Source organism: Rhinolophus sinicus, chromosome 13 (genome assembly GCF_057876585.1).
Source record: "Rhinolophus sinicus isolate RSI-liver-muscle chromosome 13, RSI-T2T, whole genome shotgun sequence".
NCBI lineage: Eukaryota > Metazoa > Chordata > Mammalia > Chiroptera > Rhinolophidae > Rhinolophus > Rhinolophus sinicus.
Window position 1 is genome coordinate 34,236,593 of NC_142513.1, and position 288,358 is coordinate 34,524,950.

At 37.8% G+C, this 288,358-nt stretch overlaps 3 protein-coding genes and 3 pseudogenes across 12 annotated transcripts; 2 read left to right on the plus strand and 4 right to left on the minus strand.

Moving 5' to 3' along the window:
• Positions 1–1,138: 1,138 nt before the first annotated feature.
• Positions 1,139–11,997, plus strand: LOC148756050 (protein S100-A11 pseudogene; annotated as a pseudogene).
• Positions 11,998–33,236: 21,239 nt separating this feature from the next.
• On the minus strand, positions 33,237–101,528 carry ESF1 (ESF1 nucleolar pre-rRNA processing protein). 3 transcript variants are annotated; one of them, XM_019752046.3, is made up of 14 exons: positions 101,406–101,528; positions 99,385–100,062; positions 91,618–92,009; positions 90,931–91,044; positions 87,811–87,911; positions 86,679–86,831; positions 84,067–84,181; positions 82,280–82,427; positions 76,909–77,070; positions 48,645–48,766; positions 45,830–45,920; positions 38,835–38,917; positions 36,464–36,610; positions 33,237–34,844 (listed from the first exon to the last, which is right to left on the minus strand). In XM_019752046.3, the coding sequence occupies exons 2-14, from the start codon at positions 100,022–100,024 to the stop codon at positions 34,551–34,553; spliced, it is 2,562 nt and encodes an 853-aa protein (XP_019607605.3). In that variant the 5' UTR covers positions 100,025–100,062; positions 101,406–101,528; the 3' UTR covers positions 33,237–34,550. The 3 variants fall into 3 exon arrangements, with proteins under 3 accessions (XP_019607605.3, XP_019607604.3, XP_074174093.2); XM_019752045.3 differs by having other exon boundaries at positions 100,958–101,411; XM_074317992.2 differs by lacking the exon at positions 101,406–101,528 and adding an exon at positions 100,458–100,929.
• Positions 101,529–101,598: 70 nt separating this feature from the next.
• On the plus strand, positions 101,599–136,694 carry NDUFAF5 (NADH:ubiquinone oxidoreductase complex assembly factor 5). 6 transcript variants are annotated; one of them, XM_074317995.2, is made up of 12 exons: positions 101,726–101,820; positions 104,275–104,315; positions 105,706–106,547; positions 106,742–106,805; positions 113,933–113,980; positions 115,545–115,580; positions 118,130–118,169; positions 120,937–121,134; positions 127,358–127,418; positions 135,237–135,320; positions 136,051–136,133; positions 136,282–136,694. In XM_074317995.2, exons 8-12 carry the CDS (start codon positions 120,979–120,981, stop codon positions 136,372–136,374), a joined length of 477 nt encoding a protein of 158 aa, XP_074174096.1. In that variant the 5' UTR covers positions 101,726–101,820; positions 104,275–104,315; positions 105,706–106,547; positions 106,742–106,805; positions 113,933–113,980; positions 115,545–115,580; positions 118,130–118,169; positions 120,937–120,978; the 3' UTR covers positions 136,375–136,694. The 6 variants fall into 6 exon arrangements, with proteins under 6 accessions (XP_019607606.2, XP_019607608.2, XP_074174096.1 ...); XM_019752047.3 differs by lacking the exon at positions 105,706–106,547 and having other exon boundaries at positions 101,599–101,820; positions 115,477–115,580; XM_074317994.2 differs by lacking the exon at positions 115,545–115,580.
• A 19,172-nt stretch (positions 136,695–155,866) lies between these two features.
• SEL1L2 (SEL1L2 adaptor subunit of SYVN1 ubiquitin ligase) lies at positions 155,867–239,475 on the minus strand. Of its 3 annotated transcripts, XM_074317676.2 has the most exons (17): positions 239,411–239,475; positions 231,257–231,419; positions 192,672–192,725; positions 192,096–192,155; positions 191,920–192,001; positions 190,538–190,692; positions 189,873–189,929; positions 182,169–182,237; positions 181,179–181,256; positions 175,605–175,667; positions 174,973–175,060; positions 172,493–172,641; positions 171,180–171,345; positions 170,998–171,072; positions 166,592–166,764; positions 158,536–158,664; positions 155,867–158,380 (listed from the first exon to the last, which is right to left on the minus strand). In XM_074317676.2, the coding sequence occupies exons 1-17, from the start codon at positions 239,458–239,460 to the stop codon at positions 158,261–158,263; spliced, it is 1,731 nt and encodes a 576-aa protein (XP_074173777.1). In that variant the 5' UTR covers positions 239,461–239,475; the 3' UTR covers positions 155,867–158,260. The 3 variants fall into 3 exon arrangements, with proteins under 3 accessions (XP_074173777.1, XP_074173778.1, XP_074173776.1); XM_074317677.2 differs by lacking the exons at positions 166,592–166,764; positions 171,180–171,345; XM_074317675.2 differs by lacking the exons at positions 166,592–166,764; positions 171,180–171,345; positions 189,873–189,929 and having other exon boundaries at positions 155,867–158,383; positions 239,411–239,460.
• LOC109458411 (large ribosomal subunit protein eL33 pseudogene) lies at positions 178,470–178,813 on the minus strand (annotated as a pseudogene).
• A 9,645-nt stretch (positions 239,476–249,120) lies between the features above and the next one.
• LOC109458418 (E3 ubiquitin-protein ligase RNF138-like) lies at positions 249,121–249,890 on the minus strand (annotated as a pseudogene).
• Between the last annotated feature and the right edge of the window lie 38,468 nt (positions 249,891–288,358).

Below are 288,358 nucleotides of genomic sequence, written 5' to 3' on the forward strand. Positions count from 1 at the left end.
CTCCAGTCAGTTCCCTGCCTACAAAGCTCTTCCCCTAGATAGCTCATGATTTGCTCCCTCACCTCCTTCACCTATGACCTTATCACTGGGTATTCACTGATACTAAAGAGTGTATTGTTAATTCTGCAAGGTGCAATAATGATATTGTTGATTATGCTAAAAATATTCTCATCTGTCTTAACTACATACCTGTAGAAGGAATGGTATGGATTCTTGGAATGGCTCACTATGTATGATTGTGATTGATGATTGTGATTGTGTGTGTGTGTGTGTGTGTGTGTGTGTGTGTGTGTGCGCGTGTGTGTGTCTTTGTGTGAGAGAGAGAAAGAGAAAGAGAGAGAGAGACAGAGACAGAGAGAGAGAGAGAGAGAGAGAGAGCGAGAGAGAGAGACAGAGAGAGAGAGAGCTGTAGAGGTGGATGTGGGATAAATGAAACCTGATTAGAAAAGTATTGTTGGAGAAGGTCCAAGATGGTGGATTAGGTAAACACTATGTCTGCTGCCTTCCAGGATCACATCAAAATTATAGAACAATCAACCGCAATAATCACCTGAAGACTAACTGGACTAACTAAGGATATAAAGAAGAGGCCACATCAAGACTGGTAGGAGGAACAGAGATGCAAAATGGCTGACCCCAAAACCACAGATAGTGGTTGAACACCAAGAGGGACACCTCTGTGGTGGAGGTCTTCCCTGAAAAGGGAAGGGTCCCAGCCCCACACTGGTCTCCCCGGCCCAGGGGCCCTGCGCTGTGAGGAGGACTCCCCACAACATGTGGCAGTGAAAATCAGCCAGGACTCTACCCATCTGACCCATTTGTCTAGGTGAGACAGAAGGAGGCTGGTAACTCAGACATCCTCTTGAAGGGCCTGCAAAAAGACTCACTTGCTTACAAATACTCACCTGGACTCCAGTGGAGGGGCGGCAACTCCAGAGGCACCAGAGACATTCAGGGAAAGACTGAGCTGTGTGGCTTTGGAGTCAGTCCTGGAGGGAAAGCTGCCACTGTCCCTGTGTGGATCTGCCTCATGGGTAGCAGGAGGGTGCCATCTTTTCTATGTTGCACTTTCCCCCAAAAGGCCAAATCTGAGACTGCTTTGGTCTGGTAAAATCTGCATATGTGCACCACCTTGGTGATGTCCCGGGTGCCCAGCCCCACCCCACAAGCTATGGAAGCCTTTTATAGCAGCAAATGGCACATGCCAGACTGGGAAACTTTCCATGGCAGGCAGGCATCCACAACTTGCAATGCAGCATCTCTTGGGATGCTTTCAGATGTCAGTGGGCCCGAGGTGAGTGGTGGCTGGTCGTGGTGTTCTCAAGGTATTTTGCGAAGTGGTCACAGGCCCAGCACTAGCACAAGAACTGAAACTGCATTAACTTTGTAAAAACCATTGGACATGGCTTGTGACTCCCTGGGAGCCCGCCCTACACAACTAGTGCTGCATCATCAGGGATACCCTCAACACCAGGTCAATCAGCCCATGTACCTCAGGAAACTCTTAAAAGAGCCTTACAGGCTTCCAGCAGGTGGCAACAAGCCTAAGGGAGCCCTGGGCCTTTTGTTAAGGTGCTCTAGGCCCCATACTGGTGGCAGCCAACCTCAGTTCACAGTGAGGCCATCCCCACATGCCTCCAGGTCCAGCACAAGCAGCAACCAGCTATACATACCTTTGTGTCTCCTACCAGACAGCCACAGGCCAGTCAGGAAAGGCTGAAATTCACTTGCACATGAGCCACTCCCAAGAGACACCAGAAACAACACAACAGAAGCTGGCTTCAGACCACACTAGAGCACTACCCAGTTAGTCCCACATGCAGCATACCTAAAGGGTGGTCTCAACAGACACAAGAGCCCGCTGGGGTGAATTCCTTCCTGAGGGGTCAGCCCCCACATAGCAGCTCATACACTGTGGTTGTAGACAATCCTCACAGCCAGTCACCCTGGGAGTCAATCCTGCCCACTAATGCACCAAAAACAATCATGTCTCAACTACAACAGAAGAACACACACAAGGGTCACTCCTGGAACACATGCACAGGTCATCAGAGAGACTGCATCACTGGACCACACAGAAAACATACTACATACGGTCACTCAGAAGACTGAGAGACATAGGAGATCTATCTAATACATAGGAGCAAACACAGAGAGGTCACAAGAATGAGGAAACAAGGAAACATGTCCCAAGTAAAAGAACAGGAGAAATTTCCAGGAAAAAAAAAAAAAAAAACTAAATAAATTGAAGGTAACCAACCTACCAGAGACAGAGTTTAACACACTGGTTATAAGCCTACTTAAGGAACTTAGCGAGAACTTCAACAAAGAGATGGTAAGCATAAAGAAAGACATAGAAACCATAAAAAAGAACCAGTCAGAAGTAAACAATACAATAGACAACAATAGAAGTAAAGACATGTAGACTGAAAGTAAAGGAATGTAATGAGGTAGTTCACAGAAATAGAATGAAGAAAAAAGCTGGAGTAGCAATACTTACATCAGTCAAAATAGACTTTAAAACGAAGACAAAGAAACAAAGAAGGACATTACATAATGATAAAGGGATCAATCCATCAAGAGGTCACAATCCAAGTAAACATCTATTCACTCAACACAGGAGCACCTAAATATATAAAAAATATTGACTGCCATAAGGTCAGAGATCAACAGTAGCACAAACAGAAAATCAACATGGAAACAATGGCCTTAAATGACACAGAAGACCAGTTGAATTTAATTGATATTTTTAGAGCATTTCACTCCAAAGCAGCAGAATATATACTCTTTTCAAGTGCACATCAAACATTACCCAAGATAGACCACCTGTTAGGCTACAAAACAAGTCTCAATAAATTTAAAAACATTGAAATTATATCAAGTGTCTTCTCTGACCACAATGGTATGAAACTAAAAATCAGTTATAAGAAAAAAAACTGAAAAACACACAAACACTTGGAGGCTAAACAACATGCTACTAAATAACAAATGGGTCAACAATGAGATCCAGGAACAAATCAAAAGACACCTTGAGACAAATAAAAATGAAAACATTGACCCCAAATCTATGGGACACAGTGAAAGCAGTCCAAAGAGAAAAATTCATAGCAATTCAGGCCTACCTAAAGAAACAAGAAAAATCTCAAAAAAGAAAAAGAAAAAAGTCTAACTTTACACCTAAGGCAACTGAAAAAAGAACAGCAAATAAATCCCAAAGTGACTAGAAAGAAGGAAATAATAGAGATTAGAGTGGAAATAAATGAAATAACAGCTAAAAGAACAAGACAAAAATATCAATGAAACCAAGACCTGCTTCATTTTTTTTTTAAGATAAGCAAAATTGACAAACCTTTAACCAGACTTATCAAGAAAAAAAGAGATAGGACCCAAGTAAATAAAATCAGACATGAAAGAAGAAACGTGGCAATGGATACCACAGAAATATAACAATTTTAAGAAAATACTACAAGCAACTATATGCCAACAATTTGACAATCTTGAAGAAATGGATAAATTCCTAGAAGCATACTATTTTCCAAGGCTGAATCAAGAAGAAAAAGAAAATCTTAATCTACTGATTACTACTAATGAAATTAAATAAGTGATCAACAAGCTCATAACAAATGAAAGTTCTGGACCAGATGGTTTCACAAGTGAATTTTGCCAAACATTCAAAAATGAATTAACACCTATTCTTCTCAAACTATTCCAAAGAATTCAAGAGGAGGGAAGGCTCCCAGGCTCATTTTATGATGCCACATTTAGCCTGGTTCCAAAAACCAGGCAAAGCTATTACAATACAACAACAATAACAAAAACAAAACAAAACAAAAAATCCCACAAAATTCTATAGGCTGATATGCCTAATGTACATACATTTAAAAATTCTCAGCAAAATATTAGCAAACTGAATTCAGCAATACATTAAAAAGATCATGCACCACAATAAGATGGGATTAATTCCTGGTATGCAAGGTTGGTTCAATATCCACAAATAGATTAATGTGATACACCACATTGACAAAGGGAAAAATAAAAATCATATGGTCATATCAATAGATGCAGAAAAAGCATTTGACAGAACCCAGCATTTGTTTATGATTAAAAGCTCTCAGCAAAGGCGGAATAGAGGGAAATATCTCAACATAATGAATGCTATATATGACAAACCCACAGCTAATATCATACTCAATGGGGAAAAGCAAAGATCATTCTCTGTAAGATCAGGAACAAGACAAGGATGTTCATTCTCACCACTTTTTTCCCCCTTTCTTCCGCCTCCCTCCACCCCCACCCACACCTCCAGTTGAAGCTGTTATTTCTCAGTCTAGTTGTGTAGGACACAGCTTCTAGGCCTGTGCTGGTATTAGAGCCTTGCGCTCCCCCTGGCTGAGGCAGTCTGTCCCCAGTCGCTGGTCAGCTGCTCACAGCCTCTCAAGGCAGCTCTCACAGGCTGCCGGCCACTCAGGGCCGCAGACAGTAGCCCACGGCAGCTCAAGGCAGCTCAGCTCCAGGGAGAGCTGTTGTTCACAATCTTAGCTGTAGAGGGCACAGCTCACTGGCCCATGTGGGAATCAACCTGGCAACCTCAGCGTTAAGAGCCTGGCGCTCCAACTACCTGAGCCACCGGCCGGTCCCCATTCTTATCACTTTTATTCAACCTAGGTGTGGAAGTCTGAGCCACAGCAATCAGACAAGAAAAATAAATAAAAGTCATCCAAACTGGAAAGGATAAAGTAAAACTGTCATTATTTGCAGATGACATGATACTATATATAGAGAACCCCAAATACACCACCAAAAACTATTAGAATGGATAAATGAATTCAGTAAAGTAGCAGGATACAAAATTAATATTAAAAAATTGGTTGCATTTTTATACACCAATAATAAACTATCAGAAAGAGAAATTAAGAAAAAATTCCATTTACATTGCATAAAATAAAATAAATACCTCAGAATAAATTTAACTAATGAAGTAAAAGACCTGTATTCAGTAAATTATAAGACATTGAAGAGAAAAATTAAAGAAGACACAAATAAATGAAGCATATAACATGCTCACGGATAGGAAGAATTAGTTTAAATGTTCATACTACCCAAAGCAATCTATAGATTCAATGCGATCCTTATCAAAATACCATGGCATTTTTCACAGAACTAGAACAAATAATCCCAAAATTTATATGGAACCGTCAAAGGCCCCAAATAGCCATAGCAATCCTAAGAGATAAGAACAAAGCTGGAGGTATCATGCTACCTGACATCAAATTATACTACAAAGCCACCATAATCAAAACAGCTTGGTATTGGCATAAAAACAGACACATAGCTCAATGGAACAGAATAGAGAACCCAGAAATAAATCCACGCCCATATTATCATTTAATACATAACAAAGGAAACAAGAGTATACATTGGGGTAAAGACAGTTTATTCAATAAGTAGTGTAGGGAAAACTGGAGATACACATGCAAAACAATGAAACTGGACCACCTTCTTAATGCCATATATAAGGTTAAACTCAACATGGATGAGACTTAAATATAAGATCCGAAATCATAAAACTCCTAGAAGAAAATATAGGAAGTAAACTCGCAGACATTACTTTTAGTAATATTTTTACTGATATATCTTCTTGGCAAAGGAAACGAAAGAAAACATAAATAAATGGTACTACATCAAACTAAAAAGTTTTTGCACAGCAGAGGAAACAATCGACAAAATGAAAAGACATCCTACTGAATGGGAGAAAATATTTGCCAGTGATACATCTGATAAAGGCTTAATAGCCAAAATTTACACAAAATTCATACAACTCAACACCCAAAAAATCAAACAATCCAATTAACAAATGGGCAGAGGACCTGAATAGACATTTCTACAAAGAAGACATACAGATGGCCAAGAGATGTATGAAAAGATTCTCAACATCACTAATCATCAGAGAAATGCAAATAAAAACCACAATGAAATATCACCTCAAACCTGTTAGAATGCCCATCATCAATAAATCAATAAGAAACAAGTGTTAGCAAGGATGTGGAGAAAAGGGAACCCTTGTGCATTGTTGGTGGGATTGCAAATTGCTGCAGCCACTATGGAAAATAGTATGGAAGTTCCCCCCAAAATTAAAAATACAACTGCCTTATGACCGAGCAATTCCACTCCTGGGTATTTATCTGAAGAAATCCAAAACACTAATTCGAAAAGATATATGCATCCCTATGTTTACTGCAGCACTAGTGACAATAGCCAAAATATGGAAACTACTGAAATGCCCGTCAATAGACGATTGCATAAAGAAATTGTGGATGTATATACAATGGAGTATTACTCTGCCATAAAAAAAAATGAAATCTTACCATTTGCAGCAACATCGAGGGACCTAGAGGGTATTATACTAAGTGAAATAAGTCAGACTGAGAAAGACAATACCATATGATCTCACTTATACGTAGAATCTAAAGAACAGCATAAACAAACAAACAGAAGAGAAATTGACTTATAGATACAGAGAACTAATGTTTGCTATATGGGAGGAGGTTGGGAGATGGATGAGAAAGGTGAAGTGATTATGTCGTACAAATTTGTAGTAACAAAATAGTCACGGGGATGTGAAATAACAGCATGGGAAACATAGTCAATAATATTGTAATAACTTTGTGTAGTGGCAGGTGGCTACTAGGCTTACAGGGGAGATCACTTCATAAATTATGTAAATGCCTAACCACTACCCTGTACTCCTGAAACTAATATAAAATAATACTGAATGTCAACTACAAATACAAAAAAAATACAGTCACGAGATGTAAAGCACAGCATGAGTAATATAGCCAATAGTATTGTGATAGCTATGTATGGTGTCAGATGGGTAGTGAACTTGCTGGGGTTATCACTTTGTGAGGTGTGTAAATATCTAATCACTCTGTTGTTTTATGCACTTTAAACTAATAATAGAAAAAAAACTTTTAAAAAAAGAAAAGTGTTGTTAACTGATGAAACTGGGTGGTGGGTCTATATGATTTTCTCTCCTTTTGTGTATTTGAAAATTTCCATTCCAAATTTTTTTAAATTACCTTATAAATGCTTTTCTGACCATACTGTATAAATAGTAGATACACACCTCCTCACTTTTACCTTCTTCTGATATAGTCATTTTCATAGTCTTTATCACAATCTGACATAGTACACATTATTTATTTGTTATTTATGCCCTCTTCTTCCACTAGAATGAGCATTCTATGAATATTTCCATGAATGTAAGAATGTAAATTCTATTAACATAGCTGTGTGTTAGTCACTGTTCTAAATACAATATTTTGTCCACTGTACCTCCGTGCCTACAACAAAGGTTAATACAGAGCACGTGTTCAGTAAATGTTTGTTAATTTAATGAAAAATATACACAGCAGAGCGTGACCAGATAATGGAGAAAAAGACAAAGTGCTAATATCATAGTTTGAGCTCCTGGATCTAGCTGAACGTGAAGACCTACTTTTGGGCTTTGTGACTGCATGAGTCAATGAGCTCTCATTTTTGATTAGGTCAGTTTGAATTGGGTTTTCAGGAAAAATCTGTGACTGAAAGAACCCTTATACACTGTGTAACTAAATGTCCTGAACTTCTTTCCCACACAGCAAAATGCAAAATTATTACTATCTGCCTATCCTACCTCATAGACCTGCTAACATTTGTGAGAATCAAATGAATTACTGTATGTGGAGGTACATTGTTGATTTCAACATACCTCTGTAAATGTGTGCTATTGTTACGCATAATTATGAAAATAATAAAACCTCAGCATTAAAAGGAAAGTTGACTGGGAAACTGAGTTATTATACTTACAAGTTATCAGAAAAGTCATTCTGGCTGTCCAAGTTTTTATCCAGGGGCAGAAAACAACACTGCTCCACTGAGTAAACTTAACGGGATAAAGGAGAAGCAAGTATGAAACCACTTTACAAGTTAAAAAAGAAAAGAAAAGAAAAAGAAGTGGGCGGAGGGAGGGACTTATAGATAACCATGCCCAGACCCCTTCCTTTTATAGAAGAGGCCAAGAAAATGTCAGTGTTTTGTTCAAGGTCACACAGCTACTTTCAGTGGCAGAGTCGGGACCAAAAACCCAAGTCTCTTGGCTTCCAATCCCGTACTCTTTCCAACACCACAAATTCTTCTGAAGTTTTTCTCTTTGTTTTTCCTTCCTCTAAATTTTTGGAGGTAAAGCATAGTTTTGGGGATCAAACTTGAAGTCTTCTTCATTTCAATATTTGACCTATGGAACAATTTGGAAGCAGGAGAGGGGGAGAGAGAGGCAGAAAGTCTCATTCCAGTATTCCAGAGTTTTCCCGTCCAAGAAAATCTCAATATCTGACGCCGTTGGCTGCCATCTATACTTTGAAGGCCTTAAACTCTTTCTTCCAAAGTCTTTTGGCTCTGACATCTTTAAATTACATTGGTTTTGTATTAATTCCTAAAGGTCTTTTTGTAAACACTGAACTATGAAATAAAAGAAGAAGAAGAAAATCAACTTTCAAAGCAAAAGAAAAAAACATCCACCCAACTGTGTGAAAGCTGAGGAGTGCACTAATGGGTGCGGGGCTGTTGGGTGAAAGAAAAGAGGCCACAGGAACTTTTGAAGATCTAGGGTCCACTTTTCATGGAGCCATTTCTATGATAATGATCAGCCTTTAGTAAAAGTGTGAAAAGGGTGACACAAGCTTTGGTACCCTGGCTTCTGTATTCTGTGACTTTTCTACAGCCATCGTCATCATCATCTTGGTCTCTCTGTTCCCATTTCTGTCTTTCAAACTTTTCCTCCATTTTGAGATGGGAAAGCAATGTCAAGTAGGCAGTTGTATGCAGAGATCTGAGGCTCAGAAGATGTACTTTTGAGTCATTCATGTTTGCCTCAACTTCAGGGAGCTGACTCATCCAAGGCCACCCACTTCCAGGGACAGCTCCCATCCAATGACTAACTGGTACTGGAGCAGAAGGGCCACACCATCTCCATTTGACTCAGGACAACTCTGAAGACCCATTCTGGCTTGTGAGCTGCCTGTGGACTGCCTGAGCAGCACTTCTCTCTCTCTCCACTCTTGCATCACCCCACACTCCTTTCCTCAGGCATTGATCCCAAGTGCTTACACTCCCCAGTAAGTACCCTGTACACCAAAACTCCATCTCAGAGTGTGCTTAACAGAGAGCTCAACCTGCAGCATTCTCCCTCATCTCATTCTGGTTTCAGCTATGCTCCTGGGTTCTCTATTTCTTGGCATACTTATTGCACTTGTTCCCATTTTCCCTAGAACTAGCAACTTGTCTTTTGTTCAGGGTTTTCTACAATGTGCCACTCGAGCCATTCTCTGTTGGGATAACCATCAAGAAACGCCCTTCAGTTACCTGCTGAATCCTATTAGCCTAGGCTCTATTTTTTGGTCCCTGACGTCAGCACCTTGGGACCGGTTGGGGACGACACTCCTTGTCAGAGCTGGATGAAGAGAAAGAATGTAGGTGGTAACATAACAAAATAGCCATTGTGTGGGTTAAAATGAAGTAACCACAATCCAAGATAAAAGATACATGCCACCCATGTTCACAGGCACCATTTGAAATCCTCTGAATAAGACTTTGAACTGCTGAGGCATTGCTGAAATACCAGAAAGAGCACTAGAATTGGTGCAGTCTCAAATGGAACTTGAATAGGAAACAAGATATTTTATTTTTTCAAAATTGGCTGGTTTTTACATAGATGTTGTCCAATTTCTGAACTTGTCACAGTTTCCCAACTTGTGTGTGTGTGTGTGTGTGTTCATATTATTATTATTTACTTACCAATATTATTTTAAATTAACTTATAATTTGTCCTTAGCTAATTTTTTTTTCTCAGCTGTATTGTATTGTTTATAAGGTGCCATGTCAACTACTTCTTTGGTTCAGTTTCTAGAAATATATATTTAATATGCACAGAAAAGAATGGCCAGACTATGGTGATGATGATGATGATGATGATGATGTGATGATGTCATGGTTTGAGTTCCTGGATCCAGATGAACCTGAAGACCTAACTCTGAGCTTTTTAGTTACATGAGCCAATACATTGTCAATTTTGTTTATGCCAGCTTGAGTTGGGTTTTCAATAAAGGAACTTGTAGTCAGAAGAACACCGGTATACCATGTGACATTGGGGAAGTCAAAAATAATAAAACTCTAAATCCTGCCTCCTCCATAGGTGGAAGATACTATAATATTCTGTCAGGCATTTCTATCTAAATTCCAATTTTATACACAATTGCACTTATTTTAAAGGTAACTCTCCAAAATATCCTCTTCAGTGGATTCTGCAGATATCTTTTGATATCTTTTATCTTTTGATAAGGAACTTTTAAATGTGCTGCCTTGTTTAAAAAACAGCTGAAAGTGTATGTACAATTATAGAATCAATGACGTAAACAACATTAATGTGAATGAAGCTGGAATACATTTCCTACATGATGACTGAGAGTCCCACAGAATTGTGTTGGATGGAAAAGTATTTACTGTGGCTTAGAGAGGCTCTTGCATATGGTAGGATGAGAAATGAGATGCCTCTTGATGAGCCATTCCACAAGTGTAAAAACTAACTGCACCTAACACAAGACTGTGAGTGGCAACCACAGCCCCCAAATAAAGAGGAAATGACATATGTTTCCAGTGTGGGAAGACTGCTGGGCTCCACTAGTCTTATCAGTGACACCTGCTCTCCCAGCTGGGTAGCATTACTGGCGGTGTCATCTTCAAAAGCAGAGGACAGAGAACACAATTCAAAGAAAAACCATAGATATGGGCAGATGGGGCTGGCAGCTTGATTAGCAGGTTCCACATTTAGGGAGCTGGACTGGGGCCATCAAGTCCCGTTTCCTGTGCTGGTGGTCCCCAGCACTCATCTTGGCAGTGACCCATCACTTACAAAGCTATTTCAGATGTCCAGGAACTTCCTCTCTCACAACAACCTTCTCATCCCTCCTCCATCCACTACTCTGATGCCAAACCACAGTATCTAGGGTTCGCTTAAGACAAGACAGTGGCCTCTGGGTTATAATTTATGGATGTCCTCAAACTTATTTGCTCCTCTACCCCAATTTCCACCATTATTCATAGAATCATATGATATCACAGTTGCAGGCCTCCTTAAAAATAAAATTACATATACATAATTTTATATGTATATATAATATATATTTATATATAATATATATATTATATGTAAAATTATATATATAATATATATATATAATTTATATTATATATGTAATTTTACATATATACACACATACCTGTATATACATATATATGTATATGTAGTACAAAAAAATATGTACATATATATAAACATATCCTGGATAGGTAGGTAGATGATTGATAAGTAGATAGTTAATAGAAGATAGATGAGCAAACACATGAATAGATAATAATCAAACAAATGCAATAAAAATTTTTTCCCAGTTTTGTTGAGATATTATCAACACTAACACTGTGTAAATTAAGCTGTACAATGTGTTGATTTGATACACTTATATACTGCAAAAAGGTTACCACCATAGCGTTAATTACCTCCATCACATCACCTATTACCATTTCTTTTTTGTGGTGAGGACATTTAAGATCTACTCTTGACAGCCTCCACGACTCGCTCCACTACGACGCAGCAAAACTGTCCAGCGCTACAGAGATAGAGCGGTGCATCGAATCTCTGACTGCTGTTTTCCAGAAGTGTGCTGGAAAGGACGGTAACAAGCGCAATCTCTCCAAGACTGAGTTCCTAAGCTTCATGAATACAGAACTGGCTGCCTTCACAAAGAACCAGAATGTCCCTGGTGTCTTTGACTGCATGATAAAGAAACTGGACATCAACTAGGTGGGCAGCTAGATTTCCAAAAATTTCTTAATCTTATTGGCATCATGGTGGTAGTAGCTTGCCATGACTCCTTTACCCATTCCCAGAAGTACGAGGTGTGATCACAAAATACGGTGAATGTTTAGAATTAAAAAAAAAAAAAGATTATTACAGTAAAAGACACATTGCCATTAATTCCCCTCAAAATACTCCCCCTTGCTTCAAACACGCTTATCCCATCTTTCTTTTCACTTTCTGAAGCAGTTCTGGAAGTTTTCTTTCATGAATGTCTTTACTCCATCCTCCATCACGACAACGCTCTGTGTCACACATTGCTTCTAGTAGGGCAACTCCTGTCAAATAAAAACATTATGGTGTGTCCTCAACCACCTTTTTCACTGTATCTGACACCCTGCGACCTCTGGCTCTTCCCTGTAAGGCTTGCGGGCGAGATAATGAGGCTAAGAGAGTCAGGCGGGTTGAGAAAGGTGAGTGCTTTATTCTGCACTTTGGGGCGAGGTTCACCGGTCTGCAGACGGGGCCGTTGAAGTTGAGCCCAGGGCAGAGCGACGGAGGCATATATGCGATTTTTGGGGTGGGGGTTGGCTGAGTGAGGTGGCAGTTGAGCAGGCCCCCCAGCGCAGATCGGGCATGGGCAGCTGCATCCCGGAATTGTTTATCGCACCAACGGTCTACTGCCTTTTCGGAGAAACGCCAGGGGTCCCAGTTTCCGTCATGCGAGGAGGGGTCTGACTTGGCAGAGGGGTCTGACTTGGCTCCTGGCCGCTTTGACCATGCCTGTAGCTGACTTAACATTCCCCAAAGTCAAAATGACCATGAAAGGTAAATGTTTTGAATCAATTCAGGACATCCAGACAGCCAGGACAGTGCAACTAAAGACATGAAAGAGGACTTCCAGAACTGCTTCAGAAAGTGGCAAGAACGATGGGATAAGTGTGTTCAAAGTGAAAGGGAGTATTCTGAGGGGGATTAATGACAATGTGTCTTTTACTGTAATACTTTTTAAAAAATTTAAACATTCACTGTATTTTTTGATCACACCTCTTATATCTAAGGAGCCCCTGGAGCTGGCCTCCAGACCACACCTTTCCTTCCAGCCTCCTGATCACCATGATTTCTTCACAGACCACATACCCTGAGCACAGCACACCGACCACTCCATTCAGGCCACTCCTACTGGTAGCAATAAAGCATTATCGATTTTTAAAACACACACACACACACACACACACACACACACACACACACACACGATCTATTTTCTTAGCAACTCTGAACTATGTAATACAGTATTATTAACTATAATCACCATACTGTACATTAGATCCCCAGAACTTATTCTTCCTATAACTGCCAGGTTGTATCCTTTGACCAACATCTCCCCATTTCTCCCACCCTAGCCCCTGGCAACCATCACTTTACTCTCTCTTTCTATGAGTTTGCAAATGCAGTAAAATTTTAACAATTGGGGTAATTGGGTGAAGTATATGGAAATTCTTCAAGCTATTCTTGCAATTTTATTCTAAGTCTGAAATTACTTAAAATTTTTAAATTTTAAAAAGGGACAAACCAACCATAAGAGCACAACTATAATTATGACTACAGTTGGCTGTATTTTTTAGTTCTTAAATACCTATTTTTAAGGGCAAAACACCTCGAGTCTTTTTTAACAGGTTTACTTTTCCTTTACTTTTCATTTTTATTGAAGCGAGATTCACATAACACAGAACTAACCATTTTAAAGTGAATAATTCAGTACTTTCACAATGTTGTGCAACTACCACCTCTATCTAGCTCAAAACATTTCATTGCCCCAACAGGAAACCCTACATCCATTAAGCAGTTACTTCTCATGTCTTCCTTCTCCAAGTGTCTGGCAATCTTATTCTGTCTCTATGAATTTGCCTATGCTGGCATTTCATATAAATGGAATCATTCAATATTCTGCCTTTTGTGTCTGGCTTACTTCATTTAGCATAGTGTTTTCAAGGTTCATCCATGTTGTGTTATGTATCAGTATTTTATTCCTTTTTAGGGTTAAATAATATCCCATTGTATAGATATATGACAATTTATTCACTTATCTGTTGATAGATCTTTGGACTGTTCCTATCTTTTGACAATTGTGAATAGTGCTGCTGTGAACATGGGTGTACATGTATTAGAAAATCTGAAATCTTGATGTTTGTTGAAGTCTATTGATGACTTAAAATGTAAATTCATTCCTGAAGCATACCTAACCTTAGACTTCTCAGATACACAAGTAAATTTTCTTTTGTGCTTTAGCTAGTTTGGGTTGGATTTCTGTCAACTTGAAAGAATCCTGACTTCTACAAAACTTTTAAATTATCTTTCAAAGTGCAATCCTTTGGATCTATGGGGTGGGGTGGGGGTGGGGGAATCTCCTCATTAAGAATACCTTTTTGATACAATCTCAAGTGAAATTTTCTGAAGCTCAAAATTCTCTTGTCCTCAAGAAACTTGAATGAATAAGAATCTGAAACATTTCTAAACTAGAAAAATGAGCTCAGCTAAGCACAGAACATTCCCGAACTGTGTCTACCACCACAATGGTATAATCATAACACAGAATCTTGAACAAAAAGCTTTTTGTGTGTGCCAGGTTTAAAGAAATTTGTAGCACTTATTTGTGAAAGAATTATAATTTTAAAAACCAGAACTTTTTAAAATCAATGGGTAATAATTTTTAGCAACTCGTCTGAACAGAAGTCGCCAAACACAAACACTGGTCTTTATTTCTTCTTTCACCATTTGCTTCCTGACATCCATCTTTCATCTTTTGTGGTCATAGGAATTTCAGTATTTTCTTTTCAAAAGGCTTCTAGGAATTGCCTTTGGTTTATTTGATGAAATCTTGCACCACATATACTTCTTCAAAAGGACATTGCTTCATCTGACTTCTGTTGAACAAAATGAAGCAAATGAAGAATTTATCTGTTGAAAACCAATCTTCTACTTAAAAAAAATATTTCATCACCGTTAGTTTATTTCGATCTTGGGGTCCATGACTTACGCAGTTTATTACGATACAGATTTGATCTGAGTTCTCTCTAGCTTCCCTCCATGTACCTGATGTGGTGGGTCAACAACTGAGTTTATATCTCCTTCTGCCTCTCGAATCTCTGTAGTCTCTTACTTCCCTCAGGGCTACTGTGGATTGAGCCAATCAAATCCCTGATTTCCAGAAATGTGATATTAGTGCAATACATTCTAATTAAATCTGGCCTAGTCATTTGAACTGGGGTGAATCTAGGAGCTATCATTTATTTTGGGGAACCATGTTAGGCTATATGGCCAGTTAAAATGGTCTGAAGACTAAAGGTGAGAAGAAAGGTGAGGAGAAGACAAAAAGGAGAGGGAGAAGCAGGGAGAGAGGAGACATGGGAGAGGGAGACAAAGAGAGAAAGAGAAAGAAATAGGGGGAGGAGAAAAAGGGAAGATTTTCGCAGTTTATATAACTGAAAAGACAGAAGAATCTCTCATTTCAGGTGAGACTTGATCAAGTGGATCCACAATATTCCCCAAAACCTGGTTTTTTGCATCTCTTTTCTATGAGAAGCTCGAGATGGTTGTTGCAAGCCCTCAGAGTTATATGCTTTCTTTTTTTCATCCAAATGGAAAGAGGTCCAGAGTTCCCACTAAAGTCCATGAGTCGTGCTGACTGGACTAATGTAGGTCACATGCCCATCTCTGCATTAATCGCTGTAGTAAGTGGGATGGGGAGTAGAATGGACTATGTTGATTGGATGAGTCTATGTCACGTTTCACCCCTAGAGTTAGAGCTGAAATCAGAGCTCCCAGACCCATGCAGATTCCCAAGTAGAAACCTGGGACAATTGGCAAGGGGGTAAGAGGGAAGTGTACACTGGGAAAGGAACTAATTAATTTTCATTGTGTTGGTATATTCTGGTTTGTCCAGATACCTCCATATCATTATAATTCCTCCTTTTTAATCTACATTGGCTTCTAATACTTACAGCCAAAGAATGTTAACTAAGATCTCTGACTAGAATGATGAGGAAAGAAAATCTAATGGTGGCCTAAGTTTCAGAGAGAGGTTGAACACAGTGGGGTTGCATCACATGTATACTTAGCTCACACAAGAGGACAGCAACAGTTTAAATTGCTTGGGTGGCTCTGCCCACCATTCCGCTCTCTATCGGAAATGGCAGATATGAGCAGCTCTTCCGTAAGTTTATCTGGGTTCTGTCTTTTCCCCAGGTGTGAGCATGTTGCCAAACATAACATAATTCAACTATGCATTTCATTAAAGATGGCCCTATACCAGCCACAGATTTAACCAGTACTCCACAAAAGGAACAGAAATAATTGAAGGAAGAACTGACTGAGTACTTATTGAGTACGTCAGTCTCCAGTGTGGCATATTTCTGGAGGGCTTTCAAAGGTAACTTTTCTGAAAGACTTTTCAAAGAACATTTTTCTAAAACACTTTTGAGGGAAATATCGATGACTTATTAAATGCGACTCCATCATTCCTAGACAGATAACTATCACCCATGTGAAGTTAATGCAGTTGATCAGTGGGAGGAATAGGATATTACTGTGTCTATGAATGTGACCAGTTTGATGGTTTGGTCCATACCGAACAATTATTCAAATGAGTCTCAGTATTTTGCACATGGTTAGTACTTAAGAAATATTGTGAAACAAATATGGTTGATTCAAACAAAATGATCATGCCCAGTGCCATAACTTGGTGAAATAATCTGGACCTAGCATGCTTTTGGGGGCATTTCACAGTGGTTTAGTGGACACAGAGAGAGGTGTCTCTAACCTCTGATACTACTTCTGCTATGAACTATTTGTGTGATCTGGGTAAAGTTATGTAATTTCTCTGAGTCTCAGGTTTCCCCCCTGGTGAAATGGGAAGAAAAATGATTACTCTATTTGTTTTTCATAGTTATTAAAAACCAGTGGCTTGTGCTCTCTTGGGCAAGTGCTCAATGTCTTGTAGGGCAGAATGAATGCTATACAGAAGGAAAAATATTCAGATGGAAAAAACTGTTGGTGCCTCCAGAGATATTCCATGAACAGTTTATCCTGTGTAATGCACCCTTGGACGTCAAAATACAGCCAAGTACAAAAATCCAACCCAACAGTAAGCACAGATTCCCCAGAATCCCACAACAATCCTAATGGAGATGGTATTTCTAGTGTTTTGTTGCCAACTCCCAGCTTATGAACTTTGACCCAAAAATCTTAAGAAAGGTCTAAATTATAAGAAATAGTCTCTGATTTCCAGAGTAAAGTCTAATGCTAAGTCAAACAATGGAAGAGACATTGGTAGCCAACCACCGAGCTGTAAATTTTGCAAGCAGAAAAAGTAAGGACCTGCTTATGGTGAATTCAGATATTGTGACACAGTGAAGAGGAATGAGGCTTAGATTGTACTAAGAAGACCTCGGTTCTGGGGTTACTGAACCTCTTCTGGTAAAGTTGTTTTACAATTTAAAAATTAAACATTTATATCTTTTTTGCGTCAACTTAAATCCTGTCCTCAGGTAGCCATGTGTCTCTCTCAAGAGTCCAAGGAGGCTTGTGAAGCTAACAACATGTTATTTGTCCATTAAAGGGACTACTTTCATCACTTCCCACTGTTCTGAATGATGTAGCTAAAAATATGTATCTCTGAGAACCCAGCATATCCTCTTTTCCTATGTACTGAGCAAAAACAGTCTGTATGTCCACCATAGATACACCAAGAATGTTTATAGCAGTTAGTATTTCTAATAGTCCTAAAGTGGAAACAGGTAGGCATTTAACTCTCCAGCATTATTCAGTATTATTTTAGCATCTGAAAACTACAGGAAATTAGATTAGTAGTACAGAACCCAAGGAGAGTGACTGAGTATTCAGTTAAAGGGAAAGCTTTACCTGTTTCTAGAATGACTTACGCAATTTTTTTTTGTGTGTGAAAATATAGTGTTTTCAATAAACCTGTATCCCATGCCATGGGTAACCTTGCCAGCAAAGTTGTTAAGAACTGACACCATTTGGCTGTCTCAGAAAACAATAAGCAGGATGGAATAGAAATCTCTAACTCAAGTACAGATGAATTTGTATAAGGATACCAGGGAAACTTGAGGATCTCAACTACAGGAAAACAACTTGGCAGCCACTTTCTCTCTCTGTCTCCAGAGTTTCATATGGCTCATTTTTGCATCTTTCTACCTGTCTGTTCCATCTTATTTCTCTTTGATGCCTAACTTTTTCCAATTGCTTATAAGCCAGCATGTCACCAACCAACCCCAAACAATGGCTTTGAGCTGAGTCTATATGACCCTCTAGCTTGGCTGATTGACTTCATTTCTCTCTCCCAGGAGATACTTTGTAGACACTCAATAAACATTAATTTACTTGATAGACACTCAATAAAAATAAATTTCCATGAATCACTTGGTAGACACTCAATAAATATCAATTTTCTTTTCCCCTTAAGAGAATGAACACCATTTGACTAGAAAAGAGCATTTGTTTGATAATATTTCTTTTCCCAGCCCTCCACATACGTAAGAAAAATACTTTCAGTTGGGTAAGGCACGCTTCTAGAAAGACTTGAGAAATTCTCAGGACAATTTGGCAAATCTACAAGATTAAACCAGGTCACTATTATTTCTTAAATCAATATAATTTTGTGTCCATGAAAACTTTTTATTTTCATATACCAAAGTTGTAATTTATGATTTCATTGTATGATAAAAGAAAGAATAATAAAAAGCATGCAACCCTCAACTTCAGGGTGAGGGCTTTTGTTGCCATTTGTGTTAACTCTGCTATAAATTAAACTCTTTGATTGAGATTGAATTGAAGAAGCACATAAACTAAGTGCTCAACTCTCTTGTCTTGAGAGATGGGTTAGTATGGAAATGTAAAATAAGACTAGGTCAGTGACTTACAGCACGTGTTCCAGAGATGACATACATGACAATTTGGACTAGCCCACAGACTAGCTCTACAGGGTAGATAGCTGTGAGGCTATTCTGTGTCCACGCCCCCACACATCCTCTACTCCCATCCATTCTACAACCTTCCTTTCCCTGCTTTATGCCTGGGAGTCTGACCCTTGTTGACCAGAGCTCCTTGTAGCTGCTTCTTGTTGGGTTTTGCCATTGGGAGTCAGCCACTGGTAGCATTGCCCTTATAACCAGGCAACAGGGGCCAACCCTGAGCCTGACACTTCAGAGTGCATCACATATCATAGACACATGCGAAAGAAAAAGAAAAAGAAAGAAAAAGAAAAAGAAAAATGGCATCTCTGTCACTTGACAGAGAGCACTAACATCAGTGCACACAATGCTTGGAGTAGGGGAGAATTTGATGACAGCCCTTAGATAAGAAACAAATCACATTAATTAACTTGTTAAATTTTTCCCTTCTGCAGAAATGCAATAGGTATTTGAAAAATGAAGTATTATTTTCTAGCAGTGCTCAGTATCCGATTTATACTCCAGAAGTACTCATTATTTAGGATGGTATTTACAACAGTTTCACATGGTGGCTGAGGAGTATTACATGCTATGTATATGCAGTTTAGATGTCACGAGTGAAGTACGATACCAATTCTTTACACTTGGCTACAGGATACATCAAAAGCTAAAACTGTAAATAGATTTGTGTTATAAAAAATTTTTTTACATTTTTATTAAATTTAAAAATTAAATACAAGCTTAACCCTACATAGTTTTAATTTACATTTGTAATTAACTAATAGTTTGTTTATTTTAAAAACTTTAACACATTTTGAGTATTTCAGAGCAAAAAGTTTCTGAAGCAAAATATGAAAAATAATTAAAAATACATTTTAATTTTTTTAATTTTTAAATTTTACAGTTACTTCACAAGTTTTATGAAGTCTATTGACATTGAATACTTTAAGTACAATTACATTTTACTTTATTTGTTTATTTATTTATTTATTTAAAATATTTTATTCAAGAAGGGGAACAGGACTTTATTGGGGAACAGTGTGTTTTTCCCAGGACCCATCAGCTCCAAGTCAAGTTGTTGTCCTTTCAATCTTAGTTGTGGAGGGCACAGCTCAGCTTCAAGTCCAGTCTCTGTTTTCAATCTAGTTGCAGGGGGCGCAGCCGAGCATCCTATGCGGAAGTCGAACCCGCAGCCTTGTTGTTGAGAACATGTGCTCAAACCAACTGAGCCATCCGTCTGCCCTACTTTTAAGCCTTTACTCTTTATTATCAACAAAATATAAGCTACATGAAATCTAGGTTATAAAACACAGTGATTTTGCTGAAATTAAGACAAAAAATAATTATAAAGAATATATATGTGTGGATGAAAAAGGGGCCACACACTAAACCTGACGAGCTCAGGGGAGGCCAGCATGGCAGGCCCTACAAACTCTGAGACTGAAATTAACCACATAGGGTGGGCTGAAAATAAAAATTTCTAACTAAAAGTGGGTAATGACTGGTAGTCACATCCTTGGCCTGTAGCTTCCTTGACAAAGGTCAAACTTTACCTTAAGTGAGCCTGTCTATTGTCTTTTTGCATCTCAGATAATGTACCCTTGGAATGTCAGAGTAATCCCTTTTTCTGGACCCCTCAAGGCACAACCTGCGGCACCAGAACACCAGTATATAGAACCCCTCGTTGTTATATTGTTCCCCTAATACCATCTCTATGTGTGCTGTAAATTGTTAATAATTAACTGTCCTGTGCCCACCAACGTAAAAGAAGTATGTGTCTCCCCATTTTACTTTTTATGTAATCCCAGAGATTTCCCCACTTTGCCTTCTCCCATCCCTTTAATCTACCACTAGTGGATTTCATGTAACCCTCCTTTTGTCTCTTCCTCTGATTCTAATGCGTAGAAAAAGCTGCAAAACTGCCATTCTTCAAAGCATTTTCTTAATCCATTGAGATTTTGCTTCCCAGCAATTGCCATCAGTTTGGCTTAAATAAATTCATTAATGTTCTCTACAGGTTTGGACATTTCTTATGTCAACATATGAATGTAACATATATGGAATAAATTTATAAATTTATTATGTCTTTATTACTCATCCAAACCTTGCTGGCCACAACACAAAACCAATCATATGTAATAATAATTAAATTTAGTTCTCTTTAATATTTCGTTTACTTTCAATTATATAAAAACCACAGGTTTGCACATTTTTCAATTTTGTAGTTATAAAGGTATATTTGCTATTTTGGTGGCAGAGGTTTGCAAACTTATTTTGTTAAGCAACAGATAGTAAATATTTTAGGCATTGTGGGACAAATGGTTTCTGTTGCAACTCTTACTACGTGGACTGTGAAAGCAGTTGTAAATGAGAGGTGTAGATCTGTTCCAGTAGCTTTATTTACAAAAATAGCAAGTGGCTATAGTTTGCTGACTCTGTGTCGAGGAAACAGACTCTGAAATGAGGATTTGCGTGCAGGAAGTTTGTTGGGGAATATTCTCAGGATACAAATGTAGGAGATTTAGGATTGTGCAGAATGAGAAATTGAACAGTTGATCCCACAGGGAGCTCAGTATCAGGAATGGCCCTTAGTATTATCCCAACTTGGGGCAAAGGGGACTGGCCTTCATAACGCACTATGACCTGGTTAGGGAGGGTGGGAGTGTGATCTTGGACAAGGCAGCTCCCTTCAGCAGAAGGCAGTGCCTGAGAAGAACTCAGGTGTGAGCTGTCAGCGTCTCAACCTCCTAGCTGCTGAGGAGCAAGTGCCTCTATCTTAAGGAAGGATACGATGGTTAATTTTATGGGTCAACTTGACTGGGCCATGTGGCCCAGATATTTGATCAAACATTGTTCTGGATGTTTCCATGAGGGTGTTTTTGGATGAGGTTAACATTTAAATCAGCGGACTTCTAGTGAAGTAAATGGCCTCCATATGGTGGGTGGGCCTCATCCAATTAGTTGACGGCCTGAGTAGAACAAAAGGCTGATTCCCTCAGGCAAGAGAGAATTCTGCCAGCAAGCAGCCTTCAGACTTGAACTACAATGTTGGCTCTTTTCTGAGTCTCCAGCCTGATGGCCCACCCTACAAATTTTGGACTCGCCAACTTCCATAATCACATGAAGCAGTTCCTTAAAATAAATCTGTCTGTACATATATACACACATCCTATTGGTTCTGTTTCCCTGGAGAATCCTGACTAATACAAGAGATCTGGGTGATGCACTTTAACGTCTACTATGATTATCAAAGTGAGAGAATAGAACATGCACAGTGTGTAATTTTGCTTTGTAACTTTTAAATATTTAGATGGATGGCATGAGAGTCCGTTTGCACTCTTGTTCCAGTGCAGTGGGTTGCTGGAGCCAGCACATACCATATCGCTACAGCTGATTGTATGCCTCTCTTCCAACTCTGTGTTCAGTGTCATCAGGTTGGTAGCTTGAAATCTTCACGATAGGAGTATTTATAGCAAGGAAATTAGCAAACAGTATAAATCAGGGCTATTTTTCTTTCTGGGCGACTGGTTGTTAAACAATGTCCTGTACCTGACTGCCTAGGTTCCACAAATGTTAGAAGGAGGCTTGCCTCCACACCAGCAGTTCCACCAGGAAGTCTCTGCTCACTGGTTGCATCTCTCCAGAGCTCCTGTAACTCTATTTCCTCTTCAGGACCCTCCCACAATAGGAAGGTGACAGCTCCCCACTGTTGCTTTGCTCTGAGTACTTTCCTGCCTCTTGACTATTCCCTGGTGAATAGCCCATGCCCCACAATCTCCTCCTTTGAACCACCTGAGATGAATTTTTTTTCCTGCTGAGACCTTGACTGATAAAACAAAATGTGACTGGCAAATCTTTTACTTTGTGCTCACTCTAAGATTCAAAGACCATCTCCCTCTCCCCATTTTCAGTTTCCACCTTTAAGATCAACAGCCAATAAGCCGTTTCATTTTTCATCTTTCCTCCTTCCTACCCTATTCACTCATCCCTTTGTGCCAAAGATACAGAAGAAAAATGGTTAGAATCTGTGCTGTGGCTTAAGTCCTGGTACAGACTTCCAAGACACACTCCAAAGGGATACCACCACAGATGGTCATTTTGTTCTTTAGCCACCTTGGTTATTTAAAATATATGTCAGTGTTGCTTAGCGAGGTTATTTTTGGAATCCCCTAATATGTAAAAGGAAGATAAAGGCCAACTGTCACAATTAACTGGAAACAGTACCTTTAATTTTAGAAGACAAGAGTAATAGAAATCACGTGGGGTTGTTCATCTCTGTCTCATCTCTTTCAATTATTTGAAAAATCAAAACCTCTTGTGGTACAACCTGTAATCTTATATCCCTGCATGTCTGACTTACACGTTTAGTAATCACTCCTAATAATGGGTCTGGGCTTAGGACAAGAGCATGGGGCTGCTGTAGGCACCCCCATACTGTGCAGATTTTTTTCAGGTTGCTTCTACTTTTCTAAGAACCTCTGTTCACACTGCTTCGAGTTGCATTAATGACTCCAGATACAACATAGTTATGGTGAGGTTGAATCAAAAACAACAAAGAGGAATCACCTGACCCAAGCTGGACCAATCACATTCTGTTCCAGGAAATTGCCACTTGAGTAGAGTTGCCAAGATGTAAGACAGTTGTTTCTGAGACAACTAGGAGTGGCATGCTTGGAAAAAGTTTCTCCAGATACTGCTTGAGATTCCTAGAAGCACCTATCATTTGGCAAGTTGTTTAGCTCTTCTTTTGAATCCATGAGTTGTGCATCATTCTACCAATAAATCTTTTCATTTGCATGCAACCCTTGTACCTTAACTGACCCAGAAATTAGGTGCAGCTTTGCCCAAAGATTAGACGGAGGGAATCAGCAAAATCTGAAGATAGGAGAAGACCAGGAGAGCTGCTCTCCAGGCCATCAAAGTGGAAAGACAGAAGATCTCAAAACAACCAATTATACTAAGTCTTTGAAAAGGCCTTCCAGCCATGGCAATTTGTCTTCCTGGCTGCTAAATGACGGATACCAAGAAGCTGGGGAAATCTTTTTTTTTTTTTTTAATTTATTGGGGAATATTGGGGAACAGTGTGTTTCTCCAGGGCCCATCATCTCCAAGTCATTGTCCTTCAATCTAGTTACGGAGGGTGCAGCTCAGTTCCAAGTCCAGTTGCCGTTTTCAATCTTTAGTTGCAGGGGGTGCAGCCCACCATCCCCTGTGGGAATTGAATCGGCAATCTTGTTGTTGAGAGCATGCGCTCTAAGCAACTGAGCCATCCGGCCGCCCCTACTTTTGACACACTTCCAAAATATTCATTTCTACAGTGGTAGAGGCATTGGCCCTAATGTAGTCTATATTACTAGCTTCTAGTAAACTAAATGTATATGAAATGAATGTAAATGAAGTTTCTCTATTTTTTCATTCTGTACTACTCAACAACACTAAGCTAGGATCTTAAATGAGTTTGACCAACAATTTCACATTTGGATTCATATAAAATTATCTCCAGAGGAATGATCAACGGCAAAATCATGCTCCCAGTCAAAGGTATCTCCAAGAAAGGACTTGCCAACCTTATATCAAAATGGAATGTGTTGTGTGTGGAAATGGGGGGATTATTTTCTGAAATGTGATGGTAATAATAAAATGAATAACAGCTAAGAGAACAATTACTGTGTACCAGGCAATGGTCAAAGTGCTTTTTAAGCATTATTTCATTTAATCCTGAAAAAAACATTCTATGAAGTAGGGGCTATTAACACAGGTGGAAAATAAGGCCTGAAGATGTTAAATTACTACTACATCACTTGTTAGTAGTAAGTGGCGGAGCTGGGATTTGAAACCAGGTTACCTGACTTCAAATTCTATACTCTTAACCATCACGCTAGTTCTAACATAGCAGTCTCCACAGAGGTCATCATCATTTGCCTTGGATCCTAAAGCTGACTGCTGGCACAATCAAAGTCCTATTTTGTCAAATCTTTGGATACTGTACTCCAATGACACAGCACTGGGGAGCACATCCCAGTGTCTGCCCACCATAGTACAGTGTAGGGCCTTATGCTGCGTTACAAGCAAAGTTGTCCCGTTGGAGGGATATAATACGATGTGATAGTGGTAGATATCTCACAAGATGGACTTCAGAAGAAAAATAAATTCATATAAACAATTATAATAAGTAACATGCAATTTTAGCATTAATCAAGTTCTCAGGGGACAGAGAGGCTTTTCTTGAAGATACATATGGAAGACCAGGATAAGGAAGGAAACGGAGCCCAGAATAGCAGAGCTTGGGGGAATGATGTGTCTATCTGACAGAATAAACCAGGTTATGGTACAGAAACAACTCCTAGTTTCAGTGGTTTAACACAAGATTTATTTTTTACTTGTGTTATATAAACCATGGGGGTTGGCTGTTCATCTGGCTACCAGAGTGACCTGAGAAGGGGAAAGAAAATGTAGTGACTTTTACATTGGCTCTTAACAATCTATGTGGAAGTAACACATCTTCCCACTATGTTTCAGTGGCCAAAGAAAGTCATATGGCTTCAAAAGGTATGGGAAAGTTCACTCTCTCTGCCCAAATGATGGAGGGCCAGAAATAGGGTGACCAAGACTACTACTTCAGTGGCCTGTGAAATACAAAGAGATCGTTGTGAGGATGGTACTAAAATACCCACTACCTTTCCTTCTTTTCTTGTCCCTCTGAGAATGAAGAGAACATATATAAATGCCAGAGACTGCCTGAAAAACGTCTGCAGTTGATCATAATTTAGGGAAAGGAAATACTTCAGAACATATTTGGATCTTTCCATCCTGTAAAGGAAATTTTTGTGTAGTTTTAAATGGCCACATTTGATTATATCAGATAATTGTAAACATTTTAGAAGTGATGAAACATGGCAAGTGAAGATTATGGTTTCCTGTAAGTTTCCCTTAAAAACCAAGAGCAGGAAAACCCAGGCTGTGCAGTGGTTTCCAACATTCCTAGGGTGATTAAAAGGGAACCCTCCATGAAAACTCAAGTGGGGATGGAGTGGCAGAGTAAAGCGCAACCTACGGTTACCTAAGTACTATGAATTAATTCAGAAACATTTATGACTTTCCCATTTTTGTAGTACTCTAAGATGGTCCACTATCCAAGTTAGTTCTCCAGGGCACAGAATATGTTAAAACATCATAAAACATGTCTTCAATCATTGGAATGGGATGTTCACCAGTAGAGCACAGGTCATTACAGTGTAGCTACAGCCTGGAGTTTCACATTGGACACTTCTTTGAAGCTATTCTTATGCCTTTCATATATCTAATCCCCTGCTCCTCTCCTCCTCCCCAAACAGGAAATACAGGGAAATAGCCTCAAAGTAGGGCCAGATAGTCCATATAAAAAGGATAATACATCACAAGAAGCAGACTTTATTCCAGGAATACAAGGATGGTTCAACATTTCAAAATCAATCAATGTTATCGACCATATTTACAGACTAAAGAAGAAAAACCACACGTCAAATCAATAGATACCGAAAAAGCATTTGAAATGATTCAACAACCTTTCATGATTAAAAACACAGAAAACCAGGAATAGCAAAGAACTTTATCTGATTAAAGGTATCTGCAGATAACATCATACTTAATGGTGAAAGACTGCATGGATGCTCCCCAGTAAGAGGGGGAACAAGGCAATAAAGCCTGCTTTTACTATCCTTATTCAACCATGCAATGGAAGTTCTGGCAAGTGTATTAAAGACGGAGAAAGAAATAAAAGATATACAGATCAGAAAGAAAAGAAACTTTTTATTCATAGATGGCATGATTGTCTGTGACGAATAATCTCAAAGGATTTACAAAAAGCTCCTAGAATTAATAAATGAGTTTAAGCAAAGTTGTAGGACACAAGGTCAATAGATAAAAATCTATCGCATTTCTATATTCTAGTAATAAACAATTGGGAATTGAAATAAAAGTACCATTTACAATAGTACATAAAATAATGAAATACTTAGGTATAAACTAAAAGAACATGTAGGATTTATATACTGAAAACTGCAGAATACTGAAGAAAGAAATCAAAGACCTAAACAAATGGAGAGATATACCATGTTTATGATTTGGAAAGATTTAGTATTATTAAGGTGCCAATCCTTCACAGAGTGATTTATTGATTTTGATTAGAATAAAAATCCCAACAGGATTTTTTGTTGGTATCAAGAAGCTGATTTTAAAATTTATATGGAAAGGCAAAGGAATTAGAATAGTCAAAACAATTTTGAGAAAGAGCAAAATTGGAAGACTTATTATAAAGTTACTATAATGAAGATAGTGTGGTGTTGGCAAGAGGATAGACATATAGATTAATGGAATAGAACAGAGTCCAGAAATGGACACAAACAAAAATTACGAATTAACTTTTAATAAAATACTTTGAGATAACTGTTGACTCACACACAGTTAAGAAATAACACAAGAGATCCTGTGTACCCTTTACCCAGCTTCCCCATAATGACATCTTGTAAAACTATAGTATAATATCAGCCTGAATACTGACATTGATACAATGCATTTGATCTTCTTCAGATTGTTTCACTTGTACTCATTTGTGTGTATTTTGTTCTATATAATTTTATCACTGTAGGTGCATGTATTCACAACCAGTTATAATACAGAACATTTCCATCACTATAAGGGTAACTTACACTGTCCTTTTGTAACTACACTCACTTCTTTTCATATTACTCCCCTGCCTTAATATCTGGCAACCACTAAACTGTCTTGTTTCTGTAATTTTGTAATTTCAAGAATGTTATGTAAATGAAATTACATAGTATGTAACCCTTGGGGATTGGCTTTTTTCACTCAGCATTATTCTCTGGAGATATTGCATATATGAATACTTCAGTCTTTTTTATTGCTCTGTAGTTCTCCATGGTATGGATATAACACAGTTTAACTATTTGTCCATTGAAGGACATCTGGGTCATTTCCAGTTTTTGGTTATTACAAATAAAACTGCTGTGAACATTTATGTGCAAGTTTTTGTATGAATATACATTTCCACTTTTCTGAGGTAAAATGCTAACAAGTGAAATTCTTGAACTGTATGGTAATTGCATGTTTAGTTTAATAAAAACCTGCCAAACCATTTTCCAGTTGTAACATTTTACATTTCTACCAGTGATTCAGTCCCTCAGCATTCTTTCCAGCATTTGGTGTTGTCACTATTTTTTATTTTATATAAATTCTAATAGGTATGTAGTGGTATCTCATTGTGGTTTTAATTTACACTTCCCTAATGACTAATGAAATTGAACATATTTTCACTTGCTTATTTGTTATCGATGTATTCTCTTCGGTAAAGTGTCTGTTCATATCTTTTGCCTATTTTAGAATGAGATTTTTTTTTTACTGCAGAGTTTCAAAATTATTTATAGATTCTAGATATTAATCTGTTGAATATGTGATTTACAAATATCTTTTTTCAGGTTAGGTCTCCATATTTTAAAGAGGGCCTTTCACAGAGAAAATTGTTTTTGATGATTTACCAATTTTTCCTTTTTGGATCATGCTTTTGGTCTCAGGTCTAAGAATTCTTTGCCTAGCCCTAGATAATGAAGAATTTATTTTTCGTTTTTTCCTAAAAGTTTTATGGCTTATATTTCACATGTAAGTCCATGATCCATTTTGAATTTTTTTCATATGGTGTGAGATTTAGGTTGATATTTTTCTTTTTTCTTTTTGCCAGGTATTCAAGTCCTTTATTGAATTGCTTTTGCATATTTGTCAAAAATCAGCTGGGCGTATTTGTATTGCTCTATTTCTGTATTCTCTATGGTTTCCAAAATTAGTGTCTGTCTCTCTGCCAATATCACACTGTCCTGATACAGTAGCTATACAGTAAGCCTTAATATAAGGTAGAGTGGTTCCTCATACTTCACTCTTTATTGAGATTGTTTTAACTATTCTAGGGTCTTTGCCTTTCACTATAATTTTAGAATAAACTTGTTTATGTTTATAAAAAAACCTTGCTGGGATTTTGCTTAAAATTGCATTAAACCAAAAAAAAAAAAAAAAAAAAAAAAAAAAAAGAAAAGAAAAAAGCATTAAACCTACATACAGATTAATTTTGGGGAAAATTGACATCTTTCCTATATTGAGTCTTCCAATCCACAAACATGAAATCTCTCTTCATTTACTTGTCTTCTTTGATTTCTTTCATCAGCATTTTGTAATTTTCAGCATATAAATTCTGTACATTTTGGTAAGATTTTACCTAAGTATTTTCTTTGGAACAGCCATGTTTTTAATTTATTTCCACATGTTCATTGTTCATATATAGAAATGTGATTGATTCTTGTATGCTAACATTGTAGCCTGTGATCTTGCTGAATTCACTTATTTTATTTTTTTTGAGTTTCTGCTTTTTGTCTTTTGTAGAGTCCTTGGAATTTTCTATGTAGACAATCATGTCATCTGCACATAGGGACAGTTTTATTTCTTCCTTTCCAATCTGTATGCTTTTAATTTTTCTTGCTTTATTGCAGTAGCTACAACTTCTAGTATTGTGTTGAATAAGAGTAGTGAGGGAGAACATTGTTTTTTGTGTAACTGGGATTTAAAACAATCTGATATAGTAAGATACACAGACACAGAAATGACTCATGACTATGATGCAGGAAGTCTTTTATACTTAGTTTCCTAGAAAGAAAAGGCATAGCATACCACAGAAAGGGACAACTCTGGACCACTATTACCCTACCCTAATCCTAGGACCAGGCACCAGACAACTAGGGACAATCCTTATACTCTAGAGCCTAAGGAAATTCAAACTAGCTAATCCTAAACCTGCTTATCCTGCCTCACCCATTCCGTCTCAAAGAAACCACAGTAAAGGCTCTTGCCTACATTTTTCCGAATATAGGGAGGTACTGGGGTTGGTCAGAAGATAGAGCAGGGAAAAATGTAGGAAAAAGCCTTTATTGTCGTTTCTTTGGTAAAGGATGGGCGAGGAATGGTAAGCAGGTTTAGGATTGGCTAGTTTGAATTTCCTTGGGCTCTAGGGTATAAGGGCTGTCCCTACCATGTTTCCCTGAAAATAATACCTAGCTGGTCTTTTGGAGCAAAAATTAATATAAGACTCGGTATTATATTATATTATGTATATTACATTACATTACATTATATTATATTGTAAGACCTGGTCTTATATAAGACCGGGTCTTATATTAAGATAAGACCCGGTCTTATATTAACTTTTGCTCCAAATGACGCACTAGAGCTGATGGTCCAGCTAGGTCTTATTTTAAGGAAAACAAGGTAGTTGTCTGGTGCTTGGCCCTAGGGTGTGGTATTAGGGCAGAGTAATAGTGATATAGAGTGCGGGAACCAAATAAAGGAAGTGGCTGGGGAAATGGCTCTGGATTAGTTGATTTGCATTTGAAAGGCATGCTTGCTTCCTAGTTATTTACTGTGTCTAGGAATTGGCTAGCTGGGGAAGGGGCAATCTCTATAGAGGCAGCAAGATCAAGCAGTCAAAGTATCAGAATACAGAAAATAAAAGACATGGTGCAACAGAAAGCCTTGCCTTATTCTCAATCTTAGGAGAAAAGCATTCAGTCTTTCACTAGTAAGTATGTAAATTGCAGATTATTTGTACATGCTCTTTATCAAGTTTAGGTAGTTCCCCTCTATTCCAAACTTGTTTTCATTATGAATAGATGTTGGATTTTGTCAATACTTCTTCTCATAATTGATATGATCATATAATTTTTCTTCTTTAGTCTGTTGATATAGTGGATTACATTGATTGGCTTTAAATGTTGAATCAACTTTGCATACCTGAAATTAAACTTCATTTGTCATGGTGTATAATTCTTTTTATACATTGTTGGATTCAATTTGCTATTTTGTTGGGGACTTTTATGCCTAAATTCATGAGGCAGATTGGTTCTCCAGAATGACATTTCTATATAATAATAATGAGTATCAGTCTGCAGTTTTCTCTACTTCTACTGTCCTTAGTTTTGCTATCAAGGATATACTGGTCTTAGAAAGTAAGTTGAAAAGTGTTTCCTCTTCTACACACACACACAAAATTAAGATCAACTGAAACCTCACACCTTATACAAAAATTAATTCAAATGTAGTATGGGTCTAAATGTAAAACATAAAACTGTAAGGCTTTTAGAATAAATATCGGAAAAAAAATCTGTAACCTTGTTAGTCAAAATATCTTAGCTATGATACCAAAAGACCATTCACAAAGGAAAAAATGGATAAAGTGGACTTTATAAAAGTAAAAAAATTGTTCCATGAAAGACTGTTAAAAGGAATTAAAAGACAAGCCATAGGCAGGAGAAAATATTTGCAAATCATGTATGTGACAAAGTACTTGTACGCAGATGAATAAACAACTCTTAAAACTCAATAATAGGAAAACAAGTAACTCAATTAAAAAAATGGGCAAAAGATCTGAACAGACACTTCACTAAAGAAAATATGTGGATGGTAAACAAGCACATGAAAAGATATTAGGGAAACGAAAAATTAAAACCACATTGAGATACCAGTATCCACTTATCGGAAAGGCAAAAACAAAAAACAAAACAAACAAAACTGAAAATATCCAGTGCTGTTGAAGATGTAGAGCAACTGAAACTCATATATTCTTGGTGGGAAGGCAAACAGTTTAACTACCATGGTAAATAATGTTTTGCAGTTTATTATAAAGTTAAACATATACTTACCATACAACCAGGATCCCACGCCTAGTATCTTCCCAAGAAAACCTGTGTTTCACACAAAAACCCACACATGAATAGCCGCATTATAATTGTCCCAAACTGGAAAAACCTTATATTGACTGACAGTGAATCCTTTTCCACAGAAGAAACCTCTGTGTTGTACATTGTGTTAATAATGGACCCCACTTTGTTCATGTCTCTTTGTATGTGACTTTTTGCATTGTGACTTTCCACCTGTTGATTTTGGTTTTGGCAACATAATTTGCTTTGGCCAGCGGGACAATAGCAAATGTGAAACTATCAGAGGCTTGAAAAGTACTTGTGCACTGAGGTTTACCCTCTCTTACAGCTGGGAACCCTTCAGTCACAACGTGAAGAAGCCTGTATTAAGGAAGAGAGATCCCCTAGCTATCCATCATCTGAGGCCCCAGACATATGGAGTTCCAACCAGGCCCAGCTCAGCAGCTAAGCTGGCCTAGAACTTAACTGCCTAGCCAATCCACAGATTCATAAGAAATAATAAATGTTTGTTGTTTCAAGCCACTATGTTTTGGTGGTTTGTTAAGCAGCAAGGGCTAGTAGATACAGTTGATACTAACTTCATTCATCTCTGATCTGGTGGATCAAAAAGCAAATTAGTTGGGGCTTTCTTTTTCCTTCTAAAGCAATGGTCCTCAACCTTGGCTGCACAAGGGAATTACCAGCAGAACTGTATAAAGTAATGAAGACTGGATCCCACCCCATAGATACAATTTAATAGGTCTAAGATGCAGACTGGCCACTGCAATTTAAAATATTCCACCCTAAGTGAGTCTAATGAGCCAAAAAGGCCATGCTGTTTCCTAATAACGGTCTATTCAGTAGGGAATATAAAATGAGTACAAGTCATTTCTCTCCTGCTCGTATCTCTAACACATCTCCCTCAAAGGAGCAATGACAGTGGGTACCAAACTCGTCCCCAAGACTATTGATGAAAGTCTGAGAAACCAGAGCTTCAGTGGTACTGAATCACTATGACTCTTTCTGGATGCTACAATGCTGACCTATTCTCCACGGTCCCAACAACAGAAATTCAAATAAATGTGACCTTAAGAGAAACCCAAACTACCCTCAAATTATTTGCCGAATTGTGACAGTGACCATTTTTAACCCTGAGTTTTACTACCAACAAATACTTACCGAGAGCCTAACATTCTTGATGTAGAATGTTTATTTAATGAAGTACCTGATAACGTTATTCTCATTTTTTTTTTCCTGATTAAAAAATAACAACTCTTTGAGGAAAAGGAGCCAGGGCTGTGCATAACATATGTGCTCAATTTACTTGTTATAATCAATTATGTGCCTGACTAATAAAATGAGATTTACAATTAAATACAGTGACTTAAAAACAAAGAGCTCAAAAACAAAAACTCAAACCAAACCATAAAAAACCAAAGGGCTAAGGTTTACAGGAACCTTGAAATCAAACTCTGAGTAATTCCTACACTATAATTTAACAATGAAAAGGAAACAAATCTTTTTCCTTGCATAAATGAAACACGAATAATTATATAATTGTTTATAGACTACAGCCATAAACACATTAAGATTCACGATCTCTTAATTATGAGTAGATAAATATTGGAAAGTTCACAATGATCAATAGGAACAATGCTTTATTTGGGTGAATTACCTAACAGTGTCAACACTTTACGGTAAAAAAACAATTCCTGTCATAATACTCTGCATTTTTCTCTGTTATAATGAGCAATTTAGATGTCCTCTTTTCTCCTTCCTCTTTCAGAAACTGTTCATACACTCTTATTATCTTGATATCACTCTGAGTTTTACATCCTTTTATTCTTGAAAAAATATACTATATTAGGAGATTTGAATATTTGTACCAAAAATGTCAAGTTTACTATTAACCACAAGATTGGCCAAACTCCTAGTGTCTTTCAGAAGCTACAATATTTATCATTTGTTCCAAGTGATCATCTTGTTTTTATCTTCATTTATTTATACAGCACACATAGTTCTCTTCCCTAAGTGGTGAATAGTTTATAAAACCTAGAAAGGATGAGATCCAGGAGTATTAAGGCCTTAAAGGTGTGCTTTCATTTTAAAAGAATTAAGATGTCTTAAACTCTATAGCAGCATATCCACCCTTCCAAGCGTTCTAAAAATCTGAAGGGAAGATGCAAGCATTTTCTGTTACTACAAATAAAAAAATCATTGCAGAGCTCACAAACATTTCAAATACAATTAAGAGCAACGCAAATATGGAACTGCCTCTTCATGGAGTTGTCCTCTTAAGGAAGACAGTTTTTCAGATAGTTTTCCCAGAGACTAGTTTATTTGAAGTACATAAAGTGAAATAAATCACTGCTATACAAAATAATAAAAATATTTTACACTTTCACTTACAAATTAATGTCATAAACAAACTATCATAAACATGACCAAACAACAAAGAAAGTTACTGGCTTCCATCCATTAGGGCTAGAAAAATTAAAATTATGTAAATATCTAAATCTGTTTCTGGCCTTCCAGAGAAATTAATGTATTACAAATACATATTTTGAAATTGTTCCTAATTCTTATTCAGACGTAAGATTGGGCACTGTTCTATTTTTTTTTTTTTACATAGAACTGTGAAATCTTTTAGAAAAAACCTAACTTAGAGTAATCTTCTACTAGTATAAACTGAATTTCATAAAATATAAAAATTTTATAAATACTATAATTTGGGTTAATTGAATTAATTATGATAAATCTGAAGAAATACAAAGCACAAATTTGACAATCATCCATAATTAGATCTAACTGTTACATATGAGAGAAATTTTACAATGGTCAGAGTAAGACTTTATTCATATTCTTGAAAGGTAGCTTTGTTTCCAATAAATATTCCTTCTACCACTTTTGTATACTTTAGAACACATTCTCAATCCAAAAAGAAACAATATATAGTTATTTGACTTTTTGTTTTTTTCTTGCTTGAAACTGCTCTGTTTTGTTTTTTACAGATTTAATCAACATTGACAAAGCAGGATCAAGGGACCTCTTTTGTGATTCCTTTTGAATTTCACTCTCTTTTTTCTTTATTGCCTGAGTAAGTTCTTGTTCTTTTTGTTCTCTCTGCCGGGCTTTCTCCTCAAGGATTTTTTCCATAGCTTTTGTTTTCTTGAAATTCGGATCTGAAGGATCCAAATTGAACAAGTGGGAAGTATACATTGCCTGAAACCGGGCATCCTTTACATTTACCTGTAAATCAAAAAAGAAAATAACAATACATTAAACTAGTGAGCCAAAAGGCCCAAAAAAGGTGCCAATTTTCAAGTCAGGGAGATAATGATTACATAAAATACAAATGTGAGCATTTTACATAGATTCATCAGAAAATTGTTTTCACACAGATCCCCAGTGGAGTTTTAAGGCCTACTCTTAGATCACAAAGTGCAGGGCACAGTTCTTATCATGTAAGGACAATTTCCTTGAAAGGAAACTATAGTGGTCTATTATATAATGGTTGCAACTACACTGGTTACTTAGATTGAGTGACTGTAGAAATGGTTTCCAAGACATGCTTCCCCACACTTACAATCTGAAATCTGTTCCTGGATAATTAAGCCAGAGATGACATTTCCTGCTGGAGTTTTATGGAAAGTCACCCCATTCAAAGTGCATAAAACAAAATTTTCACCTCGGTGCCAAAATGCACAGCTACTGAGGGTGATTCATACAACAAAGGATTTAGAGACTACTATGGAAAAGAAGGCACCCCTGAGACCAAGATTTGGTCAGATACAAGCCCCAAATTTATCTTCTATCTTTCTATAAAAACACTGTAGCTACACATTTAAGAGTGTATCCTTAACTCTAGCCAGGCTTTCGAGTGTTGCCAGGCACCTTGGTGACGAGCAAGAAAGAGAACATGATTCACTGCCACCCAGCTTTTCCACGAGACGGATGAGTCCAGCTGGAGATAGACCACAGAGTTATGCAGTTATAGTAAGGACAAGGGATGTGATACTGCCACTGCCACTACCAAGAAAACACTCATGAAAAATATTTTTATGCATGATCATTAATGTATGAAGACAGTTCTCATAATAAAAGGTTTGACTACAGATCATTCTTTGCTTTTAACTTTTCATAAGAAAACCAATCACCGAAAAGTTCGGTGGAACAACAACATAACGGGACTGACTTACATACATAACGGGAAACTGGAGCTACAGAGTGGACTCAGAGTCCCTCTACATGCTACTTAGAAGTTATCTATATGTTTCTCTCCATCCTTTGTTCAAAATTTCCATAATGTTCTTCTGGGTCTGTTCTTCTATGTTAATAGTTGGAAGTCATTAAGTAGCTCCTGGCAGCTATCTGTAGGTTTTCTGCATAGGGCTCAAACTCATGCACAGAGACCGTGTTGTCATTAGGAATATGGAGTTAGCAAAAAGACGGAAAAGACAAGATACTCAATTAAAAAAGTATGGCTTACTGTGCTGGCCTCTCCACACAGTGAGTGTGACACAATGTGACATGAACCAGCTATTTCTTAGTTGGGCTTAATTACGCATAACTTTGCCAGAGTGAGCATCACACTGGATGTGATTGTGACATTAAAAGTTACCTATTTTGGTGCAACATAGCTACCAAAATACAAGTCAACTACTTCAGCTGGTGCTCAACCAAAGAAACAGTGATTTGATCCCCCTGGGGATGAACGGGCTGTGCAGAACTAAAAGATGTAGGTTTGGCTCCATGATCCTTCTTAAGACATCTCAAGGCTAACTTTGACTATGCTCAATTTCTATTTCCAGAGCGACATTAGATTCAGCGCCGGCTTTAAAAGGTTAAGGACTTTTGTCCCGGGTTACCTCAAAGTCATCCTCTAATAATTCCTTCTTTTTCATAAGTTGTTTTTTCTTCTTTTTGCTCAGATTCTGGTGTTCCACAATCTTATTGTAATTGAAGTGTTTCTTGCTCTCTTCCTCCTCATCCATCACGAGCAAAGCCATTTCAGCCTATAAAGCGAAAAAAAAAGTTCAAATATACAACAGTGTTTTTTCTTCCCCCAAACAGGAGTATGGGACACAGAAATCCCCTCTAGGAAAGGAGACCCTAGTACCAATGCTCCGGGATAACATCTTTCATCCATAAACTGACTGAGGATTACGAAAACTTATAAAGAAACCCAGAGATCTTTGTATAGGAATAAGGTAAAAATCTTTAGAAGTAACATCACTGAGAACAGGAGAGGGGCAAAAGCTTGTATTTAAAAACCAGACCATATTCCACTTAGTGTTCATTAGTAGGCTGCAGGAATGAGTCCTCAAGTCACCCAAACAAAAATTTCTCATTTTCACTTTGGTCTTTTTAAGCAATGACACAAAATATTGCAAATGTAGTATTCTGTAGTATTTTGTGATGCAAACTACTTTCCAAACATGCATTTTAAAAAACAAAAAATTTCTTTTTTCATTTGCCTTTACTGTTTCAATACTGATACATTCTGTGAAGGTGGGATCTTAGTATTTACTTCTGAAATCTAATATATTGTCTTTTCCACGAAATTGGATGTGTTCTACCGGCCATAGGAATAAACGTGAACCCTCAAGAACCAAGTAAACAACCATGTATACTAGAGAAAATCCAGAATATGTGGCCAGACTTTTGTGCCTTTTCCTGTATTACCACTTTAGACTGCTTTAATTTCCTTTACTTCAATCACTGGCACTTGCAGTTGACTTTCTTTTTAGAGCCATTTTCCACAAAAGAGACTTTCTTTGTGACCCTTACTGTATGAGCATTACTGTATATGCAATAAACGGCAAAGGAAAAGATCCGTTAGGATGCAGAGGTTAGCAGACCAGTCAGGCTCACTCCCAGACAGTGATGTGACTGTCAGTCACACGGATGCCTCTGTGAAAATACATATTACTCTGTGCCATGATCTTTGGAGTCACTGAAGATAAGGTTCGCTGCATGTCCAAGAAAGACTTTAATTTTGTACATTAAACTTATGTGTTTTACAATAATAAAAAGAGAGAGATTAGCATTTGACAAGCCATGAAAGCAAGTCTATATTACAGGACAGATTCAGATTAAATTAAAACTTATGGCAATATTATTTTCAGGTTTTAACAGTCGTATTTTCTTTTTTCTGTTATAGTAAATGGTTTGTTTTTTGTTTTTTGTGTTTTTTTTAAAGATTTTATTGGGGAAGGGGAACAGGACTTTATTGGGGAACGGCGTGTACTCCCAGGACTTTTTTTTTCCAAGTCAAGTTGTCCTTTCAATCTTAATTGTGGAGGGTGCCATTCAGCTTCAAGCTGTTGTCCTTTCAGTCTTAGTTGTGGAGGGCGCAGCTCAGCTCCAGGTCCAGTTGCTGTTGCTAGTTGCAGGGGGCATAGCCCACTATCCCTTGTGCGAGTTGAACCGGCAACCTTGTGGTTGAGAGAATGCGCTCCAACCAACTGAGCCATCCAGGAGCTCAGCGGCAGCTCAGCTCAAGGTGCCGTGTTCAATTTTAGTTGCAGGGGGCGCTGCCCACCATCCCTTGCGGGACTCGAGTTATTGAACTGGCAACCTTGTGGTTGAGAGCCCACGCTCCAACCAACAACTGAGCCATCCGGGAGGCAGCTCAGCTCAAGGTGCCGTGTTCAATCTTAGTTGAAGGGGGCGCAGCCCACCATCCCTTGCGGGAGTTGAACCAGCAACCTTGTGGTTGAGAGGATGTGCTCCAACCAACTGAGCCATCTGGGAGCTCAGCGGCAGCTCAGCTCAAGGTGCTGTGTTCAATCTTAGTTGCAGGGGGCGCTGTCCATCATCCCTTGTGGGACTTGCGGAATCAAACTGGCAACCTTGTGGTTGAGAGCCCACTGGCCCATGTGGGAATCGAACCAGCAGCCTTCGGAGTTAGGAGCATGGAGCTCTAACCGCCTGAGCCACCAGGCCGGCCCCCGTAAATGGTTTTTATAATGAGTTTATCTTCCTCTTAATCTCAAAAGGACATGCTTTGGATTTGAGGTAAATTTTAACTTAGCATTAGTTGGAAAGATGTTTGGTAAAAAGGTAGTATTTAAAAAGTATGCTGCTAAAATATTTAATTATGTTTTATAAGTTATAAATTTCATTGCTAAAATCAGTTTTTTTTTTTTATTAGAGAGGGACACTAGAAACTAATGTAGATAACTTCATTTAAATTGTAATACAATTATTGACAAGTATGTAATGATCATGTTTTACCTTTTGTTTTTCTATTTCAGCATCTTCCTCTGGAGATGTGTTATCTTTTGCAGATTTCATTGATTTTTTCTTTTCTTTTATACCTGGCACAACATAGGAGGGTTAAAAATAAGCAACAATATGTTTACATAATACTAAAAACAAAAATGCAAGATACCTAGGAATAATCTTATCAATAGAGGTATAGAAATTAAAGTAAAAAATATATATTACCAAGAGAAGATTATGGGTGTAAATGAAATAAATACAGTACATCTGTATGGGGCAACTGAATACTATAGAGAAGCAATTTCTTTTGAAAGTAATGTATAATTATATCATCAACTAAGAAAGAAAAACCTTAAAATCATTTCAATAAATATAGAATAAGCATGTGATAAAATTCAATATCCATTCATGATAAAATACACATATTTAATGAATTCTAAATCAAATTTCATTCAAGAAAATCTTTACAAGGATTAACAAGATAGAGTTGATATACTAGTAGTACAGCATACTAAAATGTACTACAAAGTGAAAATAACCAAAAAATACTGAACTATATACGAGAAAAACAGAACAGTATAGCTTAATATATAATAAAATGTAGCATCATACATCACTGGAAAAAGAAGCGGTTATACAATAACTGGTGCTGGGCAATTTGTTTTGTTTAGAAAAAAAAAATCAAGTTAGTGTCTTACCTCCTAATGTATGGGCAAACAAAATGCAGATGGATTAAAGAGTTAAACATTAAGACAAAAATAAAACCATGTTAGAAAATACAGAGGAATAGCTACCTGATCTTAAATAAAAGAAATATTTTCTTAGCATGAGAATAGTAGAAATCAAAGGAAAATAAACCCCAAGTGATTTAAATATATAAACTCTTAAAACTATATATAAAAAAACTCATCTACAAAATGAAAAATTCATCTTTATAATAACAATTTGACAGTAACTACCTGCAAGAAAAAGTTTAATAAAACCCTCTGTCCTTCGCTAAAGACAAACTTGATCTTTGGTTAACTTTCTAGCTCTATTATCAGGCAAAATTACTGATGGTCAAAGCGGCCTGATTGGAAAACTGCTTCTATTTCCAGGACTTCTACAGACCACAAGATATTAGGTGAGATGATCTCGTCCTGAATGAGAGTTAGTAATGTGTAGCAGTTTAGGGCACTTGACACTGGAACAGGTGGCCTGGGTTTAAATTCTGGCTGTACCACTGTCTAGCTGTGGTAGTTTGTGCCTGTGTCCTTATCTTGTATGTATGTATATACATATACTAGCGTGTGTGTGTGTGTGTGTGTGTGTGTGTTTTATTTATGAAGTCCTGGGTTCCTTGATGCTCATGCTGATACCTTCATTTTTTTTTCCTACTTTGTGTCTGTTGGACTAAGAGGGGCTCAAGGGGAGTAGATTTCAGGGTGCTAAGGTATAAAAGATTAGTCTGAAAGGCAAGAAGATTCAGAACCTACAAAGCCACGTCTGTTACTCCAGAATGTTAATACCCCTGTCAATCTTCTCTGTACTGCTGCACACTGTCTTCTTTAGATAAGCTGTGTTCTGTCTTTCCAATTCTGAGAAAACAACAGTCTAAAGTAGTAACGATTAATGTTTCCACAGCACTTACTGTGTGTCAGACAGTAGTACTGGTCTATTCACTTTACATATATTAACCTGTTTAACCCTCACAACAATGCTATGAGATAGACTTATCAAAGGAAATCACAGAATCCTTATTCTGTGGATGAGGAAACTGAAGCACAGAGAGGTGGAGGAACCATAATTCAAACCAGCACTGTGGCTCATGCTCTCAACTTTAACCACTATGTTGCTCTCAACTTTAACCACTATGTTACACTCCTTTACTATCAAACGGGCATTCTCCCTGTAACAGACCTTTCCATTTAAAATGTATTTTGATGTGAAGTAACAAAGTAAAAGTCACAGAACATATAATGATAGTTGAATAACTGCAGCTAATGGGGGATAATAGGAAAAACAAAGCCTAAAATCCAAAGAGGCATTAGATTCCTTGTGCACTAAAGTCCAGCTGTACTTATGCAGCCACACCCAGCCAACAGCATGCCAGCGAAAAGTGCTGCTAGGTTCACCCTTCAGTGCTACCAAGGTATTTGCATTCCAAGCAGAAATATCATTGTATGCAGCCCTTTTCCTTAGAATGAAAATCTTCAGTTCTCCTTTTTCACATGGTTTTCAGGGAATGATATATCTTAATATTATACCTTTTTCCGTTTTATTTATGTGTATTTATATATATAAGTATCATCAAGGTTTTACACCCTAAGTTTACCTCTGCTCCTGTGTACTCAAGTCAAGAGCTCCTTTTGAAGTGAATGGACGAGTGACATATACAGAAGATCATTCTGTGACAGTGAAAAAAATCAGGCTGTATATGATTAATACATAACGGAGATAAAGATCTTCACATACAGCTGTGGGAAATAATTTCAAAGAGCCCACAATGAACTGTTCCGGATTTTGTAACAACCTGGTGAAAAGTCATAAAAATAAACTTGAAAGCAAGACTGTGGCAAGGGAGGAAAAAAAGAAGCTCCAAGATGGTCAGGGTTAAAAACGATATCCAGTTTTAGCGTGATGAAAATTTCTTTGCTCACAAAGAATTTACTGTGTGCTAGGCTGAACTATTCAGCCAAAAGATAAATAATGTGTACAGATCCTTTCTGCACTGTTAACAAGATCATATTAAGAGGGCACATCTTAATTTCTATTTTTTTTAAAAATAATTTTTTCCCTCTTTGGAAAGTTTTGAGACCTAAGTTAAATGAAGAGTTCTATGGAAATAAAAGTCCTGTTCTGAAATGTTATCTTTCTTTTTCAGTGAGTCATCTGGGAAGTGAGAAACCACATCTCTCGGGACTGCTACGAAAAGTACATATGAATTGGTTCTAATAATTTGAGTACTAACAGAGACTAGAAATTAGATGTTAGAGTTTTATAGTTAAAAAAAAAAATCTAAATAATCCTTATTGAAGATACTATCCTTTTAGGCAAAAAATGTAACCGAAAACATGGATAAAGATGTGTTACTAAAAATTGATCTGTAAAAGGGCTATCTGTTTCATTTTCCATTACTTGTAATGTCATAGAATTGTTCCCATAAAAAAGCTTCCTTCAGAAGGTTTAGTTAAGCATCTCTTGTGAGAAAGCAGTTAAGAAAATTCACCGGAGGGCAGGCAAGGTCTCAGCAATGACCAGATGGGAGTGGTAACCAAACCCCCTATGGATTCACTCTTTTTGCAGCAAGTTCTGCATCCAAGATCACTTGCCCATATTAGATGCAGTCTGTTAATCTTCCTCTGGACCTGGGTATTCTGGCTTTGCTTCGAAACCCTGCAATTTCTGGTGTCCAGTTCTTACACATATGGGTCCTGGCTCTGGCTTTGATCTATACAGTGTGCTTGCAGAATTACAAAAAGTAAAGGGAGACCACTGGGATTCAGGTTCTACCATCTACCAGTGGCCCCTGTACAAATCAACTACATTTTTGAGCTTTAGTTTACGCATCTACAAAGTGGGCTGAAGTTTGATTAGAGGACAGAATGCACATAAAAGCATTTGTAAACTATAGAACAACATACAAGCAGTACACAGTAAGCACTTAACATACTGGTTGAATGAATCAAATATGTGTACCATATTAGATTTTCATGGTGGTTTATCACATATCTAAAGACAAAGGATACATTTTAATAGGGTACATTTACATGTGATGTATTTTACTTCATTCCTACTTCTTCAAAAACATGATCTTATTAAGGAGTTTATGTAATTAGACAATAATAAATAAATTTTTCTAATATTTCATTTTTAAAAGAAAACAAATTTTACTTAATTCCACAAGTAGTACATTACATTTTCGAAATTCTCATTTAATATCAAGTTTGCAGTTTAGGGAAAAAATAGAACAATTATAGCAAGTTTACAGTATAGGGGGAAAAAGAGAAGGAAGTATTAGAAAAGATTTCTAGTACTCAAATTGGCTCCTAACCCAAGCCAAACTCCAGGTCTGGCATCAATCAATGAACTCAATTTCTCTACATTTTCAAGTTCAGCTCTATGGGATTGCCTAGGGCAAAGGTGTTATAAATGCACCCAAGTCCATCTGGCTTAAAATGTCTCTGTCCTTTGGCTCAAACAAACTCGTATAAAAATAATAAAAAAAGATATGTCTCTCCTGCTCAACCATTGGACTTGAACCATACACCTCCCAAACACTAATGTTGCTCCTTCTCAGTTTCTTAAGCTTTCTACCTTCCAGGTACCTTCTCCAGTATGATGGAATATAATAGTACCTTATGTAGGCTTTACCTAACCTTTGAGCCCATCAATGCTTTTCACCTCTCATCAATGCTTTCTACCTCCAGCCCCATGGTTTGAAATACTATTTCATTGATTTGTTAAGTCTATGTTTGCACTCTGACTTCTCAGCATATCTCCTAGACTAGTAATACCTCCACATGGATTATCTAATTGAATCTCAAAGCAATTATACCCAAAATGAACCTACTGACCTTACTTCCCACCCAAACCTATTGTTCCTATATTCCTTCCTAACTCAGTAAATGCAAGAGCATTCTTCCAGAGACTCAAACCAAAAATCTAGGAGTTACGCTAAATTTCTTCCTTATCCAAATAAATCAGTAAGCCTACCTCCAAAGTGTATCTAGAATCCCACTCACTTTTCTCCTTCCAGTTCCATTACTGGCTTGCCACCTAACCCAGCCATCATCTCTTGTCTAGACCTCTGCAAAAGCCTGGTATCCCACTCCCACTCTCACTAATCCCTTTCTTTAATCTGTTTTCTTCACATGAACCAAAGCACAATGTTAAAAGATATACCAGATCATGTCACATCCTTTCGTTACATCCTTTCTTAAAGACCCTTCAGTGGCTTCCCACAGTCAGAATAAAATCTAAATTTGTTGCCATGAAAACATGGCCCTGCAGGGTCAGTCCTGTATTCCAGTCTGGCCTCATGCCAAACTCCCTCTCTGACCATGCTCCAGCCACACTAGTGTCTCTCAATTTCTCCAACACAAGTTCTTTCTCACCTTATATCTTTTCTACTCACCTTTCCCTCATTTGCAATGCTCTTCCCTCATCTCTTTATGCCTGATTCCTTCTCATTCTACAGGTTTCAGCTCTAATGTCACCACCTCAGAGAAGCCTTCTTTGCCTACCCTACGTAAAGTAGCTACCCTTCTTCTTCCTCATTATAGCCTCTATCTTACCTTATTATTTCCTTTAAATATTCTCAAAATATTCTTATTTACTTGTTTAGTATATCTTCCCCAAACCACAGACTCCTCAAGGGATGTAACCTTGCCTGTGTTATTACTGCTGTATCTTTAGCCCACCAGAGTACCCAGCACCTGGTAGGCACTCAAAAATATTTATTGATAGAATGAATAAACAAATATGGCAAGATACCATTTTTTTTGGTCCTAGGTTTTATGTAAAAAAAATTCTCAGCCTTTCTGTTATTCTTTTTGCTTTAAGAAAACAACTTAAGCCCAGATATAAACTCCTATGCAATATTCAGATCAAAAGTATATAAAAAGTATACTGAAAGCAAGCAAATTTTACCTATACTTTTCCTTGCAACTTCTGATACTAACTTTAGAAAAGAGCTTATTCACAATTGAAATGTGCTGATTCCAAGAAATAAGCAACCCCAAGCCATCAAACCATTTAACTTACTCTTTGAATCTTATCCTAAGTTCTGCAATCTGACTAGATTTCACATGCCAAATGAAGCACTTTGGAATGAGAACAAGGAAACTATAATGCTTTGCATTTCTCCATATAATAAACTTGGTTTCCTGAGTAAGAATAAGACTAAAATCCATCATCTCCTAGAAATGACCGCTCAGGTATGATAAAAAGCAGAACATGTTAAGTTTCCATTTCCCTTTCCAATTTCTAAGAATCTCACATGCTATAATAGACTTTATTCATCTTGATCTCCTTTTCATCAATAAAATGTCAGTGCTAAAAGGCTGTAACAACCAGGAAATAATTTTGAGCAATTTTGACTTTCCTGTTGAGAACTATTCTGGCCCACTAGTCATGAGGGACAAGAAGCAGGGAAACTTCATAAAATCCTTCTCTTTACAATGCCAGCTTGGAGTTGCTCCAAGAGCAAGCCTTTTGGGGCTCATGTGTGTGGTATTTAGATCAGGGTAAGGCAAAATGTATGAGAACAAATGGAAAATGCTTACAGTGGTCTCTGCACTGACTGGTCCAAGTATGGCTTGAAACTTACCACACACATTTATACATACCAAAAAGGTAAGAATGAAAGCATTCAGGAAAGAATGAGTGGTACATATGCAATGGAAACAAGGCTCCTTGGATATTGGAAATCAGATACCAGATAGTTTAGGGATTCAAGGGAAAAGGGGAGGAAGCTGGCTTTTAGCTATAATAAAGCACGATAAATGCAAAAAGGATAATATGAAACATAGATGTCTTTGTAAATTTGAGCAGAAAAGCTTTACACTATACCACCATGTAAAATTTTTAACAAATTTATAAGAATATCATATAAACAAATTTTTCCACCCTTTCAATTCTTTATAGCCTTTGCAAAGAGAGACCTAGAGTGAATGTATTATAAAAAAGCAGTGAAAGCCACAAGAAGATGACTATTCCTTTTTCAGCCTTTTATAGTCAATCAGTCTATAAGGATATTTCCTGGAAAGGAATCCCCATAAACTGTTAATCATGCTACCAAAAACCTCCTATACTAAAATTATTCCTGGTATACACAGGGGGCAGGCTGACCCTTCCTAATCTGATCAATGGTTATATCTCACAAGACAGACCTGCTTATAAGGCAATAAGGGAGGTATATAAATTCTAGGAATTTTTAAAAGAATGAGTAGCTTATATTGTTTCTACCCATGTCATCTTTTTTTATTTAGATTCCAATTGAAAATTATAAATGTGTGCTGGCTTACCTATTTTTTTAACTTCTTCAGCAAAGTACGGGTCACTCAAATCAACATCAGAGGGAAGTTCATCTTCACTGGTCTCTTCAAGACCAAGAGCCTTAAAATTGAACATAAAATACATACAGTTTATTACAAGGACCTCATATATATATGTGAAGGAAAATAATACATGACTTCTTTTAAATCACATAGTTTAATCTAAAATAAAACCCCTTTAAAAAATAATTTTATTGGGGAACAGTGTGTTTCTCCAGGGTCCATCAGCTCCAAGTCCAGTCGCCGTTTTCAATCTTTAGTGGCAGGGGGTGCAGCCCACCATCCCATGGGGGAATTGAACCGCAACCTTGTTGTTCAGAGCTCGCGCTCTAACCAACTGAGCCATCCAACTGCCCCAAACCACTTTTTACAATTGATCAATTTAGGGTTGACCAGATGGCTCAGTTAGTTAGAGCGTGAACTCTGAACAAGGTTGCTGGTTCGATTCCCACATGCACCAGTGAGCTGTGCCCTCCACAACTAGATTGAGGGACAACGACTTGGAGCTGATGGGCCCTGGAGAAACACACTATTTCCCAATGTAAAATAAAAAGTTTAAAAATAAATAAATAAATAAATAAATAAATAAATAAATAAATAAAATGGATCAGTTTATAATATAACTCCCAACTGAGTCATTCTTTTGTTTATTCAACAAATATTTATGGAACACTTAATAAGTGAAGGAAACTATGCAGGGCTTTTGGGAGAAATGGAAGTTATCAGATACATGGTTTCTGTCTTTAGAAGTTTTACAATCTATTAAAGGAAGTTAGATATATAAAGACACATACATCAGTAATAATAAGTCAAGACAGGAAGTACCAAAAGAGACAAAAATAAAAATGATACCGATATTCAAAGGAAGAGAATACTTTTATTATAGTTGAGTGGTCAGAGAAGTGGCCTTCTCTCTCAGCCACCTTGAGAAATAGCAGTGCTATCAATAGTATGAAGTAGTACTTTGTGGTTATCTTTTAAATTATTACTTAAAATCATTTATTTGCTGGTTAATTAAAGATAGTTATTTTTTATTATGAAAATTCATACATATGAATTTTCATACACACACACACCTGCAGTAAGGATAGCATAATGAACCCCCTGTCTTCGTGACCCAAATTTCAACAATTATCTTGTTTTATCTATAATCTACCCCTGAAAAACTCTTGGGTTATTTTTAAGCAAATCTGTTGGTTACATTTTCCCAATTCAAATTTGAACAAACTGTCTACTAAATTAGGATGTTTAATTAAAAATTCAAGTCTATAAAATAAAAAGAACACATGTAAATTAAGATCAGGTTAACCAGATTGAGTTTATCCCCAGGAATCTAAAACATGAGTCACTTTAACAAAAACATTTAGAATGCATATTGCTAAATATAATCCTGCATGCTAAATAACAACCACCAAACCCTAAAGAATATTCATTTTGATATTAATATCCTTTTAAGAACGGGACATCTAAGATTTTTTTCACCAAATTGTAATAGATTCAGCAGTAATTGTTTCTAACAAGGATTATGGAATGTTTATATATCTAACTATGTATCTATTCACATATTTCTTTGCTTTTTAGCTCTAAACTATAGCTTTACCAACTATGGTACATAAACATGTATTCATTTCTTCAGTAATAATTTCTTGATATCAAAACTGAAGTCACAGAAAGGAAAAGGGGAAAATATTTTTAACTTGAAGAAAATTCTTGAAACTCTTCTATATGGAGAACCTGTGGAGTTGGAAGAGATTTGCTGGAATCAGCAAGTCCAGTACAGAGCTCTGAATCTAGAACAAAGTGGACACTCAACAAATGCATTTTTAATATTATTGATGAAACAAGTCCAGTCTTAGCCTAGTGAAGGGAAAGGGACTAGTAAATGAAAATCAAAGAGAATAGTTGCTAAAGGTGTCAGAAACAAGTGGCTATTTTATAAACCCCATAAAGACCCACTTATAAGTCTTCCAATAAACTGATGGCTCAATAACTTGTGGAATTATTCTATTTAAAAAACACTTCACTGCCTACTTAGATTTAAAGGACATCCTAGGGAAGATGAGAGGCATCATACCAATGGGGATCAGGGCTCTTATCCCATTTCCTCATTTTACTATCTATTTCCAGAAACACTGACTATAAACAGGAATACAAAAATCACCCCACTGCATCATTCAGTTTTGCAGCCCTCTATCTTTACAAGCGCTGAAAGTCACAGCTGCACCAAAAGCACATGCTTACATAGTAGAGAGAATATAGTACAGTAAGAGAACACTGACGTGAGAAAGCTGGATTCATAGTGTCAGCTTGGCCATTAACAAGCTATGTGTCCTCAGACAAATCAATTAATTTTCTACAACTGTAAGACATCAGGGATGGACTAGAAATGATCATTTAAGACTCCTCAAGTTGTAAAATGCTGTGATTAGTGATATCATCTTAAGGCAATGACTTTACTGTCAGAATGCTGCATTTCAGTGACAAGATGAGTATTTTCAGTGGCAAAAACCATAGTGGTCTCTGCTATCACTAAGGACTCTAACTCTGGAAAATATGTTATCCTTGATTCATGGGAGTCCAATCAGATTTTCATACATAACATATAATCATAGAGAAAATATCCTTAATAAAAAAACTTAATGACAATAAGATGCTAAAAGATCCATATGATAATACTAGAAAAAAAATGCGAGTTGAGAAATAGAAATGTATAGAAAGCACCTGGCACATTCTGATATACATGGTTGTTGTTCAATAAATATTTGGTCATAACTATCCTTGATACCTTCTGTTTCTTTTTCAGTCTTTTTTTCTCTTTCTTCTTCTCTAAAAATTGTTCCCAAGGGGTCAGTTTATCCTTTCCTTCCAATTTCTTTTTAACCATCTCTTCTGCACTTTCTTTAAGACCTAAGGAAAAAACACAAAAATAGTTTAGCTTAAAATGTTGTATCTTTATTCACTTAAAAATGTAATTTACCAGAAAAGGTAATTTATATATGTTTACTGGAGTAACAAGATAAAATGCAACACTGAATTTGGTAATACTCCAAGATCACAGAATAATGTAGGATCACCTTATATCAAAGCTATTTCCTCATCGCAAACAACAATAACCATAACCAAACCAAAATAAACAAACCAAGCAACTTGATATATGATCAAGCCACTGAAGAAAAATCCTTTATTTAGGCTCAAATTTTATTTTTCTGTACTTAATTGTTTTGAGACTCTAAGCAAGTTCTGAAACAAAATCTCAGGATATGACTGTCCAAGTGAAAACTTAAACACCCTGGAAACTATAGGTGACTAACAAAAATTGATTAGTAAGGCAATCCCTGTTGAAATACCCCAGGAGGAAAGAATTCTCATAATCACTCTTCAATCACTCTGTAAAGTCACATCTTTGAGATCAAAAGGACCACTAAGTTCAGATTCCACTTTGTATGGTTTAACTCTTTCAATGCTGTTATTTGCTCTTGTACTTCATTTCTAAAGGTCTTTGTTTCTTGTATTCTACATCTCCTGAACTATGTTTCTAGGTGGCTTATGTAATAACTGAAATGGGGTGACAAGGTGAAAGAAAAAGCACCAAGGCTGGTCTATCAGACCATGAAGACCCTCATTATTGCCAAAGTAAAGGAAATGTGACTACTGAGTTGTCCCCTTTGATAATAAAAATGTCTGGTTTATTTTGTAGTATTTTTTGGATGTTATGGTTGGATTTGGGGAGGAGGTGGCTTCCATATTTAGATAACACAAAGTCCATTTAAAAAAACAATAATTACAGATCCAAGATGGTGGAATAGATAAATGCTGTGCTTGCCTCATCAAGTGAACACATCAAAATTACAACTAAATTATAGAACAATCAAACTGGAGAACCATTTGGAGTCTAGCTGAACTGAAGTTTTATAACTAAGGATATAAAGAAGAAACGACGTCAAGACTGGTAGGAGGGGCAGACACATGAAACGTGTCGGACCCAAACTTCCTGTGGTAGTTGAAAATCAGGGGCGGGGGGTGTCTTGGCCACAGAAGTTCTCCCCAAAGGAGTGAGGGCTCCCAGCCTCACACCAGGATCCCCAGCCTGGAGTACTGATTCCGAGAAAAGGAGACCACAACATCTGATTGTGAAAAACAGTAGGGATTCCGACCATCTTGGTGAGACAGAAGGCTGCAGGAAACCCAGATGTCCTCTTAAAGAGCCTGCGCACAGATTCACTCACTTGCAGGCACTCACCCTGGGCTCAGGTGGAGGGACAGTGACTTGGGGGCCGTTGGAACAAACAGGGAAAGACTGAATTGTGTGGCCATAGAGTGAGGACTGGAGGGACAGTTGCCATTTTCCCCGTGTGGGGTCCTCTTGCCATGCAGCCAGTAGGCGGATGCCATCTTTCCTGTGTTGAGCCTTCCCCTCACGCCCATGGCCAAATCTGAATCTGAATTGATTTGGTGAGCTCCCCTCACTCCACACCCTGCCGTACCTAACTCTGTATCACAGGAGGCTTTATCATTGGCTGAACCTTACGGATGCCAGCAACTGGCAGCAGGCCTTGGGGTGTCCTGGCTTTGTGCGGAGCTACCCAGACCTGGTACTGATAGCAGCTGTCCTCAGTTCACAGTGTGGTCTCTCCCATATGCCTCCAGGTTTAGCACAGGCAGCAATCACCTGTGGATTGCTTTGTAGCTCCTACCAGGTAGTCTCCAGCCAGTCACAGGCAGTGGCTGACCTGGGCCTGAATCACAGCCCCTCCCAAGAGGCCCCAGAACCAATATACTGGGAGGTTGGCTTCAGATCACAGCAGAGCACCACCCAGTTAGCCCCACAAGTGGCACAAAGGGTGGTCTCAACAGGCACCAGAGCCCACTGGGGCAAATACCACTCCGTGGGGTAGGTCCCTCACACAGCAGTTTGCAAGCTGTGGACAAGGCCAAACTCCACAGTCAGTCAGTCTGAGGGTCAAGCCCAGTCACTGATATGCCAATAGCAATCAAGGCTCAACTATAGCAGGAGGGCACACACAACCCATAAAAGGGATACTCCTGGAGCACCCAGTGCAGGTGACCAGGGAGACTGCCACTGGACCCCACAAAGTACCTACTACATAAGGCCACCCAGCAAGACTGGGAGACATAGCTGATCTACCTAATACATTGCAACAAACACAACAAGGCAGCCAAAATGAGGAAACAAAGAAATACATCACAAATGAAAGAACAGGAGAAAATTCTAGAAAAAGAACTAAACAAAATGAAGGCAAGCAACCTACCAGAGTCAGAGTTCAAAACATTGGTTATAAAAGGATGCTCAAAGAACTTACTAAGAACTGCAACAAAGAGATAGCAAACATAAAAAAAGGACACAGAAACCGTAAGAAGAATCAGTTAGAAGTGAAGAATACATTAACTGAAATGAACAGTGCACTACAAGGAATCACCAGCAGACTAGATGAAGCAGAGGATTGAACCAGTGATTTGGAAGATAAGGTAGCAGAAAACACCCAATCAGAACTGCAAAAAGAAAAAAGAATTTTAAAAATGAGGATAGTTTAAGAGACCTCAGAGACAACATCAAGCATATCAACATTCACAAGATGAACCCAAACAGGCCCACACCAAGACACATTATAATTAAAATGGCAATAGTTAAAGACAAACAGAGAATCCTAAAAGCAGTAAAAGAAAGGCAACTAGTTAATTACAAGGGAGCTCCCATAAGATTGTCAGCTGATTTCTCCACAGAAACTTTGCAGGCCAGAAGGGACTGGCAGGAAATATTCAAAGTGATGAAACGCAAGGACCTACAACCAAGATTACTCTACCCAGCAAAGATATCAGAATCAAAAGCCATATAAAGAGCTTCCCAGACAAGAAAGAGCTAAAGGAGTTCATCACCACCAAACCAGTATTACAAGGAATTTTAGAAGGACTTCTTTAAGACACACACAAAAAAAGAAAGAAAATAATAAAATGGCAATAACTACATATCCATCAACAATTACTTTCAATGTAAATAGATTAAATGCTCCAATCAAAAACTAAATGGATAAGAAAACAAAACCCTTACATATGCTGCCACAAGGGACTCCTTAAGATCAAAGACACACACAGACTGAAAGTAAAGGGATGGAAAAAAATTTACAATAGCCAAGATGTGGAGGCAGCCTAGGTGTCCGTCAATGGATGAACGGGTAAAGAGAATGTGGTACATATACCGGTGGTGCCAAAAAAATGTATACACATGACTTGTATTCATCTTTTGTTATTGGTATTATATTGAGTACTACAATTTTAATACAGTTTTTTACCTTTCCTAAAATGTGTATACATTTTTTTGGCACCTTCTGTATAAAATGGAATATTGCTCAGGTATGGAAAGGAAGGGGTTCCTGCCATTTGCGGTAGCATGGCTGGGCCTGGAGGGTATTGTGCTGAGTGGAGTACGTCAGACAAAGAAAAACAGATTCAATGTGATTTAGCCTATATGTAGAATTTAAAGAACAAAATAAACAAACAAAACAGAAACAAAGTCAGAGATACAGAGAACATATTGATGGTTACCATGGGAGGGTGGTTGAGAAGTTGGGTGATAAAGGAGAAGGGATTAAGAAGTACAAATTGGTAGTTACAAAGCAGTCACAGGGACATAAGGTATAGTGTAAGGAATATAGTCAATAATATGGTAATAACTATGTATAGTGCCAGGGGAGTACTAGACTAGTCAAATGTCTAACCACTATACTGTATACCTGAAATTAATATAAAATAATATTGAATGTCCAACTGACTGAAAAATTAAAAAAGGAGGGGGAAAGGTGAAGGACAATAAGAGGTCGAAATTTCCAGGTATAAAACAAGTAAGTCATAGGAATGTAACGTACAGCATAGGGAATATAGTCACTAATACTGTGATAGCACGGTACAGTGTCAGATGTTTGCTGGACTTATAATGGTGATCACTTCTTCAGGTATATAAATGTTGAGTAAGTATGGTGTACACCTGAAACTGATATAATGTATGTTAGCTCTATTTTTCAATAAAAATCTTTTAAAAAAAATTAATGGAATGATTCAGAATGCTGATATGGTTAATCGAGATCATCTTCCCAGATATATTCTAAATTCTAAGAAAGTGAGAACAATTGTAAGGCTATAATAATTCCTTTTTTTTCTGATGAGTATACTGAGATTGAGAACGTTCAGCAATTTGCCTAAGAACATGCAGCTAGAAAGCCACACAGATGGAATCTAACTCCTGGTTACCCTATATGTTATTACCAGCTACATCTAAAATGCTGGTTTGACCTAGAATAAGGAAATATATAGCTCATGAATAAAATCTAAAGCTTTGGTGCTCAGGTTGTCACCTGCAAAATAAGGTTGGTCTAGATCAGAAGCATGCAACTACCCCATGCCACATACACCACTTTTCCCCTCAAAAAACATATTTGGTAGAAGTTCAAATATATAAAACAACTCAAAGTAGTCCTTTGGGTCTTGAGCCCCAAAGAACAGCATGAAATAACTATAATGATGATCTCTCAGATCCCTGCCTCAGCTTTTAAGCCAAGACTTAATCTCCAAATTTCTATGACTTAGAGGAATATTACATTATATGTATACTCAAGGTTATATAGATTTGTTTTTTATAACATACTGCTGGTAGGATCTCTGATTTATTGGATGCCAAATCAGAAACACAACTCTCAATTCAAAAATGTTTCTTGTAAGAAACATACAATTCACTTACTAAACAGTTTTCAAGAGAAATGTAAACTGTATAAAACCATGTCCAGATCTCTGACTGAACCAACAGATACATAGCTCCTAGGAAATATAAACTGGGATCTCCATTTGGGAGAAAGCAGCAAATCATGACTAAATAAGTTGATTTCAAAAAACAAAATAAAATAATTTACATATTGTGCCTAAGGGTCAGCAAATAATCAGTCCAGTCTCAAATTCTAAATGTATCGTATTATATTATTAGATATGATGCCTAAATAATCTTTAAGGTATTCTACTATAATTTCCAAATACATTAACAAATATTTTATTACTCTAAAATATTAAATTAAGTAATATATTTAGAGATTTATTTTTTAAACAAAATGTATTCTATTATAGTCATGCATCACATAATGATGGGGAAACCTTCTGAGAAATTCATTGTTAGGCGATTTCTTCATTGTGTGAACATCAAAGATGCACTTACACAAACCTATTGATAGATACTACACACCTCAGCTATATGCTATAGTCTATTGCTCCTGGGCTAAAAATCTGTATAGCAGTTACTGTACTGAATACTGTATATAGGCAACTGTAACACAATGGTAAATGTTTGTGTATCTAAACACAGATATAGTGCAATAAAAATATGACATAAAAGATAAAAAATGGTACACTTACATAGGGCATTTACTATGAGCTTACAGGACTGGAAGTTGCCGTGGGTGTATCAATGAGTGAGTGGTCAGTGATGTGAAGGCCTAGGACATTACTGTACACTATTGTAGATTTTAAAAACACTTCACACTTAGGCTACACTAAATTTATAAAAATAATTTTTTTCTAATAAATTAACCTTAGCTTACTGTAACATTTTTACTTTATAAACTTAAATATTTCCTATTTTGACTCTTTTGTAGTAATACTTAGCTTAAAATACACATTGTACAGCTGTACAAAAAATATTTTATTTCTTCATATCCTTATTCTATAAGTTTTTTTCTTAAAGAAATTCCCTCCCCCCACACTTTTTAAGTTTTGCTAAAAACTAAGCCCCCCACACACACACACATTAGCCATGGCCTACACAGGGTCAGGAGCATCTGTATCACTGTCTTCCACCTGCACATCTTGTCCCACTGGAAGGTCTTCAGAGGAATAACAGGCATGAAACTATCATCTCCTACGATAACAATGGATACTTCTGAAATACCTCCCAAAGTCCTGCCTGAGGCTCTGCTTCAGGGGGTGTCACTCTTTTCAGAAATATGTGGTTTGCTTGGTCTTTCTTCTTTCATCATAGATTTACTTATAAGAAGATACTGTACCATGAACATTCTTTTCTATTAATGAAAACCATGTTTTCAAATGTTTTAAGGAGCTTGTTGAGGTCTGCAACGCTTCTGCTAAATCCTTCATTGTGAATTTTCTTGGGGACTTCTTTTTTTTACTTCTCGTGCAGTTTCCTTTTCTCTTAACTCTCTCTTCTTCAGCTATGTGATCCTGTTCCGGTTCCAACAACTCATTAGTCAATTCCTTAGGAACCACCTCTAGGGGCCCCTCAATGTGATCCTAACCACACCCAAGTTCAAATTGTTTGCCATCTGAACCACAGCCTTGTTGATTTTTGCAACCTCCTCATCCTTGGCAAATCCTCTGAAGTCATGAACAAACCTCGAGTGTCTTCTTCCAGATGCCATTCAGACACTCTTTGGTGACATGACCCAAAGCACAAGCAAGACTTTTTTTTTTAATTGGGAAATATTGCGGAACAGTGTGTTTTTCCAGGACACATCAGCTCCAAGTAAAGTCGTCCTTCAATCTAGTTGTGGAGGGCGCAGCTCAGCTCCAAGTACAGTCGCCGTTTTCAGTCTTGATTGCAGGGGGTGCAACCCACCATCCCATGCGGGAATTCAACCGGCAACCTTGTTGTTAAAAGCTCGCACTCTGACCAACTGAGCCATCTTGCTGACCCCCCAAGCAAGTTTCTTGATGCAGTTATAGGTGCTGTAATTCTTCCAGAATTACATCAGTATCTTCTCAGTATCTTCCTCAGTTGTACCAAAGGTCTTTCTCAGGTTGCCGGCCTTAAAAGATGCTAGATTGGGCTGGCCCGGTGGCTCAGGCGGTTAGAGATCCATGCTCCTAACTCCGAAGGCTGCCGGTTTGATTCCCACATGGGCCAGTGGGCTCTCAACCACAAGGTTGCCAGTTCAATTCCTCGAGTCCCGCAAGGGATGGTGGGCTCCGCCCCTGCAACTAAGATTGAACACGGCACCTTGAGCTGAGCTGCCTCCCAGATGGCTCAGTTGGTTGGAGTGCGGGCTCTCAACCACAAGGTTGCCAGTTCAATTTCTCGAGTCCCGCAAGGGATGGTGGGCAGTGCCCCCTGCAACTAAAATTGAACACGGCACCTTGAGCTGAGATGCCACTGAGCTCCCAGATGGCTCAGTTGGTTGGAGCGTGTCCTCTCAACCACAAGGTTGCCGGTTCAACTCCCGCAAGGGATGGTGGGCTGTGCCCCCTGCAACTAGCAACAGCAACTGGACCTGGAGCTGAGCTGTGCACTCCACAACTAAGACTGAAAGGACAACTACTTGAAGCTGAACGGCACCCTCCACAACTAAGACTGAAAGGACAACTTGAAGCTGAATGGCACCCTCCACAACTAAGATTGAAAGGACAGCTTGACTTGGAAAAAAGTCCTGGAAGTACACACTGTTCCCCAATAAAGTCCTGTAAAAAATTAAAAAAGGACTAGGAATAAAGCCTTTAAAAAAAATTTTTAAAAGATGCTACAACTCCTTGATCCACTGGTTGGATCAAAGTGGAGGTGTTTGGAAGGAGAAACAATTACTTTAATATTGAGATGAAAATCACCTGTAAAAGAAAGATGTCTGGGAGCATTACCAACAATAAGCAAAATCTTAAAAGGTATATTATTCTCCAAGTAGTACGTCCCCATTTCGTTGACACAGCAATTCAGGAGGGCATCTTAGAAGAGGAGCTGGGTCACCAATGACTTCTTATTGCTCCTGCAATACCCTGGCAATGTGTGCTTACTGATATGCTTAAAGGCCCTGAGGTTCTCATTGTGCCAGATCACAAAGGGTTTCAATTTGTAGCCTACAACATTGCCTCCAAGCAAGACTACTATCCTGTCCTTAAAAATGAAAACCCCTGAAACCTGGTATTGACTTGACCTCCTTATGGATGAAAGTCCTATCAGGCATCCATTTCCAGACTAGGGAGGTTTCATCCATATTGCATTATTTGCTCCAACAAGTAATTTTCTTCCATAATAAGCTTACCTAGAGTTTCCAAAAATTCTTTAGCTGCTTTCACATTAGCATTAAAGACTTACCACTCTCCCTCACGGTATGTAATTAAACCACCCACAGTTCTCAGTAATTTCAACATCTTTGTTGGGTCCAGTCTTTCTTTCAACATAACAAACTTTTTGCTTTGGTTGTGATCGTCAGGTGCTGAGGGATATGCTTCTCTGTCTGGTCTTCAATCCAGGTCACAAAAGTTTCTCCATGTCTGATATAGGCCCTTCTCAAATTTTGTTAGTCTCACTGCCTTCAATGAAGCAGATACTTTTACAGCTTCTGTCACTTCATTCTTATTCTACAAGATCGTAACCATGGTGGAACGGGACATGCCTAACTAGCAAGCAATAACCACCAGTGATTTTCTACATTTGTAGTCCTTAATCACTTTTAATTTCACTTCCAGGTCAATCCTCTTATTGGCAATATTAGTACATTTTGTACAATCAGGGGCTATGATGAACAAAGCTATGATAAATCAAGCAAGAGAGAATGATGCAGTGACGAGACGTAGTAAACACAAGTTGTATGAGGCTGCGGCCTGTGTACCATGGCATATTATTTTATAGCAAAGTTTTTTTATAAGTAGAAAGAGTACACTCTAAATAATGATAAATAGTATAGTAAATACACAAACCAGTAACACAGTCATTTATTACTATTATTATCAAGTTTTACATACTGTACATAATTGTATGTGCTATAGTTTTTTTACCACTGGCAGTGCAGGTTGCTTTACTCCAACATCACCACAAACACGAGTAATACTTTACATTATGATGTTACAATAGCTATGTCACTAGGCGATAAAAATTTTTCAGCTCCATTACAATATTATGGGACCACCTTTGCAGTCCCTCACTAGCCCAAATATTGTATGCAGCACATGACTGTAACTTCATTCCTTGAAACTTAAACTCTACTTCTAGCTCAGCATGATGCTAAGCAAGGTTGTTTGTATTTGTCTCTTTTAGGTGACTTGAACATTGGTTTGGTATGTCTCAATCTGTATGAGCATCTACTCCACATGTGAGTGGGTCTTTACCTCTTTTGGGAACATGAATACCTTGAGAATTTAATAAAAGCTATGGAATCTCTCCCTGAAACAATGTAATGGAGAAACTTGAACATAACATTCAGGGAGTTTATGGATACCCAATGCTCATCTCTACGTAAGGATCTAAGAGCGTCAGGCAAAAAACATTTACAAGGGCTGTAGAGGTCTAGGGGAAGACAGAGGAGTCCATCTCCCACTACTTCAAAAGTGACTAACATTGACATTTGTAGTTTCTACATCAAGGTTTCTCATTATAGCATTACTGTCATTTTGGACCAAATAAATTCTTTGTTGTGAAGGATCATTAGCCTGTGCATTGTAGGGTGTTTAGCTGTATCTCTGGCCTATCCACTAGATGCCAGTAGCTTCAGTCATGAAAATAAAAAGTGTCTCCAGATATTACCAAATGTCCCCTGGGGGGGAGGGGTAATATCACCCCTAGCTGAGAACCACTGTTCTAGACAATGATTAGAAGACATTTCCTGGGGAAAAAAGGCTATTTCATTATTTATATTACATAAATGATGTGGGGTTTTTTTGGTTTTTGTTTTTGGTATTTGATTATATAATAACTTTTCCACTTTAGAAGTTTCATCTGAGTATGCCTTTTCCTCCAACTAGACCAAAGGCAACTAAAGTCACCTTCTTTCGTATTCCATAATATTTAGCATAGTGCAAGACGCAGTACTTAATAAACACTTAACTGATGTGTCTTAAAGGAGGGATTCTTATTTCAAGCCAACTGTTTGATCTTTCATGTTTGGAACATATTCTCTCCAACAGAAAATGAATCAAAACTTAAGATCTAAATAAATGGCCTTTATTCCAAAGTGATTCATGTGGTTTTCTTTTTTTTTTTTTCTTTTTTTTTTAAAGGACCTATAACTCTAGAATAATCCATGAAATATTTATTCCCAGGAAATATTTTATATTTTTCTGGCATTTAGTCTGTTTACAACAATAAAGAAATAGTATCTTCAGTTAAATACAGTCTGTAATTTTTTGCCTGGCTCTCACTTAATACACCAAAATAGTAGAATGACAAACACATTGCAATGAATTAACACACCACCACGATAACTTAAAAATGCTTTGTTCTCGTTGTCATTATGAGGTCATTTAAATCTCTTGCCACAGATCACAGTTGTTTATGTTCTAAGTTCTTAAAAATATGCCCATCCCAGAAGCCTCTTGGCATACGCACAAGAACATTCTTCAGACAGTTTTAGCCTCATTTGAGAGCAGCCACTCTGTGACTGAAAAACAAGTTCATTATAACTGTTTTTAGTTTTGTACAAATTTGTTTTAAAAAATCTAAATGTATAGTCAAGGACTGCCAGATTAGTTAAAAATAACATCAACAATCCTACAAATGAGGGTAAAAAACTCTTTCAAAGCCAACCATGAACACAGATGACTCAATTATGTCAATAATAATTTAAGTGCAATCCATTCAGAATTATTTTGGCAGTTAACATACACAGAAAAATACTTTAAAATATCCTTTCAAAATCTACTAAAACAAGACTATACATTCCTCCTGACCATGCTCATCTGAAATATTTGAAGTCTTCAAGGGGTAGGACAGGAATAACTTAAAATAACTCAACTAGGTACTATAATTGGTTTTGTTTATAAAAATAAAATGCGTATTTTAAGATTTCTGATATAGGCTGAAACTGGCACTTTTTATTTAAATGAGGACTTAGGGTCCATTTAGAATCTTTATGAACACTTATGGCTCAATCTTTATTTATGGTGGTATGTTTAAGTCATACCACTGTGTAACACTCAATTCCAAAAGTTGCTTTTGAAATGCAACTGACCATTACCACCCAAACTCCCAACTTGGAATTTACTCTGGGTAAAGGGTTTTTAGAGGAAAATCACCAAGCATGCCCCAAAGAACACTGCCCTTACAGGTACCCCTTCACACTGGCCAGTTATCCCCAATGGTGTGGGAAGAGAGGAAAGGATACATTTACTTATATAATTAACAGAGGTCACGGGGCTATTTCATCCATATGAGCAATGGAGATTTTTACCAGTGGTATGTTTTTCTCCATAGTAATCAAGTGATTATGTATACAGGATATCCTTAAAACATATTGGAAAAGCCAAATTATCAATCTTTGTAATGAGAAAGATGAAGATTTGTTCTTAACTTGGGTCAAAACTTGTTCACAACAACTTGTTCACAATAGTACAGTACTATATTCTTTTACTTTACCATTTAGCACAGTTGGAACTTTATATTTCTTTGTGATTTTTAAAAATTATTATTATTAATGGCTATCTCCCTTACTACGTTGCAAGCTCCATGAGGGTAGAGGCCACAGCTTGTCCCCCTGCCCCTCCCCCCCCACAAACGTAATCCTAGTTGCTAGTGGAGGACCTGGTATATAGCACACACATAATAAATGTTGAATGAAAGAGAAAATGAAAGGATAAGTGAGTCAAATCTGTTCCTAACATCATAGACAGGGAGCAACAATGCATGAAATTAAAAGGTAAAATCGCAACTAGACTTGGGAACAATAGGAAACTGCAAAACTTACTAATCAGTTAGAGCCAACAAATGCTCTTTGAATACACTTAATACTATTAGAATACTGTTATATCTACTACATGGAAACAGACAGCTACAATTAAAAATAATAAGATTGTGAGGGTATATAGGCGAGCTACTTAGATTGATAGCTGCTTCTCATATAGCATTTAATTCTGTATCTTCTAAAACATTCAATGAGTTATCTATAGAAGATACCCCGAGAGTATGTGCTGAATGAATAAATGTTAATGCTTTTTGTTGTTGGTGATTGTCTAAAAGCTATTTCAATGGGTAGGAACTGTTTTACATTTGTCTTGAATTTGATTTATCATATGCTAACCTCTTCTTAATTTCCTTTTATTCTCCCTTAAAATATCTTCCATTTGCAAACACACAGCAGGTCCTCAAATAACAACATTTCATTCAACATAATTTTGTTGAATTATATCAATTAGCCTATGGTAAAACTGGTTTCATGATATGCGTTAGTTCACTTAAAGTCGCAGAACCTGTCAAAGCCATTAAATAAGGACTTACTGTATTCAGTTTACTGTTAACCAAGCTATCCCTGCTTTTTAGAATAAAATATTCTTAAAAAGCTGACTTAAATACAAGGCATTCGGGCCTCATTAGGGACTATTGTTCCCTATGTTTATCTGTACTTCATTTGTATGTTTTCTTTGTCTTTCAAGTAGTTTGTGATCACAATGTACATAATATCAAGCTGTCCTAATACTAACAACGAAAATTCTAGCCAAGTCTAGTGAAGCCATTCTGCTATTTAATTTATGGCAAAGAGGACTGAAGAACTACTTGTTCTACTGTTATTTTTTTACACACAATGTTTATAGACAAGGTAGAAAATAGATTAAAACTTTTAAATGGATGGCTAAGATGTAAGAAAACAGGGAAGTTTTTGGAGTCCGGTCACAAGAAAGCTCAAATTAAAATGTTAAACTAGCTCAGAAACAGAGAGTTCTCTTTGGGGACATACACTAATTCACTATGGTGGAGTGTGGATCTTGGGTTTTAATGGACTGCTAGCCAAGGAGGCAGGAGACAATGTTCGGAGCCTGATTGTGACGGGAAGTCCCATCAGAGACCACCATCATGAAGCCAGGATCCTTTAACGGTGCCTTCAGTGGGTGCTGCTCCACCTCTGACAACCATAAGTAATACATTCTTGTTTGGGCTTTGGCTACGGGCAGACCAAGGGAAATAAAAATACATTTTTCCCCCAGGGAATTTCTAACCACAAATGCACAAATCCATGGGTTTGTGGCTAGAATTCATACTACCTGTATGGCCCCAAAAACTCTAATCCAAAAATTTGGTTTCAACTGGTCTTGGATTGAAAATGCCATCAGGTACCTGCCAAATTCTCTCTAAAAGAGGCACTTTTAACCAAGGTGTCAGAATTACCATACGTAAAGAACAATTCAAAAACAATGAGATCACAATCAAAATTCAATATCTATCTATCATCTATCTATCTATCTACCTACCTACCTACCTACCTACCTACCTACCTACCTACCTATCTATCTACCTATCTATCTATATCCATATATGGTCACAGGATGTAAAGTACAGCATAGGGAGTATAGTCAATGGAATTGTAATAGCTATATATGATGTCATAGAGGTAGTAGATTGGGGGGATTATGACTTTGTGAGGGGTGTAAATGTCTAATCATTATTTTGTTCTGTACACCTGAAACTAATATAAAAAAAATAAATTAAAAAAAAATCAATATGAACCAGCATAAGCAGAAACAAAATATTACAAGTCAGACCTGTAAAGATTACAGATTTTGGAACTACTGGATACAGAATACAAAATCAGTACATTTAAGAAAACAAAAGAGGAAATTAAAAGATAAGATTATGAACAGTATGAGAGAGATTTGGGGGAAAAAACTTCCTGAAATAAAAAACGTAACTGAAATTGCAAAGTCAATGGCCAAGTTAACAGCAGACTATAGAAGAAAAAATTAATGAGCTGAAAGACAGAACTGAAGAAATGACACAGCGTGCTGCATAGATTCAAAGGTATGAAAAATATGAGCTATCAGATGGAGAATGGGAAGGTACCACACATATCAAATAGGATTTCCAGAAGGAGAAAACAGAGAAGATGAGGAAAAGGCAGCATTTTAAGAGAAAATGGCTGAGAAGTTTTCAGAACTAATGAAAGACACTAATCCTTAGGATTCTGGGTATCCAATTAATTCTAAGCAACATTAAAGCAGCAAGCAAAAAATGACTTAGATACATCACAGTGAAACTCAGAACAGTAAAGCATTTTAAAAGCTCGGGACAAAAGACAGCCGCACTGTGGAGTAAGGCTAACCCTTCCCTGACAGGGTCCAAAAGGGGGCCCCGGGCCCTAGGATTAATGTAGTGTGTTTTTAGTTATGCTGGCTTCCTCACTTGTAACTCTGTCACAGGAGTCAAAGGGAAAGCTTGTGAGCCCACAGTAAATTTGTCCCTCCCCAGGGGAACTGGCTGATGTACATCCTTGGCACCAGCAGATATCCTTTTATCCCTAATCCTTAACACCCACAGCTTCACCACCAAAATCTTCCTGGAATATATCAGGAATAATCTCTTTGTGCCTTTAATCCCTTTTCATTTTGGTCACCACAAAAAGCCCCTAATCATCAGGTCCCCCCAATCTCTCATGTTCTAATCCTCTGAAATTAACTGTATATCTACTCTTCTGCCACCACCTCCCTCCCCCTCTAACTCTCTACCACTAAATTCTCTGGAATTCACAATACATCATCAGTAAAAACTCAATTACTATAACTCTGAACATTTTCTTCATCTCCTCGCTCTAACTGAAAACTGGCTCTCCCCAAAGCCCTTTCAAATGGCTTTTTGTTGTTGTTGGTTATTTTCTTCACAAAGCCCTCATACCAACCAGCCTAGAGTAGAGGTAGGTGTGTGTGTGTGTGGGGTCATCAGTGCTCTTCATCCAGTTCTAAGAAGTGCCGTACTGGTCTGGGAATAGGAAGACTAACCAATAAAACAGAGAGCAACAGATCCACACAGTTTTGAAAATTTGATACAACATAGAGGTGACATGTCAAGATTACTGGGGGAAAGGACAGGTTATTCAATAAGAATAAGACTGCTGATGGATCAAGGACTTAAATGTCAAAAACCTTACACTGTTCTACCTTCAGCAGAAAATAAAAGTGAACATCAGTCTCATCTATACAGAAAAGAATTTTTTACATAAAACACAGAAAGCACTAATTATAAAAGATTATTTGACAATATTAAAATCAAGAATATTTTTCATTAGACAACACCTCCAATAAAGTGTGTGTAAGAAGGTCGAGTTACGTATAGAAAATATTTGCCATCCTATAAAAAACAAAGGACTAGTATCAAAGATAAAGAACTCCTAAATGTCAGCAAAAAAAGCACAAACAATATAATAGAAAAATGGCCAAAAGACATCTAGTATGCGTATTTCACTGAGGAAGACACATATATGGCTAATAAATATCTGAAGAGATGTTCAATCTCATTAGTGAGAAGAGAAATGCAAATCAAACATTGCTGGTGGGAATGTAAACTAATACCACCATAATGTTGGAATACAATTTAGTATTTCATCTTACAAAGGTGAATATTCACATACCCTATGACTAGTCCTTGATAAATACCCAGAAAAATTGAAACACATATGAGGTGATGTACAGAAATATTCGTAACAGCATGATTCACCATAGTAAACACCTACGAACAACCCAAATGTGTAACCAACAGGAGAATGGATATATAAATTGTGGTATGTAGCAGTCAAATAAATGAGCTACAGCTACACAAAATATGGATTAATCTCAACAATGTAATGTCGAGTGAAAAAAAAAATCAGTCCTGAAAGATTTAAAAATAGCTAAAACAAAGCCTTACCACCCCCACGTAAACAAAGTTAACAGCTTTAAGGAGATACAGTTCACATAATACAATTCATCCATTTAAAGTATACAATTAAATGTTTTTTAGTACATTCAGATATGTATAAGCATCACCAGTCTATTTTAGAACATTTTCATCTTCTCAAAAAAGAAATCCCATCTCTCTCCCCAACAGGATACTCTGAAACACCCTCCCTCCTGTACCACCACCAACCTACTTCCTGTCTCTATAGATTTCCCTGCTCTGGATATTTCATATAAAATATGTGGTCTTTGTGCTTGGCTCTTTCACTTCACATAATAATTTCAAGGCTCATTCACTTTGTAGCAAATATCACTACTTCATTCCTTTTTATGAACCCACATTTTTTAGAAATACTTATAAATGAGATAAAAATATATACAATGGAAAATAAAATGAATACTGAAATCTGGATAATGGTTATCTCAGGCATGGAGAAGAAGGGGAGATCAAATGGATAAAGGTAAGTTATTACACAGTTCTAGCTTTTGTTGTGGTTCACTTATTATTAAAAATAAAAGAAGGCCATGCTAGACTAAAGATGATAGTGTTTTAATCCAAGGATTATAATTAATCTAATTATGTGAAACAGAAGTACATAAGAGTGAAGGGACAAGTTTAATAAATTTGACTATATTATTTTTGTTCTTCAAAGGACACTATAAAGAGAAAAGACAAATCACAAACTAGGAGAAGATAATCTGCACAACATATGACATAAAAGACCAGCACACAATATATGAAGAACTCCTATGAATCAATAAAACAAAGAACACTACATAAAAATGGTGAAAAGACAATAGGCATTTCACAGATCAAGAAACATGAAGAAATGTTCTTCCTTATTAGTAATTAGAAAAATGCCTGAGCAACCCTTTGAAATCTTAAGTCAGGTATTATCACTTCCATTTACCATTTCATTTAGGGTGAAAGCTCAAGTTCATCCAGAGGTCTACAAAACCCTTTGTGATTTGGCCTTGTGCCTACTCTCATCTTTCCCAGGATATTTAGTAGTATGCACTGTCCTTTCCGTTAGGTCTTTATGTGTATGTCACTGTCTCAGTGAAGGCCTCCCTGACTATCCTATTTAAATTGCTACCAGCTCCCACCCCAGAACCTTCTATTCCCTGCAGGCTTTATCTTTTTGTTTCCAATGCTTTTAATCACCACCTGATTATTTTACCTATTTGTTTACTAACTCCTTTTCTCTCCTCTCCCCCAACACATGAACACTAAAATGTAGGGCCCCATTAAGGCCTGGATCTTTATCCATTTTGTTCAGTGCTGTATCTCCAGAGAAAAGAACAGAGCCTGGCACACACAGCAAGAACAAATATTTCAGAATAACACACAAATTAAAACCATAATGAGATACCATTACTTACATACTAAACTGGCAAAAACTGAAAAGCCTGACAATATCAATTAATGGTGAGCACAAAGAGGTATGGGAACTCACATTACTGGTTAGAGTAAAATGGTACAAGCACCTGGGAAAACAATTCAGCACAGCCTAGTCAAGGTAATTATGCACATGCTCCACAACCAAGAAATTCTAGATATATCTAAGAAATTCTATATATACCTAGGTGACAAGTCCAAGAATATTCACAAAGGCATTGTTTATAATAACAATAAATTACAACAATTGGCAACAGAATAGATACGTTGTGATATATCTATAATAGAATTCTATTTAACAGTGAACATCTTCACATATGAATATGGCTAACTCTCAAAAATAGAACATTAATAAAAAAAAGCAAGTCACAAAAGAATACATAGAAGATGCTTTTATAAAGTTCCAAATTAACAAAATATAAATATAGACTCTTTAGGGCTACATGCATATATGGTAAAACTATTGTAATAGAAAAAGGGAATAATTAACATGAAACATCATTTGTTTGCTCTGGCAGAGGAAGGAAGGGGGGTGTAACTGGGGAGTCTCACAGGGGACTGCAGACATTAGTCATATTCTTTCTTAAACTGGGTACACAGGTGTTTATTGTATTACTGCTCTTTAAACTGTGTATACACGTTGTGTTTACCTTTTGTATCTATGGTTGCCCCCCCCCCCAAATAATATGGAAAAAAAAAGTAGTGAAATTTTCTGACACAAGCCTTCTATGCTCTTTCTATGAGCACAGTAAACTATTAATACTATCCCAAATTTCATTATTAGCAGGTCCCAATCTATACACGGTATTTGAAAAATCTACCTGTAAATTTGTGGCTTGAAACTCAGGGGTGCCTAATTGTTTTCCACCCTGGAAGAGTTTCTGACTATAGAAGCTATTAACATATAAGAACATTTTGAGACTGGGGTACAACCAAAATGGCATTTCTAAGTCAATTAATGAAAAAAACCTTTCTTTTATAAAAATAAAAGGAAATGAAAAAACTTTTATTTTTAAAGTTTTTAAATAATTTTTTTTAACTTTTATTTATTTTAAGTGTGTTTTTCCAGGACTTATCAGCTCCAAGTCAAATAGTTCTTTCAATCGAGTTGAGGAGGGCGCAGCTCACAGTGGCCCATGTGGGGACAGAACTGGCAACTTTGTTGTTAAGAGCACCGCGTTCTAACCAATTGAGCTAACTGGCCGCCACAAAAAACTTTCAATCTCCCTAGTACGGCATTTCAATATTGAATAATCTTTCAAACTAGAAATTCAATATGAGGTTATTATGTTATCCATAATTGCAAAACATCAGAAAGAGCGTAAAACAACATCAGGGGAGTAATCATAACTTATAAATCAGAAACACAATGGAATGTGACGCAGGCATTATGATTACAAAGATTATTTAGAAATGTAAAAATAAGTATGAGAAATCAAATAAAAAAGGAGAATGAAAAATGGGGGTATAACATATAGTCAACTATGTGTATTTGTAGAATATGTAAAAATAAATGATACTGCTAAAACATGGAAGCAATCCAACTGTCCATCAATGGATGAGTTGATAAGCAAAATATGGTGTTTGCATGTGTGTGCTCATCTGCATGCGCGCGCGCGCGCGCACACACACACACACACACACACACACACACAGTGGAATATTATTCAGCCATAAAAAGAAGGAAATTATGATATACTCATATGTTACAACATGGATGAAACTTGAGAACATTATACTAACTGAAATAAGCCACTCACAAAAGACACTGTATGATTCCACCTATATGAGGTACTTAGAAGAGTCAAAATCATAGCGACAGAAAGTAGAATGATGGTTGCCAGGGGCTGGGGGAGGGGGAATGAAGAGTTATTGTTTAATGGATATAGAGACTCAGTTTTGCAAAGATAAAAGAGTTATGGAGATGGATAGTGGTGATGGTCGCACAATATGAATGTACCTAATACCACTAAAGTGTACACTAAAAACAGTTAAGATGGTAAATTTTACGTTAAGCGTATATTAACACAATGCAAAAATTGTGAAAAAAATGAATGTGTTAAAGCGGTAAACTTGAGGTTATATGACTTTCCAGTTTTTGGGGAAAAAAGAATAGCAATAATGAAATTGCTGAAAGTTAAGTAGTCTAGGTGAATTCTGCCAGAATAACACATGGAACAAGTGGGAGAAAAACAATAGTTTGCTAGCCAGGCAGTTATTAATAGTATATAGAATGATGACGTAGGACAAACTTAAATAGAATAGGCAAAAATTCTGCTTTAAAGACCAAAGACTTCACAACTTCAAACAAATCAGCATAGTTGTGGGCTGTGGGAAACAATACATAAAACAAGCTCTCTCTTCTTAAACTGACTTCGGGCAGATTGTAAATCTAAGGAATCTAAGGCAAAGTCAAAAAAGTACTACTGTCTGGAAATAGTGGCTAAAGATGCAAACAAGTACGACTGATGTGATACATGTGCAGAAAGGGAAGGACCAGAAGCCCTTATCAATTTACATGTTTAATTTGGATCCTAAAACAGCAGACCAATTAACCTGAAACTTCATAAGTATGGGCATTTTAGCATATTCTGAAAGTATTACTAGTATAAAAATACCATCAGTTTTTGCTTTAGGTCTTTTTTTTAAGCTTCTTGGAAAAACTTTTTTTGTTGAAATTAAATCTTAGTATTACTGAGAGATAATAATCTTTAAAATAATCCAGGAAATTCTGAGAAATTTACTGGCAGCTCTATGGAGAAAATGTGCTAGCAACATTTTTAGATAACCCTAGCTGTTTCTCATTTTTATTACACATTCTGCAAATGATTCAATAAAATTTTAGTAAAGTTGCAGCTTGTTACCTTATAAAGCCCTTTGAGTCAACCTGTTAACTGGATGATTCAAGGAAGGAGCACAAAGCTAAGTTTTAAAATTCTAGCCAATTACCAGTTGTGTATAAGTTACAATAATGTGCATTACAAACTGGTTTTCTCCCTATCATCAAAATATGAAGCAAACAGCAAATTCTTTCAGATCATTTAAGTTCACGTTCTCTAGTTAATGCTCTTCTCTACACTCAACTCAGAGTTTGAAAAATCTGGTTATTTTAAAAATTCTAACCTAAAATTTTTTGTGTGAATGTTTAAAATAATGGATATATTGGCAATAAATAGAAATAGAGATATATATGGCCAAAAGTAAAAAGTGAACAGGTTTTGAGATGTCTGAAATTAAAATGTTTGAAAATTGGGCTGCCTAGCAAAAGGAATGTGCCACTGGTTCAAAACCATTTTATTTCTAAATAAAGAATAAATACAACGGCCATAGATACATGTCATTGATGTCTCTGTGGTTAAGCTTCCCAGTGAGACACTGAACAGAGGAATGGAGATGGAATAAAGGAGGAAAAAAAGGACAAAAGATAAAGAACAGACACCAGAATAAAAACAGAATTACAAATGTAAAGAGTGGAAGACAGAGTACATAGAGTACGGAAGATCTACACCCCCACTTCCTGCCTCAAAAGGACAGACTCCTCTTGCAGAGTGAGACAGCAGGGGTCCTTGCTTCTCCTCTGCTGACTTCCATGACTCCTTTGAAAGAGGAAATATCCACAGCTTTGGGTGTTGCTGACAAGATCTCTCCTAAGACATTCACAGTCTCACCATTATTATAGCTTCACTTTAAGACCATCAGTACCAATCTCATTATACCCTTTATTCCCATTTAAGTCAGTCACCACAAGAAGTCTACAACCTCCAAATCATCCCTTCTAAAAGGTGCTGAATATTTCCCACCCTTTCTCAACACATCAGTCATACTCAATCATTAGTAGCCATTAACAAAATCCTCCTTATCCATTCACCAGCTAATCTGAGTCTCACCAAAACCTGGTTCTCCCCGGGAGACACTGCGTCCCCTATACCCCTTTTAGGTGGTGAATTTTTCTCTCCCATAGCCTGTCCTTCTTGCTACTACTGCTCACTGCCAACTCCAATCCACTGGCTAGCCCTCGTCCCCAAAGCCCCCAACTTTGAACCATGTTACCAGACTATACCACCTACCATCTTTCTTTATTGCAGACAGCCAATGACTACAGTCACTCCCCTCATTTCTTGAAGAGCTGAGCTTTGGCTCACTGCTGCTCTTTCCAATACTAGCCCTGTCAAAATTCTTGGTGATTTCAATATCCACACAGATGACCCTCTCAACACTCTGGGCCTCACAGTTCACTGTCTTCTATTATTCTATACTCCATCAACCTCATCTCAGTCAGTCACTCCAAGGATCATACCCAGAACACGTCATTACCAAAAACTGCAATCTCAGCATAATTTTATTTCAAGTATCCTACTCTTCAACCACTAGCGCCAATCTTTCCATTTTATTCTCTCTAGTATCCGAAGGCTAACAATTCTTCTGTCTCCTAGGGACTTACAATCCATCAATTCTCTCACTATTTCCCCATTCCTCATGCTCAATATACCCTCATTTCCCTCCTAACCCAACAGACATTATTACAATCACCCCCTTGCCTCCAATTCCCTTGCTCTGCTCTTGTCTGGTCATACTTAGTTGACAAAACTTTTGGTCTCATTTAATCCAGCTCTCCCCTTAAGCCATTCTTACACTACACCACTAAATGTGGCTGAAGAAAAACATAATTATGTTGATTCATCTCACTTCACATGACCATGAGTTTGAAGTATGCACTTACTGCTGCTCAGCAATACTATTAAATTTCTCTCTTTGCCGCTCTTAGACAACTATTTCATCTTTTTGTTTTTCAAACCATCATCTCTTCCCTTATCCCCACTCTCAGCTGATGAGCTTACTTCCTACCTCGTTAAGAAAATACAAGTAAATAGAAGAGTACCCCAAGTTCCCACCACCATTTCTACCCATTACCCGTGACCATGTTCCTTGCTGCTTTCTCTCTGATTACAATGGATGAAATGTCCATGTACATCTACTGAAGGCCAATTCCTCCACTAGTGCAAAATTGTTCCAGCTCCTTTTGCCTATGATAGAATGTTCTCTGCATCATCATTTCTTCCTGCCTCTGGTGGATCGTTCCCAGAAGCATATAGCATTCCGTTATTTTTCCCATATTAAAGACTCGAGTTCACTTCCGTCTCCAGTTTCTTTTCTATCCCTCTGTAACCCATTACAGGAGAACTCAAGATTTGTCAATCTATGAGTCCATAATAACTAAATAAGGAGTGGAGTGGGAGCTCTACTAGCATTAGTTAGAAATGCTAGCTAATAAATGTAGAAGGAATGATAGAGATAGAAAATCAGCATTTTGCAACCAACAATAACAGACTCAAGCAAGTGATCACCAATGAAAGCTAATGCTACCAGGTAAAATGAGGGAAAACAGGATATCCATACACCCAAACAAATCACTTATCAATTACAAAGTAAAAAATGTGCCTTTACAATGGAAAAAATCAGTCAGACATCACCTTAACTGAGTGAGCAAAGTTTTAACAGCACAAATAATGGGACAAATTGACATTATGTGCTCTTGATAGATATGAGGCAATGGGAAGCACACAACTTCATTTATGGAGAATTCTTGCCAAAAGCTTTTACCTGAATTGTGAGGAAACAGACAAATCCAAATTGTGGGTGTTCTATAAGCAAGCTACTGTAAAATTGACTGATCCTGTATCAGGAAAGAACTAAAAAATATTGTTGGAATGAGTGAGAAATTTGACTATTATTTTTATCAATATTAAATTCCCTTAGCATGATAATGGCATTGTGCTCACGTAGAATGTTTTTGGAAGTTACCCATTGAAGTATTTTTTAGGGATGAAATGTCACGATGCCTACAGCTTTCTAACAGTCAAATATTTTAGAGAAAGGACTTGTTTGTGCTTGCTGTGTCCAACTCCACTGCTCATTCTCTCTTGAACCCATATCATTCACATCTTTCGCATTCCACCAAAACTGTTCAGTATCACTGAAGACCTCTACATTGCTAAATCCAATGGCCATTTTTAGTCTCCATTTTATTGACCCATCTTCTTACTGAAACGTTTTCTTCACTTGGCTGTCGAGATACCCTGCAACTCTAAATGCCCTTCTTCATTTCTGGTAGCTTCTCCTCAGCTTCCTTTAGATGGTCCCTGCTTACCTCCTCAACCTCTAAATGCTGAAGTGCTCCAGGGATCAGTTTTTGAACCTCTTCTCTTTTCTACCTATAATCACTCTCTTGGTATTCTTCACTTTCAGAGATCTATATAATGAAGATTCCCAAATTTATATCTCTGGCCCTCAACTCTAAATTGTATATCCAACTGTCTCCTAGGTATGTCTACCTTTATACCTAGTAGGTATCTTAAACTTAACTTGTGACCAAAAGGGATTTTTCAGGTTCCCTTGCAAACCTGTTCCACCCACAATCTTTATTATCTCAGGATTATTGCAATATCCTCTTGACTGATCTCCCCATTTTTGTCCTTGCCTTCCTCTTTAATCTACACTCGAGATAGCAGCCAGAATAATTCTGTTAAAAATAAGTCAGATCCTCTTATTATTGTATCTATATGAGATGATGGATGCTAAGTAAACTTACTGCAGTGATCACTGTATAATATAGTAAGTTGAACCATTATGCTATATAACTTAAAATTATAAAGTGATGTATGTCAATTACATCTCAGTAAAACTGCAAAAAAAATAAGTCAGATCTTATCACCTTTGCTAATCCTCAAACATGATAGATAAGCTACAGCTTCAAGGCCACTCCTTTGCTATTCCTTCTGCTCACACACTTTTCTCTGCATGACTTACTTCCTGACCCCTACTTCTTTATTCTCTGCTCAATATTTTTCTTACTAGAGACTTGTTTGTCTTCCCTTCACTAGAACATAGGATTTATAAGGTCAAGTATTTGTATGTTTTGTTACAAAGTGTCTAGAATAGTTCCTGGCATATAGTAGGTACACATTAAGTATTTGAAGGAAAGTTGGGGTACTGAAGGATGTTGAGTAGAAAAAAGACCAGTTATCCTTTTCACCAGGGTGTATTAAACCAGAGATAACTAAGAAAGAGGACTTTTATCATATCTAATCTCTTTTAAGATTATAAACAAAGAAACATGTCATCATTTCCTCATATTCTGGATTAAATTTCCAAGATACTACTTATACACAGTTTGCACTACCTATCACAAAATTATTATGTAGATTAATTGAACTATTAATATAGGGGAGGTTTTTTAGCATATAAGAGATAAAACTAATTATGCTTCATGTATATACAAAACAGATTCTCTAATGAAGCATATTCATTGATGAAGGCCCAATATGCTAACTACACGCATCACCTTCTCTACTCATCAAAGTGAGTCAGGAAGGATGCCATTTTAGCAACACATTGAGATGGGAAATATTACTCTGTATATGTCAAAATAATGAATTACAACTTACTTTAAAAAATCTTATAATTCAACATTTTTACTTATTTATAATTCTAATTAATAAGGTTTATTATCACATTTTCATAAGGAACTAATCTATTAATAAAAAGAGTTGTTACACTCATGTACCTGTTATCTGCCTCCCTTAATATTTACCCTTAAGGAATTAAACTTTTGATGTTACTATACTATATAATCCAAAGTAAAAATAGAGGACACTTAAATAGCTAAACTAAAATTCCTTTTAAAAAACAAACCATACTCCAAGAAATGTTAATGACTAAGAGTACTTATTTTTCTGAAGAGCTTAATATTTTAGAAATTCAAGCCACAGAAAAACCCATGAATCATATAGTATAATCTCATACTGACCCTCTGTGGTTTACTGAAGTATAACATCACGAAAGTCCTGAGGTTCAGGGCAATTATTACTGGGAACACACATTTCTTTGAAGACACAAATACAATAAAATACACATATGACATGACTAGTACTCTGTAGCTTATAAGGTTCCTTTACAAACACTCAAATTAAGCAAGAAAGGTATTAGTCCACTTTACAAATGAGAAAACTGAGGTCCTGAAGGATCATTTATCTCATTTAACATGTCTAGTATATAAAAGACCCTTTACATTTACACACATGTATATGAACGCACTTGTGTGCACGTACATGTCAAGATTTCTCAGGTAAGAATACCCTTTCTGGGGCCTTCAAAACTAATACAGTTAAAGATTTAAAAACGCATTATATATCAGAATATCAATTGTCCTCCATTCAACTAACAGTAAAAAATATATACACAATGTTGGTAATTCCAAGAAACTAGCACTTTTATCATTGTTGAAGGCATTATAAGCTGGTGCAACCCTTTTGAAAAGCAATTTGGCAATAACCCTAAACACAAAAAGTGTTCATACCCTTTCTTAGTAATTCCATTTCTGGGAAGTTATCCTACGAAAATAATTCAAAATATGGAAAAAGCTATAGATTTTTTATAACATCCTAGATGTTTGGCATCTGAGATTTAAAATTTGGGTTTTGACACTGGTAGTTTAAACAGCTTGTGAGAGAACCACAGGTTGATTCACAGCATATGTAAAGTTGCTGTGAGAGTGAGGAAGTCACGTAACTAACTAGTAAGTGAGGCTGACTGCCAGCATTAGCTTCTCCTTGTGGTCTCTACTAGTTCACCATGCATAGAGCCATTTCTAAAATGGGGGAAGAAAGAAAAGCGTCTTTGTTAAAAAATTGTTTTTAAAAAGTTAAAATCCCTAAAATAGCATGCCAATTATTTGGCTGGTGATGAAAGTGAAGAGATCTAAGAAAGTACTGATATTTGTGGGTTTGGAATCAGTAACAGCCTTAGGTCACATTTCTTTTCAATGCCACAGGTCTACTGTTGTGAAAAATTAGAAATATGATTAAATATTTAACAATAGAGAAAGGATCAATTAAACCACAATCTACATAATCACTTAGTGGCTGAATTAGGGTAATGGAATTACAGATGATAATTTTTCTTTACATTTTAAAATATTTTATATGACATTAATATAATATTACACCCCAAATAAAAGAGTCAAGATAAAAAATGTACTGCTAAATAGAAAAGGGAACAGTTCTCAATTCATTTCGTGAGGTCAGGATTACCAATACCAAAAACCAAGAACACTGCAAGAAATGAAAACTATAGGCAAATATTCCTCATTAACACAGGTGCAAAATCTTTAACAAAACATTACTAAATTGAGTCTAAACATATATAAAAAAGGATAACACATAATGACCCAGGGAGGTTTATCTCAGGAAAACTGTATTGCTTAAATCTTCTGGTTACAGACCCAAGAGTAAATACCACTTTTTGGTATTTGCATTACCTAACTGTGTCAATAAAGACAAAGGTTAGATCTGGTCCATGCCATGTAACTCTTTAAAATATTTTCTATAAAAGTTTTCAATTAAGTTAATTTTAAATCTTTCTCAAATACCCAACTGAATACTTCAACTGAAAATATGTTCATTTAAAATATCTTCATAAGTTCATTCTAGGATTAGAATTAAGCTACAATTACAATATAGTTGACTTTAAAGATAGAATTCAACATTTCTTGGAATAATAAAGCCAAGGACCTCAAGTAAAAAGTTTCTTCACAAACATCCCCGAGTGGTATGGTTGTATGTCCTTGTTGTGAGACTTACTGACAAAAGGTGCTCAACCCCTTAGAGCAGGCTTTGTGCTCTTTTTCTGGAAATTCTAACAACACAGAGATTTCCTCTTTATATTATTTTGAAATCTACTTTCCTTTAACTTTTATCCACTGGCAAAAGCACTCATTTCTGAGGTAATAAGAGAGATTAAGTCTTCATTTACATATTCAGCCTGCAAGTATCTGAAAATAACTATTAAGTCACTTTTTAGGCTTTTCTTATTCGGGCTAAATTAACTCTCAACCACTGTTTATATTGATAACGCTACCAACCTTCATTTTTTCTTACCATCCCTTCTTGCACAGGCCAAACATTTAAAATAAATGGGTTACAACATAGTACTGCATTCCTACAGGAATATGCAGGAGACATGTGTCCATCCTAATAAATTTACTACAATAGTCAATCTATTCTCAAATATTAAAATATGCTAAGTTTCTTCCCAAATAAAAAGAACCTATGCAAACAAATGTTTTACTCTCAGTGCAAAAATATACTACTTGTAATAAGCAGAAATAATTGAATACAGAATACTTAATTTATAAGCAATGGCGTTACAAGTACGAATTAACTAATACTAACTCATAGTATTCTTTCATCTAGAAGCTAAAATAACCTAACCTTTGTCAAAAATTATACCTAGCTTTAAAAGATATACATATATATGTAAAAAGCAGTAATCTGCAAAAATAATATTGTTTGCAAAGGTACATGCTGATTTGCCCAGGAGTGCTGAAAAATGCATATAGTATAAAACAATCCTCGTTTATCCTAGCTTTTATCTTAGTTTAGTTTTGATGTGGTTTTAAACTGGTATTGTACTACTCTAAAAAAAATTGTTGAATGGTTCAAGTTAGTTATAAAAACCACTTACTATGCTATACTTTTTTGAGTATTAACAGCAAAATTGAGATGGAAAACTATGTATCATATTTTGTGTTAGTGAAACCTCACTAATTAAGGTCTAGTAGGGGTTATTGGTGAAAAGTCCACTTATGAATCACATATTTTGAAAAAAGTTTTTATGACTTTAGAACACATGGTACCTGGATTCAAGTTTCTATATCCTGAGAATAATGGAATCAAACCTAGGAAAGGTTTACTTTCATAAATGGACAGGAATAATTTGTAGTTAGTAAATCCAAGAAACCAAGAATAAGCTGGCGAGAGTCAAAACACTAGTCCCTAAGTGAATTAAATGATGTATGCAAATACCATGTTAACTTCTTCCCAAAAACATTCCTGGAAAATAAGATTTTTAAAGTTTATGTTTCCAAAGAAGAGTTAATCTTCTTTTCCTTCACATCTAAAATGGACTCAACATCCTAAAATAAAGAAAAACAGTGAACATTTAGTTAATATCTAATTCTTACCTGGAACCCATTTAATTTCCATTTCCATGTCATTTTCTTTGCCTTTCTTTTCTTTTTCTTGAATAACTTGCAAGAGTTGCCTATACTTAGCAATTTGTTCTTCATCATCCTTCTGACTTTTTTTTGTTTTCCCATCTTCTTCTACACTGACTACATCATCACCTAACAAAAAAAACAAATTTCATTTAACACACAGAAATAATTCACATCTAACTCCAGTGTATAAATCTCAGTCAATCCAGCATCCTCCTAAAAGATGTTGTCAGACATACTGTAACAACAGAATATCAAAATCAGACTTGAACATCTTAATATTAAATTAACTGAATCAAAGACTTAGGTCTTGTTTATAATAAAATCAGTTGCAATATTAGCACTGTCATGGTAGTATATTTGGGAATCTCCCTTTTTACTAAAATTCACATTTCAAAATAATTCTACTGTCATGCAACATCCTCAAACTTCAGGTCCCTCTAAGCAAGACAGCAAGAATGACATTTTATCCCTCTTTTCTGTCCTCCACCATCCACTACAGAGGCATTAAAATGTTATGGTCAATAAAAGGAGGCTAAACATTGTTGGGATGCATTTGATTTAGCTGTTCATTCTGAAGAGACAGATAAAGGAAGTTGCTTGTAATCCAAAACGAAGAATAATGAGTCTTTTCCATTTGATGGTGAGCAAGCACGCTTATTCTCAGGATCTCATTAATACATTAAGATTAAAAATGAATACATTGGAAGTTTATTAATTTTCCTGTGTGGAAAAATATTCACATTTCCATTTCCTAATTTTATAAAAATAATCAGAATACAAAGGAACAGTATAAAATTCATGGGCAACAAATACCAAAGAAAACTAATACGTGAAAGGTTTGTTTGCTCTGTATTTCCACTGTTATTCTCCAAGGCAAAAACATAAAATAAGAACCTGGGTTTTAATGCAAAACATACAGACTTACTGAATTGACTAAATTTCCCAGTAAAGAAAAATTGAGAAGCAGAATAAAGAAGACCTTCTCTTCTGTGAGTTATGGCTAACCAGTCACTAAAAATGTCTGACATTATTAAGCATTTAGCTGTGAAACATCAATGTTAACAGATTGTCCTTATATCTTAAAAAAAGGTGATATGGAAAAAAGATTGGTTAAGTAAATGTTTTTATTTTATTTTTTTCTCTAAATGAATAAAAAATAGTCCAGGACATTCTTTCCATCCTATCACACTTTTACATTTTCACTCAAACAGCTGAAATTCATTTTTTTCCTGTTTGTGCTTTGTGCCACAATAATAATGTTGGATGGAATTCTGTCATGTATCCCGTAATTCAATGGATAAAACATCAGGAACACATTAACAAAATGGCAATGTATTTCTTTCTATTAAAAGCTTACTTCTGAAAACATAATTAGAAGCAAGCTCCTTCCAGGTTGAAATTTTAGTGGTAAGTCTCTGATGGCCTACTTTAAATTGATTTTTTCCAGTACTAAAATTTTACTTTCTGAAGCCCTACAATGTAGGCTAATTCATGTAGGTCTGTTTTTTCCCAATTCAAGGACAATACTTTGTGAAAGCTTTAACACTATATAAGGAGTGAAAAATAAAATTGTAATAGTAAGGAGCCCTGCTATGATCTCTTACAAACAACATCAGGAACATCCAGTAACTCTAAAGCATTCAAATATACTATTATTGCATCTAACAGAGGTACAAATTACAGATTAAAGTAAGTTTGCAGTCAATTAAAATACTGTAGAAAAATGCATGCTTTTAAAATTTTAGTACGTAGTAGATTGCAAACAAAAGACTTTAATCCTTAAAGTTTTATAAGTAAAAATACATGATATGAGTTAGTATGCTAACCACTTTATGTACATTATCTTGATCTTTCCAGCCATGATCCAGGTACTATTATGATTCTCATCTCATAGCTATGGAAAGAAAGGTACGGGGGCTAAGAAAACTTAACCTATATAACTTCACCATGCAGTGAATTCAGGACTTGAAACCAGTAGAGCCCAAGATCTTAACAATATACTGACAAATTACTGCTTATTTTTCCACAATATTAGTTGTCCTAATGTCAAGGTCATTTTAAAATCTAGGTCAATTCTCTCAAACCAATCAAAGAAAGCTATCTGAAAAACGTGCACTCAATCTTCACAAGTGTACATGGAATATCCTCTTTTTTTCTTTATCTTAGAGCTGCTAGCGAAGAAAAACTATCCAGAATTTTCAGAAACATGCTAAATGACCATATAGGCGTACAAATAAAAAGAAAATACAAATAAGTTAGTATATCTATAGGGGAAAAAGACATAAAGGCTATTTGAAAAAAGCCGAAAAAGGACTTGGCTGCTCTGTGTAACACTAGAAATAAAATGGGCACTCAATTGTTTGGAATGCCAAAGAAATTAACAAGCAACAGCCACTGAGGCCTTACAAAAAATGTGAAAGCTTTTGTGCCCAACATAACTACCACTGTAAATCATATACTTTTTCAAAGACTATTAAATGCCTAAGAAATTATGTGGTTTTATTAATATGAGATGTCTGAACAAAGAAAATAGAACAATTAAACATGATTTTCCATTCCACGTGTGGAACATAGTTCAGGAGTAGTACTTTATGAAAAACTTAGAAAAATGAAGCAATATCTTCAGTAGTCTAAAGGAATGGTAATAGCCCAATCACAGGATCTTAAGAAAGTTAAGGTTTAATGGACCTATGATAATTACTGAAGCAGTATGTTAGGATTTATTTAATTTCACATGCAGGTTATAAAAGCAATATATATGTCAAAGGAAACCAAAAGGACAGCTATGAAAACATTAAACTACAAATAAAAACAACAATATTCATTCCTGCTAATTTAGAATATTTATATGTATGTTTAACATTTATGATTCTCCATTTGCTGTCAGCACTAAACCTCTTACTCATAATTTTGCATGATTGGGAATTCTTCTATTAGATAAGAATAAAGATGTAAAGACACCAGGGAGATGGTATCAACCAAAAACTGCTAATAAATCACAATCAAGCAACAGAATTTCCAGACAGAGCCAGATCCAATATACAGAAGAAAGGGATGTTCCGAATCCATTTTTAAAAAAAATGAGTTATTTTGCGCAAACAGCATATACATATGTATACATACATATACATATTTTAAAACATACCACTGATCATTTCAATAATCAAAAAAAATTTTTAATATCTAGATAATCTGAGAACTTCTGCTTTCATCAATGGCGAGCTAGATATTTTAGACCAACCTTTTCACTGAAGACATGAAGTTGGATTGAATATCTAAACAATCTTTTTAAAAGCTTTAAAGGGATTTGATTAAAAAAAAAAAAAAAAAAAAAGGAAACTTCAAATAAGTGACAAGTTAGTGAAGAACTACCAAGTTAATATCAAAGAGAAGGGAGTACTAGAGATAGAATTCCAGTGTTTAAGACCTATTTTACCCCGAGAGCATTTACTGATACACAAAAGAACAGCTGTGAAACTAAACTACAGTTTTGGCAGCCTGGCAGTGCCTAGAGGACAAAAGTTAAAGACCACAAAGGATGACTTCAACTAATACTCCTGTCTTAAGCAGGGACCTGGGGGACTATATTCAGGGCAATGCTCAACCAGAAGTAATCCAGCCCTCATGAAGACTTGCATCACAAAGTCCAAGGGATCTGAAGTCTTAAAATTTGGAGTAACGTGTCCCCAGAATAACCAGAGTACATGAACATTCTCTGATGAGATATACTCTCACCTCAAATATCAAATCAGCACACAAACTTAACCAGGCACACAAGTAAATGAAACAGAAATACCTTGTAAAGTAATAGAAATCATCCCAAAAATATCTGAAATACTGAAATTATCAGACAGACTACAAAACATGCTTTCTCTGTTTATAAAAATAAAAGCGTTCAAAGTATCTGCAATGAGTAGAAAATAATAAAAAGCGATACTATTGATTTGAAAAAATAGCCAAATAGGACTTTTGCAAATAAAAATTGCAATAAACAAAATTAAGAATTCAACGTATAGGTCTATCAGCAGATTCAACACTGCTGAAAAAAGAGTTAGTGAACTGGACGATGTGTCAGAATAAAGTATCCAGAATGCAGCACAGAGAGACAATAGATTAAAAAAAATACACAGGAGTAGAAACATGAAAGTTACAGTGAAAAGATCTACCATATATTTAATTGGAGTCACAGGAAAAGGGAAAAGAAATATTGCAATAGGTAATGGCTGAGAATATTCCAAAACTGATGAAAGATATCATGCCAGAAATTCAAGAAACCGAACAAACTCCAAACACAGTAAATAAAAAGAAATCTACTCTTAGTTCACAGTAAAACTGCAAGAGTAGAAGAAAGAGAACACTTTAAAATCAGTCAAAGAAAAATATCCAGACAACCTTTAAGACTGAAAAATGCTCAGCTGATGGCTGACTTCCCAAAAACAACAATGAAGCCAGAAACCAGCAGAATATTATCATTAATGTGGGGTGGGAAAGGATTGTCTACCTAGAACTTTTTACCAGTAAAAATTATCTTCACAAATAAATGCAAAATAAGGACATTTTTAGACTTATCAAAAACTCAAGAGAGTTTGACACCAGCAGAAACCATGGGAAATTAGCGAGGATTTAGTTAAGGCAGAAGGAAAACGATCCCAGATAGAAGTATGAGATTTAGTAAAGAATAGAGAGGAAAAGAAGTGGGGGAAATGTGGTGAAATTTAAACAAAGACAGTACAAAATAGTAATGTTAATGTCCTGTGGGAGTTAAAAAAAAGGTTAGAATTACAATACACAGGATACCTTAAAAGCTGCTTTAAGATATCTTGTATTGGAGGGTAAAAATATTAATTATCATTAGATTTTTCTAAGTTAAGGATGCAAGTCATAATTTCTAGGACAATTACTAAATGAAAAGAAACAGTCCATTTTCTAAACTAGTTGAGAAGAAAAATGGAATGTAAAATAAATATTCAATCAATCCAAAAAAAAGCTCTTAGTTTAAAAGATGGGGAGAGTAAAGCATTTTACTAGTTTAAGAGAGTGCATAACTATGTGAACTATGAAAAATCTAAAAGGCCAGGCTTTTTCAGTTAGGTCAGAGTTTTAAAGGAAATGTTTATAGTTAAAGAAATTCAGGCTACAAAAATACTTTTTTATAAAAATTTCAATTACTATCTAAGCTGTATATAATACTGTACATGTGAATATGCTTTGCAGACAATTTAAGAATTAGTTTGGTACTTCCTTTTAAACTATTGCCAAAGACACATTTCCATTAGCAAGTCCAGGTTAGGCACCCAAATGCTTATATGAAAAACACCAGAAGATTAACAACTACCTTGTAGCTCTTTTTCTATTTCCTCTTCATTTTCACTAGAGGAAGCTAAGTACGCTTGAAAATCCATGTCCAAAAGCTCTTCCTTTTTAAACTTCCTGTTGAGTGTTGTAATTCTTTCATGATCAGTTTCATCCCAAGTGATCTCCACCTTTCACCAATGAAAAAAAAACAAAAACAAATAAAAATGGCAGTGTTAGTCACCCAAACGTGTCTAAGAATATCTGTCATTAACTTATATGTTTAATAGTAAGCTAAAAAAGTTAAGACATGCTAAAACAAATAATAAATGACATGCTTAACAAAAAATATTCTATCCTTGTGGAAAAGGAACCATTTCTATTAACCTGTACCTTTCTCCTACTAATTCTCTGCTATATGCAAAGCACTCCATTATTGAGAAAAAAGAATCATCAGGGTGTGGATAAATTGTGGTGAAAGGAAATTTTAAAAATGCACTAGTGAAAAAGTTAGCATTATTATGAATCAGTGAAAACATGTTTTTCACCTGGAATTCTAGGTATTTCAGGGCTACACACTATGTGAAATCTGTGGATGAAGCTTTCAGCACAATCTCAGCGGGGTCCATTTTCCAAAGAAGATTAATAGCCACTGATGAGAAAGGCATCTATTGGTTGGAATAGAGTAAACCCCCATATTACAGGAATTCATCTAAAACATGATGGGTCTATCCTATCTTCTAGGCAGCCCCCATTCCTTTTAGAGCTTTTATCTTTATCATAGGGTGGGTCTCACATCCTTGTTTTTCTTCAGGCTAATCTCCCCAGATCAGAACAAAATAGGTACTAATTAACCAAGGAATCTGATCCTTAAAATAGCTGCCATTGTCTTAGAAGTACTAGCTAGTCACAGGATTCAGAATTATCCCTATGCTGATAATTAAGCCTGAGCTGATGACCACAAAACCACTGCTGGAACTGGGACAGATGTGGATGATACAGCCAGACCCTAGGAACTCCAGACTGGCTGGCTGGACAGGCTTGTCCTGGTCATTTTTCAGTCTTGAAAATAACATGACTCTACGTTTTATGTGACCGAATCTTTTAGACTACTTATTGCATAATAGTGGGGTTTTACTACACTCAGTAACTAATTAAGGCCACACAGTGCCCACCACAGTATGTGACAGATACAAAAGTCCCTCTCTCTGCCACCAGCCTGTCCTCAGAAGAGCATGGTGGTCTGTCACAGGAAAAGCTGTGGGAAGCCTGTATGGCTGCTGCAGAGTCCAGCTGTGGATAGCTTAATGGTGGGGGTAGGGGAGAAGGTAGGTAGCTAAGTAACAAGCTGATTTAATAGAAATCTTTTGGCTATTTGTTATTAAGCATTAATGTAACATCTAATAGTCCTGAATTATTCTATTTCAATTGTTTCTACAATTTGGTATCATATCTGCAGGAAAAAATGTGTTTTTAGTTCTAATTATAATTTGAGGTAATTTGTTACTGCCTTTCCCCTATTCCCTAGAATATTAATAACTGACATATTACTTATTAAAGGATCTAGTTCAATGAAAGTGTATGAGAAAGAAGAGAAAAAACATTCTCAGGTAATTGACTCGGGTTTAAAGGTGTAACAAAAATCTGAAAATAGGTTCAAATGGATGAGGTAGATACAAATGCAAATACACTTGTGTCTTATTTTTATTTGTACTTGTGCATTAAAATTTTGAGTACTTTCCATTTCTAAAGATGTTATAAGTAAATAATACACAAAGTCTTTTCTTAAAGCAAGAGTCTAGCTACACATTTTTAAAAGTTAAGAAATACCGTTGATGTTCCCATTGCAGCAGATGTGAAATATTTTGGTTTATATGCTGTTAAATCCACTTCTGAGGCTACGTCCTTGGGCTCATCATCAAAAGTAATATCATCTGGTATAAACCTAAGAAACAAAGAAAAAATAAAACTTATTTAAACATATGCCGCAGTAATAAACAACCAGAGTTTAGATTCTCTTCTAATTAGTTATAGTTTATACATACCATATAAAAGTTTCTACAGAACACACATGTAGATGAGGCAAACAATGTTAGAAATAACCTTGGCACAAAATTTCTGAAATTCATAAGCTATAAATCTGTAATTCCAATAAATTTAAGTGAACTCGGTGTAGGTAGAAACCCTGCATTAGGAGTCAGCTAATATGAGTCAGGTGCAAACACAGATGGGTCCCTCATGTTTCAAAAAACCCTAAACTCCAGATAGTGCAGTCACTGGCTTGCTACATGATATTGTGAAGATCAAATAGAATTATTAATGGGTAAGTGTTCTAAATATAAAGTTTCATACACTGAATATAAGGAAAAGCTTAAGGTTGATTCTTCAAGACTGAAAAATCCTAATATTATCTTATATTTTTTTTCCACAAATAGCTGTTAAATGTAAATTAGCTACTATAATTGTTAGACAATTCTTAAGCATCAGGCTAAGAAATTGGGGTGAGGTGGAGCAGAGTTAAGTAATCAATGGTTAATATATTTAGATTTTTAAATTTATGTAAGAGATTTTATTCCACACACACACACATACACACAAAGCATATGCTATATATTCCATTAAAAATGATTTTGGGGCTGGCCCAGTGGCTCAGGCGGTTAGAGCTCCACGCTCCTAACTCCGAAGGCTGCCGGTTCGATTCCCACATGGGCCAGTGGGCTCTCAACCACAAGGTTGCTGGTTCAATTCCTTGAGTCCTGCAAGGGATGGTGGGCTCTGCCCCCTGCAACTAGATAGGGCAACTGAACCTGGAGCTGAGCTGCACCCTCAGCTAAGACTGAAAGGACAACAACTTGAAGCTGAACGGCACTCTCCACAATAACTTGACTTGGGAAAAAGAAAAAGGCCTGGAAGTACACACTGTTCCCCAATAAAGTCCTGTTCCCCATCCCCAATAAAAAAAAAAATAATTTTGGCGGGAGAAGAATGGATAATTAAGGTTCATTACATCTATATAATATCCTCCTCCAGCTACATTTTTGTACACACTTAGTAGAAAAAAAACAAATACCTGAGATTAATGTTTTTATCTGTTATTAATATGTATGCTTTTATATTTTGGGGCATATGAAAAAAAGTTTCCTTAGATAAATGGATGGCAGTAGAACACTCAATTTTCTTTTCTGATGTTATATATGACAAAATAAAACGGAATGTAAATTTTTTCTATTGTTATTGATCTGACTTTCTAGGTACTGCTAGGTCTGATTCTAACACTGCATGAGAAATGCCTCCAAAAGAAAACAGAAAGAACAGAGCAATCCTGAAAAGAACATATTGACATGAATTCATAATACCAGAGTTTGACATTCTAACAAATATTTGGTAACTACTACTTACACATTCAAAACAAACACCTCCTATTGAAATTAACAGAAAAGAGGAGTAAATAGCTTGCCTCATGAGATATGCCCTTCTTGCTATATACACAAGCATGCTAAAATCTTATCCCAAATTATCAATTCAAAAATTTTTATTTGCATTTTTCTACCAGTCGGGATGCCTTTGAAGTATGAAAGCCTTGGTAACTATGAATTAATGCGTTTTTTCCCTAAAATATTTCATTTTGAGAACAAAGCCTCCAACCAACCTGGATACAAAGAAGTGATTTCTATTGAAAAGTATCACAGTAGAATGGTTTACGGGGTTCAAAAGGATGAGGCTAATGATAAAATGATGCAGTAGTTCAGCTTCCCATTTCCTTAGAACTGACATTCACAGCCTCCGCAGGTTTTTCAGCTCTGGGTCAGGGAAGCCTAAACATGTAGTGAAAATAATTCCCAACCCTGAAGACAATGTCAGCGACACCATCCATTCACTGAGCAGCATTTAGAGCAGCACTGCCCCATAGAATTGCCTGTGATGATGGCAACGTCCTATGTCTGCTCTCCCACATGTGGCCATTAAATACTTGAACTGTGTCTAGTGCGACTAAGCACATGAATTTGAAGTTTTTAATTAAATTAATTTAACAAGTTTGAGTGACTGTGGCTACTATATTGGACAGCACAGATCTAGAGGTGCCCGTTTATTAGCAAATTCCTATACCCCCACTTCAATGCTTTTTAAAAAGTTACTTCATCTAGTTCCTAGTTCTAAAAGACAGTTGCAAAGAAGCATCATTATGTATAAACCCATCATCCTAAAAACACAGCCAACATATTCTATATGCATAAATGTGGGGTGACTCATACATAATACTTCAGCATTTTCTCATTCCAATTTTCTTTAAGGATGATGTTCCCTAAGAAAGAGTTCATCCAAAAGCAAAAAATCCTCTCTTAGAACATGAAACAACAGACAGCACTACCAGTTCTAATATTTTACTTCTTATAATCATGTTGGACTACAAGATTAAATTGGTAAGATACACACTGGGTTACCTTAGATCTATGAATGAACAGCTACTTTCGAATTCCAGGCCATCACAATCCTCGTAAAGCTTAGCCGCTGTTGCAGGAGAATCACAGTCTACTACTGCATAATAGTACTTCAGTCGTTTGAATTGATAATCTCTCAGTTTTTCTCTAGAGGTCCTAAAAGGAAAAACTTGTCAAGCTTACTTTTACAGGAACACAAATACTTATATCCCTTAAAAAAATAAATGCAACTGTTTCAAAAAAATCTATTACAACCTTCATACCAATCCATCCTTCTTCATGACTTTTCCTTTATGAACACTATATACTAAATACTTAAGTTCAATTTATTATTTCGGCAAGGTACAGGCTAGGTATTTTGATTGTAATTTGGTATCTAGAAAAGGAGAGTATAAGAATTACATGTGCTTACCCATGATTCTAATCCTTAAAATAGTTATTTTGTTTGTTTTGGTACCATGTATACCCTTTTCAAGTAAAACCAATGGACAATCGCTGTATTATAAAATATACTAGGAAAGCACTAGCTCTAATTTTAAAGAAATTATGTGCTGTCAAGTGTAAATGTTCATAACTTTAATTTCACTTAACTACAACATATTCTTTGAGAGTATTTATCGGCTTTCATCTGCCACCAACATATTTAACCGTTTTTATTAAGTGCACATATAGCTCCACCTAGTGGTTTAAAGGCAACCTTGATTTTTTACTATACTAGATTATCAAAGAACTTTTTAATTCTTTTATTTTTCTATTTAATCCTCAAATCAGAAAAACTATATAATCTGAAGACAAATAGAGTTTCAATGTCACTTATATGGGAAGCAACATCTTAGAAAAAAAGCATAACTTACTAACTCAGAGCAATGAAGCTGAGAACTCTAAATCAGTTTAATCATGAAATGTTTATCAAAACTGCAGCAATTATTTTCATGAATACAGAAATAGAAATACACACACAAAATATCCTTGAAATAATGTGCCACTTCTGAAAGACTTTAATTTGCTTTGCAACCGGTTTTAACCATAGATGGCACAAGTATAAACTTAAGTCCTAATTTTCAAATGACCAGAATTCTGAAATAGTGACATGAACTTATGAGGTTTAGTTTTATTATCTAAAATGATTTAATACCAGTCCTTTTCAGGGGCATCTTCAGGAATACTTAATAACTCTACTGGTCCTTGAGCTTGCTCTTCCTTCATCCTCTCCTTTCCAAATTCTGAAGGATATATCTAAACACAAAAAAGTAAGACCAATGTAATTTATACTTTTCTTACAACATCCAAACCTTTCAAGGTCAGGGACTCTTAAAGTTAAAATAAGACTCAATGAAAACAGCAAGGATGACTAACTTCCAAACCCAATGTAGGAAGCTAAAGCATCCTGAGGAATCTCCTTAAAAATAGTCATTTTGGCTAGAAAGTTACAGATGTGGGGCTTGGGAACAAAAATAGAATATGTCCTCCAAACATCAACTCAGACAAGATGGTTCCGGATCCAAAGGAATAATTAAGAAAAGCAAAATAAGATTCTAAACTCAAGGAACTCAAAGTAAACACTAAAAATGACTGGATTAACACAAAAACTACTAAAGAAATATATAAAACATAAGTAATGAACAAAAGCCATTTTGTAATACCAACTTATCTCTACATCTTATCATTTATTCAATACAATACTTCTTTTAAGGACAATCCTTTTAAAGTAAAAGCAAAAATAAATGGAGTCAAATTAAAAGCTTCTGCACAGCAAATGAAACTATTAACAAAAAGACAACCAACTCAAGGGAGGAAATGTTTCCAAAAAGCACCTCCGATAAGCGGCTAATACCCAAAACATATAAAGAACTCATACAACTCAACACCAAAAAGTAAACAATCCAATTAAAAAATGGACTGAGGACTGGAACAGACACTTCTCCCCAGAAGACATACAAACAGCCACCAGATATATGTTGGAGAGGCTGTGAAGGAAAAGGAACCCTCATGTAATGCTAGTGGGAATGTAAACTGTTACAGCGACTATGGGAAACATTATGGAGGGTCCTCAAAAAATTAATAGAATCACCATATGACCCATCAATCCCTCTTCTGAGTCTCTACCCAAAAAATCTGAAAGCATTTATCCTAAAGATGTTTGTGCTCCGATGTTCACTGCAGCATTATTCATGGTGGCCAAGACATGGAAACAACTGAAGTGTCCTTCCATAGATGACTGGGTAAAGATGTGGTACATAATACACAATAGAATATTACTCAGACATAAGAAAAGATGAAATACTCCCATTTGCTACAACATGGATGGATCTTGAGATTATCACACTAAGCGAAATAAATCAGACTGAAAAAGTCGAGAACCATATGATTTCACTCATATGTGGGATATAAAGCTGAAAGCAATAAATGAGCAAAACAAACACTCATAGACACACACAACAGTTTAGTGGTTACCAGACAGTAAGGGGGATGGCAGAAGAGGGTAAAGTGGGTCGCATATATAATGATGGAAAGAGAATTGACTTTGCATGGTGAACACACATGAAATATATAGAGGATGTATTGTATGAGTTTGGTGCAAAAGTAATTGCAGTTTAAAAGGTTAAAAATAATTGCAAAAACTGCAATAACTTTTGCACCAACCTAATAGAATAATTGTATACTTGAAACTTTATAATTTTACTAACCAACGTCACCCCAATAAATTTTTTAAAAAAGTAAAGACATTCCTTTTTAATAGAATGGAACTGATGACAATCCTATTACATCTGATCACACAGATTAGACATAGTCTTGGTAGAAAAAGGATTCATCCTTACCAGTATTTGTTATTTTTATGTCTTGGCTATTTTTGAGTCAAGAAAGATAATCGAATAATTTGCATTGTTTTGACACTAGAGCTCATAATATACATTTAACTAATGCACATTGTTTTTTAATTGTATGAAATGCGCAATTTATCAAGTAGGGGATCTGTGTTTTTCTTCCTACTTTGAATTGCACACAACAGGTATTGATGTAGAATTTTTAAACATATATGTAATCAGATCTGTTGATTCTTTTTTTTTGGTTTTTTTTTCTTTTCTAAGTCTAGAAATTCCTACCACCAATCTCCTGAAACACAAGATTTAACAAAAACACAATTCTATTTTATTCTGTTTCTGTGGTTTGATTTGCAACTTTTTCTTTTCTTCATCTGAAGTTTATTTTGGACACTTATAAAGGAGGACCTGAACTAAGTTCTCTATACAAAGACTTGTCCATTGTCCCAATGCAATGATTTAAATCATCATATAAGCTCTTCTTTTTTACCTATTCCATTCCATGAATTTGTTACCCTATTTCACCCAAACCTGCTAACTCTTGTTGCATTATAAAATGTTTAGATATACTAATAACTGGTAGGGTAAATCCTTTTATACTGGTATGATTTCTCAAAATTTATTGATCATCCTCACTTGTTTATTCTTTTAGATGATTACTGGTATCCTTTTTTTTTTAAACTTTCACTTGAACTGAGATTTCGATTGAAACTACACTAAAACTGTAGAACTGACATCATTAAATATTTAAACATAATTTAGAGTTGTTTCAGGCACTGTACTACTCAATGTGAGACCCTTTCCATTTAATCCTTACAACTACACTAGGAAGTACCTCCACTAGTCAGATCAGAAAACACATTTGAGAGATTAATAAAATGCCCACGATCACATAGCATATATTAGAATCAAGATTTGAACGCAGGTCTGTCTTATTACAAAGCCTGGATTTGTCATTGCTATGCTGGTTCTCTAGAAATATGGCAACTTGAAATTTAAGTTTTCTAAATTTATCAAAAGTTACAGTTTACTTCATATAGGTCATGAATTTAAGGTAATTCCCAAGAACTTTATATGTTTCTGATGCTAATAAAAATAGGATTTTTTTCTTAATTGGTCAATATTGGTAATAAAGAATGTAATTTATTTCTTAAACATTTATCTTATACTCTATCCTTTTACTGAGCTTGAATTATAATAAGTTCTCAATTGATTTATTTGTGTTATTAAATTATACACAATCATATAACCCATCAAAAATAATAATTTTACATCTTCAAGTTTTATACCTATTATATCAGTTTCATGCCTAACTGTATTATCAATTTCCAGACAAATTATTTTCCTTAAAAGAAAAGCTACCACTTAAAAAAAAATGAGAATGAACATAAAACACTTACAAATATTTACTTCAAAATAAAACCAATTCTTACCTTTACAGAAAATACAACACCTCCTTTAGGTTTAAATGAATTGAACAGAGCCAGCAAATCTTTTGCCTTTAATCTATCCCAGTCCATGTTGCAAACTGCTAATCGACGTGTAATCTAAGAAATGAGAAAAATTATATTATATAATCTATGTCATTCCCAATGCCTGCACAACAAAGACACAAAAAATGTAATGCCTTCTTTCTCCCAAATTCTGAAAATCACCCATATTTATCTAAGGCGTTTCAACATGTAAAGAAGAACTTGTGATTAGTCATACAACAGTAAATCTGTCAACAGATGAGTACTTTCTCTTCGTTCTCTCTTGAATCAAAACATGATGATGAGCTGATTTTGTCAAGCTATTTTGCCACCCATGCATGAACAAGGAAGTTGAATGTGGTAGGTACCCTGTATCATTTTTAACACGTACAACAGAATCTGAAATCAAGATATTTTCTAAAAATTTTATGTGACTTTTAATTATTTATGTAGAACTTCTTCCTTATCTGCTTGAACAGACATCTAATTTATATAGATCTATTCCATATGAAAAAGTTTTAATCACAATCATCAAGAGTATCATTTACCAATAAAGCTTCTCTCAATTTATCAACATCAGTTCTATCATCCATAAAAGCTACTTGTACTGTGTTCTTCACAAATGATCTTATTTATTCAAAAGTATACCTCATCACCTCGAGGAGCATCTTTATCTAGTTCTCTCCAAGCATGCTCAAAACCGGATTCCTCTGGAAGTAGATCTACCATATCTTCTTCATCTTCAGAACTAGTTTCTATATTCCCTTTGCCTCTTGCAAGATCAGGTCCACTGTCACTTTCATCACTATCTTCACTATAGTCATATTCATCCTCCTCATCATTTTCATTTTCATCATCCTCATCATCGTCATCATTATCAGCTGAAGCTCTACTAATGCCTGCAATTCCATCTTCAGATTCTTCATCACCAATTTCACTAGCACTTTCTAAATCTTCCTCCAGAGCATCTTTATCAAACATTTCACCACTAATTGAGTTTTCATAACCATCACTCCCTTTTGCGTTTATGAGTGGAACCACTGCAAAAAAGTTAGAGGGAGAAATTAAGAAAATATAAACATTGAATCCAAGTTATTTTGACCTCGAATACAGTAAAAATATAATTTCTATGAAACAGACTAAAGGAAAATATAAATTCAGTAAAATTCATACCTCGCCAAGTTAATTAACAGAAATCTTAATATATACACCCAAGTCATATCAGTAGATTCATACATTAATTCAATATTTATGGAGTACCTTTATGTGCTAGGTGTTCAATATACATACAATCATTGGCAAAAGAAAAGCAATCAATGTCCTCAATGAACTTCCAGTCTAGTAAAGAGGACAGATGGACAGATACCGGTAAAATCAAACCAATGCATATAAAAAAAGTGTAACTACAACTACAACCAGCCAAGGAATGTTATATGATGCTATGAGAACACGTAATAGGGGTCTCTAAGTGAGTGATAACTGAGTTGCTATTTGAAGGATGAAGAGGAATTAAGTAGTCAAGGTTAGACAAATATAGATTAAGGAAATGTTCCAAACAGCAAGAAAAGCATATGGAAAGATTGACTAATAGAAAAAAGCTGGAAAAAAAAGCCTAGATTACAGATAGCAAAGAGTCAAGTAAGAAATTAAACTAAAAAAATTACACTATCTAAAAACCACGTAGAAAGTTTGGACTTTGTCGTAAAAGTAACGAAAAGCCACTGCTGTTTTCAGAAGGAAAGACATCATCAGAATTGCATTTTGAGGAGATCACCTTGACCATGCTCTAGAAAACTGACTGGAGTGAGTCAAGAGTGGATGTGAACAGAGAATTAGAAGGATAGTACTAAGTTGGTGGCAGTAGAGATGTAGAGAGATGAATGCAGTCACTTCTGAGTTTCAGAGTCAGGAGGTAAAACCAATGGTACTAGTGATGGGCTTGGTATGGGGCTTTGGAACTGTCAAAGTGAGTACTAGCTTCTTGGTTTGCAGAGCTAGCTGGATAGATAGAAAAAAAAAAAAAAAAAGCAATGTGGGAAGAGAACCAGTTTGTTTGGTAGTAGATCTTGAGCTCAGTTTTGGATATGTTGAATTTGAAGTACCTTTGAGTCATAGGAGACATAGCTAGAAGGCCATTGGCTGTAGAGTCAATAGTTTAGAGACGTCTGGGATGGACAGAAAATTTTTGACTTGTTCATATGTAGTGATAATAGAAGTTGTGATGTGAAAAACATCATCTATGAAGAGAGCAAAATAATAACTTTTCTGCTAAATCTTGAATTTTGTAACTCATTTATGGTTAGCAATATACGAAGAGTGAAAGACTATTGTCACTTAAATTGGACATTTTAAGTCCTCACAACTCTGAAAGGGCTCATTTTCTAATTCAAAAACAATCACGTGCTTCTATCTACTCTGTGTGTGTGTGTGTGTGTTTGTAGATAGATCTTATCTTGTATGTTTTATTTATCTTTAAGTTGAAATTTAGTTTAAGACCAGGAATGAAATTGGAACTTAGTTTTTCTCTTGGTCCTATAATCTTATAATAGTCATTCATTGACCAAATATTTATTTAAGTATCTACTATGTACAAATCATTTAGCTGGGGAAGGGAAAAGGGAGATGATGGGTTCATAAACAAAAAGAAACTGTTTACTTATTTATAAAGCTATGTTCTAAAGCACCACAGAGAAAGAAACATCTCAATTTGCCTGCAGAGAGGAATTTATAATAAGTAAAACTTCATAAAGATGTCATTTGACCTGAAACTAAATGGGAAGGATTTTTTTAGGAGGAAAAGTAGGAAATGGGCTTTCATTTTAGTACCACAAGAGGGGGGAGGAATAGAAAAATAACTAGCTAGTAGATATGAAAAAGCCAAAAAAAAAAAAAAAAAAAAGGGATCATGCTAAGTTCTATAATAGGATCAGAAAAACACCACCACTATAGTGAAAGAATGTTACTATAACCATCAGAATTTACTTTAAAGCAACATGCTCAGAAATAACACCTTGGGGACCTAGTTGTACCTACTACTGCAATATTTCTCAAGCATTAGTCATTATCATACTATTTTCATGATTTTTGCATATCACTGATGTTTTTCATTAAATTGAATTTTAAATTAAAATTTAAAAATTAGCTTTGTTCTAATAATATCCAATATACACAAGTCTATCAATGTGATACACCACATAAACAAAATAAAGGACAAAAATCATGATTATATAAATAGATGCAAAAACGCGTTTGACAAGATACAACATCCATTTGTGATTAAAACAATAAATAGGTATAGAAGGAAAACAGTATCATAATTAACGGAGAAAAACTGAAGCCCCTTGCTCTATGTTCAGGAAGACGATGGGGCTGTCCCCTATCACCTCTGCTTTTCAACATAATGTTGGAAGTCCTTGCTACAGCAATCAGGCAAGCGAAAGGAATAAAAGGCATCCAAATTGGGAATGAAGAAGTTAAATTGTCACTCTTTGCAGATGACATGATGCTATATATAGAAAACCCTAAAGACTCCACCAAAAAGCTATTAGAAACAATCAACGAATACAGTAAAGTTGCCAGCTACAAAATCAACGTACAAAAGTCCATTGCATTCCTATATATTAACAATGAAATCTCAGAAAAATTAATTTAAAAAAACAATTCCTTTTTCAACTGCAACAAAAAGAATAAAATACCTAGGAATAAACTTAACCAAGGATGTGAAAGATCTATATACTGAAAACTATGGGACATTTTTAAAAGAAATTGAAGACACAAAGAAATGGAAAGACATTCCATGTTCATGGATTGGAATAATCAACATTGTTAAAATGACCATATTACCCAAAGCAATATACACATTTAATGCAATCCCTATCAAAATCCCAATGACATTTTTTAAAGAAATAGAACAAAAAAATCATCAGATTTGTATGGATCACAAAAGAGCCCGAATAGACAAAGCAATCCTAAGGAAAAAAAACAAAACAATGCTGAAGGTATCACATTCCCTGACTTTAGCTTGTACTACAGGGCAACAATAATCAAAACAATATGGTATTGGCAGAAAAACAGACACATAGACCAATGGAATAGAATTGAGAACCCAGAAATAAACCCACATAAATATGGACAGATAATTTTTGACAAAGAAGCCAAAACATACAATGAAGAAAAGACAGCCTCTTCAATAAATGGTGCTGGGAGAATTGGAAAGCCATGTGCAGAAGAATGAAACTAGACTGCTATCTGTTACCATGTACCAAAATTAACTCAAAATGGATCGAAGACCTAAACATAAGACCTGAAAAAATAAACTGCATAGAAGAAAACATAGGTACTAAACTTATGGACCTTGGGTTCAAAGAGCATTTCATGAATTTGATTCCAAAGGCAAGGGAAGTAAAAGCTAAAATAAATGAATGGGACTATATCAAACTAAAAACCTTCTGCATAGCAAAAGAAAGCATTGACAAAATAAAGAGGCAACCAACAAAATCGGAGAAGATTTTTACAAACACGCCTCCGATAAGGGGCTAATATCCAAAATATATAAGGAACTCATACAACTCAAGAACAAAAAAACAAACAATCCAAATAAAAAATGGGCAGAGGACCTGAAGAGACATTTCTCCAAAGAGGGCATACAAATGGCCAATAGACACATGAAAAACTGCTCAGCATCACTAGTCATCAGAGAAATGCAAATAAAAACCACAATGAAATACCACCTCACACCAGTTAAAATGGCTATCGTCACCAAGACACATAGTAACAAGTGCTTGAGAGGCTGTGGAGAAAAAGGAACCCTCATACACTGTTGGTGGGAATGCAGATTGGTGCAGCCGCTATGGAAGGTAGTGTGGAGGTTCCTCAAAAAATTAAGAGTAGAATTACCATATGACCCAGTAATCCCTCTCCTGGGTATCTACCCAAAAAAAATCTGAAAACATTTATCCATAAAGACATATGTGCTCCAATGTTCACTGTTGCTTTACTTACGGTGGCTAAAGCATGGAAACAACTAGTGTCCTTCGATAGATGACTAGAAAAGCAGTTGTGGTATATATATACAATGGAATACTATTCTGCCATAAGAAACGATGAAATAGTACCATTTGCGACCACATGGATGGATCTTGAGATCATAATGCTAAGCAAAATAAGACAGAAAAAGTAGAGAACCATATGATTTCACTGATATGTGGTATATAAATCTGAAAACAACAAAAGAACAAGACAAACAAATGAAGAAACAAAAACTCATAGACACAGACAATAGTTTAGTGGTTTCCAGACGCTAATGGGGGAGGAGGGTGGTAGATGAGGGTAAAGGGAATCAAATATATGGTGATAGAAAGAGAAATGACTTTGGGTGCTGAACGCACAATGTGATATATAGATAATGTATTACAGAATTGTACACCTGAAATCTATGTAACTTTACTAACAATTGTCACCCCAATAAACTTTAATTAAAAAAAAAATATATCCTTGAAATCACAGATGGGATGCGGTGGTTACATTTTTTCCCAAGATGTTAGAATAAATACATAACTATTAACATGAAAAAAAGTTTTGAGTATCGTTTCACCTGGTATCTTTTCACATACGACATGGTACACGTATCACACCTTGGGTGTGATACATGGGAGATTTAAAGAGATCTAATATTTTAATATTTTTTACAATATCAAGTACATTCAGAGTATTTATTCAATCTTTGCTCAGTGCCCACCATATTCAAAGCCTTATGCTAGATAATGCTCTAGCAGTGATCACAAACACTGCTACTTGTACAGCTACTTAAAAAAAACGAAACAAAACACTTTATCACCCTCTACCTAATTATAAAAGTAATGAATGCTCATTGCAAAATAATTTTGAAAATATAAAGAAAGAAATGATGACTCCGTTAATTATGATACTAATAGGTATCCTTCTATACCTATTTATTGTTTTAGTCATAAATGGACATTGTGTCTTTCATTATGTTGAGCAATTTTTCATTCAGAGATAACTGGATAGTTATTTTGGTATATAACACCTTAAGTTTGTTTTCTATCATATATCCACTAATTTATCTTTAAGTAGCTGGTCATAATACCATTAATGCTGTTTTGTAAGCTATTTTTAAAACTGCATATATCATAGTCATGTTTGGATATACCATAACTTAATCAATCCCCTAATGATTAATGTTACCATTTTTATAAATTTAAAAACAATGGGGCAATGCACATTCTTTGCACAGATGTCAAATTATTTACTTAAATTGTTAGCAGTGCAAGTGCTGGACATCAACATTTTTAAATGACACATAATACGAAATGGCAACTCCTCACATCATCTTTACAATAGCTCTTAATAAAATCCGTGGCACACAGTAGTTGCTGGAATGATAACTGATGAATGAATAACAAACAAAAGATGGTCATACATGGACACACTTAATCCCTGCTTACAGATAATGCCTTTTCTAGACTGTGGAACCAATGTAAACTACAGCAAGCAACATGTGGAGGAGGAAGACTCAAAGACTTGAGTTGCAGGCCAAGCCCAGTGTATCCTAAAATCATCTTAACCTATTTCCTGACTAATATATCCTAATTTCTCATGGTTATTGAGAAACTTAAGGATATGTAAAAAGATTCTGTAAAATCAATCCAAAGATTATATGGATATATTATATTAATCCACTGCCCTAAATCTAGTGAAATTTAAAGGATGCTAGACTAATTTATCTCACAAACTCAGCATCAAACCAACCTTGCTGCTGTTTCCATTTGACCTCATTCTCCAATTTCAGTAACCAGACTCCTATACATTTTCCTTATAACTCAGTTTGCTGCCTGGTTCCACTACAAATGGAATGGGATCCCACTCCTGATCTCTTAATCCCAGTTAGAGAGAATTCTGTCCACTTCCTGCCTTCCCAATGTGATCTCAGCCTATAAGGACTTCTCTCTGCCTTTTCCTGATGCCTACCTTCCTTGGGTCCTGTAATCACAATCAGCCTTTGTCTGACTGACTCATCTGAACATACCAATTTTCAGTTACAACATCACTGTCAGCAACACCTAAACTCAAAATTTCATGCTGCCAGATGAGACTCAAAATTTTAATAAGCTTAGTAAACATGTAAATAAATATGAACTAGAATCAGATGATTCTTATTTATGTTCCAAACAGTCATTTCTAGCTATATTATCCACTCACCACATTACAGACCTTATTATCTAATCAAATGAGAATAGTGATCTCTTCTGAATATGTCCAACTATATCTCTGCTCACAAAGTTCTTTCCATTAGCATAGTCTACAAATTTTTATCTCCACATTTAATTTTTCAAAACCCCCACCCAAATAACCCTTCATCTATGAATTTTTCTTTGATTACTGTAACTTGAGTGATCTCTTCCTCCAAATTCTGTTATTCCTCTGCTGAACATCTTTCGTACTTAAAATTATTCTATTTATTATAGTTCTAATTTCTTCCACTTTAGATCTGTGCTGTCCAATATGGTAGCCAGCAACCATGTGGCAACTAAACACTTGAAATGTGGCTCATCCAACTTGAGATTAGTATGAAATAAAATGTAGAATATCCCATTAAATTTTTTATATCTATTACACACTAAAATATTTTTGGATACATTGGATTAAATAAAATATATTAATAACATTAATTTCACCTGTTTCTTTTTACTATTTAACGTTTACTAGGAAATTCAAAATTATATATTTCTATTGTACAACGCTGCTTTCAACCAGGGCCACTGCATAGCTAAGGCTAGAAAGGCTGAAATCAAGGCCCACTTCCATTCACCAAGCTATGCACTCTGCAGGGAACCCATATTTGCCCAGGAAAAAAGAACCTGTGGCTTCACTCAAAGGTGGTGTCCCTCACCAAACTGTGAGTTCTGTGTGTCCAGAAGGGCATACTTTCTTCTAATATGTACAGACATTATATAAGGTAGCAGTAGCTCTGAAAGGGGAACCATGTCTTACTCATATTCTGTTCTACCCGCCAAATATTAGTCATTAAAGTAGTTGAATGAAGGCATGAGTGAGTACCCAACTCTACTTTCTTCAGATACGACTCTTATCACTTGCTAAAAACATATAACACTTTATCCAATGAGAGAATACAGCTCTCACTAGGGCCCACCAATCAAATTCACGGTTTAGCTTCATGACTCAAATTTTCTTCTCTCTTCTAGCCGTTATGTAATAGCACCAAATCAAAAATTAATAATGATTATATAGTATTTTTTCTTTCGTACCTTTATACTTCCAAATAAGCATTTGACAATTCCCATTATACTATGAAAATACTTACTACATAGGCTTACTTTTTAAAAAGATCAGAATAAAAATGTAATACCAAAAAATCCTTAATTTTTTCCAACGAACCTGATTGTATTTCTCTTCTTGTCTCAGAATTCTTGACCTTGGGAGATTTCACAATTTTGGAAGTACCTGAGTCTACTGTCCTTAGTCTTCCTTTGGAACGCAAGTCTGTATTATGTTGAGCAATTTCTTTTTTACCTTTTGTACTTTCTGGTGTAAATTTTTCATTATCTTCCTTGGGACTTATTTTTGAATCTACCTTCTTAGATTTGCATGAGTTTTTCGTTTTCTGAATTGTGTTAGAGCTATCTAAATCATTTTTATTTCCAGAATCCTTTTGGTTAATTTTCTTGGTTTCTTTCTTTTTCTCAACTAGATTTTTTGATTCGATTTCATTTTTAGTTTGGGGTTTTTTCTTCTTCAGTTTCTTTTGGTTTAATACTTTGTTATTTTCATCAGAGAGATCTGAATCAGAATCTGAAAGGTCATAAAAACGTTTCAAGTCCTCTGTAGTGCTGTGGTTGATGGGACGTCCTCTTTTATCCACAGCATAATTCAACTTGAACTTTTTGTCATGAAACATTCCTCGAAATCTCTTGTCAATTTTGACTTTTCGATCCTTTTCTGGCATTTCCCAAAATCTCGGGTCTTTTGTAACCCGCCTAAACCGCAGGTCACTCATTATTTCTTGTTTGGATGCCATTTTTAAATCTCTGGACAAATGCTTGAAGAAATGAAATACTAAAAGAAAACAAATGTTACAATAATGAGGAGTTAGTAATACAATTAAATTAGATGCTTTGGGGGAAAATATTAATTCATAATATAGTTTAAGTTAAATGCAAATAAAGGCAATAAGTCTAGTTTCATTTAGAAACTTATTCTGAATCGCATGCAGAAAACCAAAAACTATCATTTCAATTACAGTGCATTTGAAGAAATAAATTTAAGGCAAAAGCAAGCAGAATTCCATGGCAAATGCTTACTAGCCAATTGCACGCAATTAGAATTTCTATATTTATATTTCTATACCTGTCTGTGTTACAAATTAAAAGCTAATGTAATTAAAACATACCCAAGCCTCAGCTGGTCTCATTTTTTCCTTCACATTTTGGTCCCATTCTGTTAATACTTACCTCATGCCACTTCACACAGCCTTTAGTCCCACAAGGCTAGTCTCATAACTAAACAGACCAAACTCCAGTCAGGTTTAGTTCACAAAGTTCTCTTTAGATCTGACCATCCTTTAAGAACGAGGTCAAGTCTTACTCTAGTTAATAAATATCACTTCTTGTTTTAGAAGTGACCAAGACCCAAATGGGCTGATTCTCCCTAACATATATTGGAATATAGGTGTGTATATAATTAGTATTGTTTTCTGAAAGTAGTTACTAATGGCTTACTATCTCTAGATTTGATTTTTGCAAAGAGCCAAAACAACAGTCACTGATTATTACGAGCAAAAATCAACTAATCAAACGGGGTAGTGGTGTTGTTTCAAAAGTAAGGCTTGCCAATAAAGCTGTTCTTTCTTCCCCTAAAATTGAAAACAACTTTTTATACAGAAAGAAAAATCAAAGGTTTCAATAATCCATTTACACACTTAAAAACAGTTTTAATAATGGCGAGCTCTTACTAGTATGAACTTTTGATGTATTAACGCATTTAAGCCTCCGAACACCCTTACGAGGTAGGTACCATTTCATCCAACTGTCAGAGGTAATGCATGATGTAAATGTTTAGAACGAGAGCACTCGACAAACGTCCGATATACAGAGGAGAGGGTGACCTGATCTCCCTCCGACGCCCGCCCTCATCTCCGTAGTCCACTCTCCCCTTATACCCACTCTCTAACACGGGGAACACCAGGGTGGCCCTAGAACAAGATCTTCCCAACTCCCAAACATCTATTTCGCCGCTGCTACAGGGCTGAGGTCCCTCTACAGGACCCTTAGGAGGACCAAGGAATCTAAAAAATGAGGCCGGAAAGGCAAGGAGGGAGGGCGCAGCCCATACGAAGCCGAAGGAGACCCTGTCAGACACAAGTTACGCGCGCTACACTGCCCAACCCCAATTCCACTCACCTCCTCGAATCCCTCTCCGAGACTCACGTGGGACCCACACCCACAATCCTCTGCGTGACGCTCCGCCGTAACGGCACGCGAACTGGGCCAAACTACTTCACTTTTCGTCTGCGAAGAGCCCTAGAGTAATCGCCGAAGCCGCGGTGGCGCATGCGCTTGACAAGAGCGCCTGCAACTGGCGTCATCCAGAGAGATGCAGCGGGTGATGCAGCTCTGCCTCCTGTGCAGGCGACCTCCGACTGCGGGGGTTCCCGGGAAGAACATTGGTCTCAGAAAGGCCACCTCTGGCGTCTCTCCTCCGGGCAGCACCTCGCCCAGAGCCCTAAATATCTTCGACCGGGATTTGAAGAGGAAACAGAAGAACTGGGCGGCGCGGCAGCCCGAGACTATGAAGTTTGACTACCTGAAGGACGAGGTGAGTTTGCGGGTCAGGAGGGGCCGGGCGGCGCCGAGCCTCGGCTTCGGGTCCGGGAGCTCTGGTCAGTCCCCGATCGACCTCTCCTCGCGGTGTGACCTTGAGCAGCGCCTTACCTGTCTGGGCTACTGTAATCACTGAAGGGCCGGGGTCGGAGATTTGTAAGGTGCTATTCATTCGTTCATTCATTCATTCAGCAAATAGTGCTTGAGTTTGTCCAAGGCAAAGAAAGACCGCTTCCCTCATGGGCTTTCATTCTTGTGGGAAGCGAGACAGTGAACAAAAAGTGCAATTCCAGCTAAAGAAGTAAGATGAGATAATAAAGTGAAGTGGTATAATGACTGCACTGGGCAGGGAAGGCCGCTCAGGCAGAAGACTTGATGAGGAATTAGCCAAGCTGAGAGGGGAGAGGGAAGGAAGCCTTATAGGCAGAGGAAAAGACAAACGCAGAGCCCCGGAGGTCGAAATGCCTCCAATGAAAGAGAGAGGGAGAGGAGGTCAGGGAGGGCCGAGGATATTAGGGCCTTTTCTTCTCTCTCTCAGCTGCCCATTCCCTGTGGTAATCTCTGGCCACATGTGGCTATTGAGCACTTGAAACGTGACTAATCAAATTGAGATGTACTGTAAGTGTAAGTGACTTAGTATGGTAAAAGGATGTAAAATATTTCACTAATAACTTTTTATATTGATTACGTGTTGAAAATATATTTACATATTGGATTAAATAAGAGTATGTGAAAATTAAATTCTCCTGTTTCTTTTTACTTTATTTAAAGTGGCTACTAGAAAATTTTAAATTACACATGTGACTCTCATTGTTTTTCTATTGGCCAGCACTGCTGTAGAGGAATGTGAGGCTATTGAATGGTTTTAAGCAGTGGAGTAATCTGATTTATGTTATAGGAAAATCAAATTCAGATACATTAAGATCTCTGGTTTGTCTATGCTGGTTTGAGAGACCCCCTCCTTTCTGCTCAGGTGGACCAGGGACTGAGGGTTTCGTTTGAATTAAACAGGCATTACCTAGCTCAGACCTAAGTAAATGTTTCTTCCGGTTGGAGAAAAATTGAAATCAAGCATAATGAGCTCCTTCAAGTCAATGGCAACAAACACTTACTGAGCTCCTACCTTGCTTAGAGCTCTGGCCTGATCAGATGACTTTGTTCTCTGGGTTCATGATGGCATGTACTTAGAAGATTTTTGCATTCCTAACCACTCTTCAAGAAAAGCTCCTGGATTACAATTTGACTGAGGCCATGCCTATGTGCAGGACTAGAATAAATGAGATAAATTATATAAGAGTTCTTTTATAATAAATACAAGGTATTCATATTAGGAATGATGTAGAAAGTGGACTCCGCTGGGAAGACTTCTGCTGTACTTCCTCCCTTCCCTTACTTACCCCACCAAAAGCAAACACGAGTATGTTCTGAATTTTCAAGTCCTAAAAGAAACTCTGGGGTGTTTATGAGGGAATGAGTAGAGTGTGGGGAATTCTATGCTCCCACATCTTTATTCCTGCCAGATGAAGCTAGCCCAGCAAAAGGAGGCACCTGCATTATGACCTCTTTTAAGTTGGGGTGGCATTGGGGAAGGGGATGGGATGTTTCTTCAGATTTGGCTGACTTTTTCTAATTGGTAAATATTGCACAGAAAAGTTGTTTACTCAACTTAGGAGTTCCATAAAATTTGTTAGTAGTCATCAGATAATAGTTTTTATTAAGTGATTAAGTTTATACACTGATCTGTAATAAACCTCAGCTAACTAAATAATTTTTCACTTTCATATACATACTTCATGCTAATGTCGGTGGACAATAATGTGCCTGTTATGTTCCTGTTGCTTTTCATCCTTGACGATCGTATAGTGCTTGGAATATAAAGGACATATACAGAGGGTGCCAAAAAAATGTATACACAGTTTAAGAAAGGAAACAACTATTAAAATTGTAATACTCAATATACACTGATAACAGAAGATGAAAAGAAGTCACGTTTGACTTCTGCAATTACAAGAGGTGCTCAAAGTGGTTACCATCAGCATCCAGATGCTTCTGATTACAGTGAACCACTGCTTGAGCAACATTGACCGAAGTGTCCACTTGTATACATTTTTTTGGCACCCCCGTGTGTGTGTGTGTGTGTGTGTGTGTGTGTGTAATATATATATATATATATGTATATGTATATGGAGAGAGACAGAGGGAGAGACAGAGAATGAATGAATGAGAATGAGATTTGTTTCCTGGGATATTTTAATTTCTTATGTTCCTATTCAGAATTTGAAAAGAAAGTTGCTGTGTTCAAATTGAAAAGGGGATAAAGGGAAGTATTTATAAACATGTTGAAACATAAGTAACCTATGGATTGTTGAATACTGGAAAAAGAGTGTTCTTCTCTGTTAAACCTACTCGTCTTAACTTGTGTACATCATTGCCTCTTGTAATCCACCAGGTTGGAAGTCGGATTGCAGACCGTGTATACGACATAGCCAGGTAGGTGATGATAAATAATAAAATACAATCAGTTTTTGACTGGAGACACGAGATTAAATGCTGAGAGCTTGATACCTGGAAAGGGAGACCTGGAAGGATTTATTACCAGGATTAGTGATTTTAATCACTCTCTAAGTCTCTCATTTTTTATGTCTAGGAGGGCAAGTTTTTTTTTCTTCATTGCTGCCTAAAAAAAAAAAAGAATGGAAGCACAACACCTAACTTCTTTCCAAGCTTCAATGACTGAACCCCTCAACTTGGCCAAAAGTCAGTAATGGAAAGATTGCTCCAAAAATAGAGATGAAGAATTGACTACATGTGAATTTTTAAGGTTTACTAAACCTAACTTTAACAACAGAACCTTTTACCATATAAGTGAAGGAGAGCCTACCTAGATTTGTTTCCCAATCAGGTTATATAAGACTGGTCATTTTATCTTAAGTATTCTTAATGGCAGTAAATGTTCTATGACAATTATATAGAGGCAGACTTGAGAAAAGAACACTTTCTTCAAGTAATTATAAAACTTTGATGGATTCGTTGCTCTGTGTCAGGCATAATGAAAGCTTTACAGATTCAGGTTTACAGTTATGTGGCAGGAACCACAATTAAATAATGGCTTTGCCGTAGAATTGCTCTGTGATGTTAGTAAATCACTTTTTGTGCTCTTTTGTTTAAAGGACATCCGTTAAATTAGACCAATATGGGATGAACTTAATTACATTTCTCTGGAAAAAAGGGAACTTTGTAAAATTACAAACTCAATCATATTTTAGATATATCCTTGCTACTTAAAATAGTCTTGGGATGAATTAATTTTGTAAGGTAAACAGCTTCACTGTTCTAAATAATCACCCCCATTTTGTCTGTTTTATTAGTTCCATTATTTTAAAGATCTGAAAAATAGCTAATTCTCTATACTATAGTCATTCCTTTGCCTGGATTTTAGGCCATTTGTGATTTAATAAATGAAACATTAAATTTTCCAAATCAGTTTGAATTTTACAATGTTTTTATGTCATAGTATTGAACAAAACACAGGTTTATGGAGAGACCTGTGATTATGGCTAACAGCATGTGTTAAACTAATAGTAACTCTTTGGAATTAAATTATTAAAAATACCAGTCTAAATGTTCTTATGCTAATGTTCTGTTATTAGAAAGAGTAGTTTATCTTGTCAGCACTGATCTTTTGATGATTTTTAAAAACTAACCCCACAGATTATTAAATGCCTTGTTATCTGAGGCTTGATACTATTTTAATCAGTGATAATAATAACTCATAACTAACTTTGTTGAGCATTTGTACTGGGCTAAATACTTTACATGCACTATTTCATAAAATTTTCTCACCAACCCTGAGGGAGGTAATAACTTTTCCATTTTATAGATGGGGAAGCAGATCCAGCAAAATTAGATCACGTGTCTCTGGTCACAGAGCAAGAAATTGCAGGCCCAGAATTTCAGCTTTCTGGTTGCAAAGCCTGTACTTCACTGTGCCATACTGCCTGTGTTCACAATCAAGATAGAGGGTGCTAGGTAAATAAACTTCTCTGTCACCAGCGGTTCTCCAACTGTGTACTGGTATTCTATATTTTTGACATATGTTTTTAACAGAAATTGAAAAGGGACTCTTTTAGCTCCAATGGTAAAAATGTTATTAGTGAGTAAAATTTTAAATTTTCTTGTCACAAGTTTTCCATTAACCTATGGCCTACAATTAGATATATGTACTGATTTAGTACGGCATGATATATTTAGAGGAGACAGCATAGCATAGAGGATAATAATTCTGGTTCAGGATTCAAACTGACTGAATTCAAATTCTGACTGCTGCTTTTTAGTTGAATGACGTTGGGTTGCCTTACATAACTCTCAGCACTTAGCATGCTGCTCCGAACCAGTAAGATTGCAGTAAAAGTTAGCTTTTACTTTGTTGGTGTTTTGTTTTCTTTTTAGTTTAACATATTGATACATCGTGGTATTTCACATGATGATTTCTAAGTCATCTGCTGCCTCAACAAATTTTGAGAAAGAGATAATTAGTAAATTCTTGATAAGTATGCCTCATACTATAATGTTAATTTACATTAACTTTTTTTCATTTTTTATCTGGATATATTATCAAATTAAAATAACCCACTAAATCTGTTCTTTGAATCCATGTCATGGAGTAACTGATTAATTGTGAGGTCCTGTGAATGGCTGCACCAGACAGATTTGCTCTGTCAGGTAAGTTCTCTGGTAGATACAGCTTGCAAGACAAGGCAGAAAAGACAGATAATAAATAAAATGTTTTGAAAGTTGTGTTCATTTTCCAATTAGTTTTTATAATTTAGTAAATCATAAGCAAAATTAGATCTTAATAATTATTTTATGGACTGTGTTATTATAGACAAAACATAACTTCTGTGTCTCTTTTTTAGAGATTTCCCCCTTGCTTTGAATGTCGGTTGTGGAAGAGGTTACATAGCACAACATTTGAATAAGGTATATATATTCGATGACTTAATTTAATTTGAGACATAAAATTGGTTAATTTTAAGGAATAAATTTCCTAATCAATTACATTTTGGTTATATCAGAATTAAGATTTTTTTTAAGTTGTTGAACCAATGGTTATTTTGTGTCCTCTTACGTATTTTTCCTTAAAGTGTGTTTGTTTTTTTTACTTTGAATCCTTTTTATACTACTGATAGTTTCTTTAACTCTATAGTTTCTTTAAATCTATATACCTAACGTACATTACTTTTTATTGCTACTTTGTTCAGATTTTTTTTACTAATTGACATTCATTTGGAAATTTGATTGAGGTAATTTTTAGCTAGGAAAAAATATTACTGTATTGTGCACATTTTTTTTTTTTGCCCAAATTGAGGGAAAAATAAGGATGCGCATTATACATGGGTAGTACTAATTCCGTATTTATATAAATGTTTTTAATTATTTATGCTCATGAGTTAAAAGTGTAACTCTAGAAATCAACAGTGATATCCGTATACAAAAATAATACCCTGGAATACGATAATTGGTTTTGCTGAACTTATGACGAACTTGCAACAACGAAGAGTTCTTGGCCTTCAATGATGTGTAAATATTGTGAATTTGTTACCGGTACATAAGATTTCTTGTACCTTGTATCTGTTCTTGTGTTTTGTAATTTTTTGTTACATAAAATTTCTTGTACCATAATATGTTAAAAAATAAATGCTAAAATTTCTTTATAATACAAAAGACAAGTACCTAAATGAAAACAAATAAAAATTTGAATTAAAAAATTAAAATGAAAGATTCTTTCCCCTGAAAGTTTGGGCCAAAAACATGGGTGTGCATTATACACGGGAGCACATTATACGCAGCAAAATACGGTAATTTCAGTGTGATTAAACAAATATTAATTTTTTTTTTAATTAAATTTATTGGGGTGACAATTGTTAGTAAAATTACATAGATTTCAGGTGTACAATTCTGTATTACATCATCTATAAATCCCATTGTGTGTGCATCACCCAGAGTCAGTTCTCCTTCCATCACCATATATTTGATCCCCCTTACCCTCATCTCCCACCCCTCACCCCCCACCCCCCTGACCCTCTGGCAACCACCAAACCATTGTCTGTGTCTATGAGTTTCTGTTTCTCATTTGTTTGTCTTGTTCTTTTGTTGCTTTTGGTTTATATACCACATATCAGTGAAATCACATGGTTCTCTGCTTTATTTCGCTCAGCATTACACTCTCAAGATCCATCCATGCTGTCACAAATGTTCCTATATCATCTTTTCTTACTGCTGAATAGTATTCCATTGTGTATATATACCACAATTTCTTCATCCATTCATCTATCGAAGGACATTTTGGTTGTTTCCATGTCTTGGCATCCGTAAACAAAGCTGCAATGAACATTGGAGCACACGTGTCTTTATCTATAAATGTTTTCAGATGTTTTGGGTAGATACCCAGGAGAGGGATTGCTGGGTCATATGGCAATTCTATTCGTAATTTTTTGAGGAACCTCCACACCGCCTTCCATAACGGCTGCACCAGTCTGCATTCCCACCAACAGTGTATGAGGGTTCCTTTTTCTCCACAGCCTCTCCAACATTTGTTACTATTTGTCTTGTTGATGATCGACATTCTGACTGGGGTGAGGTGATATCTTATTGTGGTTTTGATTTGCATTTCTCTGATGATTAGTGATGTTGAGCATTTTTTCATATGTCTATTTGCCATTTGTATGTCCTCTTTGGAGAAATGTCTCTTCAAGTCCTCTGCCCATTTTTCAATTGGGTTGTTTGTTTTTTTGTTGTTGAGTTGCATGAGTTCCTTGTATATTCTGGATACTAGCCCCTTATCGGAGGCACTGTTTGCAAAAATCTTCTCCCATTCAGTTGGTTGCCTCTTTATTTTGTCAATGGTTTCTTTTGCTGTGCAGAAGCTTTTAAGTTTCATATAGTCCCATTCATTTATTTTAGCTTTTACTTCCCTTGCCTTTGGAATCAAATTCATGAAGTGCTCTTTGAACCCAAGGTCCATAAGTTTAGTACCTATGTTTTCTTCTATGCAGTTTATTGTGTCAGGTTTTATGCTTAAGTCTTTGATCCATTTTGAATTAACTTTGGTACATGGTGACAAATAGCAGTCCAGTTTCATTCTTTTGCACATGGCTATCCAATTCTCCCAGTTCAATATCAGCAAATCAATTAACGTGACACCACATAAAATAAAAATCATATGGTCATATCAAGAGATGCAGAAAAAGCATTTAAAAAAAATCCAGCATTTGTTTATGATAAAAACTCTCAGCAAAGTGGGAATAGAGGGAACATATCTCAACATAATAAAGGCTGTATATGACAAACCCACAGCTAATATCATACTCAATGGGGAAAAGCAAAAAGCATTCTCCTTAAGATCAGAAATAAGACAAGGATGCTCACTTTCACCCCTTTTATTAAACTTAGTACTAGAAGTCCTAGCCACAGCAGTCAGACAAGAAAAAGTACTGAAAGGCATCCCAATGGGAAAGGAGATGTAAAACTCATTATTTGCAGATGACACGATACTATATAGAAAGAACAGCAAAGACCACCAAAAAACTATTAGAACTGATCAATGAATTCAGTAAAGTAGCAGGATACAAAATTAATGTTCAGAAATTGGCTGCGTTTTTATACACCAATAACTATCAGAAAGTGAAATTAAGAAAACAATCCCTGCCGGCCCAGTGGCTCAGGTGGTTGGAGCACCACGCCCCTAACACTGAGTTCTCCTGTTCAATTCCCATGTAGGCCAGTGAGCTGCGCCCGCTACAGCTAAGATTGTGAACAACAGCTCTCCCTGGAGCTGGGCTGCCGTGAGCAGCCAGAGTTGGCATGGGCTGCTGTGGGCTACTGTGTGCTGCCATGAGTGGCTGGCAGCCATCATGAGTGGCTAGCAGCCGGCGAGAGCTGCCATGAGCTGCTGTGAGCGGCCGACCGATGACCGACTGCCTCAGTCCGGGGGGGAGCGCAAGGCTCATAATACCAGCATGGGTCAGGGAGCAGCGTCCTACACTAGACTGAGAAACAACGTCTTGAACTGGAGTGGGGGTGGGGGGGTAGGGGGAAGAAAGGGAGAGAAAAAAAGAAAATAATCCCATTTACAATTGTATCAAAAAACAAAACAAAACCTAGGAATAAATTTAACCAAGGAAGTAAATGACCTATACCCAGAAAATTATAAGACATTTAAGAGAGAAATTAAAGAAGATACAAATAAATGGAAGCATATATCATGTTCACGGATAGGAAGAATTAATATAGTTAAAAATGTCCACACTACCCAAAGCAATCTATAGATTCAAGGCAATCCCTATCAAATTACCAATGGCATTTTTCACAAAACTAGAACAATTAATCCTAAAATTTATATGGAATCATAAAAGACCCTAAATAGGCACAGCAATCCTGAGAAAGAACAAAGCTGGAGGTATCATGCTATCTGATATCAAATTATACTACAAGGTCATAGTAATCAAAACAGCATATATTGGCATAAAAACAGACACGTAGATAAAAGGAACAGGGTACAATTGAGAAATAAATCCATGCCTATATGGTTATTTAATCTATAACAAAGGAAACAAGATTATACACTGCGGTAGAGACAGTCTGATCAACAAATGGTTCAGGGAAGACTGGACAGGCACATGCCAAAAAATGAAACTGGACCACCTTCTTATTCCATATACAAGAATAAACTCAAAATGGATTAAAGGCTTACATGTAAGACCCGAAAACATAAAACTTCCATAAGAAAATATAGGAAGTAAACTCGCAAACATTACCCTTGTTAATATTTTTACTGATGTATCTCCTTGGGCAAGGGAGACAAAAGAAAAAATAAACAAATGGGACTACATCAAACTAAAAAGGTTTTTCATAGCAAAGGAAACCATCAACAAAACAAAAAGACATACTATTGAATGGAAGAAGATATTTGTCAGTGATACATCTGATGAGGGTTACTATCCAAAACTATAAAAGCACTCATACAACTCAACACCAAATAAAAACAAACAAACAAAAAACCCCATCCAATTAACAAATTAGCAGAGGACCTGAATAGACATTTCTCCAAAGACGACATACAGATGGCCAATAGACATTTGAAAAACAATGCTCAACATCACTAATCATCAGAGAAATGCAAATAAAAATCACAATGAGATATCCTCACACCTATCAGAATGACCATCATCAATAAATAATCAAACAACAAGGCAAAGATGTGGAGAAAAGGGAATCTCTGTACACTGCTGATGGGATTGCAAATTGGTGCAGCCACTGTGGAAAACAGTATGGAGTTTCTTTAAAAAAATTAAAAAATCCAAAACACTAATTCGAAAAGATATATGCACCGCTGTGGTTACTGCAGCAGTACCGTATTTCCCCGAAAATGAGACCTAACCGGAAAATAAGTCCTAGCATGATTTTTCAGGATGCTCGTAATGTAAGCCCTACGCCAAAAATAAGTCCCAGTTAAGATCGTCAGCCAGATGGATGCATTCAGTACGTCCATTGCAATACATGATGGATGTATTGAATTATAAAATAATAATATTAATATATAATTAAATAAAATAAATAATATTGGCATTAATACTTAAAATAAATGATAATATAAATTATAATTATTTGTAAATACCCAAGTGGTTGCCTTTGGATGAGAAGTAAACACCTATATAAACAGATGAACTCGAGACTTTTGCCAAATGACCAATTGGAGTACAGACAGCGCACGAGTAACGTGCACACTTGATAACAAACAGACATGGTTGTGTCTAATATGAATCTTCATAATTCAATACGTCATGTGTTGTAATGGACGTAATTAATGCACTTGTGTGAAATAAAGAAACATTTTCTGAATTTTGGTGCCTGCAATTTTTCATTGCTTTTGTGTGGACAATCATTCTTAACTGTCATCATTTTTGTTGCCACTCCTGTCTTGTAAGTCTTCAATTGACACTTGATTTAATGGTAGATTTAAAGGGAATAATATTTTGACCCCCAGACAAGATGAGTGCAAAAAGAGAGCTATTCCGTCAAGTACAAGAAAGGAATCGTGGAGGACTCCCGGAGCAAGAATCTTATGGCTTTTTGTAAAGAGAAGAAATTGGATCTCTGAATGGTCCGAAAATGGCGAGCAGAGTACGATAAACTCAGTCAACAGGTGGACGAGGGAAATGCTAAGAAGCGCAAGTGTGGATCAGGTCAGCAACCATTATTTCCTGAGCTGGAAGACATCATCTGTGAATGGATTGCTGACAGCAGAACAAAGGCTTTGGTTGTGCACAGGGCTGATACTCAAGCATTTGCCCTTGCAATGGCACCACAGTTAGAAATATTCCCAGAAGAATTCAAGCATCACAACACTGGCTGGATGGCTTCCTTCAGTAATATGAACTGTCTCTAAGATCGACAACACTGTTCAGTCTGGAAGATTCTGAAGTTATTAAACGTGTCCTTTGTTGATGGCATCGATTTTTCTAAATACCAACTCTCCAACATGATTGCTATGGATGAAGTTGCAGTGTTTATGGGCCAAGGATCTCAAACGACAATTGATCAGAGGGGTGCCTCGTCAATCTACATTCCCTCCACTGGTTACGAAAGTGCACGTGTTACCTGTATTTTGGCAGTTCATCTGGATGGAAAGAAAGCCCCACCTCTAATCATCACTAAGGGCACGGAAGATAAGGTTGAATGTGTTTCAGGCATTTATGTTCTTGAAACCGAAAAAGGAGTTATAAGGAAGTGGGTCAATTTAATGCTGCCACTTGTTTTGCAAAGTGGCCAAAGAGGTCTGCTAGTGTGGGATTCAGCCAGCACTCACCATGCTAAAGACATGAACTTCCATGCAGAGAGAAGAATAGATCAAATAATGATTCCCTCAGGAATGACTGCTTATCTCCAGACTCTTGATGTTGCAATAAGCAAGCCATTCAAGGACCATTTGCATGTGGAAATCAATGACTACATTGGAAATAGAATGGAGAAAAATCAGCGTGGAAACTTTGTGAAGCCTAGTCTGCAAGAAGTCATGACTTGGGTGAAGAATTCATGGGATAAAAATCACTGACAGCTGTGCTGCCAATGCACTTACAAGCAGGCTACATGGACAAGAAGTGCTCATTTAAGGAGAGCTCTGTTGCTGGACATGAGAGATTGGGGCCAATGGTTCTACAGGAAATGGAGTCGCAAGAAATTCAAGCCGAAATTCAGAGTTTGGAGAGTTATGACGACATTCCAGAATAAGATGACATGACTGTATTTGAATAAATGTAGATTTTTGTGCATGAATAAATATAGATTGTTGTACATGAAAAAAATGAGACATCCCCTGAAAATAAGCCCTAAAGCGTCTTTTGGAGCAAAAATTAATATAAGACCTAGTCTTATTTTCGGGGCAATACAGTAACTCCTGGCATATTATGCTTTGGAAAAGTTAATACTCAAGGCTTAACCCAGTGATGGAAGGATGTTGATTTTTTTTTTTTAAGATTTTGTTGGGGAAGGGGAACAGGACTTTATTAGGTAACAGTGTGTACTTCCAGGCCTTTTTTCCAAGTCAAGTTGTTGTCCTTTCAATCTTAATTGTGGAGGGTGCAGCTCAGCTCCAGGTTCAGTTGCTGTTGCTAGTTGTAGGGGGCACAGCCCACCATCCCTTGCGGGACTTGAGGAATCGAACTGGCAGCCTTGTGGTTGAGAGCCCACTGGCCCATGTGGGAATAGAGCCAGCAGCCTTCAGAGTTAGGAGCATGGAGCTCTAACAGCCTGAGCCACCGGGCTGGCCCCGGGTGTTGATTATTTATACCTGTGTTCTCTATTTTCTTAAATATAGTTTAATATATTAAATATAAATTTGGCTGCATATATTTAATCTGTGTATATGTATTATTAAAGTTATTTATGTACCATACTGATTTTATGCAGAAAAATATCCTCGCAAAGCTGAAAATTAATCTGTAGCTATCACATTCTCCTTTAGCAATTTCAACATTTGTTTTATTATTACTGAATTTTTGTGTATTTGTTTTTGTATTATCTGATCAGCTTTAATTATTTTATTGCAGGAAACTGTTGGGAAGTTTTTCCAAGCAGACATAGCAGAACATGCTTTGGTAGGTAGCTTTTTAACACTATTGGTTTCTGATCTCCTGGTTTGATTTTTAGTTCTTTATTTCTTTATTTTTATTTCCTTCAAAATGAAAGTAGCTTTTTAAAAATTGTTATAAATATATCACACAAAAAAAGAATTAAACAATACAAGAAATATAAAGGTAAAAAGAAAAATCACCCCTAGTCCCAACACTCCCACCAGAGGCCTCCACTGGTGACATTTTGTTCTCCCCCTTTGTAGATGTATAACTATATCCGCAACATATAGTTTTATATAGATGGTATTATGCTAACATACCATGTTTTTCACAGAATATCATTCTTTTTATATTAGTGAATAGCATACACGCACACACCATCTTTTTAAATGGTATGGTATTCCAATATGTGAATATTCCGTAGTTTATTTAGCTAAATTTGTATTGAAGGACAGTTATATTTTTAGTTTCTCAATAACCAATACTGTCATGAACATCATCATATAAAGCAACTTGGTGTGTTTGATTTCTTTTTCTCCCTAGGAATAAATTCCTAACAGTGGAATTTATGGATTCCAGACTAACCTTAGAAAGATTGAATAATAACATTATATGAAAGTACTTTTTTCTTCTTCTCTTTGGCAACATTGGGCCAGTTGTTTTTGTTTTTGTCAATCTGGTAGGCAGAAAGTAGAATCTCGTTATTTTTACTTGGATTTCTTTGATCACTAGTACAACCAAAACAGCTGTTGATAAATCTTTTGGCTACTTATATTGGGCTATCGGTATTTTTTAATTTGTGAATTTTGTAAGTAATCTTGTAATCTTGTGATGTGCCTTTGCCTTGTCCTTTATCTATGTTAGCCTTGGCGTATTTTTATTTTAGATGGTTTGTAAGAGCTTATTTTTGAGGGATATTAATCTTTCATCAATTATGTTGTAAATACCTTCTCAAGTATGTTGTTTACATTATTGATTGCTTTTGAGAAGTTTTTTTTAAAATTAATTTATCATCAGATCTACCAGTCTTTTCCTTTACAGTTTCTGGCTTTTGAGTCATGTTTACTTAGGTATTTTCTCTGAAGAATATAAACATTTTCATCCATATTTTCATCTGGTACTTTTATGGCTTCAATTATTCTCTGAAACTTTTAGCTTTCTGAGATTTGTTTTGGTGTGAGATAAGTATCCTGTTCATGTTTTTCCAACCGGCTAGCCAGTTTTTATGGCTGGTGCTAAGTGTCATCTAAGAAATATTTTTTTGAGTGCCTTCTCTGTGGCTCCTTTTTTTTTTTTTTGGAAGGTATAGAAACTGCCAAGTATGTACGACATTGATTTAGGTTTAACAAACAGTGGTTGTATTAATAATTGAGATTTTATTGTATTTTATTTTTTAATTCAAAAAGGCCTTCAATTCTTTAATTTTAACATTAAGGTAGATTCAGTGATGTAGTATATTTTCACGTGAGGAATAATAATTTTATATAAATGTTTTTGAACTTCTATTTTTTAACCATTAGAAAAATACCTTAGAAACGGAAATTCCTACTGTCAGTGTTTTAGCTGATGAAGAATTCCTTCCTTTCAGAGAAAATACATTTGACCTGGTGGTTAGCAGTTTAAGGTTGGTAATCCATTTGTACTTTAAAAAAATAAATGTTATTAATAGATAATTTATGCTATAAAGCTTTAATATTATAAGGTAAAGAAAATAGATAGTAGAGTAAATTCTTAATACCTTTTTTGTTATTGTTGTTAAAGTCACAAACCAGTTTTCTTGGTTTATAAGCTGTAATATTTCTCTGGTAAAGAACTATGGATTATATCTCCCTAGTGGAGATAATGTGATATAATATCTCAAGGCATTTTTTTTTCCCCTCAACTTTCCTTAATTTGCTAAAGCTCATCTGTGATAGAAGCATTTGCCTTTCCTCCCCAATGTAACTTAGTATTCTGGAATTGATATCGATGGGGGCAGGAGTATTCTGATTCCAATATTCCAATGTTAGATCACCCTTATGAACTCAGTCTTATTTCCTTCAGTAAATAAGGGAAAGCTGGCATTTCCTTCAATTTTAATTCTTCTACACAGTAATGTAGTTCTAAAGGATACTGTTTTTCCCTTTGTGCTTTCTGCCATGTCCCTCTACGTTTATTACAAGCATGTTTTATAGATATTTATTGAATAAATTATATTATGCAAAGCACTGAGCTAGATGCTTTGGGGGAGTACAAAAATGAATTCAAACAGGAATCCTGTCCTCAAAGAACTTGGTATCTAATAGAGAAAATAAAATATTCTGTATGGTACCTTATTCTCCTTCCCTCTTGTTGTCAGATTTTCTTTCAAAGATTCAACATGCTCAGAACAACCCTTCTGACACCTGTTTTTAGGGTGACTAATCATTGTGGTTTGCCCCTGACTTTTCCAGTGTTAGCACTGAAAGGCCTGTGTCCAGGAAACCCCTCAGTCCCAAGCAACCTGGGAAAATTGGTCACCCTTGCTGTTCTTGAGTGCCTTCAGTGACTTTGTGACTTCTCCCTGCTTTTTGACGTGTGCTGAACAAATTTAGAAAAGTGTTCACAATCTTTTGCTGAAAAAATTTTGATAAACACTGAGAATCTATCATGAAATGAAAAACATTACAGGGCCTTGGTCTAAGGGAAAGAAGGAAGTCAGAACCTGAATTTTAACTTAGGCTCATCTGCTTGCTCTTTGCAAGTAACTGATTCTGTTGCTTTCAGTTTCCCCACAGGTGTGACAGAGCTTAAAATATGACCTCCTTAATTTTTAAAGTATGTAACAGTTGTTAGAAAGCATTATGAAAGATAACTGTGAGCTTAATACAGTATGGTATGAAATAGGTATTCAGTGTTGTCCTGGAAATCAGCATAAGAGGTTGCCCACTCCACCAGGAAAGTGTGACTGTACTCTATGGAGACTGTGATTCTTGTCATCACATGTCATGACGTGCTGGGAGAGGGTAGATGGGGTCAAAAGACAATGCAAGAGGTTTCTTCAATTAAGTTTTCAGTATATAGCGCTCTGGATTTATTTGGTTGTTTTTTTTCTGTTATGATCTTAAAAAATACAGGGTGTTATATATATATAGGGTGTGGTGATTAACATTTAAGATCTACTCTCTAAAAAACCTTCAAGCATATAACACAGTGTTGTTATTTATAGTCACCATTCTGTGCATTAGATCCCCAAATATTATTTATTTTATAGCTGGGAATTTATACCCTTTGACCAACATCTCCTCGTTTCTCTCAACCCCCAGCCCCTGGCAACCACCATTCTACTCTGTTTCTGTGTGTTTGGCTTTTTTAGATTCCACATATAAATGAGAACTTAGAGTATTTTTTTGTTTGACTTATTTCATCTGGCATAATGCCCTCAATGTCCATCCATATTGTCCCAAAAGCCAGGATTTCCTTCTTTTTTATTGCTGAGTAATATTGCTGTGTAATATTACGTATCTATACCATATTTTTATCCATTTTTCCATTAATGGATACTTAGGTTGTTTCTGTATCTTGGCTATTGTGAAAAACACTGCACTGAACATGGGGGTACAGATATCTCTTCGAAATAGTGTTTTCATTTCCTTCAGCTGTATACCCAGAAGTGTGATTGCTGGATTATATGGTAGTTCAATTTTTAATTTTTTCAGGAACGTCCATACTGTTTTCTATGACAGCTATACCAGTTTATATTCTCACCAACAATGCACAATGATTCCCTTTACTCCACATCTTTGCCAGCATTTGTTATCTCTTGTCGTTTTGATAATAGCTATCCTAATAGGTATAAAATAATGTCTCATTGTGGTTTTGATTTGCATTTCCCAAATGATTAGTGATGCTGAGCATCTTTTTATGTTTTCTTTGGAAAATTGATTTTTACTTTATTCAGTGAAAACTAATCGGACAGATAATCGTATCAGCAAAGTGAATACTGTCACATTTTCTAGTGTGACAGAAGGAACGTTTTTCCCCTAGGAATATTTTTTATTTTAAAACTTTTATGAATACAATCAGTGATTTTTTTTTTATGCAGTTTCATACTTAAAGTTAACACTTTTTTGTGGCTTATCATTATACTAGTGATACTTATACTAATTAATTATATGAATTAAGCTAGAACAAATACGTGTTTTCATATTTTAGTTTGCATTGGGTGAATGACCTTCCTAGAGCACTGGAACAGGTAAGAAACTTAATGTTGATTCTGATAGCCTGTGTTATTTATTATCAGAAACCTATAGATGTTTCTTTTTTTACATGGAAACATATAGATGTTTTCTGTTTTATACTTCTGACAATTGGAAATGGAAGCAAATCAAGTATTATCTTCTGTGGGTCAGATATACTTGGTGCCCTTTGGCATATTAAGTACATTGGGTGATTTCCCCCCTTCCTGGGATTCAAGAAATCTAATTATGGAGCTATTTTAAATATATATGAAAATTTCACTAAGTTGTACAAAATAATATTGATATCATGAGACATTTTCTGAGTGGGTTTCTTTTCCTCCTTAATGGCCTATAAATTTTTTATGGGTAGGAACCTATTTGTTTATATTTGTTTCTTCCCCATGCCTTATACTTAGTGCTGGATAAATGTTTGTTGGTTGATATTTATTACTGAACAGATGAGTGGTAGGTAAAAAGCATTGTGTTTAGAGGAGAGAAGGAGATCACTGTGGCTTGAAGCTGCCAAGAAAGCTTCAAGAGGAAGGAGTTACTTGAATGGGGCCTTACAGCATAGGTCAGATTTGGAGGAGGAAGGTGTTCCAGCAAGGCAGAATCAGGGTAGTGGGAGGTGTAAGAGCCTCAGGAGCATGAAAGAACAAAGAGGAAGCCTGTTTGGAGAATAAGCGTAGTGCTGGGAGATGAGGTATATTGGGACTAGATTTAGGAGGACTTTGGTGATAGATTAAGGAATTTGGAGTTTATTCTTTATGTGGTTCAGAGCCACTGAGAATTTTGAAGAGGAAAATGACATGATTAAAAAGGTGGAGGGCTGCATAATAACTACCATATCTTAAGCACATACTATTTGCCAGCCACTATGCTCTGTTTCATATATGTGTTCAATAACTCTGCAAGGTAGTATCTTCATTTTGCTGATTAGGAAACCGATGCCAGAAGTTGGTTAAGTTAAAGAGATAAACTAAACCTCGGTGGCAGTGGTGGGAGTTAAAAGGAAGAGAGGTATTTAAGACTGTGCAAAGAAAGTATCGACAGTTTGGTGGATAGTTAGATCTGAAGATCAGACAGAGGGAGGAGTAAACCTCACCTTCAAGTTTTGAGTCTGGATGTCTGGGAGAATGATTAGTAAAAGTCGAGAAAGAATGGTAAGCATCATAAAGGGAATAGGAAATGGTAATGAACAGAAATATGGCGATTGGAAAGGGGAGTTGGTTTGAGAATAAGGGTTGTATGTGTGGTGGATGTGTTGGAGGGCTAAGTTTGCCAAGCGATGAAAGTCCATGGCACAGGAAGTTGAAGATGAGTTGAGAGTTCTGGAAAGATATCCAAGCTAAAGCTAAAAATTGGAAGGTCATCATTGTGAAATCCATGAGACTTGATAAGTCCTCTGAGGTTGAGAGAAGCTGCAGAGAGCTGAGAACTAAATCTTAGGTATGTGCTATATTATATTAGAGCGTGGTGACTAGACAAGGTAGTAAGGCCAAAGGGGCAGGAGGGAAGAAACCAAGGATGTTACGGTTGGTTTGCTTATGTACTGTGTTGTAATTGCTTCAGATTTTGTAATAAATATATTTTTATATTTTGTAATATACAATATTATAAAACAATATTTTGTAATAAATATATAAATGACATTTAATATAAATTCAAAATGGATACTTTGATTAGAAGAGCCTACTGTGATTTGGGTTCTGGTTTACTTCAGAATCATCCTTTCCTGTAATGTTCTTTGTTGCTGAGAATAGCCAGAGTCAAAACTAGTTACAGATTGTAGTTCTAAGTGAGTCAGTGAGTAAACATGGGATTTTGGAATTCATTCCAGCCACTATTTTGCTTAATTTATCGATTAAAAAGTGTTTTTGTTTTCAAGCTAGAAAATAAGTTAGTTGCTTCTCCTTAAGAACTAATGTGTTTCTTGGTTAATGTTGTAAATCATATTGGTTTCTCTATAAATTAACTTTTTTTGCTTATCAGGCCACCTCAGCTTAGTGGTTTAAAACAATTTACTTAGCTTACAATTTTGTGGGTTGGGAATTTGGGCTGGACTTAGGAAATTCTTCAGGTTCTGGCTTGGCTCAGCTATGTGTCTGTGATCTGCTGCTCGATTGTCTTGGGGCTTGCTGGTCAAGGATGGCCTCAGCTGGGACACCTGGCCGATCCAGCTCTGCGTGTCCCTCATCCTTCACCAGCCTAGCTTGTTCACAACATGGGGGCCAGACAGGGCTCCATGAGAGCAGGTGGAAATGCAAGGCCATTTGAGACCTTGGCTTGACACTGACACACTGTCACTTACACTCCATTCCTTTGGCCAAAGCAAGTCACAAGGCCAGCCCAGATTCAAGGAGAGGGGAAATAGGCTCCATGTCTTAACGGAGTTGTTACAAAGTGGTATTTCAGAGGGCACAAATACAGGGAAACTTGTGATTTTTGCAGTATACCACACTATAATTTTTTTCTTTCAGTATTTTTCTGATTATAAAAGTAAGTTGTATCTGTTAGAAAATTTTAAAATATACAACATATGTTATAGATACTAATACTATAAATGTATGTGTTGTCTATCTTTACAACAATATCTTACTGCAATGCCTTTCTGACAGTTATTTCCTTAGGTGCTGTTTATTAAATTATCTTAAATTATCTGATTATTAATTTGACAGAATGAAAATGGTACTCAAAATATTGATTTAGACACCATATGTTTATTCTTTTAATGTTTTTGAATATAAAATTTTAAAAAGTTTTGTTTTGTATTTATTACAGATTCATTATGTTTTAAAGCCAGATGGGGTTTTTATCGGTGCAATGTTTGGAGGTGACACACTCTATGAACTTCGGTGTTCATTACAGTTAGCAGAAACGGAAAGGGAAGGAGGATTTTCTCCACACGTGTCTCCTTTTACTGCTGTCAATGACCTAGGACATCTGCTCGGGAGAGCTGGCTTTAATACACTGACTGTGGTAACTATCAAGAGACTCAAGTAACGCATTAATTACACAGTTCAGAAACATCTTTTAAAGATAGAAAACTGAAGCTATTGATGGTATTATGGAAAGGTTTTGGCACTTTCTCTTTTAATTTAGTTTATATAAACACATCTTGATTGACACAAGGTAAGATTGTAAAATTTTTAGTATTTTTTACCTGAATAAGCAGCTTAAAAACAATGTACCTCAGTTAACAAGGAAGCCATTTTCTAAGACATACAACTCCATCAGAATCTTCAAATCTAGAGTAGGTGTAGTAAGAGAATTAGAGCATTCCAGGTGCTAGGGGGAAGGGGATGTATAGGAGCTTTTACACACTACTTCTACCACCATCCCTCAACTAGCACCATGTGAGGTCGAAATGAGAGAATGTGCATTTGCAAGGCCTAGGGCTAGTAGGTCAGGGTTAGAGAAGGTAGGACAGGGGCTGTACTCCATTAGGGCTGGAGAGATATGGAAAGAGGATCCATAGGCCCCCAGGGCAGCATAAACAGAGTCAGCAATGATGGTGCAGGGCATTGGTGTCTGACAGGTATAATTCGTATCCTTACCTTCCCCCTTTACTAGCTAAGGGAATTTGGGGAATTTATTTCATCTCTCTGAACATTCTTTTTTTGTTTTGTTTTTTAAATGGAAATATTACTCACCTCAGGTGGTTGTTAGGATTAAATAAGATAAAGGGTGAAGTGCCTGCACCTTGGTAGATAATAAATATTAGCTCCTGCCTTCCCCTGTCCCCCTCACTCTGCTCCCTCACTCTACTCCTAGCGTTTTGCAGGCCAAGGCTTTCAATAAGAAGTCATCCAAGAGACAATGATTACCCCCTTCCAACTCCTTTCAATAGCAAAGTAATTCTAAAGGATGCCGTTACTGTCTTCAGAGATTGGTTGAGTAGACTTGCTATGATTTTCCAAACCCCTCAGGCCTAGAAACATCTCTAAATCTGACTAGACGAAATAGGAATTTCTTGATGGAGAAAGCTTCTCATTGCATAATTAAAATCAAAATAACTGTTTAAGGTGATTCAGCATGATTATATTTCATAAAATCTACCAACAAAAAATGAATTGTCATGTCCTTCTTTTCTTTTGGTGTAGACCAGCAGGGCCTCTGATGTTGCAAAGGGGCTTCCATGGAAGGGAAGAGATAATAAGCTAGGAGGTGATGACAGCCCTCAAGATTTCATAACTATCTTGTAAACTTTTAAATGGCATGAATCAGTAGAAACTGCATTCTGAGATGTTGGGCAGCTGAAAATGGGAAAACTGCTTCATGTGAGGGTTCTGCTTTGTGATTAAAACAAATGCTTTAAATATAGGCAATTGTACATTGAGGGATCACTATATTTTTAATACATTTTAAATTATGTAAATAATAATAAATATATCTTGGTTGTAAACATTACACTGTACAGATAAAGTGAAAGTCTGTCATCCTCCTCCCTTAAGTCTCCCAAATCTTAGCTCTCTCTTGAGAGTAGCGATTCTCAAAATTTTGGTCTTATGACCCCTCTACACACTTAAAATTACTGATGACCTTAAAGGACTTTAGTTTATGTGGGTTATATCTATCAATATTAACCATATTAGAAGTTAAAACTGAATCTTAGTATTCATTTAAAACTAACAATAGTGTACCTATTATGTGTTAACATAAATACCCTATTTTTTTGTGAAAAAGAACTAACTGTAGGTTCCAAAAGAAAAAAATTGAGAGACAAGAATGTGATTTCTTTACATTTTTACATATTTCTTTAGCATATGACATAATAAAAGCAAGATTCTTACGTCTGCTATTGCGTTCATATCTATTGCAATATCATATATCATGTAACTTCTGAAAAATTCTATCGTATACTCATGAGAGGATGAGAGGTGAAAAAGTCAAATAGATCTTAGTATTATTATCATGAAAATAATTTGACTTCGTGGACCTCCAAAAGGATTCCAGGGACCCAAAGATTCTCCAAACCACACAGAGTGCTGCTGCCCAAGAAGTAGTTTATTATCATCAATTTGGTATGTAATGAATGGTCCAGATTTTTTTTTAAACAACAAATACTTTACCATACTACATACAAACATACATATGTATGTATATATTTCTGAAACTTATTTTTTATTCTTAGCAGTACATTTTAGATTGTTTTCCAAATCAATATGGATATACTTGCCCTCTTTAACTTCTGTGTATTATTCCCTAGTATGACTGTACCACTGTTTTATTTAACTATTTCCCTAATGAACAACATTTAGGTTGTTTCCAAGTTTTGTGTTTGTTTGTTTCTTTTTGCTAATAGAAACAATTCTGAAATGACTATCTTTGTATTGTGTTTCATCTATTTATTCAATCTTACAGCAAATATTTACTGAGTGCCTTCTATGTGCCAGGCACTATTCTAGGTACTTTGGATATAGCAGTGAACAAAACAAGCAGAAATCCCTGTCTGATGTTCTTGGATTTATAGAGGGCTTGTCAGTAGACTTTAGAGGGTCTGCTGACACTGGACATTGTAAGCAAACTTATTTTTTTGTTGTTCATATGTGAAGGACAGAGCCTGTAGTTTTCATCAGATTTTGAGAGAGGACTGTGACTGAAAACAGATCAGAAACCACTGGTTTAAAGCATTAATCTCTAATATTTATTTCATGTATAATAAGAAAAAGATTATCTTTATAGTCCATCCTCTTAAGAATTGTGTCCCATGTTGCTGTGTTACAAACTGAAGTGAAATAAAGAGAATCTCTGAATGGGAATGTACAGCAGCTAAAAAGTGTAGGAGGGGATGTAGTGACGCAGGGAGGTGTAGTGCAGTTGTTCATGCGGTCATGTTAAAGAACTTGTGCCAGGTCATACGTATTAGTCAACAGTATTAGGGGACTCAAAAGTTGTTACCTGTTAGGAAAAAGATGAGACTTCTCTCCTGAGTCCTCAAAAGAAAGTTAGATTATGTTAACCCATGCGGTTTTCTATGGTTGTAAAGTGGGTCGTACGTTTTAGGAAGATTTCTACTAAAAATGCTTTATCTGACATCATAGCATTTAAAAGCCTACATTTCTGTTAAGTGGGAAATGTATTAATTCAGAATACCTTCCATATTCTCCAGAAATAAATTAATGACTCAAACATGAATGTAATACAAAAATATTGGTGTAGACTCTTTTTTAATGGTTTATAAAATTGTATTTGCTGATTTAATAATAAATCTATAAATTTGTTCCTTGAGACATACACACTGTCTTTGAAGTGCCGTATTAACATTGTATCCTAATTCATTTTCTAAAAATCCCATCCAAAAAAGCTTTTATATAATCAATTATACGGGTTTAAGTTGCATACAGCCTTAGATATATTACTTTTATACAGCATCAGTTTCTTATTTTTAAAGTGAAATCAAGTTCAATTAAACCATATAGGTACATTTATATTTATATGACCCTCTTAGTGAATTATTTTCAGAGTCATTCAAAATGAAGCTCATTTCCTTTCAGAATAGAGTTACCAGACTAGTATATTTGGAGAAAACTACAGATATGGTCCATCCTAATTTGAATAAGGCCTTTGAGAAAGCTATTGTGGTACTATTTTGATTGAGATGGAGATAGTGCTTCGTTGGTTTCATTGAAAAATGACTTTCAAAGGATGTTGCTTAATGACTGGGTATGAGCTTGGAAGGAATTTTATTTTTAATCTTAGGATCTCTTTTTAAAAATAGCTTCTTAATGTGGAAAAATATATAGAAGAAATGAATTACCCAGAGATGGTCTTATTAAAAAGTACACATACAACCTGATCTATGCATATATTTTTTTAAAAAGGAGATTTAAAAATGTATATATGGAATGAAATGAGATAAATATAGAGCAGTTCTAAAGTGAAAAGAAGTCTCCTCCTGACTTCTGACACTCCGTACCTCTCCCCAAAGGTGACCTTTATTAACTGTCTTGTACATCCTTTGAGAACAATTTTCCATCATAAACCAGAAGACAGCTATATCACTTAAAACCTACATATGCAATTATATATATTATATATATATAATATATAACATATATATAATACACACAATACACACACACACACACACACACACACACTCACACTCTTGCTTGCTTTTTTTCTGTATTGCATTCTTGGTTTTTTTCAGTCAATAACATATCTTGGAGATCTTCCCCTACAGATGTATATCTATGGCACTCTTTTTTAACAGCTGTATAGTATTTCATTAAATAGGTGTACTTTAATTTCTTTAACCAGTTCTCTACTACTGGACATTAAGATTGTTTCCAGTTTGTATTTTGGGTTTTGGTATTTTATTTTTTCAAACAATGCTGCAATGAATTTCCTTTCACACACTCTTGGCACATTTGTCAGGTTAATTTCTAGGAATGCAATTGCTGGTTTAAAGAAGCTATGCATTTAAAATTTTGAAATTGGGTCAAATTACTCTCCAAAAGGTAGCATCAATTTACATGCCTGATCAACAGTATATGCGAATTCTTAGTTATGCTTTATATCTCTAAGATGGAAAAAAACAGATAACTGATCATTTTGTTTAGCATTTGTTTAGGAATTAGAGTGGATGTTTTTGATAAGTGTTCTTTTGGGCTTTGTACTTGATACTGAGCAACATTAAAGTCCAAAATTGGGAGGAATAGGTAACATAGATAAAGTTACAGAACACAAAAAGATCTAGACACTTCAAAAGTGGTTAATGCAAATAAGGTATAAGTTTGAGATACATGCAGGATTTTTATAGCAAACTTGAAAAAAACAAGTAGGTGACCTGTATTGAAGGCTAGTTTCCAATGAAGACAAACTCCTACATCTTAGTGCTTAACACAGAATTTTATTACATCACAGCCCCATGCTGGTTGGGCAGCCCATCCCCATCTTGCCTTTGAATCTGCTAAAGTCACCACAGCAGAAGAGACAGCCTGGAAAAGGCTCATGAGCTCTTTATTACCTTGCCTCCTTCCTATTTTCTTTGGTCAGAGTAAATGTCTGTTTGTGGCTGGGAAGTGTCAAGAAGCACCTGGATATTTGGGGAGCATCAGTGGTCTCTTCCACTCTGCCAGCAGTTAACTCCTATGTCAAGCCTCAAAAAGAATGGGGGCATCATTGCCCAAAAGTTCACTTGAGAAAAGGGTATTAGCAATGCGCCCGTCTCCTGAATGAGCAGTGCATTATTGCTGCATTACTAGAAGTAGAATGAAAACATCTCAGGAGATGACCCTATTTGGCTTGATTCTGGGTGACACATTTTAAGCGAGATTGATATTGACTATGTACAGAGAAACGTAGTGAGAACATGTAAGGATCTATTCATTTTTTCTAGAAGACTAACCCCTCTGCTTAAAAAAATTATGGGGTTGGGGGGGAAAGTTTCTCCTCTACTAGGTCTGTCTGTCTAGTCTAAGAATTAAATTGACATGAGGTAGATTAACAGGAGAAAATCAAATTTAATTTCTTACATACTGGGCTCCATAAAAATATGGGGACCTACAGAGAATCAGGCAATTGGGGCTTATATGCCATTCTGAACTAAGGAGAAGGGGTAGAATTCTGGGACTTCAAAGGGGAAGAAGGCAGTTTACATAGAGATGGAAAAGCAGAGGCTTGCTAAACAAATGTTAGCTATGTCTTAGAGAGAGTAGGTCACAGAAAGGTCTTTGGTCTTCAAGTCCTGTCGAATTACCCCTACCACACCTAGCCCATATTCTTTGTAGATATCTGTGTTGATAGTGTGCTACCTGAGCCTAAATTCTTTTAGGCAGTTAAGGGTAAAAAGCTCTTAAAAATAATCAGCCTAAATTAATTCTCATTCCAAAGAAACAAATTTTGAGGTGGGAAAATCCTGCTCCCCTACAGTATCCTGGAAGAGTTTTTAGGCTTGAAGAAGAGGGTAATGGTTTGCAGAGTGTAGAACAGACTTACTCTGTGTTGTTCCCAATGAGAGAACTAGATCCAGTTGATGGAGTTTTAGAAAGAGTTCTCTTAAAATGGTGAATATTTATTCTGCAATTTGAATTCTTCATAAATCAAGCATTAGCCAGATGACATCTATGAAGAATATTGTAGAGAAGATTCCTGCTTACCATGAGAGATTGGTCTGGGGAATCTCTACGGCCTGTTTTCGAATCTGGATTTTTTTCTGATGAATGTCAAACAGATACTTCTTTTTCTTTATAAATAGGACACTGATGAAATTCAAGTTAACTATCCTGGAATGTTTGAATTGATGGAAGATTTACAAGGTAAGGCACTTTAAAGCATTTTCGATTCTATTTGAGAGTCGTATTTTGAGAGCAACTCTATGGCAAGCATGGAGGCTAAGCACTAGGAATACGCTGGTGAGGAGAAAGCAGGCTATCTTCATGGAGCTTATAATATAAAATGGACACTGCAAGCATCCAGCATCTGCCACAAAGATAAACGTTAAGTTAGAATTGTGATAAGTGCTATGAAGTAGACGTAGATAGTGCTGTGACTGCCTATGAAAGGATGGCAGGACTTTCTTGAAGGGTGCATTTGAGGGTGATAGAACACATCAGTGACTTTATCCAGCAACAGTTGGGAGCTCAGGTCCAGGCACAAGAGAGCAGGTAATTGGGTTAATGTAGGATTGGGGTTTGTGATGGAGTAGGTCCTGGTCTGGGAGATCTGAGAGAGTCGACAAAGTCTTGTCTGAAGAAGTGGTGATTGTGCAAAAAAAAAAGGAAGATGAGCTACCTAGGTGAAGAGGGGAGGGAAGTGCACCCCAGGCAAGGAGAGCATGTGCAAAGGCCCTGTTGTAAGAAAGCCTGGCAAGAACTGAAAGGACATTTTGGCTAGAATACAGGGAGTAAAAAGAAGATTAAATCGGTTGGGTAAATGGGGGCCAGAGATCATGCAGTATGGTCTTACAGTCCTTGTTAAGATGGTTGGTCTCTATTTTAAAATGCCCTTTGAGGTATTTTCGTGGGGATAGGGAAGAGGGTTCAGGTGTCAGATTTGTATTTTGAAAAGAATGGATTGGCAAATGAACTAGTTGAGGGACATATGGTGGTAAAGCTCTGTGAGAAATGATGGTAATTTGGGCTAAGATGGTGGCAGTGGAGACAAAGAGAAGTGAGTGGATTCTAGAGGTATTTAGGAGGTAAGTTGGACAGTTCTTGCTGGTAGATTACCTGTGGCTGATGAAGGAGGGTGACGTTTCAAACATAACTGCTGAGTTTCTAGCTCACATAACCAGATAGGTGGTACTCTTCATTGATAGAGGAAACCAACTATGGGCAAGGACAGTTCTTGAGTTCACATTTGGATATGTTGGGTTTGAAGTGGTTTTGAAATATCTAAGAGGAGATGTCAAGGAGGCAGATGGGTATGTGGGTATGTAGCTTAGAGGAGGCAACTGGCCTGGTTAAAAAATTGTGATTTGCGAATAGGTGCTATTTCAAGTAATTGCTTAGAGTGAGAACATGGAGTAAGAAGAGAAAGTGGCTGGGTACTGAGCCTTTAGGAACCTAACGTTCCTAAGCCTTTAGGAACTTAGCGTCTGCGTAGAAGGATGAGCCTACAAAGAAACTAAGAAAAAATTAGCTAGCAAAGTGGTAAGGAGAAACAAAAGGAAAATATAGTATTATCTAAACCAAGGGAAAGTTCAAGACAAATGGAACCTAAAATATTTAAAACACGTAACACTCAAAAACATCAAATGCTGCTGAGAAGCGAGGTAAGAACTGGAAAAAACGTCCATTACATTTAGGAACAAGAAGGTTATGGTGACCGTGTTGAGAGCCGTTTTGTTAGCGTGATGGGAGTAGAAGTAATGAGTAGGTTGAGTGTAAGGTGAGGACAGCAAATACCTATTCTCTCAAGTTTGTGAAGAAGAGGTGAGAGATGGAAAGGTTACAGGTGTCAGAGGGGAAGATGGACTAGGAGATGGGATGAGGTGTTTCTTTGTTTGTTTGTTTTCTGTCTTAAGATTTTAGTTTCTTTAAGTGCTGATTGGAAGAATCTAAGTGCTTCCATAGAAGTGACTCTAGAAGAGAGAAGGGATGATCGATGTGTCAGGTTCCTGAAAAGGTGGAAGGGGGAGGAGGGATAGTGCCAAAGGACATCAGTGCTTATGTTTAATAGCAGGAAGCTTCCATCTAAGGGATCAAACAGAGTAGTGTCATATACTGAGAATGAAAGGGTCAAAGGTTTGAGAATTGAGTGGAGATAATTTGAAATAGTCATTGTAGGGAATAGGAAGTGAATTGATCAGAGGAAGTTGCAGAATTTGAAGGGTGAATTTGAAGTTGGTCAAATACACCAATGACTTTCTCTAACAACAGTTGGCAGCTTGGGACGAAGAACAAAACAGATAGTTGGGTCAGTTTGGGTTGGGGTTTTGCTAGTTGAGAGTGACAAAAAGACAAAGGCAAAAGATAAGAGTGTAATTGAAATTATAGGCCAAAGAAGCTAAGAACTGGTTAATAGATTGGAAGGAAGCAGAGGAGATGTGCACAAGTGATCCCAAGGTGGTCAGAGAATGATCATGGTTGAAATACCTGAACACATTTGAAGGACAGGAGAATACGACCAGAAAATTAGATGTTTGAATTGATGATTTGGGAAGTAAAGTGATAACTTGGTCCAGGACATGTTACAGGTGAGGTGGCACAGTTGGGGTAAAAGAGAAGTCCAGTAGTGGTGAGGAGACTAAAAAATCTTAGAGGCCATGGTACTTGACAGTTATTAAATTGAAGTCACCCATGGTGGTGTCAGGAATTGGGGTACAGAGGGAAACTGAACCAGGTGGCACACGCTTTGATGAATGAGGGGAGTGGTTAGGACCCTGATGTCTGACAGCAAGTAGGAGTAGGGGAGGGCTCCGGCCACATGGTGTGGGTCTCAGCAGGGCAAGGGTTTTTAATGGAAAAGGAATGGCCTGGAAGAGGCTTTGAGCAGCAACAACTACAGACCCTACCTCTCAACCACAAAAGAGGTGAGGTATGCAGAAATACTCATCTACCATTGAGAGGGCTACTGGAGAATGATTTTCTCAAAGGAGAGCCTCAACTTACCTCAATGAGTATTGGTGAGCTTTGATTTTTTATTCCATAGTCTTATGGCATAAACAGTGTTGATGAATGGGAGAAGCCGAACAGATTATAAACATATGTTCTGTGAAACCACAACTACATTTCCCCAAGGGAGCCTTAATCGGGATCTTAAAAAAGAGGATTATAAAAATACTTTGTTTACAGATGTATAGTTTGTTTTGTGAGTTTTGTTGTACTTGCTTCTCTCAATAGCCCTCTGGTAACTACTTCATGTCTGTATGACAAGTGAAAAACATTAGATGCAAAGAGAACGCTTGCCTCTTAGTGGAAGAATGAGGTGCCCAATTCTTGCCTTGACTCCTGCACTGGAACTCTCTTACCTGATTCTGCTGCTTCTTGTAGCTACCCATTTGTAACAGGACCATTTTACCCATCGTCCAGCCTCCTTTGAGTATTACAAGGGGAAAGATGTGTAGCTGAAAACTTACTGTTGTAGTCTTTTTTTTTTTTTTTTTTTTTTATTGGGGGAGGGGAACAGGACTTTATTGGGGAACAGTGTGTACCTCCAGGACTTTTTTCCAAGTTAAGTTGTTGTCCTTTCAGTCTTAGTTGTGGAGGGTGCCGTTCAGCTTCAAGTTGTTGTCTTTTCAGTCTTAGTTGTGGAGGGCACAGCTCAGCTCCAGGTCCAGTTGCCGTTGCTAGTTGCAGGGGGCGCAGCCCACCATCCCTTGCGGGAGTCGAACCAGCAACCTTGGGGTTGAGAGGACACGCTCCAACCAACTGAGCCGTCCGGGAGCTCAGCGGCAGCTCAGCTCAAGGTGCCCTGTTCAATTTTAGTTGCAGGGGGTGCTGCCCACCATCCTTGAGGGACTCGAGGAATTGAACTGGCAACCTTGTGGTTGAGAGCCCACTGGCCCATGTGGGAATCAAACCGGCAGCCTTCAGAGTTAGGAGCATGGAGCTCTAACCGCCTGAGCCATCTGGCCGGCCCTGTTGTAGTCACTCTTAATTCATTAAAATTTAATACAGTATTGGCAGCCTTAGCATGCATGCCCAAGATGACAGGGGACCAAGAGTAAATCACACACTTCCTCCTGAGCACTTGGCTCCCTCGATGTGATCACAGAGTCTCTTCATCCAAAGGCTTGAGAGATGGTGGTGGGCTGGTAATTTACCATTCAGACTGTAATGATAAAAATATTTTTCAAATATAGCATTTATTTTTGTTATCTAATAAGTGCTGTGCTCATGATTCATTTCAAGAAAGAAAAGAGAAAGAGACTAGAAATCAGACCTATCATTTGGAAGAGGTTGCTGCCCACTGATTTAAAAATACAGTACTTTGTGTTAGGTACAATTCTGTGAGGCTTCCTAATATCCTAATTTTATAGATGAGCAAATTGAGAGATCAAGAAGTTAAGTATCTTGTCCATGGTCACACTAAATCTGGAGTTATGATTTGAATCAAGAGTCCTATACTGCAAACTTGATCTGTGTGTGTGTGTGTTTTGTTGTTTTTTTTCATGGAAGCTAAATAGATGTTAGTAAATTGCATTAATCCTAACTGTATAGCTGATTGTATTTTTAACACTATTCAAACGAAGGTAGAGAGTATTTCCAGCCCCCAGAAGGTTGCCTTATGTCCCCTCCCAGTTGATAATCTGGGTTTTAAATCAGTCGTTATTTTGAGGAACTGTTGCCTTTTATTTACCTTTAAGAGGTTTTGCCAGTGCTTTTCTTATTTTTATTATAAAACCTTTTACACAAATAATGTGTTTTAGTCTTAAATTTTTCTTTAGGAGGATTAAGAGGAATTATCTAAAGATGTAATAGTGATATTTAACGAAGTAGATAAAAACATTAACTGGTTGATTTTCTATTCTTTCACTTACCATTTATTGAGCATCTACCATGTACCACCCACTGAGCAAATGATGGAAACACATAGTTCCTGATCTCAGGGAGCTTATGCTCTATTAGAGAGACACAGAGAGACAGATATAGACAGAAAGTGCATTTAACTGTAGAATGAGATTCTTGTTTTTTAAAGCACAGGGAGAGATTCAAGAGCAAAAGCCCCTACATCTGCTTAGGGAGTCAGGGATGCTTTTGCAGAAGAGGTAGCACCTAAGCTAAAATGAGTTTGCCAGGAGAATGAAGGGGGATGCGTGCAGGTTCATGGGTGTGTGTGTCGAGGGGGTGGGCATTGCATTCCAGGCCACGGAAATGGCCTGGGTAAAATTATAGAGATGTAAGAGGATACACACTTCTGTCCCTTTCCCAATTAAGGAACTGTACCTTAATTCAATATTGCTTAAACATGTAGAATGGGGAAATGATGATAAATGACGCAGGATAGTCTATCCCAGGCTTCTACATTTTATCAGGTGAGCCTAGTAGTGTCTTGGAAGAATTTAGCACAGAGGAGAGACTATCAGATTAGTGTGCTAGAGCTCATCTTCCAGCATTGTTCCTGAGCATATTTTATGAGGAAGGTAGGACTAGGTAGATCTTCCATAGTTAACTTGTTATGCATGAGGAAATTGAGGCACAGAGAAAAGTAACTTGCTCAAGGTGATGTATTTAGTAAATGGTAGAGCCAGGATTTAAACCCAGTGTAGCATCCTGACTCAGATCCTGAAATCTCAAGTATTCTTGTGGTGGAAAGGTCAGAGGCAGCTAAGATGGAAAGAAGAGTGGTGAGGGGATGAATGGAGGAGGGGAGGGGCTTGGCAGACTTCCAGGTGTGTGGCTTTGCAGACTGGAGTATGGTGTTACCTTCAAATTGGTTTTTGGTATTTTCATTGCATTGCACCTTTTTTCTTGATGGTTGTGGTATTTCTCATTTAAGCTGCCATTATTATTAATTCACAGAAAAAAAGTCAAGAATGTTGACCTAATTTTACAAAACAAGTTGTATGTCAGCGATGAATGCATTTTTGGAGGCTTTCACAGTACTTTTAAGGTAAGTTCAGTTAATTTTTATTTCAGACAATACTCAGTATTGTGCCTTGTATACCATAATAAATTAGATATTTTTATAAGCAGTTGAACTTGACCTTAAAAATACTGTGAGAGTCTTAAACAGTTGCCTACTTTCCAGATTTCTCTGTTATCCCAAAACCCAGAGCTGATCCCAATATATTTCCCAGGTGGTCTCCAGTAAAGGTCCACCAGGATGCAATCATTCCATTGCAATCATTCCAGTGCTATCATTCCATTTTGAAGATAACAAAACTGCGTTTAATAGAGGTCATATGACTTTGCCCCAGGTTGTATAAGGGTCAGAACTGGGATTATGATCCCAATGTCTACACTTTTTGTGTCATATCACAGTGCTCCTGCGGGGTGAAGGAAAGTTCAATATGGCCGTGAACTTCCCTTATGAGGGAAGGGTGGGCTGCCCTAGCAGGACAGTTACTATGCTATCTATACAGCAGTGCATCTGAATTTCTGTATCAGAAAGAGCATTATGCCTAAGTCAGACCTAGGTCAAACCTCAGGAAGAGCATTATGCCTCATAGCCTTAATTAGTTTATCCTAATAATAATTATTTAGAAGGCATTTCATATGAAATTTCATAGAAATGCATTAGGTATTGACATTAAAAAAGTTAAACCTGTTTTCCACTAGTGTTGCCTGTTACGTAACGTGTGAGTCAGTCATGGTGATGGGAAGTTAAGCAGAAATGAAAGCACCAAAACCCTCATTAGCATAGAGTCCCATTTGACCTCCGGTCTCTTGATATAATTGATACTCACTATGTAGGAGATGGTTTTTAAATTCGATTGTGTAATAGGTCTAAACTGTTAGCATTAAAGTACTACAGAACCTTAATATTGGGAACTTTATTCGTTTCTTTTATGAAAGTAGAGAAACAAAACTAAGAAACTGATTTTTGATCATGTAGAGAATAAATATAAAGTGTCTTTATTTTTGAAATTCTTTTAATTTTGAGGACTTGTTTAAATGTGGCCTTTCAAACTAATTTTGTTTAAGTATACACATAAAAGAAAATCAAATATCCAACACTAATTTTTAACGAACAATAGAATAATATATTAACTTTAGCATTTAGCTATCAATTTGAAGAAATCTAAAAATAAATTTTAAAATACTAAGAAAAATGCCCCTGAAAAGAATGCACATCATTTTTTTCCTATTCTGGGATTAGTAAAGTATTGTAAAATCTGAAAACACAGCATAGCTTTGCTACTGTCTAATGAGTCTGGGGTGACAGAGTCCCAGAGAGCAGTTTCCAGGCTCTCGGCCTCGCATGAGGGCTGCTGGCTCAGGGTGGTGGTTGGCCGTTGGCTGTAGCCGGTTGGCCAGTTGGCTGCTGATGTAACTGAGGTGACTGCGTTGGACGGTTGGATGGTTGGCTGGTTGGCAGGCAGAAAAAAGTGGACGGCAGATTGCTGATTGTGTGGATCCTGCTTTGTGTGTGTCCCCTGGCCACTAGTGAGAATATAGTGGTATGACTCCCCTATCTATGGCTCCGTGGGTGTTCCTTTTTGGCCTCACCATATCCTGTGTTCTTATATGGGGAGTGGGAGCTGAGACCCTATGTGACACCCTGCGTGACCGTCTTAAAGCCCTCTTGCAAGTTTCATGATCGTACTTCCGTTTATGGCTTATAAGGAGTGTCTTGCCTTCCTTCAAAGAGCAGCTAAAAGGGGATAAAATGTGGCATCCTTGGGAACGCACTTGCCAACATCTAATGACCCACCTAGAGGGCCAGTCACCTCTCTTTTGCCCAGCTGACTTCCTTTAGACCATTGCTGGCAAGTACAGTGCTTATGGGCTTGCCTCCTGAAATTTGACTTCTTCACTTGTCCAGATGATTCAGGTAGTTTTGCCTTAGAGTCACTAAAGCCTAGCTACAGTCTGAGAGCAAAAGGAGATGATTTGAGTTATTTTACATGACTATTAGAGAATGATGACATTCTCTAGGTTGGATGACATGGGGTTAGATCCGTGGTATTGATTGAACTGCTGGGGTATTTGCTGTATTATCTAAAACTGCCTGTAGTGTATTTTTAGGTATGGGTGAGAGTAACTGTGCTTGGAATAGAAAAGCCCTGCTGCACCGGGACACAATGCTGGCGGCTGCTGCTGTGTATGGAGGTAAGGGAGCTGGCCATTCTCACACTGCCTCACTGGGGAACTTGTGCCCTGTCATGTTTACCCCTTAAAGGTGCCAGTGCTGCTTCCTTTCCTGTTGAGGCACCATCAGACTTCTTGCTTTTCCTTTCAAAACACAGATCCTGTAGCTCCATATCATTTTTCCAAACAGTTCTTACTCTTTCCGTACTGTCAGCTTCTCACGGTTGAGGATTTAAAAAAAAAAAGAATTTTTTTTTATTGTAGAATAATGGGGAACAGTGTGTTTTTCCCGGGCCCATCAGCTCCAAGTCATTGTCCTTCAATCCAGTTGTGGAGGGAGCTGCTCAGCTCCAAGTCCAGTTGCCGTTTTCAATCTTAGTTGCAGGGGGTGCAGCCCACCATCCCATTAGGGAATTGAATTGGCAACCTTGTTGAGAGCTCATGCTCTAAACAACTGAGCCATCCGGCCGCCCGTCTGGCAGCTCAGCGGCGGCTCGTTGTCTTCAATCTAATTGTGGAGGGCGCAGCTCACTGGCCCATGTGGGAACGAATTGGCAACCCCGCCATTCAGAGCTTGCGCTCTAACCAACTGAGCTATCTGGCCGCCACGGTTGAGGATTTTTCATGTGAGGCATTCTCAGAATTCTGGGAGTATCCTAATATCCATTTCTCTTTGGAAGACATGACTTTTATAGAGATTATTTTTCCTCCTTGCATTTTTGCAGACTTTAACCATTACCTGTCTTTATAGAAATGTACAGAAATGAGGATGGTTCAGTACCTGCGACATATCAGATCTATTACATGATAGGATGGAAATATCATGATTCACAGGTAACATTATAAATTACTTTTCTTAGTGGGTTCATGTTTCCATTTGCTTTTTATTATTTATTTACTTAGGGTGGGGGATTTTTTAAAAATACAATTCAGCCTTAGAGGTATAATTTATCTATTTCTAATATCTTTATCTTATTTTCAGGCAAGACCAGCTCAAAGAGGTTCGGCAACGATGTCATTTGGAGAGTTAGGACAAATAAACAATCTTATGTCACAGGGGAAAAAATCAAAATAAATATTTTATTCAATGTTAATGTAGTCCAGAATTTTCATCAGAGATAGGTAACTTTCACATCTAAAATTATTACATATTGAAGCAAGAAGCAATATATTAGCTATTTACTAGCAGACTTTTTAAATAATTAAAATAACCTAATAGTACACTGTATTTAGTAACCATTTCAGTTTCACATGGTTTCTGTTTTCACACAGATACTGTATCTAGTCATTTGAGTGCTTTATTTGCAGATTCAACCCAAAAGCAAGAAGATATTTCTCCGAAAAATCCACAGATATGTTCATATATATAAATCAGTGACTTGATGGAAAAAATTATACATGCTGACATTTTGTGCCGTTTTTCTCCTTCTGGTCTTTTTGTTGTTTCCCTAAGAGGATCATAGCGTGAAGATGAGCAAAAGTACAAGTTGGTAGATTCTCTAGAGTTCTGGCTCTTTTAGAATAAAAACATAGACTTTTTATAATGACTACTCTAGGATAGTTAAGCCAAAAATGATTTGTGACATTGTCATTCTTTGTCATGAAGAGAACAGATGTTTATGTACCTCTCCACAGCTATTACACAGTTTTTTACTTTAGAAGAGTGTATATCTTTATTGAATCTTTCCTCACTTTTTTTTATTTAGAGTATCAGAATTCTAATCTTCTTTTTTACCTCCATGATTTGGGTGGGCCTCCCCTTAAGTAAGAAGAGAATATTTTAAATAAGAAGGCAAAATCGCATGTAAAAGTGGCAGCACAGTGATGAAAAGTGCTGTTTGTTGTTTCACTTTCCTTTGTCATTTCAGGCCTTGCCTCTATTATTCTAATACAAGTTTACTGTCCCATTGCCATCTGTCTAGTAGTGATAAAAATTATTTGGAAGCCATCAAACTCAGACAGCTTAGTGTAGTTGGGGGTTGGGGGACTGGGGAAAATGGTAATAAGAAGGAAGTCGGGGAAGATGGCCAGCACAGAGTGAGTTCCTCACCAATCAGTGGCCAGGAATTTGCTCTCCTTTCATTTAATCAGGCAGGGTCCTGGCCTTCTCTTCAGCCGTAGGTAAGTTATTACAGTATTTGCTTCTCTCTCCTGCCTGCCTTCCCTCCCTCTACCATACGTGTACCAAGCTCTTCCTGGGTGGGGCTGTGTCTTACCCTGTACATATAGCATAGTACTTTGCACATAGTAGACATTCAGTTACATTGTGAATTGAATTAAATTATGTGAAAAACGAACTTTTTGAAAGACTAAGTTATAGTTAAACATCAAAGTTTTATTGGAGAAAAAGAAATTACTCCTCTTGCTCTCGTCAGTTAGGAAATTCATCTATATTAGAAGTAAGGATACTGTCCGTAGCTTTTTGTTTTGTTTTTAACACAAAGGAAAAGAATACCTAGGAAATAGAATTTGGGAAAGGGTTGTTTTTCTTTGTTTTTTTTTTTAAGTTTAATTTTCAGATTTTGAAGGGAGAAAACGAAAACCCTGTGTATTAAAGTACAAACTGTAGGAACAGATAAATTACAGGTTGTCTGTGTTTCTGACAGGACATGTGTTTATAGGCATTAATACTTGTTTTTGAAGACTGCATACAAAACACTGTTACATAGTTATTACTGAGGAAAGGGACTGAAACTAGTTATGTCTGTGTCTATCATCGTGTTTGAATGTCTGTCAGGGGTGCAGGAGGTAGGCAGAAACTAGGAGGAGACTTGTACTTTTCATTTTTTGTCTTTCTGTAAATTCTGAAGTTTCTTATCAAGGATATCACTGGTTTATTTCACGCCAACAATGACTATGTGGACGGTGGGGTAGGGCTTGGGAGGAGTCTATACTGGGCTTTCAAAAGCAAGTTCCGATGATTTAAAAAAAATAAAGGAAAGAAAAATGAGCACAACTAATTGAGGACACATTTGTGTAACATGAGTGACAGTAGTAAAATTATTATTTTTTGTATACTATCTGCTTGGAGTATCTATCAAGGTTTAACTGTTTGGAACTCTCAAGAAATTCATTTTTCTGAATAACTGTGTTTTCCAAATGATTAAGAGTTCATCCTTTCAAGCAATAAAACTTTAAAAAATGTCTTATCAAAAATATGTTACATTCTTAAACAGTGTACGGAACATAATCATTTCTTTCTAACTGCACAGTTATTGTCATAATCTCAAGTTATACAGCATTGCCTGTTCCTACACTGCCTGACCCCAGGAATCGTGTGGTTTATTTTGCTGTCAGTTGTCAAATCTCAATGGCTTGACAAAAATGAACTTTATTGAGTCATTTCTTCTTGCCCCCTCTGATCTGCTGTCAGATCAAAATTCAGATTGGAAGGTTTCTACAAGTCGTGTATAGGGTAGGAAAGAGGAGCGAGTTCTGGGAGGACTCTCCTTTGGAGTAAAATGCACAGGCTTTATTGGTTCCCTTAACAACGAGGATTGACGGCCGTGTGCCAGGCTTCTAGTTCTGTGCTTTTTCAGTTGTCAATCTAACGAGCTTCACTGTGGACACTGGGACATCTGTGGGCTGCTGGGAGACTGGATTCTTTCCTAATCCTTAGCAGTATTCCAGGTTACTGGCCTGGCGAACTCCAGAACTGGCAGTGCGTATGAAAATTTATATATATAAACAAAGATTGTTTGCTTTATAGAAAGAATGTTTGCAGGGTTTGTTGAGATGGAAGCTATCCACTCAAACCCTGTTGGTACCTTTTTTATCCACTAGGTGGAAACAATTATAGTATGACCTGTATTGAAGACATGTACAGTTTTTATATTCAGTATATATCCCTTAAGTAAGGATGGAATAAAAGTATTTTACCGTGGATTGGCTTTGTGTAGGGAAGAAATGAATATTAATAAATATCTGAGGAAAAGAATGATACTTGGTACAGTGATTATTCTTCATAAGTGATTTTAGTCTCTCTTGCCTAAGAAGAGATGTTACGACCTTTTTTGGGGTATGGGGTATTTTATTGTCATCATTAATATGTGAAGTTTATCTTCAGGAAACTTAGCATAAGTAGACCTGCTCTTCCAGAAGTTGGTATACTTTAATTCCCTGCCTGAATACTTGACAAATATTTATCTCTCTGGTTTAAAAAAAATGAATTCGAAAATAATGGGAGGTACAGTGGGCACTGGTAAGTTGTTAACAAATAAGGAAGTAATGCTTTCGTATCTAGTGGTTTTAAAACCCATCCACAAATTCTTTGATCTGCTTCTCTCTAAAAAGCGGAGTTTTTGTCCCCTCCCTCTGAGTATAGGCTGAATTTAGTGATACCCTTCCAACAAATAGAATATGGAAGTGGTGATGTGTCACTTATGGGCATGAAAGGCATTGCTTCCGTCTGGTGTCACTCACTCTGGGAAAGCCAGCCGCCGTTTTGTGAGGGTCCTCCAGCAGCACAGTGGAGAGGAGCTGGAGGTGAGGAGCTGCCACAGCTGTGTGAGTGAGCCATCTTGGAAGCAGACCCTCCGACCCCAGTCTGTCTTGCTGATGACTGTGATCCCGGCTGATGGCTTGTCGGCAACCTCATGAGAGACCATGAGCCGGAACTACCCACACGAGCCACTGCCAGATTTCTGACCTACAGAAGCTGTGAGATATTAAATGTTTGTTGTTTAAGCCACTATTTTTGGAGTAATATGTCAACACAGCAATAGATAACTAATATGCTCTCTTTGGAAAAAGTTGGGTGCCCAGGATATACTACTGAGTTGTTACTTTAAGTATAGAACATAGCTTGCTTATTTGAAATTATGTAAAGTCAACATAAACTATTAATACCATATTCCATTTGTTCTCAGGGGAAACTAGACCTGAGATATTTTTACTTTCAGGTTTGAGTCCATGGTATCTCAAAATAGAACTAACCTCCCAAGGAACATTTAATAGTCCTCAAATTTCATTTCCTAAGAATATTAGGATCAGTTTTCCGCAAGCCTGACTGGGGCTAGTCCAAAATGAAACCAGAGAACTTGAGAACACTCTGACCTTGAGAATTCAGTGAACTAAACAACAGCACAGTTTCCTCAGTCGGTTCCCTTTGGCATTAGCTGTTGAGTTGCTGGCAGCTTGTTATCAGAATGGACTGTTGACACAGTGCACTTGTTACCAAGCTCTCAGTGCTGTGGAAATAGTTTAGAGCCCTTTCAAAGCCAGAGGTGATCCTGTCTTGCTAGCCATTGCTAAAACCAGGCAAAGGTAAACTGCCTGCATGTTCCAAGTGACAGATAAAGTCCGTCAGTCTCCAGACTCCAGAGTCCATGTACAAGAATCTCATGCATGTGCTCAGGATACCTGTTCTGCTTCCATCAGAGCCAACCCTGCAGAAGAATTATCAGGAGCACTTCCAGGTCTAAACGGGAGACGGGGAGAATTCCAAAGGAGGACTGGCCAGCTCCTGCCAAGAAAAACTGGAAGCAGGGAAGGGCAGGAACTGGCAGTCAGGTGGTCTGGGTTTTGTCCTCGTCCTGTTGATTCCTAAGGCTCAGCCAAACTCCATCTCTCTGCCCTCAGGATTTTCATCTGTAAAATTACCGGTTTGGTACTCGGGCTCAAAGGAGGCCAGAGGCCTGCCACCCAAGTTCCTAAGGGGCTTTCCAAACAAAACGTTTCCACCTCCCTCCAGCTGGTAAAGAATCATGGCCATAAGGAGCCCCTTTCACTGAGGGAAGCATGGGACATCCCTCCATCATGTTATAGTGGGAAAAGAGCTGTGAGCCACTGGGCAGGGTGATCACAGGCACATTCAGCCTGGTCCTAGGACCTGCATCCCAACACAGAAGTGGACAGGATTGCTGTCCCATCGTTGCAACTTCTGAGACTGTGTTCATATCTTGGGGACTTCTTTTCCCTTTAGAGTTAACTTGAATTTCATCTGAGAAGTAGGTTTGAGAAGGTGAGTGCTGTGGTTTGCCTTGGGTCCCCTAGTCTTACAAAGTGGTCTAAAGTGCATTATCGTTTTAAGTTGGGCTCCAGACTCTAACCTATGCAGCATGGACTGCCTCCTGCATTTTCCATGGAAGATGACATTTTCCCATAGGCACCGAGCATTCAGTATTTGGGAAGTGTTCCCTATTCTGCAGAAAGTTCCCAGTTATTTGTGCGGGTGATAAGGTCCTGAGTACAAGTCACACCTGAGCAGGAAATGCTTAGGCTTCCAGTGGCTGGAGGACCAAGTGAAGAAGTAGATGTGAAAGTGCTTTGCGATCTCTAAGTCAGATGGTCTGCATCGTTTCTTGAGAAGCCAGTTGAACAGTCGTTATTCCCAAAGGCAGCTTCATGTACCCTGTCCCAAGGTGTCGTGAGTTGCTAAAGCCCTCCTTTTAAAGCTCAGCATTACATTCTTGCCAGGCAGTGTCCTAAAGCCTTTGGTATGCATTCTTATTTCATCCTCAGCTCCTTCTGAGGTAGATATTAGTACAATTATTCCCATTTTTCAGATGAGGAAATAGGCTCAGAGATTTTGTAATTTCTCCAGGGTCACATTAATGGCAGTTAGCATGTGACTTCAGTCCTGTATGTGACAAAGCGAGGGCAATTAACACTATTTTTATGCTGCCTTTTAGCGGTCAAAGCCTTCTAAGAACTGTAACTCTTTCCCTCTATTTCCTCCCTCCTGCCATAACCTTTGTCTGCCCCAAGTAGTGTATTAGAACCAGACAGGTGATTCCACCCACTGTCTCCGATACATGTTCAGCCCTGTAATTCAATCTGTCCCTGTGGAGCAGCCCAACTTCCAAACTCTTCTGGGTGTCTCTTACTCTAAGCTCAGTTGGCCTTTAAATTATCTTGCTTTCTTGTCCGGGGCCATCTTGAACTTTTGTTAGTTCCATCTCCTTTAGCACCTTATACATCGTTTCCTATCCAGGAGTTCCTTTTCAGCTAAGGTTTCAGCTCCTTGAGAATTGGCACTACCAGAACCAGGATTCCGTCAGTTGCAGGGAAGGCCCAGGTGGAGTCACCCCCAGGCAGGCAATGGGTATCCCTGGGAGCACTGCAAAGAGCAGGAGACTGGGAAGACAGGGAACTGACATAAAGTACATTCAGCTGCAAATTCCTAGGATCAGCCACTGGATGGGATTCAAGACGAGACTCTTATTCCAGGGGAATCTGGGTGTCAAGCCAAGCAGTTGGACATAGATAACGGCCGGAATACAACTGCTGGTACTGGAAGACAGGGAAGGGCTTGGTCCTAGAGAATAAGATTGGAACCATGATGTGAGGTCAAAGCAGGGCCTACAGCACTGCTGACTGGGTGTTACACTGTAGGATTGTAGGTCTTGAGTCCAGGCTAGAGGTCCAGCTGTCATGAGATACCATGGTGGCCTGTAGAATGATTAGCATGAGTTCTGAAATCAGACCCACTGAACCCGCTTTGCACCACCAACTAGCTTACCTTGCATGTTACTTAGCTGCTGTGCAACGGGTCATTCTTAGAAGCATTAGTATAATACCTAGCAGAGAATAAGCATCATACTTGTTTCTTAGGCTTAGAAAGCCAAGCCCAGAAGATGCCTTAATGTCTGGTGCAATATCTCTTAAATTACAGAGTGTTAATAGATATTAACAAAAGAAGGGGGTTGGAGCAGGGGGACAGGAAGTTTCCAGAGGTAAATATGGTTGGAAAAGTTGGATTAAACAAAATTAAATGGGTATCTTTCTTTAACAGTTCTCAGACCTCTAATATGCTCATGTTGTGAGTCTCCCAGAGGAGCCTATATTTTTTGCCATCTTCCAGAACTAATGACCCAATAAGCCTTTTATCAAGGAGCACCTTGCAAGAGCTTGAACCTCTTTTGGTAAACATTAGCTTAGCACAATGTGAAGCATTGTAGCGGCTTGTTAAATTGAATAGTTTTAGGAAAACCTACATTCAGTTATAATCCACTCACCTGCAAAACTATTGTTGTGCCGGAGACCCTGCTCGCTGCGCCATTTGTTGTGCAGGGCGGCCTGCGGGGTCTCTGGTCCCGCTCCCCACATAAGAATGCCCTCACAGAGCTCACAGCTGGGCTGACTGGAGAACACAGTGAAGCTGACATTGTGTATGTTTTTGCAACCAAAAGTATTTTGATTGAAACTCAGTTAAGCCACTATACAAATTAGGGCACGGCGATCCTCAGATAAATAAGGCAGGGGCCCTGTTGTCTCTTCAGTGGGTACAATAACACAGGCACTCTACTGATGTTTGATGTGGAATATGAGATACACCAGAAGAGAGGTCTGACCAAAGCACCTTGGGAGTTCGGAGGAGAAAGAATGTGCAGTCTGTGTGTGGTGGGGGTGGGGCGCCCTCAGGGAAGGCTTCATTCCATTTTGCAATCTTTGCACTGATTCACAGGGACCTATGAGATCCCAGCCACCGTGCCAGGTGCTGGGGTGTAACGAGGAAAGAGGCCCAGGCATTAGGGGCTGCCTGTTAAATGGAGCAGAACAATAAATAACAGGATTTCTTCAAATCTAAGAGCTATTCATTGTGAGTTGTATTCTAATTTTGGAGATGTTAAAATTTGGAGAAAGGTATATTTTAGAATTAATGAAATAAGTTAGTCATAGATAACGCAGAGTGCTTACAATGGACCAGACACTGTCCTACGTGCTTACTCACAGCAGTTTTTACGTATTTAATAAAAGGCAATTATATGTAGTGACAAGTGGCTTACACTGAGTAGGCTTTTGGAAAACATGGTGAATAAATGAGGAAATGAATATTAGAAGGGTAACCATCTGTCCTCCACCCTTTCAAAACTGTAGTGTTATCAAGTGTTATTTAGTGTTACTGAGAGAGAGATGGCTAGGTAATGGTCCCATTCCTTATTTCTTTCCTTTTCCAGAATTGTCCCTGTTATTCATCTGTGTTTATTTTTCCTTATAAACTTGAAAGTAACTTGCCTAGGTTAAAAAGCATTCTGTTGGTAGTTATAATATTAAGGACGTATTATTATATTTAAAGATTGATTTAGGGAAAATTAACATCTATATTTTGGCATCTTCCTTTTCAAACACAAGATGTATTTTTCCATTTATTCAAATCTTATAGATAGGTGTTTAAATTATTGTATTATTTCAGATTCCTCTTTTACAATCCTGGTCCTTTCTTTGACATTACTTAGAATAACTTGTCATCTTAAAGTTTGAAGAACCTTAAGAAAGAGCTAGGAGTCCTCATGCATTAATTCATTAATCACCCATTTAAAAAGTTTTTGAGACCAATTATGTGTAGTACTAGGTACTGAAGATACCGTGGTGAATAAAAAAAAAAATGATTCCTGCTCCCACCGAGTGTACACTCTATAAATCAAAAGATATTGATTTTAGTCCCAGCTTAAAAGGTTATTATCTCTGTGTCTTCTGGTATATTTAACATCATTTTTTCCTTAGATTCTTTCTTGGTTTGGGTTTTCCCAAAAGCACACCCTGAGACAAAAATGTGAGTACAAGCAGTTTATTTGGAGAGGGCGTTGGAAGGTGAAAGAGTGGAAAAGTGGAAGGGAGGAAAGCCAGTACAAAATGTGTTAATGAGCAGATCACTACAGTGGGCAACTGGGGCTCAGTCCTGCTGACACCTTCTGAGAGACTCTAAAGAAAATAAGCTGAATCAGCCCCCAAGGGGCAAGGAAACTGGGCAACTCCTTCCTTACTGGGAACATTAACTCCCGGCCCTTCTGGCAGCCAGAGAGCCTCCTCAGCCAGAGGAATGCAGGTGCTTGAGGTGGGAAGCCATAGATACAAGGGACTGCCCATGCAGGTGATCTGAGAACTGGACTGAGGGGACTTGGGCCGGGCACTGATGGTACCTACTACACTGTCCGTTAAGAAAAGGGAGCAATCTTTGGAAAGTGTATTTACGTAGAATGGGGAAGGGGGAGATAATGGGAGATAAAATCAGTGTGGAAAGTCAATGTCACTCAGAACAATCACAATAGTATTTGTCAATACTATTGATTTATCACAATCAAGCTTTCACATTCCATTTTAAGTCATCAATGAATCACGTGGCAAGATTAATGATGCCTTTTGGGTTTTTGTATGTTGGCAAGGTTTCCGATATGCTTTTGAAACATGATAGAAAAAGAATTTTTCAAAAGAATCTTATATAAATTTTATCTTTTGTCTACTTTAATATTTTAGATGGAAAAAATGAAAAATAGTAGATATCACTTTGAAAGCTATATTTGACAGTAAGATGACATGAGGGGGAGGATAGGATGGAATAAAGAGCACTGGCTTTGGGTTTGATCCTAAATCTTTCTGCTAATGGGCAGTGTGACCTTGGACAAGATGCTGGTCTGCTGCTCTCTGAGCCAGGATGTCCTTCCCTGGAAAATGTGACAGTACTTTTTTCACATCGTTTTAGTTTGGGTTTCCCCTGAAGCAGACCCTGAGAAGAGAAACTGTTGGAGTTCAGGAGTATGGGAGACTTTAAAGCTTCAGGTATGTTGTGCCTCTGGAAATACATATTCAGCTCATGACAACTTTCCCTCACGTTAGTTCCTGTGGAATCACTATTTTTAGTTTTATGGGTTTTTCCTTGTTAATAGCAAGCTATTGTTAGAATGGCACATTTATTGTTGCTATGGGTTAGTACCTTTTCTCATAAAAAGGATGTGTCTTAGAGGAGAAGAACATTTTTTTTACATTACATACACTAGCAAAATACTTCCTGGGAAAAAGAATTCATTCTGGCAGAGTAAGGAATGAAGGAAAAGATGTGGTGGGGAAACCTGTAGCCTCATATGGAGCAGAATTCAATGTGAAATCCAAGGCTCATGTCTCTACCCCTCCCCACCTTTCTTTCTTTCTTTTTTGGTAATGGTTTTAAATTAAAAAAAAAAATTAAATTCCCTTTCTGATGCCTCAGGTGTTTTCTGTGTGACTGTGGTATGCAGTTGTCAAACACTATTTTTATGAACCAATTACAGACTTACATTATAGACTTTTAGTTAGGGCACAAACACCAGTTCTTGGCTAACGGAGCCCTTTCTAACCTACCCCAGGTAAGGGGGTCCCATCTTATTTCCTAAGTTACACCTGTGCACACCACTGACAATTTTGTGGCTTTGGAATTGTAGATGCTTCCAACCCTCTCATCTTCCTGAGAAGGGAACTGACACAGCTAGAGAGGTGGAGTGACTTGACTGAGACCCCCAGCACATGTAGGGTTGGACTTCTTCACTTCCCAGCCCAGAGCACACTGCTCAGGAATGAAATTGTCAGACAGGGAGTTCTGAGTGATGAAACACGACTCTGTGCCTTGACTTGTGCTGAGGCCCAAAGGCTGAGAATGAATACACTGAGGGGCTAGATGTCCTGAGTCAGACTTGCAAAGGGGTGCAGGGTGGTGGCTGGGCTATTTAAGGCTGACGTAGGATAGTGGACGTAAAACTTTCTTGCAGGGAATTTTCTGCCGGCTATTGCATTTCCTGAGGGAGGGAAAAAGGGAGCTCTCCCCTCAACTTCAGCCAAAGGAGAGGGGCTCTAAGGGAGCTAATTGGAGAACTTGATTTGTGGCCCCTGGAATTTGGGGCATATAGTGGTGTGGGGTGTGACACATACCTAAGGGGAGAGAGCATGAGAGCGAGACACACGGGGCTGCCATCAGAGCTGGCTGCACTTCCACCAAGAGCAGGAGCAAGAACGTATATTTTTCAGAGAACAGATAACACAAGGAAAGGAGCTTAGCGCAACCCACAGAGAGGATACTGTATAAGTGTCCTAGGACTACTGTTAAAAACCACCACAAAATTAGTTGCTTAAAACAACAGGTATTTATTCCCTCACAGCTGTGGAGGCCAGATGTCTGGAATCAAGGTGTTGGCCAGACCACACTCCCTTTGTAGGCTCTAGGAGAGTATCCAACCCTTGCCTCTTCCAGCTTGTGGTGGCTGCTGGCATTCCTTGGCTTGTGGCCGTATCACTCCAATCTCTGTCTCCGTGGTGGTATTGCTTCCTTCTGTGTCAAATCTCCTCTGCCTCTCTCTTAATGCTGTTATTGCATTTAAGGCCCATCTGGATAATCCAGGATACTCTCCCCGTCTCAAAATCACTTCTGCAAAGTCCTTTTTAGACATATAAGGTTAACATGCACACATTCCAGGGATTAGCACATAGATCTCTTTTAGGGGCCGTTATTCAGCCCACCACAGGTAGGGATTCCCATATGAGAGAGTCTGATGGATGGCCAGGGCCTTGGGGCTCAGGAGGCTTACTCATGCTGCAAATACTTCTGCTCACCTCTGAGTCAGCTGCAGCTGTGGAGGGCCCTTCCCTGCTACCTCAGACTCTGCTAACTGTGCCCAACGTTAAGGGAAGGCATGAGTCTTTTTTTGTCTCAAAGAGTTCCCCAGAGCTTCTGAGAAACAACCTAGATGGGCTGATGTGGCGAGCCAGCCGCCACGAGTTGAACAGTTCCTGACAAGGGGAGTGGGAATGAAAAAAGGCACTCACACATATGCTAATGCGGCCGGTCTTCAGTGGTCCTGAAGCACCAGGTTTATTTTCTCTGCTGAATTTATACCTTTTGAGTACGTGCAAGCTCACAATCACAAAAATGCATTACATCATTAACAGTTGATTTTTTAACTTTTTCACAGAAACTTACTTAATCACTGAAACTCCCCAAAACGATTGTCCCATGACAGAATCCATCAATTACCCTGATTAGCATCACTATGTCTTGAAACTGGTTGTTCCCACTTCATACCTTAGCAGTTCGTAAGCACCCTCCAGGTGCAGGCAAAGACAATGCCTCAGGAGCACAAACCGGTTATGCATTAGCAGAGCCATTAAGGCTTGCAATTAGCTTTAACCATGGCTCCCCACATCTCCCCCTTTTTTATTTTATATTTTTGAGATCGTGTCTGGCTTAGGTGGTCAGTACAGACATTTTTACTTACCCGTCATTGGATATCAATCATCAAAGCGATCGACTCCTGTCTTAGGTTGTAAAAACGCTTACTGATCATTACCCGTCATTGGCTACCGATCTCCTTTGAGGAAAGCCAGAGACAGCAGAGGCTTTTCCCAGGCAGGGGGAAGGGGAGGCAAGGCCTCTTCCCATATTTTTCTAAGGCAGCCCATTGGGGGTCCCCACTCGGTTTTGCCTGGCTTAGGTTGTATCTCCCTTGAGATATCTTACCCGTCTTTGGCTGCAAACCATCTTTTGGGGACCAGACAGAGAGACATAAGGTGTAAAACATAAAGATAAGCAAAGTTCTAAAAAGCCACAGTCTCACTGACTTTTCTTTCCTTAAGGAAAGACATGGGGGGGACAGTCGGCTAGGCTGTTGTGTGACTACATCTCCCCCTTTTTTGTTTTTGAAGCATGAGAAACACAGAACATGTAGTTATTTTATTTACAGCCTGTCGGAGGGCTATTTGTCCACATCTGAGGACTATGTAAAACAAACAGAACAATAAACAGAATAGCAATATCCCCAGCAAACCCTCTACCCAAAGTCTTTATTCATTTAACAGGGTCTGAAGTGGAAAGTCCTTTTGCAGCTGCGGAATGTGAGAGCTTTTTCACACCCTAGGGGCGTGGATGGGTATCTATAGATGTCTTTTTCTGTGGGCTGTCGCTCATGGTATGGTTTAACACCGACCAGGAATTTACAAAGGTTTTTTTTTAGGACCTGGAGAAATACAAGCAAAGCCTCTTTTCCATGTTATCTCGCAGGGAGAAGCAGGATCAGCTTTTTCACGTAATATTTTAAACAAAGGTTGTAATTTACCAGTTGTCAACTGCAACTGAGGTCTAATCCAATTAATGTCTCCCAGTAGCTTTTGGAAATAATTTAATGTTTTTAAACAATCTCGCCGGATTTGTATTTTTTGAGGCACAATGGCCTGAGGCATTAAACAATATCCCAGATAAGAGTAAGGAGGTACTTGTTGAATTTTTTTTGGGGCTAGAACTAGCCCATAATTGTGGAGCTTTTTTTTGTAAATGAGCAAAAGCAGCAAGCAACTTTGGTTTACAAGAGTGGGCAAGAAGTATGTCATCCATGTAGTGGATGATGTGAATATCTGAAAATGCCCTTTGGGTAGGTTTTATTGCAGCTGATACAAATTTTTGACATAATGTAGGGCTATTAGCCATTTCCTGAGGTAGCACTAGCCAATGATATCTCTTAAAAGGTTTTTGTAAATTAACAGAAGGAACACTGAAAGCAAATCTAGGGCAGTCATCAGGATTTAAAGGTATAGTATAAAAACAATCTTTCAAGTCCAAAACAATTTTATATGTGTTTTTTGGTATAGCTGCAAGACAGGGCAAGCCTGTCTGTAAGGCTCCCATTAATTTTATGGTTTTATTAACCTTTTGTAAATTTTGTAATAATCTCCACTTACCAGATTTTTTATTAATAACAAAAATGGGAGAATTTCAGTGGAATTAGAGGAAGCAATGTGTCCCTTTTAAAGTTGCTCCTGTACTAGCATCTTGTAAAATCTTTTGTAGGGGGGACCTTTGATCTCTTACGCCTGATAATTGTTTGATACTCACAGGGGCTACAACAGGGGCCTCAGGCTGTGGATCCAGCCCTGCTTGTGAGCTTCTTCACAAGCCATTTGAAGAGGGGATCGTACAACAGAGTCCGATCCTGGCTTAACATAACCTGGCGAAGGCTCAGCAGGCATTTCCCAAACCGAAGACTGCAGCGGAGGTCCCCACCTACGGGGCTCCTCAGGAGGAGGTGCAGAGGGATTAACTGTAGGGGGATCTTTACCCCGAGGATTTCATTGATCTCTAAAAGGAATCTGGGGACTCCGAGGACAATTTTCTCCATCCACAGCAACTTTAAGCTCAATCAGCTGTCCCTGAATCTTTCTTAGCTGATCTGCAAAAGAAAGTGCAGTGCCTGCAGGCTGCTTGTCTCCTTGAGCCATAGCCACTAAAGGAGGGTTTTTGTCCCTATCATAATTGGCTACTTTATCTTTTAATTTTTTCTGATCCTGAGGGCTCAAATCTTTCCATATGTCGTCTGGAAACTCTTGAGCAACCGGCTCTTTGTTAACTTTAAGAACTCCCTCTAAAAACTTTGCGCCTCCTCCCTCCTCATCGCCGGCTTGTTTTACTTTCTCTAATTTACATTTTTCATTTTTAAGGTTCATACAGTCCCGGATCAAAGTCCACAGTCCAAATGTTTCAATCGGAACCTGCTGAGGCCCGTGGACAGTGTAAAAATCCTTTAATTGTTCTCCCACTTTTTGCCAGATTTCCAAGCTGACTGTTCCTTTCTCAGGAAACCACGGACAGACTTCTTTTATAAAGTCTATGAATTTATCTAACTGCTCTCGGCTTACACGACTACCGCGAGCGGCAAGCAACTTCCTAAGTCCTCTAACATACAGGTCCTTGCTGGTTGCGAGACCCATCCCTTTTCCCTGACTCGGTCCTTCTTTCACACAGAAATCACCCAGGTGCCCGTCTGGCCGTGTCCCTTGCGGGGCTAAATCCGTCTTAGCTAGAGGCGCTCCGGTATAATCCCCCGGACCGGTGGGTTGTAAAGCCCAGTCGCCGTTATGCCGTATGACAGAACCGGAACCGCAGATTGGGGCCCAATCAAGCTCCGTAACACAAAGTCGTGGAGCTATCACTCACTCACACACTCATTCGACCGAGGGGACAGTGCCGTACTCACCACGCATCTACTGATAAGCTCCAATGAGCCGGGCCCTTCCCACGCGGTGTTCCTCACTATTACCCCTATATTCAGGTCCCTGTTCGGGCGCCACTTGTGGCGAGCCAGCCGCCACGAGTCGAACAGTTCCTGACAAGGGGAGTGGGAATGAAAAAAGGCACTCACACATATGCTAATGCGGCCGGTCTTCAGTGGTCCTGAAGCACCAGGTTTATTTTCTCTGCTGAATTTATACCTTTTGAGTACGTGCAAGCTCACAATCACAAAAATGCATTACATCATTAACAGTTGATTTTTTAACTTTTTCACAGAAACTTACTTAATCACTGAAACTCCCCAAAACGATTGTCCCATGACAAAATCCATCAATTACCCTGATTAGCATCACTATGTCTTGAAACTGGTTGTTCCCACTTCATACCTTAGCAGTTCGTAAGCACCCTCCAGGTGCAGGCAAAGACAATGCCTCAGGAGCACAAACCGGTTATGCATTAGCAGAGCCATTAAGGCTTGCAATTAGCTTTAACCATGGCTCCCCACAGGCTGACAGGGTAGTTAATGCACCCCGAGGTGATTCTCGAATGATGGAGAACAGAGCTGTTGGGTAAAGTGTCCAGCCTTCTGTCTTTCAAATGGATAATTCTGAGGGGTATTTTGTAAACTTCACATCTTGGTAGAATAAAGACCCATTGCCTATAGCAGTGACCTCAATAATGTATCTTTTAATGGCTTTTTATCGTTCCCACTCCCTGACTTCTTTTTTTTTTATTATTAGTTTCAGGTGTACAAAACAATGTAATAGACATTTATCATTTATATCCCTCACACAGTGACAACCCCTTCCCCCATCCACTACCTCTCTGACATCGCACACAGCCATTACATTTCCACTGTCTCTATTCCTAATGCTGTACTCCACGTCTTGTAACTATATACATATAGTTACAAGTTACATATAGTTATAATTTATATATATATATAAAATTGTAGTTGACATATATATAGTTACAATTTATAATATATAAATAATATATAAACTTGTAGTTGACATTCATTATTGTTCAGCTTCAGCTTCAGGTGTACAGTGCAGTGATCAGGTATCTACATCATCCCTGAGGTGGTTTCCCTAATGGTACAATTGTCCATCATCCAGTCCCTTATTTCTGAGTCCTGGGATCACCTCCCAAATGAACTACCTATACCCAAATCCTTGTCTCAGGCTCTGCCTTCTGGAGACCCCAAAGACAGAAGGTTTCCAGACATGGGATCCCCAAGAAACCACAAAAGTGCTCCATGGAAGTCAACGTGGCAAGTGTCCATGCTCAGCAGGTGCTATTGTAGGATTACTTCTGTGCTGGTTTAGTAACATCTTTGCCTTAAGCCACACCTCTCACCATCCCTCCCCCACTTCGATCATGGAGGAGCCAGAGACAGGTAGGGAAGGGGGAGGGAAGGAAACAGCAGGAAACTGACCATTTTCCACACTCTCCCCCCCCCCCCCCCCCACTTAGGTGTCTCAGGCTGAATCAGGCCAGGCTGGCCACAGCCTACTTACTGCATTCAGTTCTTTCAACATACTGCCAACATTCGTCAATCCATCTACTACTCTGCTAGCATCTGCATTTGTTTTAGAGACAGAAACTGTTCATCAGCTAGAATCATAATACCAGAATTCTGGCTGTAAATATCCTCTGGTAATGATTATACAGCTCTGCAGAAGTAATCAGATCATTGCACGGTGTGTCTATCAAATGGAAAAATCCTACCTCACAGAAGGTCTGGGAGGATGAAGTGAGCTAAGTCTAGGAGAACGCCTGGCACATGGTGGGTGCCTTAATGATGGGGTCTCTCTCCTATACTACCCATCCCAAGCTTCCTGAGAGCTGGGACCATGTAGGTCTCCTTTTAATATGCCAGGTTCTTGGCAGAGTGCTTGGGACACTTGAAGTGCTCAGTACCTTGTTGAATGGAAAGGTGGCAAGCTCCAGAACGCAGCTCTTAATCACTGCAGCAGGGCCCTGGCCCCATCCCAGCAGGCCTCCCCGTTGTGTGGTAGGCAACGCTGCTCATGGCCCCCACCTGCATCTGTTGGTCCAGGGCTTTCTCTGTTGGCTCCATCCCTCAACCAATGACAGCTGAAAGTTGTGGATGAATACCTCAGCTCCCTTGTCCCTTGGGAGGCATAACAATGAAGTGCACACCAGTGGAACTGAGCTCCAGGAAACCATCCTGCATTGGCTTCCTTCCCTTCCCCGTCTCACTTCCCCACTTCTCTACCTATGTTTCCTGAGATTCCTTACTAGATAAACGACTCACATTCAAATCCTTGTCTCATGGGCAGCTTCTGGGGGAACCTAAATGAAGACAGTCACATCATTTAGGTTTGAAATGTATTTGGGGCTTTGTGAGGTGAGGCCCTTCCCCCTTTCTGCTTGGTTTCATACAATCCATCCCCCTTTCTGCTTGGTTTCAGATCTTTGGATAATGTGTAAACTACTTGGCTCAACTCAAATTCATGCTGGGGCCTGTATGCTTGCCAAGCCAGAGCTGCCTCTGTGCTTTCGCCTGAGACAGTCAACTAATTCAGGTGGCTGGTTTGGCACCACAGTGGCCCCATGGCTGTTTCCGGAACACAAATCTACCTGTTTTCTTAACATGAAGACAACCTCAGATTGCTCAGGAGCCATTGTCCTGGTACGAATTTCCTGCTGTTGTGAAGAAGAGATGGAAAATTGTTATAGTCCATCTCTGCTTTCCCTTATCTTTGCTTCTTTTAGGAGAAAATCTGTTTGGAGACTCTGCATTTGTTGTGGGTCAGTGTGTTCTCTTTGCTAAATGATGTGGGGGAACAATTCAAAGTAGTGGGAGAACCTAGAAGAAGTTGGAAGAATTTTCAGGTAAAGCTCATTGAAGTTGCTGACCATGGAATAACAATGATATTCATGGCTAGATAATTTGTGAAGTTTTATGGGAAAATGGGACCTTTGTGTTTTCTAATCATGTACTTTAAAATAGCATAAAATACAACGTAAAATTAAATATAAAAAATGTAAAACCATTAATTTTCTAGGCTGTAAGGGTCCAATCAGTAACTCTTGGAACCTTACCTGAACAGTACGCTAGTTCGGAAGGGTTTTCCCCACACTGGATTAGCAGGGGCCTGGCACTTCCCAATGCTAAGGTACTAACCAAGAGAGTGGCTCTGATATTAGGGCTGGGGTGGAGCTGATGCTCTTTTTGAATAATAAGGTTTAGTAGGTACCTTACCAGGAGAATGACCTCAGTGCAAAAGAGATGTCTGATATTTTCATACATTCCAATCTAGAGGCCAGTCCACAGTGAAGCCTGCTTTCCCCACTCCCTGATCCAAAGATGTGACGTTTCCTGCTTTCCCCATCTGGCAGCAGAACTGCAGGACAGAGGATGCTGACACCAATGCTGACCATAACCTATGCTGAAGGCCACATGTCACAGGAGGACCTTAGTTCTAGGAGATGAGGCAGAGGAGATGGGTTTGTAGGGACATGGGTTTGGGAAGGGAAGATGCATGAGGATGGAAGACGTGGAGAGAGTCAGGGGTGGGTCTCCCATCAGCTGAGTTGCTGATGAGTTGCTGAGAGTCAGGTGTGAGTCCTGATACACAGAGTGGAGCCTGCACCTAGGGTACTTCAGGTGAGAGTCCCAATCATCCTGGGACTCTGCACGTCTTTGCTCATGTCACTTAAGCTCAGAGCAGAGAAATAATAGAGCATTCTGTGTATGTGTGTGAATGTGCCTGTCTGAGGACGAGAGGGGGGCACCTTTTCTTCTGTCCAATCAGACGTGAATTTCTTCAATCTGTAGGATGGGAAGACAAAGGGAGCCAGGCATGGATCTGATTAGTCTGTCCACACCTTGTCTTCCAAGATAAGAAGCTTAGTGTCTGGGCTGCATTTTTCTTCTGCCAATTTTTGTACTGAAATTCATGTAACCTTTGGTAAGGGTTTAAACAGTATACTTATGGTTGGTTAAACATGACTGCAAATTCTTTGCTATTCCTCCCATTGAGAGGTGGCATCTAATGCTTGACCAATAGAATGTGGCAGAAGTGGTGTCTGAGGCTACTTTTTAGGAAACCTGCAGCTTTGCCTGGGTCTCTGTGAACACTCTCTGAGAGCCCTGAGCTGCCGTGTAAAAATTACTGTTCTGTCTGCCTTGTTGAAGAGATCACATCTGGTCAACACTCACAGCTGAGCCATCTTCCAGCCATCCCTGCCAAGGGGCCAGGGATGTGAATAAAACTGTCTTGCACTCTATAACAGCCCATCCATGAAGTGAACACCAACGAGTGACCTGTTGATGCCATATGGAACAGAAGAACCACATGGCCACACCCTGCCCAAATTCCTGAGATATAATAAAATGACTGTTGTTTTAAGCCACTAAGTTTTGGAGTAGTTTGTTAAACAGCAAGAGATAACTGGAAAAGTAATATAGAGGAAAGAACATATTTTGGAGTCACTTCTGGACTCAAATTCTAGCTTCGTTGTTTATTATTATGTAATCACATTATTATGTGATCTTTTCTTAACAAGTTACATAGCTTCTCACAGCCTCAGTGTCCTCCTGTGTGACAGAGGCAGTTATATCTACCTCCTGGCCTCACCATGAAGATGGAATGAAAAACAGAAGACAGTCTGGCACATGGCAGATTTCCATAGTGTATTCTTTTCTCCTCTTCTCAGCCTCAGCACACCCTCCTCTCTGGCTTTCTGGGATTCCCAGAGATGGGACTGCAGGAAGCAGCACCCGTCTGGCCCTGCTTCCCTTAGGACTTTATTCTCTTTATTCCAATTTTTTGTCTCTCTTGTCTCTCTTCCCCAGATACTCCCACCCATACCTGTTAAAACCCACCATTTAAGACTTGGGGGGAAAGCATAGAATTCCAAAAGTGTGTTCCCCATGAAATAACCGTGAACCGCTGCTCTAGAAAAAAAAAAATTCTTTACTTTTAAAAAAAAATATCAACTTGAACAGCTACTCCACTTTCATAAAGAATCTGGGAAGGAAATATAGAGGAAAAAAGAACTTACAAAGAAAATTGGATTTTTTACAAGTTTCCTTGTACTCCACAGGCTATTGGTTTTTATTCAAAGCTATCAGAAGCAGGAAAGAGAACAGGGGCTGGTGTGTCTGTGGAGGGGCGGGATTGTCATAACCTGGAAGGAAGCGGGAGGCTCTTTCTCCCTTGGTTAGTTATCACGAAGCTGCACAGGTGCCAGCAGGTGCCCGTTCATGCACCACAGTGATGAGAAAGATTTGCTCCCGCAGCGCCTCCAGAGAAGAGGCTCAGAAATGGACATTTGAGTGACTCCAACACCCTAAATCGCCATACTTTCAAGGCCTTTGCTCACATTTACTTGGAGTAATTAGCTGAAATGGGAAATTGATGAGCTCACGCTGCCCTTGCTCCTAAATTTCAGGCAGTGTTCTACTACTCTACCCGGCAAGCCACAAAAAGGGTCTCCCTTTCACCCCTGCCTGCAGCTACTTCCACAAGCTTCACCACTAAGGAGTTCATGTGTCATCCAGACTTGGAGCCAGGACTCACCTGCTTAGCCTTCCACACGTGCCTGTTTACCCTAATCCTCGTGTGTGACGTGCACATTCCAGAAACCTGTCATATAGAATTGCATGGCCAGCCTGTCCCTCGGGCCCTGAACTGGGGTTTGGATGTCTGCTCCTCGCTTTTACATTTATACAAGTTAGTCTGGATCCATTGGCACTGGAACTCTCTAGTAAATCAGGAATAATTTCCAGGAAATTCTAAACACCTGGACCTCAGACAGGCCAGGATTAGTTCACGGACAAATAAATGACTGTGGCTACTATGTGTATGTGCAACACATAAAAACCACTTTTGAAGTTAGGCTTATTTAAGCCTCACATTACTCCAGTGAAGTAGAAATTAATCCCATTTTATGGAGGAAAAACTTGAGGTTTGGAGAAATTATGCCCAAAGTCATAGAGCTATTAAAGGACAGAGCCAGACCTCAAATCCAGGTTGTTTGGTTCCAAACCCAATGTTCCCCCATTTTATTCTGCTTTCTGATTATGATTGATGTTATTAATTAACTGTTTTCTTGTCCCCACATTGGATTTCAAGTAGGCAAGCAGGGTCTTTTCTGACCAAAACACCCAGCATTTTGGCTGCAGAACTGACTGCAGGGCCCTGAAACCACACAGCTTGTTATCAGCTCAGCTGTCCCTATATTCCAAAAATTTGCCATGAGTTTTTAAAGAATATTAAAAGCCACCATTTATGGAGTTCTAGAGGCCAGGCCCTGTGATCTTTAATCCTCATACCAGCTCTCTAATATAGGTATTTTTTCCCCATTTTGCAGATCAGGAAACTGAGGCTCAGAGAAGTCGAATATCTAAAGAGTTGTGGAGCTGAGATTCAAGCCTGGCCCTAGACATCAGTCGTGTGCCTCCTGGACTCTCCTCACCTACCCTTCCCCCAGGCCTGAGACCCTGCTTTGCCTGTCAGGGTGGAGAGAGAACTGGACACTTTAGCTTCTGTTCCAGGAGGCTGGTACCATCCCACTCTATGCGTACTGCACAGGGGATTCCCCAGATGGAACAGGATTCCAAAGAGGGATGGAAGGAAGGGTTGTGGACAGACCCCAAATGACGTTGTATGGTACATAGTTGCTAATGGAGCTTTGCTAGAAGGCGCCTCGGTGAGGAGTCCAAGTCAGCCCCCTAGCACAGCATGCCCCAGGAGCTTTCGCTCATCGGGATTATGATGTGGTTCACAGGATCATTCCCACAAGATGAAGGGTCTGTTGTAGTTTTTGTCTTTATCAGATTCTGAGGGATCTGCTCCTGCCCTCCCAGAGCTCCCCCTACTCCCTACTTCAGTGTGTCTGTAGGAGCGAGACACCCATTTTGTCCTCTTGAAAGGTTGTTATAATAACATAAAAATGGGCGGTCTTTACCAAACTCAGAATTAGATCACCACGATGACAAGTTTGTGATGAAGTGTTAGGTGAACAGTCCCCAGCACCCCCTCGAGTGCCCACCTCCACTAACCAGGAAGTCTGAAATGGTTTCTCAGCGGCTAAGTCCCAAGCTTTGTCCATTTTCCACCATAGCCCTGTGTGGGAAATCTGCAGCAGACTCTTGAGTCTGGCAAGGAAGTTCTTTATTTGGCAAGGATGCCTTGGAGTAAACTGGTTATCACGAGCAGATTTTCCTGTGATCCGGATCTTACCCGTAACGATTTCTAAGCAAGAAGATCAGCACCGCCACAATTAAGCCAATCCCAAATAAATCCCAGTATGGTCCCAGGGTGTTGTCCAGTTTTACCCATTTCCATCGCATTATAAACTGCTGACAAGAGACATTCTGTAAAAAAAAAAAAAAAAAAAAAAAAAATCCACGCCTCCCACTTTGTTCAGAACCATCATCTCCCTCCATTCCACTTCCCAATGTTGCTCATTGGAGTGTTCAGAGATGTGGGACCCATTTGAGAAAAAACTTACATTAAAAAACAGGGTATCTTGGAGCAAATGCACAGTTTCCAGTTTCATGAGGGCGAGTAACACAGGTATGTGAGCATCGCGACTTGTTTGAGCAGCCATATCATATAACCTCCTGGCTGTGTGGATGTCCTACAAACAAGAACAGCCCATGCTCATTAGGTACATATTCTTTAGGGGTAAGTCAACAGAAGCTATTGTTAGAAATATTGTAATTTATCTGTCGTAGGCAGAATGGCTCCCCCAAAGATGATCATGTCTCATTCCTTGGAACCTACGAGTGTGTTACATGGCAAAGGGGACTTTGCAAACGTAATTAAGGTTACAGACCTTAAGATAAGGAAATTAGCCTGGATTATCCAGGTGGACTCAATATAATCACCTAAGCCCTTAATCACAGAGTTTTCTCAGGGCTGAGGGCAGAAGAGAATGTCAGATGTAGCAGAAGAAAAAGTCAGAGATTCTAGGTATGTGAAGGACTCAACACACCATTGCTGGAGGGCCACATAAAAAGAATGAGACGGAATTCTGTCGTGCAGGGCGGCCTGCGGGGTCTCTGCTCCCGCCCCCCACATAAGAACGCAGGATGTGGTGAGGCCAAAAAGGAACACCCATGGAGCCATAGGTAGGGGAGTCACACCACTATAGTCTCACTGGAGGCTGGATTCACAAGACATGCGACCTGCTGTCCGCTTTTCTGCCAACTAACCGACTCAACTCTCCTCGACTCGACTCCCCAACGCAGCTGCGACAGTTATATTAGTGGCCAATGGCTCAATGGCTACAGCTGACAGCCAACTAGCCGCCGCTGACGGCCATCTACTACCCGAGCCAGCACCTTTCTACGTGAGGCCGAGAGCCTGGAAACTGCACTCCTGGCTCTGTCCCCACAAATGCAGACAGCCAACAAGAAATGTGGGGCCTTCAGTCCAACAAGTGCCAGAAACTGAATTTGTCCAACAACCTGAATGAGCTGGGAAGTGGGTGCTTCCTCAGAGCTCCCAGTAAGGAACACAGCCTTGATTTTAGCTTTTGACCCTACGCAGAAGACCCAATCAAGCTCACCCAGACTTCTGACCTGCAGAAACTGTGAGGTAACATTTATTAAATCTGTGGTAATTTGTTACAGCAGCCATAGGAAACTAACACCATCTTCAAAATGCTTTCTTGAATACCACATAGACTCAATATTAGGTTAGATTCCAATGAAAGGAGGAGAACACTCGGCACTAACAGTACAGTTCCCTAAAACAAGTAATACAGATAGTAACAAGTGTCATACAGAGTCTCAGCTCCCACTCCCCGCACAAGAACACAGGATACAGTGAGGCCAAAAAGGAACACCCACGGAGCCGTAGATAGGGGAGTCATACCACTATATTCCTGCTGGGTTGGAGACACAGGGAGCAGGAGCCACACGATCTGCAACCTGCCGTCTGCTTCTCTGTCAACCAACCAACCCCTTGCTAACTGCAATCTGCCCTTGCTAGCTCACCACCATCTTCTTGCTAGCCCCCATTTGCTGCTACTGTAGCCACAGCAGGTATATTAGTGGCCAATGGCTCACTGGTTACAGCTGACGGCCAACTAGCCACAGCTGATGGCCATCCAATCACAGTTGATGGTCATTTACTACCTGAACCAGCACCTCTCCATGTGAGGCCGAGAGCCTGGAAACTGGCTCTGTCCCCACAACAAATATTTAAAGTTCCTAGTTTTCTCAACAGTACTTATCATACCTGAAGTTATAGAATTTGTTTGTCTGTCTCCAGGTCATTGAAGGCAAGGACTTGGACTACCTGCTCACCCCTGAATTCCCAATGCTTTATGATATGCTGCGGACATGGTAAGACAAGACTTTGGTAATATTTGTTGAATGAATGAATAGACTGTTTCGGTTCTCAGGCTGGAATTTGAATCCTCAAAGGACATACTATATTTTTAGGGACTGTTTTCAACCATTAAATTATGTCATGGCACTAAACATTTTTTTTTTTAATTTCCATCTACTTATGGCTTGTTTTTGTTTGCTTTTGTGGGGACAGAGCCCCAGAGAGCAGCTTCGAGGCTCTCAGCCTCATGTGGAAAGGTGCTGGCTTGGGTAGTAGATGGCAGTCAGCTGTGGCTAGTTGGCCGTCAGCTGTAACCATTGAGCCATTGGCCATTAATATAACTGCCATGGCTATGTTGGGCAGTCGAGTCGAGGAGAGTAGAGTTGGTTGGTTGGCAGCAAAGCGGACAGCTGGTCGCACGTCGTGTGAACCCAGCCTCCAGTGAGACCATAGTGGTATGACTCCCCTACCTGTGGCTCCGTGGATGTTCCTTTTTGGCCTCACCATGTCCTGCGTTCTTATGTGGGGAGCGGGAGTAGAGACCCTGCAGGCCGCCCCACACGACAGCTTTATTTTTGCTTTGTTTCCCAACAATGAAAAGGCTGAGTTGCTTTTAAAGGTTGAAGGGCCTTAGGCCAGCCCCAGAATTGTACTTTGCTTGGGTGCCTGTAGATTATGTATTTATTTTTTTATTGGGGAAGGGGAACAGGACTTTATTGGGGAACAGCGTGTACTTCCAGGACTTTTTTTTTTTCCAAGTCTAGTTGTTGTCCTTTCAGTCTTAGTTGTGGAGGGCACAGCTCAGCTCCAGGTGCATTTGCCATTGCTAATTTCAGGGGGCGCTACCCACTATCCCTTGTGAGACTCAAGGAATCCAACTGAAACCTTGTGATTGACAGCTTGCGCTCCAACCAACTGAGCCATCAGGGAGCTCAGCGGCAGCTCAGCTCAAGGTGCCGTGTTCAATTTTAGTTACAGGGGGTGGAGCCAACCATCCCTTGTGGGACTCAAGGAGTTGAACCGGCAACCTTGTGGTTGAGAGCCCACTGGCCCATGTGGGAATCGAACCGGCAGCCTTCGGAGTTTGGAGCATGGAGCCACCGGGCCGGCCCATCTGTGGGTTATTTTCAAAAGAAGGGGAAGAAGAGAGATTTTTCACAAATGTTGGTCATCAGGGTCACTTTGTTGTTCCTCTCCATCTCCCAGAACTTCAATACAGAGTTCAATAGTTATGAATCCTTGAGGCCTCTGCTAGACCGTTTCTTAGGCGATGTCCTCTCTCAGTTGTGTTCTGCTTCTCATTTCTTAAATTTTCTCAAAGTTTTGCTATCTGGTAAATTGATTTGTTGGAGAAACAGGAATGTTTTTGCTTAAAATACTTAAAATTCAGGAGACTGTTATGAACAAATCTTCTGGGCAACAGAAGAAATGGATGTCATAAAAACTCTAATTTGTGTCTCTAATTCCAATAAATTCAGTGGGTGCTCATTTGAAAGCACCCAGAAGAATGTAACGGCTGTGTCAACCCCCCACACATGAAAGGTATATTGACTTGAATAGTTCAGGAAAAGGCAGCCTTTGTCAAAATCTCTGGCATTCCTTCTTATTTGAGTCAGGAAATAGTTATTAATTTATCTTTTGAGGCACAACTGTCACAATTCAGTCACTAGATTTATAATAAAAAATTTTGAGAAGTATTAAAGTGGGATGAGCTCACTCCTTAACCAGGCAGCCTCACAATTTGCAGTGGGGGTGGAGTGGATAGGAAAGTCTTTCTTTAAAATTTCCAAAGAAATTCCTGTGGCTAATTAGGGCAATGTATATAAAAGAAATTTTATTACTAGACTCTAAAAAAGACTCCTTAGGGGTGGCCAGTTAGCTCAGTTGGTTAGAGTGTGGTGCTAATAACACCAAGGTTGCTGGTTTGATACCTGCATGGGTCACTGTGAGCTGTGCCCTCCTTAAAAAAAAAAAAAAAAAAAAAAGACTCCTTGTTCTTTATGCTATTTAGTAATAAATCCAAATAGTTCACACAAAGAATTTCCTCTTGATAGTGTTTTGATGATGGTCAGGGTTCACTAAATAAGTCCAATGCACAACTAACCCACTTACATTAAACTTTTCTGTGGTACAGTTGCATTTATTTTGCCTTAAATTTGGTGATTTAGGAGATTATGTAAACATATCTACAGACTCTTCTTAAATAAAATGATCCTAACTAAAATGTCAGGTGTGCCAAAGTACTGCCCAATGCCCACATATTCAAAAGAGTTTCTTATAATTCAAAGATATAGAATTCTCCAGCAATAAAGCATCTGGTGTATGAAAATAGTTCAAGTACATGATGCAGGAGTTCTCCAGCCCCAAAACTTTGGGTGTCATCAGAAATTTCTTATACTTGGAGGAGGTAGTTTTTTGTATAATTTTTGTTTTCTTATTATAAATATACTATATGTTAGAGAAAACTTTGAAAATATAGAAATTAACAAATTTTAAAAAACCACGACAATCTCACTGTGCAGAGATAAGTTCTGGTAATATTTCATATGCATCCTTGCAGCATTCAGCATTTTTATATATTTTCTTATGTACATACTTTTAATTTAGGAATTTTTCACTTTGTATAATATTTGTCTTCTGCTTTCTTAACCAAACAATATATTTCAAATAATTATACCATCTCCTAAGATATTCTTTAGTCTATAATGTTTTATTTTTAATGGTTGCACTGCGTTTCATAGTAATGGCTAATACTTATTACATACTTTCACTGCATACCAGTCATCACTCATTTATTTAAACCTCATGATCATTCTATAGGGCAGAGGATATTAACTCCATTTTAAAGATTAAGAAACTGAGGCACAGAGAGGTTAAATCACTTACCCAAAGCCACGTAATTTGTAAGTGGCAGAGCTGAGGTTGAAATCCAGGTAGTCTGCTCCTAGCCTGCTTATTTAACCACTAGGTAGTGTCTTTGTGTTCCCGGAACAATACTACAGTCCATCCTGGGCTGAACTTTTGTCCTGGGCTGAACAGTTTGTCCTGAACTCAATGAGAAGTCAGGAATTGGGGAGAGAGATGCTTCTCAGTGAAGCTATTAGGATAATTCACCTGCATCACCCTATTCTCAATGCCTAAAAATGGATGAGAACAACATGGATCCATTTTTTTTTCTTTCTTTTCTCTCTTTTTTTTTTTTTTTAAATAAATTTTATTCGGAACAGTGTGTTTTTCCAGGACCCCTCAGCTCCAAGTCAAGTCATTCTTTTCAGTCTAGTTGTGGAGGGAGCAGCTCACTGGCCCATGTGGGAATCGAACTGGTGACCTTGGTGTTATGAGAACTGCGCTCTAACCAACTGAACCAACTGGCCGCCCCAAGGACCCATTGTTTTACATTTATTTACTAAAAGTCAATTTATACTTCACTTCTCCCAGATGGCTTAAATACAGAGTTTGCAAAACCTGATTCCACACCACACGTTTTTCAATTCTCAGAGAAATCCTAATAATGATATTGTTCTCATCCTCCCCCCGTTTTGCACGAGCGTTAACTAATAAAGAGGATTGTGAAGTGGCTTGCTGAAGAAATTCTTAATTACTCCACAATTTAAGTGCTGTGAAAAGACTGTTCTCATTGTTTGGCTCTCATTAACCATCACTGGAACAAGCTTCTGGCTTTTAATTATCAGCATATTCATTTTAAGAATTAGAAAAGGTCGTATCTCCTTAATACTCTATGAGATAACAAGATTAATAAACTTGACACCTGGGTACTGGTTATTATTTTCCAACTGCTAAACAAAAGAAATTAATAAGGACAAAGAGCAATGGCCCCTCATTAACTAAATCTACAATTCCTGTAGCCAGGTTTGAGATGAAGTACAGTTTTTGGGTTTTTGTTTTTGTTTTTTCCATGTAGAGACTTTCAGTAGGAAATAAATACATCTATAACTGAGAGAGACTGATCAAAATGAACTACCCATGATACAATAGGAACCCTGACAAAAAAACAGAAATGTGGCCAGAGAGAAACTTCAAAGTTTTTTTAAAAGTATGAAATGCATGTCTGGACAACTGCTATTTGACATTGTGAAGAAAGTGCTTAGGAGAACAGTCAGCGGTGACTCCAAGAAGGAAAACCAAATACTGATGCAGCTGGCCAGCCGGTGCCAGCTGGCAGTGTCCTCTCTTGCATAGTTGGCCCAGTGTTCAGAGTCCTTCTTGAATTACTGGGGGCGGGAGAGTTAATTTGAATTTAATCCATGGGGTGGGGTCACTTTTATCCTTTATATGGACAGTGCTCCTCTCACCATTATTGTTATGTTTTTTGCATGGGGAATGAGGAACAAAAGCTTTAATCTTATTGAAGCCTTACTTGGCAGTTATTCAAATTCTCTTCTGATCTAAATAACAGTCATTCCGTGCACTGTTTGACTACAAAGCCTTTTCACAAAAGCTTATTCATTTTAACCTCAAAGCCTGGGGCAGGGGAGGTACTGGTTCTGTTTTACAGATGTGGATGACAGCTGGAGGGGAGTGAGGTGTGGCTAAATGACATCCAAAGAATCATCTAATGTTGCTATAGAATGCAGTCCTCCTCTCCCCAAATTTGTAAACATAGGAAGCTTGCAGCCGATAGGAATGGGGAAAACAGATTGGATTTGCATTTGACGTTTTTTCTACTGCTTAGGGTGCAGGGGCTGATGTAAAGTGATCAGCAAAAAAGGCAGGCCACAGGAAGGCAGGGATCACCACCGCTGAATTGTCAGGACCTGAATGTGTCACCCTTGGTTGCAGTGTACACCTTTAGCAGTTGCTAGATAGAAAATCCCCTACCAATGATTACTAAAACAACTGGAAGAAAAGAGCACAGAAAAGCTGATAAGCCCCCTTATATTTGGCTCTCGAAATGCAGTCAGAAATATACATACTGAAGTAAAATATATGCTTGAGACCTAAGAATGACTCAATTTACGGCCCACTCTCACGGCAAAAATATGAGGTCAGACAGGCCTGTGTTCAAATTGTGATATCACTACTGATAAACTCTGCAAATGGCCGTGTGACTTAAGCTCTGCCCTTCAGTTCCTGAGGCAAACGTTGAGGACAATTATAGGGCTTACGTCATTGAGTAGGTGGTCTGATTTAAATGACATAGAACACATAACAAACCAACACCTTGCTACTGTCATTGTTGGGACGGTTTTTCCTGCAGGCCCCCACTGAGAACTCAATCCCCCTCCTTATCGGAGCTCCAGTTCCCCTCCTCCTCCCATACCTTATTGGAGATGTCTCCCGCGGGCACCATAGGTAGAGGCCTCCCTGTCAAAACAAAGTTGAGGGATCACAGCTGCTAGGGACGGATCTCCCTAGCACCCCGGTTGGATTTCCCGCCTAACCCGGAGGTCTAACCCTATAAAACAAAGCACCTGACCCCAGTTAGAGCTCAGTTCTTTGGGAACAATCTCACTGAGCCCGCTGGTGCAATAAAGCTGTGTTCTCCCTGATCTCTGCGAGCCGCTTGAGTCTCTCGGTCCTCATCATTCTTCCGCAACATCATTATTGAAATTTAATAAGCCTTTATCACCCTGTCAGATGGCAATGCCGTCTTCTGCCATAGTTACACTCACTGTGTAAGAGATTTATCCAATATCTCCTTGTTTAGTTAGCTATTTTTCTTAATGAATATGCTTCATCTCCTCAAGGCATGTGTAGTCTTTGAAGGATGGAGAACTCTTTTTCTTGGGCCTCTCTAGAATGCACAACACTGTGTCATGTACACACTGGGTGTTTCATAGACATTTCTGGATTAATGCCACTTCAGTATCCAGCTCTGACCTCATTACCACTTTCTCCTTGTTACTAAGAGCTTGAGAATCGATGGAAATTTTAGTGGAAAAGGCCCGGAGGTAAAAGGGAGTCAGGATAGGGCCCACCAGAATTTCTGGGAAAAGCATGAATTTATTAATCAAATTGACCTAGACTAGATTATTCTACTCATAAGTTATATCCTTAGGTATAAATGGAGAAAATAACTTCTACCTCACAGGGTTATTATTAAAGTAAGTAATATGTGTTGGCACATAGGACAACTCAGCAAATAGTAAGTCTTTTCCTCCCTTCCTTTACGTTTTGATGACATCAATGAAATGCAAAACATGTATATATTTTCCCTTCCCATAGAGCTGCCATTACTAGGTTTGGATTATTACCAACACAATTACCTTTGCGATACCTAATCCATGTTCATACATATAGGCCAGATTGAACATGGCTTGTGCGCTGTGGTGTTTGTCGGCTGCAATGCTGTAATGTGTGGCTGCTGTTTGATAGTCTTTTTTAGTCCCGTAGCCATAGTAATAGTAATCTCCAATTTTTATTCTAGCGAATGCATTGCCTGGTAGAAATATTAGAAAGAGAAGAACCCAAATGATTCATGTGTAGTTCCCAATAACTCAACCTAATGACAATAGTAAAAAACAAAACAAAACAAACAAAAAACCCTCTCAGAATCAGTATTAAATCCTAGAATCAGTATTAAATATAATTCATGGGAGATAAAATATAACACTCAGTGCTAGCTGTCTTCTCAGTATAACTCTCATAGTACAAATGTTCTTAAAGAACAAAAATTATAAATTTTACATTTAAAATTTGTTTCTTGAAGGTAGTAGGTCAATTCTTGGGAAACTGGATCCCACCCCTCCTGTTCTCAGACTCCACTTCGGAAGCCCTACTCCTGCATCATCAGTTTCTCCCTCTTTTCTAAATCAATCCCATCAGTCATTCAAACACAGTTGGTATCTTCTATAAAGAAAAACCCTTTCTTTATACTATGTTACTATGTTATCTCCTTCTATCTACTCCCCAATTCTCTGTTCACTCAGTCTTTTCAAAAGTGTGTTCTACACTCACCATCTCCAAGGCTTCATCTCCCAAATATTCTTCAACACACTCTAATGTGGCTTCTGCTCCCCTCCCTCCATAAATCTGCTATTTTCCAGGTGGTCGTTAACTTCCATTAGCCAAATCCATTGGCCACTTCCCTATCCTTGTCTCACTGGACCTCTAAGCAGCACTGAAATCATTAGCTCTATCTTGGCATCAGTGACATTGCATCCTCTTGATTTCACTCCTGCCTCATAGGCCTTTTCCTTTTCAAACTCTTGCCTGACTCCTCCTCTACCAAACTTCTAAATTTTAGAATATCAAGGGCTTGCTATTCAGTTTCTTTTTTTTGTTTCTTCTCTCCCTTATTTTCTCTTCTCTCTCCCTTCCCCACCCCTTCACCTCTCTCCTCTATCTCACCTCTTTCTCTAGGTAATCTCATCTAGTTCTGTGGCTGTCTTTATGTTTACTATTCCTGAATTTATATCTATAGTTCTGTCTCTCCTCAAGCCCCAGACTCTTATAACTGCCTTATTGACTTCTACTTGGATCTCAAACTTTAAACATCCAACAGAGATTCCTAACATCCTGCTACTCCCTCCCCCAGGCAAAATCATCAGTGTCTTCCCTATCTCAGTAAGGGCATCACCATTGTTCAGGTCATAAATCTAGGATAATTATTCTTAATTGTTACCTCTCACTTTCATCTTTGAATCCTTCAGCAAGTCCTATTGGTTCTTCCTTTACAACACACCTGTTTCTTGCCATCTCTTCCACCATCTAGTCCAAGCCTGGAATACCACAATAGCCTATACACTATTCTTTGATCTTTTCAATTTATTCTCCACACAACAGCCAAGATGATCTTTTAAAAACATCAAATCAAATCATGTTATTCCCTGTGCTAGATCCAAGTGCTTCACTTTGCACGTGGAATAATATCCATACTTACCTGACCTACCAGTAGTGTCTTATCTGTCTTCTGCCTCTCTGATTATTGCAGGTCACGATATGCTCTAGCCTTCTTACTATTTCTTCAAAACACCAAGCTCAAGCTCAAGCTCATTCTGGCCTCAAAATCCCTGCATTAAGATTTTTCAAGTCCCTCTGCCTGGCATGGTTGGAATTTCTATGACTCTTCATGTGGCTGGTTTCTCATTATTCGGGTCTCACTACAAATGTCATTTCCCTTCTACAGGCCTTCTTTGACTGCCTTGTCTAAAGCATCCCTTCAGCCCCCACCCCAGGAGTTATCTATCTCATCTCCATGTTTTATATCATTCACTGTGATCTTATTTGTTTACTACTTTATTTTTTCTCTCTCTCATGGGGGCAAGAACTTTGAAGCTTGATACTTGATAAGTATTTATAGAATGAATGGATAGACATGGTAGGAAACTTTTTAGAAAATACTTTCCCCAGATGTTAAATATTTTAGAATCTTATTTTCCAACAAACATGGATATATTCAGTAGAAAAAAATTCATGTGACATTTTAAGATATAGGATTTGAGTCTTTTGAAGGCCATTTAGTGATGACCTCTTAGGATCTTTTTGGGGTCCATATTTCCATTCACAAGGACAATGTTGATTGAAAAGATGAGGGAATGCTGATGTAGGACATTCATCTCAGCTGTGGCCAATCCCTCTATCATAGTCTAGGCTTGATTGGAAAAGCCTAGACTATGTTAGCGGGTAATGGTCTGAGGTGCATCATTTAGGGCTATAGGACTCCTTCCAAATTCCATTTGGCCTAGTGCAATGCTTAAAATACTTTGGAATTGATTCCTTGGGTACTGAAGTTCTTTTAATCTTCTAGAATCCTCTATTAAAATATAACGTTATGATCTAGCTTTAGCTCTGAGTAGAAGTAACGTCATAAAATTCTTAAGCTGCCATGGACATTCATTATCAGGGCTTGCTTCTCAGGTACATCAAAATGTGCAGGTAGGCAAGACCTTATAGAAATGGGCTTGGAGAAGCAAGAGGCCCCAGGAGCCCTAGAGAGAAACCTAGTCCATCTCTACTTTTGAACAAAGCTGCCTTCGTTTGACCCCAAGATCCCTTCTGGGCCATAACCACAAAAGGACAGGCTTTCTGGGTGTTTTCAGTCTTAATAAGTAGTCAGCAGGACCCCTCAAGTAGCTGAGAATGGAAGGCTATGCACAAGCAGGTTTCCCAGAGTAGTCAACTTCACCCTAATTAGAGACCTAATTGGGGGCATGTGGGAATTCTGACAGGCTCCCAGGGTGTCACCTGACAGTGGTCAGGATTTCCCCTTCAATTTCACAGTCTCAGGGTATGGACTGAGCCCTGATGTTTCAGCTCTCTGCCTGAGCCACTCAGGAACCACATCTTTAATATTAATGTTCCCTCATTTTCAATGGCTCTTTTCCTTGGTGAAATTTCCACGTTATTTCCTGGCTTGGAATAAACCTGTATTCGTTGCAGTTGAGCTAATCTGCCAGAGCTAAGAGGTTGCTGGTGTTGTTTCCCCACTCCAAACGAGGTCTTTATTGCATTTAGAAAAGAGACTTTTCTTTTTCAAGGAAATTTGTCACTAAAATTGCATGGATGGCTTACTACTGTGTTACCAGCTCAGCTGGAGGTGAGAAGGTACAACCATGACTTTTTTCTCTGCCTCATGTTAGCATCAGCTGAGAATAAGTTTTCACCCCATTCACTTCTTGTAGAAAAGCGAGATTTGGCCTTAGCATGAGATGGTTTTAAGAAACTTAATTGGAAGTAAAATTGCTCTCTTTCTGCAAGAGAGTTCCTCACATATCCAAATGCCAATTACGACAGCTTTGCAGTATCTCTCTGCTCTTTTTACTTTTATTTTTTTTAATTTATTGGGGTGACAATTGTTAGTAAAATTACATAGATTTCAGGTGTACAATTCTGTATTACATCATGTATAAATACCATTGTGTGTTCACCACCCAGAGTCAGTTCTCCTTCCATCACCATATATTTGATCCCCCTTACCCTCATCTCCCACCCCCCAAGAACTCTACCACTGCACCACTAGGGGAGCGCCTCTCTGCTCTTAGTAATATAATTTTAGGGAAAGAACGGAATGAAACATAATGATGCAAATGCCACCTGCCAAGGCCCTCCCACTAATGCTATCTTGTGGTCCTTATCACATATGATTCCTACAGGCAGGGCATGGGAACGCCAGGAAAGGGGAGAGGATCTTGCTAATTAACTCTGGGTTTGGACTTTTTTTTTTCCCTGATGCTAATGTGCTAATTGTTATAATAAAGATCTGAAGTTTGTGGTAATCATCAATGTGATATTTTAAAAGAGAAATCAAACAAGTCTTAGATCTATAAGTAATTTTACCTGTAAACTCATTGAGACGTCAGTCACACTTCTGATAAGTTAAAAAAATAAATAAATAAAACTCAGCAAATGAGTGACTGAAGCCAGACCAAGAAAATTGTTTTTTTGAGTAACACTGTCATGTTTCAAACAGCTGTCTGGTGCTATGGAGACAGAGCCACAGAAAAATTTGTATGGTTTGCTAAAATGGAGACCTTGAAAAGAACAAAGAAAATAAATTCCTAGAAATAACCTCTAACCAAAGACTGACACTAACACTAGTACAGTTTGAAATACCACCCACTTTATATGCTGTACCTTTCGGCTTATGTGCCCAAGAACTCAGCTGACACAAATCAGGTGAAAATAATGGATGGGCACCAGGGATGTGCTCATTTTTATCTAAGTTCTGTACCTTGAATGGCAGCTCGATTCCATAGGAGAAATGCCATTGGATACATCTTCTCTCTTTCAATAATTTTAGCCTTTTCTAAAAAAAGGAGACATTCCATTAGGAAGGCTTAAAATACCCCTATAGTAAAGTTATATATGCATATGTAGGATTAAGGAATTGCAGAGAATTTCAACTTATCTTACTCGATTCCAAAATGAATGCTGAATTGCTTTGAGCTACTTCATACCCCATTTCTGCAAGCAGTGCATACTGAACAAGAGAAGAATCTATATCACCATCCTTATAGGCAAAGTATGCTGTCAGGAATTTCTCAGCCCAGTGGCCTAGTTCACAAACACCTTTATAAAGCTGTATATGAGAAGAGAAATCAAGCAGACTACTTAGCCAATATACTTCATTCCAGGTAAAAAATAAATGACATCCGTCTTCAGTTCCTTGCTAGCTGGTCAGGCAAAAATTTCCGGTCTAAAGCATGGCTTTTGCAAATTATATAGAGTTAAGAGTTAATACCTTTCATAGACACCAAGATTACAAGTGTGTATTTTTTTTTTGTTTTTTCGTCTTGAGCTGAAACTTCCTGAGGCTTATTTTATATTTGTGTAATCAGCTTTCCTGACTAGAAGGCTATTTGGCACAACAAGAATGTATTGACTTCTATTTATAAAAAAGGGCCTTTCTGGGCACTGCTGCTCTGGGAGGGCGAGTTATAAGACCCCAGCTGATGTGGAAAGGAGAGAATGAAGGGAAGACAGTGCCTGAGGGTGTAGGTGACATAACCATGAGGGAGCTGTGCCGAGTTCTATGGGGACAAACGTCAACTTAGCTGAATAGCCCTTATGTAACCAAAAGAGGTTAGCCATACATAATTCATTAGGAAGTTGGCAAAGGAGCAAATCTAAAGATAGATTATTAGCTGGCAGCTTTTGAAATGAGTTTCAGAAAAGCCAGATTGCAACATGGAGGTATTTATATTGGTGCAGCCGGTATTTAATAAATCAATGAAGGGCATTAAGTTCCTAAAAGCATTCCTTTGTAAAGTACATCACTGGCTCAGGCTGAAAGAAATAACTTTCTCGGTTGTCATCCAAGTCATCAAATACCTAAGGACCCTGCTTTTGGGGAAGAAGTAGACTACATTTTCTAGGCTAAAGCAAGCCTTTCGTTTCCCACATTGCACACCCCCAATCCCACTAGAAGTGCCAAATTGCCATGGCGATTTGAATGAAGGCTGAAGCAGAGCTCCTTAGCTGAATTCTGAGGGAGCTCTGAACTTGATAAAAGTCAAACACAAGAAAGGAGGGATCATTTCTCTGTCTCCCTTTCCCCATCTGAGTTACATCACTGCTTTTCCTCCCTGACAAATGTCAGTGTTCACATTGTCAGCTGGAAGAAAAGAGACAATAGCTATAAAATCCAAAGCACCAACAACTTAAGGGCAGTATCACCTCTTCTGTATGATAAATGAAAAGTATTTTAAAAACATTTCATTATTTACCTCCACAGCAGTTCTGCATGATCTTAACACTCCTGTTCCTGTTGCGTACATCTCAGCCAGATAATAAATGGCGAGGGGTTGCCCACTCTGAGATGCCAAGTAAAAATATTTGAAGGCAAGTTTATAATCCTTCCATACTCCAGAGCCAGCTGAAAATTAAAATTGGTTTGAGCCAGCCTTTATTTATTTTGTTACATGATATCCTATGGCTATAATGGTCCCTGCTATTTTAAATAGGATGGGAAAAGCCAACCAAAAGTCAAGCTGTTCTAATTCCACTGTTTTGGGGGGGAAAGTTGAATTCAATTTTAAGTAAGAATATGGAAATCTTTGTTCTTGACCGATTCAGAAAACTGAAGGAGAACTGTATTTCCTCAATATGGCATAGCTAATGTTAATGAAAAGGAGACCAGATGGTGGTCTCTAAGGACCGGAAGCCCCACCATGAGGTGTCTCTCCATCCTTGTCATCCTTTTATACCGAGACCAGTACAGCTCCTCCCAGACGTAACTATGGAGTTTGGAGCAGGCAAATCCCATCTCCAGGAAGCCCTGCTCAGATTCAATTCATGCTCGGAGCAAGGAGAGGCATTGGGACCTAGGGCAGAGTATCAACTCCTCCCAGCAGCTGAGATGCTTGTCCTGGCTCTCCCATTACATCTTTTGTGAGTTAAGCACCTATAGCCACTTCATTTGCAAAAGGAGGGGCTTTCACTAGTTGGTCCTTCAATTCCCCTCCAGCAGTAACATTTCATAGCGTTTAGAAGCAGTGCCATGTAGCGCCTAAGAAAGACTCTAGAGGCAGATTGCTGGGATTTGAATCCCAGCTTCACTGTGATCTTGGCCAAGATGCTTAACAACAATATGGCTCAGTTTACTCATCTAATAAAGTGGGGGACACCCCCTAGAGGTGTTGAGAGAACTAAATTAGTTAATACATACAAAGACCAATAAACATTAGCTATTGCTATTACTCTTATTCTAAAACTTAAGAAATCTGATAGATCCTGGGCCTGTGACGTGGAATGCACAGAAGAACAAGGCCGTCTTAGGCAACTGTCCAAGGCAGTGCAGAACAGGGCCTCCCCTTGGACTACTGTGGAAAATGCCAGCTACTTTGTGGCCAGATCTGCCCTCCTTGATGATGCAGTTTGCTGCTGCACTCACTCCACCTCTGACAGGAGGACTTAGTGCAGAGACTCCTATGTTCAGATCTCCTGGCACTTGTCTTGGCATGTCCTCTCCCAGTCCCCACAGAGATTATTACAAACCTCCATGGCTTTCTGACACCCCCTACCCCAATCACTCTACCTCTGCTCTCAGAGGACAACTTTGTACCTCCTAGCTCACTGAGGGAAACCCTCACTTTGTCTTTCCTCAGTTGCCTCTTTCCCCCTCGCCCCAGATTTACATATGCATCATCCTTCCCTTCCTGCTTCTGTCTTTGAGGATAAGAAATCCCTTCTCTCTATCAAGAATAATGATGCCTTTACCTCCCTGGGCCCAATCAGCTTCTAATGCCACCCAACTTTTTTCAGAACCCCTTTTTCATCAATTATCTTATCTCTCCCATGACACATTAACCACCTCCATTGATTGGCCCTCTTTTCTCTGCCAAAAATTATACTCACATCTCTAACCATCTGAAAGACAACTCCCTCTTGGTTCTCGGTCTCCCTCATGCTACCATTACATCTCTCTCCTTCTCCTTCCATTTAAAGGCAAAGTACTTCCAAGAATATTTTTGCTCGTCTACTTCCTCAACTTTCTATTCACACCTCAACCCACTCTATCTGGCTTCTACACCAGCCAGTCCAATGACCTCACTAACATCCTCGATATTGACAAGTCTCGCGGATACTTGACCCTTTCTTATTTTATTTTTTTTGAATTGAGAACCAAGCTTCTCACTGCATTCAGAGGGGTGCTCATTCATTTACTCTTTCTTGAAAGTTCTATCCCTGGCTTGCTTCCATAAGATCACTTTTTCCCCCTACTCCTCTCACCATGCCTTTTCAGTTTTCTTGTGACCACTCTTTCTCTGCCCATCTCTTCAATATGACACAGAGAATCACCAGATTTCTAACTGGGCTCATTGCTCCTCCCTCTCACACTCTCCTTTCCCTTTGCAACCTCAGCCTTTCTTAACAAATACCTACATGTTTATGTTTATCCTATTCCAAATGTTTTTCTCTAACTTTGACCTTTCTAGTGAGTTTCATACTTGTTTCTGGGTATGTGCTTTGGATATCACAAGTCGCCTCAAACTTAACCTTTTCAAAGGTGAGCATCCCGACTCTGCACCTCTTGCCTCCTCTCACAACTGGTGTCTTTTTCTTCAGTCTTCTGCAAATTTCTCCCCAAATTGCCTGTATGTTCTCTCCAAACCACATACATCAGTCCTTTCATTTTTGTTTAAAAAGGAGCAGACTAAAAATCATTTGTCATTGTACGTAAGGCAGCCAAATTTGTAGTACTTACAGTAGTACATGAAGCCTAACTGAAACTGTGCGTTGGGCCATCCTTTCTCTGCAGCTTTCTGAAAGTATTTAAGTGCTTCAGCATAATTCTGCAAGATGATTATACTCTGTTACTCAGAGATGTATGTACAACTCCATGGTAACAATTGCTGTCTACGTTTTTGTTTTTGTTTTTTAAAGAGTATCGATAGGGCCGTATGTGATTTAAGCTAATTGAAATAGTATGAGAAGTATTAAACATTTTATTTTATTATTATATTACATTAGGAAATAATTATCTCATTTTCACTGCAAATTATGTCTTTCCCTACACTGAAAGTAAGTTTTATTAGATATTGGGGGAAGGTCCTCAAAGACAGATGTTACCTAAAAAGATAAATTTCTCTATCAAAAGAAGTCCTCAGGGGTTAGATGATTTCTAAGGTTACTATTACATTAGGTTATTATTCCTTAGGTAACAATTAATATTGTTATTCAGGTCATAAGCTTGTTCTATGTCTCTTCGACAAACATTTCAGTGGTTTATTTTATTCTCTATTATCAGATATGATAGTTTGGCAAACCAGGTAATAGAGACTAATTTCTTTAAATTAATCAATGACCATGAAAAGGTAATGAAATTCTTTAACTTACCACAGGAACTCCTTTCCCATGAAAATAAAGAAGACCGAGCCCATGAAGACCAATTGCATTGCCCTAGAACAGTTTTAAAAACCCATGTAAAGCCCCAGAAGAATTAATGATAAGGAAAATTACTGAAAAATAATTCAAAATATTTGAAATGCACCCAGTAGGCAGATAATCAGGCAGTTGACAAATTATTCTGACCCTCTTTAGTTTCCTTTCACACCTTCATAACTCCCTCTGACTAGAAAAAAGAAGGAAATGAAAGTCAAATCTTTATTCCATTTTTTCATTCAGCTTTTCTTTAGCAGTCGCTTTGTGTGTGACTCCATAGGAGGCATGGGGCAGAGGAAGGAGGTAAATGTTACAAGATGAATAAACCATGATCCCTGCCTTGGAAAGTTCACAGGTGAGTGGGCTCTGACTCTCTAGGTAGGACCTCTTAAAGTAATCATGTCAAATGTGGTAATGCCTATAGTAGAAACAGATCAAGAGTGTGTGGGCACCTAGAAGAGGGACACTCAACTGCCTGCATGAGGTTAAGGACTGAGGGATTGAGTTGTCAGAGGTGGTGGCATTTGAGCTGAGTCTTGAAGGATGTGTAGGAGTTTTCCAGAAGGGAGAAATCTATCCAGACACGTTATGTGCTTTGGACAAAGGAGGTTGCCATAAATGGCCAAATAACATTTTAGAGAATCTGAATTTCAGTGTAACCATTATGGATGGTGTTGTTGGTATCTGTTTCCTTATTCAAATTTGACTGCTTATACCATCACCAATGTTTTCTTTTCCATTTAATGCTAAATTAATTACCATTTCTTTTTCTGATTTGTATTCTGAACAGTCTAGGGAGTATTTAGCACATTTAACATTTAGTACGTGTTCATGCCTATTTGATGAGACAAGTAAAGAGTTAATGGGGGTCGGCCCAGTGGCTCAGGAGGTTGGAGCTCCCTGCTCCTAACACCGAAGGCTGCCGTTTCAATTCCCAAATGGGCCAGTGGGCTCTCAACCACATTGCTGGTTCAACTCCTCGAGTCCCGCAAGGGATGGTGGGCAGCACCCCCTGCAACTAACAATGGCAACTGGACCTGGAGCTGAGCTGCGCCCTCCACAACTAAGATTGAAAGGACAACAACTTGACTTGGAAAAAAAACTGGAAGTACACACTGTTCCCATGAAGTCCTGTTCCCCTTCCCCAATAAAATCTTTAAAAAAAAGAGTTAACGGGAGTGGGCTTGTGAGCTGGCAGGATGGGATAGGCGAAGAGTTAACAGGAGTGGGCTTGTGGGTTAATAGACACGATCTTAAACATTAACCACTTGGCTGTGACTCCCCTGGCTAGCACTACACCTGCAGGCTGACAAGCACCTTACACCCATCGTGAATGGGAACAGAACAGTTCCCAATTGCAACGGCAACCCCCTACAAACTAACAATCACCCATCATAGATGGGAACAGAATGCTTCCCAAACACAACAGCAGCCCCCTGCAAGCTGGCATCCATCATAGATGGGAACAGGCCCGTTCCCAGGAGAAGACAATTGTAATGGCAGCCCCCCTGCAAGCTGACAAGCACCTACATCCTGCATGGAAAAATATAAAACTCCCTCTCATCAGTGCACCTGTCCCCCTTCTCATCAGTGCACTCTGCCCTGGCTAACTCCCATTTGCCAGTGTCTCTCTTACCCTTCTGTCTCCCTTCTGAGAACGCTTCTGAGTTCTCCCTCTCAGACTACCCTGGCAAAACTTCTGCCAGTTCCAAATAGAATTCTTTCTCCCTTTTTGACTTTCAAATCTTTTCTTGTAGAGTCTTGTAAATTCTTTTATAGTCTGCAAATGACCAGGGGTTAATTCTATGCCAAGACATATTAATCCCTGATGAAGAATGAACCTTGAAAGTAACCTCCCCACCAGAAAACTCACTTTTTCTTTATATCTCCCATCACACATTTCACCCTTTAGTGACTGAGTAAGGAGCCAAGTTTGGCCACTTAGCTTTCATTCAGCAAATCTGTAGGTTTGTTTTATAGGTTTATAGTATTTCCTCAGGAACTTAAGTTCTGATAGAAAACTCCAGATTTCTTCTTACTACCTAAATGTAGTTGTTGTGGATAGAGCCAGAGTACCCCTTAGTGATACAGGAATAGCATATAAATAGAGAAGGCATAGTTCAAAACTACTTTAAGACTCCAAAGTCTGGGCCTATGAATATCAAAGGGCCAGCTACTGTAGGAATTCTTATGGATGGTCAACCTGTATTGAAAGCAGAGGGTATATGTCTGCTGCTTTTTTTCCTTCTCCCCAGCTATATCTACCTGAAGTCCTAAGAGTATTGGGATAGTCTGGTCTAGGAGTAGTAAGGGCTGGTGTGATGGATGTGTTAAAGTCTAGTGAGTCTGTCTTCTCGTTATCCTCTTTTGGGTAATTGAGAAAAATGGACGGGAAAGGAAAAGAGAATGGAAGAGAGAGGGAGAGAAGGAGAACATTAAAATAGTGGAGACAAATTGCTTTCTTTCTGTAAAAGAGTCCCAAGGCAACCAGGGGCTCATTGGATGACTCACCAGCTGTTTAAGGCTGGGAGTACCTTTTAGACCTTTCAGGTCAGGAGTGGCCATGCCGGTAATGTAGGAAGCACATTCATCGAGGTAATGGAGTGGTGGAGAGTACCTGCCCTGTCTAAAGGCAGCAGCTCTTCATTAGCTCTTTGCTCCAGGCAGTTGCTGTTACATGGAATGGCAGCCTCATATGGTCAGCTCTTCCCGTTTTCCAAGAAGGGCTGCATGTCCACATTTTGGTATAAAATTTCCTGATTTTTTTTGCTTTTTTTTTTTACAAGAGACCAAATCCACTTTATTTAGTTTTCAGTAAGTTTAAATCCCTGAGGGGTATAGCATTACACGGATTCTGTGTCCTATGGCTTTAGCAGGAATGTTGCTTTGGAATTTGGCACGAACCACGCCACTGTCTCCATGAGCACAAGTTACCTTTCCCCAGATGACTCTGGTTTTGTTTGGTTTGCCACCAGGAGTCACTGCATTATTCTTTGCCTTGTACATGTATCCACTTTGTATGTGTATCTCTTGCCTAGATAGAATACAGTTTCATCTCAAGCATAAACACCTTCAATTTTAAGAAGAGCTGTGTGCTCTCTCTGGTTCCAGAGACCCCGCTTATAGCCAGCAAAAATAGCTTTGTGCCACAGCCTTCCAGACATATTTGTTGTTTTAGATGTCTTGTTCCCAGCAGGCCCCCAAATTTCAGCAGCAAGAGCTCCATTCAGCTCCACAGGCGCCAAGATGGTGGAAAAAGGAAATTTCCTAATTTTAAAAAGACTTTCTGAGCCCAACGAAATGTTTGTAGGCAATCACCCCATATATATCTTTCACTTTAGGGCTTAATACTCTTGCTGAGGTTAACTGACCTGAACTTAGGGAGCAGATGATCATTATTCAGCAAATATTTAATGAACCCCTACTATGTATTAAGACTGTTGCCGTCCTCTAGGTGAAGAGAAATGGCCTTCAGACAGTATGAAAGAAGGCACAAGGTAGAAGCAGTAATGTTCCAGCAGTACATAGAGTGAATGCAGGGCAAGTTAAGAAGAGGGAAAAGTTTATGTGAGTCCAGGAGAGTAAGGGTAGCTTTGTGGAGGGAGAGAGGATTAAACACTGCTCTGGGGGAAGCGTGGGATTCAGAATGGGAGAGTCTGGGAAGGGAGAGGGAAGGACAAACGTGTGGAGATGTGAATGCACCTGATGTGTTCAGAGGTGTGAGAGAGAAAACCAGAAGGATAGGGTCCATTATAGGCCCAGTGTCACATAGGATAACTGTTCATGTTTCTGAGTAATTAGACAAAAGAGGTCGTAAAGTCTGTAGCTTTGCATCCTGGTACTGATAAGACTTAAAAACAAATTGACAGAGCAATGGTTGTTTTTTTTGTTTGTTTTGTTTTGTTAAGTAGTAAAAGAAGAGTATGGGTGTGCAAAGAGTGGGAGACAGGAAGCTTTTACTTTAGTAGTGGCCGCAAGTGAGAAATCAAATTGTCAGGGTGATGATAAAGGTATGTATGGCCATGTCTACGTGGTGCCATTCAGAGCAATTACCTTAATTACAGTGTCAGATTTCCTCTGTAAAGGAAGGTAGCTTAGGTTTGGAGCATGAATAGCTCAGATCACTGCTGGTTCCACAGCCCTGAATTGCTTGGGAGCTGGGGTAATTTACACACTAAATTCCTGGCATTATTCCTTTGGGCTGACAAGTCAGGGTTACTTGCCAGATTCTAAGAGATCTTCCCGTTCCATTACCCCACCTCTTTTTCAATTGGCTCTCCTTTGTCATCCTAATCTAATGGTACGCAGACAACTGTCTTGCTGAGCAACAATTTCATGTAATTGCAAGGGAGAGGAACCCAGCACCAGCCTTCTCAGTAATTTACACCACAATAGCAGCAGCACTGAAGTGTTAGTCATTTATAAATAGGCTCATAAAGCAGTGTGTGGGTTTTTAAAAACAGAATAGTTGAAAATATTCCCCTATCTGAGCACATCTTTACTGCCAGTGTTGCAGTATGACATGGTAACAACAAAATGTTCCCTCTTGTGCAGGGATAAAAAGCTGATGAAGGCCATTCACCAGCACCAGGTTGATGGGTGTTGCTATTAGGACGCTCTTTACGTACTAAAAGGATTCAGAGTAGTTCACTAAGTTTTATCTGACAGATACCAGCCTCACGGAACTGAGGAACCCAGGCAAAAAACTTCAACGGCAGGAGCCGTGTTACACTATTTCCTCACAGATCCAATCCATTCTGCCTTGGATATGCTTTGAAGTTTATTCTACATAACTGGCCCCAGAATAATAGCAAAAGATAACAGCTGAAACATGGCACTTACTATGTGCTGGGCAGTGTTTCAAGTACTTTACAAAAGAAGGCACAGAAATGTTAACTCAATAAATTCTGACAACAACAATATAAGGCAAATCTTGTATTCCCATTTTAAAAATGGGGAAATTGAGGCAAAGACAGGTTAAGTAACTTGCCCATAGCTACATAGCTAGTAAGTAGCAGGGCTGCCATTCAACCCAAATGTCTCCAGAGTCACTCTCTTGATCCTCTTGTCCTGGCTGCCTCTCTGACAACCTTCTTCTTGGGCCAGTGGGATTTCTGGCTTTGGGGTAAGATCAAACGGGAGAAAACCGGGCATTTCTTGGTTGGTTTTGTCTAGAACTTACTGCATTGATTGAGTTTTCCCGTCATCTGTCTTCATCTCTTTTATTTCTTGTTTCCTGAGCTAGATAGCCCCATCTACTGTATGGGAGAGGGGAAAACTGAGCTTCCCTCTGGCCTCCTGCTGGGACAGCACACGTCACTGCTATTTTCCACTTACCAAGAAGACCAGACATGTCTCCCTCTTCCTCAACCCTGTATTTCATTGTTAGCAGTTTTCTTCTCCAGGACAGACATCTCCTCCCAGGCCTATTAGCCAGGCATGGGGCTTGGAGTCACCTCTACAGCACCAGTCTGTATGTAATAAAACCAAGTGTTTTCATGTGTTTGCAGAAATGGGCTGACTACATACCTTATTGGCTGCCATGGAAAAGTATTTGAAAGCAGTAACGTTATTTTGTGGTGCTGCATCATTACCCTCTAAATACATCTAGAAAAAACAAATTAACAGAGGATGTAAAAAAAACAAAAACACAACAACAACTAAGGAATTTGAGGGTGATGAAAATGTTTTAGAACTACGTAAAGGTGATGGTTGCACAACACTGTTAATGTAGTAAATGCCACTGAAATGAACACTTTTAAATGATTAATTTTATGTTTTATGAATTTTACCTCAATTTTATACGAAGGAAAAACTAAAGAAACAATCTACTACATATATTCTGGAGTGACCCTGCCCTAGGACAAAAAATGAACCTTATTTGTGTTTTCTAATTTTTCTTGTCTAAATTCACTGTTTGTAGTACCCCTGGAAACAGGGCACGTGTGCCCATGGTTACTATGAATGCAAACTGGCTGCAGGGAGCCCAGGGCAGCAGTTGGGGGAGTGAGTGGTCTTTGAAGAGACAAAAACATGCCTTTCTAGAGGAACCCTCCGCAAAAGCTGCTCAGCAGCCAGAGGCGCCTCCCATCAGAGGGGGCCCAAGTATGGACTTTGGTCAGGCTGGAGCTGGGTCTCATTCCTGGAATGGAGGAAGGAGGCATCTCATTAGATTGAGGCCTGCACCAGTCTTCGATGCACAATTAGCCCAGAAATCCTGTTATATGCCAGGAATAAGGGTCTTGGGGATTCTGAGCTTTACCCAGTCAAGGAGCCCCGGGCCAGAAGCATTTTCAAGGCTGCTTTAGGTATCCCAGATAAAGACTTCTGTTTTACAGGGCTTCTTCCTAAACCATTACCTCAGGAATACTACCCGCCATTTGTAGCCAAACGCCCCACTCAGCTGCTGCCATGAAAGAGGCCTGCAGCCCAGTTCCCTACACTGGGTTCAATTAGCTGATACCATTAATTTCTTAGGCCTTTAAGAAATGAAAATATCAGTGAAGATGAAGAATGTACCTTTCCAATAAATGCCATGGCATTTGCACTCCCGGCCTTCGCTGCCTTTAAGAAGTAGTATAATGCTTTCTAGAGAGAAAAGGAACAGTATTATTGACAGTGATGAACATAGCCTGCAAAATGGCTTTTCGCAGCAAACTGTACTTCTTTCAACATGCATTCAAAAATTATCTATGAAATGCCCACTTTCTTCAAGGCACTATTCCAAGTGCTGTTTGAACTCTAAAGAGTGGGATATATATATATATATATATATATATCTCACATACGTAATTTTAGAATGTGAGGACTTGTCACATTTGAAGACTTGATGGACATGTGGTTTTGTTGAGGACAAATGAATCCCAGCTATAGACCTAAACAGTCCACTATGTTGAAAAAGTATGCTTCTGTATCAATGCTATGCACTTATTTTATAAGACAGTTTACACAATTGGCAGCATTGGATATGCAGCATCCTCGTGTTTATAAGGCAGAGTGAATAAGACGGGACACACCTGGCAGCCGACTGAGACCAGGTTTTTCTGCAGAGGGGAACGTCAGGCCAATTCTTTCTAAATCAAATTGAAGGGGCCTGGCAAAGCCTCTGATTCTAGGTCATAACATTACATGAAATGCTCAGTCTAGAACGCACAAGGCGATGAGCTGTCCCTTGCTACCTCATTCCCTAGGCCTCGTCCTGATCTTCCAGAAGTTCTCCTCAGAGACCACAAGGAGTAATAAAAGAAATCAGCCTCAGTAATGAGAAATGAAGACACTCTCCAAAGTGTCTTATTGGGATGCAACTCTTCTGCTCTTCAAAACCCTTGACTCTGTGGATGTGCAGGGGCCTCGTCCTTCCCAAAGATGAGAGAATCTTCAAGGAAGAAATGTGGGTAGTTCTTTCATATGTAAATTTGTTCTACAAATATTGCCAACTTATTTGACAACCAGAGGTTTGTTAAACTCTATCTGCCTTGTGGACATATAGCAAATACAAATGCCATCAGTGCAGGACATCATCACATCGTGCACCCATTCATCCATCCATCCCTTCTGGTCTTCATTTATCCTTTCAAAAACTTGATTGAAACTTGCTGTATATATGACAGTATGCTAGGTACTACAGATGAGTCAGAGGTGAACAAAAAAAACACTGTCCCCACGTTTGCTCCCTAACGATACTGCTAAGAAAGGAATACATGTAAATAGCAATTAGATAATAGGTGATAGGTGGGAGAAAAGGAATACCAAAAAGAATTAGAGGGATATAGAATAACAGAAATTGTAACCAGTTCTGCGATAAGTATTTTACAAGGTTTTTCTTACCTATTCTACACAACGACACTGTAAGGAAGGTATTAATACCAGAGCCTATTTAGTGACACTCAAGAGTCATGTAGCTGGTATTGGAGTCCCACGAGCAACCTGTCCCAGAGTCCCATGTACTTGGCACTCTGCTTTCTCCATTAAAGAAGGAAGGCTTACATGATAAAGGTGTCACAAAAGATGGAAAGGATTCACCAGTGCAGAGGGCATCATAGGCTGGGGGCATGACATGAGCAAAGAATGGAGATGGGAATGTCCCAGGTGAGTCCAGCAAATAGTAATCACTTCAGTATGGCTAAGGCAGAATATCCAAAACCTAAGACTTGCAAAAATATGGTGGGGCCATATTATAAAGTCTTGAATACCAGGCTTAGGACTTTTATTTTATTTGGTAAAAAATAGAAGCTACTAGAGATTTATGGACATAAGGGAATCTTGAAATAAATGCTGTCTAAAATGTTTGGAATAATGTGTCAACTGGATAGGAGAAAGTTGTAGCAATGTATGATTTACCAATCATTTATTGGTAAATAAATCAAATGTATGATTTACCAATTACATTTATCAGAACACATTAATATAAAAAAAGTATTTTCTTATGAATGTCTCTATTGAGCCAAGACCCAAATATACCCTTAGGTTACTACAATTTGTGCAAGTCACAGTATCTCCAGGACTTGGTTTCCTCATTCATGTTCTCCTCTGTGTGCTCTCAGGCCCCCTGTCCTTCTCTATGATGGCATGTCCTTCCCTATCATTGATTTAATTGTCTGCTTAATTGTTTGTCTGCCCCATGATGAATCATTTGTACTTAGCAGTGTCTACTGTATGTTAGATACTCAGGAAATATTTCTGCAATGAATGAATAAGTGAGTGAATGAAACGATAAATTTATAAATCTCTAAAACAAGGGGACTGAATTTTAATGTTTATAGTCCCTTCCAGCTCTAGTATTATGATTCAATGAAACCATTTCAAAGTCTAGTTTCAGAATTTGGCTCTCAAATACGGAAATAGAGAGTTCTAGAAAAAAAGTTTCACTCTGGGAAACTAGATTTGAACTGTTAAAAGAGAACGATCTATTCCCCAGAAGCAAACAAGAATCCTGGAGTCCCCATCCTTCAATGTAATGATCCCGTAATGACTAAAGGAATTGAGACTCTCTGTAATTCCCTCTTTCATACCCCTCCACTCTCGTGGCTTAGTTGGCATTTCCGTTCTCTTTTCTTTCTACTTAAATGAACCTGCCCTTAATGCTATTGCATCAACACTTTATTGAACACTGTGTGAAAGTACCATACAAGTTTTTTTGATGGATATGCATGAGTCAACCTGAGTTCTTGCTCTCAAAGAATTAAGATCACGTTTCCATCCATTCATCCATTCATCTATTCCTCTGCTATGGTCTGCCTATTTGTGACCCCCACCCCTCAAATTCATATATTGAAAACCTAATGCCCAAGATGATGGCATTAGGAGGTAGGGCCTTTGGGAGGTGATTGGTAGAGCCCTCATGAATGGAATTAGTGCCTATGTAAAAGAGGTCCCAGAGAGCTAGCTCACCGCTTCTGCTATGTAAGGATACAATGAGAAATCTTCAAACTGGAAGAGGGTCCTCACCCAACCACGCTCGCACCCTGACCTCAGACTTCCAGCCACCAGAACTGAGAAATGCTATTGTTTATAACCCACACAGACTATGGTATTTCTGTTACAGCACCTCAAACAGACTAAGACACCATCCATCCATCCAGCCTTCAAATATTTGCTGAGCACCTACCATCATATTTTACTAATTTTAAGATATACATTTCCCCCTTTTAATCAAGACATTTCTTACCATCAATGGCACTGAATAATTTATATTGGCAGTGGTTTTTCTTTCTCAGTTGAACATAAAATAATGTATCTTATAATTGATGGTGACTTAGAAAGGATGAAATATATAGTATGTCTCAGGCATTGTGCTGAATGAAGTTTTATTATTTGAATGCACATCTTTTTAAAAAAAAAAAAACATGAGCGTGAGTTTTTGTTGGTTCTAAGAAAATCCCTAGTTTAATCAGTTTGCAACATTTCCTCTAGAATGAAATGCCAAAAAAATGCATTATTCTAAAAACATTTATGAACACTTCTATTATCCTAGGCTCTATAAATCATACCGAAAAGGGATGATATTAGCTCTTTCTTTTTAATGGTGGCAGGGTAGACAAAGCAGTCACCCTTACATATTTTATAGCATTATTCTTCTGCTAGGTTTAATTTAATTATGCCTCATCCACTTTAATAATATGCACCAAAACACCCAGCTTTTCTAATCCAATTCATTCTAACCCTGTATATATTTAGAAATGCAAATGCATTAAAATGCATGTGTAGAAATTAAAGATAATGTAGTCAAGAATTGGGTATACAGTACTTTTCAATAATTAAGAATTCTGTGGTGGAGGAGAGGGAGGTGAAAACATTGCCTGTGGTGACAACTCATGAGAGATTAATTCAATCAATAGTGAGAAGAAAACAAATGCAAGCTAGTTGTTTTCCAGGTATTTTGATATTTAATTTGCTGGGCAGGAAACTGGGCATCACTTACATATATAAAAAGTCTTACACTAATAATTTTCTTTGTTGAACTGAAGTATTAGCAAACTGGCTCAAGTGGTGGTTCCCAGGCTTAGGAGCAACATATAATGCCTAGGACTCCATTCATTCATTCATTCATTCATTCATTCATTCAATAAGTACTTAGTAATAACCTACTATGCAACAGGTACTAATCTGAGTATAGGATACATAGTAGTAAGCAAAACAGACAAGAACTTACGTTCCATTTTGGGGAGACAGACAGTAAACAAATCAAGATCAATATAGTTTAGGGAGTGATATGGGCTAGAGGAAAATAAATACAGCATGATAGGATAAGTGATTTAAGAGCAGGGTTGATCAACAAAATCCTCTTTGAGGAAGTAACACTTGAAGGATGAGAAGTTAGCTATGGGAAGACCTGCAGTAACAGCCTTTCAGAAATTGAGTTCATCCGTTTGTCTTCTCTCTCCCCTTTGCATCTCCCATGCCATTCCAGGTTGATTCTGTTACAACTAAGTTTGTTGAAAAAATGACCACAATATTTTGCAGTTCTTCCTATTAAAAGGAGAAGTCCTTTCTCCTACTCCTTCAATGCTGTCTGGCCTTGTAACTCTCTGTCATGCGGGTGTCAGGCAGGGTCTCAGCTCCCGCTCCCCACATAAGAACGCAGGATATGGTGAGGCCAAAATGGAACACCCACAGAGCCATAGATAGGAGAGTTGTACCACTATATTCTCGCTGGCAGCTGGGTTGGAGACATAGGATGCAGGAGCCACAGGATCCGCAATCTACACTCTGCCACCTGCTAGCTCAGCCACCCTCTTCTTGCTAGCCCCCATTTGCTGCTAGCGTAGCCACAGCAGTTATATTAATGGCCAATGGCTCACTGGTTACAGCTGACGGCCAACTAGCCACAGCTGATGGCCATCCAATCACAGTTGATGGCCATTTACTACCTGAGCCAGCACCTTTCCACATGAGGCCAAGAGCCTGGAAACTGCACTCCTGGCTCTGTCCCCACACTTTCTTTGGCCAAAAGAATGTAGCAGAAGTGATTTGTGAGTTCCGACCATAGGCCTCAAGGGACTTCTGCTCTTGTTTCTTAGAACCTTAGAACAAAAACAGTTTGACTGCCATGGGAAAGCTTGGGCCAATTGGCTGGAGGATGAGAGCATATGGAGAGACCCAGTTATCCTAGTGGTCAGAGGTGAGGCCATCATAAACAAGCCAGCCCTAGCCAATACTGTAGCTTGCTATAAATGCATGAGCAAGCCCAGCTAACATTAGTTGAGCCTGGCCCAGACCAGAATTACTCTGCTGAGTCCAACCAATACTGCTGACCTGCCAAAATCATGAATTAAATAAATGATTGTTATTTTAAGCCACCTAAGTTTGGGAGTGGTTTATGATGCAGCCTAAGCTAACTGATACACAAACCAATCATTCTTGAGCTCGGAGACCTTGACTGGAGCCCCTCCCCCTCATGCAAGCTCCAGTTTATTAGGCCAAGGAAAGCAGCAAGGACCAGCTTGCGCTTGCCCCAGAATGTGCCTGAACCATGGTGATGGTTCTGCAATTAAGCCAGCCTTTTTGAGATGTCTGATGGGAAGTGTGGGGCCCAAACCACTGTCGTGCGGGAGACCCTGCTCGCTGCGCCATTTGTCATGCTGGACGGCCTGCGGGGTCTCTGCTCCCGCTCCCCATACAAGAACGCAGGATATGGTGAGGCCAAAAAGGAACACCCACGGAGCCATAGGTAGGGGAGTCATACCACTATATTCTCTCTGGCGGCGGCACTATACTCTCACTGGAGGCTGGATCCACACTGTCCGCAAACCGCCATCCACGCTTGCCAGCCCAGCCGCCATCTTCTTGCTAGCCCCATTCTTTCTCTCTCTTCCTCTCTCCTTCTCTCTCCTCGGCTCTCCTTCGTAGCCGCAGCAGTTATATTAGCGGCTAATTGGCTAACTGGCTACAGCTGACGGCCAATCAGCCACAGCTGACGGCCATCTACTACCCGAGCCAGCACTCCTCCACGTGAGGCCGAGAGCCTGGAAACTACTTTCTGGGGCTCTGCCCCCACACCCACTATCAAAAAGTTAGAGCTAGAGCAAAAGTGAGAGATTGTGACATTCCTTCTCATTGCTTTATAAATTAGGAAACTAGATTTTCGAGGCCATATTTTTTTTGCACAGGTTAAAAGGAAGTAAGGTTTAATAGAAGAGCACAGGTTTTGAAAGCTCAAGCCCTGAGTTCAAATTCTGTTTTGTAACAACCTTCCTGCCCAGCTGTGACCCTTCAAGTAATTTACTTCATCTCTCCAGCCTCAACTCCTCATCTGTAAAATAAAGATAATAAACCCCTGTGAATGAGCCCACAGGAGAGCCTGATTGTGCCCCTGGGTGATGCCCAACTGCCTGCTCTTGCCATTCTAGCACCAGAATTCCTCATTGCCAGCTTTGGGACAGCACTTCACCCTCACCTGGAGGCAGCTCCAGCTCCCATCTGGTGTTTGTGATGACTGGAGCAGACCAGAAGTACCTAGATTTGTGGGGTTTTATGTACTCTACAAAGATTGGTGGGTAACCCCTGTAGCTGAGGTTTGAGTACCTTCACAACCAAATTTCATGTTTATGGAAAACGGAGAATTCTTCCCAGTGATGCATCCTACGGTTAACACAAGAAACTCATTGCAGGCTGAAATCTGACATTGGAACATTGTGAATCCAGAACTTTCCATCTAAGGGGCTAAAACCTTAACTAATGATGAAAATAATAAAATCTGAAAACCTTCAATTGAGCTGTCTCGGGATGCATATAGTTATTTTAATTGCTACCTACTTGTACCACATTTTATGAAATTAACTTTGACATTTACCTAATATATACTATATCTCATATAAAACAAACTATAGTAGTAAAGACACATTCATAAAATAACATTGTAAGTGACATGGAAAGTAATAATAGATCACTCCGTTATGTAACCACCTTATAAAATAATTATGTCTATTGCTTAGCTTTTGGGACCATGTTGAAATAGGGCACGCGTTCCTTTCAGACAACGTGCACATGGCTTCTATAAAATGACAAGGGCTAGAAAATCATCTCTAAAAAAGAATCCTAGTTACCTCCCCAGATCTGTGGGGATTTAGGGCCTTGAAACCACAGTCAGGATCTAGACAAGACCACATCCTGGGACTCGAGCATCTTACTAAGGAGGATCCTGTGTAGGTCAAGTTTATTTGCTCTTTCTCCACTAAATTTAAATTGTTAATCTTCTAACCTCAGCAGGATAAGGAAATGTTGGGCAAAATGATTGAAAGGAGCTTTGCAAATTTATAAAGATGCTTAATAATACTTCTAATTACATTGAACACAGTGTGTCCTTTGATTTAGTCAAATGGGGCTGAGGCTGGTCCTCAGGTTCCTTAAGCAGGAAACTCTCAGGTGGATTTTTCCACAGCTGGTCTGTGGGGAATGGGCAAGAACAAGGCTGGCAGGTGGTGTATCCTCCTCATCTTATCCCATTCCAAAAGTGTGTTTGGGCGGGAAGAGGCTAGCTTCAGGGGGAACCCCAACTGTTCCTTCAGAAGCCTCTACCCCTTTGTACCTGGAGACAGGTAGGAAAAGTTCTCCCTCTAGTGAACTTTGTTCTTCCTCAAAAGCTGGGAAGCTGATCTGACTAAGGAAGCAGTGGTGGGCTTTCCCCAGCAACTCTTCCACACCCCGTTCCCTTTTCACTGGTTACCACCCTCCCTCACCACTATCCCCCCCACCCCACATGACAGACTCTTGAGGTTGACTTACAGCGTAATCCTGATCTAGACCTTTCCTCCCAATTAGGTGTAATTGTCCAAGAGATACCTAGGATCAATGATTGAAAATTATTTTAGCAGTAGTATTAATTTAAATAAAGAAAAGAAAATATTTTACCTGGTGATTTTGCTATAGTATGTTGATCCAGTTTGATGCAGTTGGCATGTCTTAAAAAAGAAGCAGGGAAACATTGCAGACTATGTTTTTTATTGGCTAATTGGTTGGTGCTGAGTGTGAGGCTTCTTCAGTGAAGGGCCTGCTGTGCATAAACCCAGGCCCCTTAACTCTTGGCTCTGAAAGGTCACAGAAATGCCATCCCCTTCCCATTCCCAAAGACAGAACACTTCTGGATCCTGGTAAGAGTTCATTCATATTAAACAACATCGGATGGGGCTTTTTTGCTATAATTAAAATCTAGGTTTTTAAAAAATGAATGTTTTAGGAGTAAATGTAAAAATAAAATTTCCATTACTATGGCAACTGGCTCTTTCATAGGCTGCAGGAACTAAGTGGCAGGGGACAAAAAAGTAGAACAAAGAGGAGGGGATGTCTCTTCCCGTTCCCATTTAGGATGGGCATTGTTAACCCCTTTAGGGGGTTACAAGCCCCTTGTAATTTGCATGTTCTTAAAATTCAAGCTTGTCTTTATACATTACTTGTATTTGAACATCTCCTCTTTCTGCCAAAAATTTATAGTATTGGTATACGTCCCAATCCAGGATCTCACTGTTAGAACTTAGATTTTCAGGTCTCTCGGTTAGTCTCACTTTTTCCACCGGAATACCTTCACTTTTTTCCAATTTGTCAGCAACTGTGAATAGAAACAAGCCAGAGAATAGCCAGAATACACAAGGTTGCAACAAATAAAAGTCAACTTAGAGAAAACACTGTTAGGCCTGTTCTCCTTAAATTGTGCAGAGATCTGGTCTACTAACAGAAAGGAATATCCTGAGGTGATAGAAATGTGCTGATTTTTGTTTACTTGGTTCTGAGAAAAGTGCAAGAAACCTTTGCAACCCATGCAAATAATATATCAACATATCTCAGTCAGACCCTACTGAAGATCTTGGCTAAGCAGGTTCAAGAAAAGAAGACAGATTTTACAGATTTTAGGAGCAGGCAACTGACCCTTTCTGCCACTGACTTTTTCTGAGACTAAAATGACAATATAAGAGCAATAATTGCTCCTTAGTTACTTCGTATAGATAGTCTGAAAATAAATATACAGATAAATATGCTTGAATAAACCTAACAAAGTATGTGGTTTGAACTATACATATAGTAATTCTAGTTTCATTAAGCATATGAAATGATCTTGTTGTATGTACCATCTTAAATTCAAAAGTAGTTTTTCTCTCTTTCTTTTCTCAGATCCTAATAATGCCAAAAATGTGTATTTAGATGTTATTCTGATTATAGAAATTAACCAAACGGACTTTACCTTATTCACTTCTTTGAAGACTTCTATTTAAAATTCTATTATGTAGTCTTTTTAAGTGATATAGCAAGATGGAATGTTACATACAACTTTGAAAATTATTGTAGGAACATATATTAATCTCATGTCCTATTTTTTTGTAGACAAAGGATAGGGTAATAGAATAATGATTACTTAAATTGTTCTCAAGTGCAGAGACAGAGATCACTAATGTATGTACCTTACATCCATTTCTTCAGGAATTTTTAACAAGTCATCCCATATTCTAAATGTTAGAATTAGGGAAACTACCTAATATTTACTGATGCTATATTCAAAGTTTTAATAGAAGGAAAGAACATCACAAGAATAAGTAAAACAGAATTGTTTGGGGATATGTACTAATAAAAATAAAAGATGAGCACAATCATTTAAAACTTTTTGAAAAGTAACTATTAAGAAATCAGAAAACTCTACATTGTATTACAAGAATTGTATTATAACAGATGTTAAAAACATAGTCTCTTAATACTTTCATAGTATGTCAGTTGGCATTGATTTATTTTTTTAAATTTCTTGGAAAGTCTGTTTATATTAAAATAAATTATGTGGATTACTCACTATAATCAGCCACTTTCTTGTAATGATTTAGGGCAACTTCACAATTCTGTAGAACATTGATTCCTGACAAGTATCTGTACCCCTAAAACACAGGCATATATATTCTTAATATTCTGATAATGCACTGTGCTTATCACACATACCTACTTGGGCCCAAGAATATTTAATTTACAAACCAAAATCATCTGGGACATCATGCTTCCTCCAGCACTTCCAAAGGTATAATATATCAGTGCCTAAAGTAGAAAAGAAAAAAGAAAAAATATATGTATATGTATATAAGTGCCTATATCTATATCTATATCTATATCTATATCTATATCTATATCTATGTCTATCTATATCTATGTCATCTAATTTGAAACTCAAACCAATCATTGTTTTTTTATTCCTAGCACAGCAGTGAACATTGAACTACTGCAAAATAAACTCCAAACTTCATTCTCTTCCTCTATGAAGACAGCTAACATTTTTGGAGTCTTAGCTCTAGAGTCTATGTTAGGGCATTGCCATGATATTTTATTTAATCACCACAAAATCCCAATGAAGTAGGTTTTATCCAGCTTTAATGAAGAACCTACAATATGTGACATTAAGAAACTTACTGTATTTTAAGCTTAAACTTCTCTGACTGTTTAGCTGGTACTTTTAATTACTGCACTACAGTGAGTCCCCTTACCCAAAGAGTACGCTATTCAATGTCCCTTTGAAATAAATCAGTTTTGTTTCAGAAAAAAATAGAATGACCTTACCTTGGCTTGATTATATTCCATTCCTATTCCATAAGAAGACAAAAATCCTAATGCCTAAAGTCCAAAAGAAAAAGTCAATATATACATTTATTTCACAATTATTCTTATCTACATTGGTAAGAGATATTTTATTCATTTATTTTATTTTTTTAACTTTTAAAAAATTTATTTTAAGTGTGTTTTTCCAGGACCCATCAGCTCCAAGTCAAGTAATTGTTTCAATCTAGTTGTGGAGGGCGCAGCTCACACTGGCCCATGTGGGGATTGAACCAGCAACCCTGGTGTTATGAGCATCATGCTCTAACCAACTGAGCTAACCAGCCTCCCCAGGTAAGGGATATTTTAAATGTCTGCTGCATAATCATTTGTATTGTTAACTTTTTTCTTATACCATAACAAAGTGTCTTTTTACACTTTAGCTAAGGCTGCAAGAGTTTGGAAAAGGTCACAATAGTGGGGGAACTTTCTATGTATGTGGAAATCAGCTAATACTTACAGAACTTTAGTATAAATTATAATAATAAAACACAATAAAATGAAGCTAGAAATCAATAGCAAAAAAACACTGAGAAAGTCACACATATATATGGAAATTAAGCAACACACTTTTGAATAACCAATAGGTCAAAAAGAAATCACAAAGAAAATTAGAAAATATCTTGAGACATAAGTAAACTAAATTGCAGCATACCAAAAGTTATGAGATGCAGCAAAAGCAGAAGAGAACATTTATAGAGGTAAATGCTACATTAAAAAGGAAGAAAGATCTTAAATCAACAACCTAAACTTACACCTCAAGGGACTTCAAAAAGAAGAAAAAGTAAACCCCAAATTAATAGATGGAAGGAAATAATAAAGATTAAAGGGAAAATAAACAAAATAGAGAATTGAAATATAATAGAAAAATTCAATGAAACTGAGTTGGTGTTTTGAAAAGATCAGCAAAATTGACAAATAGTTTAACTCTGAAAAAAGAGAAGACTCAACAAAAATCAGAACTGACAGAGAAGACATTACAACTGACACCACAGAAATAAAAAGTATCATAAGAGACTACATGAATAATTATATGCAAACAAATTGATAACCTAGAGGAAATGGACATATTTCTAGAAACATATAACTATGAAGACTGAATCATGAGGACCTAAAAATTCTAAATAGACCTATAACTAGTAAGGAGATTAAATCACTAATAGAAAACCTCTAACAAGAACAGCCCAGGACCCGATGGCTTCACTGGATAATTCCACCAAGCTTTTAAAGAATATCACCAATCCTTCTAAACTCTTCCAAAAAATTGAGAAAAAAACACTTCCAAACTCATTCTATGAGACTAGCATTACGATGATAACAAAGCTAAACAAGAACACTACAAGAAATAAAAGTACAGCCCAATATCCCTGATAAATATTGATGAAAAAATCCTCAACAAAATACTAGCAAGCAGAATTCAACAGCATAAAAAGGACTGTATACCAATAACCAACTGAGATTAATTCATAGAATGCAGGGATGGCTCAACCTATGATATCAATGTATATACCACATTGAGATACGGAGGGGGAAAAACCCCACACTATCATCTCATTTGATGCAAAAAAAGCATTTGACACAATTTAGCACATTTTTACGATAAAAACATGAAACAAACTAGGAATAGAAGAAAATTATCTCAACATAATAAAGGATACACACACACACACACACACACACACACACACACACACACACACGGTGCCAAAAAATGTATACATATTTTATAAAAGGAAAAAACCATTAAAATTGTAATAATATATACCAATAACAAGAGATGAATACAAGTCACGTTTGACTTCTGCAATTACAAGAGGTGCTCAAAGTGGTTACCATCAGCATCCAGACACTTCTTATTACAGCAAACTACTGTTTGAGGAATGTTGACCAAAGTGTCCACTTATATACATTTTTTGGGCACCCTCAGTATAAAGCCCACAACTAATATCATGCCCAATGGTAAGAAACTGAAAGTAGTCCCTCTAAGATCAGGAACAAGGCAAGGATGCCCACTCTCACCACTTTTATTCAAAATAGTACCAGAAATCCTAGCCAGAGCAATTGGTCAAGAAAATGAAAGAAGGGGCTTCTAAATTGGAAAGAAGTAAAAATTGTCTCTGTTCACAGATGATACAATCTTGTATGTAGAAAACCATAATGATTTTATCAAAAACTGCTACAACTAATAAATTCAGCAAAGTTGTAGATACAAAATCAACACACAAAACCAATAGCATTACTATACATCAACAATGAACAAGTAGAAAAGGAAATTAACAGTCCCATTTACAATAGCATCAAAAATAATAAAATAGTTAAGAACAAAGTAACCAAGGAGGTGAAAGACTTGTACACTGAAAACGATAAAATATTTCTGAAGGAAACTAAAGAAGAAATAAATAAATGGAAAGATATCCCATGTTTATGGGTTGGAAGACTTAATATTGTTAAAATGCACCCAAAGAGCTTACAGATTCAATGCAATCTTTATCAAAGACCCAAATCCATTTTTTGGGGGGCGGAGAGGCAGGAACAGAGGAAAAAAAAATCCTAAAATTCATATGGAATCTCATGAAACCCTGAATAGCCAAAACAATTTTGAGAAAGAAAAACAAAATTAGAGGTCTCACACTTCCTGATTTCAAAACATATTACAAAGCTACAGTAATCAAAACACTATAGATTGGCATCAAGATAGACATATAGACCAATGGAAAAGAGAGCCCAGAAATAAACCCATATATAGTCAAGTGATTTTCAACAAGGATGCAAGCCAACAGACATTAGGGAAAGGATACTTTCTTCAATAAATAGTGTTAGAAAAACTGGATATCCACATGGAAAAAATGAAGGTGATCTCTTGCCTTATACAATATACAAAAGCTAACTTAAAATGGATTAAAGACCTAAATGTAAGACCTGAAACTGTGAAAGTCCTAGAAGTAAACACAAGAAAAATCTTCATGATATTGGATTTGGTGATGATGTCTTGGATATAACACCAAAAGCACAGACAACAAAAATAAAAATAGATAGATTACATAAAAATTAAACTTCTGTGCAACAAGGAACACTATCTGTGGAGTGAAAACACAACCCATGGAATGGAAGTAAATATTTAAAAATCATATATATTGTAAGTCGTTAATATTAACAATATAAAGAACTCCTATAACTCAACAAAAAAAACAACACAATTTTTAAAATGGCATGGGATTTGAATAGATATTTCTCCAAAGAAGATATATGAGTGGCCAAAAAGCACATGAAAAGATGCTCAACATCACTAATCATAAGGGAAATACAAATAAAAAAACATAATCAGATAGCACTTCATGCCATTTAGGATGGCTACTATCAAAACAAACAAAAAAGCAAAACTAGAAAATAAAAAGTGCCACAAGGATATGGAGAAATTGGAACTTTTGTGCACTGTTGGTGGATATGTAAAACAGTGCAGCCACTGAGGAAAACAACATGATGCTTTCTCAAAAAATTAAATAGGATTACAACATGATTCTGCAATTCCTCTTTTGGGTATATACCCAAAAGAACTGAAAACAGGATCTCAAATAGATATTTGTATATCCATGTTCATAGCAGCATTACAAGCTATAATTGAAAACTACAGTGAATGTTTAAATTAAAAAAAATTATTAAAGCAGCTTTTTTTTTTTTTTTTTTTTTTTTTTAAGAGGGCACAGCTCACAGTGGTGCATGCAGGTATCAATTGGAGGGGGATGGGGATGAGGGAGAAGGGGATGGGATTAGACAGCATAAATTTGTTAACTACAATATTGCCACTAGGATGTGAAAGACAGTTTGGGGAATATAATAAAAAATATTGTAAAGATTTTGTAGGGTGTCAGATGAGCACATGTCTTACTGAGGACACCACTTCATGGATGGTGTAGATGCCTGACCACTGCGCTGTACACCTGAAGCTGAAGCTGAATAATGTATGTCAACTATAATTCAGTATATATATATAGTCACAGGATATGGAATGCAGCATAGGGAATAGAATCGATGGATTTGTAATAGATATATACGATGTCAGAGGGGCAATAGATTGGGAGAGGGGGGTTATCCCTTTGTGAGGGATGAAATGTCTAACTATTAAATTGTTTAGTACACCTGAAACTAATAATGATAATTTAAAAAATTATTGTAGTAAAAGACACTGCCACTAATCCCCCTCAAAATACTCCCCCTCGCTTTGAACACATATATCCCATCATTCTTGCCACTTTCTGAAGCAGTCTGGAAGTTCTCTTTTGTGAGTGTCTTTAGTTGTGCTGTCGTGGCTGCCTCAATGTCCTGAATCAATTCAAAACGTCTACCTTTCATGGTCATTTTAACTTTGGGGAGGAACCAGAAGTCATATGGTGCCAGATCCGATAAATAAGGTAGATGAGGAAACACCGTAATATTTTTAGTTGACAGAAATTGCCACACCAGAAGTGATGTGTGACATGGAGCACTGTCATGATGGAGGTTGAAACCTTCTGCCCATTTCATGTTAATGCACTGTTCGTGATCCATGATTTACGGCACACTTTAAAACACACCTTCTCTTGACCATAGCTTACACCCAACTGACTGACAAGTTGAAACTTGTCACACACTGTTACTAAGGTTCAATGTGCCACTTCTTGTATTGAAGACCCCTGCCTTTCCTTTGGATGGCAGTTGGCAACAGTGTTCACCATATTTGTTTTTATCACACCTCATATTTATAATAGCTAAAGTTGTAAGCAACCCAGATGTCTATCATCAGTGGATGAATGGATAAACAAAATGTGGTATGCATGCAATGAAATATTATTCAGTCCTAAAAAGGAAGAAAATTCGGACACATGCTGCAGTATGGAAGAATCTTTAGGACATTATACTAAGTGAAATAAGGTAGTTATAAAAGACAAATTCACTTGATGAAGCCTCCAAAGTCGTCAAACTCTTAGAAACAGAATGTAGAATGAAGGTTGCTAAGGGCTGGAAGAAAGGGTAAAGGGGAGTTGTTCAATGGGTATAGAGTTTCAGATTTGCAAGATGAAAAGTTCTAGAGATACGTTATGAACAATGCACATATATTTAACACTGTTGTTCTGTACACTGAAAATGCTTAAGATGGTAAACTTATGTGTTTTTTATCTCAAAAAAGTGAAAGTCTCTCTTCATTGCCAAATTGTCACTCCTGATAGTAGTTTGATATATGTCTTTCCAGACCACTTGCTAAGCATTCATCTACACATACGTGTAGTTGTTTTGTTTTGTTTTAAGCCCACTCCTTACTGATTTGGAATTCCTTTTTTATAATCTATATTTTGTTATATTCATGAATCTCAGTCTAGACTTTCTAATTCTTTGGTTTTCAATGGACTATCCTGAAGAGGTTTTAGGGAACAAATTAAGACCCCATCTTGGGAAATTTAGATGCATTGAGTCTCAGAATGTGGCCAGAGCCTCTAGATATTTAAAGAGTTTCACAGTGATTTTAGTGTACTGCAGGCCGAGACCAGTGCTTCTCAAACTTGAATGTGCAACATTAATAACACTAGGATCTTGTGAAGATGCAGAGTTAGATTCAGTAGGTTTCAGATGAGTCCTGGGATTCTGTATTTCTAACAAGCTCCTAGAGAGATGTGCATACTGCTCGCCCATGGACCACACTTTAAATGGCAAGAGTCTAGTTCTATTTGAAAATTTCTGGGCCAAAGCTGAATTATGTGATCTCTATAGCTAGAGGTATATCTTGACATCTGATAGAGTGTCTCCTCTCATTATTTTACCCGCCAAATTTGCTTTCTATTCTTAACCATTACAGACAAATTTTAGTGTCTATATTCCAAGTGTCACTAAACCTTCATAAAATAAACACTTTTTTTCACTTGTTGATATATTTTGGAGATATCCCCCTGCCGATCTTAATGGTGGACATGTCATGATTTCACAGTATAGCCATTCCCCTATTTCAGACATTTAAGGCATTCAAATTTTTCAGCTCTTACTAAAAAACCTGCAGTTCTTGTACATGAACATATATATATATATATATATATATATATATATATATATATATATATTTATTTATTTATATATATATATATATTTAGAACAAATAACTAGAAATGGAATTGCTGAGTCAAAGTACATATGTATTGAAAACATTAATAGGTACTGCCAAATTGCCTGCCAAAGTGTTATACAAATTTACGCTCTTACAAAAAGTATATGAAGTACCTATTCCCTCATACTTTCACCAACACTGAATGTCATTGATCTTCAATTTTTTAGTTTTACAGTCTAATGGATAAAAAAGAGATCTTTGAATTAGCATTTCCCAGATTACTGTTGAGGTTGATCATCTTTTCTTATTTACTGGCCATTTAATTTCTTCTGTCATTTTCCCATTACTACTAGTCTTATTTATCTTTTCTTATTAATGTGTAGGAGGTTTTTACAAATTATATGTATATATATATATAATTTGTCATTTATCATATATATTGGTGAATATTTTCTCCTAATCTACTGCTTGTCTTTCATCACTGATTACACTACTATTTCATTATACAGAAGTTTTAAGCTTTTTAAAAGTAAGATTTGTCAAGTTTTCATCACAGAATGAAACAAATATCAACAATAAATTTTCAGAGGGACTTTTCTGGAATCTACATATAACTTCTCTTTTATATTTTACATCAGTGAAACTGGATAAATCATGTGTTCATGTTGCCTTCTCAGACTATGTGTTTACTAAGCTGCTTTTGTGTATTAGGATGAAAAGAATGCTTACTTGCACATTAGGTGCCAAGGTCAGCATTTTGCTTAACTAGTCATTGGAGAGAGAGAATGGAGGGGGAGGTGGACAAAAATGACTTACTGTATCAAAAATGAAATTAAATGGCCAAAATCCACTGCACTGACAACACCAAATGCTGGTGAGGCTGTGGAGCAACAGGAACTCTCATCCATTGTTGGTGAGAAAGCAAACTGGTACAGTCACTTTGGAAGATAGCAGTTTCTTAGAAAACTAAACATACTCTTACTGTGTGGTCTATTAATCACATTCCTTGGTATTTACCCAAATGAGATATAAATTTATGTTCACACAAAAACTTGCACACCGATGTTCATGGAAACTTTACAATTCACAAATGCCAAAACTTCAAAGCAACCAAGATATCCTTCAGTAGATGAATGGGTAAATAAACTGGCATATCTAGACAATGGAATATTACTCAGTGCTAAAAAGAAATGAGCTTTGATCCATGAAAAGACATGGAGGAAACTTAAATCAGTAACACTAAGTGAAAGAAGCCAGTCTGAAAAGACCACATTTTTCATGATTCCAGCTTTGTGGAATTCCAGAAAAGGCAAAACTGCAGACAGTAAAAAAGATCAGTGGTTGCCAGCAGATAGGGGGAGGGGAGGAATGAATAGGTGGAGCACAGAGCATTGTTAGGGCAGTGAAGCTACCCTCTATGATGCTGTAATGGTGGGCACGATCTATTATACATTTGTCCAAACCCATAAAACGTATAGCACTAAGAGCAAACTCTTAAAAAATGAAATTAAAAAAAGTACTCTTACTGAGAAAGACTGTGGCAGGGATTGCTGGTCGTACCCCAGAATCCCCTTCTTTCTAGAGTAACAAGACTCTTGACTTTTAGTGGAGAATATGGCAACCAAAATAGATTGTAAGGTTGAACCATAAGAAATTGATTGTATGGTAGGTAGGACAAAATTCAGCAATGTCATGGCTGGAATGCTGTTGAGCCAATTTATACAATGCAGACAAGAACAACATCCTAACGATGGCAAAGCCACAAAATAGAAGGAGCCTGAGTCTCTGATGACTTTACTGAGTAGGACCACCTTCCCCACTCAAATTTAACAGTAGGGAAAAACTACAGTTCTGTTTTAAGTCACTGTTATTTTGGGTATTGGTCATACCCAGCTATACCTGTATCCTAACTCTGTGGTTCTCAAGAAAGTATACTCTGTGGAACACCAAGAACTTTCAGCAGGTCTTCAAAGTCAAAATTATTTTTATAATAATGTAAAGATGCGATTTGCATTTTTCATCCTGTTGACATTTGCACTGATGGTACAAAGCAATGGTATGTAAAACTGCTGGCATGTGAGCATGAATAAAGGAATTGCACCAAACTGCCACTTATATTGTTATCATATTCTTTATACCATATGCTCAAAATAAAAGTAAAAATGTTAGTTTCACTTAAGCATGTCCTTGATGAAGCAGTAAAAGTATTATTTTTATTGTCTCAACTCTTGAATACATCTTTTTTTCAAATTTATTTTTTTAAATTTATTTTTCAATTACAGTTGACATACAACTAATTATATTAGTTTCAGGTGTACAACATAGTGGTTAGACATCTATATACCTTATGAAGTCATCACCCCTTAAATCTAGTACCCATCTGACATCATACATAATTATTACAATGTTGTTGCTATATTCCCTGTGCTGTACTTGACATCCTTCTGAATATTTTAATAACTGGCAATTTGTATTTCTTAATCCCTTTCACCTTTTTCACACATCTGCTCAACCCTTCTCCAATCTGGCAATTACAAATTTGTTCTCTGTATCTGTGAATTTGGTTATTTTTTGTTTTAGATTTCACATATATTTGAAATCATATGGTATTTGTCTTTTTCTGTCTGACTTATTTCACTTGGTATAGTACCCTCTAGGTCCACCCATGTTGTCGCAAATGGTGAGATTTCATCCTTTTATATGGCTGTGTAATATTCCATTGTATATATGTACAACATCTTTACTCATTCATCTATCAATGGACACTTTGGATCAAAATGGCGGCATGAGGTAAGCCTCTGGAAATCTCCCCAGGAATTTACAACAAATTGAAAAACTATAACGCCTCAAAGGACTCCCTGCACAGCAGACAGGCAAGACGAAGAGGCTCACTACTGAATTCACCTAAAAGTGGGCAAATTGTGTGAGCGGGGGGAGGAGGAAAGGGAGAAGTGCGGAACAGCACCTCGTGGGCGCAGGACGGAGACTTAGCTCAGTGCTCCGAGCTCGCTGCATCCAGGAACTACCGCAGTTGCTGGAGAGGGAGGAACTCGGACTGCTAGGGCTCCGCTTATGGCCCACAGGGCTGAGGGGACAGCATATAACACGTCTGAACCCAACGCTCACGGCAGAGACCACGGAGAAAAGACTGAGGGAAGAAGGCTGAAAACCGTGGTTTAAGCACTCACTGCTGAGCGGACAGTGGAAGCCTTAGGCACTGAGACTAGCTGCCCCCTCCCTACCCTCCCAGAGCTCGACCAGCCCCTACCTGCCCAGTGCTAGAAGTGGAATAGTAGCTGTGTCAGCTCAAAAGAACAGAATATTTGCAGTTCAGAGAACTGTGGTCCACAGACACAGATTCGAAACCCAACTAGTTCTGGCAAAGGGGAGGGAGCTTTGGAAGCAGGACCAGCTCTGGTGGTGGTCGCCACCATTGCTCTGGGCTTCCTCTCACAACTCAGCCCGCCCCTGTCCCCACCTATCTGGGCAGATCCCTGCAGGAGTAAACAGAACTGCTGAAACACACAGGCTCTGAATCTGGTGCAGGAAGAGCTTTGGAGCTTCAAAAGCTCTCCACATCCCCACAGGGCCACTGTGCCCTATGACCCAGGAGAACTATTAACAGAGGAGAAGCCCTTCTTCTGGGGAAATCCCCCATTGTGTGAGAAGCTGGAATACTGCAGAGAAAACATGACACTACAGCGTGAGAGAGAAAAAAAGGCTGCAGTTGGAGAGAAAATAAAACATTCTACAAACACATACGGGAAAACAAAAGAAAGACCTCTTCCTAGCAACATGTTGCAGAACCCACTCCTGTAGATGTCTAGGAAGGGAAATAATAAATCATTAATTTCCATGAATAACCAAGGCAACAAGACAGCTCAGAAAGAAAGTGAAAAGTCTCCAGAAAATGAACTTAAAGATATGGAAATATGTGACTTAAATGACAGAGAATTCAAGATTGCAGTTCTGAAAAAACTCAATGAGATGCAAGAAAACACAGAAAGGCAGTTTAACGAACTCAGAAACACAATCAAAGAAAAACATGAACTTTTTACCAAAGAGATTGAAATTTTAAAAAAGAACCAAATGGAATTTCTGGAGATTAAGAACTCAATAGGAGAAATGAAGAATGAAATAGCCAGCTTAGGTAGTAGAGTTGACCAGATGGAGGAAAGAATAAGTGACATCAAAGCATGACAGGCTTATCTCAAAAAACAAGAAAAATCCCAAATAAATAACCTCACATTACACCTTAAGGAACTAGAAAAAGAACAAATGAAACCCAATTTCAGCAGAAGAAAGGAAATAATAAAACTCAGAGCAGAACTAAATGAAATAGAGAACAAAAAGACAATAGAAAAATTAATGTGAAAAAGAGCTGGTTCTTTGAAAAGATTGAAAAAAAAATTGACAAACCCTTGGCTAGACTCACTACAATACAAAGAGAAAAGACACTAATAAACAAAATCAGAAATGTAAGAGGGGAAGTTATCACAGATGCCCCAGAAATAAAAAAGGATCATCCAAGAATATTATGATGGACTATATGCCACCAAATTCAATAACCTAGAAGAAATGGACAAGATCTTAGAAACATATAGCCTTCCTAGACTGAACCATGAAGAACTGAAAAATCTAAACAGACTGATCACCAGTAAAGAAGTTGAATCAGTCATCCAAAACCTTCCCAAAAGCAAAAGTCCGGGACCAGATGGCTTCACTAGTGAATTCTACCAAGTCTTCAAAGAGGAACTAATAGCAAACCTGCTCAAACTCTTCCAAAAAATTGAAGAAGAGACAGTACTCCCTAACTCATTTTATGAGGCCAACATTACCCTGATACCAAAACCTGGTAAGGACAACACAAAAAAAGAAAACTACAGACCAATAACTCTGATGAATACAGGTGCAAAAATCCTTAACAAAATTCTAGCAAATCGAATGCAACAATGCATTAAAAAGATTATTCATAACGACCAAGTGGGGTTCATCCCCGGGGCACAAGGATGGTTCGACATCTGCAAATCCATCAATGTGATACATCACATAAACAAAATAAAGGACAAAAATCATATGATTATATCAATTGATGCAGAAAAAGCATTTGACAATATACAACATCAATTTATGATTAAAACACTTAATAAAATGGGTATAGAAGGAAAATACCTTAACATAATAAAGGCCATATATGACAAGCCCTCAGCTAATCTCATAATTAATGGTGAAAAACTGAAGCCCTTTGTTCTACATTCAGGAACACTACAGGGCTGTTCCCTATCACCTGCTTTTCAACATAGTGTTGGAAGTCCTCGTTAGAGCAATCAGGCAAGAGAAAAAATAAAAGGCATCCAAATTGGGAATGAAGAAGTGAAATTGTCACTCTTTGCAGATGACATGATCTATATATAGAAAACCCTAAAGACTCCACCAAAAAGCTATTAGAAACAATCAACGAATGCAGTAAAGTTGGCGGCTACAAAATCAAAGTACAAAAGTCCATTGCATTGCTATATACTAAAAATGAAATCTCAGAAAAAGAAATGAAAAAAAAAATTCCTTTTGCAATTGCAGCAAAAAGAATAAAATACCTAGGAATAAACTTAAGCAAGGATGTGAAAGACCTATATGCTGAAAACTGTAAGACATTTTTGAAAGAAATTGAAGAAGACACAAAGAAATGGAAAGACATTCCGTGCTCATGGATTGGAAGAATCAACATAGTTAAAATGGCTATATTACCCAAAGCAATGTACAGGTTTAATGCAATCCCCATCAAAATCCCAATGGCATTTTTTAAAGAAATAGAACAAAAAATCATCAGATTTGTCTGGAACTATGAAAGACCCCGAATAGCCAAAGCAATCTTCAGAAAAAACAACAATGCTGGAGGTATCACACTCCCTGACTTTAGCTTGTACTACCAGGCAACAATAATCAAAACAGTATGATATTAGCAGAAAAACAGACACATGGACCAGTGGAATAGTATTGAGAACTCAGAAATAAAACCACATAAATATAGACAGATAATTTTTGACAAAGAAGCAAAAAACATACAGTGGAGAAAAGAGAGCCTCTTCAATAAACGGTGCTGGCAGAATTGGATAGCCACGTGCAAAAGAATGAAACTGGACTGCTATCTGTCACCATGTACCAAAATTAATTCAAAATGGATCAAAGACTTAAGCATAAGACCTGAAACAATAAACTTCGTAGAAGAAAACATAGGTACTAAACTTATGGACCTTGGGTTCAAAGAGCATTTTATGAATTTGACTCCAAAGGCAAGGGAAGTAAAAGCTAAAATAAATGAATGGGACTATATCAATTTAAAAGCTGCTGTACAGCAAAAGAAACCATCGACAAAATAAAGAGGCAACCAACTGAATGGGAAAAGATTTTTGCAAACAGTGCCTCTGATAAGGGGCTAATATCCAAAATATACAAGGAACTCATTTAACTCAACAACAGGAAAACAAGCAATCCAATTGAAAAATGGGCAGAGGACCTGAAGAGACATTTTTCCAAAGAGGACATACAAATGGCAAATAGACATATGAAAAAATGCTCAACATCACTAATCATCAGAGAAATGCAAATAAAAACCACAGTGAGATATCACCTCACCGCAGTTAGTATGGCTATCATCAACAAGACAAATAGTAACAAGTGTTGGAGAGGCTGTGGAGAAAAAGGAACCCTCATACACTGTTAGTGGGAATGCAGACTGGTGCAGCCGTTATGGAAGGCAGTGTGGAGGTTCCTCAAAAAATTATGAATAGAATTACCGTATGACCCAGCAATCCCTCTCCTGGGTATCTACCCAAAAAAATCCGAAAACATTTATCCATAAAGATACATGTGCTCCAATGTTCATTGCAGTTTTATTTATGGTGGCCAAGACATGGAAACAACCCACATGTCCTTTGATAGATGATAGGATAAAGAAGTTGTGGTATATATACATAATGAAAGTATTCGGCTGTAAGGAAAGATGAAATAGGATTATTTGTGACAACATGGATGGATCTTGAGATTATAATGTTAAGCGAAATATGTCAAACAGAGAAAGCAGAGAACCATATGATTTCACTGATATGTGGTATATAAACCAAAAACAACAGAAGAACAAGACAACAAATGAGAAAAAAAACTCATAGACACAGACAATAGTTTAGTGGTTACCAGAGGGTAAGGGGAGAGGGGCTGGTAGATGAGGATAAAGGGAATAAAATATATGGTGACGGAAAGAGAACTGACTCTGGGTGGTGAACACACAATGGTATTTATACATGATGTAATACAGAATTGTACACCTGAAATCTATGTAACTTTACTAATAATTTTCACCCCAATAAACTTTAACTAAAAGAAAAAAAAATGGACACTTTGGTTGCTTCCATAGCTTGGCTATTATAAATAATGCTGCAATGAACATAGGTGTGCATGTATCTTTACAAATTAGCATTTTGGATTTCTTCTGATAAATACCCAGATTGAAATTGCTGGGTTATATGGTAGTTCTATTTTTAAGGTTTTGAGAAACCTCCATACTGTTTTCATAGTAGCTGAAACAAATTACAATACCATCTACAATGCACAAGGGTTCCCTTTTCTCTACATCCTCCTCACCAACACTTGTTGGTTGTTGATTTATGGATGATAGCCCTTCTGACAGGTGTCAGGTGATATCTCATTGTGGTTTTAATTTGCATTTCTTTGATGATTAGTGTCATTGAGAATCTTTTCATATGTCTATTGGCCATCTGTATGTCCTCTTTGGAGAAATGTCTATACAAGTCCTCTGCTCACATTTTAATTGGAATTTTTTAATGTTAATTTGTGCGAATTCATTTATGTTTTGGATATTAATCCTTATCTGATGTGTCATTGGCAAATATCTTCTCCCATTCAGTCAGTTGTCTTTTCTTTAGTTGATGGTTTCCCTTACTGGGCAAAACTTTTTAGTTTTATGTAGTCCCATTTATTTGTTTCTTTTGTTTCCCTTAAATCAGGAGATAGATCAGAAAAAAATATTACTAAGAACAATGTCAGAGAGTTTATTTCCTATGTTTTCTTTTAGCAGTTTTATGATTTCAAGTCTTACATTCAAGTCTTTAATCATTTTGAGTTTATTTTTGTGTATGTTTTAAGAAAGTGGTGTACTTTCATTTTTTTGCGTGTGACTGTCCAGATTTCCCAACATCATTTATTGAAGAGACTGTATTTACTCCATTATATAATTCTTGCTTCCTGTCATAGATTAATTGACTATATTGGTGTGTGTTTATTTCTGTTCTCTTCATTCTCTTCCATTGATCTGTGAGGCCTGACAATTAAGTTTGCAAACTCATCCTAAAAAAAGTGCTGTATACCTCATTGCTGTGTATCACTGAAGTCACCTTCCAAGTACTCCCCTTGGGAGCTATGCATCAATGCCGGTGCCTAGTCCACCCTTCAAAGCAATTTTGGAACTCTTTTTCTGGAATGGCCATCACAGCTGTCGTCATATTACTCTTGATGTCCTGAATGTCATCAAAATGTCTTCCTTTCAATATTTCCTTTATTTTCAGATAAAGAATGAAGTCACTGGAGGCCAGATCAGGGGAGTAGGGAAAGTGTTCCAATACAGTTATTCGTTTACTGGCTAAAAACTCCCTCACAGACAGTGAGGAGCTGGTGCATTGTTGTGATGCAAGAGCCATGAATTGTTGGCGAAAAGTTCAGGTAGTCTAACTTTTTCATGCGGCCTTTTCAGCACTTCCAAATAGTAAACTTGGTTAACTGTTTGTTCAGTTGGTACAAATTCCTAATGAATAATCCCTCTGATATCAAAATAGGTTAGCAACATTGTTTTGACTCTTGATTTGGACTGACAGAACTTTTTTGCTCGTGGAGAATTGGCTGACTTCCATAGTGCACTTTGATGCTTTTTTTCAGGGTCATATTGGTACACCCATGTTTCATCACTGACAGTGATAACATGGCCTAAAACATCATCTTGCCTCTTGGAGAGGCAAGATGATGTTTTAGGCCATGTTATCAATGGTTTTTCTGGCCATTCCAGAAAAAACTTCAGCTCTCCTTTGCTTTTGTTCATTGGTGAGCTCTTTTGGGACCGTTTTTGCACACACCTTTCCCATGCCAAGATTTTCAGTAAATATTTTAACTGTCTCTCTATCAATGTTTACTTGGTCTGCTATGCTTCTCACAGTCAGCTGAACAATTTTGACTCACAATTCGATGAATTTTTGCAATGTATTTGTCAGTTCTTGTTACTGGCCGCCCTGATGCATTCTCTCCTTTCAGAAAAACCTTTAATCCATTTGTACACTGCTGTTTTCTTTACGGCATTATCCCCATAAACTTGGACTAATATGTCCCTGATTTCACTTCCACTCTTGCCAAGTTTAACAAAAAATTTAATGTTTGCTGCTCTCATTTAAGCTCAGACATTCTCACGATGGCACACAAAAACACGCAGCAACAATAATGAACAGTCAACAAGACACTGAATACAGCTGTGAGACACTGATATACCAAGATAATGAAACTTTACCAAGCTGTTTGTCCAGTGCTGCCATTGTAAGCGCATGGTAGCAAGTGTGCAAACTTAATTGTCAGGCCACGTATGTATCTGTTTTTATGCCAGTACCATGATGTTTTGATTACTGTAGCCTTGTATTATAGTTTGATATCAAGTAGCATGATATTTCCAACTTTATTCTTTTTTCTTATCATTGCCTTGACTATTCAGGCTCTTTTGTGGTTCCATATAAATTTTAGGATTATTTGTTCTAGTTCTGTGAAAAATGTCATTTGATAGGGATTGCATTGAATTTGTAGATTGCTTTGGGTAGTATGGACATTTTAACAATGTTAATTCTATCTAGCTATGAGCATGGTATAACCTTCCATTTATTTGTATCTTGTTCAATTTCTTTCTTCAATGTCTCATAATTTTTTGAGTACAGGTCTTTTACCTCCCTGGTTAAATTTATTCCTAGGTTGCTTTTTGTTGTTGTTGTTTTGATGCAATTGTGAATGGGATTGTTTTCTTAATTTCTCTTTCTGATAGTTTATTTGTGTATAAAAATGCAACTTGTTTCTGAGTATTAATTTTGTATTCTGCTACTTTACTGAATTCATTTATTAGTTATAATAGTGTTTGTGAAAACATGTCTTTTTAGTAGTCTATATGAGAAGATAGAAAATAGGCTTAAAGCTCTTCTGACAGTGAAATATGTTGGGTGTTTCAAGGAAATGCTTTAAATGCCTGAAATACTAGTTTGAATTGCAAGCTGAACTAGCCATTTTTTTCATGAAACATCATCTTTGCTTGAAGGAATAATGGCCAGACTATGTTCATTTAGATTGGCAGACATTTTCTTGCAAATGAACAGAGCAAACTGTCACTTCAACAAAAACAATTGACAGTACTTGTTGTCAATAATAAATTCAAGATTTTAAGAAAAAAATTAGAATTTTGGAAAACTTACATCTACTACCATGAACTTGACACTCCATTAACTTAAAGACTTTGATGATACTAATGGTGATATTAGCAAATGTGTGTTTTTTTTATATATTGTATAATGAAATATGTCAAATTTGGAAGATTTATGTAACTCAGTGAACTAATATATTCTAAATGATCAGTGCATGATGTGATAAAATGATGTATAGGTAAAAAACAATTCCATTAAAAATGCAAGATAGACTACTTCCGGAAAAATGGCGGCGTGAGGTGAGCCTCTGTAAAGCTCCCCTGGAATTTACAACGAATCGAACAACAAAAACTCCACAAAGGACTCCCTGCACAGCAGACAGGCAACACGAAGAGGCCCACTACCGACTGAAATCACCTACAGGTGGGAGATTCGCGCGAGTGGAGGGAGGAGGAAAGGGAGACGTGCGCGGAGACGGAGCCGCGCGGGCGGAGGACGCAGACCCAGCTCAGTGCGCCGAGCTCGCTGCTTCCCGGAACTACCGCAGCTGCGGGAGAGGGAAGAGCTCGGACTGCTAGGGCTCCGCTTGTGGCCCACGGGGCTGAGGGGACAGCATATAACACGGCTGAACCCAACGCTCACGGCAGAGACCTCGGAGAAAAGACTGAGGGAAAAAGGCTGAAAACGGTGGTTTAAGCCCTCACTGCCGAGCAGAGAACGGAGCCTTAGGCACTGAGACTAGCCGCCCCCTCCCTCCCCTCCCAGAGCTCGCCCCGCCCCCACCTGCCCAGAGCTAGAAGTGGAACACTAGCAGTGTCAGATCAAAACAACAGAAAATTTGCTGTTTTGAGAACTGTGGACTGCAAACACAATTTCACAGCCCAACTAGTTCCAGCAAAGGGGAGAGAGCTGTGGAAGCAGGACCGGCTGTGGTGGTGGTCGCCGCCATTGCTCTGGGCCACCTGTCACAACTCACCCCGCCTCTGACCCCACCTATCTGGGCGGATCCCTGCAGGAGTAAACAGAACTGCTGAAACATACGGGCTCTGAATCAGGAGCTGGAAGAGCTTTGGAACATCAAAAGCTCTCCGCATACCCACCGGGACACTGCGCCCTGTGACCTAGACGAACTATTAACAGAGGAGAAGCCCGTCTCCCAGGGAATCCCCCCATTGTGTGAGAAGTTGGAATAGTGCAGAGAAAACATAGCACTACTGTGTGGGAGAAGGAAAATAAGTTGCAGTTGGAGAAATAATAAAACATTCTACCAACAAGTACTGGCAAACAAAAGAAAGACCGCTTTCTATCAACCTGTTGCAGAAGCCACTTCTGTAGATGTCTAGGAAGAGAAATAGTAAACCAGTAATCGCCATGAATAACCAAGGCAACAAGATAACTCAGAAAGAAAGTGAAAAATCTCCAGAGAAGGCACTTAAAGATACAGAAATATGTGACTTAAATGACAGAGAATTCAAGATTGCAGTTCTGAAAAAACTCAACGAGATACAAGAAAACACAGATAGGCAGTTAAAGGAACTCAGAAACTCAATCAAAGAACAGCATGAGCATTTTACGAAAGAGATTGAAATCTTAAAAAAGAACCAAATAGAATTTCTGGAGATTAAGAACTCAATAGAAGAAATTAAGAATGAAATAACCAGCTTAGGTAGTAGAGTTGACCAGATGGAGGAAAGAGTCAGTGACATCGAAGATAGAAACCTGGAAATGACACAGAGAGAAGAAGAAAGAGACTTGAGACTTAAAAGAAATGAAAGAACTCTACAAGAACTTTCTGACTCCATCAGAAAGAGCAATATAAGAATAATGGGCATACCAGAAGGAGAAGAAAGAGAGAAGGGAACAGAGAATATATTCAAACAAATTGTCGATGAGAACTTCCCAAATTTGTGGACAGAACTGGACCCTCGAATCCAAGAAGCAAATAGAACACCTAGTTACCTCAATCCCAACAGGCCTTCTCCAAGGCACATTGTATTGAAGCTGTCTAAAATCAACGACAAAGAAAGAATCCTCAAGGCAGCCAGGGAAAAGAAGACGGTAACTTACAAAGGAAAGCCCATTAGATTATCATCAGATTTTTCAGCAGAAACTCTACAAGCCAGGAGGGAGTGGAACCAAATATTCAAACTATTGAAAGAGAGAAATCATGAGCCAAGAATAATATATCCAACAAAGATATCCTTTAGATATGAAGGAGGAATAAAGACCTTTCCAGACATACAGAAGCTGAGGGAATTTTCTAATACACGACCTGCACTACAAGAAATACTAAAGGAGGCTATTCGACCACCATCAACAGGGACAATTTGTGGCAACCAAAACTCAAAAAGGGGGAGAGTAAAGGCCTGAACCGGAATATGGGAATGGAGAGAGTAAGCGTGCTGAAGATAATGGAATACTCTAAATATCAAACTTTCTTTTACATAAACTTAAGGGTAACCACTCAAAAAAAATCCAGAACTGAAATATATACTGAAATAAGAGAAGAAACAGAGGGAAACATCATAGAATACCACCACACAGAAATAATAGACAACAACAAAAAGGCAAAGAAACAATGGAGACACAGCCTTACCAGAAAACTAAAGATAGAATGACAGGAAATCCTCACATATCAATAATCACCCTAAATGTAAATGGACTGAACTCACCAATAAAAAGGCACAGAGTAGCAGATTGGATCAAAAAACTAAACCCAACCATATGCTGTCTCCAAGAGACACATCTCAGCTACAAGGACAAGCATAGACTCAAAGTGAAAGGGTGGAAATTGACACTCCAAGCAAATGGTACCCAGAGAAAATCAGGTGTAGCCATAATGATATCAGATGAAACAGACTTCAAGGTGAAAAAGATAACAAGAGATAAAGATGGACATTTCATAATGGTGAAGGGGACTGTACAACAAGAAGACATAACAGTCATCAATATTTATGCCCCCAATCAGGGAGCACCGAAATACACCAAGCAACTACTAACAGAACTAAAGGGAGAAATTGACCAAAACACAATTATACTAGGGGACTTAAATACATCATTGACAGCTATGGATAGATCATCCAAACAGAAAATAAATAACGAAATAGTAGCCCTAAATGACACATTAGATGAAATGGACATAATTGACATTTATAGAGCACTTCATCCTAAAACATCAGACTATACATTCTTTTCTGGTGTACACGGAACATTCTCAAGGATAGACCATATATTGGGACATAAAATCAGTCTCAACAAATTTAAGAAGATTGAAATCATACCATGCATATTCTCTGATCACAAGGCTTTGAAATTGGATATCAACTGTAAAAAGAAAGCGGGAAAAAACACAAATACATGGAGATTAAACAACATACTTTTAAAGAAGGACTGGGTCAAAGAAGAAATTAGAGGAGAGATCAAAAGATACATAGAAACAAATGACAATGAAAATACATCCTACCAAAATTTCTGGGATGCAGTGAAAGCAGTTTTAAGAGGGAAATTTATCTCATTACAGGCCTATCTCAAGAAACAAGAAAACTCCCAAATAAATAACCTCATGTTACACCTTAAAGAACTAGAAAAAGAAGAACAAGTAAAACCCAAGGTCAGCAGAAGAAAGGAAATAATAAAAATTAAAGCAGAAATAAATGAAATAGAGAACAAAAAGACAATAGAAAAAATTAATGTGACAAAGAGCTGGTTCTTTGAAAAGATTAACAAAATTGACAAACCCTTGGCTAGACTTACTAAGATAAAAAGAGAGAAGACACTGATTAACAAAATCAGAAACGTAAAAGGGGAAGTTATCACGGACACCACAGAAATACAAAGGATCATCCAAGAATACTATGAAGGACTATATGCCACCAAATTCAACAACCTAGAAGAAATGGACAAGTTCTTAGAAACATATAACCTTCCAAGGCTGAACCATGAAGAACTGGAAAATCTAAACAGACCGATCACCAGTAACGAAATTGAATCAGTCATCCAAAACCTTCCCAAAAGCAAAAGTCCAGGACCAGATGGCTTCACTAGTGAATTCTACCAAACCTTCAAAGAGGATCTAATACCAATTCTGCACAAACTCTTCCAAAAAATTGAAGAAGAGACAGTACTCCCTAACTCATTTTATGAGGCCAACATTACCCTGATACCAAAACCTGGTAAGGACAGCACAAAAAAAGAAAACTACAGACCAATATCTCTAATGAATACCGATGCAAAAATCCTAAATAAAATTCTAGCAAATCGAATACAACAATGCATTAAAAAGATTATTCATCACGACCAAGTGGAGTTCATCCCCGGGGCACAAGGATGGTTCAACATCCGCAAATCCATCAATGTGATACATCACATAAACAAAATAAAGGACAAAAATCATACGATTATATCAATTGATGCAGAAAAAGCATTTGACAAGATACAACATCCATTTATGATTAAAACACTTAATAAAATGGGTATAGAAGGAAAATACCTTAACATAATAAAGGCCATATATGACAAGCCCTCTGCTAATCTCATAATTAATGGAGAAAAGCTGAAGCCCTTTGCTCTACGTTCAGGAACACGACAGGGATGTCCCCTATCACCTCTGCTTTTCAACATAGTGTTGGAAGTCCTTGCCAGAGCAATCAGGCAAGAGAAAGAAATAAAAGGCATCCAAATTGGGAATGAAGAAGTTAAATTATCACTCTTTGCAGATGACATGATGCTATATATAGAAAACCCTAAAGACTCCACCAAAAAGCTACTAGAAACAATCAACGAATACAGTAAAGTTGCCGGCTACAAAATCAACGCACAAAAGTCCATTGCCTTCCTATATACTAACAATGAAATCTCAGAAAAAGAAATACAAAAAACAATTCCTTTTGCAATTGCAGCAAAAAGAATAAAGTACCTAGGAATAAACTTAACCAAGGATGTGAAAGACCTATATGCTGAAAACTATAAGACATTTTTGAAAGAAATTGAAGAAGACACAAAGAAATGGAAAGACATTCCATGCTCATGGATTGGAAGAATCAACATAGTTAAAATGGCCATATTACCCAAAGCAATATACAGATTCAATGCAATCCCCATCAAAATCCCAATGGCATATTTTAAAGAAATAGAACAAAAAATCATCAGATTTGTTTGGAACCACAAAAGACCCCGAATAGCCAAAGCAATCTTAAGAAAAAAGAACTATAATGGAGGTATCACACTTCCTGACTTTGGCCTGTACTACAGGGCCACAATAATCAAAACAGCATGGTATTGGCAGAAAAACAGACACATAGACCAATGGAATAGAATTGAGAACCCAGAAATAAAACCACATAAATATGGACAGATAATTTTTGACAAAGAAGCTAAAAACATACAATGGAGCAAAGACAGCCTCTTCAATAAATGGTGCTGGGAGAATTGGATAGCCACGTGCAAAAGAATGAAACTGGAGTGCTATTTGTCACCATGTACCAAAGTTAATTCAAAATGGATCAAAGACTTAAGCATAAGACCTGACACAATAAACTGCATAGAAGAAAACATAGGTACTAAACTTATGGACCTTGGGTTCAAAGAGCATTTTATGAACTTGACTCCAAAGGCAATGGAAGTAAAAGCTAAAATAAACGAATGGGACTATATGAAACTTAAAAGCTTCTGCACAGCAAAAGAAACCATTGACAAAATAAAGAGGCCACCAACTGAATGGGAGAAGATTTTTGCTAACAGTGCCTCCGATAAGGGGCTAGTATCCAGAATATACAAGGAACTCATGCAACTCAACAACAAAAAAACAAACAACCCAATTGAAAAATGGGCAGAGGACTTGAAGAGACATTTCTCCAAAGAAGACATACAAATGGCAAATAAACATATGAAAAAATGCTCAACATCACTAATCATCAGAGAAATGCAAATCAAAACCACAATGAGATATCACCTCACCCCAGTCAGAATGGCTATCATCAACAAGACAAATAGTAACAAATGTTGGAGAGGTTGTGGCGAAAAAGGAACCCTCATACACTGTTGGTGGGAATGCAGATTGGTGCAGCCGTTATGGAAGGCAGTGTGGAGGTTCCTCAAAGAATTACGAATAGAATTGCCGTATGACCCAGCAATCCCTCTCCTGGGTATCTACCCAAAACATCTGAAAACATTTATAGATAAAGACACGTGTGCTCCAATGTTCATTGCAGCTTTGTTTACGGTGGCCAAGACATGGAAACAATCAAAATGTCCTTCGATAGATGAATGGATAAAGAAGTTGTGGTACATATACACAATGGAATACTATTCGGCAGTGAGAAAAGATGATATAGGAACATTTGTGACAACATGGATGGATCTTGAGAGAGTAATGCTGAGCGAAACAAGTCAGACAGAAAAAGCAGAGAACCATGTGATTTCACTGATATGTGGTATATAAACAAAAAACAACAAAAGAACAAGACAAACAAATGAGAAACAGAAACTCATAGACACGGACAATAGTTTAGTGGTTGCCAGAGGGTAAGGGGGGTGGGGGGGGAGGTGAGGGTAAGGGGGATCGAATATATGGTGATGGAAGAACTGACTCTGGGTGATGAACATACAATGGGATTTATAGATGATGTAATACAGAATTGTACACCTGAAATCTATGTAATTTTACTAACAATTGTCACCCCAATAAATTTAATTTAAAAAAAAAAAATGCAAGATAGACTAGTTGGTATTAATGTAAGAGAATAGGAAAAAATTCATTAATCTGATTTCATATTCCACATTGTAGCTAATCTTTCAAAAGTTATCACTATTGAGTTTTGGTACAGAATCAAAGAAGAATATATATACTTTTCCCTTTTCTACTTTTATTTTATTTTGCTGTTTTTTCTTTATGCTTTTAAAATACATGCTTATATTTCTTGTTTATTAAAACTTTTAATGCTGTTCATTTTCCTCTGCATTTGGCTTTAACCATATTCCGTAACTTTTATATGTAGTGTTATCATCACTGAGCTCTTCATATGTTATTTGTTTCTATTTTGTCTTTGCCCTTGGCTAAAAATTAGGAGACTCTTGAAGTTTTATAAAGAGCTAAATTTTAAGCTATCTTTTTGTCATTAATTTTTATTGCTTATAGTCACAGAATGTAATATCATTTCTATTTTTAAAAATAAATTAAAAATTTTCTTTGTGTGATTATTTTTTGAAAATAATTTTGCAAATTTTTAGCTTTTTAATTTTGTTTAGGATGCTTTTCCATATAAAATCTTAATTTTGCTTGTACATATAGTCAGTGAATACTTTTTTGTCTGCCTGGATTCTCTTTGTGAAACTATATTTCTTCCACTCTTAGTTAATTTGGTTTAATAGGCCTCCTCAACCCTTTCAGAATCTGGTAGGATCATCTGACATAGGCTCAACCAATCAGATTATTTTTCTCCTAGATATAATGATTGATTCAGGGTGGGCTTGTGATGTAACCTAGTTCTTTTGCTGAAATCAGTAGAAAGAAGCTGACTTCTTTCACAGTGACTTCCATATATAAGGTATAATGAAACTTAGGGTTGTTGGAGGCCATCTTTGCCTCCATATGGGGTCAGTCTGCTCAAAATAAAACCATTAAAGAAAAAGCAAAGTGAAGAGACCAAGAAAGTACATCCTGATCTACCCTCTTGATCCAGATTGTTTAAAGGCAGCTACAACTTGGACTTCACAGTTACATGAGACAATAAATCCCACTTTTGCTTAAGCCAATTAGGTTGTATTTCCTGTACCTGAAACTCAGAGAATCCTAAGCAGTATAAGTATAACATCTCTGATGATGGGAAATTCATTAAGTTAATAGATACATAGTGAACCAAAATTAATCTCTATATGGTAGTTGCTGCCTTAGAACTTACTTGCCTTGAAAGGTGTAGTAATTTGGTGCTTAACAAATCAATTCCTTCTTGCAACACCCTCTGCCTTTTATTTTATTTTTTAAAATATATTTTGGGGCCAGCCCGGTGGCTCAGGCAGTTAGAGCTCCATGCTCCTAACTCCGAAGGCTGTTGTTTCGATTCCCACATGGGCCAGTGGGCTCTCAACCACAAGGTTGCCGGTTGAATTCCTCGAGTCCCACAAGGGATGATGGGTTCCACCCCCTGCAACTAAGATTGAACACGGCACCTTGAGCTGAGCTGCCTCCCGGATGGCTCAGTTGGTTGGAATGCGTCCTCTCAACCACAAGGTTGCCGGTTCGACTCCCAGAAGGGATGGTGGACTGTGCCCCCTGCAACTAGAAAATGGCAACTGGACCTGGAGCTGAGCTGCACCCTCCACAACTAAGATTGAAAGGACAACAACTTGACTTGGAAAAAAGTCCTAGAAGTACACACTGTTCCCCCATACAGTCCTGTTCCCCTTCCCCAATAAAATCTTTAAAAATAAAAAAAGTGAGCAAATTCTTAAAAAAAAGAATTATTTTGTGTTAGTTTCAGGTATACAAAACAACATAATAGTTACACATTTAAACCCCTCATAAAGTGATAACAACCCACCCCCCAATCTACTACCCCTCTGACATCTTATACAGCTGTTACAATACCATTGACTATCTTCCCTATGTTGTACTCCATATCCCGTGATTACATATACCTATATATTTAGTTATAGTTGATATTCAATATTATTCTACTTCAGCTTCAAGTGTCTAGCACATCGGACAAAGTCTATGAAGTGATCACCCTGATAAGTCCAGTGCCCATCTGGCACCTTACAACATCATTGATTATATTCCTCATATTGTATTAACTATCAATTTGTATTTTTTAATGCCTTCACCTTTTTCACCCTGCCCACAACGCCAGTCCCTTCTATCACCCTGATAAATCTATTACCTATCTGACACCATACCTAGTTATTACAATAATATTGACTGTATTTCTTATGCTGTACCTTACATCCCCATGACTACTGTGTAACAACTAATGTGTTCTTCTTAATCCCTTCCACTTCCACCCATCTTTAACCCCCTCCCATCTTAAAGAAGTCCCTCTAAGATTCCTTGTAATACTGGTTTGGTGGCAATGAACTCCTTCAGCTTTTTCTTGTCTGGCAAGCTCCTTATCTGTCCTTCAATTCTAAATCACAGCCTTGTTGGATAGAGCAATCTTGGTTGTGTGTTGTTGCTTTTCATCACTTGGAATATTTCCTGCCAGTCCCTTCTTGCCTGCAAAGTTTCTGTTGAGATCAGCTGTCCGTCTTATGGGGGCTCCCTTGTAGGTAACTGACTGCTTTTCTCTTGCTGCTTTTAAGATTCTTTTTATCTTTAAACTTTGGCATTTTAATTATGATGTATCTTGGTGTTGGCCTCTTTGAGTTTATCCTTTTTGGGACTCTCTGTGCTTCCTGGGCTTGTATGTCTATTTCCTTTACCAGGTTAGGGAAGTTCTCTGTCATTATTTCTTCAAATAGGTTCTCAATTCCTTGTTCGCTCTCTCCTCATTCTGGTATCCCTATAATGCAAATATTGGTTCGCTTGATATTGTCCTGGAGGCCCCTTAAACTTTCCTCAATTTTTTGGATTCTTTTTTCTTTTTGCTGTTCTGGTTAAGTGTTTTCTGCTACCTTATGTTCTACATTCCTGGTTGGATCTTCTGCTTCATTTAATCTATTGTTGATTTCCTATAACATATTCTTCATTTCCATTATTGTATCCTTTATTTCTAACTGATTCTTTTTCATGGTTTCCATCTCAATTTTAATGCTTCCTATCTCTCTGTTGAAGTGCTCTCAGAGATCACTGAGCATCCTTATAACCAGAGTTTGGAACTCTGTTTCTGATAGATTGCTTATCTCCATTTCATTTAGTTCTTTTTCTGGAGCTTTGTTCTGTTCTTTTATTTGGGATATATTTCTCTGTCTCCCCATTTTGGCTGCCTTCTTGTGTTTCTTTCTATGTATTATGTGGGGCTGCTATGTCTTCTGGTCTTAGTAGAGTGGCCTTATTATGTAGTAGGTGTGCTGTGGGGTTCAATGGCACTGTCTTTCTGGTCAACTGAGCCGTGCACTCTAGGTGTGTCCCTTTTGGGGGTTGTATGTGCCCTCCTCTTGTAGTTGAGACTTGGTTGATAATTGCACATCAATGAGAGGGAAAGACCCTTGGGTTCACTACTTGTGAGGACTGGCCTTGACTAGAGTGGAAGAGTTGTGCAGGGGCTGATCCTACAGAGCAGGATCTGCCTCAGCAGGACTCTGGTGTCTGCCCAGTCTGCCCCTTGGGTGTATCCCATTGGAGGCGGATGGGTAATGCTCCAGCTCATTTTGAAGTTGGCCACTGGGGGCGCCAGCCCCAGGACCACCTTGGAGGGGATCCGCTGTAGGTCAAGTTCAGCTACAGCCCATGCCCCACATGGGGCCACCCGGTGGAAACCCCAAAGAAATCCACAGTTGGCTGCCACCCATACCATGCTTGGAAGCACCTTGAGAGGCCAAGCCACAAACCAAGGCTGGTTGCCGCTAGTGCTATGCTGAGGGCTGCTCAGCCAGAGGTACAGGATATGCTCAAGCCAGATGCTGTTTGTCTGGGTTCTGCAAACCTTTGAGAGACCCTAGGAAAGTCTGCAGCTTGAGCCAAGGTAGGCAGTCTGCACAAAAAAGTCACTGAAAGTGGCCTGGGTGTGCCCCAAAATTGGGTGGCGTGGGTCTTGAATTACCAGCGCATAGCAAATGAACGACTGAGAGACTCATATATGGTGGCCACCTGTGTCTGCAAATGAGGAAGGGGGAGGGCTCAGCAAAGAAACAGTGGCGTCCACCAGACCCCCCATCTGGGAGAAAGACTCCTCTCTAGTCCCCATCCCAAGAGAGACAACTCAGTTCCCCACCATTATCTCTCCTGCCTTTCCAGCTGCTGCCCTACTGCTGGAGCTCAGAGCGAGTGACTCTGTTGGTGGGTATGTCTGCATGCAGTCCCTTTAAGCGGAACGCCTGGGAGTGCATCTGCACTCAGTCTCACTCAGTCACAATCTCTGCTGGTTTTCACAACCAGAATTATGGGGACTTCTCTCCCCAGCACTGGAACTCTGGGCTGGGGTGGGGCTGGCACCTCTTGCTCCTCTTGGGGTAAGGGGGACCCCCACAGCCAAAATTTCCCTTCTGATCTTTAATGGCCACACACGGGTGTGGGACTAGCCCGCTCTGTGTCTCTGCCCTTCTTACCAGTCTGGAGGTGCCTTCTTCTGTACGACCTTAATTGAAAGGTGTCATGCGGGAGACCCTGCTCGCTGCGCCATTTGTCGTGCGGGGAGTCCGGCGGGGTCTCTGCTCCCACTCCCCACCCAAGAACGCAGGATATGGTGAGGCCAAAAAGGAACACCACGGAGCCACAGGTAGGGGAGTCATACCACTATATTCTCGCTGGCGGCACTATACTCTCACTGGAGGCTGGATCCACACTGTCCGCAAACCGCCATCCACGCTTGCCAGCCCAGCCGCCATCTTCTTGCTAGCCCCATTCTTTCTCTCTTTCACTCTCCTCTACTCTCCTCCACTCTCCTGGGCTCTCCTTCGTAGCCGCAGCAGTTATATTAGCGGCTAATTGGCTAACTGGCTACAGCTGACGGCCAATCAGCCACAGCTGACGGCCATCTACTACCCGAGCCAGCACTCCTCCACGTGAGGCCGAGAGCCTGTAAACTACTTTCTGGGGCTCTGTCCCCACAAAAGGCTTCGGTTCAGCCTGATATAAGGTGATTGTGGGGACAGAGCCAGGAGTGCAGTTTCCAGGCTCTTGGCCTCACGTGGAAAGGTGCTGGCTCAGGTAGTAAATGGCCATCAACTGTGATCAGATGGCCATCAGCTGTGGCTAGTTGGCCGTCAGCTGTAACCAGTGAGCCATTGGCTACTAATATAACTGCTGTGGCTACGCTAGCAGCAAATGGGGGCTAGCAAGAAGATGGTGGCTGAGTTAGCAAGCAGCGGAGTGTGGATTGCGGATTGCAGAGAGGTGGATGCTGCCAGCGAGAATATAGCGGTATGACTCCCCCATCTATGGCTCTGTGGGTGTTCCTTTTTGGCCTCACCGTATCCTGTGTTCTTGTGTGGGGAGTGGAAGCTGAGACCCTGCGTGACACCCTGAATGACAGGTATGAACCCCCATCCATGGTTCTGTTGGTGTTCCTTTTTGGCCTCGCCATATCCTGCGTTCTTGTGCGGGGAGTGGGAGCTGAGTCCCTGCATTACAGCGATTCTCAATAATGGTTGTTTTGTGGATTAGTTGTACTTTTGATGTGCTTGTGAGAGAAAGTAAGCACAGCATTTACCTACTGCACCATCTTAGCTGTCCTCTCCACTCTCTGCCTTTTAGACACTTGAAGGCCACAGTCTGTTACCTCAATTGTTCTCTTCTACAAAGATGCCCTATTCTGCCTTCCTCATGTGTTATATTTTAGGTTATATTCACCATCTTCTGTGTTCTCTGAATCTGGTCTACATTGTGGATGCCATATTTCTATCATGACCTTATTAAAACAAAGTAGTTACATTTCCTAAAAAGGGGAGGATATCCCAATGTAAATGAAACTGTTACATTTTGCTAGTAAATTATTTGTAAAATGAATGGCTGTCACAAGTCAAAATATGCCAATGCATGCAGGAAAAACACCAAATTCCTAGGAATAGATGAAAACTAACGAACAATGAGAAGTTATTTTGACCAATTTATCAGAAAAGATTATGATTAAGGTATTCAACATCAAGCATTGTCAGAAAATTTTGCTGATGTTGAACTTCCAGCAACATGTGGTTCAATTGAAGAAAGAAAAAAAGTATGTTTAGTCAAATTGGAAAGTTTTATCATTAATAGTTGCAGAATGAATCAGTACTTTGGAAGAAATCCTGGTGGTAATTGAGGAACACACCCTTAAGAAATGTTGCACTACTGATATCCTTCATGGTACTGAGAATGATATCATGCTGGACAAAGACAATTATCAACCAAGTTTTCTAAGTTTAAAACTGATTCAGTGGGACTCTGAATGAGAAGATTTTGGAACATTGTATTTAACTTATACTTAACTTTTTATGTAATGAAAGACTGACATATAAAAATCTATGTCTAAAATGTCTAAAACAACAGTTTTAATAGAAATAAAACAAAAATTCTAATAAGGAAATACTGCTTTATATTTTAATTGACAGCATTTATATAATACAATTATATAACTTACATTTTAAAAGTATATAACTTATTGTTGATGGCGTTTTATAACAGATAAAATATAGGGTTATCATCTCTATCACAATTTTCAGGTTTCTAAGTCTAGTAACTATAAAATAGAGCTTGTTTAACACAAATTGTTCTTAGTCAACTCATGCTGATTGACAAATAGTACTGCTTCATTTTACGGATTTTCATAAACAAACATTTTGAAAATATAATGGAGAATCTTACCCATTAAACTCATCAGCACAATGTGTGATCTGTAGAATTTGACAGCCATCCTCCAAGCCTTGTGGCTCCTTTCCTGCCCTTTTTAGTCACTGATAAGTTGGCAGTGACATCATTTATAAATTCTCTCAGTACCCAAGAATGGAATTGGATTGGGCCAAAATATTTGAACTCACTGCAAAAGATGTTTGTGGCACCCTGCTTCAGGTGCTTCTGAGAAAAGTACATTCTACCTTTTAATTCTGAATATAAATATGCTTGTTTGATTTTAAACACAATTTCTTTTGTTGGGAAGAATTAATAATTTAATGTTTTATACAAATTTTTATCAAAAATTAAAGTTCTAATACTTCTGAGAGCTTATAATAATAAATATCAGTGCCCTGCCCCTTTCCAGGTCATGCTTTATTCTCTTCATAAACAACCTTTTTCAATTATTTTAGCTGTATCCCTCTGATAATTACCACCACTATAACTCCAGATAAGTTGCTCCTATTTTCTGTTAACTTATACACAGCGTGCCAAAAAAATGTTTACACATTTTAAGATAGGAAAAATCTGTATTAAAATGGCACTGATGGTAACCACTTTGAGCACCTCTTATAATTTCAGAAGTCAAATGTGACTTGTATTCATCTTTTGTAATTGGTATAGAGTATTATAATTTTAATACAGTTTTCCTTTCTTAAAATGTGTATACTTTTTTGGCACACTCTGTATACGTTTTTTCTGTATATGTAGATTTGTTATATTATACATATTGATTTAGTTCATCTACATCACTTTCTCACTTTTTCTCCTTGCTTCTCTTTTCAATAGAGTCATAATATTATATTTTGTCAGAACATAATTGTAAAAGTCTGTTTTGGTGTTTCTAATATTTTCAAGGCTCTACTAATTTGGAGCTTTATCATTTGGAACTGTCACCATTTTTAGAAGTTCATTCCTTACTCTTACATATAATTGGTAATATGCCTTTCTTTCCATGCTTCATATTAAAACAATCCGGTCTTAGCCATTCCACTCAATAGTTGATGAAATATTTGAAGAGCACAGGGTCATAAGCAGAATCCTGTGGCAGATTGCCAGAGACTTGCTTTCACAATGGCACCAATCCATTAGTCTATTCTCTTTATATACCATCATCAAAACCTACATTTTTATTTTTCCATCTAGCCCATGAGAACACCATATGAGATTTTGTTAAATGTCTCCCTAAAATCACGATACAAGGTCTGATATTTCAATCAAAATAGAAAATGAATACATTCTTAAACTTTATATTACAATTTTAAGGACAAAGAACTGTTACTTCTTAAACTAGGGGATTGACAACAGAGTTCAGTTCCTAAAGGCATAATAGCTCAAACATGTGGTTTATAAGTATAATTTGTGTAATCTACTAATCCATAAACTGAAATATATATATATATATATAATGTAACTAATTTCTCTTCGGTCTCCAAGGTTCCCTTTTTAGGAAAACTGACCATAAATTCTATTATCACTCATGGAAGGTGTCTGGAATCCTGGTACTCCACTAACCCATGTAGTTTATGTTGAAAATGGTTAAATTGGCTCCTTTTAAGATCTCTCTAGCCAACATTGGATTTTTTTTTCTTGCGACTCCCAGCAAGTTTTGATTCTGCTCAGTTTAGAATCTGAATTATTTATATGGAAACTTTGATAGTAAACAAATATACTGACCTTTATATAAGGAAATGAAGATACTGTTCTATTTAGTTGAGCTTGTATTTTAAGATGCTTTCACCAATGGTGTATCATTTTGTGCAGAAAGTACCATACATTTTGGCCTGATCTTTCTGGAGAAATTTGTGAGGTCATGAAGTTTATGAAGTGAATTGTGTGGGAGTTAAATTTTCATCCTGTGACTGGGAGAAGAGCTTTCCTTTGTATAAAGTTCATTCTAGAAAGTAAGAACTAAAACCATGATGTTACCAGCTTTAAAGAATCATCCCTTACGGCACATTCCCTTTCTCTTTAGCAGAGAAACAACAATGGGTGATTTTGAGTTAATTCTCTGGAAGGTTCAACTTTATTTATTTTTAAATTTTAAAATACTGCTTAAAACATGACAGGCACTAGAGGAAGACAAAAGATGTTATGGGCTCTCCTGTAGTAAATATCCTGATTATAGTCAGTCCTGTCCTATTCCTCTACATTTGGGCATTATCACCTAACGACTTTACAATAATCAGTTTTTGGCATTTGATCTTTTTCTGAGATAAGGGCTGAGATAAAATGAGATAGAATGATTAAATCTTAATCGAGAAAAAAATGCTGCAAATTGAAAGAAGCTACATAATAGTGATGACATCAATGGCACTTGCAGTGGTCTGTAAAGGTCAAGCTCTGCAAATTACATTTGTTTATAAGACTTGATTCTGAACTCAACCATTGTGCTGTGGTTTCTAAGGAACTGTTCTAGTAGCTGGAATTTGAATGGAAAGAGTTAAATATTGAGGATACTTTATTATATTTCAAAGCAAATTACTCAGGTTTCATAATAACAATTTAAAAATTAAATATTCCTCCTTTTACTTGTTATATAAGAAATTGTTATTAAAAGAGAAAAAGATTCAGCGAGTTTCCGTTAATTGTTGTACAGACTTGAAAGCATCTGAGATCTTTACTTTCAGCTCAAATTGCATACCAAGCAAAAGTGTGAATCAATTCTAATGAGCAACTCAGATCCTGTCAGCATCATTAACACAAAAAGAGCATTAATGTCAGGATGAAATGCTTTACATAGGTAATCCTAGAATTATCAAAGTGATTGTTAGGTTGATATAAAAAAATTTTTCAGTAGTAGTACAGTGCTGATATCTATAGTCCCTGTATGAAACATTTGCATAATTCAAATCTGAAATAAATGAAGAATATATGGAGTCTGCCGTTGTGATAGAATTATTCTAGAATCACAAAGCATGGTAAAATCCTTCTCTTTTATATATCAATTATAGTTATTTTTAGATAATAGAATGGATTTTCTTATAATCCACAGTAAAACTGTTTTAAATTTTGTCAACAAGGGAGTACATGCATCTAAGTTAATTTTTTCTGATATCTAAGTAATGTATACCCATGAATAAAAAACTTAGAGAAAAAAATAACCAGAAAAGTAACTTTAAAAAGAAAATAGCTACAAATAATACTACCATTTAGAGATTACCAAAATTAACTTAAATTTTAAGGTTATATGACGTAGATGATTCATTTCTTGAATCTTAAAGCACATGAGGCTTAATGCTACCTTCTTGTTTGGCAAAATTACAAATTTCCTACTGAAACAGTTCATCAATATCAAGAAAAGAGTGAGTGTTTCTAATTTTGAGTGTTTGCTTGCTGAATGAGAATCAGAGAAATAAAAGACAATAATTTATCTACCTCTGGCTGGTATAGTACAATATCTCATAGAATATCCTAGAGGCTATGACTCAGTTTTGTTTGCTATTTCTTCACTTTCCACTATTTTCATGAAGACTACTCCATCAATTAATAGTTTTCCTTATTCAGAAAGTACAGATTCTTCTCTCTCTGTTTCTCTCTCTGTCTCTCTCTCTCTCTCTCTCTCTCTCTCTCTCTCTCTCTCTCTCTCTCTGTCTATCTCTCTCACCCCCCCTTTTTTTTTCATTAGTTTCAGGTGCACAAAACAATGCAATAGCCAGACATTTTACCCCTCACAAAGTGACAACTCCCTTCCCCCAATCTACTGCCCCCCTGACATCGTACATATCTATTACAATTCCATTGACTCTATTCCCTATGCTGAACTCCATACCCTGTGACTATATTAAATTATAGTTGGCATACAATATAATTCAGCTTCAGCTTCAGGTGTACAGCACAGTGGCCAGGCATCTACACCGTCCATGAAGTGGTCTCCCTAATAAGACATGTGTCCATCTGATACCCTACAAAATCTTTACAACATTATTGACTATATTCCCCAAACTGTCAGAAAGTACAGATTCTTTGAAAATGAATTAAATGAACTCTGTTCATAATTTTAAAAACTTTTGTTGCCCTTATTGAGATTTCCTTCAGTTGATTCGGAATTTTGTGAGATGAAACATTTGAGATTCATGAGAAGAAATAATTATGCTTGTTTTCCTCCATCCAACTTCTCTTTATACATAGCCTGAAACTGCATTTCCCCCCACCCCCTCAATGCCACCGTATAATATGAAGTCATATTTTTTTTGTTTTTCCTTTTAAATTCAGATCTCTCCTAGATCTCCCGCACTCCAGGTTCTTCCATCTATTACATTTCAGTCTTTCTGATTGTTCTTCCTTTTTCCCCCCAGAGGTACATGTCTTCATTCTTTTCATTTACTCTTTCTATCTTACCCGCCTCCTCTCTCTATCTCTATGTCTGTGTCTATCTCTATTCCTCTCATTCTCTTTCATTATCATTTTCACTACACAATTCCAGCTTCTTTAGCCAGATTTCTGTTGCTATGTTGTCCTCACAGTTCCCAGTAATATTTCCTGAGTCTGGGAAGTATTCCTGTACCAGACTCGCACAAACAACCTGAGAAGAAAGGTGGTCACATGGCCAGCCCTATTAGAGAGCTGTGATCATATGGCATGTGGCCAGCCTGGTCCCAGCAACCAGCCATCAAACTAAGCATTGTTTGTAGCATAGAATCTCTAACTAGTTGTGCTTTGTATAAGGAGATAAATCAATGACAAGAAGACTTGCTATTGGAAACATTTTCTAATGGTGATGACTGTGATGATAGCCTAAATTTCAGAATAGAATCCAGCTGTAGCACTGGATAAGGTCCTGTAAGCTCCCTGCTCATTCAGATGTTAACAGTTTGGTCATTAGATCATGAAGAATTCAGGGGAAGATGGGACATCAGAGCAGCTTGGTACAGAGACTTTGCAACCAGTGTTGTAGCATTTCAATAAACAGTTTGGTTGCATTTTGTATATCAGGTCAATGTCAGCCTTTCAGGTGATAAGTTTGTCTTCACGCACATTCTGTCCTCTTGTCTTCCTGATACAAACACACACATATACTAAACAGATATTATCCCCATTTTACTGATGAGGAAATTGAGACTCAGAGAGGGCAGGCCACAAGGGCCAGTGTTGGAGCAGAGCTATAAAGCCAGGACTAAATGACTCCAAAGACAAAGTTGTTGGGGCAAAAATTGTTACATGACGTTATTCATTTACATCTTTTAATATTGGCTAAGGGATCTTGCAGATATTATTTGGTTTTTGCAACAACCTTATGAAACAGTGTGGACTTTATTATCAATCCCCTTTTCAGATTTGGAAAAACTGAGATTTAGAGAAATAACTTCTTCAGTGTTACTGACAGAATGAACAAAAGATGGAAGATCATTAAGATGTAGAATCTGGATTCACATACTGTTGAACTTTCTGATTCTGGAACCCCTGCTCTGCTACTACACCATGCCTAAAGTCTATAATTGTACATTTTGCGAGAATATTATCCCCCAAATGTCTACTCTTCTCTACAAAGATGGCTATGATAGCACATGGCCAGTGGTCATACATTTAGAGTTGTTTTTTCTGACATTGAGTTAGCACTCAGCCAATTATTTTACAACCTGATTCTTCTTAAAACCAATGGCAAGCAACTGATGGCCAATTAACTGTGATTAGAGGGCAGTATGTGACCATGCAACAGAACCATACAAACTAGAGTATGTGGAATAGCAAATAATAAGTGTCGAAGAAACAGTTGTTGACTTAATTAATTAATACACCCACTGACAAATACAGTACATGTTCACTAGTTTGGAAAGGAATTAGGTGACATCATTCTTAGTGATGGATATGATGGTAACATTTGGTCTATCTTGGAAATATATCTATCCACCTATATACATATGTACAAGGGTTCAAAAAAATGTATACACATGACTTGTATTCATCTTTTATTATCAGCATATATTGAGCATTACAATTTTAATACAGTTTTTTCCTTTCTTAAAAATGTGTATACATTTTTTTGGCACCATCTGTATAGATAGATAGATAGATAGATAGATAGATAGATAGATAGATAAATATATATATAGATATGTATTTATCAGGCCTATTCGTCTCAATTTATTTTCTTTTAATTTTTATTAAATTTATTGTGGTGATATTGGTTAGTAAAATGATATTGGTTAGTAGAATTATATACAATTCTATAATACATCACATATATCAAACTGTATGCTCACCATCCAGAGTCAGTTCTCCTTCCATCACCATAGATTTGACCCCCTTTACCCTCTTCTACCATCCGCCCTCCCTCCTTACTCTCTGGTAATCATTAAACTGTTGTCTGTGTCTATGAGTTTTTGTTTGTCTCGTTCGCTTGTTGCTTTCAGTTTTATATCCCACATATGAATGAAGTCACATGGTTCTCGACTTCTGTGACAACAAAGATGGATCTTGAGGTTATCATGCTAACAGAAATAAGTCAGACAGGAACTTTATATTTTTGATTGACCAAATATGGAGAATGAAGATTAAATAACTCATATTTTATGATAACATTTATAAATCTGTTTACTGTTTTGTAAATATAATTATTTATATTTAATTGCAAAAAATTTCATGGGGTAAAAATAGTATTCAACAGTTTAATTACAATTAATTAATTAAAATACACAGATATTTAAAATGATGTTGATCTGTATGTATTTACATAGAAAGATATCTATAATATATTGTTAAGTGATTAAAAAGATTAAGAAACAGCAATTAGAATATGATCTCATTTTTGTAAAACTAATTCTACATAGTTATGAAATTCTAGAAGAATAATGGTGGGAATAATATTTATATGCTTTCTTTATAATTAATGATTACAGAGTTCCAGGAATGGAATTAAGTGCCTTCATACATTATTTTAATCCTTACAATAACTCCATAAATTAATTCATCATTATTTATTATGTAATTAATTATGTTTATACATAATTAAATATTATATAGACATATATTAATTAATTATGTCTCTTGTCCCAGGCTCTGTGATAAATACTAGAGATACAGCAGCGAACCAGACAGACACAGTATCCAATATTTTAACATTATCCTAACTCTACAGATAAAAATTAGAGAGGTTAGCCCACCCATCAGGGGGCTTCTGGTTCAACTTCTGGTTTAACTAAACATACAGACTCACAAGACTCCCATAGGCTACAGTTGCCACCAGTCTATTCAGGTGATTATAGCACAGGAACCAGTTTGCTGGAAGAGATCATCAGGCCTTCCTTTCTGTGAGAGTCCTTGAAGCAGTTCGCACGGTCTTCTAGCAGCAATCATTGTCGGTCCCTCAAATGATGGCTCAAACTCAAGGAATGAGATCCACACTGGGTGGGTGTGGGATACACTTTAACATAAAAGTTTCATTCCCCATGTAACAACTCCATACAGTGTCCAGGGTCCCCATAAGAATCACTACCACTGTCAGGTATCTATATTTCATTATAGTTTCCCCCAGTTCAAAGGAATTTTGCCAGTCAGGTCATTTCGATCATAAGCAATGCTGCCTAGAAACACAGTTAACATTTTACTACTATAAGATTACCACGGAAACAACTAGCAAGTGAACCAAAAGGTAAAATTATCATGCAGAAGAAGGGGAAAGGGTTTTGTTAAGCAGCTATACAATAAGCAATTGGCAGAGTAGATTTGGACTTAAACCTTTTCAATTCCAAAGCCTAGCTAGCTTCTGACTTTACTAAATTGTTAAAAAAAAAAAAAGTCTCTGGGAGTAAAGCTTTTAGACAACTTTTACTTTCTTCTTCATACTTTCTGAATTCTCAAATTATTTTTTTGTAATGAGCATGAATTTCTTTTGTGATCAGAAATAAATATTTTCATTAAAAAGACCGGTGACGTGAAAACATGCTTTTGCTACAGCATTAAGTGAAAGTAGCCAGAAACAAGATGATATATGCACTTGCATTATGATTGGGATGATGCCAAAAGAAATATGCAGAGGGGAAGAAGCCAAGGAAAAATACAAAGCAACCCTAACCGTATTTGAGTCAGGATAGTTGGCTTATGAAGAGCTTTTTTTTTTTTTACTTTTTCTCTGCTTTCCAGATTTTCTATGAAATACTTATGTTATTCTTGGAATAAAACAAACACGTTTCTTAAAGCAGAAAAGGAAATGTATTTAGCTTATAAAATATTTCAAATGTAAAAACCAGGAAAACATCATTCTAAGATAATAGATTTAGTTTTGTATTTCTTTGTATAGGTGAATATATTTTATATACAATTTAAGTTAAGGGTTCAGAGTTCTCAAATTTTCTCAAAAAACCTGGACATGGAAGATGGGAATGTGGATTAGAGAGCAGTTCTGTTCCATTCCTGAAAGCCACCCATGTAACCGTAAGAATTTGCCCAGGGCTACAGCTGTGTCTCTGCGCTGACACTACTATTTCGGTGCATTACAGTAACTTCCGTAGGTCTAGGGTCACGTAGTAGCGTGGGAATACTATTGCCCAACTCCTTTCACATGTTACTTGTCTATAGTTATTTCAAGATGTAGCTATTTAAGATTTAATTTTCTTTTAAAACTCACATTTTGGGCTTTACATGATCCTTCTTTAGCCAAGGACTCATATAATTGGATAGCTGCTGTTATGTTTTGCATGCCCAAATTTCCAAATAGCAAGGCATCAGCCATTTTCTCCATAGCTTTCAAGTTCCCCATGTCAGCTGCTTTGGCAAAAAGTATGTAGGCTCTGTTTCAAGAATATGAAGTTAGAAGTTTGATTATCCAAAATTACATTTTCTGCTCCCTCCTTCATACATACTACTTCTCTCTAACAAGTAGGATGCAGATGTCACTGCTCCTAACAATACGGTTTAGCTGAAGTCCATTACATCTCTAGACCAGTAGATCTTTTAAATCCCTAGATTAGCGTAAGATTATTGTTTCAAATATACTGGAGATGCCAAAATAAAGTATACACATTTTAAGAGATGGTAACACTTTGGTCAGTGTTGCTCAAGCAGTAGTTCACCATAATCAGAAGTGTCTGTATGCTGATGGTTACTACTTTGAGCGCCTCTTGTAATTGTGGTAGTCAAATGTGACGTGTACTCATATTTTGTTATCAGTATACATTGAGTATTACAATTTTAATAGTTTTTTCCTTTCTTATAATGTGTATACATGGGGTGGCTGTTTTGTTTAGTGGTTAGAGCACAGTGCTCATAACACCAAGGTCGTTGGTTCAATTCCCACATGGGCCAGTGAGCTGCGCCCTCCACAGCTAGATTGAAAAAAAAAAGTGTATACATTTTTTTGACATCTTCTGTATATGACAAATAGTGAAGCTGCTAGAAAGTAGAAATATATAGGATACATTAGGCTTGAAGCTTATATACCAAGTGAGGTGAGAAATTGAGGCACTTGTCCTACAATAGTGAACTCTCCATGACCACTCTCATTATATGAGTATTTGTTTTGTAAAATTAACTCTGAATTATATCACAATATAATTAATATCAATTAAAGATAATCAAAACTGGAATGTCACATCTAGGAAGTTACTATTATGAGAAAAATGGTCCTTTAATATTATGAAATAATTTTCTAAAACAGAACATGTTCTTCAGCACATCAAAAACAGACTGTGTAGAAAAACAATAACCAAACAAAACGTAATGGTTATTAGGGCTCTAGAGTCTAACTGCCTGGGTTCAAATCCTGGCCTACTTATTAGTGTGAGAGCTTCAGGCAAGTTATTTAACTTCCCCCTTTTCTCATGTATGGAATGGGAATAATAATAGCACCTACTTCATAGGGTTGCTGGGAAGATTCAATGAGATAATCCATGTAAGGTGCTTGGCAGAGTACCTGGTACAGAGTAAGTACTCAATATATTTAGCTATGATTATTATTATTATTATCATTATTATTACTATTGCATAGATTCTAAAGTTTTATAACATCGTAATTTTTTTCTCCTGTAGTTAGTGGGTAAATGGTGTAAAGCTTAGTGATTACAAATATAGATGCCATAGGATTGCATTACACTGCATTTTTTGTGCTGGCAGAAGTCACCTGGACCTGATCTCTATAACAAGTAGTGATAGAGAGCCTTGCAATATTAAAACTTGTGTCAGAGACAGACAGTACTTTTGGGATTGATTTTTACTTTTATAACTTCCTTTTTGCTTACGGTAAGATTATAAAGCATTAACTTCTACCTATGACCCTAATTCAAATGCAGCAATAAACACACAAATCTAGCACTGCTATCAACTCAGAAAGATTAGAAGATTCAGCTTTATGTACCTCTTATTCAGGCTGATATTAAAATAACCTACTTTTGGTCAAAAGCTGGAGCAGAATAGAATGCTCAAAAAGGTCTGGGACTGAGTGGTATGCAGGTAGGCATTAGGGTCCTGGGTGGCAAAACAGAGAATAGACTCCAGTTAAATAAAAAAAAGTCAGGAGGTTAAGCCAGAAATTGATCACAGTCAGAGCAAGCTGCAATTCTGAGGCCCGGAAGGCAAAAAATGAGATGGAAGATCTCAAAGGTCAATGAATGTAAATGCATGGCGTGCAGGGATAGGCTTGGCATCAGGATACAGACTCCCTGCAGCTCCTCTGTTTCATGGGTTTGCTGCTGCAGTTCCATTGCCTGTTGGATGCTTGGACTAGAAGGGCACCAACCTGAGATGGGCTGCAGGAGCCAGCAGTATTCCCATTCCCTGGTCCCAGGGTCAGAAAGACATTACAAAATCAATCCTTCTATGCATATTTGATTCCAAGGGAGGGGTGGGTATCTATGTCACCCATCAGGAAACTCCAAGGTGCTATAAGGAATACTAGAAGCAGGACTCAGGACTGGAGAAAATTGTTTGTAAAGTAGGTAGGATTAAGATCTGGGCTGTAATCCCTAAGAGGGAAAGAGAAAAAGAAACTGCGCAGCAGGGGCAGATCCCCAAAAGAACTTTAGTTAGGTATCTGGACTATCTCTAAAGGATCTGGTATTGGATGCTAAGGTGGGTGCTGGGGAAGGGGGAGGCTAAATGGATCCCTAGGACACATCAGAAACTTGGTGTGGGACAGCAGCAAATCTTCACACTTGCTTTGGTGATGAGGAGTAATTCTTAATGACAGCTAACCCTGGCTGTCACTGAGACTTCTTGACTTCCTCGGATAAGTTTGTGTTTCCCTGATATGCTTGCTTAACATCTGTACTTCTTTTCACTTATTTATTTTTTAATTTTTAAAGATTTTTATTAAAATATAGCTAATATACAATATTATATTAGTTTCAGGTATACACCATATTTATTTACCATTTATATACCTAAAGAAGTGATCACCATGATAAGTCCAGCAACCATCTGACACCATGCCACGCTATCACAGTATTATTGACTATATTCCCTATGCTGTGTATTACATCCCTAAGACTTATTTGTTTTATACCTGGACATTTGAACCTCTTATTCCCCTTTACATTCCCCCCTTTTAAATTTTCAATTACAGTTGACATTCACTATTATTTTATATTAATTTCAGATGTACAGCATAGTAATTAAACATTTATATAATTTAAGGAGTGATCCCTCTGACTAGTCCCCACCTGGCACTATACATTACCGTATTATTGACTATATTCCCTATGCTTTATTTTACATCCCAATGACTATTTTGTAAGTATTAATTTGTACTTCTTAAAGCCTTCACTTTTTTCACCCTGCCCACAACTCTCCTCCCATCTATCACCCTGATAAATCTAGTACCCATCTGACATCATACATAGTTATTACAATACTACTGACAATATTCCTATACTATACCCTACATCCCCGTGACTACTGTGTAACAACCAATTTGTACTTCTTAATCCCTTCTGCTTTTTCACCCACCCCCAAGCCCCATTTGGCAACTATCAAAATATTCTCTGTACCTATGAGTTTGTTTCTGTTTTGTTTGTTTATTTCATTCTGTAGATTTCAGTTCTAAGTGAAATCATGCGACATTTGTCTTACTACACTCAGCACAATAACCTCTAGGACCATCCATGTTGTTGCAGATGGCAAGATTTTATTTTATTTTTTTATAGCTGGGTAATATCCCACTGTATATATGTACCAGCTGTTCTTTATCCATTCATCCATTCAGGGTCAACCAGGTTGCCTTCATATCTTGGCATTGTAAATAATGCTGCAATGAACATATGGATGCAATCATCTTCTCAAAGTAACGTTTTGGATTTCTTTAGATAAAAACCCAGTAGTAGGATTACTAGGTCCTTCTTTGTCTCTTGTTACACCCTTTGTTTTAAAGTCTATTTTGTCTGCTATAAGTATTGCTACTCCAGATTTTTTCTTCTTTCATTTCCATTTTCATGAATTTTTTCCCATTCCTTTGCTTTCAGTCTCTGTGTGTCTTTCTATCTGAAGTGAGTCTCTTATAGGCAGCATATGTATAGGTCTTGTTTCTTATCCATTAAGCCACCATATATGTTTTGATTGGAGCATTTAATTTATTTACACTTAAAGTAATTGTTGATGTGTAGTTATTACCATTTTATTCATTTTTTTTTCAATTTTTTTCTTTTTAAAGCAGTCTCTCTAAGATTCCTTGTAATACTGGTTTGGTGGTGATAAACTCCTTTAGCTTTTTCTTGTCTGAGAAGCTCTTTATCTGTTCTTTTTTTTGGGGGGGGTAATGATGGGATATATATATATATATATATATATATATATATATATATATATATTTAACAGGACTTTATTGGGGAACAGTGTGTACTTCCAGGACTTTTTTCCAAGTCAAGTTGTTGTCCTTGCAGTCTTAGTTGTGGAGGGCACAGCTCAGCTCCAGATCCAGTCCAACAGGCAACCTTGTGGATGAGAGGACGTGCTCTAACCAACTGAGCCATCCAGGAGCTCAGCAGCAGCTCAGCTCAAGGTGCCGGGTTCAATCTTAGTTGCAGAGGGCGCTGCCCACCATTCCTTGCAGGACTCGAGGAGTTGAACCAGCAATCTTGTGATTGAAGCCCACTGGCCCATGTGGGAATCGAACCGGCAGCCCTCGGAGTTAGGAGCACAGAGCTCCAACCGCCTGAGCCACCGGGCCGGCGCTCTTTATCTGTCCTTTGATTGTAAATGATAGTTTTGCTGAGTAATCTTTATTGTAGGTCCTTGCTTTCATCACTGAATATTTTGTGCCAATCCCTTCTCGCCTGCAAAGTTTCTGTTGAGAAATTAGCTGACAGTCTTATGGGGGCTCCCTTGTAGGTAACTAATTAACTGCTTTTCTCTTGCTGCTTTTAAGATTCTTTGTCTTTAACATTTGGCATTTTAATTATGATGTGTCTTGGTGTGGGCCTCTTTGGGTTCACCTTTTTGGGACTCTGTGCTTCCTGGGCTTGAATATCCATTTTCTTCACCAGATTAGGGAAGTTTTCTGTCATTATTTCTTCAAATAGGTTTTCAATTCCTTGCTCTCTCTTTTCTTCTGGTACCCCTGTAATGCGAATGTTGGTATGCTTGATATTGTGCCAGAGGCTCCTTAAATTATCCTCATTTTTTTGTATTGTTTTCTTTTTGCTACTCTGATTGGGTGTTTTCTGCTACCTTATCTTCTAAATCACTGATTCAATCCTTTGCTTCATCTATTCTGTTGATTTCCTCTAATGCATTCTTCATTTCACTTATTGTATTCTTCATTTCTGACTTGTTCTTTTTTATGTTTTTATCTCCATTTTTATGTTTCCTGTCTCTTTGTTGAAGTTCTCCTTGTGATCATTGAGCATTCTTATAACCAGTGGTTTGAACTCTGTGTCTGGTACATTGCTTGTCTCCATTTTGTTTAGTTCTTTTTTCCAGAGCTTTGTTCTGTTCTTTACCTGTCTCCCGATTTGGCTGCCTCCCTGTGTTTGTTTCCATATATTAGGTAGGGTTGCTATGACTCCTGGTCTTAGTAGGTTGCCCTTATGTAGTAAGTGTCCTATAAGGCTCAGTGGCACAATTTCCCTGATCACTAGAACCAGGTGCTCCAGGTGTGTCTCTTGTGTGTGTTGTGTGTGTCTTCCTGTTGTGGTTGAGCCCTGGTTGCTGTTTGCACATCAATGGGAGGGACTGACCCTTGGGCTGATTGGTTGTGAGGACTGGCCATGACTACAGTGGATGAGTTGTGGTGTACAGGCTCACCCTATAGAGCAGGATTCACTTTAGCAGGGCTCTGGTGCCTGCTTGGTCTGCCCTTTGAGCATGCCATCCTTGGAGGCAGCTAGGTGATGCTCCAGCTCAGTCCAAAGCTGGCCATTGGGTATGGCAGCCCTGGGACCTCCTGGGAAAGGACCTGCTGTAGGCAAAATTCAGCTGCATCCTGTGCCCTGCCCAGGGCTTCCTGGCATGAGCCACGAAACAATCCATACATGGTCTCCACACACACTGTACTTGGAGCTGCCTTGAGAGGCCAAGCTACAAACCAAGGCTGGCTCTTGCTAGTGCAGGGCTTAGGGCTGGTCAGCTAAAGGTACAGGACATGCTGAAGCCAGATGCTGCTTGTTTGGTTTTGTGAACCTTTGTGAGATTTTAGGAAAGTCTGCAGCATGAACCAAGGCAGGTGATTTTTACAGAAAAGCCACTGGAAGCGACTTGGGTGTGCCTGAAAATTGGGTGGGGTGCGGTCTCAGAATTCCCAGGGTGGGGCCAAGTTGATGAAGACTCAAATATGGCGGCTGTCTCCACCTGCATGCCAGGAAGGGGGGTGGCTCAATGAAGAAACAATGGCTTCAGCCAGCTCTTCCGTCTGGGAGAAATCTGCTTCTCCAGCCCGCAGCCTGAATCCAGACAACGCAGTTCCTCCGATTATGTCCCTGGTGCCTTGTAAGCTGTTGCCACAGCACTGGAGCTCAGAGTGAGTGAGTCTGTCTGTGAGTAAGTCTGTGTGTGGGCCCTTTAAAAGGAGTGGCTCCATCTCACTCAGCCACAGTCTCCACTGTTTATCACAGCCAGAAGCTGTGGGGACTTCTTTCCCTTGCAGTAGAACTCTGGGCTGGGAAGCCTGGTGTGGTGCTGGGACCTCTTGCTTCTCTGTGGGGGATCCTCCACAGTCAAGACATCCCTCCTGGTTTTTAATGGTCACATGTGAGTGTGAGACCAGCCTGTTCCACCTCTCATGTCTCTGTCCCTGCTACCAGTCTTGAGGTAGCTTCTATATGTCCTTAGTTGCAGGGCTTCGGTTCAGCTAGACTTCAGGTGATTCTCAGTGATGGTTGTTCTGTAATTTAGTTGGAATTATGATGTGGTTATGAGAGGAGGTAAGCACAGTGTTTACCTACTCTGCTATCTTGACCAGAAAAATCAACATCTGTACTTAATAGTACTAAATTGTTCAATAATTCTCCTCTCATCCATACAAAGAGGCTGAATGAATGAATGAATGAATGAATGAATGAATGAATGAGAGGACGAGCTCCCTTTCTTCTTGTTGACTTTGAAAGAATTACAGGATCTTTCTGACTTTCCATTTCCTCCTCTGTAATTTGGGGACAATAGTCTATGTCTAACAATATATTTGTAAGCAATGAATCATATTAATCATATTACACACATAAATGCCTAGGGCATTAACTAGCACAGAATAGGTGTTTATAAATGGAAGTTGCTGATGTTATAACCAGATTCATAGTTGCGTGCCCCCATATCGTCTATACTCCTCACTTTGAGTTTTAAATGAGAATTAATGGACTCTGCTGTTGTCCTGTGTAAGGCTGGCTATTGCAGCTCTGGGATGGTTCCTCTATGGCATGTATGCCTAATTTGTGTGAAAACAAAAGAAGTCTCCTTGTTGGAGGGTCAGAGCCCATTCTTTCTATTATTGGTTCAAGACACACTTGCTTTCTTCTCTCCCACACCTTCCACTTATCAGTTAGAGGGATAGAGCTAAAAACAACATATGCTTATCTGCTGGTTACTATGCGTCAGGCATTGTTCTAAGAGCTTAACTATGTTATTCAGGGCAAAAGAAGGTTAAGTAACTTGCCCAGGATCACACAAACAGTAAATGGTAGAGCTAGGATTTGATCCAAAAGTTTTAACTCGAGACTTGAGGAGTAACCTCACATTGTGCCCCTCTTCTGAGGGGAGAAGACATTTCTGACTCCCCTTTAGACAAAGTAGACAAGTGAAAAGAGAAACAATGGACATGGAGTGAGATCATGCAGCAACAGCTTGGTCCCTTCCCAACTGTGTGTTGGTGATCAATTCACTTTAACATTCTTGAATCTCTGTTCACAACTTTTTAAAAGGGAAGAATGAAACTCTTCTCAACTAAGAAGGCTATTCTGGGAATAAAATCAGATCACATACATGAAAGTGTCCGAAAACCAGAAAGCAGTATACAAATGCTCAGGTGGGCAGAATAAAGCATTCTAAAACAACGACTCTAATTCAAATGGCATACACTTAATTTCATTTGGAAAAGCTACAAACTAAAGCTGAAACAGAACATTTTTCATGAATGCTCAGATAAGTGCTTTAATTCTGTATTTCAGAGTTTCACATACAGTTCTTCTTGTTTAGGCTGATCATTTGTAAGATACTTTAAACACTATTTGATTCTATTAAAAACAAATTATGGGAATATAAGCTTATTTGTTATCCCGATAAACTTTTAATGACAAACTAGATTTTAGATTTTTCTTTTTTTCTCTCAACATGACTTGGCTTATATAACTGGATAAAGACTTACTTGGCTTTTTGTTTTTGGCTTTTAGACTGCTGGAGAATCTTGATGCCCATTTTAAATAGCTGGTCTCCTTCATCTGTGAAATTTTTCTTTGCTTGCTTGTTCACTATATATGAACAAAAAAAGAAAAGTAACAACATTATTTTTATGTTTTATATTTTAAAAATAATGTGCTGGCATATTAGTTTGAATTTTGTTTTCCTTATTTTTTAACCTCTGCATTGTTTCTTGTTTTCTAAAAATTTTTTAAATTAAATTTATTGGAGTGTCAATGGTTAGGAAAACTACATAGTTTTCAAGCGTACATTTCTATAATACATCATCTATATATCAAACTGTATGCTCACCATCCAGAGTCAGTTCTCCTTCTATCACCATATATTTGACCCTCTTTACCCTCCTCTACCATCTCCCTCCCCCTTATCCTCTGGTAACCACTAAACTGTTGTCTATGTCTAAGCGTTTTTGTTTGTTTGTCTTGTTCCTTTGTAGCTTTCAGTTTATATCACTTCAGCCTTGGTCAGAAAGTAGAAACTGCTTATAAAAGAACCCTCTTCCTGTCTCTTATGAAAGTGTTTGGAGGGTGGAGGAGACAGAAAAATGCTTCTGATGGTGGGAGGGAAAGAGATGTTCGCAGTCTGAGAAAGGGATGCAAAGTCCTGCAAACACAGGGTAGGAAGCAAGGCCTTGAGTAGAAGATCTTGGCTGGTCTGCCTGGTGTACCCTAGTGGCTGGGTCTTAGGCATCAGGCTCTCAGCTCTCAGACTCCCTTATCTGAGCATGGCCCATAACCTTCAGAGCCATAACATTCCAAGAAAACATGAGGACATAAGCAACTGGCATCTCCAAGATGACTAGTGTGCACTTAAGATTAAAGGTGAAGAGTTCACTCTGCCCAAGGCTCCCTCCTTCTCCTCTCGAACCTTTCTTTCCAAGACCTTTCTAGCATGACTGGGAACTGTTGGGGATGAGCATGAGGAGTAAAACAGAGCAGAGTGAGTGTGCCACACCCAGAACCTTGGGGAAAACACACAACAGAAGGAGTATCAATAATAACTTGCCTGTGGGATGGGGGCTCAGAATAAATTTTATAAGGTTTAGGGAAAGTAAACAGAATTTTACTTGCAACAATAATGATATTTGCAAACACTTATAACACTTCACAATTTTGAAAACGTTATCAACAGTTTACACTTGGGGAAAGCTGGTTAGAGGGAGAGTCAGCCTTAGCGCCATCCCGATGCGCGCACGGACACACACACACACACACACACACACACACACACACACACCCTTCCACAACATCACAGTGACCCTTGAAGTCCATTACAACACTCAGCGAAACCTCTGATTAAGTGAACCAGTCCTGAAGCCATTTTACAGAAGAGGCATTCCTCGATGCCTCTTTAACAAGATCACAAAGAACTGTGTTTAACAAGATCACAAGAGTTGTTCACTTTTTTTAACTAAATTTTTTTTTAAACTTAAAAGCTATTTCACAATTGTTCTGAATGCTTCAAGTTATCCAATCAGTTTAATAATACCCGACACTTTTAGCATCTAATTTCTGCTTTGAGTTATATGTTGTCTATACTTATGATTAAAGAGGAAAAACAATGGGAAATACCTACTAATATGTGTTTAGAATAGCGATAGCTCCTATTAACATGCTTTCAATAAGCAAGAATAAATTTTGAAAGGTTGACTCTGCATGCATATATATAAATGATATATAATACCACTACAGATTTCTACCCAAGGCTTTCAGTTTTATTTATAATTCTTTTTTGGGATTCCCAAACATAGTTAAATACAAGCTTTCTTTACTATAAGAGGATTCAATTATCAGGTAAACTTATCTTGACAACACTCTAATTTTTTTTTTTTAATGGTTTAACAATTTCCAAATTTGGGGGCAGCACACACAGCCAGGAAATGACTTGAGACTATTCTGAACTTGATGTGAAGGACCTTCATGAGTCTGGAGACCTCTGAATGCCAACTGGTAAGTGTTGAACCACAGCAAGTGTTGAAGCTGCTCAACTAGATGAATTTATATTTCAGTGTTTGTCAGAAACATTAAGTTGTAGATAGTTCTTGACATTTTATTACTTTTACAATCTTATCTACATTACTCCATATCTAACTTGGATGCTATTATGGGCTGAATTGTGTTCCCCCAAATTTATGTGTTGAAGTCCCAATTCCCAGTATGTTAGAATGTAACTTTTTTTGGAAATAAGGTCTTTAAATAGGTGACTAAGTTAAAATGAGGTCATTAGGGTGAGGCCCGAATCCAATATGACTGATGTCTGTATAAGAGGAGGAAAAGATAGCAGGGACATGCAGACACAGAGAAAACCCATGTAAGAACACAGTGAGAAGGTGGCCACCTTATAAGCTAAGGAGAAGCTTTGAATGAAACCACCCCTGCTGATTATAGACTTCTAGCCTCTAGAACTATGAGAAAAACATTATCTTGCCTGTGGTATTTTGTTATGGCAGCCCTAGCAAACTAATACAGATGCCAACGCCATGCTATCACATGGAAAACAAGCTGCCCCATCTTCCCATAGAAAGGAATGCACCCAAATTCAGCTTTCTAGCGTATCAGTGGCTACATTCTAAATGTAGGAGGGACTGTAATTTCCCATGGGACCCCGAGATCTCTAGGTGCTAGACATCTGATTTTCCCAGGCAACTAGATGCTAAAGTAGCCCACCTCTGACAATGCTACTTTCTCATGATTGTAGGCTAAGTAGGCAGTGTAATAGGTAGACCTTCCATGTGTCCAGAAATCCTTGGACCTAGCTCACCTCTCTGAGGGATGATGGGAGAACTGTAAATCTATGGGTCTTGCTGACCCTTCAACGGTACATTTCCCTAATCAAATCTTTGTGGCATTCATGCAGAATCCTCTTGTTCATAATGACTAGAAGCAATCTTTGGAACAAAAGGGCCCCAATTGTTTATATCAGATAATGAGAAAGAGGGGAGCTGGAGACAACTTGTTCTCTGTCATTCACACATTTGCTTATTCATTTAGTATGAATTGAACACTTACTGTTAGGGTGCTAGACACCATATTTATAAAGATGATCGAGACACTGCCTCAGCCTGGCAGTGGAAATAAACATGTTTACCAAAAATTACAGTGCCAGGTGGTAGGCAGTATGTAATAAGCACCATGGGAGTACAGGAGACTTCTTCGTTTATAAGTAACAGAAACCAAATCAGGTTGACTTAAGCAAAAGGAACTTATTTGGAGGATGTTGAAGGCTCATAGAATCAATGTGGTTGGTCAGGAATCAAAATATCTCTGGAAGTAGAGAGGCAGATGCTATTATGGGGATGGACTAGAATCCAATCCTTTTAGGACCTTCACCTCTCTGCTCCAGACTCCATGGAGGATGAATCAAATGAGTCGAGTTAGGGAAGACAAGGCTTCTCATTACATTCCTAAGAATGTATCCACTGGGGAAGATCTACTTCCTTAAAAGGAAATTGGGACGGTGAGAAAGGTAAAAGGAAAGACGGGAAGCCCACAGACAGCAAATGCCTACTCTGGCTAAGTGAAATAAAGAAATCTTCACAGATGAAGTGACATTTTAGATATTCTTGAAGGGTGGGTAGGAGTTTGTCAGGCCAAGAAGATGAAACTGGCATTTCATTTGGAGGAAATAATCTATGCAAATGATGCTGGGTGTGAAACAATGGGGCTTGAATGAAGTGCGAGGGCTTGAGTGACATGGTTGGTCTTGTTGTCTAGGCTGGCTGTAGAAGTAATTGATACTGAGGGAGTGGACAGAAGAGTGAAGAGGGAGAGGGAGGAGGGAATTGAGGTCACTGTGAAGGTGAAGGCACATTTGGTAGGAGAAAGAGAGAGAGAAGTGGCAGGAAGGAGGCTCTGATCAGAGACAATTTTGGAGTTTGAAGTCATATTAGTGAAATAGCTCTACATGTGGCTGGTAAGTGGCTGAGGAGAAATAAAGACTAAGATGACTAGAACTGAGGAGGTTTAGGATATAATGCAAAGTATTCAATATGGACATTTAACCCTTTAGGTGCTGGTAGCCTACAGTCATTGAGTGATGTGGCGGTAAAACATCTCTACCCCCTTACCTATGGGAAGAGGGCAGTCCTTTAGGGCAATTCACTCTTGAAAGCTCTAAACTTCTCCTGAAACCCTATCTTTGCTCAGCTCCTTCCCTTGCCCTCTCCTGTATTCTTCATGTTTTTATATGTTTCATCACAAGAACTAAAACCTTAACATTTAAATAAATACCCTCTAAATCATCAAGAAAAAGAAATTTATTATTTTGAATTTCAAGTTCTAATTACATCATGAACCACACGAAGGATAATTAAGAGTCAAAGAAACTAACAGTTGAACTAGGAGATGAATATCTTTTAATCTGACTAAAAATCAGGTGCTTTCACCATTAAAATGATACAAAGAAATAAAAATGGGAAATCCTTTTCCCTGAAGGAAATCTTGCCGACAGAGACACTGCATCTTTCTTATCGAATGTCAATTGTATTTAATATAAACCAGCGTCAGCTTCTGATTTTCTAAATAATGCATCAGAAGCACTCTTCACATTTGCCCTTAATGTGTGTCAAGAAGATCTAACCTCAGATCAGGAGGGAGAATAACGATCCATTACTAAAAATAACATTCTATCCAAGAGAGAATGACTCGGCAAAAAATTTAGTCAAACAAAGATACAATCAACTCAAATACACTTGAATAAGAGCACAGATATTTACAAAAATCAAGTTTATTTGCACTGTCTCCAGATCATTGTCAACCATAAATACCTCCAGTGGTATTGATAAGATATGGTAGACAAATTGTACTATAAATAAATAAATTTAAAAATTCCTATTCCAATATCTGCTCAGCAGAACTTGAAATAACAGGTATTCTGACTTAACAAAGATTTAATTCACAATCTAAAACTTTTAATTTAGCAGAAAGAAATATGGTTTACAAAACAACTGAAGAATCAAAAACCAATATTTATCACGTTATAATAGGAGATAACATTTATAATGTACTTAGGCATCAGGCAGTTTTCTGATTGACTGTAAGTGGAAGAAGCTATTATCATTCACATTTTACCGATGAGGTGATGTAGACAGAGAGGTTAAGTAGCTTGCCCAAGGGCATACAGGTATGTAGACAGAGAGGTTAAGTAGCTTGCCCAAGGTCATACAGGTGATGTAGACAGAGAGGTTAAGTAGCTTGCCCAAGGTCATACAGGTGATGTAGACAGAGAGGTTAAGTAGCTTGCCCAAGGTCATACAGTTGGTACCCGCAGATGAGTATTCAAATCTATGCAGCCTGACCCCAGAGTCTGTGCTCGTTCTGCTTCTGAGAGCTATATAATATGTAGAACCATGTGATAAACAGAAAGTTACTGTCAACTGGTGAAAAAATTGCAAAACAGGCCCAAAATACATTTAAAAAATAAATTCATTATAATTTTTTATAAGTATTTTAAACAATGAGTTGTTTATTTATAGTAATACTTCATTTATCTGACATTATTGAGAAATGTGTTTCACATAAATAATTTTTCCTATTAGATGAGTCATGTCTTTTTGCTTGGACTGTTTTCTGATAGAAATCTGTCTAAAAAGTATATATTTCTCCACTTTACCCAACAGAAGATAATGAGCATGATTTAACCTGGTTTTGATGATTCAAAGCATCATTATACACACCTTACGGTATCCGGTCTAGTTGATTTGGACATGGTTATATAAGAAGCCAGTGACTGTGGAAGGCCTTGGATAGTGGTAAGCCCTTCAGTAATGAGTGGGAGCAAAAGGGGCAAGAGAAAAATGGTGACATGCTGTACTCATGAGCTCCTAGGGGGCAAGAGTGCCTACTGAAAGTGGCTGGGTTGACACTTAGCTGTACTTGCTTATTTGTACCACCTTAGGTTACTGTTTCCCAAAGGGTACATAAGATCATTTTATTTTATTTCCAAAATTTTTATTAAATCAAGTTTTAAAAGTTCACTGTAGAAAAGTCAACAAAGTTTTTAACAAAACCAAAATATACCTTTTTATACAATATATGTATATACTAGGAGCAAACTACTTGAGGTGTGTTTTTTTTTAATGTTCTTTTAGTTATTCATTTTAAAGAAAGCATAATCAATGTTGTGGGGACAGAGCCCCAAAGAGCAGTTTCCAGGCTCTCGGCCTCACATAGAAAGGTGCTGGCTCAGGTAGTAAATGGCCATCAACTGATGATGGCCATCAGCTGTGACTTGCTGGCCATCAGCTGTAACCAGTGAGCCACTGGCCACTAATATAACTGCTGTGGCTACGCTAGCAGAAAATGGGGGCTGGCAAGAAGATGGTGGCTGAGCCTGCAAGTGGTGCAATGAGGGTTGCGAACGGTGTGGCTCCTGCTTCCTGTTTCTCCAACCCAGCCGCCAGCAAGAATATAGTAGTGAGATGACTCCCCTACCTATGGCTCCGTGGGTGTTCCTTTTTGGCCTCACCATGTCCTGCGTTCTTATGTGGGGAGCAGGAGCAGAGAGCCCGCAGGCCAACCCGCATGACTCCCTGCATGACAAATGTGTATTAGTATGGAATGTCAACTAATCCATCTATATTCTGTAATTTGGGATTTCTAGTACAAGTTATTTTATAATTCTCATTAATGCTAAGAACAAACCCCATTTGACCAAAAAGTAGTGAAGCAGAGTGGCTGATAGAATGTTTCTCACTACTTCATAGTCATGCCATTATCTTTGAGAACAAATGAACACTATATAAACAGTATTGGGAGTGTGTAAACTCAAATTTTAAGGTGTAATAGCAGCCAACTGGAAGAGTTAACATTTGAGTATAATTTTTTAAAAATTTGGTGATATATGGTGGCCAACACATGGAAACAACCAGTGTGTCCTTCGATAGATGATTGGATAAAGAAGATACATGTCTGTCTGTCTGTCTGTCTATCTATCTATCTATCTATCTAGATATAGATAAAGATACAGATATATATAGATAGATATAGATATAGACACAGATATATCTATATCTACATCTACATCTACATCTACATCTACATCTACATCTACATCTACATCTACATCTACATCTACATCTATATCTATATCTATATCTATATCTAATCTATATCTACATCTATCTATCTATATATATATATAATGGAATATTACTCTGTCATGGGAAAAGATGAAATAACGCCATTTGTGACAACATGGATGGATCTTGAGATTATTACGCTAAGCGAAATAAGTCAGTCAGAAAAAGTCGAGAACCATATGACTTCACTGATATGTGGGATATAAAACTGAAAGCAACAAAGGAACAAGACAAACAGACAGAGAAAGAAAAACTCTACAGACACAGACAATAGTTCAGTGGTTACCAGAGGAGACCTGGAAGGAGAACTGACTCTGGGTGGTGAACACACAATGTGATATATAGATGATGTACTACAGAATTGTACACTTGAAACCTATGTAGTTTTTTAACCATTGTCATCCCAATAAATTTTAATTTAAAAAAAAGATGAAAAAAATGTGATATACAAAATTTTAATCAAATCAGAACATTTCAATCCCATATTCCTTACTATTAAAATCTTAATAGAAATTCTGTATATAACTTAACAAACTGCATGAATGTGTGTATATACACATACAAAAATAAATGTATATATGAGGAGTGACAATTAATTTCGCGAACTCATCCTAGAAAAGGTGTTAAATAACTCATTGCTGAATATCACTATGGTCACCTTCAAAGTACTCCCCTTGGGAAGCTATGCACCCACGCCAGTGCCTAGTCCACCCTTCAAAGCAATGTTGGAACTCTTTCTGGAATGGTCATCAGCACTGTTGTATTACCTTTGATATCCTGAATGTCATCAAAATGTCTTCCTTTCAATATTTCCTTTCTCTTCAGGTAAAGAAAGAAGTCATTGTGGGCAAGATCAGGTGAGTAGGGAGGGTGTTCCAATACAGTTATTGTTTACTGGCTAAAAACTCCCTCACAGGCAGTGCTGTGTGAGTTGGTGCACTGCCGCGATGCAAGAGCCATGCATTGTTGGCGAAAACTTCAGGTTGTTTTCATCTAACTTTTTCACACAGCCTTTTCAGCAATTCCAAATAGTAAACTTGGTTAACTGTTTGTTCAGTTGGTACAAATTCATAATGAATAATCCCTCTGATATTAAAAAAGAAAAGGTTAACAACTTTGTTGCAACAAGTTCGTGAACTTAATTGTCCGACTTCGTATACCTCATACACCTTTAGCTTTGACTGAATTTTTCAAATGAGATGAAGCCAAACTTCTCATTTAAATATATATGTAGAATACCCAACTGAATCACCAGCTGAAAGTTTCTAATAAATGTTTCATCTTAGATAATCAGAAATACTGGTTATTGAAACTTCTGAGGCCAAAGAGCTATAATTCAGCTTAATATAATTTAGGTTTACAAATTAGCCTAACAAACAAGATTTGAAAATACCAACTACCCATGAAAGAATTAAATTATTCTCATGCTAGTTCCTCCTAATAGTAAAAAAAAAAAGTATCTTTACATTGATCTTTTACTTTTTAAACAGTTAAAATTATTTTAAAAAAATCTCACTAGTCTTCAAAAACACTAAATGCTATATAAATATCATGTTCTTATAGTTGAATTCATCAGCTAGAATCTGTTTTAAATTTTTTCTTTTGGATTGTTTCATTTAGCACTTCAGGTCTCCATCCTGCAACTCTGATAAATGGGTCAGATTTGTTAGGTTTATATCAATCACATCTCTCAGAATTTGCTACTGTGTGTTACCCGTGTGCAGTAACATCAATGGGAGAAACTGCACCAAATTTCAAAGCAACATAAGGAAAAATTGAAGAATACATAATATAAAAGAAAGTACAACAGGATTCCCTTTCACCATTATATTAATGATATATAATCCTTTTAATGTTTTTAAAGATAATGTCGTAACTTTCATTTTTTAACTTATCAAGAGGATAAAATTTTTAGAGCTACATAGCAACTTAAGGAAGATAGCGCTACCTCCTATAAAGGGAGCAAGGGGAATGGATGTTGGGAGGCTTTGGGTGTGTCTGTAACTTTGTGTCCTTATAGAGATACTTAAAACAAACAAGGAAAAATGTTACTATCTGTTAAATTGTGTGTGTTGTGTGAAAAGAGAGGGTTATATTTTAGTTGCTGTGTTTTTTTTGTATGATTGAAGTATTTCTTTTTTTAAAAAAAGAGAAATTAGTTATCACTTGCCATAAACAGAATCTACATATGAATATATATTAAATATATTAACTATCAAAGTTTTAAAGTTTGTGTGTACCGCTTAAAATTATCTCATGGTCCCCTTCCCCTCCGCGTTCGGTCCTCAGGGAATCGGCTCCCAGAGCCCCACAGCCACTGCTAGCTCGGCGGCTGTCGCTGCTTTGATTCCCCACCACACCATGGCCAAGGACCTCTCCGTGGCCACTACCTACACCAAATATTATTTCTACTGTCCCGTCCGTCAGGAGGTGTTCTAAACTCCAGCGTGGACCATGGCCTGTCAGCACGTGCTTTATTTTTTCAATTAAAAACTAAAACAATAGACTGAATTACTTTTATTAATACACACATCAAGTTATTGAAAAGGTAACTTAATGCAGTTTTCTCCTTAAAGATGGCACTTGCAGGTACAAAGATGCAGAGATGGCTACACCTTCAGATGTTTACTGCAAGAGATTCTTCAACAGCAGTTTGATACTGGGTTTCCTCGTCCAGCTGAAGGTTCACAAATTCTCTCTCATCAAACTGATGCCTTTGATTTAACTAACAAAATTTCTAGTAATCTGGCTAGAATCTCCCCAAGGAAGAGACACACAAATAGGACAGGTCACAGGAACTATCTGAAGTAGATGATTACTGTTACAGTGATCCAGTAAATGCTGGCTGGTAAAATTTTATTCTTGATGCAATGGAAATTTTAAGGTGGGATGCCCAGAAGAAATTGTACTCTTGATACATTTCTGTGCTATCAGATGTGGATGTTTCACTCCTGTTACTGTTCCCTACTGAGTCTTCAGAGATCTGAATGTTTGGAGCGATAGCAGAAACACCATGTTCATCTTGATAGTTCTTACAAGATTTGTAATCATGTCTCCTGTGATAGAATTTCATCTATTTTACATAGCATCTGCAGCTACCAGAAAACTTCCTCATGATATTTTCAATGTCTGCGGTCTGTTGAGGACATGCTCTAGCTCTTCTAATCACATTTGCACTATAGAGGGGACAATGTATTTCACTTTCTCTCATTGCAGTCTGGGAACATTTTCTACAGACAACGTGCTGACAGGCCATGGTCCACGCTGGAGTTTAGAACACCTCCTGACGGACGGGACAGTAGAAATAATATTTGGTGTAGGTAGTGGCCACGGAGAGGTCCTTGGCCATGGAGGGGTGGGGAATCAAAGCAGCGACAGCCGCCGAGCTAGCAGTGGCTGTGGGGCTCTGGGAGCCGATTCCCTGAGGAGCAAACGCGGAGGGGAAGGGGACCATAAGATAATTTTAAGCGGTACACACACAAACTTTAAAATTTTGATAGTTAATATATTTAATATATATATATGTAGATTCTATTTGTGGCAAGTGATACTAATTTCTCTTTTTTTTAAAAAAAGATTAACAATGAAATACTTCAATCATGCAAAAAAAAAACACAGCAACTAAAATATAACCCTCTCTTTTCACACAACACACACAATTTAACAGATAGTAATATTTTTCCTTGTTTGTTTTAGGTATCTCGATAAGGACACAAAGTTACAGACACACCCAAAGCCTTCCAACATCCATTCCCCTTGCTCCCTTTATAGGAGGTAGCGCTATCTTCCTTAAGTTGCTATGTAGCTCTTTCACTACATATATGTAGCCAATATTATTTCTAAACTTTATACAAATAGCATCATACTCTCTATACTTTTGCAACTTGATTTTTCACTTTTTGAGATTTATTCAACTGGATATAAATAGGTCTCACTCATTCCTTTAAACCACTGTCAAAATTCTTTGTATTAATAGACCAGTTTATTAATTCATTCCTCCATTATTTATCCTACCTATTCGAGAGACATTACTTTTTTTTCCACTTCTATGCTACCAATACCAATTCTGCAATGGAAATTCTTGCACACACTTATACAGATGTGTGAGAATTTCTCTAGCATAAAGAGAAAATACATATTTTCTAAAATATGTACTTCTAAAAATACATATGCTGAGTGTGGGGTATACACATCTTAAAAGCTACTAGGTATTATTAAATTGCTCATTCTGGATCACTCATGGGATTATCTGACCTAGTTTTCAATGCCAATCTGCGTAAAATGATAACTCTTTGCTATCAAATTTGCATGTCTGCAATTACTAATGAAAAGTGTATTTACTCGCTGTATTGGTTGTTTTCCTCTCTAAGAATTGTTTGTTTGTATCATTTACTTGTTTTTTAAAATTTGGCTTCTTGGTCTTTTGGCTAAGATCAAGTGTTTTTTAAAATTTGGTTTTCCTATTGATTTGTAGGTGTTCGTTATATAACCCAATACTAATACTTTGTTGACTATATTTGTTTCAATACCTTCTCCAGTCTGTGGGGATTTTTCACTTTATAATTTATTTTTCATAATAAAAAATAAAAGTTATGAATTTTGCCATTATGGTTTTATTTTTGTCTGTTCTAAGAATTCCTTTCTTATGCCAATATCACATTTTCTAAAATAATTAAAGCTTTAGTATTCATATTTAGTTCTTTAATCCACCTGGAATTCATTTTGTATATGAGGGTGAGATCTGATTTTAATCTTCCTCCAAATGAGGAATGCCTGTGTACTTTTGGTTTATCTTTTTCCAGTTGATTTGTAATGCATTCTCTGTCATATACCAAGTTCTCCTGTATATCCTGGACTGATTCTAGACTCTTTTCTATTTTTTAATCCATGTGTTGATGTCATGCTGTTTATATTAACATTTTATAGTAAGAATCTAGTAGTAAAACCTCCACTTCTCAATCGACTTCAAAATAATCCTGGCTATCCTTAGACTTGTTTTCATACTGCTTTTAGAATTAATTTGCCAAATTCTGTGAAAAACCCTTTGGGCAAATTTTAAACTAATTTGACAAAAAAAATGATGTCTTAGAATTTTGAATCTTCCCATTTATAAACATAATGACTCTTTATTAATTCAGGTATTTTGTTCAGTAAAGTTTTACACCTTTCTTCTCAAACATCTTGTATATCTCTTGTTAGATTTATTCTTAGGTACTTTTTCAGTTTGTATTGCTATGTTAAATAATATTTTAGTAATTTCATTTTAATGTGTTTTTATCTCATATTTACAATTTTTTATTTTTTAAAGATTTTAATTAAAATATAGCTGACATACAATATTATATTATATTCAAGTGTACATCATAGTTATTCAGCAGTACCCACCTAGCTCTATACAGAGTTATTACCACAGTATCGATTACATTCCCTATGCTAAAGAAATGATCAACATGATAAATCTAGCAACCATCTGACACTGCACCATGCTATCACAATATTACTGACTATATTTCTATGCTGTATATTACATCCCCAAGACTTGTTTTATATTTGGAACTTTGAACCTCTTATTCTTTTTTATCTCCCCCCTCCTTTTTAATTTTTCAATTAAAGTTGACATTCAATATTATTTTATGTTAGTGTCAGGTGTATAGCATAGTGGTTAGACATTTATATAATTTAAGAAGTGATCCCCTGACTAGTACCCACCTGGCACTATACATAATTATTACCATATTATTGATTGTATTCCCTATACTTTACATCCCCATGACTGTTTTGTAACTACCAATTTGTATTTCTTAATCCCTTTGCTTTTCTCTCCCTGCCCCAACCCCCCTCCCATCTATCACCCTAGATAGAACTAGTACCCATCTGACACCATACATAGTTATTACAGTATTATTTCCTATGTTCATTATGCTATACCCTACATCCCCATGACTACTGTGTAACAACCAATTTGTACTTATTAATCCCTTCCACTTTCACCCACCCCCAAACCACCTCCCATCTGGTAACCATCAAAATGTTCTCTATATACTAGAGTTTATATACTAATTTTTAAATCCAGCAACTTTGCCAAACTATACTCATGATTTAATAGATTTTCCTGAATTTTTCAAGAGGCATCATATCATTGTGATGAATTGTTCCTTTGAACACTATGTGTTGATGCCTTTTCTCCCTATTAATGCCTTTACCTTGAAATCTATTTTGTGTGAAATTAATCTTAACTTTATTTTGCTGAGCATTGCCTGGGATATCATTTCCATCCATTTACTTTCAGCCCTCTTGTCTCATGTTTTATGTATATTCCTTGTAAATAGTATATATATATATATATATATATATATATATATATATATATGAGTATGATATTTTTATTTTAATCTAAGACTCTCTGTTCTTACTCATATTTTTTTTCTGGGCTGCATTCAGGGCAATTTTCTCTGATCTTTCTTTAGCACATTAATATTCTGTTCCACAGTGTTTAATCTTCTGTTTAACCTATATATTCACTTAATTTAATGAACATTCTTTTTATTTTTCTTAGTTCCATTTGGTTCTTTTTTCATAGATGCCTATTCCTTTGTTTATAGTGCCTTGTATTTTTTCTTATGGTTTCTTAACCATTTAAAAATACATTTATTCCATAGATTTTTTTTCTTCACATTGTTGTTTTACTATATCAAGATTTGGAGTGCTATGTTTCATATTGTGTGTGTGTGTGTGGGGGGTGAGTGTCTGTGTGTTGCATGTACATGCAAACTGACTCTCACTGAGTAAATATTTTTTTAATTGGTGCATTATATAAAATTTTCTTTTAAGGTCATCCCCAACAAAGCTTTTTTATGTAGGAACTGTGGGAATGTTTCTCCAAACTGCTTTTGTGTTGCTTCTGTCAGGTTTCCAGACTTAACATCTCACATTGATTGAAGGAAAATTTTTATGTTAACATATTGGCTTGAAAATGTTCACACAAACACACAAAAATCATGTGACAGAAATTCAAATTCAAATCTGCATGAGGTACAGTGCTGTGATGTAGGTTTTTCCAGGGAGATGTTTTTCCTCTGTGTTTGCCTATAATGGTGGGTATTTGTTTGTTTTTCCTAATCTCCACTTTTGCTGCATGCACAGCTCTACGAGACGCCTAGATTTATTCATAGCTCTTCATTCCAGTTCTATTCTCAAAAGTCATAATGTCTTTTTTACTTTCCCAGCCAGGGATTTAAAATCCAATGTTCATCCATGACCAGTTCTGATCATAGCTTTACCAAAACATCAACTCACATGTTTATTTTTCACCATTTCTAGCACCTGGGGATTTCAGTTTCTTGTGAGCCCAGCTCTGCATTAAAAAATAATAAAAGTCTTGGTATACTTTAGGTATCATTTTTAGATATTTGTAGCAGCATCATTTTCATATAGGACTACTCCACCATTTTGCTAGAATAGGATACCTTTAGTAATTTTCTTTTAAAATCAACTCATTTACATAGAACTTGTATTGGTTTAAAGAAAAACTTTCAGTAATAAGAAAGGTATTAAAAAACTTTCAGTAATAAGAACCTAGTTGGGTTCCCTGATGAAGCAGACTCTAAGAGTTCATGGTGTTTATTAAGAAGTGCCCTTGGGAAACACACTTGGGGAAGAAGATGAATGGGGTGGAGGGAGAAGCTGTGATGCAAGCCCAGTTAAACCACTGCCTGACCCCACAGGGTGCTCTGGAGCTAAATGGCTTTTCTAACTCATTGCAAGTTAGGCTGAGATGGTTAGGCCTTTATGCTCCTCAATTGATTAGTCATGGGAAGTAGCCGGAGACATGACATTGGGCTATGCAGTAATCTGCACTTGAGACTGCTGACAGCTGTCTGCAAACTGCAGTCCCAGCAATTGGACAATAAGTTCTTCATTGAAGTGGGAATATGACTGGCACTTCACATAATCCTCCACATATGAAAGGTCGGACAATTAAGTTTGCGATCTTTCCACTATGTAAGTGCACAGTGGAAAGTTTGCGAACTTAATTGTCCAACCTCGTATATTCCAAAAGTCAGTAAAGTGGAATACAAATGATAAACTTAACCTAGCTGGTCAGAGACCCCAGAAGCAAGAAAAAAGAATGCCAAAACTGTCTTAAAGCAGGATGCCAAGGCAGCCCCCCTCTAATCACGAACACAGTAGTGATCTGATTTCTAAAATTAATGATGATTAATTTCAAGAAATGCCAGGAAGGACCTTGTGAGGAAGGATGCAGAAGGTGGTGACCAATGGCCTGCAGGAATATGCTCCATTGTTCTCATTGCATAATTAATTACTGATTTGTCTTGCTAACAATTTAATAATTACTCTATTGGGTTCAATTCTGACTCAAAGAAAAACTAGTTATTAAAGTTGTAGTGATAAGATACCCTGAGGGAATATGAACATGCCATTTTAAAAAATGTATGGATGTGAAAATATTGTGTTCAACTGTGAAACACTTCAAATGTTCTCTAATATGTAAGGCTTTAGTATATAGCAGCTATATTGTAGTATATTGTCAACAATGCTGAACTTGAAGATCTGAGTTTACATCCTAGCTCTGTATAGAAAGAATTCAATTTAATTCAGTGAATATTTGTTAATATTAACTACGTGGCAGATACAGTGCCAGTCACAGATCTTGCCTTGAAGTAATGGGAGTACAAATGATATTGGTTGTACTTGATAAATTTTAGGTAAACGGCCAAGTGGTAGAGGACTGAAAATGGATAAATAGTTCCTTTGTTTTCAAGATGTGGAGAAATATGTTCATATTCTAGAAACAACTTGATGTTAGTCTCTTAATTTCTAGAAAAGATTATACATAGTTTGTGAGTCTTGATTTGAGGAGATGTGATCACTAAGAATTAGAAAGGGTTTATTGAGAATGTTAGGTTAAATCTCGTTTCTCTTTTCTGAAAAATTAGTAAGTCTGAGGAATAGCATTTATATAGAACATGTATATCCCATCTATTATGATATCCTGTGTATAAAATGTTGAAATGGGAACCAAATGAGAATAGAGTTTAGCAAGGTTTTTAGTCAGCTCTATAACCATGAGTAATACATATTCCTGGTTCACCTCACAGCTTGTGAGGTTCAAACCCTCCCTCTTGGAAAGGTTACTTCTCCATGACTTCCTCTACCTTCTTAACGCCTGATTCCATAGGTACTGTTCCCATATCTATCTACCCACTGCGAAACTCAATATCACTTTGAGTTGTCCCTCTCAAAATATTTACTCTTACAAAGCATTTATGAGGAATATAGATGTTTACCAATAATTTTTATAGAGAAGAATGAGAAGATGATTAATTCCAGTAACAAAAATAACTTTAATGGTCATGTTAGACATTAATGACTTAAAAATATCAGTTGGGTTCTCCCAACTTTGGAGTTTTACTGGTTTCTCAAGTTGGTACAGACAATCACCATCTTTCTGGCTCCTTAGATCTACTTTCTCCATATCTTCTCCCATTCTCTTTTATTCTCACTCTTGCAAAAATAAAGTGACAAAATTTCTCTTCCTGGCTCTGTAGTACAATTTCTTTCCACCCCTGAATAGTTGGAAACAGATGACACCAGGCTTCTGTGTATGGTTGGAAGTGGGGCATCAGAAAGGGGTGTTTGCTTACCTTCTTTCTATCCACAAATACTTATTAAGCCATCTTCCAAAAACAAGGGCAGTGCACACTGTACAAGGCATTCTGGTAAATAAAATTTCATTTTCTCAACCTCATTATGTGTAGATTTTTATCTGGTGGATCAGTGGATAAATGTAATTTTAGAAATTTAAGGTGGATCATTGTGGGCTCCAGGCTCTAAACTTGACACTGTTTTGCTTCCTTCTCTAACAAGAACTTGGGCAAAAGATTGGAAGGCATGTTTGTCAAAATTTTGAATGACAGAAAACTAAAAGAATAGTTGATGAATTGGTTTATGTAATCAATAAGCTGGAATAATAGTACAAAACAAATATAACGAAATTTAATCGGCGTAAGTGTAAAATCTTACACTTAGATTCAAAAATTTAGAGAACATGTAAGGATTGGAAGATTATAGTTGTGGTGGTCAGTTTTATGTGTCTACTTGGCTAGGCTAGGATCTCCAGTTATTAAATCAAACACGACTTGTTTCTGTGAAGGTATTTTGTACATGTTATTACAATCCATAAGGAGGTGACTTTAAGTAAGGAAGATTATCCCAGATAATCTGGTTGGCCTGATTCAATCAGTTGAAGGGCTTTAAAAATGAAACTGGGGTTTCTCTGAGGAAGAACAATTCCACGTTTGAACAGGCTTGAACTCCTGGACTGAGAGTTCTAGCCTGCCCTTCTCGATAAACTATGCAGTGGATTTTGGACTTGCCCAGCCAGCCCTCAGAATCATGTAAGCCAATGCCTAGCAATAAATCCTTTAACATAGATCTTCTATTGGTTCTTTTTTTTTCTGGTTGAACCCTGACTGAGATACTAGCTTAGTGCTTTGGGTGAGAAAATATTTCAATTTGCTCTGAGTTCATTATGGGCCTTCACTATAAGTGATGCCAAAAAACAGCTAACAGAATCTTAGAATAATATGCACGAGCCACAGTGTTCAGTGAGGTAGGGCAGCCACGCCATGGCACTCTGCATAGAGCAGTCCATATTAGGATAATTATGTCTAGCTTTAACTGCCATAATTTAACACAAACATGGACTACCATTTCATATCACTGTTAGCAAGTGATTTTGGTTTAATCTAAGAACTTCACAAGGAAGAGATGTATTAAATAATGCCACAAGCTGCCTTTTATGATATAGTAAGCTTAGTCACAGGTATTTAAGTAGGAGCTGGTATCATCTGCCAGGAATACCTGATAAAAGATATGAGATTATATGACCTGTAAAGTTCCTGAATTAATTCTAAAATTTTGTAATTTTACTTTTTCTAACTATGCTTCTATTGCATACCACTAAAAGTCCTTCATCCTTTTAGTTCATGCCATCTCATTTTCTTTGGCCATGTGTTGGATGTCTTCTAATTGCCACTCTAGATCCACTCCATCCTGTTCTGTGCCCTGGGACACTGTGGGGGCAGAGCCCCAGAAAGCAGTTTCCAGGCTCTCGGCCTCACATAGACAGGTGCTGGCTCAGGTAGTAAATGGCCAACTGTGATTGCATGGCCATCAGCTGTGGCTAGTTGGCCGTCAGCTGTAACCAATGAGCCATTGGCCACTAATATAACTGCTGTGGCTACGCTAGAGAGAAGGAGAAGAGAGAATGGGGCTAGCAAGAAGATGGCGGCTGGGCTGGCAAGCGTGGATGGCGGTTTGCGGACAGTGTGGATCCAGCCTCCAGTGAGAGTATAGTGCCGCCAGCGAGAATATAGTGGTATGACTCCCCTACCTATGGCTCCGTGGGTGTTCCTTTTTGGCCTCACCATATCCTGCGTTCTCTTGTGGGGAGCGGGAGCAGAGACCCCGCAGGCCGCCCCACACGACAAATGGCGCGGCGAGCAGGGTCCCCCGAACGACAAATGGCGCGGCGAGCAGGGTCCCCCGAACGACAAATGGCGCGGCGAGCAGGGTCCCCCGAACGACAAATGGCGCGGCGAGCAGGGTCCCCCGCATGACAGACACTAACCCACATAAACTGCATCAATGGACTCCCTTCCCCTCCAGCATCTGGTTAGGTTTGGATGAATGGTGCTAGCAGGTGGGATGGAGAGTGAGGTAGGAGTATTTTATTCCTTAGCTCCCCATTCAGGGTTGCTGCAGGCTGGCTTTGTCCCTTGACCTAAGATCAAAGTTCTGTCAGAAAGAGAATTATATCTCTTGATTTCGTTCTCAGCATTCCATTAGGCATGACTGCCCTGTGACCCTGCAGACCTAGGGTGGTAATGCCATTGCTGTTCTAACCTAGCAAGTGCTTTGGTTTCCCCACATCCTGTCTATACCTTTATAAATAGTCTCTATAAAATTTCTCAAATAACTCAGTTTAAATACGCCATTTGTTTCCTGTCAAAACCCAACCTGATACTTAGAGTAACACGCGTGTCAACAGTTTTATGTCATATCTGGAGCCACTCTTCAACTGAACAGTGAATCAGTCTTTTGGTATAAACATGGAGAAAAGTTTTCTTAAAGTATTACTATTTAAAAAAAAATCTTTCTTGAAGCAAGACTCTCATAATAAATTAGTAGAGACTAAGATCAATAAGAATGCTTCCAGTTCCCAAACTAATCTCCCTCTCCTCTGAAATCTCTTGGTTCTCAATTTCTATCTACCATTCTTATTAGTAGTAATCACTCTTGTATATTTATTTCTGTCAGAAGGACACATTTTCTAATTTATGTAGCGCTTGATGAATGGATATTATGACTTGTAAGAAAGGGCTTCTTAAATGTACTTGGAATATTCATATAGGCAACAATGGATGCTCGTACACTCCCTAGAGGTTTGGAGGACAGGAAAATATTTTTTTGAAGTCTTAGGTTGATAATTCAAAATGTGAATTTTGAAATCTATTGCATACATTATAGCTGTTAGTCCTAAAATAAAACTGTTTTCAATTATTTACCATTATTTATTTTCCCTTGAAACAGTCAAGTAAATTTGGTGCTCAGGAAATTATAGCATCTTTATTATATAGTTCAATATTTTCCCAAAACTGTTTTGAGAAGCATGGGATTAAAATTTTTTGATATTGTCAGCTTACTTTTGTGAGAGGCATATGGCATAATGGCTAAGAGCTGGAGGAAATCAGCACCGGACCATCTAAGTTCAAATCTCAGTCTCCCTACCAAATCATTAGTTTTATGGCGCTAAGCAAATTATTTCTCTGTGCTGCAGGTTTCACATCTTAATAAGGTGGAGACAATAGTAGCCTATCTTCAATTGGATAAAGCACTTAAAATAATATGAAAAATACTCAGTTAAAGTTAGCTTATTATTTATTATTAGGCATAATATAACACTTTCACATAAGGAAAAGGAATCTCATTTGAAGGGTGACATTGTTTACTCTCTTAAACAATCTCTATCTACCTTAATGGTTTTTATTTTTCAATTTACTGACATCTACTGCGCAGCAAATGCTTGCAACTAGTGGGATTTTCTTTAGTACATGTGTGCACTTCTGTTCCCACCCCTTACATGCATACCAAAAATTAGGAGTGCTTGTTCCTAAACCTGTTTGTATCAGTTGTACTGTTATTATAACTATGGAATTTAATTAAACAATATGTAAACTGATTAAATATAAGTGTAAAAAGAAAATGTGTTTCTGTGTAAAGTAATTGAAATGCTAAGGAAAAAAATCTTGATAAAGGAGAGCCACTAAAAATTACCCAGTTGTAGTTGAAGCATCTATAAATGAGTGGGGGGAAGTCTGCAAATATCTGGAAGGATTCTGCACACAGGTTGCTCCATAAATGTCTTTAGTTCTTTGTTTCATTAAAAACCTGAGATGGGAAATCACAGATGATGCAGTTTGAGTGTGGTTTACACTAGACGTGCCAATCAGTGGACCTACGCTAAGTAAAAGGCAGGCCATGTTTCCATGTCATAAAATGGTCAAACGAAATGTTTCAATGTATGTGGTTTAGGTTTAAAATAAAGATATGTATATGTCATTTTTATAATGCCATTAAACACTGATCTTAATTTTTCTCTGCCAAAGGAATTTTCTTCTCTTAAATGTTAGTAAAATAGAAATCATGCATACTGTTAGAAAAGAGAAAGTTTTCATGCATCAGACAAATAAAATGTTGAAATTAATTCTTAAATTTTATAATTAAGCACTAGTTAAATCCTACACACAGAATATACGCAGACATTGTTTATATTTTCTAGACCATTCTTACATCCAGAGAAATTTATCCACTAATCAGGTATGTCTTCACTAGGAAGAGTTTCAGATAGCTAGACTATGGAAAAAAAGGACATTATATTAATTTCGGTTTTCTTCAAAGTATGAGGGTTTCTATTAGAAAAATAGCTTACAAATATTTTATACACATAATTTTGGAGATTTTTTTTCTCCATGAATCCTAATTACCAACCTTACTTATTATCATCAGTACACATTCTGAATCTAATATGGGGAAAGAAGCTGACAAAATTTAAGGCTTTTGAGTATATAAATATTTATGATTATATCCTAAGACTTTTTAGAAAGTAGCTCTAAAATTTGATTTTAGATTACATAGCCATTTTAATTTACATATAAAAGAGAGTTCTACTTACAGTAATTTTGATTTCTTTCCGAGAGATCTTTATTTTGAATTCCTTTTATTTTTAATTTATGTTGATTCTTCTTTTTTTCTATGGGGTTTTCTCTTTTATTTTTTACTGTAACCAGTGTTCTTTGGTCCAATATATGTGATAAAAATTGTTTGATTTCGTTTACTGATACCTACAAAGAAAAAAGGTTTTTGCTCATTTTTTTGGTGTAACTAAAAAAATAGGAAAGTAAAAATTCATCTACTCATGGCAAAAATACTAGTTTAATGCAATCACACTAATTCCTGCTTTTTTCAAACTAAAGTCATGTATGACTTACTTCACCTTAAGAATTCGTCTTTTACGAATAAAAATCTTTTAAACCTATTGCATTGTCATCCGAACTGCAAAGCCAAGCATCAAATCTTAAATATTATAAATAAAATAAGAGAATTTAACCAATTTTACTCTTCTACTAGTGAGTTGTCATGGTAATATCAATTGTGTGAGCTTAAAAAAAAAAGAAGATGTTGGTATTGCCTGACACTTTACAACAAATTTACAATGGGTAAAAGTAAGCATTGATATCTAGCGGACAGAAAGGGAAAGAGCATAGAAGGTCATGTGCAGAAAAGGTTTTGTTTTATTTTGTTTCTTTTCTTTTCTTTAATAGGCCAGACCTGGAAGTGGCACACAATACTTTCAGCCACTTTTCACTGGGAGAAAGAATTGTCACATGGCTCTATCCAACTGCATGGAGAGCCCCTAGGAAACATACTATCTGGGTATTATGAAGAAGAGAACATGGACTTTGATGAGCTTCCAGCATTTTCTGGTACAATAGGATTATCGTATGTTATTGCCATCAAAAGAAACAAATTTTCAATTCAATAATAGCCAACAGCTAAGTTAAGGAGGCAGTAAATCTTGTCAAATGCTTCTGATTGTCTGGTGTTTCTATCTCCTTCTACAGAAGCCATTATATCCTGATTTTGATTCCTCTTTCACCCAGTGGGAGTGGGCAGAATAACAGCCAGTGGGGACAAGTATTAAGGAACCCCAGCAGACAGAGAGCCTTTTTCTAACTTTCAAAAGCATTTAAAGATTATATAGTTCAATAGCAAGCATTTATTGAGTGTCTATCTCAGGCCCTCTTCTAAGACGTAGGGAGACAGCCATGAACAAAAAAGTCTCCGCCCTCATGAAGCTGATGTTCTAGTGGGGAAGATAATAGTTAACTGATAAAAGTTGTTTTGTTTTTTTTAAAAGAGTATGGGGATGGAATTGATAAAAGTTGGTGTTATTTAATATAGGATTATCATGCACAGTGGCATGAGGGGTCTCAGCTCCTGCTCCCACATAAGAACACAGGATATGGTGAGACCAAAAAGGAACACCTATGGAGCCATAGATAGGGGAGTCATACCACTATAGTCTCACTGGCGGCTCGGTTGGAGACACAGGAAGCAGGAGCCACACGATCTACAACCTGCCATCCACTTCTCTGCAATCCACAACCCACACTCCACCCTTGCTAGCTTAGCCACCATCTTCTTGCTAGGTCCCATTTGCTGCTAGCGTAGCCACAGCAGTTATATTAGTGGCCAGTGGCTCACTGGTTACAGCTGACGGCCAACTAGCCACAGCTGATGGCCATCCAATCACAGTTGATGGCCATTTACTACCTGAGCCAGCACCTTTCCACGTGAGGCCATCTTAATTGCTCATACTCCAAAATAAATGTGTTATAGATTTTAAAAATTTCATTTACATTCCCTTCATAATATTTTCTGTTCACCAGGAATAAGCTGTGTCTAATTTGTGGGCAAGTTAATCAACTTCTCTGTGACTCAGTTTCAAGTAAATGTAAATATAAAATGGAGGTAATAATATTGCTGACCTTATTGGGTTTTTGTGAGGATAAGTTAATACATGTGGGGAGCCTTGTACATAGTAAGCACTCAGTGAATATTAGCTATTATTATTATTATTATTATTATTATTTTTATTTAGACTATATGTGTTTTCTGTGTAAATTAATGTTTCTGTTTTTCTGTTTTAGATTCTAAACTAGTAGGGCCTAGGTATTCTGGCTATCTAATTTGCTCTGTGTACCATTGAACTATGATAATTTGATCCTTGGAAATCAGTGAATATTATTTGGTTTTTTGAAATACAGTTTTTTCTGTCTAATGCATCGTATCTAAAAATGTTTCACTAGTAGAAAATATTTCTATGCCATACATTTTTTGGACTATTTTCACGTAAAGATAATGAACAGCAATTTTAGCATATCATAGGACCCCATTGCTGCCTGGGATGTATTTGATGCTGAATATAAGTTACCCCCAAATCCAATGCTTATTCTTTAATAGAATCTCAATAACAACTACATGATTAATGTTAATGGGACTTTAGTAGCCTTCTCAGATAGTTTTTGGTAGGGAGCAAGTGTGAAATAATCAAACCAACCTTGTTCTTTAAGAGCTATATGAATCAGTGATTCATTCATTCAACACATTTATGCTGGACATTCGCTAGGAACTTACGACACAGTGGTAAATAATACAGAATTTTCTGATGTTATAGAGCTTCCATTTGTCTGTGAGAAGAGAAACAATAACCAGTAAACAAATAAATGACCAAGTTAGTATCAGATATCAGTTAATGCTATGAAGAGACTAAAGTAAGGAGATAAAAAATAAAAAGAGTGAAATGCAGGGTCAAGAGGGGTTGTTGCACAGCTAATTTAGATTGGACGTCCAAGAAAAGCTTCACTGAAGAAGTGACTTTGTAGCCAAGAATTTAATGACAAGAAAGCAATTTTACAGAGATATAGGGATAGAGCATTCAGAGGAAACAGCAAATATCAATGCTCTAAAGTGGGAACAAATTTTTATGTTCCAGGAATGGAAATAAGGCCCAAGTGGCTGAAGGAGTGTGAAATAACGGGAGAACTGGAAAAGAGAAAGAGAGAGAAGGAGGGGTCACATCACATAGAGACAAGGTAAAGAGTTGGTATCTTATTCAAAAGATAAGAGGAAGACACTAGAGGGTTTTAAGTGACATACTTTGATTTACAGTTTAGAAAGAAAGAACATTCTGGCTGACATATGAGAAATAGATTGTACAGGATTAAGAGTGGCAACAAGAAGAACAGTTCAGAGACTGTTGTAGTCAACCACGTGAGGCATGATGTGACTCAGATGAGCATAGAAGCACCAAAGATAAACTGTATGGGCAGACTTAAGATATGTTTTAGAAGTAGCACAAATAATAATTGGATACAGGGGTAAAAGAAAGGACAAAGTCAAAGACAAGTTTTTGTTTTTTGGTTAGACCATCTGAGTGGTTGGAGATTCCAGTTATACAGATAAAGAGAAATGCGGAGCAGGGGGAGTTGTGGAGGAGGGAATCAATCTCAGCCCACCCCCACAGATACCTGTATATGTGCTAATGTCTCCAAAATTGTGTGACTATATGTATACGAAAAACAAAAATGTTTTGCTTTTTGTCTAAGAGGAAGTAAATATGAGTTATATTTGCTATGGAATAAGAGTATCATTCCTTGTAAATGGGAGATAGGTGAGAAGTTAAAGAATGGGAAGGTAAGGATTCTTTGCCTGTCAGTGACTTACTTTCCCTAGGGCTCAACAATCAATGGCATCTTGCCTTCCTTGACTATCTGTGTCCCTTTTTCTTTCCTGGCTCACATGCCCCCAAATAGTCACTGTTTCTTGGCACTGGGTAAAACCCTAAATTCTGCTGAAAAACTTCTTTGGAAAAAGAGCACATGAAAGAACACATGCTTATTGAAAGCATCAGTGAGGGCAACAGGAGTGACAAACCAAGACCTCAGCACCTCCTCAGTAATGCCCTTGTCTAGGTGGATGAATGAGGTGCTATAGGGCAGAGAGCAACACAGGCTGCTGTCAGTGGTTTGGCAAGAGAGGAACTGAATTTCCACCTTTCCCACTATGTATGTATAGATGTGGATTCAATACCCTATGTTAAAGCCACATATTTCCAAAGAGTATGAACATTAGTGCGCCAGGCATTGTAAGAGAAAAGCCTGGTTAAGGAGAAAGCAAGGAGGAAGTGGAAAAAAAGAAAATGAGTTTGCATATAAGAAAACCAGGTTTTCTTAGGTCATTGGTTCTCAAAGTATGGTCTCTGGAACAGCAGCAGCAGCATCACGTGGGAATCTGTTAAGAAATACAATTTCTCACCTTCACCCCATGTTTACAGACTCAGAAACTATTGGGGTGAATGAAGCCCAGCAATATGTGTTTTATCAAGTCCTCCAGGTACTGAGGCATGCTACAGTTTGGGAAACACTGCCCTAGGTCACAGTGAAGAAGGTAGTCAGCAAATTAAAGTGGAATTAAAGTTTAAAAATAAAATAGTACAAAAATTTATATCATTCATCAGACAGTGAAGATTACACATATAGCCAAGGCTCACATTAAAGATGTTGTTTGGATTATAGTTTTAATCAGCAATTTAAGGTGTATCAGATAACTCGAGGTTTCTAGGCCTTAAATATTGTATATTTATTTATATGTTTGGGGGTAGGGAAGGATGGCACCTTTGAACTTGAAAATCTCATTTTCGTAGTTTTAGTAGTGTTTCTCTCTGAAACTAAGGTTTTATTTATGAAATGCTTAAATTGAAGCAAATGTGTTTTTGATAATGGTCTTAGTGTTTTTCATTTCTCCTAGACTATTTTCAAATGAGACTATAAAACAATCAGAATACTTTTTCCTAACATGCCTAAGATTTTTAAAAACAAAGAAAATAAAGCAAAGCCACCCCTGAGTTAAAATAATAGCTACCTCTTACAGAGAAGAAATAACTAATTTATGAGTAAAACATTTTTTCTTTTGGCAAAGACAATGCTAATTATTTTATTGTGTATTTGCACATCTACATTCTAAAATCACCAAATAAAATAGGAGACAACCATTCAAGAATACCTTCTGAAAAGTGTGAAAATGGTGAAGTAGAAAGTAAAAGGGGAAAAATAAAGTAGCGTTAGTGATAGTAATAACATAGTGCTAATATAACATTTCTATTAATTGCTAAATGCAGTATAAGGGTAACTGTCTGAAATTAAGAGAATATTAAGAACTGATACAGGGGTGTCCAAACTGCGGTTCGCAGACCAACTGTGGCCCGCAATCCTTTTTTAATTGGCCCACAGCAAATTCCAAAAATATATTTAGTTTACTTAAATAAACCAGGTGAGGCATACGTACTTCACCTCGAGTGAGTGGCCCGGCTGTTTGTGTATTTTACCGCATATGGCCCATGGTGAAAAACGTTGAAAAAAGTTTGGACACCCCTGTACTGAAGTATTTATATTCTGCATTTTTACATGCAAGAAACAGAAAGTTATAGTTTAACATATAGCCATATTAATTATTCATGCTATGGGGGATAAATGGATTATTAAAATCAAAAGGTAACCCTAGAAACCTGGTTTCTGTCATTAATTTCAACACATTTTTTTCATAATTTTCACTGGAGTTACTGACAGATATTTTCTGTTCTGTGCCTGATACAAACATTGCTAAACAATGACATTCTTTCATTTACAAATATTTGTTAAGCATTTACTATGTTTTAGAGATAGGCTCTGAGACACATAATTGAAAAAATCTGAAGAGTCTATAGTCATGGAGCTCAATTTCCAGTAGGGGAATCATATATGAACAATTACATAGATATATAATGACACATGGTGATAAAACATGAAAATCCAATATGGGTAAGGAATTAATAGAAAGTGATGGAGTATACTATTTTTAGATAGGTAATCAAGAAAAGTTTTCTTTTTGGAAAAAAAAAATTTTTTGAAGGGAAACATATGAGTAGGTACCCAAAATGAATGTGGTAGTTAGGATAATTAATAAGAGCTGAACTTTGAGGGGTTTAGAAAATGTTGCAATGTAGAAAGAAGTTTTTGATTTATATAAACATTTTTTCAAAGTTTACTTCTTTACTCTTGATTTAAGATTTATTCATTAATTCAGTAAACATTTATTGAGTGCCTACTACATACCAGACACTATTCTAGTTGTTGGTATAACTGCAGTGAAGAATACAGACAAAACCCCCTGCTCTCATGGAATTTATATTCTAATGGAAGGAAAGTGACAACAAACATAATAGAATATGTTATGTTATTAGGTTGGTGCAAAAGTAATTGCGGTTTAAAAGGTTAATAATTGCAAAAACCGCAATTAATTTTGCACCAACCTAATACATAGTGACAATTCTGAGAGGAAAAATACAGCAGAGAAGGGAGATAGAAGATGTTGTGACAGTGTTTGAAATTTTAGATAGAGTGATTGCAAATTTACAGAGTATCCAGGGAAAGATCCTCCACAAAGATGGCATTACCTGGGTCCAGGGGCATTCCAAGCAGAAAGAACAGAAAGGTGAGTGCGTGCCTCAAGTTTCTGAGGAAAAGCACAGAGCCAGGTGTATTTAGAATAATATGAATGAGGGAGATCGTAGTAGGAGATGATGTTATAGAAAAAACTGGTGCAGACCACAGAGTCTAATAGGCAAGACACTGATTTTCCTCTGTGTGAGACAGGAAGCTACTAAACCGTTTCCAAGTACAGGAATGATTTGAAATGACTTACATTTACAAAATCATGCTGGTTGGTGGGATGAAAATAGACTGAAAATGTTGAATCCCTTACTTCCTACATGTCAAAAGACATCATGAAGTTAATAATGTTTAATTAAGCATCTGTGACTCTATAAGCCAGACTGGCCTCTGCCTTTGTGTTTTAATATTTAGGACCTCAGACAGGTCACGGCTGATGAGAAGTCTCAGGGCTTATTAACAGTCTTCCATTCTCACAGTGGAAAGAGTATTTATTTAATGAAGGAAGAAAAAACAATGATTGAAAATTTAAAAAACAAGAACAGAAACCATAGTCACTAATTACGTGTATAAGAATTCTGAACAGGCTGAATGCATACTAATAATATTGCCCAAAGACTAAATTTTGTATTGGAAAAATATAATGATTTAGCAAAATATTTACCTGTGTGGTGACATTTCTTTCTTTTTGCTTTTTATTATGTCTTTCTGCTTCGATATCTGTAATATACAAAACATTTTTATAAAATTTGAAAACAATTTCAAAATTTCCCTAGTTTTTTCTTAAATAACTTTCTAAATAACTTTTAGAACGCTAAGAATAATAGTTGAAAATAATTTAGTTTAAAGTTACTAATAATGTGTTACAAAATAATTCTTTCACTGATAATTTTTAAATATGTTAATGATACTGGAAATAATCTAAATACTTTAATCAGCATCCTGAAATTGAGTTTGTCACGTCCTGTGCGACGAGAGTTGTGGGGAGCAAGGAGGGCGGCGCAGGGTTAAGAAAAGACAGTAGCCATGTATAGTGTTTAAGCAGACCAAGGGACCCCCCAATCTCAAGGACTGGAAGCCCCAAATCGGGCCTCGCATCAGCTTTTATTAGTTCGGTGTGGAAGTAAAGGAGATAAAGCTTGTCAATCTCAAGATCTGTGAATCCTATACATCATAACAGGAAACCGATTCAAGTCAATCACCCTTGCTTGCAGACAGCTGGACCGTAAGTCTCAACTTCCCCAAGGGACAAAAACCTATATGCATATGAATAGATGGAGAGCACATCATTGAATCACTTCCCTTGCAGGTTTTGGGAAGGAATGCAGCCACAGAGGCTGAGGCTTTCCTTAGCTTGAGGAAGGTGGGGGGCTGTGCCCACCTTTGTGAACCCCGTGGGTTCTCCTGTTGGTCCCCACGCGACTGCGCCGGGCTTGAATTGTTCCTTCCCTGAGGAATCTTACTCATCATTGACTGTCCAGTCATCCTTCTGGGACCAAACAGGGAGGCATAAGGTGCAAACACAAAGGTTTAGCAAAGTCCCTGAAAGGATCCGTCTTACAGACTCTCCTTTCTTTGGGGGCAAATACAAGGAAATAAACGGTTAGGCTGCTGCGTGGTGACAGAGTTAACTCGAAAGAGTTCTATAAATACTAAAGCTAATTACAACAGTGGAAAACTTCTGAACTAGGATTTAATTTAAACGTATCTATGTAAATACATACCATCTATTATAGATTAACATTAAAACAGAGAAGGAATACAATCTTTTATATTTTTATAGATTCATCCATGTGTCAGAGAGATGCTAAAAATTAATATAGTTGAATGATATAAATATATGAGAAATGTAGACTAGAGTAATTACATCAGGCTTTGAAATTTGAGAAAATAATGTTCACAAGCAATTTTTAATGAATCTTTTTATAAAGAATAGAATATATATACCATATAAAATACATATGTAGTTATTGGTATATTTCATTTTTGCAGAGTACTTAAAATTTCTTAACTTATATATTTAGAAAATAAGTCTTTGAGAACCTGATATAATGGGGTAACACATCATAGTATGTCAACTTAATTACACTGTTTTTAATTACTGAAAAATTATTTGATGCACAGTAAAAATGACCCCATATATTTCCTGAAGTAAAACATACATGAATGGGATACATTCACATATTACAGACTGAAGAATTTGACTCAAGGCAAATATGGGGTAGTCAAAATTTTATATTTCCAAAAGTCATGAGTTTATACTTTAAAATCAGGTTATGAGTTTTCAAATGTTACCTCTGCATTGTACTTATTAATTTGATGTGTTTTATTCATTTTCTCACTAATGAACTTTAGTACTTGGCCTCACAGTTCTGTCTGTTCTGTTTACTTTGCAAGCCAGACCTTATAGAAACTGGCCCCAGATTGTTTGATATTTAGTTCTTTGTCAAATTAGAGAAACAATTGGCAAATTTTAAATAAAAATTCAATAACTGCATGTTAACAAATACATTAATATAAAGCATATAAAGATTATACATATTTCATAGTACTATATACATTAGGATTGCTTGTTAGGTTCAGGATGTAAAAGAAATTATGCCAGAATAGGAATGCTATTACAAATGACACTTTATCCCAAATTTGCCGAGTGATCATTTGGGGCCATGGATATCCATTATCAGAGGAAGCATAGGATTATGGTTCACCATGTGGCCTTTGAGTCAAACAAGCCTGTGTTTCAGTCCTGATTTTTTACCTATTTCATTAATTTATGATAATCAAATGAGATAATCCATGTAAAGTATTTAGCACAGTACTTAACACATATTCAGTGTTTAATAAATATTAGCTATATACATATAATTATGAGGCCTACTTCATTAAAGGATTTAAGATGCCTTCAAGATAATAGTATATATAAATTCGTCTCATTCCTTTTTCTGGAAGAATTTCACAAGAACCTTTCCCACCTACCTGGGTAAGATGTCATCTTACATCTACCCCATAGGGGTTATTCCCCTTAATATTATTTTACATTAATTTCAAGTGTACAGCATAGTGGCTAGACATTTAAATAACTTAAGAAGTGAACCCCCTGACTAGTCTAGTCCCCACCTGGCACTATACATGGTTACTACCATATTATCGACTATATTCTATATGTTCTACTTTACATGAACATGACTATATTTTTTAAATTAAAGTTTATTGGGGTGACAATGGTTAATAAAGTTACATAGATTTCAAGTGTACCATTGTGTAATACATCATCTATATATCACATTGTGTGTTCACCACCCAGTCAGTTATCCTTCCATCACCATATATTTGATCTCGTTTACCCTCATCTACCACCCCTTCCCCACTTACCCCCTGGTAACCACTAAACTGTTGTCTGTGTCTATGAGTTTTTGTTTCTTTGTTTGTTTGTTTTGCTCCTTTGTTGCTTTCAGTTTTATATACCACATATCAGTGAAATTATATGGTTCTCAACTTTTTCTCTCTGACTTATTTCGCTTAGCATAATAATCTCAAGATCCATTCATGTTGTCACATACGTTCCTATATCATTTTTTCTTACCACCGAATAGTATTCCATTGTGTATATATACCACAACATCTTTATCCATTCATCTATTGAAGGACACTTTGGTTGTTTCCATGTCTTGGCCACCGTAATAAAGCTGCGATGAACATTGGAGCACATATGTCTTTATGGATAAATGCTTTCAGATTATTTGGGTATATACCCAGGGGAGGGATTGCTGGGTCATATGGTAATTTTATTCTTATTTTTTTTGAGGAACTTCCACACTGCCTTCCGTAGTGGCTGCACCAAACTGCATTCCCACCAACAGTGTATGAGGGTTCCTTTTTCTCCACAGCCTCTCCCAACACTTGTTATTATTTATCTTGTTGATGATAGCCATTCTAACTGGTGTGAGGCGTTATCTCATTGTGGTTTTTCTTTGCATTTCTCTGATGATTAGTGATGTTGAGTCTTTTCATATGTCTATTGGCCACTTGTATGTCCTCTTTGGAGAAATGCCCAATGACTATTTTTAACTACCAATTTGTACTTCTTAATCCCTTCACCTTTTTCACCCTGCTCCCAACCCCTCGCCCATCTATCACCCTGATAAATCTAGTACCCATCTGACACCATAGTTATTACAATATTATTGACTATGTTTCTTATGCTATGCCCTACAACCCCAGGATACTTTGTATCAACACATTTGTACTTCTTAATCCCTTCCCCTTTTTCACCCACCCCCAAACCCCCTCCTGTCTGGCAACCGTCTAAATATTCTCTGTATCTATGAGTTTGTTTCTGGTTTGTTTATTTTGTTCTTTGGATTCTATATATAAGTGAAATCACATTGCATCTGTCTTTGTCTGTCTGACACACTTCACTCAGCACAATAATCTCCAGGTCCATCCATGCCACTGAAGATGACAAGAACCGATTACTCTCCATGGCCAAGCAATATTCCCCTGTATGTATGTACCACATCCTCTTTGTCTATTCATTCATCGACGGACACCCAGGCTGCCTCCACATCTTGGCCATTGTAAACAATGCTGCAGTGAACATATAGATGCACACATTCCCTTGAAGTAGCATTTTGGGATTCTTTGGATATATCCAGAAGTAGAATTACTGGGTCCTTCTTTGTCTTTTGTTATAGACTTTGTTTTATCTGGTAGAAGTATTGCTACTCCAGCTTTATTTATTTATTTTTTTCATTTGTATTCTTGTGAAATAACTTTTCCTACACTTTCAGTCTGTGCGTCTTTTGACCTAAAGTGAGTCTCTTATAGGCAGCATATGTAAAGGTCTTGTTTTCTTATCCACTCAGCCACCCAACTTTTGATTGGAGCATTTAATCCATTTACATTTAAAGTGATTATTGTTAGGTACATAGTTATTGCCATTGTATTGTTCATATTTTTTTATCTTTTTTTTTTTCTTCATTTTAAAGAAGTCCCTCTAACATTCCTTGTAATATTGGTTTGGAGGTGAACTCCTTTCGCTTTTTCTTGTCTTGGAAGCTCTTTATCTATCCTTTGAATCAAAATAAGAGCTTTGCTGGGTCATCTTGGTTGTAGGTCCTTGCTTTACATCACTGAATATTTCATGACAATCCCTTCTGGCCTGCAAAGTTTCTATGGAGAAATCAACTAACAGTGTTGTGGGAGCTTCCTTGCAGGTAACTAACTTCCTTTCTCTTGCTGCTTTTAAGATTCTTAGTTTTTTAAACTTTGGCATTTTCCTTGTGATGTGTACTGGGCCTTTTTGGGTTCATCTTGTTTGGGACTCTCTGTGCTTCCTAGACTTGTATGTATATTTCCTTTGCCAGGTAGGAAAGTTTTCCATTATTATTTCTTCAAATAAATTTTGCTCTCTCTCTTCCCCTTGGGGTACCCCTATAATGTGAATGTTGGTACACTTGATGTTGTCCCAGGGACCACTTAAATTATTCTCATTTGTATGGATTATTTCTTCTTTTTTTGCTGTTCTGATTGGGTGTTTTCTACTACCTTATCTTCTAAATTGCTAATTTGATCCTCTACTGCATCTAATCTACTGTTGATTCCTTCTAATGTATTCTTCATTTCAGTTATTGTATTCTTTATTTCTGACTTTTTTTGTGTGTGCTTTCTATCTCTTTGTTGAAATTCTCCCTGAGATCAATGAGCATCCTCATAACCCATGTTTTGAACTCTGTATTTGTGTATTTGGTACATTGTTTGTCTGCATTATTTTCAGTTCTTTTTCTGGAGCTTTGTTTTGTTCTTTTATTTGGGACAAGTTTCTTTGTCTCTCTTTTTTGTTGTTTCTTTATCTCTTCATTTTGGCTGTCTCCGTGTTTGTATTTATGTATTAGGTAGGGCTGCCATGTCTCTTGGTGGTTGTAGAGTGGACTTATAGAGTAGGTGTGTTGTGGGGCACAGTGGTGCAGTCTCCTTGGTCACCTGAGCCTAGTGCTTCATGTATGTCCCTTGTGTGGGTTGTCTGTGTCCTTTTGTTGTAACTGGGCCTTGGTTGCTCTTTGCACATCAATGGGAAGAACTGACTCTCAGGCTCATTGGTTGTGAGGACTGGCCGTGAGTACAATGGAGGAGTTGTTGTGCAGAGGCTGACCCTATAGAACAGGATTCACTTTAGCAAGGGCTCTGGTGCCTTCCCATTGTGCCCTTTGGGTGTGTCATCCTTGGAGGTAGCTGGGTCATACTCCAGCTGGGTTTGAAGCTTGCTATCCCCTAGGCATCCTCAGAGGTGCCCCGCTACAGGCCAAATTTAGCTGCAGCCTGTGTCCTATCCACAGCCACCTGGCATGAGCCACAAAGTAATCCACAGATGGCTGCCACCTGCACTGGTCTTGGAGGTGCCTTGACAGGCCCAACTGCAATCCGTGGTTAGCTGCTACTAGTGACAGGCTTGAGTTGCTCAGCAAGAGGTGCAGGACACACCAAAGCCAGATGCTACTTGTTTGGGTTTTGTGAACCTTTGAGAGATTTTAGGAAAGTGCAGCATAAGCCAAGACATGCCCTTTGTATGCAAGAGCCACTGGAAGTGGTTTGGGTGATCCTGAAAGTTGCGTGGGGCAGGATCTCAGGGATTCACCAGGGCAGGTGATTAAATGGTGTTAGCTAGTTTGATGAGACTCAGATAGGACAGCTGCCTCTGGCTTCATGCTGAGAGGGGGTAGGGCTCAACAACAACAAAAAACAACGGATTCTGCCAGCCCTTCTGCCTGGGACAAAGCTGCCTCTCCAGGCTTTGCCCAGAAGCCAGACAACCCAGTTCCTCTTGGTATGTCCCTGATGCCTTTTGAGGTGCTGCCCCAGCCCTGGAACTCAGAGCAAGTAAGTCTGTCAGTAAGTTTTTGCATGGACCCTTTAAGAGTAGTTCCTGGGACTCTAACCACCCTCCATCTCACCCAGCCACAAGCTCTACTGGTTTTCACAGCCAGAAGTTTTGGGGACTTATCTCCCCAGCACTGGAACCCTGGGTTGGAGAGCCTGGTCTGGGGGTGGGACCTCTCACTCCTTCGGTGGGAGGGAACCTCTGCAGCCAAAATATCCCTCCCAATTTTTAATGGTCACATGTGGGTGTGGGACCAGCCTATTCCGTTTCTTTGTCCTTCCCACCAGTTTCTTTGTCCTTCCCACCACTCTTGAGGTGGCTTCTTCTGTGTGTCCTTAGTTGTAGTACTTTGGTATTATTAATTCTTGATTAGATGAGAAATAATTTGTAAGGAGTACAAATTACAAGTGAGAAAATATAGTAGAGCATGTTTGATTTTTCCTTGCATTTTCTTGTACCCTGTGTCTTTTTTCCCATCCAGCCAGTTAGTTGCTCATTGCTTAAGAAAAAAAGAATGGTGTTACAGAAAGAAAGGAATTTCTTCACTGTTAGGGTGTAATGAAAGGACTTACTACGTAGATAATAGAATAGATGTGGAGAATATCTGATATATAACATCAAGGTAATAGCAAGGCCTTTATGCCCTCTTCCCCAAATGAGAAAACATTCTCTCGACTAGGAAAGAGGAGAAAGCTGGAGGGATAGCAAAGAGAAGTTTCCACTATGATAACTTGAAACAGAAATTAAATTCCATTATTAAAAACTTAAGAAAGTTATATTTCTTATACATTTGGGTTTGTGGACTAAAACTTATGATACATTATTTTTATGCATGCAACATATAATGCCTTTGTTAATAATGAGTGTAAAATATGATTTGTCCTTTACAAATTGAGCATTAAAGCTTTTAAGCTTAGAGATACACACTGAGCAGCTTTAGTTGAAAATCTGAAACTTTGCAATTAATAGCGAGCTTCTAGTTAGGGTGTTAAAGTGGAAACACTTAAACTACTTGTTTAGTCAACAATCAGTACTGAAGTTGCTGAAATATGATCTTACAACTATGTCCTTTATTTGTGTACTTCTTCTAATTTGGAATGCCTTCCTTTTCTTTTCCTAATATCCAAATTTTATTCATTCTTCCAGGACATGTTTGTTCTGTTTCAATGTTGGGGTCTGGCATCTACCACAATTACTGTCCTATAATGGATTTGTAATATATATTTGTTAAAACGACTGAAAATATTTGCCCTCCTATCTGTAGGTTTCCCTATACTTTAGTCTTAAATAACTTCGCCCTTTTTTGGAACTTTTTCAGGAGTTGTGCTCTGTGTCACCTATTTAACACCTGGTAATATATTGAATTTTATTCTATGGATTGTAAAATCTCCAAGGGCAGGGCCTACTTCTCTGTTTTTAGGTTCACCGACAGCACTCTGCACTGTGTCTTAATTAAAATTGTTATACTTTTATTATAAGACACCATGTAATTCTGCTCTTGGATCTAAAATTCAACCAAATTGACTTTTAAGTTACTACTGAAAACTTAGAATCAAAGACTTTCCGGTTTAGAATTGTCAAATTGAATTCTATAGCCACAAAGACATTTTTGTGTGTTTTTTTTTACATAATGATAGTGGTTTTCCTCTTTTTTTTTTTCTTTCTGTTGTCATGCTTCATCACTGCAACAGACTTTGAATTCAGTACTCCTATCTAAATTTTCTTATTTGGGAATGGGCTGACTGGGTTTAAGGTGCTATTAAGTTTATATGTTTGTTTTTGTGTGTGCGTGTGTGTGTGTGTGTGATTGTTTGATTGATTAAACTAAGGGAAGCAAGTGATGAATTATGTTTGACACCCTGATGTATATGATTTGTTTTGAGTATTATAAGAACAAGTTTCAAAGCAGGTATAGAATGCTTGGAGCTTTTAGGTCTCATATCCTTTCATTATCAGTGTGTTTCTCCTCAAGAATAAAGAAATGTGAAATGTCAGTAAAGCAAGATAACAGAAATCAGAAGTCTGCAATTCTAATCTCAGTTCCCTTTGTAAATGGATGTATTAATTGATCTTGGGCAAGGCATATATGCTTATTATGTCTTATCTTCTCCAGTGATCTAAATAACTGTGGCATGATGTAGCATTGCCCCACATTACTACCGTATTACTTAAATAATTAATGCAATGGGAGCAAAAACTGACAGAAGCTTAAAGGTGATTATTTTACCTGGCACTACTAAATTAGCTAACACAGAAAATGACTCTATAGAAGAGCCTCAATTTTTTGTATTTTGGTATATTTTTATACAAATATAAAATATATTTGTAGAAAATTATGTATGAGATCTTAGAAATATATAGTAACCTTGATACTACAAGTACTTGAGGTAATGTTCAACATCTATTAAATATAAATAAGAAATTAGTTTGTGCCCCTTTTCCTTTTGCGCCAGCTCTCTCACCCATGCGTTCTCTCTCCCTGTCTCCCTCTTTCCCTCTTCCTCTCTCCTTCTCTCTCTCTCACCTCAGCGAGGCCCGTTCTCTTCCCTCAGAATGTACCACCAATACCGGAGGTTTAGGTCTCTCTCTCCAACCTTGGTTAGGCCCATTCTCTTCCCTCAGAATGTACCACTAATAAACCCTGCTTGCGTGTTAATCAGCTTGCTGACCTTTGGTTCTTCAGTGCAGCGGCAAGAAGAACCAAGACTCCCATAACAGTACTTTCTATTAATATCCTATTTTTCATATGATGAGACTGAGAATGATGAGATTTAGCAAACTGCTCATGGTAACACTAAAGTGGTAAATGGTGGAGCTGCATCCAAAGCAGCCTGATGTGGGCAGAGGAGCTCAGTTTTTCATCTCTTAATTATTTAAACTGGCTATATCCGGAAGGAAGGAAGGAAGGAAGGAAGGAAGGAAGGAAGGAAGAGAGGGAAGAAAGGAGGAAGGGAGGGAGGGAAGAAGGGAGGGAGAAGGAGGGAGGTATATTAGAATATTAATTTTTCCTCACCCTAACCATCACTTTTCAATTTTTGCCAATGTATTGTGATAACACTGGTATCTCATTGCTAATTTCCATTTCATGATTATGGGCTAGGTTATTATCTTTTCACATTTAAGGACATTTGTATTTTCTTTCCAAGGAACTGACAGATAATTTGGACATCTTTACTTTAGTCTTAAAAAAACATCCTTACGAGTTATTTTTTTAATATGTTCTGGATATTATTTGATTGGTATATATGTTCAAGATGTAGTTTTCAGTCTGTTCTTAGTCTTTTAATGGTTTGTGATGCCATTTGAAGCAGAGGTTTTAAATTCTGATACAGTCAAAATTATCAATCTTTTCCTCACTTAAAACCTTTGTGTGTGTGTTTATGCATATCTTGTTCAAGAAGGCTTTCTTACTAATCATTTGAATATATAGTCTCCTGTATTTTTATAATTTGCTTTCACTGTTTATGTTTTCAACTCATCTGGAGTAAACTTTTGTGATTGGTATGAAGTGGGATCTAATTTTTTTCCTAAATGAATGGCAATTTGGCAATAACATACATAATAGTCCATCCTTTACCCGTGCACCAAAAAATATCCTTTCAGTAATGAAATTTTCATTCATACATTAGTCTATTTTTAAAATTTCTGTCCTATTTTTCTTGATCCGTTTGTCTACTGCCAATACCTTAATTACTGCAGATTTACAATTGCATATTTTAGTATCTGATTGAGCAAGAACCTCTCTGTGTAGATACACACACACACACACACACACACACACACTCACACACTCCTTGTTCCTCTTTTTAAACATTATCTTGGGAATTCTAGCATAATTTCTTTTCTAGATGAATTTTAGAATAAGGTTGTCAGATTTATCTTTAAAATGTTTTGATGTTTTCACTGGGATTACATTGGATTTACATGTTAACTTACAAAGACCTGGCATGTTTACAGTATTGAGATCCATTTATGTGTGTATCCTTAATTTATTCAGATTTTCTGTTTAATGCTCTTTAGAAATTTTTCATTTTTATTACACATGTATGTCTTGTTCCACCTTTATTAAATTTATTCCTAGCTATTTTATAATTTTTGTTGCTATTGTGAAATGGATTTTTAAAAATGAATTTTTGTGATTGTTATATTTTTTAAAATTAAAGCAAACATTTATCTAGATTTATCAAAAGTCTTAAAGATTTCTTTGCTTACCATTGAATTGTGGTCTTAATCTTAAACTCATGTTTTATTTTCCTGGAGCATATCTTCTAGTCAATGTTTCAGCTAGGATTTGTGGGTGATACATTTTCTGCATCCATTCATGTTTGAAAATGTCTTATTTTGACATGACATTCATCTGATAGTTTGTCCGATTACATAATTCAAAATCATTTCACTTCAATACTTAGAAAATATTTCTCCAGTATCTTTTTATACCCAATGTTGCCAGTGAATTTCAAGTCAACAGAGTGATTTTTTTCTTTGTAAATAATGTAATTTTACTCTTTAGAAGCTTTTAGGATTTTCTCATCATCAAAGAAGTACTCAAATTTTACCATTATTTTCTAGTAGTGGGTCTTTTCTCAGTCTTCTTGCTTGGCACTCAATGAAACAATCTAAAAACTCGAGTCTTTTTTTAGATCTGGGGAATTTTATTTGAATTCATTTCTTCCTCTCATTTACTCTATTTTATCTTTCTGGAAATCTCATTATGGGAATTTGTAACTTTTTGGTGGGTCCTCCAAGTCCTTCAACTTTTATTTCATATGTGCTATCTCTCTGTTCATTTGCTGGTGACCTAAGAGAATTTCTCAGTTTGATCCTTGAGGCTTCAGGTCACTCTTGAGTTCTGTCAATTTTGCTATTCAGCCTTGAGGTTTTTATTTTTACTATCACATATTTCATTTCCAAAATATCTCATACTTTTTCTCCATTAAGGCCTTCTCTTATTTCATGGATAGAATAACCTCTCTAAATACATCTTATGATAATCATTTTACATAAGTGTTTTAAAGTTTTCAACTGTTTGTTCTACTTATCCTGTTTCCTCAGGTGTTATTGTGTGTGTGTGTGTGTGTGTATGTCTGTGTGTGTGTGTGTGCATGTACACATGTGCGACGCTTTTCTTTCATGGTGTTAGTTTTCCTCAAATATTTGTTGAGTCTTGATTGTACTCACATTGGACTTGGATTTTCCCTTTTAATCTGTCTGTGAAATGCTATAACAATTACCTCAGCTTGTCCCTGGTAACTCTGTGGGTGTTGCAGGATGTGCTACCTGGATGTGACAGGAGCTAGTCTTTTGGGAATAGGGGCTCTCTGAGTATCACTATCCATTTGCATCTCTATCCCAAAGGCCCACCCAAATTGCTCCTACCTTATGGTGCTTTGTCTTCTTGTGTATCTAGTTATTTTTATAATGTACTGCAAACTTTATTTCAGTGGATTCTTTGAGACCTATGATGAAATTGCTTTTCCATGGTGAAAACATAAATTGTTTTTGCCATATGCCTGGGGCATGACCACTACAGGACAATCTTACATCTAGCTCTAGGATTACCCAAACAATGTAAACCCAGGCTGTAAATCTCTAGCAGGACTAGTCTGTGGTCGTAATTTCTCAGAAATGTATTTTTTTCCTTTTCCTTTTTTCCGTGCTTTACTAAGTGTCAAGTCTCCACAGATCCCTAGACTTCAGAATGGATAGACTTACTTCTAGTCTGCCCTTATCCTAAGAGCATAGCACTTTATGGCTCTATGTTATTGTTGAAGAGGTCTCCTATTAGACTCCTCACCTTGGATAGATCTCCAGCATTGGATTCTGTCCTCCTTGCTTTATGAGGCCACTAAAACCAAAGCCCAAATTCTCCTGGCTAAAGGGAAGAAATGCTTCGATGTTCAGGTACTGGGCTGGGACCATGGTGACACAACTCCCGGTCCTGCTCAGGTACTCTGTGCTTACTTCTCTGGATTCTAGCAATTCCTCAGACTTTTGTCTAGTAGTTCTTTACTATCATCTTACCTCATCAATGCATTTAAGAAGTTTGTATATTTTATGCACCATTTGCAGTAGGAGGGTAGGTTTTCAGTGGGAGGGTAGGTCCAAACAAGCTAGTCACCTAGCCCTTCATTACTAGAAAGGAAAAGGCGCTCCTCTCCCTTGCATATGGTGTTAGTGGTGGAAGTGAGAGAAGTAGGTGTCAGAACTGCTAGGCTGCTCCTACTGTTGTTTCCAACCAACATTTCTGTCTTTTTGCCCCAGGGCTCCTTCCTTTTTTCCTGAACCCACTTGTACATCTTTTCTAGCCATAGTCTCTTTTGCGTATTTTAGAGCAAAAATTTTTTCTTTCAATCAATTTCCATCTCTTATTTTGTCTTTTAGGTATTTTTAATTTCTTTTTTTCAAACAAGCACTCATACTTGTTTTCCAGAGCTGATGAATCCGATGCTTTAAAAAAAAAAAAAATCTCTTCTATCAGGGAAACTGCCAGGTGTACATCACTTTTTCTAATTTGGGAATATTCTCTTTAATCCCATCACTGTAATCTGGGTCCAAGCCTGTTGGCAGACTTAAAGGAATGTTATGAAATCAGTTTTTCTCACTGACCACATCTCATTGGCTGATAAACTATATAAATAAAATTTGATGGCTACAGCAAATAAATTGCAGATGCCAGTAAAATTACAAAATCAATAAAAAAACTAATGAAATGCCACTGTTGGAGTTTATGTAATCATCATAATGCCATAACAACTGGTTGAAAGTAAATAACTTAATCAATTACTTAGCTGTTTGTTCTATATCAAAGCATACTTAAGTAGACTACATTTTTAAATATTTAGATGATTGATTGAATTTTTTATTTTACATCTGGCTGTTTGATAGCACGTAGAAGCGGCTTGAGGCAAGTAAATATGATTATTAGGCAAATACTCAGAGCAGTCCACTTTGGAGAATACAGACTTAGAATAACAAACAGATGACACGGAGTAAAAAATAACAAAACATAACTTGATTCTCACTAGAGAATTCATATCTTACTAAACTCTAGACTTCGGAGTTTTGTGAATGTATTTTACAAATTTTAAAGTTACATGGATGCTAGTTATTATTCTCTTTTACAAGTGCTAATGAACATCTACTATGGTCCAAGTTCTGCAATGAGCATAGGAAACATAAAAGGTAAGTAAAACACAGTCTCTGTATCTAGGTAATTAATAATCTAGTGAAGGAGTTAAAAACTAAATTATGATACTATGATGCATAAGAAAATAAAGGCACGATGTGCTACAAGGAAGAGCTTGAGAAGGTTTTTTTCTGGAGTACGTAGAACTTGAGATGGACCCTGAAAGATAAGCAGAATGTTATGCTATAGATTTATGGTGGTGATGGAGAAGAAGATGAGATAACAGCCCATCATTGCAGACAGTGTATCTGCAGAACAGACTGAGAAAAACATGGAAGTGAGAGAGTTGGGTAGGTATACTGAGTAGCTGATAGTCTGACTTGAATGAAATAAAATATGTGTATAGCAGAGACAAAAAGAAATGAAGCTGAGGTCTAATTGCATAGGATTTTGACTGCTGGACAAGATGTTGGAACTTTATTCTGTATAAATTAGGTGCTTGAACAGGGGAAAATCAAAATCAGGTCTTGGGTTTAGGAATATTATTTCTGGCAGTACTGCAACTGTGAATAAGAGAGGGGAGAGTTCAAGTTCAGTAATACAGATAAAAGATACTAAAATAAGACTATAAATTGAGACAGTGAAAATGCATAGAGGGGGGAAGAACAGTGGAATCGATAAGAAGAAATAAAGGAGTGAATAATCGTAAAGGATTAGGAGATTCAAGCTCTAGCCGTGGCTTTGCAGAATGACCCTGGGAAGTCAATTTCACCACTCTGGGCCTCAGTCTTACCATCTGCAAAGACATTGAATTAGATGATACTTAGTGCACGATAACTATATGATCATACAATTTTGAGATTTTGTGCTTGAGAACTAGGGGAGCAGGAAGGGATGTTGATGCTATTAACAAGAGAAGAAACATAGGAGAGGAAATAACTTTGAGAAGAAATGTTAAATGTAAGACAATTGCAGTCCATCTTGAAGATGACATACAGGTGTCAAGATTAGGAGGCAGCTCTCCGATGTAAAAACACACGTAAATGAAGCTGTGGGGCTTGTCAGACAACACTAGAGGCATAGAATGTGAAGAGCAAGAGAGCCAAGCACTGAACTTTGGGAATAGCATTTAAAGAGAGGATTGAGGAAGACAAGCCAGTGAAAGAGCCTAAAGATTCTATAGAGGTAGGAGGAGGAAAAAGGTGGTGAATAGTGTCAAATGCTGCAGAGAAAGAAAGTAAGAACAGTGAGAGACCACTGGATTGGTAGTCAATGGCCTATTGCTGTTCTTTGAGAAAGCAGCCTCAGTAGATGGAGCGTGATCTTAGGATCAGTTAGGACCTGGCAGTGGGCTATCACTAGCAGAGAGGATACTTGGGGTAGATACACATGTGTGATAAGAGAGATCGATGAGCCCTTATATGGAGAAAATGGAGTAGAATTGGGAGGAGTAATTACTGGCATGACAAAAAGGACGTGTCAGAAGAGGGCTGTTCCTCAAAGGAGCCTGAGTAACCTGAAATAAAGCTGATGCAAGAGCATTAATTGGGGATTCTCCAGGGGCGTCTGTTCCCCAGCTCCTCCCAGATTGAGACCTCTCTTTCCTCACTGAGCTCTGTACTCTGGATGATTTCAAAGACTAACAGTAATTGGTTAATATAATAACTTTTCAGATGAATCTAGGATATGAACACAAGAAAAAGCCTTTTATCTTTCAGGATAATTCACAATAGAGAAATCAGCGTCCTTACTAATCCCTAACATAACACAGCAATCACACTTCTCTCTAGTAGTTAACAATCCTACCATGACACACTTGCTCTCTCCTGCTTCTATTCGAGGAAAGATGCACCAGATACTTGCAATTTATCCTTTTTGGATATGTAATAAAAAACAAACAAACAAACAAACAATAACTGAAAGGAAGCAAAGGTAAGTTAGAACTCCTTAATTTCACAAGTTATTCAAAACAGCATTGGGAATAGCAAGAACACATCTGAAATAGTAGGCTATTGTCAGCTTGTGTTGCTCAGGCTCAGCATCCTTGGCAACATGTCCAGGTCAGAGCCTTTATGTGGCCCCTCTCTGAATATGATAGTGGCCTAAACATGATTGCCAGGCAATTGCTTTCTGACATTTGGTTAGTGTGAGACTGATGAGCTACCTGCCTTTTTTAGCCCGGATAGAGAATTGCTGGGTGGGTAAGGGGAGAGAGTTGCTATGAACTCTCTTTTTAATTTTTTCTAATTGTAGAAGTGTATGATACTGAGGAATTACTGCTAGAAAGAGATAGGCAGGATAGAGAAACCCTGGATCCTGGGTGATCTAGAGTCAGAACTCCTGGAGATGTCTTTTCTCTGCGTCAGTTGTATTATCTTACACTACCTTCAGTCTACAGCTGAGTTCGTAGGGTGACAGAGAAAATAAACACTATTAGTTCTACTTCCATTTTCTAAGCCACACATTGGGATACACTACTCATTCTTTGTCCATCATCAACTATTCTGAGTTTGGGGACAGAGCCAGGAGTGCTGTTTTCAGGCTCTCAGCCTCATGTGGAAAGTTGCTGGCTCATGTAGTAAATGGCCATCAATTGTGATTGGATGGCTATTAGCTGTGGCTAGTTGGCAATCAGCTGTAACCAGTGAGCCATTGGCCACTAATATAACTGCCGTGGCTACGCTAGCAGAGAAGGGGGGCTAGCAAGAAGATGGTGGCTGAGCTAGCAAGAGCAGATTGCAGTTAGCAAGTGAGGCTGGCTGGCAGAGAGAAGTGGATGGCAGGTTGCGGATAGTGTGGCTCCTGCTTCCTGTGTCTCCAACCTAGCTTCCAGCGAGAATATAGTGGTATAACTCCCCTATCTGTGGCTCCATTGGTGTTCCTTTATGGCCTCACCATATCCTAAGTTCTTATGTGGGGAGTGGGACCAGAGACCCCGCATGACACCCTGCATGACATTGAGGATTTACCAGAAGGAAAAATTAATGTCAGTAACTTTTTAAAGGTGAATGCAGAGTCAGGGACAATCACATAGTTATCACATCATCTCTCTTGCAATACTTTTATATAGGTGAAATCAAAGTACATTGAGCATCTGTGAAAAAATGTATAAAAAGGCTATATGCACGCGTGCAAGGTATATGTGAGTGGAAAAGAGCAGACCTGTATGTTTTGCCTTGAGAACTAGAGTAGAGGGGGGGTGAGGAAAGAGTGGGGTCCACGGCTGATTTTATGTATGAATCTTAGGTCTTTTAGTACTAGCTTGTAATGCAACTGTCTTCTCCTGCACTAACTACTTCCCTGGATCTCTGTAGATCTGTAATCAATAAACGACCTGTTGAAAACTCATGTCTGATCCTGTAAAGCACCATAATTCAGGAAGAGCTCTGTAATCATCGTCACTGCCTCTACTTTGTCCTCTCCTGTTCACTCCTATCAGTTGAAATCAGGATTTGTCCCTGTTTTTCCAGTACAACTGTCCTGAAAATGTTGATTCCCCCAGCTATTAAATCCTACAAATGGTCACTTGTGGGCCCTTATCTCACCTCCCCAGTCTCTCTGGCATTTGGCACTATTGGCCATTGCCATCTTCTTAGTACACTTTCATGCTGGACTCTTGTGACATTATTCTCTCTAGCCTTGCTATCCATCTACTCCTCTTAGTGCCCACTGCTATTGCTATAGTTTAAGTCCTCATCATTTCTTGTTTGGGTCATTCAAGAATCTGCTACTGGTAATATCGTCACCAGAGTCATATAGCTAGAATCTATCCACCTCTCTACTGCCAAAGTCAAGGCATAATTCTACTTGTGTTCTTCAATGAGTAAACCCTTAAATGACTCCCCATTGCTCACAGGATAAAGCCCAAACTTCATAGCCTGTTATATAAAGTCTCTCCCTTCCACTCCAGCCTCATTAATTGCTATCTTCCTTCTTATATCCTACACCAAAGCAAACTGGTATTTATAGATCATGCTTTATTTCTTCTTTCTGTGCCTTTGTTCCGTTTACATGGTTTGAAATGTTCTTGTTCTCCTTTGTCTGCTTGGTGAACACTAATCTTTAAAGATTCGACTTATGCTACTTCCTTTATGAAGACTTTCTGACCTCCACACACTGGTAGAATTGGTCACTCCCTGATTTGTACCCTATAGTACCCTGTAAATACTTCTATTTTAACACATACAAAACTTTACAACTTATTTACTTCTTTACTTGTTTTTCTCTTCTAGGTCCTAAGCTGCTCAATGATAAGTACAGTGTCTTAGGTAGTCTTGTATCCCTAATACATATTGGCACATAACTTTTATTAAATATTTCTTTTTTCCCTACAATTCAATGGCTTTTAGGATATTCACAGATTTGTACAACCATTACCACAACTTTAGAACATTTTCATTACCCCAAAGAAATCTTGCATCCCTTAGCCATAATCTCCTTAATTCTTCTAAACCTCTCAGCCCTAGGTAACCAGTAATTTAATTTTTTCCCTTTTTAAAATTAGTTTCAGGTGCACAAAACAATGGTATAGTTAGACACCCCTCACAAAGTGATGACCCTCTTCCCCCAATCTATTACCCCTCTGACATCATATACAGCTATTACAATTCCATTGACTCTATTCCCTACGCTGTACTTCATATCCTGTGACTACATATATATTAAAGTATAGTTGATATTCAGTATTATTCAGCTTCAGCTTCAGGTGTACAGTGTAGTTGTCAGGCATCTATACCATCCATGAAGTGGTCTCCTTAATAAGACAAGTGTCCATCTGACATCCTATAAAATCTTTACAACATTATTGAATATATTCCCCCAAATGTCTTTCATATCGCCATGACAATATTGTGACTACCAATTTGTGTTTTCTAATCCCTTCACCTTCTCCCTCTTTCCCACCCACACCCCAACTAGCAACCATCAGTTTTTCCTCTATATCTCTGAGACTATTTCCATTTAGTTTGCTCATTTATTTAGTTCTTTAGATTCCACATATAAGTGAGATCATATGTTATTTGTCTTTCTCCATCTGACTTATTTCACTTAGCATGTTCTCTAGGGCCGTCCACATCATTGCAAATGGTAAGGTTTCCTTCTTTATGGCTGAGTAATACTCCATTGTATAAATGTACCACAGTTTCTTAATCTGGTCATCTACTGATGGGCATTTCGGTTGTTTCCATGTCTTGGCTATTGTGAACAGTGCTGCAATAAACATAGGGGTGCATATATTTTTTTGAATTAGCGTTTTGGATTTCTCTGAATAGATACCTAAGAGTGGAATTGCTGGATCATAAGGTAGTTCCATTTCCAGTTTTCTGAGATACCTCCATACTGATTTCCATAGTGGCTGCACCAATCTGCAATCCCACCAACAGTGCACAAGGGTTCCGTTTTCTTCACATACTGCCAGCACTTGTTGTTTGTTGATCTATTGATGACAGCCATTCTTACTAGAGTGAGGTGGTATCTCATTGTGGTGTTTATTTGCATTTCTCTAATGATTAGTGAAGTTGAACATTTTCATATGTTTGTTGGCCATCTGTATGTCCTCTTTAGAGAAATGTCTCTTCATGTCCTCTGTCCATTTTTTTAATTGGGTTGTTGGTTTTTTTTGGTGTTGAGTTGAATGAGTGTTTTATAATTTTTGGCTATTAACCCCTTATCAGATATATCATTGACAAATATCTTCTCCCATTCAGTAGGATGCCATTTTGTTTTATTGATGGTTTCCTTTGCTGTGAAAAAACTTTTCAGTTTGATGTAATCCCATTTTTTCACGGCTGAACCCAATACTCCTCGCAGAGACCTCAAAGCAAAGACTGAGGGAAGAAGTGTGGAAATGGCGGTTTAAGCTCTCACTGCCAAGCAGAGAGTGGAAGGCATAGGCACGGAGCCTAGCTGACCCTACCTTACCCTCCCAGAGCTCGCCCCACCCCCACCTACCCAGTGCTAAAAGTGGAACAAAAGTGTCAGATCAAAAGAAAAGAATATTTGCAGTTCTGAGAACTGTGGCCCAGAGCCGCGGACTCACAGCCCAACTAATTCGGGCAAAGTGGAGGGAGCCTTGGGTGCAGGACTGGTTGTGCTGGTGGTCACCGCCATTGTTCAAAGCCACCTCTCACAATCAACCCGGCCCCGGCCCCCACCTATCTGGGTGCATCCCAGCAGGAGTAAACAGAGCTGCTGAAACACACAGGCTCTGAAACTGGTGTAGGAAGAGATTTGGAACTTCAGAAGCTCTCCACATCCCCCAACCAAGGAGGTGCCCTGTGACCCAGGTGACCTGCTCACGGAGGAGAAGCCCACCTTCCAGGGAATCCCCCCCATTGTGTGAGAAGCCAGAACAGTGCCCAGAAAACATAACAATACAGCATGAGAGAGAATAAAAGGCTGCAGTAGAAGAGAAAATAAAACATTCTACCAACACCTACTGGAAAGCAAAGGAAAGACTTCTTCCTACCAACTTGTTGCATAAACCACTCCTGTAGATGCCTAGGAAGAGAAATAATAATTCATTAACTGCCGTAAATAATCAAAGTAACAAGGCAGCTCAGAAAGAAAATGACAGGTCTCCAGAAAATGAACTTAAAAGACATAGAAATATGTGACTTAAATGACAGAGAATTCGAGATTGCAGTTCTTAACTCAACGAGATGTGAGAAAAAAGCAAAAAAATACAAAACCACAAGTAGTATTATAAACAGACAGACAGAATCAGGAAATGACAAACACTACACCAAATAAAACACTATACACTTAAACATAACATACAGGGTAAAGAAGGGAAAAGAAAAACACTTAAAAAATAGGAAAAAGACAACTTGCTACTGCAGCACAGAAATCAACTCACAGCATAAATTGGGATAATTTGTGACAACAAAACCATAAAAGGGGAGACGGTAAAGGTCTGAACCAGCACAAACAAATGGAGAAAGTAAGCATGCTGAAGAAAATGGAATATTCTAGATATGAAATTTTCTTTTACATAAACTTGATGGAACCACTCAAAAAAAATCCAGAACCAAAATATATAACATAAAAAAAAAGAAGAAATAGAGTGAAAAATCATCATAGACTACTACCACACTGAAATAATAGACAGCAGCAAAAAGGCAAAGAAACAATAGAGACACCGTCCTACCAGAAAACCAGAGATAGAATGATAGGAAATTCTT

Coding starts and splice junctions, on each gene's coding strand:
- ESF1 (XM_019752045.3), bottom strand. CDS start 101,027: ATGAAATGGTACCTACCTCGTAAGGGTGTTCGGAGGCTTAAATGCGTT. Junction 87,912..90,930: donor GTGTTGTATTTTCTGTAAAG/GTAAGAATTGGT, acceptor TTTTGTGTTTAG/ATATATCCTTCAGAATTTGG. Junction 36,611..38,834: donor CTGAAATAGAAAAACAAAAG/GTAAAACATGAT, acceptor TTCGCTTTATAG/GCTGAAATGGCTTTGCTCGT.
- NDUFAF5 (XM_019752047.3), top strand. CDS start 101,599: ATGCAGCGGGTGATGCAGCTCTGCCTCCTGTGCAGGCGACCTCCGACT. Junction 115,581..118,129: donor CTGGTGGTTAGCAGTTTAAG/GTTGGTAATCCA, acceptor TTCATATTTTAG/TTTGCATTGGGTGAATGACC. Junction 127,419..135,236: donor ATTGATGGAAGATTTACAAG/GTAAGGCACTTT, acceptor GTGTATTTTTAG/GTATGGGTGAGAGTAACTGT.
- SEL1L2 (XM_074317676.2), bottom strand. CDS start 239,460: ATGGGCATCAAGATTCTCCAGCAGTCTAAAAGCCAAAAACAAAAAGCC. Junction 192,156..192,671: donor TGGAATATAATCAAGCCAAG/GTAAGGTCATTC, acceptor TTTCTACTTTAG/GCACTGATATATTATACCTT. Junction 158,381..158,535: donor AAGATACCCTGTTTTTTAAT/GTAAGTTTTTTC, acceptor TCTTGTCAGCAG/TTTATAATGCGATGGAAATG.